The sequence below is a fragment of the Dermacentor albipictus genome, chromosome 1, assembly GCF_038994185.2.
Source record: "Dermacentor albipictus isolate Rhodes 1998 colony chromosome 1, USDA_Dalb.pri_finalv2, whole genome shotgun sequence".
NCBI lineage: Eukaryota > Metazoa > Arthropoda > Arachnida > Ixodida > Ixodidae > Dermacentor > Dermacentor albipictus.
The window spans coordinates 374,465,893-374,717,061 of record NC_091821.1 but is presented as its reverse complement, the minus strand read 5'-3'; the positions used below and the strand labels follow the sequence as shown (position 1 = coordinate 374,717,061).

The following is a 251,169-nucleotide window of genomic DNA, read 5'->3' as shown; positions in this document are numbered from 1 at the left end:
AACGAAATACTTAGCGATCGTGGATCTAACTTTACATCAGAACTGCTGAAAGAGGTCGCCCGCCTCTTATCCGTCCGGCAGTTGCACACAACGCCATACCATCCCATGGCCAACGGCTTGGTGGAGAAATTTAACGGGACCCTGAAGCTTATGTTAAAACGAACGTGCGTAGAGAAGCCGAGAGAATTGGACCGCTACCTGGCCCCTTTGTTATTCGCCTACAGGGAGGTACCTCAAGCAAGCCTTGGGTTTTCCCCCTTCGAGCTCTTGTATGGTCGCCACATCAGAGCCCCCCTAACCATTCTAAAGGAGGTCTGGACGAACCATGCCCTAGATGAAGAAGCAAAGACCACATATCAACACGTGATCGACCTTCGCAACCGTTTAGAGGAAACGTGTCGATCGGCACACGAAGAGCTCGAGAGGGCCGGCGCTCGATACGCGAAGCTGTACAACCGACAAGCAAAGCAGAGATCGTTTCAGCCGGGAGACAAAGTCCTAGTCCTGCTACCGACAGAACAAAACAAGCTGCTTCTTCAGTGGAAAGGACCTTTCGAAGTAAAAGCAAAGAAAGGTGATGTCGACTATACCATCGAGACTGTATATAGGAGGGCCCAAAGTTTTTCATGCCAACCTGTTAAAAAAATTACGAGGACAGAGACGGCACACAAACTTCAAAACAGAGTAACGCAATAGTTAGCGTCACAGAAGAAGAAGGGAAAAGTATTCCAGTGCCAGAATTCGTGGAAAATTCGATTGTTTCAGTAATGCATATGCGTCAGCCGAAGAGCCTATACGTTGTTCGGGATCATTTTTCTCACACGGACAACGGCGCCGACGCCGGATTTCCCGTGACACGGGGCCCTTAACGCTATCGTTCATTTCGCACGCGAAGCAAAATGGCAATAAAGCTTACCGTGAGAAACGCGGAATAGATCGAAAGCTGTGCCCAGCGCGATACGTCAACCAGACGAACGCCTTCGCCATAGACACACTGGAGCGTGTCATCTACCCGTGCTGCCCTTCTTTCATGCCGTCGCCACGATCGCCCAACCTTATTGCTCTCCGTTTCTGAGCATAGCCATGTTAGTACAGTGTATACTGCGAAACACCCTCCACTCCCAGGCTCATCCCGATGCCCGGTGATTGAGTGTCGGGATAACACGAAGATGAGGCGACGTTGCTGGCGTAAATGTTAGCATGGTGAAGCGCGGTGTAAATTTAAGTCCGTCAAGGATAAAATCATCGGCTCAGAGAACGATGCACTGAGGGGGAGGGGAGGGCAGGGCGGGGGGGGGGGCATTTCGCGCACACACGCACAGCCGCGCTGCCGGCTTAGCCAGCGAAAACATAGCCTTCCAGATTTGTTTCTATTCGATGAGAGTTATCTCTGGAGCGTAGATTAAGGCTCCACTCATAACCCAAACAAAGCCAAGTAGCAGATTTTCATAAGACCGTTTTTTCGTAGGCGCCGCCATATTGTGAACGCAGTGGCGCCGCCTATGAGCAGCGCCATACTGGCTTGGGTGAAAGCGGTCTTTTGCATGGCAGGTATACGCTCGGCGGTAGGTTCTGGCATTTGTTTCCGCGGTCGTGCGGTCTGTTTAGTATGACGTGCGTCTTCTACGTGGTAAACGGTTCTGTGAGACGTGCTGAAGTGGTTTAAGGCGTCATGGCCGGAATTTCTGCTGAGCGTTGAGGTGGACGGAACACGCAGCGCGATGTGAGCGCGCATATTTGAGCCTATACAATCAGCATCGTAGATCAATTGTATTTTTCCGAATGTTCTAATCACTAATGTGACCTTATTGCAGTATTATCCTCTATTTATAAGCTGCGGTTTAGGAGCCTTGAAACATACGCGACGATCGTAACAGCGTGGGTACCGTTCTGCTAGGATAGGAGCTGTGCTGTTATACTTCGACAAGCGTTCAAACTGTTCGCTGCAGGTTACATTGCGTGACTACTTGGTTGGATGGATGTGGTTTCCACCCATGAATAAAATAGTTTTGACTAGTAATAGCAGCATACCTTACAGTCTGAATTAAGTTTGTCCAGCAAAGCGACCGTTTACGAACTGCGCGAGCGTCCTAAGCAGTAGTAGGCGCTTGATTACAGATATATTTGTTCTGTATAGCGCATGGTCCAAGCATACGGCATCACCGGTTATATATTTATAAACGTTGTGTGGCGTTAGCCCGTTTTCTCTTGCTTTTTAGAGAAAGAGGATGATAACCGAATTTTTTGTTCGGTTGTGTTCGTTTAGTTCACGTATTACGAAAATACTGCGCTCAAAAATAGCCATCGCATTCTTTTTATGCGAATCCTCTCATATATTATGGCTATATACAGGCCAAAAAGGCAATGCCGAAGCACACAGCGTATATATGTATCGGGCTGGCTCACCAACCGCAGTGATCGCTGTGTTGAGCAGCGCCATGGGCCTCATGCAGCAAGGCTAGCGTAGACATATGGTAATTTGAAGCCTACTAGACTTGAAATGCGCGAGAACGATGCCGGTGCATCACAAATATTTGATAGCGCCTGCCGCTTAGATGTTTCGTGGTTGCTTTAGGTTGGCAGTGCACGAGCATGCGTTCTTACGCTTGTGGGGACTGCGTAGCCCATTTCGTTGCAGCGCCATAGCGCAGCACGTTTTGGGCATAGGAGCCGAGCGCGGCGAGGTCGTTTTCGAACTTCGCGCGCGCGGTCCACCGCTTTCCCTCTCTCTCATTCCTCCGAGGGCGCCGAACGGCAGCGGGATCGTAAAACACTTGCTGCCGTCCGCCCCCGAACGGTCCAGGGGCTCACCCGATTGGTCTGTTTGGGCGGGAACCCGCGTTCCCTCTCTCCTGGCGACTCAAGTCGACCGAGGAGCGGCAACGCGGGGAGAAGCTCTCGGACAGCGAAACGGTGCGTACTGACTTCCCATTCTCCCGGTCATCCCTTTGGTTGGCCGGTCTCGCCGAAGGTCCTCGACCCGAGGCGGTTGCGCACCTATTCGCTGCTCCTGTTCTGAAGGCTACGCCAAAGAGACGCGGCTCACTTGACGTGCGCGGTCGTACTGCGCCGAGTCGCCCTCGGAGGCTACCCTGAGCTGAAAGAACGTTGCCCTGGTAGCACGGTCGTTGGGAGCCATCCTCCCGTATAGCGGCGTGCTACCGCGTTTTGAGATAGCTGAGTGTCACCCCTTGACTTGCGGGAGCTTCGGCTCATGAGCCCCGCGCCGGAACGGGTGTGTACAGATATCCTGAACGCCAAGGTGGTCGTACAATAAACGCCTTCCTTGTACTCTGGGCCTTCTCCTTGCGGCGCTCTGTTTCGCTCCCATAGGAGACCGAACGAGCGTCCGCTTCGGGCACACGCTACACACGCGGCTGAGCTGATCGTCCCCCTGAGGGGCTCGGATCCTCGGACCTGCGCGGTGGTCAAGGTGACTCCCGGCGGAGCACCGCTATATCGGCGGAGACCACAAAGTGGCGCCCAACGTGGGGCCAAGGGCTCATTAAGCCTTTGGCCGCTTGATAGCCGAGCCGGAACGCTTTAACGATCAGGCTCGCCGCGTCAGGTCTGGTAGCAAGAGTGGCCCTTTGCTGCTTACCGCTTTCGGACGACCCTCTGCCAAGTACCGAACGAGCGTCTACTTCGGGCACACGAAAAACACGCAGCTGAGCGTATCGTTCCTGTGGGATCGGATCCTCGGCGCGCGTGGTGGTCTATAGGTGGACCCTTAAGGAACACCACGTGAGAGAGACCACGAAGTGTCGCCTGCAACACACGCGGCTGAGCGTATCGGTCCCTTTGGGCTCGGATCCTCGGCATGCGTGGTGGTCTAGGTTGTTCCCATAGGAACACCACGTGAGAGAGATCACAAAGTGGCGCATAAGTTCGTTTGCTGGCAGAATCACTCTCGCGCACGCTCGCTGCAGCCCCCATTGGGGTGGAAAAGTCAGCGTAGTGCTACGCTATCGCTCCCACTGGAGCGGACGTAGTGCGTTTGGGAACGGAGCCTTGCTTCCCCCAAATTGTGTGTTGGTACTACTGCCTGTAACGGCTCCCTGCGGAGCTAACTGCAGTTCGTCCCCACCTTGTAGCGTTGGCTACAGCACATTGTTGAGTTAGTCGCCTTTGCGATTTGACTCGTAGTGTCAGTTCCGCTAGCCATTGCGGCCCCTTGCCGCCTTTCGCTATCGGACGACTCTCTGCCAAGTACCGAACGAGCGTCCACTTCGGGCACACGAAACACACGCAGCTGAGCGTATCGTTCCTGCGGGATCGGATCCTCGGCGCGCGTGGTGGTCTATAGGTGGACCCTTAAGGAACACCACGTGAGAGAGACCACGAAGTGTCGCCTGCAACACACGCGGCTGAGCGTATCGGTCCCTTTGGGCTCGGATCCTCGGCATGCGTGGTGGTCTAGGTTGTTCCCATAGGAACACCACGTGAGAGAGATCACAAAGTGGCGCATAAGTTTGTTTGCTGGCAGAATCCTTCTCGCGCACGCTCGCTGCAGCCCACATTGGGGTTGAAAAGACAGCGTGGTGCTACGCTATCGCTCCCACTGGAGCGGACGTAGCACGTTTGGGAACGGAGCCTTGCTTCCCCCAAATTGTGCATGTTGGCACAACTGCCCTAACGGCTCCCTGCGGAGCTAACAGCAGTTCGTCGCCACCTTGTAGCGTTGGCTACAGCACATCGCTGAGTTAGTCGCCTTTGCGATTTGACTTGTCCTGTCAGTTCCGGTAGCCACTGCGGCCCCTTTGCTGCTTTCCGCTATCGGACGACTCTGCAAAGTACTGAACGAGCGTCCACTTCGGGCACACGAAAAACACGCAGCTGAGCGTATCGTTCCTGCGGGATCGGATCCTCGGCGCGCGTGGTGGTCTATAGGTGGACCCTTAAGGAACACCACGTGAGAGAGACCACGAAGTGTCGCCTGCAACACACGCGGCTGAGCGTATCGGTCCCTTTGGGCTCGGATCCTCGGCAGGCGTGGTGGTCTAGGTTGTTCCCATAGGAACACCACGTGAGAGAGATCACAAAGTGGCGCATAAGTTCGTTTGCTGGCAGAATCCTTCTCGCGCACGCTCGCTGCAGCCCACATTGGCGTTGAAAAGATAGCGTGGTGCTACGCTATCGCTCCCACTGGAGCGGACGTAGCACGTTTGGGAACGGAGCCTTGCTTCCCCCAAATTGTGCATGTTGGCACAACTGCCCTAACGGCTCCCTGCGGAGCTAACAGCAGTTCGTCGCCACCTTGTAGCGTTGGCTACAGCACATCGCTGAGTTAGTCGCCTTTGCGATTTGACTTGTGTCAGTTCCGCTAGCCACTGCGGCCCCTTTGCTGCTTTCCGCTATCGGACGACTCTCTGCAAAGTACTGAACGAGCGTCCACTTCGGGCACACGAAAAACACGCAGCTGAGCGTATCGTTCCTGCGGGATCGGATCCTCGGCGCGCGTGGTGGTCTATAGGTGGACCCTTAAGGAACACTACGTGAGAGAGACCACGAAGTGTCGCCTGCAACACATGCGGCTGAGCGCATCGGTCCCTTTGGGCTCGGATCCTCGGCAGGCGTGGTGGTCTAGGTTGTTCCCATAGGAACACCACTTGAGAGAGATCACAAAGTGGCGCATAAGTTCGTTTGCTGGCAGAATCCTCGCGCACACTCGCTGCAGCCCACATTGGGGTTGAAAAGACAGCGTGGTGCTACGCTATCGCTCCCACTGGAGCGGACGTAGCACGTTTGTGAACGGAGCCGTGCTCTTCACGAATTTTGCGTACCTGCACATTTCTGGCAACTCATTCGGAAAGCCTTAACGCCTGAGCGATCTGGCTGACCGCACCATGTCTGCTAACCAGAGCGGCCGTTGTCCCCTCATTACGTTAGCAGACGTTGCTTTGCGCGAGACCGGGGCCTTGTCCCCCCTCGAGCCGAGCATAAACTCACGCTCGCGCACTGCCGCCCCCAGTGGGGTGAGCACGACAGCGAGGCGCTATGATACCGCTCCCACTGGAGTGGACGTAGCTCAGTACGGGAACGGAGCCCTGGCGCTCCCCGAACCGTGTGTGTCGGCACCGCTGCCTACAGCTGTTCCCAGTGGAGCTAGCGGCAGTATGTTGCCACTTCGCCCTTCATCGGCTCCCTGCGGAGCTTACGGTGGGCAGATCGGTACAGTGGCCTCAGCCATTTCCGAGTTCTGCCCGTTGGCTGCGAACACGTTGAGCAGTGAGAAGGCACCGTGGTCAGCTGCGACCCCCTGTGGGGCACCCAGCCGTTCCACAAACAATTCTGCTTCTCAGGCTCCCTTTGGAGTGCATGATGCAGCGCCCATTGGCGCAGTATCGGAGCAACGACCCATTTTGTCAACGCTGGCCGAACGTGGCTTAAGCGACTCCGCCGCTCTCGGTAGCGACGGAAGACAACGGGACGGTCCCCCTAGGAACTACATTTGTTCCGGGGCTGGCGCGAACGGAACCCCCTTGGATTCCGCGCCTCTTATCGAGTTGGGAGCCATAGCTCCTTCGCTCGAGAGCACCTGTAACGCTCCAACAGTTTCCTGCGAAGCTGGAGCAGACACGTTGCTGCGCAACGCTGCAGGCATGATCCAAACCCTCTCTGAGGCGGTGAAAGCCCTTGTCGCTACGCCGAGGCTCACTCGCCCAGCGGTAAAGTTGGCCATTCCGATATACCGTGGATACGGCGACCTGGTGAGTGCCCGAGAATTCATAGAAAACCTGGCGCATTATCAAAGAGCCATGGGATTGGATGAACACGATGTGCTGGGACGCGTCGTTCCCGCAGCACTGACTGATGCGGCTGCCAGGTGGTATCGACTTGTCGGCCACCGAGCAGCAAACCTCGGGGAGTTTCGCGTGGCCTTCCTACGCGAATTCCTACCCGCCGACTACCATGGTAGGATGCGGCGAGAGCTGGAGCGACGCACGCAGGCTCCGGATGAGTCATTGCAGGAATATGTGCGAGCGATGGAAGAGTTGTTCTCTATCGCTGAGCCCCAAGCCTCAAACGAGGAACGCGTCGACCGGGTGATACGGCAGGCACATCCGACTTTTTCGGCCTACCTGCGAGGCAGTCGGTTCCGTGATTTAGAGGAACTGGCCGCCGAGGCGAAGCGCATACAGGGGGACATTCTCTCCACTCGTGCGTACCGCCCGCCACCGCCGGTCAGCGAGGCCCTTGAGCCGCGCTGTGCGTGGGGTGGAGCCATGCTCTTTCCCCCCCCCGGCGCCCCGCTGAGGCTGCCTGTGCAGCAACAAGCGGGACGAACAACTGGGAGCTGAGCGAACGAGCTCTGGACCCGTTCTCCTATGAGATGCGCGTGGCTTTGACTACGCCGTCGCTCGAAACGCGCGTAAAGGGACGTCATCCGTCTTATCGCGTTGGGGAGCCTCAAAACAGAGAGCCCCGCGGCACTCCGTCGAACCAACCCGGGAGAAGAGCAGCTGATCCAGCCCGTGATCGAGATCGGGCTGGAATGCGCTGTTTCCGCTGTTCGCGGCGGGGTCACATGGCAAGGGATTGCACCGTTGACAGGCCTCCGGCGAGGCAGGGAAACGGAAACCGCGGTCGCTCGTGAGTGCACGATCGACCGAACCTTTGTCAGCTCCCTGTGCGTACCGGGCAAGCTGTGATGCTGGTGCGCACGCGCCGTTTATTCCGATCACCCTTGCTGGTCGCGAATTTGCGGCGCTACTGGACACGGGCGCTAGCGCCTCGTTGTTCGGCGATGAGGCTTTCTCCCATTTGAGCAAGCACGCAGTGCGCTTGAGAGACAGCCGAACGACTTTCAACCTTGCGAAAGGCGTGGCCCATTCGGCAGGCGCCGCAAGGCTGACCGTCACATGGGGGGAACGACTGAAACGCACGCGTCTCATTCACCTCCCAGGGCTCAGTGTTCCTGTGATTCTCGGACGGGACTTTCTCCTGAAAACCGGGATCGTAGTGGACATTGCTAATGGTGGCTATCGCGACGGACCTTTTTCCTCGCTTAAGCCGTTCATCAGCCCGCCGGCGCCGACTCTTGCCCGTGCAGAAGAGGCGTTCGGACCGTGCCGCGCGCAAAGTTCGGGGGCAAGCCCCTGCGCTGTGCGCTCGCCTGCTCCTAGCTCCCATTGGCATAAAGCGGCACGGCACGTTAAGGCACTACACCCGTTGGCCGCCAGTGCGGTTCACTTGGGTGGTGCACAGAAGGCTCGGTTGTCGTCACTATTACGCCAATACGATGAGCTATTCACCGATCTGCCTGGCTGCACCGATCTAGTGAGCCACAAGATCGAAACCGGTGATGCGCTTCCACTGAAGTGCAACCCTAGGCCTGTCAGTCTGGCCAAGAGGCAGGTGATTGACGGTTTGCTGGATGAGATGCTAGCGACGGACATTATCCGACGCTCTTCCAGTGCCTGGGCGTCTCCAATTGTGTTGGTGCCTAAGAAAGATGGCAGTCAGCGCCTTTGCGTAGACTACCGCCGTCTGAACGGAGTGACTCGAAAGGATGCCTACCCGCTCCCGACGATTAGCTCCATTGTAGGAAACCTGGGCAGTGCGAGGTACTTTACTACGCTAGATGCCTGCAAAGGTTACCTACAGGTCCGGATGGATGATCGTGACCGGTGCAAGACCGCGTTCACGTGCCACAGAGGGTTGTTCGAGTTTACTCGTATGCCCTTTGGCCTCTGTAATGGTCCGGCGACCTTTCAAAGGCTGATGGACCGCGTTCTCGGGGAAGCCAAGTGGTCACACTGCTTATGCTACCTCGACGACATCGTGATCTATTCACGAACCTTCGAAGAGCACTTGACCCATGTTGCCGATGTGCTCGAGAGGGTGTGGGCTGCCGGGATGACTTTGAATCCGGCGAAAGCCCAAATCGCGCAAACTCGAGTTCAATTACTCGGGTTTACGCTGGGCAGCGGCTCCATTGAGCCGGATGGGGAGAAACTTCGAGCCATACTCGATTTCCCCGTGCCAAAGGACGTACGCGGCCTGCGCCGCTTTCTGGGAATGGCCAACTACTACAGGTCGTTCATTCCGTCCTGTGCCCGAGTGCAGGCACCCTTGACCAAGCTATTGGGAAAGTCTGTCGAGTGGCATTGGGGACCTGAGCAGCAAGAGGCGTTTCGCCGTCTGTCTAGCGCCATTGCGGAGACAGCGCAGCTCCGGCTCCCCGACCTGACCAGAGAGTTCGTTGTCCAGACTGACGCGAGCGATTTGGGATTAGGAGCCGTCCTCCTACAGGTATTTGATGGCGTGTTGCAACCGCTGGCCTTTGCCAGCCGCTCCTTAACACCCTCGGAGAGGAATTATTCCGTGACCGAGAAGGAATGCCTCGCCATCGTGTTTGCACTACGTAAGTTCGATGTCTACCTTGACGGGACGAAATTTGTCGTGCAAACAGACCACAGTGCGCTAAGCTGGCTGATGCGGCTCCGCGAGCCTGCGGGCCGGCTCGCGCGCTGGGCCCTCCTGATACAGCATTATGACTTTTCAGTGCAATATCGAAAGGGGAGCACCAACGTGGTAGCTGACGCGCTATCTCGTGCTCCATTGTCCACCGGGAGCCTTCCTCTAGGTGCGACAGTCGATGGCGGCGCCTTTGCGCCAGCAAGTATCAGGGGCGAAACGGTGGCCGAGCCGCCGAGCGGTGAGAAGGGAGAGCCCGCAAACGGGCAAACCCGTGCCGCTATCCAGGCAAGCAGCGTGCCGCAAAGCAGGCGAGAGGGGGAGCTCCTTGAAAGCGAACCCACGACGCCGACGCGGGCGGTAGGGATGGCTGCAGTCCTGAGTGGGGACGAGACTAGGCCCGCCTGCGTGGGTACTGGAATCGCATTCAGCCGGAAAGAGCTACTGACGGCCCAGCAAAATGACCCGTTTTGTCGCGCTTTGAGCGACGGTCTCCGGGAGACAGAGCGCCGAGACGCTGCTTGTACTGCAGCGGGCGCGGTGGAGGCGAAGCCAGCGTGTGTCGCTGTGGCCTCTGGGGATTCATATTTGCTGGATAATGATGGGCTCGTGCTGAAGTACATAGCCACCGATGATGAGCCCGTAGACGCCTTTAAGGTGGTTATCCCCAAGAGTCTGAGAGGCGCACTGTTGCGATTCTCTCACGACGAACCCTTGGCCGGTCATATGGGTGGCTCCAAAGTTTTTGCAAAACTGAGCCAAACTGTGACCTGGCCGGGCATGAGGCGGGATATACTCCGCTATTGCCGCTCCTGCCATGTCTGTCAAATGGTGAAATCACGAGGAGGCAAGCCACCTGGATTGATGAAACCAATTGACAGTGTGCGTCCGTGGCAGATAGCCACCTGCGATCTAATGGGGCCTTTCCCCAGGAGTAAGCAGGGGTATAGCTACTTGTTGGTAGTTGCTGATCATTTTTCGAAATGGGTTGAACTGTTTCCTCTTCGGAAGGTGACAGCACGGGCGGTGCTAGGAAAGATCCTAGAAGTGTTCAATCGGTTCGGCTACCCGGAAAGGCTGATCACGGACAATGCGTCCTATTTCACCGCTCGGGTGTTTGGTGCGACGTGCCGTTCCTTTGGAATTGATCACCGCACTACTTCGCCCTACCATCCCCAGTCCAATCTGACAGAGCGAATGAACAGAACGCTCAAACCCATGCTCTGTGCCTTTGCCGAGCGCCAGAAGGATTGGGCTGACCACTTGAACGAGCTCGCGTTCGCCATCCGAACCTCTGAAAATCGTTCAACTGGTTTCTCTCCTGCCTTCCTCAATTTTGGAAGGGAGCTGGCGAATCCTATGACCAGGATAATTCGCCGCCAGCACGAGGATGAGAAGGCGCCGGCAGACCGCTCTGCTTACGCATCGAAGCTACGGGACCGTCTTTGTCAGGCTCTCAGCAGAGCAAGGCAGAGCTTGACGAAGGCCAGAGCCCAGCAAAAGGCTCGGTACGATCGCAAGCACCGCCACCTTTCATTTAAGGTGGGTGATCTGGTCCTGAAGGGGAACCACGCGCTTAGCGATGCTAGTAAGGGGTTCTCAGCCTCGCTGGCACCTAAGTGGCTTGGTCCGTACCGAGTGCAGAGAGTTTGCTCTCCGCTCGTGTACTTGTTGAAGGGTCCCCCTTCGGGGAAACTAGGTCGTGCCCATGTCGCAGACCTGAAAGCCTATGTCGCTCGGGCTGGCGATTTCACGCCCGAGCCCGTTCGTACAAGGCGCCAGCGACAGGGCACACCCGTAGTGGCCAACCACAAACGGTACAGTCTGAGGAAGCGATCACCTGTGTGATATCGCGCCGGACGGCGGACCCCTCCGCCACCGAAGGCCCTCAGGCAACGCGCAGCCTCAGTAAGCAAACTTCTTTCTCGACGGGCGTTCCCCGAAAAGAAGTGTTGCCGCAGCCCATGCTAAGTAATTTTGCTCTAAGTGCATGTTCATTTCAGTGTGTATATATGCTATTGCGTGTTGCTCCTACGTAAATACTTATTTTTGTTGCATGTAAGTGCTCTTACTTTCAAAAGCATGTGTGCGTCCTTGTTTTGCTTTGTTGTAAATAGCGACGAACCGCAGTTTCCGTGTAGTTAACTGGCCGCCAGTGCTGTGTCGCGGGTGTTTTTTTCGCTGGCCCATTCGGGGCGGTAGCCTTTGCGGAAACGCGGCGGGGGAGTCGCGGTTTTTGTTTTGTATGTGTTTTTTGTTTGGGAGGCCAGTTTGCACGTCGGCTACAGCTTCCCCTCGAGGGGGAAGCTGCGGTCGCCTGGCTGTTGCTTCCGGATGTGCGCATGCGGGAAGACAGTCGTAACGGTGCTGCGGGGTTGTGGTGATGACTGCCGGAAAGGCGCGCAAGACGCTTGTTGTTCTTTTGTCGGGCTCTGTGACGTGGCCGCAGCCGCTTTGTGTGCGCGCGTCTGGCGGCATTCCTGTGAACATGTGTGCGTGTGTGAGTGCGCCCGTGCCCGGGGTGAGTGTGCGTGCGCGCTTCTTTGGACGCCCTAGGTCGCCAGTGGCATCCCCGACCTTGTGCCCCTACTCGCACCTCCCCGGGGAAGGGCGAGCGAAACCCTCTGCGGCCCGCAACGCGAGACCCACCTCGCTTCCCCCGGCTGACGGAGGGGATGTTTTATGGCATAGGTCCTATCTAAGAGTAACGGGATAGGGTTGCGCCGGCGGTCCTGGCCCACTTCCTTGAGAGCAACTTTGAACCGCCGTTTGTGTGTGTGTACTGCCGTGTGTGCATCGGTGGCCGCCTCGGTGGGGATCGAGATGGACGGGCGAATGGGGAGGCTTCCCGCGTTTTTCCGGGCGCCACCGGAACTCTTGCGCGCTGTGCGCGGGCACTTGTCTCCCTGACTTCAAGGCGCAAGGTGCAACATCGATGGCTGCGCAGTCCTGCCCAAGCGGCGACCGTCGCGGCGACTCCGATTTGCAGCATCCAGGGCCATTCGCAAAAGAAAGGCTTGGCTCCCAACGGGACCTGGTGGAGGCTGGCCCGGCCCCTCGGCGGAGCCGGACATCCAAGAGGAACCGCCGGCCGCGTCAGACGAGTGCTCGGCGGCAGGACCGGGCTGCGAGGAGTGTGGCCACCTGGACGTGCCAGCAGGATGGGGCGCCGCCCCTGACCTTCTGCAGCAGCGCCCCATGGAAAGCGCAGAGGCGGGTTCGCCGAGATAGGCAGGTGAGCCTGGCGCCCCATCCATTCCGCGGGCACACGGTGGCCGAAACGAGCGGCTCGGCCGCAGCGCAGTTCCCTCTTCCGGACGGCATCCGCTGTTGCCGGCTATATGCCACGCCGGTCTACTCACAGACCCATTTCCGAGGTTCTCTGCACCGGGCTCGGGAAAGGGCCCTTTTCGAGGCTGGTGCTGGCGACCGCAATCCGGCACCAAGCGGCCCGAAGATCGCGGACTCGGATTTGGCGGCCCTGTGCCGGCAACGCTTGCGAGACAACCCCGGCTTCGCGGCAATGGTCGGTGCGGTGACCCCGACGGCGGCTATCGAGAATACGGCACCGGGCGTCGAGACCAAGGTGACGGGCTGCGGAGCTTCCCCCACACCCCCGCGTCATACTGACGAACTGATGGAAGAACTGGGGGGGCTTTCGTGGCCGTGACCGGGCGTTGCGCAGGGGAGCGTGGGCACGAACATAGCGCTATGGGACTCCCCGTGAGTGCCAGTTTCCTTGTTCGGGCCGCCATTATTATTATCATTTTGTTTTGTTATGTTATCATTTTGTCTTTTGTACAATATACTACTTTTACTTTTACTTTACTTTTAATTTACCTTTAATACTTTTTTTCCTTAATACTTTTTACTTAATATACTTTTACTACAATATACGCGTTTCTTTGTGTAACTGTAAATAATCTTCGTTGGGGTGGAACATTATTATCGTTTCCCCCCCGCTCCTGTATTGCTGTTTTTGTTTTGTTTTTGTTTGTTTATTTGCGTGTGTGTGTTGCCTTTTGTATATGCCGTGACTTATAATGATATTATACTGTTGTAACTTTATAAGATGGTTTCCGTTCGTGTTTTCTTTGTAGCTATCAGTAATTATTTTTTATTTCATGGTTATTTTAGTGTAGACATGCATGGCACTGGTTAAGAGCAATTATAGAAATTTCTTTGGGCTGACCTGAGGTTTGCGCGCGCCCCGCTAGTCTGACCACGTCAGGCCAGTGGGAGGGCGATTTAGGAGGGGAGAGTGTGGGGACTGCGTAGCCCATTTCGTTGCAGCGCCATAGCGCAGCACGTTTTGGGCATAGGAGCCGAGCGCGGCGAGGTCGCTTTCGAACTTCGCGCGCGCGGTCCACCGCTTTCCCTCTCTCTCATTCCTCCGAGGGCGCCGAACGGCAGCGGGGCCGTAAAACACTTGCTGCCGTCCGCCCCCGAACGGTCCAGGGGCTCACCCGATTGGTCTGTTTGGGCGGGAACCCGCGTTCCCTCTCCCCTGGCGACTCAAGTCGACAGAGGAGCGGCAACGCGGGGAGAAGCTCTCGGACAGCGAAACGGTGCGTACTGACTTCCCATTCTCCCGGTCATCCCTTTGGTTGGCCGGTCTCGCCGAAGGTCCTCGACCCGAGGCGGTTGCGCACCTATTCGCTGCTCCTGTTCTGAAGGCTACGCCAAAGAGACGCGGCTCACTTGACGTGCGCGGTCGTACTGCGCCGAGTCGCCCTCGGAGGCTACCCCGAGCTGAAAGAACGTTGCCCTGGTAGCACGGTCGTTGGGAGCCATCCTCCCGTATAGCGGCGTGCTACCGCGTTTTGAGATAGCTGAGTGTCACCCCTTGACTTGCGGGAGCTTCGGCTCATGAGCCCCGCGCCGAAACGGGTGTATACAGATATCCTGAACGCCAAGGTGGTCGTACAATAAACGCCTTCCTTGTACTCTGGGCCTTCTCCTTGCGGCGCTCTGTTTCGCTCCCATAGGAGACCGAACGAGCGTCCGCTTCGGGCACACGCTATACACGCGGCTGAGCTGATCGTCCCCCTGAGGGGCTCGGATCCTCGGACCTGCGCGGTGGTCAAGGTGACTCCCGGCGGAGCACCGCTATATCGGCGGAGACCACACGCTTTATGTTTTATTCCCTGTGCCAAGCGATCAGATAGTGAGCAGATTTACCATTTCATGCTGCTCATACAGAGGCACCGGTTTTCTTTGTAGAATAAAACCGATATAAGCAAAATAATTCACAACACATACATACACTGCGGCTGATAAAGCGCGTCACATTTTTGCGTCCCGAAGAGATATTTCCGCCTACTGTAGTTATCGATGCACCGAAAGGCTTCCCTGACAACCTTATATGAACGGACATGACGTAAATTTCACAAAGTACCATCTAAAACATCTCGAAATCGTTCCGCAGCACGCGACAGCAATACTTTCAAGCAGCGCCGCGCCGGATCGCCCAAGCCAGAGAGGAGGAAAGGCTCTCCGCGCGCCCTATCCTCCTTGCCCGATGAAAAGGTCAACTCGCCCAAGTCGACGACAAACATTTTTTTTCTGTAGCCCAATTTGGCTATATATAGCCAAACCTGGCAACACTGGCAGCGCGGCGCCGGTTAAACTCCTTGATAATTTGAAGGCATAGCGACACTCTCCATCCCCGCGGCGCCTTCTTCCTCGATTTTGGGCCACTTGCGCGCCCCAGTGATGCAGAAATTTTTAAAAACTGGTTATAACAGCATCGAGAATGCTGGAGGTAATGTTTATGATTAGGTCGAGTCCTTCTTAAAGCTGTACGAATGGTGCATAGTGATGTAAAAAAAAGCTTTGAGGCGAGTTCTGTACTTTAGACATTTTATCTGCCACATGATAAGATACTTTACTTTGTAGATCTGATCTAGTATTGCTTATGGCACATTCATCTGCGTTTTTTTTTTCTTGCCTCTGCGCGCATGAGCATCGCAGGTATTATATTCAGCGTGGTTTCTTATGATGAATTAGTCGCGAGTGCATCGTCCGTCCATGTGTTTGTCTTCTCGATGTGAAAGTAGCTTTTGCACTATGGCCTCTAAACTGAATAGGACGGTTGCGCAATTTCAGTGCGAGCAAGCGTGCACGAGAATGTAACACGCCCTGCACATTGACTGTATCTGTGAGAAAACCAAATAATAATCGTCACCTACTCATGCGTGCGTGGCAGCTCAATTCAAAGCGAATTCAAGAACTAAAAAATAATGCAGAAACTACACTGAAGTTGTTTAAGTATGCGTATGCACACCCCCAAGCTTCAGTTGGCCCACCCTGAAATTTCAAGTAGGCCCACGTCCAAATTTCAAGTTGACCAACCCCCAAATTTAAGTTGGCTCACCTCCAAATTTGAAGTTGGCCCACCCCGAGATTTCAACTTGGCTTATCTCCTAATTTAGGTTGGTCAACCCTCAAATTTAAGTTGGCCCTCTCCCTAACTTCAGTTGGCCCACCCCTGACTTTACGTTCGCTCACGCCCAAATTTAAGTTGGACCACGTCCAAATTTGAAGTTGACCCACCCACAAATTTCAGTGCCCCCCCCCCCCCCCTACTGCATCCGCATGCATATTTTAAGGAGCCCTATATGCGTGTCTATGGGCGTCTCTGCTTGTTTATTTATTTTTGGAAGGTTTTAATTGTTTCTTATCACTTATGAAGCTACCAATCATTAAATTTACACTGCCATAACTTATCAGTGCCTTAACTATATGCAAATTACGCATTTTCGTGCGGATACAAGGCATTATACTTATCGCGTGACGGAGCCTGCTGGGTACTCGCCAAAGAATACTTGCACATAAAAAACGCAGTATAGGGCTAGCTGGCGCTCATCACCCGCAATGCCTCAGGTATCATCATCAGCCTGGTTACGCCCAATGCAGGGCAAATGCCTTTCCCATACTTCTCCACCTACCCCGGTTATGATCTAGCCACCATACCCCGGTCATGTACTAATTGTGGCCATGTTGTCCCTGCAAAGTTCTTAATCTCATCCGCCCACCTAACTTTCTGCAGCCCCCTGCTACGCTTCCCTTCCCTTGGAGTCCAGTCCGTAACTCTTATTGACCATCGGTTATCTTCCCTCCTCATTACATGTCCTGCCCATGCCCATTTCTTTTTCTTGATTTCAACTAAGATGTCATTAACTCGCGTTTGTCCCCTCACTCAATGTGCTCCTTTCTTATCCCTTAACGTTACACCCATCATTCTTCTTTCCATAGCTCGTTGCGTCGTCCTCAATTTAAGTAGAACCCTCTTAGTAAGCCTCCAGGTTTCCGCCCCGTACGTGAGTACTGGTAAGACACAGTTGTTATACACTTTTCTTTTAAGGGATAATGACAACCTGCTGTTCATGATCTGAGAATTCCTGCCAAACGCACCCCAGCCTATTCTTATTCTTCGGATTTTTTCAGACTCATGATCCGGATCCGGGGTCACTACCTGCCCTAAGTATATGTATTCCCTTACCACTTCCAGTGCCTCGCTACCTATCGTAAACTGCTGTTCTCTTCCGAGACTGTTAAACATTACTTTACTTTTCTGGAGATTAATTTTTAGACCCACCCTTCTGCTTTGCCTCTCCAGGTCAGTGAGCATGCATTGCAATTGGTCCCCTGAGTTACTAATCAAGGCAGTATCATCAGCGAATCTGAAGTTACAAAGGTATTCTCCATTAACTCTTATCCCCAATTCTTCCCAATCCAGGTCTCTGAATACCTCCTGTAAACACGCTGTGAATAGCAGCCCTAACCCTCAGCCACGTCCCTCTTTACCCTTCCCCCTTTCAATAAAGTTTATCACCACCACCACCATTGGAGATCGTATCTCCCTGCCTGACGCCTTTCTTTATTGGCATTTTGTTGCTTTCTTTGTGGAGGACTACGGTGGCTGTGGAGCCGCTATATATATCTTTCAGTACTTTTACATACGGCTCGTCTACACCCCGATTCCGTAATGCCTCCATGACTGCTGAAGTTTCGACTGAATCAAACGCTTTCTCGTAATCAATGAAAGCTATATATAAGGGTTGGTTATATTCCGCACATTTCTCTATCACCTGATTGGTAGTGTAAATATGTTCTATTGTTGAGTGGCCTTTACGAAATCCCGCCTGGTCCTTTGGTTGACAGAAGTCTAATGTGTTCCAGATTCTATTGGCGATTGCCTCAGTAAATACCTTGTAGGCAACGGACCCAGCTGATCGGTCTATAATTTTTCAGGTCTTTGGCGTCCCCTTTCGGATTAGGATTACGTTCGCGTTCTTCCAAGATTCCGGTACGCTTGAGGTCATGAGGAATTGCGTATACAGGGTGGCCAGTTTTTCTAGAACAATCTGCTCACCATCCTTCAACAAATCTGCTGTTACCTGATCCTCCCCAGCTGCCTTCCACCTTTGCATAGCTCTCAAGGCTTTCTTGACTTCTTCTGGCGTTACTTTTAGGATTTCAAGTTCGTCGAGACTATTCTCTCTTCCATTATCGTCGTGGGTGCCATTGGTACTGTATAAATCTATAAAGTATAAAGTATACAAGCATTGGGAACGAGCGAACAAACGGAAACACTGCAGAAGGCGTGCGGACACCGCCCGAACTGCAGCAGACGACAGGTGCGCGTCCGTGCCCTGACGTCACGCAAGCTGCGCTCGCAGCGCCCCTTTAGGTCGTTCTCGGGGTTAACAGCACGCTAATAGTTCTAACCACGCAAGTACGTTGGACTGCCATCGTTCATAATGCTGAGTTCATGGTCGGAAGCAAATTGCACAAGTTTCTAGCCCCTGGAATCTATTCTGGAGCTTCTCCAAGCCAAGTGATGAGCATTAGTCTCCCGTGATAATACAGGGTCCAAAAGTCGCTGTCAGGATGTCTCGCAGTCGGTCGCCGGCGCCGATAAGGGCGAAGGCCACTTTATTCTTTGTAATGCGGAGACACACGTAGTGGTTTCCATCATGAGGCTGCACCGAGTGGGGAATGTTAGTTCTGTACGGATGTAAACAATTACTTTGGTGGATTGCCCGCACGTCAACGCCATAAAGGCTTCGTATCCAGAGAGTCTTGGCGCTTTTGACACGTTCGGTTCACATATTACCACTACAGGAAATCGGTTCGCAAAAACGTATGGGCAGAAACGTGAAATCCGTGATTGAAGTGCTCTGGCATTCCACTGGAAAATCGTCGCACTACGCACTTCATCACGGAATGAAGGCAGTGGAAGAGCCATTGTGCTTACGCAAGATTTGCAAGCACTGGGCTCAGGGCATCCAACACTTGCACTGTGCTTCGAGCTGTTGGCATATTCGAGTTGCCCACAAGTGTGCGAATCGCGGTTATCAAAGGCATTGTTACAATTCGGCGGTCATGCTCTGTCAGCCCATATGGGTTAGGGGTGGAGCATTGTGGTTCCTCTCCTTGTTGGGGTTTCTCCACAGGGCTTATCCTTGGCAGTAGTGGCCATTCTTCATCCACGGCATTCTTTTCAGCTGCTTCGTTATCTATACGCGGTTTGGACACATTCTGCATTGGGGTTGGAGCAGATTCAACAGCAAGAGGCTTTGCGGCACGCATATTCTTTGTGCGGAGAGCAGAATTCCTTGACGAGCGTCTGCGACGAGGCACCTGAAATTGGTAGCGAGGGTATCGTATATGATGAGTGACTACTCATCATGTACGATAAACTAACTTTCTAACTTCCTAAACTTTCTAACCTGTTCTCACATTCTTTTGGATGCGATGGTGCTTTAATAAGTAAGGATACGTAATGATGTCATAATTTTTCAGCTCGCCTCCGGATATATAGAGCCCTTGCTTTGGCTTGTTTGTATTTCAAGAAATCAAGAAGATGATATTTCAAGATCACCCAGGCCTTATTTTGCTGCTTTTTAAAATTCCGTGCGTTCAGGTGTCCACCAAGCATTCGCTTTTATGAACAATGCCAGAAGACTGAGGAATAGATTTTTCAGCTGCGGCAATGATACGCTCAGTAAACTTTTCATTGATTTAATCAAGGCTTAGGTCTGTCGAAATGAGCTTCTCCAGCTTGGCATTTTCCACAAAAACAGGCCAGTCTGCCATTTGCAGTTTCCAATGGCACGGTAATAACATCTGGTGAGCAAAATGCAGACGGAGTATTAAACAGAACATTCCGTGTGGGAATGCCACCTTACACAATAGTGACTCCTCCAGATAGATGACTGGAGTGTTTGCGGTCTTTTCGTACGACAGTAGAACCTTTAAGAAAATGTGAATTTTTGGGGCCCAAGTTTGTTTTCTGAAGACAAAATGCTACAGGGGATAATGTCTTCATTGTGTCTTTGATGTCATCTAAATTGTGGATCAGGCCTCTGCAGTTCCAATGAATGATCACAGCCATTTTAATGGAATTGAAAATATTTACTTATGTGTGAGGGTAAGTTGTAGGTGACGTATTAAATATTGATTACTCTCACCAGGGGTGGTAACAGTTCAGTTACAAGAAGCTTGTCCTTCTTGGCGCGCTCTAGTGAGCGCAATCTTTCGGCGTCGATGACGCCAGGGTTTTCAGGTCAACCTCCGCCGCCTTTGTTGAGGTGCTGGACGATCGAGAGCCAGGCGCTGGGACGCATGTCTCGGGCTGTGAAGTTCTGTTCAACTGTGGGCCCTGTGAACTACATCTGGCCGTCTTCAATGTTGATGGAGCAGCACAGGCTCCTGCCACCAAGGGTCCGATTTTTTCTGCAGGAACACTGTGCGCGTGCCTTGTAGACTTCGAAAACCGGTGTGATGCTGCCCACTGCCGCGCTGGCATAGCTTACTTGAGGCAAGTGCCTTAGCCTCTTCCTCACTTCATAAAATGAAAGCTTTTCTTTTACGGTGATTGCAATTATTTCTTTTTCTCTCTTCCAGCAAAGGCAGCTTCTTAAGTAAGCTGGATGGTTCACCTTGCAATTGACACATTGTGCAGGGGCACTGCAGTTGTCAGAAGGATGGTCATTGGCACTGCACTTCGCACATGTTGCTTGAATACATCTCACCACACAACACCGGAAAGATCCTAACACTCAACCTCAAAGGCGCTTTCGACAATGTGGCTCACCATACCATCGTTACAAACCTGTCTCACCAACTGTAGTCATAATGCTTACAATTACATATGCGCCTTTCCAAGCAACTGCATGGACACAATAGTCAATGGCTAACTCAGAACCACGACGTTACCTACCTGCAACAAAAGAACTCCACAAGGTGCTGTTCTATCCACCCCCTCCCCTCCTCCTTTCAACACTGCTATAATGAAATTACCTGACAAACTCAACGCAACACAAGGAATCAGACATGCAATATATGCTGATGATATCACTATCTGGACCACCACTGGTTCCGAAGGAGAGAAACAAGACGCCCTGCAACAAGCGACTGACGTTGTCCAACAATATGCAAAAATAAGCGATCTGCAATGCTCCCCCTGAGAAATTGGAACTATTATTTGTTCGACAGAAATCGCGAACTGAATGAAATACCCCACATCATACTCACCCTCGACGGCAAAGAAATACCCACAGTAAACCGCAGCCTCGACCTTTGAGAGTGATTTCATTAAGGTTTCTCCATCTGTCTTCCTTTTATTTAACTAGTTTGTATTTTGTTGACGATTTTCTAGTGCCTCTTAAGCTTTTGTTGCGTGTTTTTTTTTTTCACGCACTGTTTTTTAAACCCTTTATCATTCAACTGTTTTGTCCATTTCATTGTTTGTCACATGGTTCATTTTTCGCGCGGTCACGTGTTTTATCAATTTTTTAGGCGAGTGACTATTAGATTTTAGTTTTGACGCAGACGCTGTACTTAGACAGCCTTTATTCACGTTTTTTCCGCGTTATTTGTTGCTCATCATTCCCATAGTCGTGCGGGTTTTATCACTGATTGGGCCTTGGGCGTTTGAAGTGTGTTATGTTGTCGATAGTTTGATAGTGAAGCGTATACTTTTTATGTCTCGTTTTTTGTCCCCGTTGGCTTGGAAAAGACTATACTCGATGAATTGCTTCCCGTGCTGCTCCACGTGTGGTTCTTGTTTGCTCATTTCATATTTTGTGCCAGATATGATGTCCAAGTGGTCAATACATTGCTATATTTTACTTCTAAAGCTTCGTGTGTGACGGCTTGATTGACCTACATAAGGCAGGCTTGTTACGGAAATAAACTGAGTTGTGAGTGGCGCCAGTCCTGTCGTTTGTGTTCTTCTCGAGTCCTGGTCTCCTGCGCCTTGCCTTTACTAATTAAAGCATGAACCAACTAGCCTAAGCAAGAGTTTTACTTGAGATATATGGCCACTGCAAGTGATTATCAAGCACCTTTTCTGCCACAGCACCCTCTTTGACGTCCATCTCTTCAGAGCATGCTCATACAAATGAATAGTTGATCCTTTACAGAGACCAAGATCCTGAGTGCATGGCCTCACCCATCAACCTAAAAAGCTATGCGAACTTTAATGGTTTTATCAAGAGACGCAAGAATACACTTTAGGCATCTGCTACTCTGCTTGCGAATTCTTTTTACTTTGCCTTTCCCTCTCAATATCTCGTCCCCTTTCCGTTGTGCAGTGTAGCCAGCTGGAAATCCATATAGTGAAACTTCCTGCCTTTCCCTCTCTCTCAATCCCTGAAGCTATTAGGTACGATGTTGCAACTTTTCTGTGTTCCCACAAACTCTCTAATCTAATCAATGATAATCTGATGTTTAACTTACTTCCACCATCAATTTTATACAGTTAAGGTCTTCAGATTGCACTAAGCATTGTTACTTTGTATAGAGTAGCACTGTAACCAAGGATAACCAGTTTCTTGCTTTTCTCAACTTGAGCATCTCCCAATAACATGCACTGAAACTCGTTTCACTCTTTGGACATCAGGTGTTGCAACATGCAATATATTAGCAGGTTTTATTTACAGATATGTTCCCAAACATGTAATTTTTTTTTATTTGAAGACTCACAATAAAGTTGACCTGGCTAATTAATAATTTTAATTAGAATAATTAATGGTGCCCTGGCAACATGGCCTCTTTATTGCAGTTATTTTCTTGAAGAGATCATGCAATTAACATCAAAGTCTTCCGAGTCAGAGTTCATAAGGAGGCTCTTGAATGTTTGCATTTTTCAAAGAAATGCACAGGATTTTGGGGCCAGTTGTCATGCTGCAATATATATACGAGCAACACCAACAATCAAATAGTTTTGTCATGCCGTCTGTTGTATAAAAACAAAACCTACCATGAAATTTGAGCTGAATCAAATTCTCAGTAGATGGTGCAACAAATCTACATGTATAATTTTTATGGATTAACTTGGGCGTGACCAGGGGTGTGCATTGGTGGCCACAAGAATATCTTCGAACACAGCACTGAAAGAGCACCGATTTTATTGGTGAAATATTCTGCTTGTTATGTTATGGCTTAATTTTGGCAAGGTAGCGTCACATGTTTAAGAAATACTGGGGGTTTAAAGGAGTACCGACAGAAAATTTCTCGTTTTTATTGTTTTGTTGGATAGCTCAACCTAATAATTGTGCCAAGAAGCTTCAATTCCCCGAGAGCATGACAAATAATTACATTATATTCTAATGCAACCAGATAAACATGTGCGCAAAGTGTAGCATCGCTTTGGTTGTGAAAAGAAAACTCATCGCATCACTGAAACCTGTTGTGGCAACATTGTCATTGCACGACCAACTACTGCACCAGGCAGACTGGTGGGCTCTTAAGTTGTTTATATATGCTATGTGGCTGCCACCTTCACTTTCGGTGATGTGCCGTGCCTACATTTTAACGAACGAAGCCATGCTGTGCATGAGGCAAATTTTGAATGGGCTGTATTACTATTAACCCTTTCACGTCCACCATGCCTGGTGTTCTACAGCACATTTTCCTGCTTTGTTCAGCATTGCAAGAAAATAGCTCAATAATCTGCTACAAATGTCGCATTTACAAAATGCCCAGTTCATTTTGTTCAGTAAAGGCTTCAGTGTCAGATGCAGGAAAAAATAAAGTAGAATGCGAGATTAAAAAAAGTTCAAAATGTGCAGGAACACGGAGTGAATATTTGTGCTCAGAAGGCCTCTTGGACTTGGCCCTTGATAATGAAGTGCAGCCATGAATTCTTCTGCTACACAGTTTTTGGTGGTCTGTGCTGAAATATATGAGCCCACTTGGAAGCCAGTATGCATTTTTTGAGTCGGGTACTCTGGTTGCAACGGCTACAACAGGTGAAGTATGGCAAGCGAGTAACATTCCACTGTTTTTCGAACAACTCCTGCTGAAAATGCGGAAAAAGTATGACCATCTAGTGTGCGAAACCCAAAACAACTAGGAAATAATCTTTAGTGTGCTGCCATCTAAAAAGAAAGGGAAAAGAAAGAAAGGACATTTTTGGAATTCTCATTTATTGTGCAACTCGAGGACGATGCTTCGTGCACGTGCATGCGATTACGAGATGTGAAGTGCTCCCAACACACCGATGAGCGTCACCACGTTGACAAACTTTTTCGTAATAATAAATGCTACGCTATAGTGCCCATGCTCACTGGCTTTCACTTTTCTTGGTATCAAACCAGGAACCCTTATAAAACTTTAGTGCAACATAAAGGGAGGTGCCAACAGCCATATGTATTGAACCATTTTTTTGCCACCACTTTTGAAGGAAGTGCGTACATTGTGTGAAATGTATACTGCTGCATCATCATCGAAGGTGAAAAATTAACGTGTAGCTTGTTTTAAATGTCGTTTAAATGGCCGATATAAAATGCATTTTAGAAGTGAAAGTAACCAACCAACAGACAAAGACATTCCTATCTGGATAAACTGGATTAATGAGCTCTCTGTTGTGGGGATGCGCGGCTCATGTGTCCCTTTATCACATACATGGAGGTGCTGATGTGTGCATGTACTTATGCCATGTGCAAGTAACTTATCAAGCACCTAAGAGACCGCATAGCATAGCCTACTTCCACCGACATGGGGAGCTGTGACGAGCCTTTTTACTGCCACGTCACTCAACTTTTGGCCAGAGCTCTGCGCACTTGGCTTCTCTGCTGTTTAGCATACAGCGTGCTAGCAGAGACAAAGAGTGAAGGAAATCTCAGTATTATTGCAATAACTCCAGTTATTGTTGAAAGATCCAAAAAGTTTTTTGAGGCCTGAGGTTCGCGAGGCGATGTTTATTAATAGTGAAGCCATTCTACGATATGATGGAAAAGTGTTTCAGGGCCCCTTTCAAGGTGCTCTAATTATTCTTGGTGCCCTGGTGCCCCAACAAATGAGAAATACATCCTATTTATCTATGAAACTGCCGTAAACATCCGGCAGGGGGCCACGGTTAGAGTTACATGAAGATTGATTACGACGGATGAACCATGATTCTACGAACTTTCTTGGGCCCCATCGGTGTTCCCGTGCTAATGTGGTTACATTGTTAAAATCGAACATGTGTCCCTTTGATAAACAATGATCAACCAATTCTGTCTTGGCACGTGTAACATGGGCGGCTTTCGTAGCATCTCTTAAATGTTCCTTGATACGGGTGCAACGTCGCCGCCCCGTCTCGCCAATGTAGCTGGCACCACAGTCGGAGCAGTTGACCTTGTAGACGACACCACTTTGTTCGTCCGGAGGTGTGTGGTCCTTTGGCTTCGGGAACACGTTTCCCAACATGTACGAGGGTTTGAATACAGTTCGAACACCTAAAGGCCGTAAAGCCCTGCGCACTGCTTCTGATACACCGCGGACATACGGAATGCACACAAAGGAAGCTGGCCTTTCGGCCTTGCTCTCGCGAGGTTTTTGCATGCGGCGCTGCGTATCATTGACAAAGTGCTCAGGGTAACTCCGTTTATGCAAAAGAGTGGCAACATTCATTAATTCTTGCTCCCTCAAAGTTTGCGTTGACGAGAGCGCATCGCAACGAGACAGGAGCGTGCGTACCACGGCATGTTTGTGTTCTATAGGGTGGCGAGAGTCAAAACTCAGCACACTCCCGCTATCGCAAGATTTGCAATATACGGCTGTCTCCACCGAACCTCCTTCGCTCCGTCGTACCAGCACGTCTAGAAAGGCTAGGCTGCCACTATTCTCCGTCTCACATGTAAATTGAATGGCATGATGGACGGCATTAAGCGCCTCATGCATGGCACGCAGGTTTTTCTTTTCGACAATCACAAAGGTGTCATCTACATAGCGACAGTACATTTTGACAGGGAAGGGCAAGGACGTCATCACAGCCGTTTCCACATGTTGCATTAACAGATCAGCCACGATTACAGAAACAGGACTACCCATCGGGACGCCTTCTATCTGGTGATATATGGTACCGGCAAACGAGAAATATGTTTGCTTCAAGCAGAACCTAAGCAGAATCATGATGTCGTCAACAGTCAGGGAAGTACGGCTTTCTAACGTACAGTCCTCCTGCAGGCGTTTCTCAATAATATCCGTAGCCAATGCTATCGGCACATTCGTGAACAAGGACACTACATCGTAGGATACTATAACATCGTCGTCCCGAAGCTGCTGCTGGCGTGCCGCGGTAAAAAACTCTTTAGAATTCTTGACCGTGAACGTGCTCCCTTCCGCAAGCGGCTTGCACCCGTATCAAGGAACATTTAAGAGATGCTAACGAAAGCCACCCATGCTACATGTGCCAAGACAGAATTGGTTGATCATTGTTTATCAAAGGGACACATGTTCGATTTTAACAATGTAACCACACTAGCACGGGAACACCGATGGGGCCCAAGAAAGTTCGTAGAATCATGGTTCATCCGTCGTAATCAATCTTCATGTAACTCTAACCGTGGCCCCCTGCCGGATGTTTACGGCAGTTTCATAGATAAATAGGATGTATTTCTCATTTGTTGCCATTGTGTACTGACGATGCCACCCGCATAGGTGGCGTAACATCTATGTTTTTGTTATTTTTCGTTAAGTAAAGCCAGTGAAGACAACACTTTGAAGCAATATTTTTGTGTCAGTACTCCTTTAAAACCCAAAAACTGCAGCGACGGTTAAAATGGACGCTGCGTTGGAAGGCTTCAAAACAATTTGGGCCATCTCGGTTTCTCTAACGTATGCCTAAACACTTGTAATGGAACCTACGACCTTGTGCTCAGCAGCGGACATTATAGCCAGATAGCTACTTGCACTTCATGCGTTATTCATATCTGGCCTTTCTTTCCTGAAGAGAGATCCCCATGTCGATTCTACTAGCTTTGATTTGCCTCACTGCACTCATATATTCATAATAACACAAGCACAATGTACTGTGAATCACAAGCGGGTTTTATTTTGGCATATGCAGTACACTGAGCCTGCTCACATTTCCTTTATTTACACTTACATTTTTAACAACTCGACTTGAAACAATTTCTTTGAAATAATTGCCCTAAAGTGCTGATTGTTGCCATGTGGACTGTGCATTCACTGCTGTCAAAATGACACAGCTTACGTTTTACACCACCATTAAAATGCCTAAAAGGTCTGTCAGAAACATAAATTAGAATTAAAAAAAAAAGAAAAAAAGAATACAAGCACTGGCTTTTCGTAAGCCTCCATCATTTTGGATGACTGGGTGGCTCGTCAATGGTTTCGACAATTGAGCTGTTCACAGCCAGATCCTTGGCCTGAAAAAGAAAGCAATATTTTATAAAATAGCAGTTTCTAAACATTCAAATGCAAAGTGGAAATTGGGTACCCCTAGGCACACAATTCTCAAATTCCACTATGATAAATATTGTTCCTAAGAACCTTTATTTACTCCACAACTGCAAATTCTATTTGAATAATTCTTGATTTTGTGTTAGTACCTCCAGATTTAATGGCAATCTAGCAAATGATAATTGTCTTGTTCTCACTTGCTGTGCTTACAATAAGCACTTCTGGGCTGCATCATGCACTAGGTAACACCAAAACAGGCGCTGATCACTTTGTACATATATAAGGCAATGCAGATACACTCCTCATATTGAAATTCTCTTATCTGCTCTACATGTTCATGAGGATAACCATTAGGTTGTTGTGGAGCAGTAGGTTCCTTCGCATGTTTATTTGACTTCACACTTGGGCTGTATACTGGGAATATAAATGTGGGAAACTTGATCAAAAAGGCAGAACAGCGCCTGGATGTAGATTATCAAATTGACACGAAGCAAGGATGTTTTGCAGCTCTACTTCTGACTGGCTGAAACTTACATTAAAGATTCACCCTGTAATGTTCATACACGTTTCCATATGGAAGTGGAACGAACTGTGGACATATATATTTGACATTGGGAATGCCGTATTTACTCGCATAATGATCGCACTCGTGTAATGATCGCACCCTTGAATTTTGTCGTCAAAATTTGATTTCTTTTTATTTTACGCTGTGGGGTTTCTTCTCTCGCGGCGTTTCTCAGGCTCTCGCGATGGTTGTGTGGAGGCCATCGCGTTGTGTTGCCGGGGGCTCCGTGTCCCTCTCCTCCTTGCCTGGACGGGGTGGCAGCGGGTCATAAAACACTGTCACTCTGCTGTCATCCCGCCCACGGGAAGGTCAACAGGCCTTCCCCATTGGCCAAGATTTTGGCGGGATTCGGGCCCGGCTTGCGTGCACTCCGGGTAAGCGCGCGCAAGACGGGTCCCGGGGAGACCACATCGGGGCGTCGGAAGGTGCGTACGTATTCCTCTCTGCCGGCGGCGGCCCCCTTTGTCCGCCGCCGGCCGATGGTTACTCCGGCTCGTCGGGGTCCCGGCCTCGGCGGGCGTGCGCGCACTCTTCCGTCGTCTCGATGTCCTGAGGCAGCGTCTGCCGATCGTTCCCCCGTCTGTTCGTCTGTCATTTCTCTCTATTTCCCTTTTCTCTGCTGTGGGGGCGCACGATGGCAGGCGCTGACCGAAGGATAGGCAAATTCTTCCGCTGGGGGTTCTTTGTTCTTTGTTTCTCTCTCTGTCACGGTGCGCCGTTAGCGGCCACCGGCGACCATTCGGCCCTGTTTTGTGTGATTCATATTCGGAAGTTAATATATGTTAAAACGTGTGTTTGTATTTAGTCCCAGGTTAATAAATGTTCTTTGTTGTTTCCTGAGAGATTTGCCTAGGGTCTCCCTTGCTGCGCGCGCGCGGTCTCGCCTTCCCCTAAGCTGTGGGGCCGGCGGGGCGCGTACGCGCGCAGCTGCGCGTCGGCACACGGAGCGGGCCGGGACAGGCGCGGGCGCGCGGTGCTCTGCGCGCATGGCGGCTCGGAGTGCTCGAACCCGCGGTGGTGGTCGTCCGGCGCGCCGTGAGCGTCGCGGGTGAACCCCACAAAATGGCGCCCAACGTGGGGCCAGAGGCCTAATCAGCCTCTGGCCGCCGAGTGTCCGGGCCGCTGCGTTGCTGAGGTTGCGTTGCGAACGTGCTTTGTTAACCGAGCCATGTCTCTCCCCCGTGTGCCGAATTCCTCTATTTTCCTCTCGCTCTTTCTGTCATACCTTGCCTCAGTAAATGTAGCGTGGTAAGCGCATTGGACCACCGCTTCGAAGTTCCTCGCTGCGAAGCGCGGACGAGGAAAGGAGTCAAGTGGCCGCCAAGATGCTGCAGTCGTCATGGATTGTGGAGACCATGCGGGGCCGGAGGTCTCGCCGATTCGTACCGGGAGGGCTGACTTTTCCGTCCTTCCATCTGCTCAACGATTCGGTGAGTCCGACGGATTTTCGTGGGTCTCTAGCATCATTACCATTCTGGCGGCTGCTAATTGCGCGGACTGCTCGGGTACAGTGCCTCTAAGGCCGGCTAACTCTGCAGAAGTTCTCGGCTTTGCTATTGTTGGCGCGGCTCGGTGGCTTGCCCGGCAGTTCTCAGTTGATGCGCGCCTTTCCTCGCAAAATTCAAGCCGTGATAGCTGACGCACTATTAATATGCCCTCTGTCACCTTTAGGAAGACCGGTTAGTGGTGGTGCCTTCTGCACCACCAATCGAGGGCAAAGCTGGCAGCGCATAGCCGAGCGGAGACAAAGGCCACGAAACAGGCCCGCTCCGCGAAGAGGCATGCGCCCCGGACATCCCTCCGTCGCGCGCGCAGAAGGGGACGCTCCCCCGCTACCCCGCGGCGATGACGGGGAGGACAGCCCGGGTGGAAAGCCAGCCGGGGGAACGAAACCCGCCACCCCCACCAAAGGGTGTCGGAATCGTCTTTTCCTATTTTTTTTAAACGGCCCGAAGAGCGCCGAAGGGACCGCAGAGTGACCCGTTTGTAAATAATTGTAAATAGTTCTTCGACGGCCTCAGGGAGGCGGAGCGCCGGAACGTGGCTGGTATTGCACGGGCGCGGGCGCCGTAGCGTTGCTTGTGTTGCAACGGGCGCGCGGGGCCGTATACAGCGTGTGTCGCTGTTGCCCCGGGTGGGTTCACTCTGCGGGGTCACAACGAGCTCGGCCGATGAAGATCGCGTGCCACCGGCTAACACTGCAATGTGAAAGCTGCGTTTAAGGTGGTAACCCCCGGCGCCGGAGAAACGCGATTTAGCACCACTCCGGCAAGTATCGCACGGTCATCACAGCGCCAAGGTTTTCGTTAAAATCGATTCGCGCTGTGACTTGGCCCGGCGTGGAGCGACTCTTCGTCTATCGCCGAACCTTCCACGTCTGTTCATCACATAGACATCGCGTATTCGAAGTCAATCTTGATTGGTGTCGCGGATGAACAGTGTGCGTCCGTGGAAGGAATTTCCGCTAGCGTCGAGGTCGAATGTCATCGCGCTAGTGAAGACCACGTTTACTGTGTCCGGCTGAACTCAGACGGAGTAACCACCTATACTGAGATGAGGCATGCCTATGCGGATCCACAACTTTGGATCAGCCACCCTTTCCTCTTCAAAAAGCTCTCACCTATCCACTTCGCTGCAATCAGGCAGGTTGCTATCCTCCTTTTTCTGTCCTTTTTTTTTTCCCTTTGTTCAGTGTTTCTTCGTTAGGCTACTTGTTTCCCTGCGTCTTACCTAGCCGTCTTCGTTTTGCTTTTGTGTATGTGTTTCCTTAGGTATGGTTCGTGTTGCTTTTATGTTAGTCATTTATTTGTATCTATGTGTTTTGCGTTTCGGGAATGTTTCGCGTCTGTTTTCGCTGGCGTGTTGCGTCAACGGGTGATGTCGACCTCCATCGAAGCCTGGCGACGGCGGGGCTGTGGATCGGGCTGTGCGGTCACGAAGATTGGCGCGGATCATGGCCGTACCATGGAGAGGACACCGCCACAAGCACCGGCACCAGAGGCCGTTGCCGGACGCTGTCAAAGGGGCTTGGTGTTTGGACTCCCCGGCTATTTATCGCGTAGACATTCTTTGTACGCCACTTGAACCCTTTATGTTATTCTCTTTTGCTTTTATTGATTGTCTAGGTCAACGTTTTGTCATTTTCCTTTGTCCGCGTTTGTGTCGGAATGTCATTATGTCTCTGAGAGTTTGTCTTTTGTTGTTGCTCTTGCCTTTTCTTCAGTGGATGCTTTTGTTTTGCATGTTCGCGTTAAAGCGTGGTTTCGTGTGGACTTTCTTTTGTGTTGGTGTTGTGTAGCTCAGACGTACCTATTTGATTTGTTCTAGTAGCTTGCTTTTCTTCCTTTGATGTCTTTTTGTTTATGTTTTGGGGGGGGGCTGGTGATTTTGGGTTCGGAATGCCAATGGGTGGCTCCGGTGTTGGCAATGTAATTACTATTTCTTTGTTCTTTGTTTTCTTTTCTTCTTTGGCTGACATCGGAGCCACCAGCCTTGCATTGGTAGGGAGCATTTAAGGAGGGAGGGATGTGGGGTTTCTTCTCTCGCGGCGTTTCTCAGGCTCTCGCGATGGTTGTGTGGAGGCCATCGCGTTGTGTTGCCGGGGGCTCCGTGTCCCTCTCCTCCTTGCCTGGACGGGGTGGCAGCGGGTCATAAAACACTGTCACTCTGCTGTCATCCCGCCCACGGGAAGGTCAACAGGCCTTCCCCATTGGCCAAGATTTTGGCGGGATTCGGGCCCGGCTTGCGTGCACAAGACGGGTCCCGGGGAGACCACATCGGGGCGTCGGAAGGTGCGTACGTATTCCTCTCTGCCGGCGGCGGCCCCCTTTGTCCGCCGCCGGCCGATGGTTACTCCGGCTCGTCGGGGTCCCGGCCTCGGCGGGCGTGCGCGCACTCTTCCGTCGTCTCGATGTCCTGAGGCAGCGTCTGCCGATCGTTCCCCCGTCTGTTCGTCTGTCATTTCTCTCTATTTCCCTTTTCTCTGCTGTGGGGGCGCACGATGGCAGGCGCTGACCGAAGGATAGGCAAATTCTTCCGCTGGGGGTTCTTTGTTCTTTGTTTCTCTCTCTGTCACGGTGCGCCGTTAGCGGCCACCGGCGACCATTCGGCCCTGTTTTGTGTGATTCATATTCGGAAGTTAATATATGTTAAAACGTGTGTTTGTATTTAGTCCCAGGTTAATAAATGTTCTTTGTTGTTTCCTGAGAGATTTGCCTAGGGTCTCCCTTGCTGCGCGCGCGCGGTCTCGCCTTCCCCTAAGCTGTGGGGCCGGCGGGGCGCGTACGCGCGCAGCTGCGCGTCGGCACACGGAGCGGGCCGGGACAGGCGCGGGCGCGCGGTGCTCTGCGCGCATGGCGGCTCGGAGTGCTCGAACCCGCGGTGGTGGTCGTCCGGCGCGCCGTGAGCGTCGCGGGTGAACCCCACAACGCATAATGATCGCACTCCGAACTTGCCGCAACGGTATGTCGTGTGCCAAGTCTAGCTAACAATCATCACGCTTACCATCTGTCGAATGCTATGCGAACGAGTCATTAAGACAAGCCAAGCGGTCTGCACGCACCAAACATTCTTTAGTAGATGCCTCATTTTATTACTTTCATCACTTTCCGCACTTTCATGACAAAAATAGGCACAACCAAATTTGCCTTTATTATGGGTAGGCTTTATAATGGTTGTGGTCTACAAAAACAAAAAAGGCACCTTTCGATTCTTTTTATCTGCACTCGTGGGCACGTAACAAATCGCGAGCGGCAATGATAGTAGCCACGTTTACACTGACATGTCAAAAGTGTACCCTATTCCTACGCCGACGCTTATAACACAGCTAAGATATTCGCCCACCTTTAGCTGAAACATGCCATATTAGGATAGTAGCGAAGACAGATCCGCAGTTTCCGCAGCTCACCGGCCATGCATTTCTATGTCACTGGCAGCTAAACGCGCCCATCTTCATTTCTGTCCCCTCAAAGAGAAGACGTCTACCTTATTGCTGCAAACTTGCTGATATTAACGATATTATTCATTACTGATACTGAAGAAACTGTTTCAATGCATGTAATGTACTCACGAGAAGAAAAAAAAAAAAATTGCGTTCGGCACGTTTGGCTTGCTTTGCTGGCTGCCATTTTTGTTTTGGTGTCCCGCACTCGCATCCCGCAGCAAACGCGGGACGAAAACAAAGTTTTTTTTCTTTTCGCGGGAAATTTAACCTGCATAATGATCGCACCCATGAACTTCTGTCAATTTTTCTGACAAAAAAGTGCGATCATTATGCGAGTAAATACGGCATATATGTAGGAGAAGAGAGAGAGAGAGAAAACAAAAAAGAAACAAAACAAGAATGAAATGTTACAGCCATAACTACATTACTGTAGCAGTGAATTAGTAGCTGTCTGAAACTTCACTCCAAGACATCAAAAATGCAACTATAGGCTTTGCTATTAGGTTTTCCATGCTTAAATTAGCATTTTGAGAAATTAAACTCGGCAAAGCATAGACTGGCATTACAGGGTTAATTTTTGCAACACTACCAGTTCCTTTACAAGTAAATTGATCTAAGGCTTCACTGCAAGTTTTGTGGTCATGATGGTAATAACGTCAACATTATTCTGAAAAACAGTTTTTCAAATTGTGCAACATTCAAGCTTGTATTTTCCTTAAAGTAGCATTACAAAGTGTGTGAGTGCGTGTGGCGAGAGAGAGAGAGAGAGAGAGAGAGAGAGAGAGAGAGAGGAATAAAATCAACGAGAGAAGGTGAGAGATTTTTAAAATGGGAAGCAGCACATTAGAGGAAAAGGTGTTGCCAAGGTCAAACAGTTCCATCAACTGACCTTGCACTTGCAGCAAACCTACCTCAGCAAAGATTCGGCTGAATTCTGCAATGGCCTGAGGCGAGCTGAAGGCGGCCTGGAAGTGGCGACGAACATTGGGTTCAACCGACATATCCACAGCGGACCAGTAGGCATGGAGGCGCTCTGTGCGCAGACACGTCTGCACTGCCACAATGGTGTCGCACAGCAGTGCCCCATCATCAGCGATGACCCGGATGCGTGCACCAAAGCACGAGTCGTCATACACCATCCTCAGGTTGCCCATCCCAAGGGACTGCGCACACACAGAAAAAGGCAAGACACACAGGGAAACACGTTCAGGCTGGTAACTTATAGCAACAAATGGGCCACAGCGCAGAAGACAAAGGCACAAAAGAAAGAAACACAAACGCCTCATGTTTGCTTTTCTTGTGTCCCTGCCATGCGCTGTGCCGATTTTGCAAGCTGTATTAGCCCCATTATTATCTCAGGGATACTTCCATTCAGGACTCGTAGGAAACATGTTCCTTATTAGACAACATCGAGGCTGGTCAAAGATCGCAGCACAAGGTGAAGACGATGACAAAAGGAGGAAGCTGAACACAATGCACAATTCTTCCTGCACTACAGACTTTGAAGATAATATACCTATGCATATGAATTTCCACCTTTTTGAGAAATAACATTATTAAAAACTTTTTCATGAGACATAAAATGCCATACTTAAAAATTTTTGAGTGTGTCAAGACAGGGACAAGCTATGTGGAATTACCCATAGGCTTTATTTGAGACAGGTGCGCATATTTATACACATGCATACCTCGCATCACACACACACCGAACCATACATGCCACGCATACACTACATCACATAATTCTTCGCAGTGAGGGAATGTATCCCAGAAATAGCATACACAGAAATTTTAAAGTACAGAATTTTTGCATTCTACCCGATTATTGAAAATGCAGCCACTGGATTCTGATGGCACAGAAGAAGGAGAGTGCAAAATAACCCAAGACCTGCTCAGCAGGTCACAGTAGCGACTCGCTTCAGATAGAGTTGCTGTATAGGCTTGCATATAGAGCCAGACCCCCAGAGTTGCATGTTTGTTTTTCACACGCTGCTTGCGCCACCTATTGGCGAGTGCTGTCACGTGGAAACCCAAAGGTCAGCCACCAATTGGCGTAGCCACCATGGTCAAACAAATTGAACAGCTGCACTATATTTGCTATTCTGGTTTCGGTAGTGCTGAGAGCACCGAGACATGAATTACTCTTTTTTCATATTCACTTATCCCACAATAATTTTGTGTTAGTGTTCGCACTTTTTTAGAAAATTAGAATCCTCATTGGATGCATCACTGTCAGGGACAGGAGTACATGTGGCTCTCTGAATGCTTCGCTTCACATAGTTCAGACATGTGCAATGGATCTGCACAACTTTTACATTTAGATGCGATGTTAAATGTTCTGTTCAATATAAATTAGGCTGACCAAACAGGAAAGCATAACCAATGAAAATGTCAGCATGAAGGTGCCGACATGTAAAGACAGCATTCCACAGTAGATTGTCTGTCTAGCATGTCTTATGTATTTACGTCTCGTCAAATACTGCTTCCTAAGAGGCGAATGATTGAGTGATTTGTCTATCAGGAAGCAATAAATTTCCGCTACTGTGCAACCTTTCAGTTGATAGGCGCATTTGTGTAGTCCGTTTCCCTCTTCTTGTGTCTGTCTGCACGCCGCACTTTTTCGCACATGAATTCCCACAACTAGCTCAACTTTGTCATTCTAAATAAATGCTATCGAACCGCATTATAATAGCAGCAACAAAGAATAAAGTGCTCAAGGAAGATCCTCTTGAAGCTTGTTAGCCTTGCTCCTGCAAGCCCAAGGAGTGATTCGCATAAAGAATTGCAATATGGCAAACGTGTGTGCTATTCTGCTGCTTGCTGGAGCATATACAGGAACAGGAGCATCAAATGATATTGAGGAGAGCAGGAATAGTGGCCATTAAGTTAAATGAATCATATTGTGGCCTCTTACATGGCAAAACCATGGTCTGACAATGAGGCACGCTGTAGTGGGAGCTCTGAATTAACTTTTGACTACCCGGTGTTCTTTAACGAGCACCCAATGCACGGTACACAAGTTTCTTGCATTTCACCCCCTTCGTAATACAACTGCCGCGGTCATGATACAGCCCGCAACCTCGAGCTCAGCAGCGCATTTCCATAGCCACTGGACTACCGCCAGGGGGGTAAGTGACAAGGAATACTCAATGTGCAAATAAGCATGCAGCGTAAGTGTTAAAACAAGACAGCCACAAAGATGTGCAAGTGACGTAGATTTGAACACAGCATCTTTAACGAATGGGGATGCAATGATGCAACATTACATTTGCACATAATCATGGGCAATCAGAGTTCTAGGCTGCCTTGTTTGCATATCAACTCATGCTGATGGTACAGAAAGTAACACAAAAGTGGCTTCTGTGGAAAACGAGTGCTGTCCTGCAAAGCTTGTGTTACAAGTAGAATTTGCTTGCCCTAGCGATATTTAGTTGCGCTTGCTGGGAACTTAAGCTCCTGGACATATATACAGACAAAAAGCTAAACTGATTGCAAATGAAAACTTTTCAAAACACAAACCAGTGCACTGATCCAAATATTTAAGACACTCAACAGGTTAACTGCACCATGGGCAATCAGAAAGCCTTGGGTATTTCCACTGCACTGAAACTTTGAATTCCGGGGTTTTATGTGCCAAAACTATGCCAAAGTCCCTCACTACGTGCCAAAGCACACCGTAGTAGTGAGGGACTCCCGATTAATTTTGACAACCAGGAGATCTTTAACATCCTACTGCACACCAATGCATATACTTGCATATGTCTTGTATACATACTAGTCCGGCTTGTATGTTAAAAGCTTAGAAGCTACATATTTATGAAATACTAATGAAAAAAAAAAATGTTTGCCGAATCTTGTAGCGATTAGCAGGAACACGAAATTAACAGATCATGCCATGACTGACTGGTACCGTATTTACTCGAATCTAACGCGCACCTTTCTTCCGATAAAACGGATCCAAAAATTGCATGTGCATCAGAATCGAGTACGACCTGAAATCCTCATTACCATATCACCATTGGCAATCGAAAAAATGGCCGCCTTGTACACGCTTCTAGCCTAGCTGCCGTAGCTTCCTCCATGTGCATACCTCCATGTTGTACGTGTAACCAGGCGCTGGTGTAACCTAGTCTACCGCCTGTCTTCCCATTTTCTGTGCTTATTCAATGAGCATGGAAGCGCCGATTGCGAAGACACGCCAAGTCCACCGTGATACAGTATTTAAAAGGAAAGTTATCATGTGTGCGCAGACGAACGGAAATTGAGCTGCATCACGGGCGTTCGGAGTTCCCAAAACTTGCGTGCAGGAGTGGCACAAGCAGAAGGAGAATATTTTTGCCAGCAAAGCAACAAAAAAGGGTTTCAGTGGACTGAATCAGAGCCGCTTCGCTGAAATAGAAGAGCTGCTCGCGGAATACGTGCAAGAGCAGCGATCGGCACAGCAGCCTGTGACGACCGATCTGCTCAAAGTACAGGTGATGCAGTTAGCCCTACAGAAAGAGCTAATGCGTAGCGACTTCAAAGAAGCAGGTGCTGGCTATCAAATTTTATGAAAAGGCTTTTCTCTTCAAAGGCGCACAGGGATATGCCAAAAATTGCCTGAAGAATATGAAGAAAAACTCAACAGTTTTAAGCAGTACGTTTTGAAGTTGCGCCATGGAAATGGCTACAACTTTGGTCAGATTGGAAATGCTGATCAGACGCTGCCCTACTTTGACATGCCTGTCACCACAACCGTTGAAAAGTAGGGGGCAAACCAAGTGCACATTTTTTCTTCCAGCCACGAAAAAAACTAGCGGCACCGCAATGCTTTGTTGCACTGCAGATGGGCACAAGCTGCCCTCATATCTTATCTTCAGACTGAATACGCTCCCGAAACGAATCATGCTTCCTAGTGGCGCGATTGCGCGCGCAAATGAAAAAGGTTGCCTGACCACAGACTTGGTCACTGACTGGATTGATAACGTTTGGCATAAGAAACCCGGCGACAGTTTGGGTCTGCGTGGGATGCTTGCGCTCGACGCGTTCAGGTGCCACCTTGACCAGCACATCAAGAACAAGCTGGCTGCATGCAACACTGACCTTGTCGTGACACCCAGCGGCATGACATCGCAGCTCCAGCCGCTCAATGTTTGTTTGAACAAGTCAGTGAAAGAGAGAATTCGGGCGCTCTACACCGAATGGCTTGTCAGTGGCTGCCACGAATTCACGCCTGCCAATAAAATGAAGCATGCCTCGCTGCAGGACTTTACTAGATGGGTGAAATATGCATGGTGCACGATCCCATCTGCCATGGTAAACAAAGCCTTTAAAAAGGGCGGGATTTCGAATGCCATGGATGGCACCGACATTGAAATGCTTCGGACGGTTGACAGCAAGAAGGGGTCATCTGACAGCGATGACGAGTGATATCTACTGCCCCACGCAACTTGTACTGGCGCAGCGAAAATCTTGGCGGCAAGGTACGCCACTTCCATTTGTGTTTTTATTCATCGCAACTTTAGTGTATTGGGAATAAATCTGTTTTTTCCAAGTGAGAGAAAATAGTATTTCAATACGAAAGCCCGAGACGTGTGGTACTGTACACTTTTTTTTTGTCACGGAAAACGGGTGCCTGTTACAATCGAGGGCGCGTTAGAATCAAGTAAATACAGTAAGTCGCTATAAAAGCGAGCACAAGTTTTTTTCCATGTGTTGAAATCTATAGACTGTGTTCACATGTGAGCTTTCCTTCCATGACAAATGTGCACTGATAAAGGACTTAAGTTCAAATATGCTGTCAGCCATAACATTTTCAAGCAACAGTTATAGAATTTTATAAATGTAATTGAGCCAAGGCAACTCACCTCATAGGCACTTGCACCTGGTCTCTGTACAGACAGTGTGACCCTCTTTTCAAACATAATATCTTCCCCATGCTCGTCATCTTCATCGTCATCCTCATATTCGTCATCGTCATCCTCTTCATCTACATCCTCCTCTTCTTCCTCCTCCTTCCTTATTCTGTCTTCAACTTGCTCTCGCTCAAGGTCACCATTCCTTTCAGCGCCAGCTGTGCACACAATGACAACATGGTATAGTGCTAAGTTTATTTAAATAGTTGCTTCCAGTGATATCGGTCACTTTCAGGTAACTATTGTCCAGCAAGATTCACTCTATGGTTTCGAACCAATAAATCGGACACCGATAATGTGAACCTGCTTGATAATTTAGACAGCTCCATGGCACGGCCACTGGCCTCTGACTTAAAGGGACCCTGAAAGGATTTTGACGACATTCTACAAACCTACCGAGTCATTAGAGTAGGTCCTTCTGATCGTTAATTGACACATCTAAGTACTCCACTTAAAGCGTGTAATTTATTATCAGCTTTTCAAAATGTACATTGCTGCAGATCGCAGCCCACTGCCCGGCTGAATTTTCAGCCACCCTTACCCATTTGACGTAAATTGCCCAATTGACGTCAGTAGGGTGAGCTATCCGATTGGCAGCCCAGGGTGCAACCATTGATAATTTTTCCAACATTATGGTGAACAAATCTTGTTCGTAATAGTTGGAATGTTAGTTATCTTGTTTCCATAGAAAGCAAGTAACAGAAAGAGAATGCACAAAAACAATATCTCAGTACACTTAGGCACTTCCGGCACACAGCAAGTGTCGTCTGGTTGTGTTACAAGGTGCTTCGTTTTGACGAGAGCTCTGTGGTCAGTGTTGGTCTCAGTCTATTTGCAAGCACCATGATTCGCCTTTGTTGCGTTGTGGGCTGCAGACGTGGCAACTGGCAATATGTCGAGCTACAACATCGTGTCCCTCTGCTGGGCAGCAGACTTGCGGAGTGGCTGCAGCTCATCGAACTGTTGCTATCCGTTCGGCGCCAGCATTTGCATGTTTGCGGCCGTAACTTTACACCGGAGGATTACGACCACAATAGTGCGTCGGGAGTCCGGTATTCGGGCAAAAGCAAGCGCACAGGGACAGGGCCTGGCTGTTCGACCGTTTTGTTTCACGGTATGAGCAGAACCGCAAACGTGAATGGTCTGCACGGTGCAGCCACCTGGTAGTTCAGAGCTCAACCAAACACAGTGGCAGTAACAAAGTGTATTCTTCTTTGCTGCTGGTGTACATTTTTTGCAGAAGCGTAACCGTTAACATATTGTTTTTGTAAATGTTTACAATGTTTTGCGCTTGGTTAGAGCAATATTAGCTCTTTGTTTGGCTGGTTAAGCTCTGCACCACCAGGTGGCTGGACAGTGCAGACCAATCAGGCCACTCGCGTACATATACGCTAAACGTTCCTTTATCAGCTTGAGTTTAAGCCTCCACCGTTCCGTCGAAACACCCAGCTCGCATGTGGTTACCGGAATACCAGACATGTTCGACGCTGCAACAGAGTGCTCGCAAGGCACGCTGCTTCAATAGCTCTCGCTTAGGGTCAACTGCCAAGCAGCTGCCGGAGACATGCTTTGCGCGCTTGCGCCTAGAGAACCGCAAGTAGACGACATGGCATGCCATCATGACTCAAGAGCCAGTAAAGGTGGAGCTTAGCCCTGATCACTCGGTGAACGAGTTGAGGAGAAAATACATGACTATGGAGAAGGGTAACTTGTAATCGTCCATAGCTTTCTTAATATGAGACGTTTCACACAAATTGTGGTGTGTATGATAAACTTTAGCTGTACCCTATGCGTCTACAAAATTTGCCCGAACCGTTTCAGGGGCCCTTTAATGTATCAGGACGACCAAAATTTTAGACACTTTACAGCGAGTCTTGCGATAATTCGAACTCAGACTACATGGCCATGTGCTAATTTGGCCATCGATACGAGCAGAAATAATGCTACTTTGTTTTGATGCATCAATGGCATGTTCTTCGACACTGCCGCCAATGCCTTGAAACGAAAACTAACCAAGTCTAAGCTTCCTAGTAGTCGCAGACTGTGTCCAAACTACAGGACATGCCAAGTTATTAAGTTGTAAAGGGTGCATTTGTAATTTGCACAATTTGTTGTCCGAGTTCCGTTCCACTCCTATCAATCACTGCTCATGGCAGTCTAGTCTCATTCATAACATGGGCAGAGCGGCACTCTGACCTCTGATGAAGTGGGAAAAGTGTAAAAAGGAATAGCATAAAAAGCATGCTTTGCTGGAAATTTACAACCACAGAGTCATACAGGTAAGTGTATGCATGCCTAGCAACACGACAACCTTGGGCCTTATTCCCGGACAATCACAATCACGATAGTTCGAGCGACTAGTGCAGGGCATGTCAACAGACTGCAGCTTTTCTGCACTCTGATACGACAGCGTGCTTGGCATTGTGCCAAAAATGCTGTCGCTCATGGATGGCAATGCATGTTGTGCTAGTAATGCGAAATAGAAGGTGTCCCCTAAAGTGACATACCGATAATACAGCACACATTTTTTGGCCACTTGTGGAATAAAGTCGCTTATTTTTTGACGAATCTTGCATTTTGGACTCCTGATTATTCGAACCTTTTCGCAGCCCTTGTCGTATTCAAATTATAGGTCGGTGACTATAGTCTTAAGCACTTCGTGCTTTCATAAAATCTGTTGGTCATACTGTTAATGATGCAAGACAATGTCTAAAATGTAAATAATTTAGACAGGACACAGTGTTGTTCTCGTTTCTCATGTATCCACTACCACAGTTTCAGCAAGCTGGGCATACTGAAAACATCGCCACAATCTGTTGTGGCAACAAAGACTGACACTCAGAGGCTGATGTATGTTAGAACGCCAACACACTCAATTAATTATCTGTAGGGCATTTGCCTTGCTGTTCCCATGAACAATGTGCCCTTCCAAACATTGGCAGAATACTTCATGATGCTGCGCCAACAGAACTCTACAACGGCATGTGTGTTTAAAGAATGACAACATTAAGATGACTACTTGGCAGTTTTGCATTTCTCCACAATGTTGGGAAGATAACGCAAGTGTCTTTTTTCCCATCACCTGACAAGGTAGACCTTTCTAAGTTGATAAAATTGGTAATCACCAACTCAATTTAATGAGGTCAAAATTGTAAGAACAAAGATGAAAAAAAAAAAAAAACTCAATATTCAGGGAGTGCAGGGACATGTAGGATCTTCCTTGGCCACACAAGCGCAAGGATCAGTGTAGCAATAATGGTTGACAACACCAGCACTGCTTTACTCACAAGAATAGGAGTGTGGCAGACAGTCTGCATGCTGCCTGTGCCCACGAGAACGGCCAAAATAATGCAGCTGCATTAAACTGCACTGGTAAAACGAGGGGTAAAAGTGCAACACCAAACCCTGCTGAACAACTAATAGAGTGAGCTAGTTCAAGTGCATACAAGAAGAAAAGAAAGTCAAGGAAAGAAAGCCAAGCTCAGCATGGAGCATACTTTCTTTTAAGCATGATATAAATCTCAATATATAAAAAGCAATGCCAGAATTGCAGCCTACACATTTCTTTGCCTTAGCACAACTTGTCACTGTTTTCCAAATAACACACATACAGACACTGACAGTCAAGAAATATCCTATACCTGTACTTTTGTGATAGAGGTTAAGAATGCCACTTCACTATTCTGCAGGCATTATGAAACTTTAGCTGTATTTGCAGCACACTGCTGACAGCACTTGCAGCTTTAATTTTGTGCAAGCGCAAAAAAAAACAAAAACAAAAAGACAATAAGTACAGGAATAGAAGGGTATTTACCTGGTTGGCTTCCTCTTTCTACAACAGCCAGCCTGCACTCTTCAAACACTTTGGCAAACTTGTCCATAACTTCTGCATTCTACAGAGGCAGCGTTCAGAAGGAACACGAAGAAAGAAACATGAAGCAAAGAACAATTGTCTTATTTATGACCATGAAATATTAGAATTTATCAAATTGTTAATATTGCAATTAAGGTTTCAGTGAGCATGTTCAGTTAAACCTCGAGATAACGAAGTCAATAAAATAGAAAAACTAGCATCTTGAAGCTTGTGCGTCAGCGAGTGTGCTGGCATGCGCATGTGAGTTTTGTGCTGTGGGGATGCGCGACCCTCGCGCCTCCCCTGATGTTTTTCCCGCATAGCGCGTCTCCTGTGCTCCCGCTTCGCCGTGTGGCCTGCGTGACGCCCGCGCGGTCAAAGTGGTACAGGCGCAGTGCGAGAGATGGCGCTAGTGTTGTGCTGCCGCGAGGTTACTTGGGCGCCGAAAGGAAGGCGCTTGCTCTCTTTGGGTTCGGGAAGCGAGCGTGACGGACGTGCCGTGCCGCGCGCCGACCGATGCTTCGGCGAGACCGTCTCGCGTGGCCGCCTTCGAACGCGCCACGATTCGCGTGACTATACACGCGAACGACCAGGCGTTGGGATCCAGCATGGAGCGAACATATTCGCTCGCGAGGATGCGGTGAGTCGGACTTCTAGATTTGTCGCGCGCCCATCGGCATGTTTTGTGGATAGCAACTCGGCTAGCAGGCATTGATGTATGAAAGGTGCAATAAATGCCCTTGTCATTGTTTGCACTACTGTGTTGTCGTTCCTTTGTCCCAAGAGCACGGTGCGAGATATCCCATTTCAGACCCCCACAGTGCTAACACAATCCTTTTCTTCTCTCGTTGCTCTCTGAAACTGAAACATGGACTTATCGTTACAAACAAGCCCCCAAATAATTACCTGTCTCGCTCAGAAGCAAATTATGTTTCATGGTGCAATTACTGGGTCTTCAGCTACTTATTGCAACAGAAAAAACAAGATCTAATTTTTGTGGCAGCACTCCTTTAAGGTGGCCCCAGTGCATAGGACACGGGCATTTTTGCATCTCGCCCGCATCGAAATGTGGTTGACGCGACAGATTTCACCCCACGACCTCGCACTTAGCAGCGCAACACCATAGCCGTTAAGCCAGCACAGCGGGTGTGAGAATGCAGCGCTTCACTGTCTGTTGTACTGATATAAAAACCGTGCTGTGCGTGCAGCATTGTCACTTGGTTTCAAGGACATGCTTCAAAATTCGTCAGTGGCAAGCTTGACAAGAAAACGTGAACTGGATGCCAGCTTACCAGCATCTTGGGACCAACTAAAGAAACCCATGCTGATGGTGTAGTTGCACAGCGTCATATTATCGAACATCACAGAAGGCATTACGGTGAATTTGGCCTTGCAACTCTCTACATTGTTGTAAACAATATGGCAGCAACAGCTTCGGTGAGCCGTGACAATGACACGGAAGTACAATTAGGCTTGAAAAAAGCTTACGCTGATGTATAAGGTTTGTCTCTCAATTACACTAAGCTAATGAATTAAGAGTAAAGTCAATTACAAGGTTCGCTTGTGAATACAGTATGCACAAAATTCTCTACCTTGAAGCGGACGGCAAAGGCTTCTGGAGAAGTCTGTCCTTCAGAGAAGTCCAATGCTTTCCATGTAAGCGAGGTGGATGAAGTTGACAGTGGGGACAACTTTGTGAACTCTGTGATGGAGTGATTGCAGGCAATTTTGTGCACCTGGTCTCTCCTCATGAGAACACGAAAACAGCCTAAAATCGAGAAAAAAGAGAAGTATCAGTACGGCAGCAAGTTTACATTTTTGACAAAGACGGTATAATACGCTGGTAAGACTGGCAAATTTAGCACACTGCTTCACAGAGCGAAAAATGAAGCCTTCGCAAACTTGTCCATAACTTCTGCATTCTACAGAGGCAGCATCAAGAAGGAACACGAAGAAAGAAACATGAAGAAAAAGGGTTCTTTATGTTGACTGAAACAAGCACATGAACAAAGATACCATACTGTTCAATACCTTGGTATTATTGTTTTTAATGTTAGCATCTCTGCAATGCAGCCATGTTCCTTAATTCACACTTGTACATGTGCCCTCTCTGGTCACAGTACGAGCACCAAGAGGCCAGACAAGTTTACTGGCAGGCCTTTAGAGTTTTACTAAAATAAATCCCCACTCTTTTGTTGGCTTTAAACACCCCCTCGACGTTTTGAGTTCTTTAATTTTATTGTTTCCCTTTTTGCTAGCTTTCCCAAAACAAGGATGGTTTTTCTCTGCTTCTCAGTGCACGGTGCGTGTGTGCACATAATTAAGGACACATAGTAGGCCCTGTTAATGGTCTCATATGCGATAGACATGCACAGTGGGTGAAATGAGGGCTCACATTGCCACAGCAATGTTACAAACAGTTCTGAATGGCTGCCAGTATGCTTATTAGGCATCTAGGTGCTCCTACTGTGACCAGGGACAGCGTGTGCATGTTTGTATAATTAAAGAACACATACTTAGACCCATGACCGTGGCCCCTTTCTATTCCGTGAAACACCGAAATAAATTGTGTTGTATGCTTCATTGCACAACACTGCTGTATTGCGGCAAAACTTACCAGTCAAGTTTGAAAACCAACTGAGATCGAAATAAGAGAAATTTGGGCCCATAGAAATGTATGAGTGCCAGCCGGCACCTTTGGTTGGGATCAAATTAACAGAAAAATTGGAATTAACTGGAACCGAATGAATGGAAGTCTAGTATACTAGTAAATTTACTCATTGGCAGACTCTGAATGGAAAGACCAAGCAACACTTTAATGTGACAATAAATTTTCTAGCTTGGCAAGGGCAAAACCCTTCCCGAGATATGATGACTGGAAAGTGCAGAGTTCAACATTTATCTATAAATCCAATATGCTCCTTTGTGCTTAACATTTTTATTACATAAATGCTACAGCGGCCTTACATTCAGCTTTATTAAAGAACACCTAAATCTCTATAAAATTGTATTATTTTACAACTTTACGCTCAAGTTACACATACCAAAATGTCAAAAACAACTGCACACATTTTTCTGAAGAATAATCAAAATGGCAAACTGCAAAAAAGGAATAAATAATAATAATAATAATAATAATTGGTGTAACAAGACATAATACAAAAATGAATTGAATTTCGCATTATTAATGTGAAGTAATTAAAATTTGCTAATACAAATCCCCACACTTGCATAACACTCGCACTACCTCAGCGTAAATTGTGTGGAAGTATTTCAAGAGGCTCTGTTGCTGTCCAAATGCAGTCCTTAATGTTCAGAAAGAGGTTCCGACGCAGACACTTGAAATAGGAAATCTTTTCATAAAATTTCAAATAAGAAAGAATTCTCCTTTTATATGCTGAATTAAACTGCGACAGCAAGGATGGTTTTGCACACCTATTGGAAGGAAGCATATCAAGGCCAAAAGTGTAAGAAATATTGATGCTTGCTAGAATGTTTCAATTAAAAGGTAAATTTTTTCTCACCAAATGTGAGTTTCCCGGGGTAAGTTTTTTTTTATTGCAGGTATAAAACCTCCAGAGTGACCTATTTCCAAAAAAAAAAAAAGGAAGCTCACCAACATAAAGACCATACAAGTGACAAAAAATATTCTCTAAACATGCATTTTTTATCGATGAATATAGAAAGGCTTGCATAAATAATAAGAAAGTAGGTACAATGGAATGGACATAGTCAATGACTGATTTTTCGGAAAATGCCCAAAAATTCGGACGCCTTTGCGGCACCACCACATACCCCCTAGGGCCAATGTACAAGAACTTTTGAAATCTGGGACGCTGAAGCCCTTCACCGTCCTATATTCCGTACTTCTTGCCACAGGTCCAAAACGACATTAATCGAAGCCACCACTGCCGCTATTTTGATTACCTCGCAGCCTCGAACCAGCGCTACCGCATGCCGATCCTCTTGAGGTGTAGCCACCACTGTGGCAAAACTAGGCTTAGCTGCTTCGACTGTCGCTACCAAGCTTTCTGCTGTTCTGTGCCGCGTTTTCCATTGAAAGAATTCGCCACTGTCAGCAATGGCAGTGACTCCGACTTTGTCGTCCTTGCCGACGACTTCAAAGCGTGAAAAACATGGCAAGTGCCAAGCATTCCGTAATGCCGCGAAACATACACATTGTTTTGCGGTCAAGCATACTAAGAGTTGAAAGGGGGCTGCCGTCACGGGACACAATATACGGCCCTGAATTGTACACACGTCCGCCTGTAATTAGCGCGTAACTAGCCGCACGGCGAACTAGCCCTGGAGGCAGTTGATGTGCGTTTCCAATGGTGTCTCCCATCACATTACGAGCACCGATACGAGTAATAAGTGGTCACAGGCCTTTACAGTCATTTCTGATGTGCCTGTGGCAATTTGAGACCTTGGGGTAGTAAAAGGAATGCATTCAGTTTTTTGGACTGCCAATTTTTTGGACGTTCTTGTGGCCCCTGGGGAGTCTGAAAAATAGCATGTTGAGTGTATTCCAATTCAGCACTTGGGCAGTAGCCACACTGCAGGAATCACTGCTCGACCCAGTTGCATTAGAGCTACCAGCGTGCATGTCCATACCATCATTGAACCACGTATGTGAGAGCACGCAAGAGAACTCCATGGTCGCGCGCCTGTCAGAAAAATATGGGTCTGAAACTTGCAGTAATGATTTGTTCCATCGCCAATGAGGGGAAATCAGTTCTTGCAATTCTCAAGAAAATAAACCGAGGATGGCAGCATTGTTCATATACGGTGGCATGATTTGTATATATCAGCACCTCTGTGGGCAATAAACAAGCGTGCATCTAGCAGCGACCCTTTTAGAGATTAGAGACCAGATACAGTCGGCTCCCGCTACAACGAAATTGACGGTGTGAAAAAAAAAAAAAAAGTTGTGCAATTCACAAAAATGTAGCTAACCTGAACTGTCGACCACGGAAACGTTTGTTTTCAAAATTCAAGCAGTGTCGACCGCTTACTTTTTGTACCCAGGAGCGTCATACCCAATTTTCAGATTTGGCGAGTAGTTGCGTGGCAACGTCGAATGCATTCAGTATGTGTGTTGTGGCCAGTGAAGGCTGCAGGTCTGGCGCTTCATTTTTACCCGACTGCCCCTCATTGCAGACACCTTTTATAATGTCCTAATCACTTACTCCCTCAGAGGCGATCACATCAATGTAAGCGTCAATGAAACCTTCCAGCTCGAAACTGGATGGTGCATTTATGGCATCTCGAAGGGTCGCCCAGGACAATTGCTTCTGCTGGCAGATGCACTGCGTATGTGCAGTTGGCAGGATCCTGAGCAAAGTCGACATTTGTATCTCCGAGCTTGAAGCCTGTATGCATGAAACACTTGGCGACAACTGGACGTCCAGTTGCAGCCCATGCAGCAGCCACCATCTGCAGTGCCATGTATAGCTCCAACTTTGTGCCTTGACCGGTCTCCATGTTCAACAGGAGACGCTGCATCACTCGCTGGCTGTAAGCGCACTTAATACTTCTTGTTATGCATTGGTCAAGTGACTGAACTATACAAGTGCAGGTGGGTAGAAAGTACTTGAGCTTCCAATTTGTGAGCTTTGCACCCAGAATACGATGGGCAGAGCCATTTTCCAGCAACAAAGACATATACCGTATCTACTCGCATAATGATCACACTTTTTTGTAAAAAAAAATTGACGCAAATTCCAGGGTGTGATCAGGTTAAATTTTCTGCGAAAAGGCCTTTTTTTTCCCGTCCCGCATCAACAGGTCAACAAACAGGCGGCTGCCGCTGTAACAGTGCGGGACACCAAAACGAAAAGTGGCGGCCGGCGGAGCAAGCCGAACGTGCTGAACGCGTTTTTTTTCTTTTTTTCATGTGTACATTACGTGCATTGAACCAGTTTCTTCCGTATCACTAATTATTATTATTGTTAATATCGGCAAGTCTGTGGCAATAACGTAGCCATGTCCACTTTGAGGGGACAGAAACAGAGATGGGTGTGCTTAGTTGCCAGTGACATAGAAACGCACGGCGGGTATGCTGCGGAAACTGCGGCATTTCTCTCCACTACTATCCTAATACAGCACGTTTCCGCTAAGGGTGGGCGAATATCTTAGCTGTGTTACAAGCGTTGGCGTATGAATAGGGTACACTTCTAACGTATCAGTGTAAATGTGGTTACTATCGTTGCCACTCGTGATTTGTTGTGTGCCCACGAGTTCAGATGAGAAGAATCGAAAGGTGCCTTTTTTGTTGTTGTTGACCACAACCATTATAAAGCCTACAAATAATAAAACCAAAGAAAGTTTGGTTGTAGCTTTTTTTTCTTGGAAGTGTGGAAAGTGATGAAAGGAATAAAATGGGGCATCTGCTTCAGAATGTTTGGTACATGCAGACCGCTCAAGAGTCGTTCGCATAGCATTCGACAGCATTCAACAAACGGTAAGCGCGATCATCATTAGCTAGACTTGGCACACAACATATCACTGATCATGAGTGTGATCATTATGCAAGTAAATATGGTACCGGCCCTGCCTTCTCATGTCACAGTTAAATGCAACAACCCATTCCGAAAAAATGGCCTGCGTCATCCAAGATCGGCTGTTGGCCACATATTTTATGGGAAGGCTCCTATTGCCTTTGCAGCAATGGGCACTTGTCAGATCTGCTCACATTAGTGTACAGCAGCACGGTCACACACTTGTTACTGTGTTTGTAAGCGTGGCAATACTGACCTTTCATCTCGAGGGTTTTCGACGTAAGCATCTCATAAAAAAGCCTGCCTCATCAGCGTTGTCACACATGGCGCAATATTTCAAAACCAACGACACATTTGTTGACATCCAGGTGGATGCACTGCCTCTTTCTGCTGATGTCGACTCACCACAAAACGTACTGCCGACAACGTCTAGGCGAGCCTTGAATCTGCTCAGCCAGTCATTTCCTAGCAGGCGAGTGTAATTTAGGGCTTTCTGCTGCACTGCATTTCCACTGATTGGTATCTTTTGTGCTCTTGCTTCCACAAACCACTTGTACACAGCCTTGTCGAGGTCTTTGTGCACTGACAGCATCTGTTTCTTCCACTTGGCTGATGTGCCCGATACCTGCGCTTTCTCTATAGCTTCTTTAGACTTGGGAATGGTGGACAGCAAACTGGGGGAAATTGCAAACTTTTCCACAATGCCACCTTTCTTCTGTCCACTTGCGACGATGGCCAGGATGCAAGCTTATCCTCTAAGGATAACAACTTTCGCTTATTAAATGGCAGCACCATGTTGAAAATAACGCTGAAACACAGAAAGGCTTCCCTGAATGAACCAAACAGAACCACACGTGCACAACATGAACTGCGCAGTTGCGCTAACATCTATGCTAACAATAGTTACACACCGACAATGCCGAGATGCAGCATGGATATACAAGATGACTGAGCTTCGGCTTTGGATTGTCTGCAGCTGAGAAGTCTCAAGCCAACAACAAAGGAAAGCCAGTCTGATCGCCGGTGCCAGCGCTCAATGGCGGCTCCCACGCTCATTCATCAGTGGCAGTTTCTGGTGGTGCCAATATGCAATTCAAGCTTTGCATAGCACAGCTCTTAGGCGGCCGTTTCTGCGGCAAGCGACGGCATACCTCGGCGTTGTACCTTGGCGTAACAAAGTGAACGAACACAGCGAAAGATAAAAACGAGAGCGGAGCGCAGCAGGGGATGACTGACGCGAGGAAGAAAACAGAGGAGGGTACAGCGGAACCAAGATACAAAAAGCCACGGCCTTCACCATTCAGGACTTGTTTGCGGAGCCATATATTTACATCTCTGACTCTCAAAGGATTCAAACTGAAAAGTAGGAAGTATACAAGTAATGGTGTCCTTGTCTGCCTTTACTTTGTCAGGTGTAGTTTACAGAATGGCAATTACCTATATATTTCAAAATTTTTGAAAATTAAGAAGTTTTAATACCCTTTTATAAGCTATATTAGGGCCTACAGACAAACTATGTTCCCACAAATAAGTAGAATGTGAGGTTTTCTTTCAGATGCGAAAAATTTTGTTTAGATGAGTAGTTTCTTAAGGGGACACTACATGCAAACACTAAGTCGACGTGGACTGTTTAAATACCATTCCAGAAATCTCGTAACACTTATTTCATGCCAAAAAAAGATTTAGTTGATGAAAAACTTGCATCTGAAGGGTCGGGACACCTTTATACCTTTGATGCCATCGGTAAGTAAAACGCCACCCGAGAGACGGTATGTTTTTTTTTTTCACAAAATGTCAATGCACGGCTCTAGAGGAACCGAGCCAAAACAGAGTGGTGGATTCGCCACTGCAGCTGCTTTTCGTTAAGTAGCGTGGACCGTTCTGGCATTCTGCAACATCACATGAAAGTTATATTCTCTGCTAGTTGCAGTTTGAGTGAGTTTTGCGAGCCAGCAAAACCAGTGCAACATTACGCAATATGAAACTAATGAAAAGCAAAAGCGTGGGCGGTACAGAGTCGAACAAAAACGAAACCTTTCGAGCGCCCACTTCGTTGTCAAGGGTACAGCCGTGTTTTTAGTCTTTTTCTAAAGATGAAAGATAATTGGGCAAGTAGCATCTTCTGTCGTCTTATAATACAATACAATTATGTTTTTACAACAAGTGGTTGAGTGCTAGTGACAGAATATAAATTAGGGGTGCCTTCGTTATTGGGTAACTACTTGAATGTCCCAGTGGAGTCTTTATTGTGTCCCGCTTTTACATCAATTTCTCTATTACTAAGGCTCTGTGCGAGATGATGTTTACGCTTAAGAGATTCTCGAGCCCTAACGTATCGTTTTAGCTTGAAGTACTATTTGCCTTTAGTGTCCCTTTAATGAATGCAAATGCATGGAATAGTATGTAAGGAAGACTCTTACAGGGTCGTGTCTTGTGCTTCAGTATCTTGATGTCGCCTATGGCTCGCTCTTTCCACTGCTTGTTCTGGCTGTCAAACACAAACAACTTGGCCCTGTGACAAAACAGCTGCTCCTCATCTTCTTCCCCAGTGCGCAGCTCCACCAGTTCTGGTAAAGGCACCACAGGCTCAAAGTGGATGTCGACGCTGGGGGCCACCTCGTCAGCACCTGCCACCACAAAGACATCAGACCAACACATCCTTAAACTGCGGTTGAATTTCATTCTTAGCCAACATATGAGCAGCAAAATATGATCAGAGAGAAGTAACCAAACTTCATGACTTTCATTAAACGTTAGCCTTTAGTTGCAAGTTCACCTTGTAAGGCACAACATTAGACATTAGGCAAAGTCAATGTATACATCACAAATATAGCTGTCATGCAATATTTCGTTAGCCTGTGAAGACTAACTATTACTCTATGTAACAACTGACCACTGAATGGACTAAACCGCAACATTATAGTATCTTCGGCTTGCTGTCATCTGCAGCAGCCAGGATACCAAAGGTAGTGGTTTATGCACTGACATTTTGCAAGCTACAGTGAAACCTCGTTAAACCGTAGTTGGCCTGAGCTTGGAAAAAGTATGTATTAAACGGTAGTACTGCTTAAGTGGAATAGTGCGAGATCGCCCACTTGCCTGTCAGAAACGGAACTCAGAGAGAGCGATGAAAGGGCAAAAAACATGGAGTATTTATTCATTTCGCGTAACAGAACACTCTTATTTTTGCTTGATGCTGTGACGGCCTAGAAGCGACAACAGCAGCCTCAAACTCCCTTAAGCTCCAAGCCAACTTTTGTGCCAGCCCCCTCTTCTCAGCAAACTGCCGCGTGAGGCTGACGTAATGTGCAGCTTCTCTAACTGCTGGGCTTGAATCACTCGTGCTGTTGCTTTCTGTGTCATCCTCATCACTGTCGTTAGGCAGCACTTTGGCAATAACAGAGGCAGCGATGGCGAAAAGTCTAACCTCGAAAAGTTGAACCACGTAGCCGCCATTTTTTGCGGTCCCAGCAGCACTACCGCAAACTTTTTTTTTGTTTTTTTAAATACTTAGCGCCCGGTTTTTGTCGAAGCTCCCGCATAACACGAGTCCTAGTTTGCATGACGGCACAACACAGCCCACCACCAGCCAACCACAACACTCTCTAGCTTGGCGCCGAAATAATGTTGATGTTAATATGGCTTCGCCCTTCCAAACGCCCTCTGCGCTTGCGCTTGGAGGTTCTATCTCTGAAGCTCGTTCTTCTGCCTGGCCGACCTACTGCCGTGATTGCACTACAAAGAGTGCGAACACTACGTGTTATCTGATATGTACGCGATAAACTGGTACGGTTTAAGTGGATACAAAACGAATTATGTTCAATGGCTACCGAGTCGGACGTTACTACTTTTAAAACGGAACTACTGTTTAAGCGGGTACGGTTTAATGAGGCTTTAGTGTATGAGTGTGGCAGCTGTTCCTGTACCATTGATCCCTGTTGCACCTAAGAGGCATCAAGCCCGTGATTGTGCATGATTAGCAAAGCCTAGCTGAAATGGCAGGGCAATCCATGGCCGACCATCCAAAGATGGCATCAAGTGTTGGAAGGAAGAAAACTCACATATGTGGCATATTTACAGTGGTGGAAAATGAACATGAAGCAAGAAGACATGGCAGGTGCTGTCTTGTGTCGGTGAGCCAGTACGTTTTCCAACTGCTGTCAATATGTCATACTATTCAAACCAACTAGCCAACTTTTCTGCCATACCATACCAGCCATACCAGCCACTTGCATGTGGCTGGTATGGCTGTTTCAACTGCTGGCAAAGCACAAAGTGCATGTGACTGCTGTATACTAACTGCCACGTGTCAGAATCCGCATGATATGACACTTGCTGGGCTTTAATGTCAGATGTACGGAAAAGGAGAAGTTTCTGTAACATCAAGCAAGTTTTGCAGTTGCTGGTCTCACAAAGTGATACACAGCTAAATTCCCAACCCCGTGCTCAAAAGTGCAATGCTATAGTCGCTGAGCTACTGTGGTGGCTGAGATCCACATCACCACATATACGAGTGAAGTGTTATGCTCACTGAAGGAGCTGCATGTAATACAACAGCAGGAAACTACTGCACATGCATGCACCATGTTCGTGTGGGTGCTAGAGCTAGTGTCAGAAGAAAGCAGTGAACTGCATGCGTGAATGCATGAATATGTGTGTGTGTGTGTGTGAACATGACTATCTGATACGAATTACGTGACTTCCAGTGGGTATCAGAACAACCTTCGCACACGCTTCTGTGCGTCCATGCCCACGTTGCTTCCGTCACCATTCCTTCTGCTTGCGTTGTGTAAGGGAATTGTTTCAACCTCTCCTGTCAATCCAGGACAAACCTTGCACCGACAGAAACTGTGTGCCTGAAACGGTTGCGCACTTCAAGGCACTAGCCACAGCCAGTTCTTTCACCGAATATACTGAATATTATTATTATTATTATTATTATTATTATTATTATTATTTAAAAAAAACTCACTGTAGATACATTTCCATGGGCCAAAATTTTTGCTATTTCAATATTAAAATTGGCTTACTGCGCATAATTAGAAGAGGAATGGCTAACAGGCATGCATGCACCAGCCGATTCCACTGGTGACCCCTCGAACTGCAGGGTGCCTTGGCAAAGCTTAGGGCACGTCACCCTTATAGAAAATGCCTATTTTACTACTGCCATAAGAGGATTTTCAAGCGAAAATGGTAACTCACAATGAACAATCACAGTATTTACACGACTAAAATGTGAACTTTCTTATTCAGGGTGTCCACCAAGTTGACATTTCCAAATTCCCCTGACGTTTCCAGGTTTTCCCCGAGCACCACAGAACCTTGTTTTATGTCAGGACGGGCTGACACCATGTCACCCAATGTTGTCACTGTCTAGTAGGAATGTTAAAAAATAGAAAACAACTTAATCCAGTTTGAACAGTAAGGAGTAGCGTTTATTTTATTCAGAAAGAAAAGAGAAGGGAGGGGTTAATAAAACACACAGCGAATAAAATATTCTTGAAAAAAAAAAAAAGAAAAGAAACTGATAAAACCAATATCAAAGCTAGTCGAGCATTTTGAAATACAAATAAAGAGGAGATGCATACAGAAACAAATATTTTCGAACATGAGCTATTTCTATCAACTGACAGCGAGCTGAATGGTACGAGGCCCGAACTTTGCCACAAATTAGATTCTCTCTCAGCAACTGGAAAGTCAACCTCAACTGTCCTGACATTTTCTTAGCCTGTGCACAATGCTTCAGCGTTGCGTTTCACTGCTTTGAAGGGCTTATTTTGATTCGAATGAGGGACACCTGCCTCTCGACGTCAGCCAACACTGTGTTTTCAACTTGTGTTTTTGAAAGAAGTGGTGGCAAACTTCCTTTCCCTTTTATTAAAGCAATAAACTGAGCTAGTTGGTGGACATTCATGATTGTACTTCACTTAATTGTATCGTGCCACATTCGTTCACATTTTGTTTATGTTTGTCCGCTAGTTCGATCAGTGTAAAATTAAGTGCAATACAATCATGAAATTCCTTTCCCGTTCATTCCTCAATGCGTCGGTCCTTTCTGTCCCCGTCCTTCTTCCACCATGTGTTCACCCCACGGACCATTTGAAGCATCCTCTTGGTCAGTTATACAGTCAACGTCCGATTTTTTGGACTCCCTATGGGCCATGAAAATGTCCGAAAAATTGGGCAGTCCGAACAAATGACTGCATGTCTTTCACTGTCCTTAAGTGCTCAAATTGCCACAAACAAATCTGAAAAAGCTCTGAAGGCCTGCCAGTACACTTATTAGGTATATCTGTCTTCGCACTGTGACAACGGTCGGTGGGTGCACGCTTGTGCAATTAAGGAATGCATATTGGGTCCTGTGACAATTGCCCCTTCTCACACTTGTTAAGCTTCACTGTAATGCTTCACAGTGTAACACTGTTGCATTGAGGCGATACTTTCATTTCATTTCATTTATTTGTTGTTTGAGACATACAGCTGTCTCAGGTGTTGCAGCAAAAGGCAGTATTCTTGCCTGACAAAGGCTGCAGCACCCAAAGCATGTTGACACTCTGAAGCAAACAACAGCACAACAAGTTACAATTTTCGAAATATGATAACATATCAAAAGCGATTAACAATTCGAATCTCAATCAGTACATGTTAACAAGGAAAACAAAACAATGATATTGTGGTACATAAGGAAGTTATACAATAAAGTAGTGAAGAAAATACGTTTTAACAGATTTCTTGAACCTCAAGCTTGAAGTCAAGGTTTGTAATTGTTCCAGTATTGTGGGATTATTGTTTAGTAAGGTTGATATTTGAAAGTGTAATGCCTGTTTCCCGTAGTTCGTGCGAGTAAGCGGTATAGAGATTGGGTCATGTCTGAGATTATACGGAGTTTCCTTGGTGGCGAAGGTCTGATTAAATTGTATGTGATCAACTTGACGGAGACGGAACGCCTCGAGCGATAGCTTGTGCAAAAATACTTGCTTTCGAAAACCAGCATAATGCAATGCGCCCTGGTGTCCGAGCTTCGAAGCCATTGGTGAGGATTACAAAGGCCGAGTCGGCACCATTGCTAACAGCACTGAATGGTTAAGAGAACCGAACATTGAAGCAGCTAGGCCTAGCATTGCCGCGGTGGTGGCTACAGTTGCCAGCAGATCTGCGTGCGAGAGCACCGGTTTGAGGCAGCGAGATAAACTGGCAGCAGTGGTGGCTTTGATTAATGCCGTTTTGGACATATGGTCACAACAAAAAGTCCAGAAAATGGGACAGCGAAGGGTTTTTGCGTCTGAAATTTCATACAATCTGATACATTGACTCCATGTGGTGGTGTCGCGAAGCTGTCCAAATTATCGGGCATTTCCCAAAAGTCAAACGTTTGGAAAATTTGTTGTACACTGGCAACTTCTCTAGCAGATGACATGGCGTCAAAGACGATTTGTTGCAATTCCTCTCTGTCACTCGAGCCAGCATTAGCGCAACTTTCATTCCCTTTCAATAAAATTACAGTCAATTTTCCCTGACAGAAGCACAAAGTCCCTGGGCTTTCCCCAAGTATTTCCCGGTTGGTAGAGACCCTGTTATTTCTTCTCAATGAAATTGGTCTCAAAATTACCTGCATTGTGCAATCAAATACGAAAACAAAACAATGTTCCAGCTGTTACTAAAGTCTGCTATCAGTCAGAGCTAGCAGAGCCTGCAACAGACGTGCCACTTTTCCGACTTTGATTAAAGATAATTCAAACTAAGTTACTTTACATGCTAGGCTAGTGGCAACAGTGATTTTTGGTAGAGGCGAGCGATTATGAAACTTTACAAATACGAATTGAATTCGAATGCGTAGCTTCAAATATTGAATAATGATATGCACATGCATTTATTAGTAAGTTTAGTTATATTAACATGTCGGAAAATCGTGATTAGTTTTAATGATGAATAAACCAGACCAGTAAGCCGTTATACTAGAATATTGTGTATTTGAGTCATGTTAACTTGGAAAGTTCAGTATTTCCTACTAGCTGTCTGTTCTCGATAATTTGTGCCTTATTATACAAAATCAAATGCTTATAAACTCAGAGGCATCTGACCCTGTGCCAGCAGTCACTCAATGCATTTGCTGTCAAGCAATAAGCTAAGAATGGCAGTGCCACTGCAAAAAAAGTACAACCTTGGTGCTCCTTGCTATTGAGAGGCTGGCTTTCTCGTAAAGCTAGCGTCTAGCGGTGAAGCACGCTTTAAGGAAAAAAAGATGTCTGCAGCAGCACGAAATTATAAAATTGAGCACAAGATCAGACATATTCTTAGATTAGATAGAAGCAAACGCTCCCGCACAACCAGCAATATATTTGATTAGTTTCTAATAGTCGTATCCAACCAAATATTCAAAAATCAAAAATATATCTGAAACTTTCAAACATCCACACAGCCCTAGTTCTTGGTGTTCTGGAGAATTGCACACACTGTAGGTGAGCTAGCCAAGTGGCTAGGCGTGGCCCACGCATAGGCGTTGGCCATTATCTTGTCTGCGATTCTTGTGGAGACATTTGAGAAATGCAGAATATTAAGTGCGCAATAGGGCGTTCAGAGGGCATGTTCTAGTTTATAGATGGCAATGAAGTGCTGTGCGAGAGTTATGTTGATGGATATAAAGTACAAATAAATCTAGTCTGTGAAGGTGAAGTCCAATGATTTCAAAATGTTGTCCACCTTTACTAAAGTAGATTTTTTCTGGAAACCTGCACTGCGTTTTGTAAACAAAACTTGATTTCTTTCTAGAACAACATTTGCCCACGTGACAAGATTTTCGTTGAGAACAAAAAATTAGTTAGGACCCCTTTAAGTCTTTCTTTATTCACACACACCCGCACAAAGTTATCACACCAAAGTTATCACCTTTCTGCCTGATAGAGCTGTTTAATACCAGCTCTTACTCAAGACATGCTCCTGGTTTTAGATTATAACATCAGAAGTGTCCCACTTTCTAATATGGCAGGCCTGACGTTACCTAATCTACACAACGCATGTAAAACATGAGCAAATTGTCACAGACATTCAGCTGATCCAAACAGATGATGTCACCCTTTAATTGAATATCCAGCTGCTAGCCACTTTATTACATGTGATGCTTGCCAATTAACTGTGCTAGTCACAATTGCTACAAAGTTTTTAGTTTCGACACACAAATTTGCCTAAAATATTGTTTTCTTCATAGCATCTCCTTTCTGCCTGATCTGTATGCCATCAGTTCTATGTGACATCAGCCATTACAGATTCGCTATAAACAAACCTCTTAAGTGTGCTGCCTCAAGAGACTGCACATATTGAGCAGGTGCATCAACATGAACTCACCATCATCCTCAGTTTCTGTCTTCTGCTTTGTCGTGAGTGACTGGAACAGCTTGGTGCCTGCTCCAGAGAAAAGGGACTGCCCACTTTTGGGAGATGGACCCTGGAAACCGAAACCTGTGCCTGGCTGTTGTTTAGCCAGATCAGCAAAAGACAGTTGTGCAGCTGTACTAAATAGCCCACCGCCACTCCCTTCATCTTCCAGGCTGCCTGTGGTGCTGTCAGCTGCTGCCAGGTGAGGTGCATCCTTTACTGATGCAGATTTCGCAAGGCCGGCAGGTCTTGAGGATGCTGCCAGTGCTTCTGCAAAACGAAATGAAATAGCGATGACCACAGCGTATTCTGTGCTGATCAAGTAATCCCTATCCTCACCAAACATGTCGTGCTTTTACCAACTTATTCCAATTTAAAATCACTGCACTCTTAGCCCCGAGAAGGAATTAGAGGGGCGCTGTGAGCGCCGCTCGCCTGACATCAGGGCATGGACTCGCACCTGTCGCCTGCTGCAGTTCAGGCAGTGTCTGGGTGCCTTCTGCAGTATTTTGTTTTTTCGCTCTCATTCTCTGCTTGTATACTTATGGCAGTCGTCTCAAATATATTTTTAAAATGTCTTTGTTTGCGAAAATTTATTCAACGAGGTTATTTCTTAGACAACAATACAGTTCTCAAAGGCAACGCTACAGCACCAGTCGAAGGAGCGAACCAACCCATTGCGGGTTTTTCATGAGCGGATCGACAACCGCAAAAAACATAGCAAACAAGACTCCAGTTATAATACCATACCTGCCGTGGTGTGACAAGTATGTCACAAACGCTGGTTATATATGACTTCTACAACAGTTACGTTGATTTTAATCCGCTAAAACAGGTTTGCTGACGAGTAGTTCATGATATAATATCGAATTTTTGCATTTGTTCACAGAAACTCTAGGGAGTACCACGAACACCTAACACTGCAGTTTAGATTCTACCAGCACCACTTGGTTCTTTAACTGCTTCTCAAAATGAGGCAGTTCTTCACACGTTTAAGTGGCAGTAATTTGAAATAAGGTAATTGAGGCTTACAGCTGTTAGCACAATACGAAAAGGAATGTACGAATATATATTCCCTTTTTCGTACTACACGTTCAACTCCCTTTAGCAATTTACTGGTGTCTGTTGCTTGAGAAATATACATGACTAATCTGTTTGGCGAACTGACACAGGCTGCTCGCCCCAAATTTTTTAGTGAAATATGCCTTATGGGCCATATGGCTGCAGCCAGAAAGAAGCCGAGGCGTCATTCATTAGTAGTATGGGACATATTGAAGATATCATAATTCGCTGCTGGAGGGTCAAGAAATCAAGGCTTGTGGTGTCTTCCTAATGAAGGTTGGCAAGGTTCTCTTTCATGTACTGATGAAGCGAATAGTTCTCCGTTTATAATTAAACAATGCTGGATCGAGACATGGTGAAGAAGAAGGTACTTGAATTTTCCTTTTCTAGGCACCCTAAGCTGCGCTGTAGTACCTCGAGTATATTTTAGGCATTGCAATTGGCACTGTAAAAAACTGCTTCATGGTTTCAATTAGAAGTTGCAGTGAAGTGATGGGTCTCGCGAACAATGCGTGCCTTGCCATAATGACAGTCAGTTGCTACCATTGCGTGAGGGGTGTGCCATATTTTCGATAACGCCTACTGAGGGCCACCACCATGAAACACTTCTTCGCTTGCAATTGATTGCCTCTCGATCTTAACCACAAAACTTTTCTTTCAGGTGGTTGCTACTATGGTATTTGTGAATTAACTGTATATGTAAATAGTCTATATATGACGCGCTGCTGCGCTAGCAGCCATGAGCAATTCGTTTTCAGAAAGCGGTGAAAGTAGCAGCTAAGTTTTTCGCACGAAATGCGCGTGTATTTCTTTTACGCATAAATAAAGAGGTCATATATGACTAGAACAACTCACGAGAGTAATAAGAATCATGATGACAGCTTCGCTGGGCAGTGTCTTTCTAACATGGAGAACATGTTGACACCAAATGCCAAAGAATTTTCTTCCGTGTAAAATGCAATGTCTCTCAAAGCTAAATACTAAGGGAATGTTAACTGTTTAGCGAAGCATTGTGCACAACTTTGCATGTTGAATTTGAAGACATTCTTTTTACGCAAAATTTATGGACAGACACGGCACACATATGCATTGCAAAAGCAGTAGACCCCTTCAATGCTACATAGCTTGCGATATCCAAGCTCAAAATTTTCTCAACTCACGCGCTTTTGAAGAAGGAACTCTGGTTCAGCATGGCAGCAGAAAGAAGCTGACATATCCTTCAAATGGTACGGCTTGAGCCACCTATACCCCAAGCATACATGAAAGGAACGCGCGCGCACGCGGCAGCAGAGCGAGCTGGAGCGTGTGGCGCCCTGGCTGTGATGTCACTCGCGAGAGGGCACCACTCCAAATTCTCGCTGCTAATATGCATGACACCATTTCTATACACACCGGGCGGCCGTCATAGGGCACCAGCATTGTGCTGGGGAACAGCACCGCGAAGGGTAGATGTCGAAGTGGCAGGTCAAGCAGATGACGGAACGAAGGCGCTCAGTGTATTTTCAGTGATTTTAAGGTCTGATGTACCATAAATGAATTTTCAAGTGTCTGCTTTTGAGAAAGGTCGCCGCTTGTAAGAGGCAGGCCACATTCATGGCATCAAGTAAAACATTAAGTAGAAAACTAGTGCAAATAGTGATGTAAATGCACCTCGCAAACAGCACTCACCGTGGCAAGCTAAGACGTCAAACTCCAGCAGTTATATTTCAGATCTTATTTTGCTGTACAAGTTAACATTTTCGCGTATTTAATCAGGTGAATAAGAGAAGAGACCAAAATTCATGAACAACTAACGAAAGACGTATGTCATCCCTTATTTATTTATTGAGCTGCTTCGCTGGTCGCACAAGTGTCGGTAAGTTCTCGTTCTCTGTCCGTTCTAACTCTTATCTTTGCAACGCTTCGCCATTCTTGAGACTTAACTAACCCAATCATCAGTCATGGTTCATTTAATACAGATTAGCGTGACGAGAGCCCTGATGCACAGCAAACAATCATGTGCCGGACACAACCATCAAAGTTAGGAAGCATGGAGGAGAAAAATATACCCTAAAAGAAAGATACTGATACGACAGCAAAATTGCCTTCGGTGCGCAAGCTCTGGAGCCGTTACACCTGTGGAGGCAAAGACAGGCAATACACAGGGAGCACGAAGCTCTTGTGTATGAGCAGCTCCTTTAACAATGTTAGAACAACTAGACCATAGCAAAGCAACGTTAGAAATGTACAGTGCTCACCGATTGAAACGTGATACTCTGAACGTGCGACTGCCACCTGTGACGGCAAGTGAGGAGTTTCCCCACGTGCCGAAGTCTGGACGCTTTCCGGAGCTGTAGGCTAAGCTTGCGGCGTACGTCGCTGAAATGCGCGATCGGTCGCTGCCCGTGAAGTGTGACATGGTCATGAAACAAGCCTGGATCTTCGCCATTTAAGGACCTGCTCCGCCGTGAGTACGAGTGGCTGGCGGCAGAAGACTGCGAAATTACGCCAACCGGACCTGTCAAAAGAGCCTCCCTGACAGCTGCGTGTGATTGGGTGCATTCGGTGTGGGCTGCTGTTCCACAAGATGACGTGGTGCGGTCATTTGCCAAATGTTAAATTTCGCGGGAAGACGACGCGCTGTGGGACCGTAGCAACGATGACGATGGCAGCACTAGTGAAGACGAGTAGCCCTGTGACCATTTCAGCTACTAATAAATTTTCGTTATTGAATGCACTCTTGGGTATGCTCTCCCTTTCTTTCTTTTTTTTTTCCCCCCTGTCATGCGACATAGGGGGGTCGACTTACATTCAAGTAGACTTACAATCGTGTAAATACGGTAACTGGTGGATGCGCCTGCTGTGACAAGCCCGGCTGTCGCATGCGTTTGTGGCGCTACAGCATGAAGGCACCATCGGTCTAAACTCATCCTGTGCCTGAGGCTTGCATTAAGAAGAATCTTGGTAAAAGGAAAGCGTTAAAATGGAACAGCATCAGGGCCGAAAAAGCAAGCTCAATAGGGCTTGCATTCACAAGATTTCTCTTAAACAAAAGCGTTTCACAGTTAGAAATCATAATGAATATTTTTTATCATGGTGACTACTGCTGCCATGAGTGGCCAGCAATCAGCCACACCTAATGGAGAAACTCTCTTTTATAAGAAATGTTTTGTGAGTATGGGTCCAGGGCTGCTATCTCGTATGCGTTCGAAAAGCTGAGGTTAGGTTTCGCCTCAAGCGATTGTCCAGTCTACGCCAATATCAGAGCCTAGGTCAATCTAGGCTAACCGAATGCGGTGAAACTGAACGCTGCCTTTTTGAAGATAGCAGCCCGATATCTACACTGGAGACCGCTTATAACATAACTCGCCAGAGTTGCGAATATTCGCACTATAACTAAAATGGCGATTTTCAAAGCTTGCACATATGCAAAACATGTAGTCCAAGCAGCTGTGCGTATTCGAGAATCGAAGTGTGGGACCGGGAGTATTGTATTCATTTCAATTTATGGATGTTGAAAGGTTAATGTCCAAGTGCCCGCGGTTTTTCCATGAAGCACACAAATTAGTAGTAATGATAATAATAATATTAATAATGTATATATAAAAACCCGGCGGTAACAAAAATTTCAGGTGCACCCCTACAGTGTTTCATTCGATTTCTCAGACCGATCAATGCATACACGGCGTCGAAAACACGGCAAGCGCGGACCAAGTTGCCGTCATTGAAGTGTTACCAGTACTCTCATTTTCACTATCAAGGTGGTTTCTCTGCTTTCCATTTGTTGTACAACCATTGCAACGCATTTCGTTAATGTGGCACGAAACGACAACATTGGTCGCAAAGGTGCACTGGTTAGATTAGATTAGCCAGCACGGGAGTCGGTTGGCATGCCGTCATGGGAAGCTCGCCTTTGATATGTTTGTACCCGTAGACAATTACATAGAGACTATGCATGTGATCACGCGCACAGGCTCAAATGACAGCAATGCATACAAAGTGGAGTTTGGTCCCTCAGGCAATCAGTTGCAACAACGATTATGAATGCCTACCAAGTTTGTATGTGGGCACATCGGTACGAATGGCAGAAGCTCGCAAGTGCACATAAAGCCTAGTACAGTCGATCCCACATAATATTCAAGTGCTACAAAAATTCCATTGTTATAACCGATAATTGTTATAACCGATTTTAACAGGGTTGCATGAAAAAAATCATAATAGGGGGATGGCAGCTATTGTGAGAAAACTATGATGGCTGGGAGGCCAGTGCCCCTCCTCACCACATTCCTCCATACGGCTGCTGATTGCATTCACTTCCTGGGCGCTCCAATCGCTTGCAACAAGCCACAGTTGTCGGTGTTAAAAAATGGCACTGCTATAACAACTGCAAAGAAAGGTCACGGGTGGCAAGCGATATGCGAGCTCTGCTGAGGGGCCTTTTCAAAAATGTGAGAAGGTTGCCGCAGCAGCCTGTCAGCTTGAGAAATCCAGAAGAAACGTTGGGGCAAGATTGCCACAAGCATCTCGCCACATACTTCTTACTGGCTTGCATGAGGAAACCCTATGTCGACCAGCCTTGCATGCTTTACGCGAAGCTTGCCAACATCCCTCTCCAAGGTATCCAGGTGCATCACGTAGTGCAGCAGAAGGACTGAATCATATGTTGGTCTTCCGGTGAGGACAACATTGAGGGAGCCTGCCCTACAGCATATCGCTACGGTCGTGGCCGTTGCTATCCGATGCAAGCACATTAGCGACAATTGCCTCATCGGTTAGATGCACTTAGTTTCTAAATCTATAGCCATGCATTTTCTTTTCACCGGCAACGTCATGCATTGCCAAGGAACAGTCGGCAGATCAGCCATCTTCCGTTTTGGTGGCGCATCAAACGAAGCTGAGAAACCACGTGGCCAGGAACGGTTTAAATGCAACCAACAAAGATGAATGAGAGTGCTAAAGCTGTTTGCAGAACTGCACTTAATAGGGAGCCAACGAGCAATCTGGGAGCAGTGTAGTTGGCACGGTCCAATAATCTTTCAGAAAGTGGTGCGGCATAGAGCTATAGGTGCAGCCCGTTCGTGTTCAGAAGGGTGGAAGGGCGACGGGAGAGAGGCACGTGGAAAAGGCTGCAAAATGAGTGCAGGGCGGCTGTTCAGCAGCTGGAATTTCTCATTTTCATTTTTCTTTTCAAGGATTTCGCATTTCACTACCTTTCAGCACAGACACCCAGCAGCCAGACTTCATCGTTATAACCAATAATGCGGCCTCTGGGCATGGTAGTAAGCAGGCTTTTTTCACCATGGAAACTATACAAAAGTTGATGGTGCTGCAGCTTCTCATTGTTATACCCGATATATTGTTAAAAACGGTATCATTAAAAGCGGGTTTGACTGTATTCTGCACTGCATGACTTGCATCACGAAAGGTGCACGTAAACTGAGGCCATGTTCAGTGTAAAGTGCACTGCTGGTAAGCAGTGATGTGGAAGGCTTCTATGTCCCCTAGGCATCGTGCTGCCGCCATTTTTTTTTTCTCCCGTTCATTTGCTTCGCATCTCATGCATCTCCTCCGCATCCCCCTCGTTGCTCTCTCTCATCGGTGGGTGCACCTCGTTGAGAAGCCTGCTCGCTATCATGCTTGTCGACAGAATTTTTCTTGTGGGAGCCGCATTCTACCCGGTATTTCGTCTAGCGTGGCTGCACTTAAGTAGTATGCGTATACAAGGAGTTCTATTGGAGGGTAAACGGGAGTCAGAAAAGGCCGCGTTGCAGCCAGATTTGCACTATAAATGGTTACATCATAAATGGTCTGAGCCATACTGCCAGTGACAAATTATTCATTTCATAGCAAATGCACCTCAAGAAAACCTGTATACATGCCCAGCTGAGCACTGCAACTTATTTGGCCTGTAGTAGTAATTGTGTATGCAGAGTTCTGATACATCAGCCGATCATCATTACACATTACACATTTACAAGCTATGAGTGTGTCCATGACACTTTTGTTCCCTGGTCACTGTCGCCTTGTTGCATCCTCTGCCAACAAATATCTGCTGGTTGACAAACATATCAATTCCAAACACGAACCTTGCCACTGCATGCCACTGGTGTGTCTGCCCACGTCTGCGTGGCCTGCCTATCGCTGAGCACTTGTGCTGCAGCACCACTGGCACATTCTGACATGCCTCTCTGCTGACTTTATTTACTTGAACAACACTTCACATTTCGTGTGCACACTTTTTGTGCTAAAGAGCAAAGAGGTAATTACAGTGGGAGAATTACTCACCTTTTTTGCTCTCCCAGTCATCACAGCCTCGACATCCGGGACAAGGTGTCTTTGTCTCATAAAGGAAGAAGTTGTCAGGCAGCATCAGTTTCCTAGCACGGGCAACGTCGTCGGGACCAGCCTTGGCCTCGAATACAATTTGTACATCTGCACCAAAAAAGCAATGATCGATGACCACTGAAATAAGGTAACAGCCTATTTTACGCATAAAATGGTGCCCAATTTTTTATGAATAAAATGTACGACACATGCGTTCAAAATTTTGCTCAGGCAGTGGTTGTGCTACTGCAGAGCCACACTTAATCATACATGAGACTTGTGGTCAACTAACCGTCCGCCTCCTTGCTTTCCCTGGCCGTCGAAGAGTTGCCGAACAGCGAGCGCACCACAGTTTGTTTAGAGGCACCAAAGCGAGGTCCTAGTGAAAAACCACCGGGAGGTGTCATAGAAGAGCTAGGACTAATTTCTGTTTCTCCATCGAGCCGAAATGAGAATGTGGAGGCATCTACTGGGGTTGTCGATGCCTTTGTCAATGGTGGAGTTGTCTGTAAACATAAAAAAGCATGGTATAAATTACTTATGGGCTTATACTGTCATGCTGCCAAACCGGCAGCAAGAAGACTACAACACTGCACGTAAGTTTAGCCTTCAAAGATGTAACATGCGTGCCGACAGCTGTATGCTGAACTTGTATAAACATACCTCTTCACAGTGCAGCGTGAAGAGGTATACTCACATTTACATTCCGAGAGGATTGTGGCTTCCTTGAAATTGAAAACAAGTTAAATGACTTCAGCAGTAGCGTCTTCTGTTAAACAAGCAGAAACTGCACACGAAGAGCAATTTCACAACACACCGGCTCCAATTCCTGTTACACCAGAGATACAACATGACATGTGTGCAGTATACGCCCTCGCTCACCAGCACTATGCAGTGATGCAGAAGCTGCAGGTCATATTAGCCGATTTGAAATAAGAATAAGCTGCCTGTTGGAAGATAAGGAGAAGCGCTCAACAGCATTTTCACCAGTATTCTAAGCAACGAGTGCATATGAAATGGTCAATTTCATACAAATTTTTAAATTTTGATGAATTGTCTTTTGTGATCCTCTGACCTTTCTTTTTAATTTAATGGCGAAGATATTACGAAGAAATACGCAGTAGAACCCGAGATAATTCATTCCTTCCTAGGACTTCAGTCGACTGGAATAATCTACCTACATCATTAGTAAGCATCAGTGACCCCACTCATTTTAAGAATGTACTAATCAACAGAAAATAATGTATGGTGGCAAATGGCATAATTATGTACTTATTCGTGAACATTGTCTGCTTGCTAAAGTGTACTCTTTCTGTACTTTCATATTATGCAAGTCTCTGTTTTATTTGTTATGAGTGCATTACTAGTTTTTTCATATTGCTTTTATTCCTTGGAAATTCCTTGAACTAATCCTGTATTTTTTACTCTTGGAATGTATTCTCGCCCCTCCCCTCTGCAATGTACAATTATGTACCTTGAGGGTATCAGTAAAAAATAAATAAATAAATAAATAAATAAATAAATAAATAAATTGCTCTTTGTACATTCTCCAAATTATGAGGAAAATCGGACTTCGGAAGGTGCCATTGCACCATGAACCAAGCGGCATTCTGTTGACACAGTGCCGTCATCTTTGTATCACTGTGAACAGGAGGGATCAGAGCTTAAGGTAGCCATAGGATTGTATTATTCCAAGCAAGAATAACAGCGAGAAGTGGAAGCATGAAAAAAAAAAAAAAAATCTAGCATTGCAATTTATTGCTGCAGCCATGTGGCGCATGCGGAGTGCTATTGGTCCACGCAGATTTTGATCACTGGCTTGGGATTGTTGGTTGCTGATAAGGTTGCAAGGGATTTGAAAATGGCCAACAAGCTGCATGATACTGCTAAAAAAAGCAGACGATTGCATACAAATGTAAAGAAAACATGACGTTACTGGCAAAGGACTACTGCTCCAGCAGGCGTTAGGTCCCATAATTACAATGATTACAAAACTTCACGTGAAGTTTTCTCCAGCTTTTAGTTTTCAAGCAGTTGCTGTCACTCATTGCTGTGCCATTTCAGAATTAATGAAGGTAGAATTGTTCTCTAGTTTGCACACAAGTCCTGAAGCAATGATGAGTACAATAAAGGTGTTGATTTTTGTCTGCATGCCATACATAATTTTATAATTCACCTTTTGCAAAAGTCATTCATAAGGCAATATGTATAATGAAGCTTTACAATTAGGTTCTTGTGCTTACTGTGCAGTAAAATATAAACCAATAGCTTTATAGCACAAAAGAGAGCTTTGCAAACAGTCATTTTGGTGATGTTAACTATATGGGGGATGAAAATTACAGTATGCCAACTGTTGTAAATAAAAATCAATAACAAATAGCTCAGAATTGACTTCAGATTTGATATCAACTTTAAAAAATTCATTTACACATTAAATTTCACGAAATTAGTAGCATAAATAACAAAAATAACTTCCACTACCATGTTGCTCCCCAATAGGCAAGCTCAGGTTCCTTCAACAAAACAAGTGCCATATGAAACGTGCATTTGAAGCGCGCGGGTCGATGGTCGCACGATACTGTTAAAAACTTGGCCATGTGCACATTCGAGCAGCATTTAAATAAATACTGTCACCATTGTGCAACCGGCTGAGTCGCATTTGTTTCAAAGTAAGGGTGTCTTTCGGTACTTTTGCCATTGAAAAAAAAAAATTTTTCATTTTTAGAATTCGTTAGCTGGGGGATAGACCTATATTCCGGTTTTTACGGTACTACTTTTCACTACCATTTCAGCTTCAGAGGGAAAGAAAACACTTGATTCTATTGAACAGACATTCTAGTAAACAAAAGATTTTCCAGATGTTCATATAGAACTGAGCTGTAATCAGTGCTGGACTAATTTTGTGTTTCGTTTATAAGAGTAGGCCATCTAGTGCATCTTGATTCTAGGTGCCCGATTTACTCATAGCTTGCAACATTCTTCTTGTGCTATGACCGTAGACTCTTGACCATGTGCACCACCATGTTTTCTTGCAAAAGCTGATAAGCATTAAACTCTGAGAAACCTTCCGATATTAGATTAGAAGTAGACAATTCGGTACTTGCACACAACTACAATTTACTCAATTCTAATGCATACATTTCTCTGGAAAAATATACTAATGATGCACACATTAAATTCGAGTGTGAAACCAAAACTATAATAGTGACAAGCTATAGTCAGTGGCCTAAAATTCTGCAATTGTAATCCACAGATGTGGCAGCCTTGAGCCTGGTCTGCAACACATTTATGAAATGCAATATCCCAAGTGCCACAGACAGATTTGAACATCAGACGCATATGCTTGTTTATAGTCCTACAGAGACCTTCAACAGCGACGACGAAGGATGCGTGGTCCACTGCAGACTGGATGCAATAAGGTTTCTTTTTTGATCCGGAATAAATTGGCATGACTCTTTTCCTTACCATAAAAAACTGTGGTGAACAAACAAGGGCATTGCACTTAGAATTTGCTGAAATATGAAAATCAGGTTACGTGTTACAATGGAGGGCATTGCATTGTTCATTTGTTTGGTAGTGAAAATTTGGTGCACATTGTAAAGACAGTGTTAGAATAGAGTAAACATTGCATGTTAGTGCAGTATCAAATGGGTGCGAGTACAAGAAACAAATGCTTACACAAGGTGGCACAGAGCCACTGGACTTGCTCTTTGCCTCCTCCACGGCAGCCAGGAACTCTTCAGCTACCTGTGAGGTCTTGAGGCGCAGTGCAAACTGGTACGGACACGCCACATCGTCCGAAAAATCCGTTGCAGACCACGTAACAGTCCGATCATCTTTTTTGCAGAACTGATGCTCAGGTGCCAGAAGGTGATTCAGGCACACTTTCAGCACCTGCACATAGCGAAGCATAAAAAAACAGTCCAACATACAGCCAACAAGAAACAAAGCCTTAATACTGATCACACTGCGATAACATTTAGTCTGATGTACAACATGTGAGAATCCTCGAGTTGCTTGAATGTTTCAAGCGTGAAAATGTTGCGTTGGGCGCAAGCACCAGCAGGTTCGTAGAGAAAGGGGAAACCTTCCCGTTGCGGGCGTCGCATGGGAATCAAAAGCGCTGTAAACACCATTGGGCATATCACCTGAGGTCCCTCCGACACTGCCCGAGCTTCATTTGTTTACTGCAAGCACAGGGTGCGGAAAGTTGCGCTACCGCTCTCATTTTCCCACATGTGGTTAGTCAGCCAAGTTTCAGCTGTGGCAGTCCCTGAAGTCGCTCATACCCCAGCTGGCAAGTCAGAAGCCCCACTTTACCTAGTACATTATTCTCTTTGAGGGAACCCTCAGTGATGTGAACTATAGCTAGCTGGTCTGCTTGAATTCGTTGTTGCAAACATGATAAATGCTTTCCGAGTGTACACATGGTTGTCATCCATTGTTTTCCCAAGCATGTAACATGCCGCGCTAGATACACAGGAGTGCACCAACCGTTGTGCGCAGTGTGCCGAGGTGTAAAGCCATTGGCCCCCTCCTTATCCCTATAAAAGGAAGCAGATTCTCATAGTAAGCAAGTCTCTGCAGGCATTCCATTGCATGTTGAGATTCTGGTTCTGGTTTGAACAGGTAATACGCCCAGTTTATCATTCATCGCCCTTATGTGCGGCAATGTTGTGTGCACATAAATATTCCTAATTATTCGACATACTTCCCCCCCAGCCATAGTGCTAATGCTCAGTGCTCAGTGGCTATGGTGTTGGGCTGCTGAGCACGAGGTCGCAGGATCGAATCCTGGCCACGGCGGCCGCATTTCGATGGGGGCAAAATGCGAAAACACCCATGTACTTAGATTTAGGTGCACGTTAAAGAACCCCCAGGTGGTCGAAATTTCCGGAGTCCCCCACTACGGCGTGCCTCATAATCAGAAAGTGGTTTTGGCACGTAAAACCCCATAATATAAAAAAAATTAATAGTGCTAATGGGGGAGGGAGAGGTGTATTCTCTAGGTGTCCACCTTGCCATTTCAACTGCTGCTGAAGTGCCGATTGGCTGGGAGCACCCATCTCCTTCTACCCCCTCCCCCCCTCAACACACACATATACAAGGTACGTGATGGCACAGGCCTCGCGCAATACCCGCAATACATATTTGGCACAATTGGTGCAGCACTTCCACCACTGTACTTTTAAGGAGCAAACTACTACAAGGTAACTGACCGGCTCCCGGCGCATCAGCAGCCTGGTGCGTTGAGTTGTTGGATGATGGAGTAGCTTGATGTCACCAAGACCACGCTCCTTCCATTCGCCATCCATCCAGCGATATAACTTAGCCCTGTGGCAGTACAGAACTTTTTCTTCCTCCTCACCAGTGCGTACTTCCACCTGTGTGCATTATTCAAGCCATTAGCACAACCATGAAATGTCAATACGCGTAAATCTTAACATAGGAACCATCACTGCCCAATTTTTACACTACTTATGGTTGCAATACCAGGGTGTCTACCAAGTTGACATTTCCAAATTCCCTGAGTTTTCCAGGTTTTCCCTGAGTGCTTTTGCAAAATTCCCTGAGTGATGCAGAACTATGTTTTATGTCAAGTCGCGCTGAAACCATATCGCCCTATGCTGTCACTCTCTAGTAAGCATATGAAAAAAAAAAAATTAAAGAAAACCGACTTAATCCAATTTGAATACTAAGGAGTAGTGTTTATGTTATTAAAAAAAAGAATATAAGGCAGGGGTTATTAAAAAGACAGTAAATAAAATGTCTTCGAAAAAATTTTCAAATCGAGTTGGACATTCTCTAGTACAAAGAAAAAGGAGATGCATACAGAAGCAAATATTTTCGAATATGAGCCATTTCTTACAACTGATAGCATGCTCAGTGTCATGCAACTGTCCTGACATACTCTCAGCTCGCGCAAGACACCTCAGTGTTGTGTTTCACTGCTTTAAAGAGTTTATTTTGGTTTGGATGAGGGACACCTGCATCTCAGCATGAGCCAACAATTTGTTTTTTGAGCGCAGGCTTCTTCAAAGAAGTGGTCGCATACTTAATTCCCCGTTCATTCCTCAGTGGGTCGATCCTTTCTGTTCTAGTCCTCCTTTCGCCGCGCGTTTGCCCCACGGACCATTTGAAGACTACTCTTGGTCAATTTACAGTCAACGTCTAATTTTTCGGACCCCCTAGGGGCCGCGAAAACTTCCGAAAAATCAGGCAGTCCGAAAAAATAAATTCATGTCTTTTACTGCCCTTAAGGGCTAAAATCGACACAGGTACGTCTGAAAAAGCTCTGAATGCCTGTCAGTGCACTTATTGGGCATATCGGTGCTCCTACTGTGACAGGTGAGGGCGGGTGCACATGTGTAAAATTAAGGAATACATGCAGTGTACCGCGACAATTGCCCCTTCCTACGCTTGTTATGCTTCACCGCGTTACACGACTGTAATGAGGCGAAGCAGACTTTCGGGAAAGAGCATTACACAATGCGTCGTGCTTTCCGAGCTTCGAAGACAAAATTATTGCGGTCAGCGGAGAAATGAAGAAACACGGCACCGAACGACAAGAAGCTTAACAGCGAACGTCGAAGCAGCTAGGCCTAGCGTTGCCGCAGTGGTGGCTACGGCTGCCAGCGGATCTGCGTGCGAGAGCACCGGTTCAAGGCGGCGAGGTAATCAAAATAGCATCGGTGCTGGTTTTCATTAATGCCGTCTCGGACCTGCGATCACGCAAAACGTTTAGAAAATCAGACAACAAAGAGTTCTTGCGTCTGAAATTTCAGACGTTATGATACATTGACTCTTTGGGGTACGTGGTGGTGCCGCGAAGCCGTCTGAGTTATCGGGAATCCGGAAAGTCGGTCGTTGACTGTACACAGGCAACTCCTCCAGCCGACGACGATTCGTTACGAGCCCTGTCTGTTTCTTGAGCCAGCATTACCGCGACTTTTGACCCTCTAAAAAATTACAGCTGATTTTCCCTGATAGAAGCACAAATTCCCTGAGTTTTCCCTGAGTTTTTCCAGACTACTCAAAATCCCTGAGAATTCCCGGTTTTCCCGGTTTTCCCGGTTGGTAGACACCCTGAATACTATTATGCTTTCAGAGGCAAAGCTATTTCTCAAAGCTTGAAGCGTTTTTCAGCAACAAAGGGCACTGACATAAGTGCACAAAGGCTAAATTTTGACATGACCTAGTAGCTTCAACACTGTCTACCATCAATACAAGAAATCTTGATTTAAGAAATCCACAATATAGCACACACTTTCCAAATCCACATATTAGTTCCATTGAATATCTTGTATTTTCCCCCCAACAATTAGCCGAAGTAACCTTGTGTTGTTGTTGTTTTAACTTTAAAAAAGTAGACGCAGTTTGCATGCATGTACCTAGAGCCTTTTGTGGGTGGCAAGCAGAACACGAAATCATAGCACAATATTGGTGCCATTGTTGCTGGTGGGTTACAAAAGCACTATCAAATGTAAAAAGAGCACACCGCTTTGCCGTATTTCATGCCGATACAGGAGCTGCATTGGGTATGTGACCTTGTAAATATCCTCCTATGTTTTGTAGATGCCAATTGGAAGAGGAAAATGCCGATAGAAAGGGAGCTTACAAGCACTGCAGCAAGTATAAACGGAACACACATTGTCTTGGTTCAATCGGGTCGTCATTATTGTAAACAATGACGAGCGCTCTGGCGTGCGCACGTGACAGTTTTGTGCGATCACGTGTCCAGTGGTGTTCACAATCATTTTCTCCTCTTGTTGTTCTCTGAAACCGAAACTTGGACTGCTCGCTACAAACAAGATTCCATTGTTCTGAAGCAAATGATTTTTCGTGCCATGATTACTAGATCATTAGATACTCATTGCAGCAGAAAAAACAAGACAGAAAATTTTTGTGTCAGTACTACTTTAATGTTTGCCTGTGTGCGCATGGCACCATGCTTTAATTCAATTAGCAAGAGAATGTAATGTTTACTGTTACTTATATGATAAAACTACAAGCTTTCGTGCAGTTGTCCAATACTTTGCCACCACTATCAATGCTTCGCCTTTTGGGCCGAACTGCGACTTAGAAGCAATGCTAGAAAAAAGGCACAACGGCTACCAAAATTTTGGACGCTGTACTGGACCTTGCTCAATTTCTCAGGCTTGAGCACAATGCCACAAATTTACAACAAACGTGGTGGCGGTGAACAACAGGTCGTCGCCCATCATGTCGCCCTCATTCAATTTTAAAGCGAAGCTCTATTTGCGCCGTCCAACAGGTTTTGTTGATGCATTGGATGGAGTGTGTGGAGAGAAGTCCGGTATTGTGTCATCCCACTACGGGTGACACTATCAGCCGTCGCGGTGGAGTGGACTGGACGCAAAAGCTTTGCTTTGCACTGCCGGTAAAAGATATTGACAAGGCACGAAACTATTTTTGGCAGCCACATTCACAGATTAAACAAAATTACATTTCTTCAGCTCATTGTAATTCATTTTTTCATATTGCCCGATAATTTGGAAATTTTTTACAGCTTCTTCCGTGTAACAAATATCTGTCAGCGACTGTACTTATTTTATTTGCTTAACCCTTTCAGGGTCAATGGCGTAAATATTACTCTCAGTTCGGAATGTAGTCAGTGGCACATAGCATTACCACAACTTAATCTTTTTCTGAACTCCAGAGCACTTGCCTGTCTGCTATCATAATCACTCAATATGGCACTGGGCATTGGAGACTGAGTGACGCATTTCAAGCTGTCTTTGTTCTCTGAAAGACTAGAAAAATGAGGTCTTGGCACAAGTTATCCAAATTTTACCCAAATGTAGCAGCAGGGATAGAAGCAGCCAAGGGAGTTTGGGACCAGCACTGAGGGTAGAAAATATGGCATGTTGCAGCACGTTTCTTGGAGCATGAATTGCTTATTTTGTAGCAAAGATATGCATTTCTGATCAGGTTTGTAGAGTTTAAAACTCAACACGAGTGAAATACAGGCAGAAAAATAACATACATTCTCTATTTGACTTTGTGGAACGCTGTTATGTTGCAGAAAATCAGGTGTGAGGAAGCCCACAAGGTGGAGGAAGGTTCATGAAAGGCGAAAATTCTTATCCGCCCCACTGTAGCATGAAGGTACAAAATAAACCCATAAAGGTTTCTGAGAAACTGCTATTAAGCAACACATTAAACGCACCCAACAAAAGTGGGCAAGAAAAATATAACTGAGGGCTTTACTTGAACAGCACCCACTGCTGCTCAATACAGCTCAATATGGTATGAAGTGGAAGGGCATTACAGTCTGCCAAGTGTGACAGGGCTACGGATGCAGTGCTGGTTTGAGAAATATTGCACAAAGCAGAATGACTGGAATCTATTTCTTAGATGTGTGGATGTCAAACTGAGAACCACGAACTGCCTGGCACACTCAAAGATCATTAAGACAATCACTTGTGTGCCTTTCTTGTTGCTAAACCATGCACATCAATACAAACGTCAGGCTAGGGCTATAGGTCAGCAATACATCAGGTTATGGCCCTAAGTTAGGAAAATATCAACTTGCAAACATGGTGAGCTGCCCACAATAAACACGGTCTCCTCGGGAAGCGTTTACTGAAAATTAAAATTGTGTACCAGGCATAGCTGCTCAATATTATCAGATGAGCGGGCACAAGTGATTTGAAATACTACCTCACCTAGCAGCATGCTGAAAACTGCATGACGTTCTTACCTTGGGAGGCAAGGGTACCACAGGTGAGAAGAATATCTCGGCCTCAGGAGATTCTATGGTGCCTGATTCGTCTTCATCTGCATCTGCTGGTGTGCCAGGAGACTTGGGCGTTTTGCCTGGGCTACGTGGCCGGACACCACTGAAGCTGAACTCGTACTTCTGAGGGCTTCCAAACTTAAACTGCAAGCACAGAATAAATAAATAAATAAGCATATGTAAGAATGACCTTCAAACTTCACTGTACATCCTCCCATACATCAGTTACTACATAATAGTTCTACGGAAACACGCAAAGTGGAGAGAAGTAATTAATAAAGGGAAAAAGAGACATCCACCCATTCGTAGCAATTGCTACAAAGGAAACCCATACGGGTACCTCGAAAGAAAAGCCTTGCAGTTGAAGGAAAATTCGTCCTGGTCCGGGACTCGAACCCGGGACCACCGCCTTTCTGGGGCAGCTGCTCTACCATCTGACCTAATCAGGCTGCTAGGAGATGGTAGGGCGAAGTCGAATTTGTCAACAACTCGAAGCAAAGGCAAGTGTTTGACGTAATAGTTCTGCGGAAACCCGCAAGGTGGACAGAATTAATAAAGCAAAAATCAGACATCCACCCGTTCGTAGCAACTGCAAAAAAGGAAACCCATACGGGTTCTTCGAAAGAAAAGCCTCGCAGTTGAAGAAAAATTCGTCCTGGTCTGGGACTCGAACACAGGACCACCGCCATTCCGGGGCAGCCGCTCTACCATCTGACCTAATCAGGCTGCTAGGAGATGGTAGGGCGAAGTCGAATTTGTCAACAACTCGAAGCAAAGGCAAGAGCTTGACGTAATAGTTCTGCGGAAACCCGCAAGGTGGAGAGAATTAATAAAGCGAAAATCGGACAACAATTGTAGCAATTGCTATGAACAGGTGGATGTCTGATTTCCGCTTTATTAACATCAGTTACGACTAACAGTCTAAGAAAACCTCAGATGGGAACAATGTAGAAATGCAATTTGTAAAAATAATGATCTCACCTATTTAACAATGATAGCTGTTACAGATACGGCCACTATTATTGAAGAGGACCAGTCTTTCCAGGTTCATGCGACAGTGTGGTTTATGTCACAGAACAACTAAGTTCCAAAGCTCGCTACTACAGCCCAAGTGAAAATGGCTCAAGAGAGAGGGATGAAATCCACTTAATGGCAGGAAATGCATGTTTATCCTGTGTAGTGGAGTACTACATCATGTGATGCAAGGTGAAATGTTTGGGGGATTTCTATGACTCCATGACTCTATCAAAGCCGTAGTGCATCACATTGGCCTCTGGCAAGGCAGGCACATTGTGCCATAGGCCATACTGGCAATAAGAACAACACAACAAGGCAATAAGGTGTGACATTTTTATAGAGCGCAACAAGGTAGTACTGTGAGCTGGGTGGCTGCTCCAGTGTGACTGCAGGAATGGTCAGCCCCTCTTACCGAAGAGGAGCATACGAGAAATCATGCAGTATGGAAAGCTGTGCAGTACTGAGCAACTCTCACTATGGAAGAACGCACAGCAGTAAAGTGCGGGCACCTTGACAGCAAGCAAGTCTCAGGTGCTGCCAGTAGGCTAAAGTGCTCAGGATGGGTATGTGACAATTCAGTGGAAGTGTACCTCAAGAAAGTCTGTTACATGCGCCAGCTGATGAGTGCACCTTATCTGGCCTCATGTAGTATGTGCAGCTGTCAGTTTTTGGTTATGCTCACAGATGCTGCAAAAACTGCTAAGCATCTTTTTTAAAAGATGGCTAGGTAATGGCATATTTATGTAAAATAACCTGCTAAACCGAAGTCAACTTTGGTTATTCATGAACCAATTGGCTGCCAAAGCAACTGAACCACTGGGCGAAAGAACGGGGTCAAATTGCTGAAGCTGATGATCCACCAGGTAAAAGGTATTGTTGGTTTATAAAGCTATTCGTAGATGTGGTAGCAGCCAATATATGCTGAAAAAGTTTGAGAACATTGTCCATTTCTCTTTGCGAAGAATAATTGGCCCAAGGTGTTCACTGCATGGCTTCTTTGATTTTGCTAGCTTTCATCAATATTTGTAGAATGTTTCCATGGCTGTTTTAACACTTACACGCATCGGACTCCACTGAACCCTGGCAAACAATAGCCATCATGGCACAGCATAGTGTGCAGTGCAAAAAAGTCGAAGTATGCCAGTTGCCACTCTCCATGAGCCTTTCAAGCTTCTTCACACAAAGCTTAATCTGTGGCTGGCAGTTACAGTTCTGAACTGAACAGTGGTGCTTCATATTCAGGGTGTCTACCAAGTTGACATTTCCAAATTCCCTGAGTTTCCCAGGTTTTCCCTGAGCACCTTTGCGAAATTCCCTGAATGAGCGAGAACTTTGTTTTATGTCAAGACAGGCCGACACCACGTTGCCCGATGCTGTCACTCTCTAGTAAGCATACTGAAACAAAAAAAAGACTTAATCCAGTTTGAATAGTAAGGAGTAATATCTATTTTATTTAAAAAGAAAACAGAAGGAAGGTGTAAAATGCACAGAGAAAGAAATGGTAAAGCCCATTCCAAATTGAGTCGAACATTTTCAAATACGAATGAAAAGGAGATGCATACATAAGTAAATATTTTTTTAATATCAGCTATTTCCATCAACTGATAGCAAGCTCATCTGTATGAGGTCCTGAACTTTGTCACAACTAATTATTAAGGTTCTCTCTCAGCAGCTGCAAAGTCAATCTCAACTGTCCTGACATACTCTCAGCCCGTACACAACATCTCAGTGTTGGGTTTCACTGCTTAAACAATTTATTTTGGTTTGGATGAGGGTCACCTGTGTCTCAGCGTCAGCCAACACTTAGTTATTTTAGTTCAAGCTCCTTCAAAAAGGCGCCGGCAATTCCTTTCCCGTTAATTCCTCAGTGCGTCGGTCCTTTCTGTTCTCATCCTCCTTCTACCACGCTTTCACCACATGGATCATCTGAAGCATCCTCTTGGTCAGTTGTACAGTCAACATTTGATTTTTCGGATTTCCGAGGGGCTGCAAAAAAAAAAACGAAAAAAAAAACGGGCAGTCTGAAAAAAATTAATGCATGTCTTTAACTGCCTTTAAGGGCTAAAATTACCACAGGCAAGTCTGAAAAAGCTCTGAAGGCCTGCCAGTACGCTTATTAGGCATATCAGGGCTTGTACTGTGACAGGAGACGGGGTGCACGCATGTGTAATTAAGGAATACATACTATGTCCCGTGACAATTGCCCCCTTCCCACGCTTGCTATGCTTCACCGCCTAACACTATTGTACTGAGGCGAAGCAAACTTTCTGAGACTGGCATTACGCAACGCGATGTGCTCTGCGAGTTTCAAAGCCGATCGCGAGGATTACAAAGGCGGAGTCGGTGCCATTGGTGATAGCGGCGAATTCTTTCAATGAAAAACACGGCACCGCACTGCAAGAAGCTTAATAGCGAACATAGAAGCAGCTAGGCCTAACGTTGCCGCGGTGGTGGTTACGGCTGCCAGCGGATCTGCCTGCGAGAGTGCCGGTTCGAGGCGGCGAGATAATCAAAATAGCGGCGGTGGCGGCTTTGATTAATGCCATTTCAGACCTGTAGTCAGGGCAGTATACATTGACTATATGGAGCACGTGGTGGTACCGCAAAACCGTGCAAATTATCGGGCATGTTCGGAAAATCGGGCGTCTAGAAAATCGGTCGTTAACTACTCTGGCAATACATCGTGCCGATGACACGGCGTCAATGACGATTCGTTGCGATTCCTCTGTTACTGGAGCCAGCATTAACACGACTTTCGTTCCCTTTCAATAAAGTTACAGCTAATTTTCCCTGATGGAAGCACAAATTCCCTGAGTTTTCCCTGAGTTTTTCCAGACTTCAAATTCCCTGAGAATTCCCGGTTTTCCCGGTTTTCCCGGTTGGTAGACACCCTGATATTGTAAGTAAAACTTATTGGTAGACATTTTCCAGTACTTATTATTGTAGAGCAGAATACAATGAACACAACAGCGAAAGTTTGCCTAGGATGCGTACAAGACAATTAGTTAGAATGACAAGCTACCCGTCTTCCAAATATATTTGGTAACCAATGAATTCAGCTCTTTTATCTGCATTGACAAGCAGTGAAAATCTCAGTACAAAGTCAAGCAGACCTCGAAAACTTGCATTCAATAAGAAGTTAGGAGTGCTACGATTCCAACCTGTTCAGCTCAGTAGCTGATTTTTACTGCGAACAGCAGTTATCAACAAGAAAAAAATAACATTTTTCATTTATGCATTAGTTGTCACCCTATGGCCCAGGCTTGATGGTCCTAGACATGGTCTAGAGCAGGCCGCCAAAACCACCCTTACAACTGAGATCGGCCACTCGTCGCCATATGGCAGATCCCAGCGATAGCTGCTGTGTGGCAGCACGCTTGTCACGTCAAACCCCAGCGCTAAACTCATACATGCCCCTGACCAATCCGTTGTAAGCGAACACCACACAGGAAGACACTTGAATGGGGCTAGCTTCACTGCGAAATTAATTTTAAAAGGAAGAAGGAGGAAAAGAATGAGCATAATTTCAATTACTATTATTAAAGTTATTAAAGATTATTAAAGTCAAATAGCCGCTCCAGACTGGCTGTGACTGGAGCTACAGTTCGCTAGGCGCACTCAATCATGAGCGATGACAATGCTGCTGCTATGAGCACCACTTCGCGCAACAAACGCGATAAGCTGCGGCATGCATCAGTCAGTGATACGACCACTTTCTTGAAGGTTTTGTGACTTCACGCCAAAAGCATCAGCGTCTACAGGCGATAGAACTTCTAGCTCAGTGCCAAGCATAGAGTTTATACAATCAACTCTAGAGCAAGAGCTGCCCGTAACACCCATGCAGCGAAATCGGTAACTGCAAGGAAGCCGCCATGTTGCTACTCTGTGTTGGTGCGCAGGTGCAGAAAGCGAGATGCGATTGAGGTGAGATGTGCAATCAACATGATCCCGAGTCTCCTTCAGTATGGCCCCATCTAGGTCAGGCGTCTGCAAGCACATTCTTTCAAGTGCTGTAAATTTTATATAAAAATTTAATAACAGATTTTACTCAAAGAAATACGGAATTATTTTTACACATGGTCCATACGTACGTGCTAATTGTAAATGCTTGTTTTTACATCACGTTTTTACTGCACATACTGGGATTTAAAAAAATGAGAAGTAGCAAGGCAGCATCCTTGCAACTGCCACTTTTTTTGCTCAGCATTTCCTCTACAGTGAGCATAGTAATTCTATGGTGCCAAGCATGCCATCTTGGGACTGTGCCAGGAAAACTGTTTGTTGTTCAAAGACGTCACTGTGTTTCGTGTCGAGTCACACAAAAGTGATTGCATCTCCAAAAACTAATGACTGAGAATACCTTCCCAAAATGCTTGCCTCCCAGGAAACATGCTTTGAACATGATGAGACAATATTTGCTTTTCTATATTCGATATTACACTGAATCTTGTACTTTCAGTTTCGCTATAGCCGTAGGTTATCTTATTGAAATAAAGCACGCCAAACCAAAGTTTTAATTGACTGTGTTGTATCTGATATTTCGTTATATTGAGGTTCAACTGAAATTACAACTCTGCATTGAAAACACAAGATTTCTCTTTTTGTAAATACTGATTTAGTTCTATATATAAACAAAGTTCTGTACAGGTCCCCTCTGCTGATTCAACATTAAATAATCCATTCGGCTTGTCTTAAAATAACTGACCGGCTTTCAAAAGCCCCATAGTGAACCAACGCCTTACAAGCTAATTTGCACCATTAGATAAAAAAAAAAAACCTATTCTGACAGCGCCCCCACAGTCAGATTAATGGAAATTGACTGCACTAAAATGGCTGCACTAACATGGCATAAACTTCTGTCTAAATTCAATTACCGTTGTTGGTGTAGATGTAGCCACTGGTGCACTGGTAGATGAAGTTGTGTCTGGCTTAACAGTTGCCACCCCGAATGTGAAAGTAGATGGTGGTGCGACAGTGCCTGGGCGTGGGGAGCCAAACACAAATCCTGAAGGTTTCGGTGTTGTTGAAGTCACTTGGGAAGTGGAGGGTGCTGAGGGAAAGTTGGTAATTGTTGGCTGTGGAACGCTGCTCGCACCAGGAAATCCAAAGCTGAACTTGGCTGGTGGAACTCCCGCAGGTGCAGTGCCAACAGGAAACCCACCACCTCCAGACACTGGGGCAGCAAACTTCTCCAATGCCTTCAAAGGTGACGGCGTAGGCTGCAGTGCATACGACACTGCTCAGTGCTACAGTCCTAATGCGTGCTGCATACTATATCACAAAGACCCGATGTAATAAACGAGAAGAAAGGGGTTAACCGAGGGGCCCAATTTTTATTAGAGACTTTTAGTGTGTCCGGTATTCCGGCAAGCGCGGGCGATGTGCCGGTTTAGCGGGGGCGTAAACGTGAGCGGCAAGATTGGCGACGCCAGCTGGTGGCGCAAAGCTCAACCACACAAGCACAAAGTTAATTACTATATTCTGCTTAGCTGCTGGTATAAATTTTCGACAGTGGCGTAATCATGTTCACAATTACGCCGCTGCCAAAAATTTGTACCACTAGCGAAGCAGGATATAGTGGGTTACTGCAGTTTTAGCTCTGTATTTGTCTGGTTGAACTCTATGCTACCAGGCGGCTGAACTGCTCTGGCCGCTTCGTTTAGGCCCCCGCAAATCCGGCAATCTGCCCAAACCACTCGCGTTTACCAGGATAGCAGACAGGCTAAAAGTCTCTTAACCGTATCATAGAAGCCAACAAACAATGACACCAAGGAAAACACAGGGGAAATTACTTGTAATCAAAAAAATGATAAATTAATGGAAATGAAAGTAGATGAAAAAACAACTTGCCGCAGGTGGGGAACGATCCCACGTCCTCACATTATGCGTGCGATGCTCTACCAATTGAGCTACCGTGATGCTGTTTTCCCGCTCACTTTCTTGGGTATTCATGTTTTACAACTAGAATTAACCCTGGGAGTGTTAGCCAGCGGCACCACTCACAAACCTCGGTGGTGCATGTGGAACATACTTTCTGCCGCAGGTGTCACAATTGCGTGAAGGCAACTGATCATTAAACCTACACATGTTACCTGAAGGCATCAATGCTGCCGGATGTGTGTGTGTGTGTGTGTGTGTGTGTGTGTGTGTATACACACACACACCGTAAAAACCGGAATATAGGTCGAACTTAAAAAAAAAAAAACATTGCGAAAAGTCGACCCTAGTCTTATATATACTCGACATTGGCGGAAAAACTATGGAAAACTTGCAACCATGGGCAGATGAAGTAAAGAGCCGCCAGCGCCATCAGCAGCAGTGCGGTGTGGCGACCACTCGTGGCGGCGACATTGTGGCACCGCCAATTTGCGTTTCCATTTTCACGAAGTTATATTGTTTAAAGGCTGCTTTTCCACATTTTGTTTCAAAATGAGCGAAAGCCGACGGCAATTCACCGTCGCCTTCAAGAAAAAGGCGATCGAGTACGCGGAAGCCCACGGCAACCTGGCGGGACAGCGTGAATTTGGAGTATCCGAAAAGAGCATTCGGTACTGGCGGAGGCAGAAGCAGCGTATCACAACTTGCAGCAACCAAAAGAACACGTCATCCACAACTTGCAGCAACCAAAGAAAACCGCAGCGTATCCAGATTTGGAAGACAAGGTTACGGAGTTCGTCCAGGAGTTGCGTGTAGGATCGCTGCCTGTGACTGCCGAATGCATCCATTTAAAAGCGGTAGAGATCGCACGTGCCTGTGGACTGACGAGGGCGCAATTCAAGGGCTCGCCATACTGGATGTGACGATTCATGAAGAGGAAGGGCTTTGCGCTGGACGGCACAGAGGACGATGCTCTATGGGACGTGGGCAGCGAGAAGCACCCGTCACCCGAATCTAGTTCGGACGACTCTGATTCGGAGTAGCGCTTGCGCACTTCGTGCCCTTCTGTGTGCTGTACACCCGGCCAATTTTTATCAGTATCGCGCGACCATCGAGCCACGTGTTTGTCAGCACCTTAACATCACTGCACGGGGTGGCAAAATAAAGAAAGTAAGCGCATGTGTACGCATGCACGTATCTCGTTTGTTTCGCCGCTCAGCGCCGTTAATAAGGTGCTGACAAGCACACGGGTCGATGGTCGCGTGATATTGTTAGCCAGGTGCACATGCGAGCAGCATTTAAATAAATACTGTCCCCACTGTGCAACCGGCTGAGTCGCATTTGTTTCAAGGTAAGGGTCGGTACTTTGACATTGAAAAAAATTTTTTTTTCATTTTAGAATTGGTTAGTTGGGGGATCGACTTATATTCCGGTCCAACCTACAGTCTGGTTTTTCTGGTAGGCAATACTGGCTTCTGGTTCGTATCATATTGTATCATATGGAAAAAAAAGCAGTTAAGCTCAAATAGCACAACAGAAATATCTTTGCACAGCAAATGGCTGTATTGTGGAATCATAATGTGCGGCCTATGAATCCTTGCTCAACCGCTACATTACACCTTTAAATTCCAAGCTGGAAAGCCAAACCAAGATACAACCAAACTTGGTTTGCTTCACAGATTTGAAGATAAAAAATTATGCAGATCCCATGCACTGTGGGAATCTAAGTGACATCGGTGTTTGCAAGGACCCCTACCGTTTAACAACTGTTATCAAATATAGAGCATAGAACCAAGCTGGACACATTTTTACCAGGAAACGCCTGGCCCAACAAACACTTGTGCGACTCGATCGAGTTAGTTAAATGGGGTTTAACGGCACAAAAGCGGCTAAGGCTATGCTGCGCCAAACACGAGGTGTTTTAAAATACAGTTTATAAGTGAAAGACTGTGTTAATAATCTATATTTTATGTAAAAATCCAGTGTCGTCTAAAAATTTACGGACGTCACAAAATGGGACTAGTGGATCATCGCCCAAAATTAGAGCAGGGTGTAACGGTATGTGTTGTTCATATAATTTTTTCAAGAGTGCTCGTCTGTGTGTTTAAATCTGCGTACATGCGAGTAATATGTGCATAACTGTTAGTGGCTGTTGACATTTCTCGCATGTTGGTGTGTCTTCTTTCCTAAGTAGGTAATTGTGTGTGATGTGTGTGTGCCCGATGCGTAGTCGGCACAAACCTACTTCGATGAACCGCTCCTGATAATAGCATGACTTCCACTCCCCAACTATGGGTTTCGTGAGATGTAGCTTGTTGTCAGAACAACGGTCCCATTCGCGTTGCCATTTTACCGTTAAGGCTTTTCTAATTGCGTGGATGCTATCTTTGTATGGGAGTGTTGTGTTTGTAATGTCTTCGTGTGCTGCCATCAATGCATATGTATCAGCTGCTTCGTTACCCGGTATCCCAACATGTGCGACTCGATCGAATAGGCGGATCCAAAGCATTACGATGGCGGCATGACAACACTGGAATGAATTTGGAAACCCTCCAACTGTACAAGATGCTGCATCAACGACAATGGTATGACAACAGTGTAATTATTCAAGATTTAAATGAAATTCTGGGGTTTTACATGCGAAACCCATGATTGGATTATGAGGCGTACTGTAGTGGAGCAGAGAAATAATTTTTACCACCTGGGGTTCTTAATGACGCACGTAAATCTAAGTACTCAAGCATTTTCGCGTTTCACCCCTATAGAAGACAGCATGACAACAACGGCTTGACAATGATAAAATGTTGAGAATAGAATGATGATAATGACAACATCTCAATAATAACAAAATTACTCCCAGTGAAGACAGTGGAGTAATGACGGCATGAAGACTGCATGATTACCCGATGTGAAAAACAGCTTGACGACGATGGAATGACAAGGACAGAATGATAACGACAACATTGCATTGACAATAGAGTGAAGATGCCGAAAGCAAGATGACGACATAAAAATAAAGAAATGAACACGATAGAATAAGTTGGCAGAAAGTTTGTTTTCGAGCTAACATCTAAGCTTACATACACCACCAGCTGCCCCAAGCAGCTCCAGTTTTCCATATATTCGGTGCTGGTCTGCATAATGCCCGGGGCAGACAAATGTGCAACACATCAGCAGCTAGCACCCACAAAGTGGGGTGAAGAGAGAAAGTAAGCTTCACTTTAAAGAATTTTTGAGCAAAACCAATAATGTTCTTGGCATCGCTGATACTGCTGTCACAAAATAGGGAATCTTCCCAGTACCCTTCACTAGTAAATGTTATTGCAATCACAGACATGTTTATAACAACATTGCACTAAACACAGGCACTTGGTGGTAAATGTTTTCAGCATGGAGCAGGTAATGTAAGAGAATTCACCAACCTCGGCAGCGTCTGAGCCAGGCTTTTGGGTCTCGCAGGCCACACATGATGTCCTGTCAGCTGAATTTGACACATAGCAGATGTCACAGTTCCAAGTGCCTGCCTTTGGCTTGAACTGACTCAACTGGGAGAGAGGCACAATAGGTGCTGGCTCCAGTTGCTTCTTATCGGCCTGCTGCTCCTGGCTTTTATCACTCTTCTCTTCCCCTGCAGCTTCTTTCAGAGGTGTAACAGGCTGGGCTTTGTCCCTGCAGCTCTCAAATACTTGCTTAAAGCGATCAGCCTGCTCCGTCGTCTTAAAGCGCGCCGCAAGATTTTCCTTGCAGAGTTGTCCATCGCTATAATCATTGGCAAACCAAGACCATGCGCGATCATTTGTTGACAGCGGACCCAATTTCATCTCTGGCAAAATTCTGTGATTGGCACACAGTTTGAGTACTTGGTCCCTGCGCATCAGCACACGGCACACTTGCGTCTTTGGGTGCTGAAGGATCTTCAATTGGCCAATCCCACGCTCCTTCCACTGCTTTGTTTCAGCATCAAATCGAAACAGTTTGGCTCTCTCAGAGAACAGGACTTCTTCATCCTCTTCACCTGTTTTGACATCCACAAGTTCCGGTAGGGAGACCACTGGTTCAAACTCAGCACTGGGGACAAAGTCCTCTGGTATTTCACCTGGGCTCCGCAGTGAGTCTGCTCGCTGCCTAGTCGCAATTGGAGTTGGAGGTAATGGCTTTGGCAGAGGAGATGGCACCTGTGGTTGAGGTGGAAGAGATGATATTACCGGTGGTTGAGGCGGCAGGGAAGAGGTCACTTGTGGTTGCTTGGCTGGTGTTGTACTCAGTTTGCTAATTTCTGAACGGGCACTTGCTAAAAATGACTGAGTTGCACTAGCTGACTCTGGGGCCTCATCTTTTTTCACTGTGGCTGGTGGGCTCTTGAACGAAAAGCCTGCAAAAGGGCTGGGCTTTGGCGACTCCTTTATTGTTGCTGCTGCAGTAACAGGCTTTGCTTCTTCCTTGGGAAGCTCTTTTACTTTTGGTGGGCCAGAAAATGTAAATCCACCGAACACATTCTTTCCTGATGAAGCCATTACATCAATAGCTGAAGTGACTGGAATGCTTGGCTTCTGCTCTGGTACAGAGACACCGAATGAGAATACAGGAGCTGGCTGTGCTGCTTGTGTGTTAAAAGGCTTCCCCAAAGAATTCCCAAAGGAGATAGAAGCAGCAAGATCAGGTTTTTCTGTTGGCTGTTGTGCTGCCACAGGCACTTCCACAGTCTTTGGTTTCTCAGTACCCGGCTTTGGCGAGTCGCACGCTGCACATACGAGTTTGTTGGCATCATTGCTCACATAGCATGTGTGACACGCCCAGGCGCCTGGTTTTGGATGAAACATCTTCCCGAAACCAGTTGCTGACAGGTGAGGTAGACTTGTGGGTGGAGAGCCAGATGCCACGACAGACGAAGCTATGGGACTGCCAAATGACAAAGCTGATGTCACCATGCTGCCTGCAGCAGATCCAAACACATGTGCGGCCCCTGTTGTTTTGGGGCCACTAAAGCTTGATGTGGATGAGGAAATTGTCACAGAAGTGGTGGATAATGGAGTGGAGGCACCAAATGGTGAACTGAATGGCCCAGAAGGTACTACTGTTGTGGCTGTTGCTGACCCAAACACAGAAGGTGCCACTATTGACTTGGAGAACCCAAAGCCTGGCGTCGATACAGGAAAGGTAGAAGGCACGCTAGCTGGAGATGCAGATACAGTTACTGGAGAACCAAATGATGCACCAGGCATCCCTGTGCTAACTGTTGAGGGTCCAAAGTTGGAAGGTGCCGGTGTAATTCTAGGGGAGCTAAGACCTGATGGTGACATTGAAAAAGTGGTAGCTGTGCTGTCTGCTGTAGCGGAGGCCGCTGATGATGAAGATACTGCAGCTTGTCTGGACTTGTTAACTGCTTGTTCAAAAGCTTCTTTGAACTGCATTGCTATTTCAGGCGTTTTGAAACGTATGCAGAACTTCTCTGGGTGCGCCTCACCATCTGCAAAATCTTGGGCATCCCATATCCAGGCAGTGTCCTTTTTTGGCATTGGAGCTAGCGTCATTCCAGACTGAATGTAATGGTTGGCGCATACTTTCAGCACCTGCAAATGAATTGGCAAATTCCGCTGACATTACCATCTGAAATTGGTTCAAGATGGCGGATACACAAAGACCCACAAGTCCTCACAATATTACCTAGAGAACCTGGTGCTGCTGTCTATGCAAGTTTCCCAATGAGCATTGTGTCACTACAGGAATACCGAGATGTGGGTGTGCAAAACGTGCCAATTAAAAAGCTGCAAAGCTTTACTAGAATTAAATCATCACGCAAGGTCTTTGTTTACCCGTAATACAACTTTCACTATTTTTTACTCATGCTTAATACAAGCAACTGAAAGCAACAAATACATTTGAAAATGATGCAGTGCGAGTATAGACTGACACAGCCATTGTACATTTTTTTCCAGCTTTTGCGGCCCACCAGTTCACGTTTAATATCATTTCAAAACCCGGTACGAGTTCTTGCGGTTTAAGAATGCTCTTTACATCAAAACAAAGAAAAGGCAACATTTTACAGGCCATTTTATTAAAGGGTGGACTATTGCGACAGACGGGGCGCGGCTAGCCAAATGCATTTTCACAATGTCTTAGCTCTTGAAATAGATGCCCATCTAAACGTACCATTTCCCAGCATTCCCATGCATACAACATGAAACACCAATTTTCCCTTTAGGTAATTATAAAAGTTCTATGTAAAAAGCAAACAAAATAAATTATTGAACAATGAACAAAAACCCCTCTTTAGCAGTAGGTGGCGCAAATTTCAACAATCTCTGATCAGTCTTATATGCAGTACTTGGCATTTGTTTTATTCAATAATTATTTGGTATCTTTGTCGGGGCCCCCCCATAAAGAAATATTACCCTATTTTCTGGACTACAAGTTACCTATTTTCTTTTCATAAATTTTCATCAATGTGTCTTATACAAGGGTGCAACTTATACATGTACAACACCATGCATACTGGTGCAATTAACTTGAGCATTGCCCCCCCCCCCCCCCCCATGTGCAAGAAACTGTACGGACATTTGTCAAGTGCTGCTGTGACGTCTAGTTCTGTCCCCTCCTTTTTGGCGAAGAAAAAATAAAATAGAAAAGAAGGAAGGGAATTATTTGGCAAACTTACTTGCTCTCGCCGCATAAGCAGGCGCACTTTGCCCTCCTTGCTTTCAAGCAATTTGACGACACCAATGCCACGTTCCTTCCACTCTTTGTCAACATAGCGGAAGAGTTTAGCTCTTTCTTCAAAGCAAACCTGTGAATCAAAACAGAACGAAATGCTGAGCATGAGAATCAACTTCAGCAGTAGAAAAGCCCACCAGAGAGATCAAGAAAAATACGAGGAAATCTCACTTCTAAGTAGCAACAATTTTTACTGAGTGCTCATATCGCTTGTCCCTTGTAACTTCAGCCAAACATTAAAGATATGCAAATGCTACGTACCTGACTGGACAGAACCAAGGTAATGTTTGGAGTCACATGGAGATACTCAGATTATATTATGCATTCTGCTTAATTACATAGTCTTAATTGTATGTCAAGTGCCCATCTAAGATATTATACTTTCAAGTGGTTAGTTATTTCACAGCCCACAGCCACCAACAGCACCTTTCATAGCCTAGCAACAGATATGGAACAAAATGCCCCATAAGTTGCCTACATATAGTTCAACATGAAAACCAGCAGGTGAGGCATGGTATCCCCTTTTAGTGCCATGGAAGAGGCTCGATGCGAAGCCTTAGAACCACTTCTGCTTTTCTTACAGCGGGCAATATCTGCACATAATGGCAATCACGGCAGCCACACTTACCTCCAGCTGAGAAGTCACAAACCCCCTTCCTTATAGGTGCACTACTCAGTGCGCAGAATGTACATCTGCCGGGTACTCTGAAAACCCTTGCAAATATGTATGAGGAAACATGCAGAATGGCAACAAAATGATGAGCACAAAGTGCCCCAACCACAAAGTAGTGCTCTTCTGTTCCACCTGTTTTCTGGCCAACATATGCAGTTCTCTATGACATTCTTGAAGCTAGCCGGCCAATAATACTGTACAAGTTGCAATGCTGACTAGTACTATTCAAGTGTACAGTCCAGCCTACTGTTAAAGAACACTAAAGGCAAACACTAAGTCGACGTGGAATGTTAAAATACCATTCCAGAAACCTCGCAGTGCTTGTTCCGTGCCAGGAAAATAGAGTGAAACCTTGTTAAACCATACCCGCTTAAGCAGTAGTTTCATTTTAAAAGTAGTAGAGTCAAATCCCCGACTCAGTGGCCATTGAACATAATGTATTTTGTATCCGCATAAGCCGATCCAGTTTAGTGCGTACGTATTGGTTAACATGTAGTGTTTCCACTTTTCGTCACGCAAATACAGTGGTGCGTCGTCTCCATTGGGCAGCCTGGCAGAACAACAAGCCTCAGAGACCAGAAAAACAGCCTTCCAAGCGCCATGTGTGTTTGCATATGAAGCCACATCAACATCAATATCATTTTGGCACCACGCCAGACAGCGTTGTGGCGTCGCACAAACAATGACTTGCGTCATATGCTCACATCATGCCGATGCTAGGATAAAAAAGACGCCGGCTGCTCAGCATAGAAGAAAAATTAGACATCCTTTGTGCTATCGAACGTGACACAAATAAGTCAGCGCTGGCACGCGACAAAGATCCAACAAGACGGTCATTTGAGGGGCGTGGTAATTACATTAGATGCATTACCCAAGTGGTAATGCATCAAATGTAACTGAAACACTTCTACTTTATTGTGTGGCAAATCCCAACTGTGTATTAACTTTAAAAATGCATATACAGCCGATCTAAGATATATCAAACTTGAAGAGGATTGTGAAATAGTTGATAGGTAATTCGAAATATAAAATATGCCTATGTGAACCTTATCTGAAAACTCCACTAATCTTGTCCAGGCTGAGAATGCGAAAAGTGGCACATTACTGATGTTTCTCCATGGCTGCGTTGAATGCACAAAAGCTTACTTTTTCTTTTCCCCCCACATGCATGTTGCAAGTGGTCCTTGATATCAAACAGATCACAACCTCAACCCTACAGTTCTGTATCGCCTGACCACAAGATTCTGGTGCACCGAAAGGGGAGGAGGCACTATACTCCGGCAGCGCCTGCGCGGGCCCTATTATTTTGAAATTGACTTGCAATGCGTACAGTTTAGGCATGCAAGGGCTGAAAGCTTTGTGTGCCTTGAGTTCTCACCGCTTGGTTAGCGCTGAAGCGAAAGGCAGCACAAAAATTAATTTGCAACTTCCAATTCTTGGTATGCTTCACGGCATAACACTGTGTTGATGCGAAGCTGACTTTCAGAAACTAGTATTATGCAATTTAAAGACAGTGTCGGTGCCAATCAATAATGGTACCATTTGTTTTCCTATTCATCGCGCGTTACATTCGAGGTTTCATTTTTTTTCTCTTTCATGTCGCCTTACTGGAAAATTGACCCTTACGTCGCAATCACAGTTGTGTTACATTCAAGTACAGTACAACCTTTAATCTATACCTTCTATTTAGCTTTATTATAACAACTGCTACTCTCATTAATGCTGCAGAATCCATCAATGCTGTCCATCATGTCCTTATGAATTAGAAATCCTACCCCATAATCTCTCTAATCTGGAATACCTCTGTAACAGAGGGTGTGGCCATTAATCAGCACTGTATGAGCCACACCAGTTCTTCTAACCTCATGAAGGCCAATATATCCCAGACAATGCCTGATAACTCCTAAATGAGCACTGCTAAATTAGCCTTATTTGATAGGGTTTCTGTGTTAAACGTTGGTAGGTTCACTTCCCAGTTGAGGCCTGTTTGGATCCAGAGGTTCTTGGCAACTGCCGCGTCACAGGTTTGACCACCGCCTTGGCACGGTGCTCCGCAGCCGCACCATACATCACATGTCACTAAGCCAGAGTGAAACTATCAAAGCAGTTTCCTTTGTCGCAATTGTTTAGTTCAGGTCTGTCAATTATGCATGCACTAACTTGCCTGCAGCTGAACTCTGCCTAACATCAAAACTCGATTTGAACTGCTGGCAAGAGCTGACAATATGCATTTCAACTTGCGAAGCATGTTTCGACTCACTTTGAGTGCAAATAAATAAAGGTGTTCCAGCTTAAGTTAAAGAAGTTATTAAAAGAAAAGAAAAACACTGACAACTGAACACTGCAGAACTAATAATCGCCCCCAGCACCTAGCATTTTTCTTTCTTTTTCTTTTAACAGCTCAGCTAACATTAGCTTAACACCCAGTACATTAAAAGCACAGGTGCTGCAACAATTGCACTGTCTTTGTGATGTTTTCTCTCAGTGGTTGATTTCACGAATTCCCTTTCCAATATGTAATGGCGATGGGTTGAATGCTTCAGTGCACTACAGCTCTTTCATCTATCAATATGGTTAAGCACATTACATCACTGTGTTGCAGTGAAATTTACTTTTTGCCATTTTGGAGTGCGAATAAGATGCTTATGCAAGAGCTATTCATATTTTAAGAATTGAGAAACACCTTGGTCATTTTTGCTCCATGGCATGTACTGCTCTTAAGATTTACTGCCTTGTTTGACAGCCACAAAAATTCTGTTTTGTCAGCATGAATACTTCCAATGTTGCAAGAAATTACATTAGGAGAAGTGCACTTGACGGGGTGAAGAGCAGAACAGTGTTCGATATATAGGTAGCACAGTGCAATACTAACTGTTCGGTTCGATATATCTGGGATCGACTGTAGTACCATGTGTAGTCCTCCCCATTTTCTAAAACAAGAATCCAACTGCAGTTGTTCAGTGAGGGAATGCATTAGGGAAATCCCTTTAACCCTTCTATTCTACACTGCAGTCACGTACCTTCTCATTCTCTTCCCCAGTGCAGACCGACACCTCCTCAGGCAGCGGAATTAGAGGTGTGAAGTTCCCTTCGACTTCGACTTCCTCCACATAGTCGTCCGATCCAGTGCTAGCTCGCTGCAGGCGGCGTGGTGCTGCAGGAGATGGCGTCTGTGCCTGCATAATCCTAGCCTGTTGCAACTCATTTGATACCAGTTTGGGTCTTATGCTCTCACATGATATATGCTCACTGTAACTTCAAAAGGTATTTTGACTTCAGCTAATGCCTGAATCACAATTGTAGTTCATAGCGAAACACTACATGCTTACATCAATGACATAAAAGCACTGTTTCAACACGGGAAATAGTGCAGCGCATTGGAATTTAAAGCTGAAATGAAGCCAAAAAATGCAACTATATGCCATACACAGAAATGTCGAAGCTAATCAAATGCCACTTATATATTTCAGATTCTGAAAATGTGTCTAATTGGTTACATAAGAAAAATGGGGTAGCACATTCTGTTGTACTCTTGTGTCAAGCCCATCATAAGATTACCATTCCTCAATGTCATCCTCACTTTTCTACAGGACAAAGATATCAGCAGCAATCACAAACAGATAGAAGAACAGCAATTTATTGCCTTTTCATTGTGCATGAGGTGGTAGCAATATCCAAAAGAGCTATCATATAATCCAAGGTACATTTTCACAAATTTGACGCGCACAAAACAAAAACGGAGTTCTTCAATGATGCGGGTAGCCACGAAACTTAGCAGAAACATGCGAAATCCTTTGTGAATGCCTCACCACAGCGACTGAATGGCCAACTGTCATGGTGGCGAGTGCGCCGAGACGCAGAAAAGAAGAAAAAAAAATGGAGGAAATGGTGCAAAAAATGCCATGTGATGGAGCTTCACCAATTCATTGTGCTCGCATTGCTCCACAAAATTTAAAACCTCCGCTGAAGGCTGGTTGCTAGGATTACGACGAAGAACACATGCGATAAACCTAGGCCTCTCCGCGCTACCATGTCGGCGATCTGCTGCTGGGAAACTGGAAGGAGAGAAACGCTTCCCCAATGCGACGAGAGGCGACGCCGCCGAGAAGAGAGGGAGAAAGTGATTGTGGAGAAGAAAAGGCGCTATTTCAGCACAGCGAGCATCGCGGGCGGCTGCTCATGGGGGAGAGAGAAACGAACGTTGAGCCAAGGAGGGGAAGAAAGCTGCACCGGAGCGAGCCAGTCGAGCGGGGTCAAGCATTCCGCATGCAGAGAGACGGAGCGAGGAAAAAGACCCGCGGCACTTTTTTTTCGTCTGCTGTTCCGGGCCGCACTTCGCAAGCATCATCGTATAACGTGGGTCAGGTGTAAAATTGCGTCGGATAACCGGAGTTTTTAACACATTGCTTCTGTGGAAACTTCGCCAGGACTGCGCTAATCCGTCATAAAACCTAGATCGTCACAAAAGCAGAAGACACAAAATCAGGGTTCCACTGTACTTGCAAGCGTCTGTAAAGACTAAACTACGTGCTTTATGATAAACAGTGTGCATGTAAACTACTACAGTTGTCATTCTATCACGCAGCGGTATCACTGACTTGCAGACTATGGTTAGAATATCCAGAAAATCCCCATGATATTTGCACTTTCAATTGCTGCTAAAACATGCTATTGTGTTTACTGCGTTTCCTCAGTGCCCACTTAAAATGTTTCCCATCAGCTGGTCCTGCAGCACGCTCCTACGCGAAAGGAACCAGTACTGAGTGAACACGGCCTCATTTATTAAGATCACTAAAGTTTATTGCTGTGTACGTGAGGGCCACTTGATTTATCAAAAAACAAGTCTTAAAAAAATTTACAAGCGCACACGAGCATAAAAATGCTTGATTTGACTGTGTACAGCGCGCCACTAGTTTCATTTATGAATTTCACTAAGCAGTTTCATGTTTTTGAGGCTGTTGTGGCACTGACCGACACAGAAATACTGTACACGGCTTACGGAATTGATGAGGCCATGCTTACCGAAGTGTAAACCGAAACACTTATAGTGCACACTATAAAGCCAAACGAAAAAGTGACCAGCGACATCGGAATCTGCTAAGGGGAGCAATCGGCGCTCGTGTTGCGGATGGAAACTCGACTATTTTTCTGGGACCCGATGTTTGTGCAATGTTGGGCGTCGCCAGGAGTACATAAACCTGTCTTAGTAATTCAAGGCAATAGTGTGTTTCTTGCAACACAGCACTCAGCCCTTCTAGGAGGCTGAGTGCGCAAGTTAGATTACACGAGGCACATGCTGAAGCAGCCTTGCAGGTTGTTAAGCCCAAATGCAATGGTTGGTACTCTTTTAAGTTACCACACACTACAACGTTGAACATTAGGCAAACAAGTTTCCATTTCGTGAAGGTAAAGTTCGCTGCTTTTGTCATTTTCTTACTGCCAGAATTGGAGGCATGCAACATATTTCTTGCTAAATAAGGTGCACACTGAACCAATAAATAATGGAAGCGCATTCTGTCAAGGCCGAAGTAAAGGAAGTAGGACCAATTTACTCGGAGAATAGATGCATGTTACATTCAAGTAAATACGACAATCGAAAAGTTCAATTAGCCAGATTTGAATTAACAGACGTCTACTGTATTAAGATCCATGGGCTCGTTCGAATTTCGCGCTCCTGCATCATGTGCAGAAAAGACAAAACAAACGATTCCCACCAACGTCACTGGGCTTGCTTCAGCTGTCCTGGTACCAATGGTAGTCACCGGTTCCCGCTTTTCAGGAGCCACAGAAGCGGGCGATGGCACTGCGCCAGTGAGTAGTCCGTGCAGCTGAGGTGCAGCAGTGGCAGACCTGGGGGCAGTGGGAGCCACTGCAGCCAAAGTGGGGAAGCACGGAGAAAACCCCTGGGGGGCAGCTCGTGCTTCTAAAGTGGGCGAAGGGCCTGTGGCAGGTGCTGGCAGGGGGATCTGGAAAGCGTGCGGGGCATTGGGAGGCTTGGGTGTCATGGCTGCAGCCGCAGGAGTGATGGTAGTGACCACTATTGGTGGCACCACAGGAGCAGGCACAGAAGCTGGTGGTGGTGGCATCTTGGCAAGACGACTGAAGGCAGACAGCCGACCAACATCACCACTGGCCACATGGGAGGGTGTACAGTTGCCAATAGAAGTCGGTGGAGGGGGCTGGCTGATGTCAAATGAAAACTGAGGCAGGGGCTGGAAAAGGCAAGGAGGGTAACAATAAGACTTGTCAGGCGGTGAGGTTGGACATGATCAAATTGACACATTGCCCTATGCATTACATAGCCTGCCTAACTCCAGAGCCTGAATAACATAGGCCAACAATAATCCTCACCACTGCTGTCGCAATGCAAATGCGCCAGCAGATGAAAAAGGTCTGCACTACTGTTATATAAATTAGCATGAAACGCTCCAACAAGAAACTTCTACCCAAGATGTTGCTGAACAGGTAATAGAGTGAAACCCAGTTAATTCGAAGGTGCTACAACTAGAAAATATTTCAGGTTAAGTGGACTTTCGAGACATGCGATAAACAAAAATAAATGATTTATTCGTCCCAGTCAGTCAAGAGTATACACTCCAGACTACCAGAAACAAACAAACAAAAAAAAAATTATGTAGATTTCTCGCACTCCGGGAATTAATGTAATTTGAAGGATTTCACAGCTCCAGTCAATGAGCGATCTTTTCAGACATGCCTAATAATTTCGATGCCTTCACAGCACTGCCATGTACAATTACGGTAAAAAATATGCAGTCCACGGCTCCAGGCGCAAGGGCGGCCGCGGGGCCGCACCAGCACGCTGCTATCTTTATCGAGCGCCTGCTTTGGGGGTGCACCGAGCGACGCCAATCTTCAGCCTCACTCTCATGTGGCCGAGTCTCGTGCTTGATAAATTTCGAGTGCGACTTTCAGCTGTTTCGCAGCTGACGGTCAGTTGGAAAAAGGGTTCATCAGTGTGCGCTTGCCTTTCTCCCCGCACCAGCTCGCATCTCTTGCACCGCAGCTGACGGTCAGTTGGAAAAAGGGTTCATCAGTGTGCGCTTGCCTTTCTCCCCGCACCAGCTCGCATCTCGCACCGGCTCCGGCAGTCACGCGTTCGGCCGTTAGGCTATGTGCACAGAACGTATGCCTGGCAGTGCCCAATTTGGTTTCACGCTTCATGTTTATGCACGTCTCGCGCTTCCGTGCCTGGCGTTTGCACGGACGGCGCACGTGCATGCAGGCTCTCACCAAAAGATGCCATTGGCAAAGCATTGGTGCATAAGAGTAGCACGCAACGAGCCACCACTTTGTTGGTGTCAACGCCCTCCCTGACTAATGCTCCATTCTCGTTCAAGGCTAAAGCATTACAAGCCTCACATTGCAGAAACCATCCAAACCTACCAGCCATGCACGGAAGCCATCTGCCACCACTGTGCCAAGAACCATGGGAGCAGGGCAAACGAAGCAAAATGAAAGCGCCCTCCTCTGCACTGACCAACAGCTGCAAAACCGCCGAACGCTACACTTGAAATTTATCAAGCGCGTGACTTGACCGAACGAGAGTGAGGGCGAAGATTGGTGTCACTCAGTGCACCCTCAAAGCAGGTGCCCGACGGAGATAGCAGCGCCGCGGTGTGACCCTACAGCCGCTCCTGTGCCCGGAGCCACGGGCCAAACGCAAACCGCCGCCCGCGCGCGCGCCAACGTGCGAGCTGTAGTATTTAGACGCGCGGGAGCAAACTAGCTCTAAAACAAATCATGCAATGAAAAACTAGAGACGGAGGCACGCGAAAGAAATTCCCTGTATTCCCACGTAGTGGCTGCACATGACAGCAAAGAAAAAGTTAGGAAATTGGTGCGCTCTTTAAGCGTACAGACGACGCTGTAAATATATGGCAGCGACCATTCTGAACTTGTTCGCGGTGCCGTATATTCACCATATTTACATGATTGTAAGTCGACTCCCCCATATCGCGTGCGACAGAAAAAAGAAAGACCCGCAGGCGCATTCCAAAACAAAAATTTATTAGTAGCTGGCATGGTCACTGGACTTGCTACTACTCACTAGTGGTGCCATCGTCATTACTGCTACAGTCCTGAAGCACGTCGCCGTCCAGCCAAATTCCGCATTAGCATACATACACAAGTCCTTGCCGAAAGCACCCAACCACACAGAGCCGACAGGGAGACTCTTTTGATATGTCCGGTTGGCGTAAGTTCGCGATCTTCTGCCGCCAGCGACTCGTACTCGCAACGGAGCAGTTCCTTAAAAGGGAAAGATCCAGGCTTGTCTCATGACCATGTCGCACGTCACTGGCAGGGACCGATCACGCATTTTGGCAACGTATGCCGGAAGCTTGGCCTTCAGCTCCGGAAAGCGTCCAGACTTCGGCCCATGGAAAATCGTTCGCTTGCCGCCACAGTTGAAAATTTTGCTTTGCTGCCGTCGCCACTCTCGCACCACCTATTAAGAAACATCAAACTTATCGCCAACTGCGCAATTATTTGTTTCTTCAGCGTAAAGGATGGCAGCCCTCGTCAATGCCACTGTGAATGAGCCCGGAATGTTTGTTGGACCTGGAGCACTCATGACAACTGAGGAAGCACGGAAGTAGCACGTGGCCAGCAGTCAAATCAAACGCATGAAACTAAAGATGCTAAAGAGCTACAGGGAAAGAGAAACGCGCGCGCCGCAAGCGGTGTCGGCTCTTCCATGAACTATCGATACTCCCCGCAGGCGCCGCCGTTCTCGGGGTGCCGCCGCAAATGGAACAGCGGCACTTCCATGAACTATCAACACCTTCACATGAGTGCTGTGTGCGCTGTAAAACTCTAAAAAATGTTGAAAGACTTTTCCAAAAAATGAATGAACGTGTGGGATAGTGGAACGCTACAGGTAGGGCCGCAGAGCAAACATAAAATTGGAACTACGTTGTAGCTCTCCCGATAACCCATCAGCCTCGCTTTTTTCTCTTTTTTTTTTTTGCGATGCCAGGTTTTGGTTTTGACTGTAAGTTGACACCTCCCCCCCCCCCACTTCAGATTTTCAAATTAAAAAAAAAAAAAGGTCGACTTACAATCGTGTAAGTGCGGTACGTCGTTGACCCTGAAAGGGTAATTAGGACATCGTTTAGTGCATACCTGATCCCTGCTCTCGCCAACTACATATTAATGACTTTTACTGTACCTTAGGCATTTTTATGTTTCGTCCTTGAATGGCTAACTGAAGTCACGATTCGTAGTAAGCATTACTTCCTGCATTAGTTTTACCATTCGCTTTATGTGAGCGCAACCAAATCTTCTCACACTGTTCCTCACATCTGAAAAATTCAGCCCAGGAGTATTTTGAAGAACCAATGTTTTCGAAAAGGCCTAGGGCTTATGAATATACTGAGGTCTGTGCATGTAGAGGCGGAGCAGACCCAAAGTATACAGGCACACGACTAAACGGGTCGCCCTCACCTGTCCCTCAGCCAAGCGGAGACCAGGGGTTGGTACAGTGGCAGCGGCCGCAGCCACTTGTGGCGAGTAAAATGGCTGGGGAGGTGCCAAAGGTGGAGGCAAGGGCCCCCCCAGAGGTGGGGGCGGGGCCAGCGAATAGCCCAGGTGTGGTGGTGGAGGGTAGCCCGCATAGGTGGCACCACGGAATGGCGGTGGGTACCCCAGTGGTGGCGGTGGTGGTGGAGGCACAGAGTGGGGTGGCCCTGCCGCTACCATCGGAGGAGCTCCTGCACTGGCAGCTGCAGCCTCCAAGTGCGAGTAATCTGTGTACGGGTCGTAGTCACCTTCATAGGCAGTTGAGTAATCGTCCACATACTCCGGCTCCTCCCGCTGCCGCTGTGCACGTGATACAGTGGCAGCCGTTGTTGCCTTTGTGGCAATGTCATCAACTTTTTTCTGCATGAAGAAGAAACCAATGCTCTGTTGATGCATGAACATAGAAATAATGTGACGATGTACAATCACACAGGAAAAATATTTCACAGTGGAAGTTTTTCAGTCCACTGGGAACAATCGGAGTTGTAGAACACAGATATCTTAGAAAAAGATATGCTAGAGTGGAAATTCACATTTTTCCCATTTCCAGGCAATGAACAAGACACTAGAGACAAGCAAAAATGACTTCTCTAACTTTAATTACCAAGGGTGAGAGTGGCAGAAAAGCCACTTGACCTTTTAGCTCAGACCCTGGTGCAGGAAGAAAGCAGATTTGACACAGCTATATGCACTTTTGGAGCAGTGCCAAGGTACATGTACTATAGAACCTCATTCATATGTTTCAGAAAAGAAGTATGCAAGAAAAAGCGTACGAACTGAAAAAGCATATGACCGAAGTCGCTAAATTATAGTACATTTCCATTATTTCGGCCATATTGCAGAAGTCGCAAGGCCTTTGCCACTGCAAGCACTAATCAATGACGAGATGATGGGAAATGCCCATTCTGCACTGCTTTTGTACAAAAAAGAAACAAGATGTGCTCATTGAAGCAGTAATGAGTAGGATACAGAAACTCCCCCTATAACTGGCGATGAGGTCAGAAGGGCCTTGCAAGACATGAAAGGGGGAAGAGCGGCAGGAGAAGATGGAATAACAGTAGATTTAATCAAAGACGGAGGAGACATAATGCTTGGAAAACTGGCAGCTCTCTATCTGAAGTGTCTATCGATTGCAATGGTCCCAGAAAACTGGAAGAATGCAAACATTATACTAATCCACAAAAAGGGAGACGTTAAAGAATTGAAAAACTGTAGGCCCATTGGCTTACTTCCAGTATTAAATAAAATATTCACCCAAATAATCTCGAATAGGATAAGGGCAATACTGGACTTTAGTCAACCAAGGAACAGGCTGCCTTCAGGAAGGGATACTCTACAATGGATCACATACATGTCATTAATCAGGTAATTGAGAAATCTGCAGAGTACAATAAACCCTACTATATGGCTTTCATAGATTACAAGAAGGCATTTGATTCAGTATAGATACCAGCAGTAATAGAGGCATTACATAATCAAGGAATACATAAATACCTTGGAAAATATCTACAGAAATTACAGCCACCTTAATTCTACACACGAAAAGTAAAAAGATACCTACAAAGAAAGGGGTCAGAGATGGAGACACAATCTCTCCAATGCTATTCACTACGTGCTTGGAAGAAGTATTCAAGCTATTAAACTGGGAACGGTTAGGAGTAAGGATCAACGGCGAATATCTCAGCAATCTTCGGTTTGCTAATGACATTGTTCTATTCAGCATTTGTAGACGAGTTACAGCAAATGATTGAGGACCTTAAAAAAGGGACTGCAAGAGTGGGATTGAATATTACTATACAGAAGACAAAGGTAATGATGAATAGCCGGGCAAAGGAACAAGAGTTCAGGATCGCCAGTTAGCCTCTAGAGTCTGAAGGAGTACATTTACCTAGGTCAATTAATCACAGGGAACCCTGACCATGCTAAGGAAATTCCCAGAATAGTAAAAATGGGCTGGATTGCATATGGTAGCTCTTGACTGGAAGCTTACCATTATCACTGAAAAGGAATGTGTAGTACAATCAGTGCATTTTACCAGTGCTGACATATGGGGTAGAAACTTGGAGACTGACAAAGAAACTGAAGAACAAGTTAAGGACCGCACAAAGAGTGATGGAATGATGAATGCTAGGCATAACGTTAAGAGACAGAGAGCGGTTTGGATCAGAGAGCAGACGGGTATAGACGATATTCTAATTGACATCAAGAGAAAAAAAATGGAGCTGGGCAGGTCATGTAATATAACCGTTGGACCATTAGGGTTAGAGAATGGGTACCAAGAGAAGGAAAACGCAATCAAGGAAAACAAAAGACTAGGTGGAGAGATGAAATGAGGAAATTTGCGGGTGCTGGTTGGAATCGGTTGGCACAGGACGGGTGATTGCAGATCACAGGGAGAGGCCTTCATCCTGCTGTGGACGTAAAATAGGCTGATGATGAAGATGATGTAGTAAGCATTTGTTTATTTTTCTCATGATACGCTCGCTAATTCAACATACAAGTAATTCAGGCATTTTTTAGGTCTTGTGAAATCCAAATTAACCAGTTTTTACTGTAAGTACCCTAGACCTTTATGAATATGAATAAAAGGGAACCTGAAAAGTTAAGACTGCCCCACTCTCAAGTGCTCAGGCAGGGCTGTAGGCATTGGACTCTGAATGCTCGTTTCAACTGTATGCCTGCAGGGAGACACTCAGCTTTTAATAAGGTGGTACCTTTCAAGCATTTGCAAAATTACTAGCTCTACTATCCCCAATGTGGCAGTAGCCAATTCCACTATTTCTATTATTGCACTATGTGAAAAGTGAGTAAATGCATGAACCTTTCAACTATTCAAGTTATCTTTTAAAGAAATGTAAAAAATTGACCAATACTTTTTTTATTCCTACAAATTACCGTATAGTGCGGAATATAGGTCGAGGTTTTTTCCAAAAAATATTACTAAAAGGTCACCCCTCGACTTATATACCGGCCCTTGGCACAACATGAATAGTCGTCTGGCAACATGGAGTTCAGACCTTTCGGCATCCGCACCGTTATCACCTCCTTGGTGACCGACGCGGCCTGCGCAGTTAAACCGGCGTCATCTTCCCTTTTGTGCAGCGATCGTTCCTGGCGTAGCTAAATTTCCCGGCAACCCGCAAAATGAGTAGGAGTACTCGACATCAGTTCACCGCGGCGTTCAAGAAGAAAGTAATCGAATATGCTGAAATGCATGGAAACATGTCCGCCCAGCGGCAATTCGCCGTGTCGGAAAAAAGCGTCCGGTACTGGCGAACGCAGAAAGTCAAGCTGTCTGCCTGCAACGCGCGGAAGACGTCCTTTCGCGGGCGCTGCGCGGTGCACCCGAAGCTCGAAGACAAGGTGGCGGGTTTCATCCCTGAGCATCGTGCCAGATCATTGCCAGTGACAGTGGAACTCATCCGCATCAAAGCTATTGAGATCGCCTGAGAATCCGGATTGCCCAAGGAACAATTCAAGGGCTCCATTTATTGGGTTCGTCGCTTCATGCGACGCAAGAGATTTGCACTTCAACGCACATCAATCTGCCAGAAGCTGCCAGAAGCATACGAGGACAAGCTGGTCGAATTCCAGCCCTATGTTATCCGTCTCTGGTAGCACCATGGCTACATGTTGGGACAGATCGGCAACGCTGATGAAACGCCGGTGTGGCTCGACATGCCGTCGCCCACCACAGTGTGCGAATGCGGCGCAAAAGAAGTCAAGCTTCTTTCTACGGGGAACGAGCATTCGCGCTTCACGGTGATGCTCGCGTGTACTGCAGACGGCAGAAAGCTGCCTCCGTACATAATATTCAAGAGGAAGATGCTGCCGAAAGGTTTTCCCGCGGGATGTTGTCATTCGCGTGAATGAAAAGGGCTATATGGACGAGGCCCTCATGCTCAATTGGATTAAGACCGTCTGGAATCGGCGACCCGGCGCACTCCTGCGGTGTCCGAGCATGGTCGTCTTGGATGCCTTTCGCAGGCACTTGACAGCAGGTGTGAAGCAGGCACTCCGCGACGGGAGGATGGAACTCGCCGTCATTCCGGGAGGCATGACCTCAACCCTTCAGCCACTGGACATCGTGCTCAACAAGCCCTTTAAAGACTGTGTCCATGAACAATATAGGTAATCAGTGGATGGCCGGCGACAACCCGACGACTCCAACCGGCCAGCTGCGCAGGCCGCCTCTCGCCACTGATGCCACATAGGTGTCGCAGGCATGGCGCTCGCTGCCCGACGATATGGTGGTGCGGCCATTCAAGTGTTGCATTAGCAACTCCTTGGACGGCACCGAGAATGACACGTTGTGGGACGCAGCCAGCGAAAAGCAGTCGTCTTCGGACGAGAGTTCAGACAGCTCAGATGAATGAGCAGGTGACGACTCTGGCGGCACCACTAAATAAAACAGTTTTGTGCCTTATAATTTTTATGTTGACTTCTTTGCTTCAATGTAAGGGGGTCGACTTATATTCCGCCTCGACCTATATTCCGCATTATACGGTACTGCTCGTTACAAAATTATTGACCATTACACATGGATTTGAAAAACATGCCCACTTTATCAATTACAGTGACGCAAAATATCAATGAAAAATGTGTGACCAGAAAAAGACTTTCCCTCAGTACACATGCAATGTCCGAACGTACTTATATGAGAGATGATAAGTTTATAACAAAAGGAATCTAAAAAACCTATGAGACAAAAGAACTTAAATGCACGAATCGAAGCAAGTTCATGAGCATGGCATGTCTTTGGCAAGCAAAGCAGAACCTCTGACATGGATGAGTATGGCTCACCTCTGGAGATATTAGCAGAAACAGTTAGGATGCGTACAGCTCGGGCGCCGTAGTTAAAGGGTTAAGAAGGTGCACATAGTTAACTTGCAAGGCGAGATTAAGTTTACTAGTGCAGGGACACTCGAGTCTCAAACGCAAAGTGCACTGCCGTCAATCGAGTCACGCATTGATTTTGTTCATGCTAAAGGATTGCTGCCAGTCCAGCTGCTGAGACTTTCGCAGCAGCTGGACGCGATGGACATCACGATAGTAAACTTGAAACTGCCACAGAAAACAAGTGAAGATTTTTTGCTATTTTAACATGACTAACACTTGACAAGCCGTTAAGAGTTACAGTCAACATCAAATTTTTAGGACTCCCTAGGAACCGCGCAAATATCCGGGGGAAAAAAAAAAACGAATGCATGCCTTTTACTGCCCCCAAGGGCTCAAATCACCACAGCCACATCTGAAATACACCTGAAGGCTTGGCAGTACACTTATTACGCGTATCGGTGCTCGTATTGTGACAGGAGATGCCGGGTGCACGCGTGTATAATTAAGTAATACATACTCTGTCCCGTCACAATTGCCCCTTATTACTCTTGACATGCTTCACCGCAATATAACATGTACGCTTCACCGCATAACTTTGCTGTATTGAGGCAAAACTAAGTTTCAGGAACCTGCATTATGGAAAGTGCAGTGTGTTCCGAGCTTCAAACCATTGGAAAGGATTACAAAGGTGGTGTTGGCGCAATTGCTAAATAAGGCGACTTGTTTCAATGAAAAATATGGCACCAAACAGCAAGAAGCTTGGTGGCGAATGTCGAAATAGCTAGGCCTAGCGGGGCCGCGGTCGTGGCAACGGCTGCCAGAAGATCTGTGTGCGAAAGCGCCGGTTCGAGGCAGCGAGATAATCGAAATGGCGGCGGTGGCGGCTTCGATTAAGGCATTTTCGGACCTGCGATCATGGTAAAAAGTCCCGAAAATCGGACAGCGATGGTGTTTTGCTTCCCAAATTTCAGACTCTCATACATTTATTCTATGCGGTACGTGGCAGTGCCACTTATTTCTGTGCTCTCTTCTCAGTGTCACAGTGTATCCTGCGACGGGTTTTTTGCTTTCCATTGTAATATGTATCGCCATGTCACCCACTTCTGGAGCACACCACAATAATAGATAAGCGCGAATGTTTAAGACTAATAATAGAAATGGAACAGATCCTTTTGGCCGCTGACCAATGCGTCAGCAAACCGTCACTGTCATTGTCCACGAGAGAGTTGGATTATTTGTGCATGGCATAAAGGCTGAACTGCATTTTCCATATGCCATTTAGGTTTTCTTGTGTTTTCCTGTTGTATCGGTTTTAGATTGTTCTCATACCGTCATGTACGTAAGTGCATCCTCAAGGTAGATATCATAGTGTGCACGTGGTTGTTTCAGTATGACCAATCCCGGAAGTAAAATTTTCGTTGTTGATACTTGCCGCTTGTTTTCGTCTTCGTTTGTTCTTGTGTCTTTGATTTGTTGTGCTATACAGATACTTTTTAGTGATGACTGACCAACAAGCCCATATCGCCACCCTCGTCTATCAGTTCAGATTGACTTAATATTTGCCTTTAGTGTCCCGTTAAGCACACATCTCTTGCAATGGTACACTGACCGAGAGCTGCTCCAGGGCAGCCTGCTGCTGCCTGACTTCGGCCAGGACAGACTGGTGGCTTTCGCGCAGCTCCCTCAGCACATTCTGGTTGGCCTCCTGCACCTGACGCAGGTGACTCATCACCAGCTCCTGGTGCAGCGACAGGGATCGGAGCTGCAACTCAACAAACTCGTTAGCAGCAGCAGCAGCAGGTACAGAGGCCTGCGCCCTCGGCTGTCTTGTTGGGGACTCCACCTGCAGAAGGTAAAAGCAACCTATAACTATGGGCTATAGATTTACACAATATAGACAACATGCTTCACTAACATGGTCTACCCCAAAATGCATATTTTCGAGCATCAATTCTACAAACTCACTTGTTTATTTGAAAATGATCACTCGTACAACTTTTGTGGAAACAACCAGTAATTATAATAGCACTGACTGTGTGGGTAAGTTCTGGATAATTAAAAAAAAAAGGACTGCTTTAAAGAGTTATAACTTCTCCATGCCTACATCTACAATTCAGACATATAGTAAAAGAATGACCGACACTAGTTGGTGGACATTTATGATTGTACTGCATTTAGTATTACACTGACAGAAGGACTACAGTCGAACCCGTTTACATCGAATTATTTCATATATCGAACAATTTCTGGACATGGTATAGTTACAATGAGTATATATATAGCAAAAATTACACTTACATCGAACAAAACTAGTAGCGACTCCCGATATATCGAACGCCAAGCGGAGGAAAGTGCCCCCGGAAGTTGGCTTTCCCTCGCGGTGACGGGAAAACCCGGCGGCGCGGCTCCATCCAACCGCTCTCCCTGTGCGACCGCGTTACCTCAGAGCCGCCGACACCCCCCTGCGAAAAATGATCCTGGTCCGCCCGTAGCACTTGCTCAGACAGCCAATCAGAGGCTCTTGTGCCCTCATTGTGCAAGATGGTGAAAGTGCGAGTTGTCACTGCTTTTCTGGTTCATTGTGTGCGCCTGTGCGCCTTGTGGGCCTTCTCTCGCAGTGTTGCCGTGATGAAGCGCCAGAATGCGCCTTTCATCGTGAAGCTCGAAATTATAAATCGGGTCAAACGCGGTGAGAAGTCAGATGTCCCCGCTACGTACAAGATTCCGAGGTGCCCTGGGAAATGGGAAAATGAGGAAAATGAGGGTTAAAGCGGCTTAACTCGCGACCCGGTGCCCGTGGCACCCGACACGTACGCACGGCCGGGTACGAGTGGTTCATCCAAAATAGCTTCAGCCGTACCGACTTCCGCGTGCTCGGTGATGACTGTAAATTCTGATCAATGCGACGAAGCCATTGCCGGTGTTGCCGAAGTTTGGAGCGAGCTGTTAGAATTTCTGGAAGCTGTTGACGAATCAACGGTGGCCGTGTTTGTGAGTGCAAATGATGGTGTCGCGACCACGGGAGAGCCCGGAAACGAAGACCGTCCTTGGCCTACATTCTCCAAAGTGATTGGTGCGCTCGCACAAGTCCGGTGCTTCTGCGCGAATGTGGAACGTTGCGGCTTCAGCTGCTCCGACACCTTAAAGTGGAAAAGTGCGTGCGTTGCACGCAGTGAAATTGCCCAAGCAGAAGAAAATGCAAGACTAAGCTAGTTTCATCAATAAAGTGATTTTATAAATGGTATGTGCTTTTGTGACATCCAATTATTTAGCAGGCTTACATCGAATTACGCTCTATATCGAACTGATAGGCGTACTTTTACGAGTTCGATATAGCCGGGTTCGACTGTATAGCACAAACATAAAAGAACAAACCCAACCAACCGCATTACTGTTAAACCTCGATATAACGCACTTCAATATAAATAAATTATAGATATAAGGAAGTATTTACCTTTTCATAACTTCTTGTTCATAGAACACCATGTAACTAGAACCTCAATATAACAAAGTGTGTTTGTATTCAATTTCGCTGTTGTATGCGATTTCACTCTTGTGTGTGATTTCATTTATGGAGATAAGGAATGCCGAGACAATAAATGGAAACTTCCGTTGATGCACATGGTCAAAAAATTGAATTACAAGCGGCTGCTTACAAACGTTGGCACACGTCTCAGTCTTGGCTGCACATGGCTGTAAGCATAGCTGAGCACATACGCAGCTGCGCACCTTGCTTTAGAGGTACATCTGTGGCGTGTCCAAAGAGTGGGCATGCCAAGACGGCGTGGCATAATCTCAGCTGTCTTCCCAGAAGTTTAGTATTGAAGGTAGTGCAATCTGAAGTTTCAGTGACCCGTTGGAGCGAGAGGCAGACGAAGCATTCACTTTCCAGAGCAGGCACTTTTCTTGATAGTGTCGTCTTAGTGCGGGTGACGCTATCAGCGCGGGCAAAGTGCACACGAAAGCGCGGTTGGCTTTGCTTAATTCGTCCTGCCTATGTGAAGATATTAACGACGACGCATGAAACCATATCATTCATCACCCACTCCCAAATTCATCAAAAATTTATTGTTTTCTAACTCAAATTTGCTTTTTTCAATTCCCGGATAATTTGGAAAATTCTGCAGCCCCTTTCAACGAAAGAAAAATCGATCGGCGACAGTACTTATTTGCACAAATAGGTGGAATTTCAAAACAATGTAAGCTATACATAAGGAAGCAAATTGCCGATTTTACCTACTTCAATCGGCCATTTCCACGAAGCGACAGTGCATGCACCCTGCCCTAGCGGATTAGTTGCAAAATGTTTTGGAAGGAACGTGCACACAGCCGTGTGGCCAGATATCGAGGACAAGACCCCCGAAGCAAAAAGAAGTGCACAGATATACACAGCAGCAAACACTCATGCCGTGTACCACGTTCAAACTCCACGGGAAGCCCTGCGTCGGTGCTGTGCTGAAAACAGGCGTAGCATAAGACTGCAACTTGACTTAAAAACAGAAAGCGGCCAGGACTTCATCCAGACTGCACAATGAACCATGTCGTTGCTGTCTTGCATTGATGGGTAGGAAATTTAGCGAAAAACCCTTGCGTTAATGTTGGGCGACACTTGAAAGACATGTTGCTGACGAAGGCTTCCTGCAGCGTACGCCCTCTCTTGCTGGTGGTGGCAGCACGTACCAGACATCATGCATCCATTTAAGATACGGTAACACTGGGTTCATACGAGACCAACGAAACCTGAAAGACGCTGACGCCAACGATTGGCTGACTATTCAGCACTGTGTCACTGAGACCATTTGATCATAACAGGCCGACAATGACGCAACCAATGAGCCCGAGTTGTATAGCGCAAAGGGCTTTCTTGTCAACAGCACCGATAGAATCAGCGTGCGAACCATGATCGTTCGACTGAACACCGCGCAACCGACCATTGAACCGATAACACGATGGGTACTGCTTCTTGACTAGTACTGTATTTATTCAAATCTAGGCCGATAGTTTTCCTTTCAAATAATCATATACTAAACTCTAGGATTAGCTTAAACTTGACGATTTAAAAAGACGTGCCAGTTTGTAATTAAAAATGATAAATATGGTGCATAACTAACGCCATCTAGAAAAGTCAGTATCACAGCTGCTATTAGCCACTCCAGTAGCCAACTGAAGTAGATGAGCGACTCCGCTATTTTGCATGCTATTTTGACTATCGGCGTGCAGCGTGGCCCATAGCTTGGCATTACCATAACGGCTATAAACAGGCAATGGCACTATAGTGCCGCTTTTAAACGAAAAGTTGTGCTACTCACAGAGAGAGAGAGAGAGAGAACCAACTTTTATTGAGCCCTTAGTACAAGTCAGTGCGCGCTGGCACCAAACGGGGTGGAACCTTCTTCTCAGGTCCCACATCCATCCACCAGTTCCTGGCCCCTAACCGCCAGCGCGAGCTGGGTTGGTATGTTGGGGCTGGACAACAAGGTCTCCCATCGCTCGGGGGGTTGGGGCTGGGGAGGGTGGGGGGTAGGGATGGTGGGGCTTCTTGAGCTTAGTGCACTATGCAAGGATGTAAGCTAGAGTGCCTTCTGATCATCTGCAAAACGACAGCTTCGTCAAACGTTCAAGCTGGGTGGGACTTTAGCATTGATTAGAAAAACATCCGTCGTTGGAGGGGTAACGGGGGTCACTTTATGTGTGTGCCACGATGAGGAGATGACAGCGATACGGAAAATAAGCGTGCGAGAACAGAGAGGAGCTAAGATCGCGCCATGTTTCGATGCGTGCGAGCCATGCCACACTGTCTGCACATGCATCGGCGTGTCGACGCGAGCTTGTGCGCATCCACAAACGCGTGTGTGGTCTGGCTAGCAGCGATGATAACGTACAGTGAGCTCGGCATGTTCACATTAAATCAATTTTCTCATTTTGTGAACGCTGCCCTCACTTTTTTGTTTGGCCTACATTTGAGGTAAGTTTTTAAAATTTTTCCTGGCTTCAGACATTTGGGGGGTCGGCTTACAATCGGGGCCAGCCTAGATTCGAGTAAATGCGGTATATATATATATATATATATATATACAGTCAAACCTCGATATATCGAACACGGATACATCGAATTATTGCGTATATCGAACACTTTCTATATCATGTGGAAAATCGCATGCATTTTTAATCTTTTATTTCGAACGGGGCCGGATGTAAAATGGATATATCGAACTCCGCCGCCCCAGACCAAGTGTGCTCTGTTGACAGGAGGCGAGCTTTCCCGCAACACTCTCGAAGATAGCAGCGGCGCGATGGGTGTTTCAGACTGCTGCATACGACAGCTGCCCACATCTGTTGCGCCGAGGGCGCCATTTGAACGTAGCGGCGTATGCATGCGGCGGCTTGGCGTGGCCGTGGCTTGGCCAGGTTGGCCAGTTTGACAACATCAACAAAACGTGCGTCTCGGTGCTGCCGTTTGTGCTACGCCAGTCGTTGTGTGTGTGGCGTAGGCCTGTCGTGGCTGGTGTGATGGCTGCAAACGCGAAGAAGCGTATGACCCTGACATTTGCTGCGAAATTGGAAGTGATACAGCGCACTCTTACAACGGTTGCACCCTTTGGCGTGTATATTTGTCCCACAACAATAATCGTCATCTGCCTTGCTTGCGTTTCCTTTCCTGAAAACTGGGCGCCCGCTACTTTCCTGTCGAGAATGCTGCGTCACACTGATAACGCGCATGCCGTTCGTGACTGGGAAGCACCGGGCTCGCAGCGTTAAAGGGAGGAAACGCGGGCAAGGCAGACGACAATTGTTGTGGGACAAGATACGCCCCAAAGGGTGTAAACTTTGCTAAGAGTGCGCGTTGAAAATGGAGAAAAGAAAGCGAGCCTCGCCGAAGCTTTCAACATCCCAAGGAGTACTTTGAGCACTCTGCTGAAAAATAAGAGTGACATAAAGGCCAAGGCGGAACAGAACCAGCACTCAGGCGCGCGGCGGGTGCGCACAGCTGCCTTTGAAGACGTCGAGAAGGCGCTGCAAAAATGGTTTATCGACATAAGGGGCCGGAACATTCCTTTATCGGGACCAATGCTACAGCAGAAGGCGAAGAACTTTGCGTTCATTCACGCCGGCGAGAAGTTCGCTGCTTTCGGCATGCGGGTTTCGTGACCCGCATTGAAGAAGCTTCCGAGGAAGCAACCGAAGATTTGACGTTGGATGGCACAGAGGAAGAATGCCAGCTTGAAGAAACCTGGAGCCAGTTCGAGCGCTTTGTCGGTGCTGAGCCACACAGCATGTGCATTGAGGACTTCGTTGGCGGTGACGACAGCACTGGAACAGTGGCGGAGTTAACAGACGTGGAGATCGCTGCTGAGGCTGATCCAGCAAGCGCTGATGTTGCCCCACTCCCGACTGCAACTGAGGCTGTAGCTGCTTTGGCCGTTGTACGCCGCTACTGCGGCGCCATAGAAGGGACTGGACTGTCTCTTGTGGACTGTTTGGACTATGTTGAGGACGCCGTGGTCAAGCACGCAGTTGCCAATATGAAGCAGGCTACGCTGCTTCAGTACTTTCAGCGAACTAAATAAATACTTTGTTTGAAGCTTCATGTGAGTATCTATTGTGCCACAATTGATTCATTAATTGAATTGTGCTAGTTTTTTACGCGTTTTCTACATGATTTTATATATCGAATTCTGGCTATATAGAACTATTTTGCAATCACCGCGCTGTTCGATATATCGAGGTTCGACTGTGTGTATATATATATATATACATACATATATATATATAAAATTATTAGCACCAAAATCTCAAAACATGGCTTCGAAGTTTAAATCGTGCCGTCAAGTCAGCAGAGCTGCTACTGTGACCAGTGGACGCCAGAGGTGTACCCCATAGACAATGTCGGCTCGCATGTTATGGACAGCGTGTGGACATTTCCTTGGCGCGGCCACTGTTGCATGTACTACCTCGTTCGCGAAGCACGCATTGATGTTAGACGGTGTGACATGTTTCGCCGGAATATGGAGTGATTTAAGGTTGGAGGGATGTGGGGATGCGCGACTCTCACACGTCCCCTGATATACAGTTTTCCCGCATTGCTCCTGTCTCCTGTTCTCCGGCTTCACCGCGTGGCCTGGTTGTCTGTCTGGTTGAAGCGCAGTACGAGAGATGGCACAAGTGTTGCGCTGCTAACGCCACCTAACTGTGGGGTCACTTGGGCGCGGAAAAGAGAAGGTGCTTCCTCTTTGGCTGCGGGTCAGCAAGCGGCGCGGACGTTCCGCACGTGATCCATGCTTCTGCGAGACCGGCTCGCGGGGCCTCGTTCGAACGCGCCACCATTCGCGTGACTGTACGCACGGACGACCAGGGGTTGGTAACCAGCATGGGGCAAACATATTTGCTCGCTATACGGTTGCGGTGAGTCGGACTTATGCGATTTATCACATGCCCATCGGCATGTTTTGTGGATAGCAACTCTGCTAGCAGGCATTGATCTATGAGACGTGCAATAAATGCCCTTGTGATTGTTTCCACTACTGTGTTGTCCTTCCTTTGTCCCAGAGAACAGGTGAGGATCCCACAACCTGCAAAGCCAGCATGCTGCCACTACATTCTCCCCTCCCTCAGTGTCTTGTTTGTTTGTTCACTACACGTCTCCTGCTCCTTTGCATTGCCCTCATTGCATTCCATAAGCAGGCGCGCCTCATTCAAAATGCTTTTGCTGCTTCACTTGTCTGCAGGATTTTCCATTCTGTCTGTCTGTCTGTTCCTGTCGTGCAGCAGCGCACACAGACAACAAAAGTATGTCACTTTCTACTGAGTTCCAGTGCGCGATCATGCTTTCACTTGTGTCTGCTGAGTATTCGTGTAGCACTGACTTTTACCGCTATTCAGGTATTCTCGTGCAAGGTGCATAAAATAGTGTGCTATGTAAAACAAGCAAACACAACGCCGTGTAGCAATAAATCGGGAGAAAAGAAATGAAGGCGAGGCCTGGGACTTATGCATCACACATTCCTCAAGCTCCGGTATAAGAGAAAGCAGGGAAGGAATTTTGTCTACGAAGGCTACACAGGGCAAGAGGAGAGAGTGTCTCTTGGCAGCGGCCCTCCCATCATGAAATCACGGGTTCACGCCACAGAAATATTTATATCTCGGCTATTAAAGGACCAATTCGAAAAATTCTTGCTGCAGAACACTCCCTAGAGAGGCATAACTTCCAGCAACTGAAATTTGCCATATAGCCTAGTGGGGGCCCTTTGATGAAACAATGCATCATATTCAATAGATTATTTTACTTGATTGATTTTCATTGACTTAATATGTGCCACTATGACAGAAGTACAGAATAATATAGCTAGACATTGTGTCGCACTGCTCTGTTCATACACCTGCCCTAATTATTCTTCCCTGAACAAGTGTTGTACATAGCCTTCGTCCTCGTGAGAACACTGTGTAGACGTCTCACACTATGTATCCACTTGACTGCTGTTTTCATTTTGGCATGGTTTGTGAACAGTGAAGTGCATAAACATTAAAACTGCATAATACTAAATGTTATGGCCTTTGTGGGGAATAAACAAACATTGCATGAGGTTGCACATTGCACAGGATGAAAGTGAACACAAAATTTTATGCACCAGCATTAGTTGTGCACATAAATTCTGCATGATTTTTCTTCAAGTAGTCCAGAACACCACGAAGCAAATTTACAAAGTGTCAGTTTTTAACGTCATCTCATGTTTCATGAAGCAACAAAACCACAAAGGGCGACCAATATTATATACCCATGATGCCCGAAACAGACCACCAGCTACATACCTCAGACAAAGAGGACTGGTTTGCATCTGTACGTGATGGGTAGAAGCTTGGGTCAACCTTAGGGGTGCTGTTTTGTTGAGGCCGACGAGTAAAACTAACATGGGAAGAACGGGGTGTGGAGAAGGCATCTGGTGCCCAAGACGTCTCTGCTGCCTCTTCAGTGTAGGAGCCATCTGAGGGGAATAAATATGGAGAGAACAAAAGCTGAATGAAGTGAGCTGGATTTTGTTCAGTTTACAGGCATCATTTCAGTCTTATCGTTTTAAGGGTAAATTTTCTTTCAAAGCATGTGTCGAAGCATGCATGTGTCAAAGCATGCATGGCGTAGTACTATTGGAAGTGTACTGCATGCTTTTAAGGGGGGATGAGGGTCTTGAAAACTTTTTTTTTATTTCGTAACATATCTTCCTGAAAATTGGCATGCAGATATATCTTTGAATGCTGATCCCAAATATATATTCAGATTTTATATATCTCATCTATAAATGAAGATATTGCAAAATAATTCATCCCACATAGGTCTTTTCTTACGGGCCATTATGATAATTTCTTAATTAAAAAAACTAGTTTCAAAGAATGGCTGTCATTTCCAAGGGCCCACTGCACATCCTAAAGCTAAAGAAATTTTTAAAAAGTGATCATACAGGTCATGAATGAATAACAAAGTAGGAAGAAAAAAACAATGCGGGAGTAATTAGCTTACATCTGACCTAATTGCTAGTCTAATGGGTTTAATGAAAAATGGAAAGCTTTAGGATGTAGTTGAGGTTTTACTGAAAAAAATGATGCCTAATTCAATAAAATCAGTTGATGCAAACATTATGAAAAGTTCCGTAAGGCAAAGGCATTTGATCGAAAAAGCAAAGCTGAGAAAATTGCATTCAAAGTTTTGCTTACTCTGCCACTTTTGTTTACTTATCACATGGAAAAATTTAATGCTTTAGCATGCAGCCCAGTCATTACTGAACACAATAACACCAAACTCAAAGAAATCTGTTCATGTAAAGATTGTGAAAACCTCTGTATTGCATTGGTACTTGGCAAAAAAAAAAAAAAAGCTCAGAAAGTCGTCTTTACTTGCTGCGCCCACGTTCATTAGCTCGAACTTGCGGGAAGTCGCGGACTTCTTCGCCAATGAAGTTTTATTGTCTGCGTACTTTTCACGCCCCGCGCACTCCGCGCAAAACACCGCGTCGAAGCGTTGAGCACGCGAGCTCGGTTCAGCCGCGTCCGTCGGCACCGAAGCGGCGTTCGGAAACGCCGAAGTCGACGTTAGGCTTAGGTCAGCCGGCTCGGCCGCTTCCGACGACACGGAATCCGAAGCGACTTGCAGCGTTTCAAAAGTTAGCATTTTCGACGGGCTTAGTCCAGGCGCATCCACCGGCACTGCAGAGACTTGCGGTAACACCGAAGTTGACACCGATCGGGACTGTCCGGCCGCGTCCACCGGCGAAGCTGTTGTTGGCGAGCTCACTCCAGCCGCATCCACTAAGGCCACAGCCATATCTCTATGCCACAGCAGCTTGCGGCATCACCGAAGCTGTAGTTCTCGATGATGTAGCGCTCTTATTCCATGCGCGCCTCTTTTTGCTGACTGCTTTTCGCGTGCTTGCTTTCAAGCGCGCGTCTCGCGCCATCGTGACACGCGGAACAAAGACACCAGGCACGCAAAAGCAAGAAATTCGTGGTTAAAAGAGGCGACTCAATAACCAAAATATCTACAAGAACGATAAAGAAAAAGGCAGAACGAAAAATACAAGAGGAATGCGAAAAATGACGTGCGCGCCGGCGAAAGCAGACGACGCGAAGAACAACGCGGCCGCGGGGCCGCGGCAGGCGAAGCATGCGTCACGGCCAACCAGAGGGCTGCGCCTCGGGGAGGCGCCCGCTTCACCCAATCAGCGGCTGTCTCGCGACGATTTCGCTCTTGAGAACGGGTGCTTGGGGTGCCGATCGCTCCGCTGCACGAGGGTCTACAGCGTGCCGAGGGGCGCCAGAATGGAGAGCGGGAAACCAGCTTTCAAACGAGACCAAGATGGCGCCGATCGGTTCGCGTCGCGCGGAGCTACGGCAGCTTGAAAATGAGGCAAATCTTCGCGCTTGGCGTTCAATTTCAGCTCACCGACGTTTCTAAATTGCCGTTTTTTTTATACTTCGAGTAGGAATTGAGCCATAATATTTTGTAGAGGCATAGTTGGGACATTAAAGACTTCAAAAACGCAATTTTTTAAAATTGCCATTTTTGACCATTTTTCGCGATTTCAAGACCCGCGTCCCCCCTTAAACGGACATAAAGGCAAACACTAAAGGACACAGACTAAGGCAAGCTAAAGTGATAGATTAGTGCTCGAGAATCTCTAAGGCATCAATATTATCGCGAATAGAGCCTTAATAATCAAGAAATTGAGGTAAATGCAGGACATGATTAGAGACTAGCCCGGGACATTCAAGCACTTGCCTGATGACAAAAGCACCCCCGAATTAAATTCAGTGACTAGTACACAACTACTAGTTGCATAAAACATCCTCATATTCTAAAAAAAAAAAGGACTCATTGAAATTACCCTTGACAATGACGCAGGCGGTAGAAAGGTTTCATTTTTGCTCAATTCCGCACCACGCATGCTTTCGCGTTTGAGCAGTTTCGTTATTGCATAGTGCTGCGCTGGTTTTGCTTGCTCGCGAAACTCGCACAAACTGCAAGTGGCAGAGAATTCAAGTACCATGTGATGTCGTGGGATGCCTGAATAGTCTACGCCACTTCACCAAAAAGCACCTGCTGCGGAAAATCTGCCACTGTTTCTTGGGTCGGTGCCGCTGTCTGTCGGGACCGTTTTACTCACCAAAGGCAGCAAAGGGTGGTGATGGCACATGCAACGTCACCACTTTCCCGATTGGGTGGCAGGAGATTTGAATTTCGATAAAGGTATTCGGACCCTTGGGATACAATTTTCTCGTAAACTGGCGTTGAAGCAGGAACTTGGTATTTTTTTTTTAACATTCGCCTCAGTCGGCAGCAAATCCACACGCTGCAACAGTGTAGTGTCACGCCGAATGCCGGCACTGTACGGAACACTTTCACTCGGTGGCGAGCTGGCTAGGCCTAGTTCGGCATTGTCTGCGGCTTTGGCAGCACACTGTTCTCGATGTTCCCTGAAGGAATGGAACGCTTCCCGGGTCGGAAATCGTTGCGCACTTGTCACAAACACATGAGACACGCCGTGGCGTCACCGACGGCACGGAGAACGACAGGTACCTTGCACAGCCAACCACAGCATGCGCTTCTGGTCACGCAAGCTAGTCAATAAATGGGATCGCACATTAGGACGTCTTTTCTTTCCGGAGTCACTTTTGGCAGGAAATTGAAGAAGAAGAAAGACTCCTCTTTCCAACGAGACTAAGATGGCTGTGATCGCCAAGTAGGAACAGAGCTATGCACTGTGAGGAAAAGGGTTGTTTTTTGCGCTGAATTCAGCTCACAAAGATGTTATGAATTGATATTGCGGGCAAAATACTGTTCCGCGAGATATGAAACTTGGCGAATTAAAGGAACAGTGACTGTAGGTATTGAAAATGTTATGTTCAAAAAATCTATTTTTTTCGCGATTTTTTCGCCTGAAGACCCATGTCGTATCGTAGAAGTATTGATAGAGGCAGAACCGACCTGCAACAGAAGCGCTGGCCATGCCTAGCCTAGTGCAAACGTATCTCGCTCAAGTCGGGCCTAAACAAAGGGCCACATATGTAAAGAGCAAAGCAGTGCAGCCTGCGTTGCAATGCCGGCGTAGCCAACATGCTCTCTTGCACTAGCACCCTCCCCATCCACAATGGTATGGAGTTTGAATTACCAGTGGTGGTGTGGATTTCAGAGTGAATTAGCAGGATGCATCACATATTGCTTTCAGTACAGTGTTGAACAAATTGAAATGAATGAAACATTGTGGAACTTATAATTATACGAACTTTCGAATTAATGAGTTGTGAATTCCAGTAATTCTGACTTGCCATGTGGTCCCGGCAAGCAATGTTTTACTTAAGGGGGGACACCCCACTTAAGTTTTCTTTTTTTATTTGTGGCCACAATTTGATAAAACTTCCATCACTTATGTATTTTGACATGCTGATTTCAAATATTCAATTGTTTTTCCCATGCAACAAGTACTTTTCAAAATATAAGCAATTCATGCTTTTTTGTATGGACTAATTTGGAGGCAAGTTCTCTCTACAATGCTGGCTGTTAATGAAGGAGACTGGCACATCAAAATGATGTTGAATGATCAGAGGTTGCAGTGCTACAAGAATGAATGTTCTAAACTGATTTATGCCAAAGTTACAGCATGTCAAACTTTTGTAAGCAGAAGGCATTTGTGAAACCCTGGAGAAACTATTACTTTTGCAAAATTTCTGTAATGATATTTGTTCACATTTTAGGCCTACTGCACTCCCAATTTGTCCACCTTTCTGACGAAAAAAGAATTATTGCAATAAGATGAGTAGAACCAGAAACATCGTCACTCCAAAACTACACTACCATCAAAAATGTTTTGAGAAAACGAGAAAAAACATTTCAGGACATGTTCATGGTGATTACGGCAAATGCTTGAATACTAAATTGATCAAGGATGATACAGGGGTCCAACCAGGCAAAAATTAAACTTTCGCTTCTTTAAGGGGGGACACTAATTCAAATAATGTTCATGATGTTTCATATCAATATTCATGAAACTTTCTATCCTTGTTAAGACTTGTGCTGATTTCAAATATCTAATTATTTTTCCAATGGGTCATTTAGTTCTGAAGATAAATGAAATTCATTGTTCATAATTTGTAGAAACAATAGGGAAAAAAAAAGGGCTACGGAATTCGTATTGGCACATGCCTGGGTACTAGAAAACATAAGGAACATAAGGGTAGGAATACCGTTTTGATATATCAAATATTAGTAATTTTATAGCAATTCAATCTTTACTGTTCGAATTGTGGCTACCCTACTGTCTGATCTAAAGCAGAATTGGAAATTTTTAAAGCATAAATTCCGAAATCTGACCCTACATTGTGTACAAGTGAAAAGTCGGTGTTTCGAGGAAACGAGAAAAAAGGATTACATTCACTTATAATCAAAAGTACAGAAATAATTTTGCATTATTTTGCAGTGAAAGTGGCTAAAAGCCACCAGGAATGTAGTCGCTCTGACCACGGCCACCCAAATGCGGCAAAAACATCATTTAGCGCCGTTCGTCGATTCCCGGTGGCTTGCATAGCGCGCGCGGCAAGGTTGTCGTTTTTTGTCGTTCACGCGGGTCGAGCTCCACCCCGACGCGATATCGCCGCAACACGCGCACGTGATAACAATCTTTATGGCGAGGCCAGATTACCGTTCGCTTTTGCCTCCTGCGACGCTGCCGCCGCACACCTTGCACTTGACAAAAGACATCAGTGCGTTCACGGAGTCCTACTGAGGATAGCGAAGCCTGCCTCGGCGTCGACTGGCACGGCTGCAACGCCGTCGGCGCGAGTAAGCAAATCCAGCACCCGCATTGTTGCTGACGTTGACGCAAGAACTCGAAGTTTTTTTGAGCATTCATCTCCCTCTGCAACAAATCCGCACGCTGCAACATTGCAGTGTCACGCCGAACGCGGCCGCTGTCCGTAACGATTTCACTCATTTGTGAACTGGCTAGGCCTACTTCGGCATCGTCCGCGGTTTCGGCATTATTTGCAGTTGGCGGCGAGCTACTCTCGATGCTTTCAGAAGGAATGGAGCGCTTTTGAAAGTTATAAGCTGATCGCTTCTTCTTTTTGCCGAACTTGTTCCTCATGGCGAACTTTCCCGGTGGATCGGACATCGTTGGGCATGGTGCCATCAAACCTACGATACGCGCAGTCGCGTCGCTTGCGGAGTGGAGCAGACGATGGGAACCTCGCGCAGCCAACCACAGCACGCGTGTTTGGTCACGTGCGCTAGTCAACGAATCGGATCGCGCGTTCGGGCTTTTTTTCTCCCCAGATTTCAACGTCACTGGCGTACAGACAGAGTCACTTTTGGCGGGACATTAAAGAAGGAAGGCTCCTCTTTCCAACGAGACCAAGATGGCTGCGATCGCGCCCGTAGAAAAAGAGCTACGCGCCGCGATAAAAAGGGCTGTTTCTGCGCGGAATTCAGCTCACAGTGATGTTATAAATTGATATTGCGGACGAAATACTCTTCCTTGAGATTCGAAACTTGGTGAATTAAAGGAATATTAGCTGTAGAATTCGAAAATTTCTTTTTCAAAAAATCGATTTTTTCGCGATTTTTTTCGCCGCAAAGAGCCGTGTCCCCCCTTAATGGCATTAAACTCTGATTGATTCAAACCCTCAAAGCATGCCTATCGTGGAGCGTCACAAATGAGGAATGCAAATAAACAAAATATGGGTGGAAGCGGTACGGGAACAAAAGGAACACACTGCATTTTTATATTCTTGCGTTCACAACCATGCATGAAATGATGGCTGCTTGCCTGAGGATCCGAGTGGTCACCATCCATGATAATGTTGATCACAACTATGAATTTGTCTCAAGCAATTGCAGCAAGCAGTATTTTTGTTTCCCCTTACGCACTTGTTTTGGTTACATTCATTTCTGCATGCGAAACGCAGCGCTGCGACGATCTCAATATCTGATCCCTTGTGTTTACAGCAGTACCAAGATGACAGTACTGTGACAATAGAAAGCCATAAATTCCGCTGCATACTTCTTCGAAATATTTTGCCATCAGATAAAAAAAGGTCTTGAAATGGCAGAAAAGAAATTCATTAGATTGGAAATTTCTAGCAATTTGGCCATTTCCTTGCTGCATCCTCCTTTTATTTTAAGATTATTTCATGTTTTCGGGCTATACGAATTTGTGCGCCGTCCGAGAGATTTCTACCATCAAGATTCTTCCGTGTTCACAAAAGCCAACCGTCTGTAGATGCGTGAAAGAGATGCTGCTCACTTGAGACATTAATGAGGCGCCCCTCAAGGTCATCCAGCTGAGCACGTACAGCGGACGCCAGGGCCTGGTCTGGCTCTCGGCGGCCACGCTCAAGGGCCAGCTGCAACGCGGCCCGTTCCCTCTGAAGCAGGGCATGCTGCACACCTCGCTGGGGAGACTCACGCTGGGCCATCTTCTTCATCACCTGTGTGCCAATGCCATGATGACTGATACCACTCACTAATAAAAATTATTAGACTGGGTTAGGTTCATAATCAGATGCAGGAAGCTAATGGATACACTGAAATCTCAGTACCATGCTGGTATGGGCTATTGTATTGACAGCTTTAGTTTAGCATATTTAGACTAACAGTGGGCTCAAAATATGTACGTGTAAACATTTTTCAAATTTTAACATTGCCAGATATGCATGGTTTACATAAAGAGCATGGACAAACTGGTGGTAATCCTGGACACCTGCTTCAAACTGTTGGCAGTGCTCACTTTGTTCATAGCTAATGAGTGTGTAAAACAGCTTTCGCATAGTCTCAAGCCATCTCGACGACATAGTAAATTATGGATAATCTGCGCAGTTTTCGAGTTAGTTTCTCATTTCGAATGACTCGCAGCCTAACAAGAGGAACATCTTTAAATGGTAGCACCACCAATCAGCGATTTCAAGAGCTAGGCACAATGGCTGATTTGTACTGATTTCATTGCATCTGCCGGCATGGATGCAGTGATTGGATTCTATGCTGAGCACCCGGAGTTTTTTTTATCCAAGCTTCGGCGTGGCGCGAGCATATGACGCAAGTCCTTGTTTGCACAACGCCACAACGCTCTCTGGCACAGTACTGAAATGATGATGTTGATGTGGCTCCAGAAGCAAAACCACATGGGGTTTGGAGGCCGTTGTTTTGATCTCTGAGGCTTGTTCTACCGGCTGCCCGATGAGGACGACGCAGCCGGAATTGCGCAACAAAAAGTGGAAACACAGTGTTAACCGATGTGTTATGCGGATACAAACTGCATTACGTTCAATGGCCGCTGAGTTGGGGATTTGACTTTATTACTTTTAAAACTAAAGTATGTTTAAGCGGGTACTGTTTTACGAGCCTTTACTGTATAGTCGAAGCCGGCTATATCGAACTTGCAAAAAAACGCCTATCAGTTCGATATTGGGAATAATTCGATATAAGCCTGCTAAAGAAATGGACGTCATAAAACCACGTACCATTTATAAAATCCCTTTATTGATGAAACTAGCTTAGCTTCACATGAAATAGTCCTGTATTTTCTTCTGCTTGGGCAATTTTGCTGCCTGCAACGCACGCACTTCTCCACATTGTCTAAAGAGTCGGAGCAGCTGAGGCCACAACCTTCCACATTCGTGCGGAATACTGGACTAGTGCGACTGCACCAATCACCTCAGAGGAGTGGGCAAAGGACCTCACTTTCACTTGTGCTCGGTGCGATGTTGGCAATGTAGCCTTTATTTTTGGCCTCTCCCATGGTGGTGACACCATCATCTGCACTCACACTCGTTGAATGTTGACTCGTCAATGGCTTCCGGAAATTCTGACAGCTCGTTCCAAACTTCGGCAACACCGGCAACGGCTTCGTCGCACCTATCCGAACAGATGAACCACTTGTACACGGCTGTGCGTACGCGTCGGGCGCCACGGGCACCAGGTTGCGAGCTTGTCCACTTTAGCCTTAATCTCCCCCTTATTCTTCAAGATCGTGCTGAGAGTGCACCTCGGAATCTTGCATGTGGTGGGGTCATCGGATTTCTCACCGCGTTCAACCTGATTTATCATTTCAAGCTTTGTGGCCAAAAGAAAATTCTGCCGCTTCATCACGGCAACACTGCGGAAGAAGGCCAACAAGGCACAAACACACTGAACCAAAAAAGCAGCAAGACAATTCGCATTTGCGTAACTTGCGCCATCTTGCACGACGAGAGCACAAGAGTCTCTGATTGGCTAAGTAAGCGCTGTAGGCAGGCCAGGATCATTTATTGCAGGGTAGTGTCGATGACTAGCATGACGCAGTGCGATCAAGGTAGGGAGAGTGGTTTGATGGAGCCGCGGTGGTGGGGAAATCCGGCGGCACAAGGGAGACCCAACTTCTGGGGGCACTTTTGCGCCACTTGTCGTTCGGTATATCGGGAGTCGCTGCTGTTTTTGTTCGATGCAAGCATAATTTTTGCAATATATGCTCATTGTAACTATACCGCGTTCGGAGATTCTTCGATATACAGAATTATTCGATGTAAATGGGTTTGATGTAGTCTGGTTTGACTGCAGCGATTTCAGGTCTAGTAGACCTGAAATGCGTGAGAACAATGCCCGTGGCTGACTCAAATGTTCTGTAATGATTGGTGCTTAGATGCTACGGGATTTCATTAGGTTGGCCATACACAAGCACTCTTATGTATCAGTTCTTGTGCCAAGAGATCACATAGAACATTTTCCAATTCACGCTGATAAGAGACTCCACTGTTCTTCGCTTAATAGAAAGCAATTAAGGGGGGAGGTGGCGATCAGAGCTAACTTTTTTGTTCTTTGACCTAGAGCAACGAAATTTGGCAGCCACATTCAAAAGTGTCTGAAATAAAGAAATATGCAGTTTCATTACGATACCTTGACTAGTTTTCAAGTTACAAAATGTTACATGTGTTCCGCTTGTGGAAAACCTGGCACTGTAACAAAACATGCCAGGGAGCTGCCTGTAGTTTTAATCCTTGCTCAAAACAGCACTACAAGGTACAACCGTTCCAAAATTTTTTTAACTGCTTTATCTTTTTTTTTACGCAGAACATTATGTTCACTTTTTCTAATTGTACCAGAACTTGCTATTCACAAATAAGCATGCAGAATAATAACTAAGCCCTCAGCAAGATATTGAAGACTGTCATATCCTCAAGCACACTTCAGAGAATACATAAAAACAAACAGGACCAAAACTGGTCCAGGCATTCCCATGCTACCAATTCCACAGACAATGCAGAGTGCCCAAGACACACTTTTGAGAAAACGTCTCTCAAAGTTTTTGGAACAGTTCCCATCTCTCAAAATGCACCATTATTGTAGTTTTTGCTGTCTTTGCTTACAGGTGACTTTTTGGGTCTCTGCCCTTTGATTCGCGCAGATCGAGGTGCTGACGAGTGAAGTATCTAGCAGCGCAGTCCGAGGTGCCGATGTGTGAAATGCCTAGTTGCAGGCTCTAAGAGTCGACATTTGATGTGCTTAGTTGCGCAGTTCGAGGCACCGATGCACGGAGTACCTAGCCGCGCAGTCCTAGGTACCGATTAGGGAAATGCCTAGTCGCGGGCTCGAGTAGTCGACACTCGGATGTGCTTAGTCATGCAGTTCGAGGTCCCGAACCGCAAAGTACCTAGCCGCGCAGGTCAAGGTGCCGACGCACGATGTACTTCGTAATTGCGCTGTCGGAGGTGCCGATGCCTATTTCTTGTGCTTAGGCGAGGGTCTGAGATATACGCGCGCGATGGTGCTTGATCGCCGAGTTGGAGACTCCTATGCGCGAAATGCTTCGCGGCGGGTCCGAGGATTGTGTGCGCGATGTGCTTGGTCCGTAACACCGAGTGCCGAAAGGCTTAGCCGCGTGTCCGGATTCCGCGCACCAATTTTGGTAGCGATAGCATCGGCGACGTGGACAAGTATGCTTAGCTGCAGGCCTGAGACGTCCACAAACGCAGAGATCGGCCATGCTACTGCGATGTCTGCGTAGCGCCCATTTTGACATGTCGAGATTACAGCCAGTGGAGACTTCCAGACTCATGACGTGCAAAGAGCCGAGCAGACGACGCGAGCGCCGGACCAATGGCGAACGCTGGAGTCACGTGGCGGGCACGGCCAATCGCAGACTCCGGCACGGCCTTCAATCATTTGCTTTTTGTGTGCTTGTTTTTGCATGGAGAACGTAGCTGAAGCGACAAATTTGAAGGCTGAGAAATGCGCTTTCCAACGAGACCAAGATAGCGGCGCTCCGTTGCACCGTTCCGGAGATGCTGTGGCTTGAAAAATGCTGTTCTTTATTTCCGCGCGCGAAATTTTTCCCCACCTTGGCTGATGAAAATTTTTTTAGAGCACTTCTACGTGGTTTGCAGTGATGATATTTCGGAATCGGATAGAAAAAGAGTAATAAAAATTGCAAATGTAATTTTCAAAAATTCAATCTTTTGGCCATTTGTCGAGGTGCGAAAGCTACGTCCCCCCTTAAGCTAAAACAGTTGGCAACACACACACATCACAGCTGATGATGCGCATTGCATGTTTGTGCAGTCAAGAGAAACTTCCACATACTATAGTTCCCGCTGTACCAAATGGCTACACAGTGGTCTTTCAATGCCCTCATATGAACTCACAATACGGGTTATCAGTCACGGGTGATCAGCCAGCAAATATCACAAATGCATATAGCAAAGCTGGTATGTGTGCATACCTCAAAGGGACACTAAAGAGAAAAATTATTTCTTCTGCATCAGTAAATTACCTTTCTACGACACCAAAAACACCACTCTTACCACGATAAGACGCTTGGTAAGCCAGAAAAAGCGAAAGAGCGAAAGACAGGTGGCAATGCCTCCTTGAAGCTCCCGCACCTGGTCGCTGTGACGTCATGGATATTGATGGCAACTTCTAGGGCCTACTTAAGTATATAGTGGTAAAGATTGACTACATTGTGTTCTAAAAGAACCAAATATTAAACATGGCAAGCTTTGGGAACGTTTAGTCAGCCAATGCGGCCCAAATGCGAAAAAATTCTTTGGAATCCCCGACATCATACTGACGTACCAGTGCCGGGGTTTTGGCATGAAATTCAAATACTGATACTTCGACCTTCATTTTCTCATCTAATAATCAAACTATTATATTGAAATGATTGCCTCCAGAGTTCTCCAACAATTCTTTATTAGTCTAAACTGATTTATGGTTTCGCTTTAGTGTCCCTTGAATGATGAAAGTTAGCGCGGAGAATGTTTCAAAATAGGAATTTGCGGAGCACAGTTTAAACTGACAGCGTTGCAGAGTCAAGATCCCACACATGACATCTGCACTTTGCAACAGGCAAGTGCGAAACGCACTAACTGCCTCAACAGATTTTTCCATGTTTGTGGAGTTGGCAAAAACAACAAATTGATTTAACGGTCGAAATTCATTTTCAAAGCCTCACCGACAATTCACAAATCGTTAGTCAAAAAGTGGCAACGCACATGCATTCGATGCGGCAAACGCAAAAGGCTTCTCGTGGCCTAGGAAACCACCGCACACCTGCACAGCCAGCAATACTGCCACTTTTATTTTTTTTTTCCGCCCCTCCGTTTGTTTACTCGCTCCAAGCCTCTTCCTCTTCTTTTGCATCGCCCTCATTGCTCTCTACTTGGCCAGCACGCCTCACTGAGAAGTGCGCTTGCTGCCTCGCTTGTCTGCGGGATTTCCTGGCAACTGCATTAAAACTAGTATTTCGTCTTACATGGATGCACTATAAGTGGCATGAACATACACGGAGTTCTATGAGACGATGAACAGCAGTCAGAGAACACCGCATTATATCCGGTCCTGCACTGTAAGTGTTTACGTTATGAGTGGTCTAGGAGTGGAATGCACACATTACTGCATCTTACTGAAAGACTGTCTGTGCTGTTCTAGAGACACTTTGAACAGCAGCAACACAAACTGTTGAGATCAACCAGAAATTTAGCCCGCTGAAGCAAATTTATAATGCAGTCAGGAAAATAGAAAGCAACATCCCTAAGCGCAATACATGTAACAGCAGTGTGGAAGACTTACGAGAGCAGTGTAAAAGGCAGCCTGTGCAGTGGTCAACTGGGAGAGCATCTCAGCAGCCTCGTCCAGACAGTCTGCATTCATAGCACGCACAGCCAGAAACATCTTGGCTTCTTGCTTGAGGGCCCTTGTCTCCTGTGGCCCTGTCAGGGCACTACTGGCTGACACACAAAATAGCCGGCGCGATGCCGACAGTGGGCTGCTGGTGCTGCCAGACTTTTCCAGCATAGAAAGAACAACTTCCCAATAGTGTGCCGCCCTGTCTTCTAGGGCCTTAGACTCCTCCTCCAGGCCATCAGCACGCCTGGACGACGACTGTAAACCAGAACCATGAGGACAATGTCATAATGCAATGCACACCAAAGTTCAAGGTTTTCATTCCAGTGCAACATGCTGGAGCGCAATCCTGTAAGTTTGAAAAGGCAACAGTTTGCTTGCCCTCTCAATATTGTTAAAAATCGCCCTTTCATAAAAGCACCATTTTGTTTGCTTTCCAAATCGTCACACGATAATATCCCAGCATGTTACATGGGCAACCTTAAAAACATGTGAGAAATGCGAAGTCCAATATACAAGAAAAAATTAGAGGTGTGTGAATACTAAATAGTAGATTTCTAATTGAAGATCAGAAAATTTATCACCAAGTTTAATGCTTACAAATTTTGGACAAGAAAACATGGCGCTGCATATGCTCGAGCGTCTCCTAAGCATTGCATAACAAAAATGCAACAAGCTATCAATAACTTGGGTACATGTAAATCAAGATAAAGTATAACCTCATTATAACAGACCTTGAGAGTGAATAAGATTTTGAGCTGTTGGAAAAAAAGTATGTAGTACAAGTAATACTGTTACAACAGACCTTTGTAAACACTAAATGGGTCTGTTATAACCAGAGTGAATTACAAGTCACAAACACAGATAAAGAATGCATTTATTCCTCCCCTGAAAGAAGCTTGTAAGCTTCGACTGCACTGTATGTTAAACAGCTTTGGTGATGGAGACAATACATGTCTCATCATTACAAGGCTGTTCACTTCATCTGCTGTCATAGTATTTTGCTCAAAATAGTTCTTTAGGCATTGTATGTATTCCAAGGCTTGAGGAGTTGCTACTTTCTCGGCTACAAGCCTTGTTATGTCCTTCCCTTCCTCTTCTACATCTTGATCAGCAGTAGACACTCTCCAGAGTTGATCTACAATTTCTTAATCTGTCAGGTGTTTCGTTTTGACCAGTAAAAATATTATGCAAAGTAAATATTGCTTTTATGTTCGTTGTTCTTCTTTTTTTTTTTTGAAACAATTTGAGGCGATTGCCGACTATTTTAAAATGCTCGGTCAGACAGCAAACAACTGATCATGGGTGAGAACCCCACAAAAGATATCTTTAAAAAATTGAGTAATACCTTGTTAATTTAGAAAATTTTATAATTAACTCATCCTTTGGCCCAAGAAATGTAAGCAGCTTTGCTTCCGAGGAAGCAGAAAACTGGAAAGCCCCCACAAGCTTCCCAATCACAAGCGAATAATGCATTCACCGCACTGTCGCTGCTGCCACAAAGGGCGGCAAAAGTGCAGCAATTCAAGGGGTGGGGGGGTGGGGGGGAACCAAGCTGGTGTCAGTCGGTTATATTGCGCAGAAACAGCACTCAGTCAAAGTGACGGTTGTTCCAGCAATTACGCGCCGCCGCCACGGCTTGTTATATACAGTCGCCATCTGATAAATCGGACATCAATAATCCACACAGCTTCGTGGCAGCACCAATGGCCCCATAGACTTATATGTGTAAAGATGAGCAATATTTCGGACAGCCGCCAGCTCTACATTCGATTATCCGGACTCCGTCCATGCCTCTAGTGCACACCAACTCTGTCAGCATTATGTCCTCTGGCAATCTCGACGAGACACCAAGTATGGCCTCAGAGTTTGCATGCTAGATGGTAATCTCTGAGGCCTAGCCTTGATAGCTGCTTTACGCTTCCAAGACTTAACTACAAGTGCCAATCTTGGAGGCTTGCCTGAATTGTCAGGTCACATGAACATCGCGATCATCATATCCTTTTCCGGTACCCCGGCATATGGCCTGCTATTGCCATTCTGTTGAGTTTGCCTTGCACACAGCATTCTGCCATGCTTTGCCTGTTTGTCTAAGCTCTCTGCTGGCTCCAACAAGTCTTACTCGTGAGCTTATAGATAGGCCACATCAAATGGCCCCAACAGTGCCGTCGTAGTCCGACTCTAGATGAGTCTCGAGTCGCAGTCCGAATGAGCCCGACTTTGCAGCTGAAGAGGCTGAATTGCCACTTATCATAAAGAGCTCGAATGCGGACATCATTGATGACCTGCTGGGCTGCAGTGTGCCGGTTCCTGCCGTCGTTAGACTTGAAGACTTTGCAGATGTTGACAGCGTGGTTTTGTCGTGTGCCGAGCTGAACAATGATGCAAGAATTGAGCAAGTTCTCCCACCGTCAAACAGTGACACTGACTCGGCTGATATGCTGTGTGCTCCGGAGCCTTTCACATAAGCTGTTGCAGTCCTTGCATGGGCATGCAGCAAAACTCAAATCTGGCAGAAATACAGGCAGACTTCGTCGCACGTAAGTGGAAATGCAGCAATGCATCAACCACTTCTCCTGTGCACAGATGCCTTGAAAGGTAAATAAAGTGATCTTTCTTCAATCCATTTGATTTTTCGGGCATTCTATAGTTCGGACTTATTTACGTTCCCTTTGGAGTCTGAATTATTGGTCATCCACTGTATTTCATTGAAGTAGTAGTTTCATGGCAAATTAAGCACTGATAATTACAGAAAAGCTAGCTGACATATCAGCCCAAACATGCAATTTAAAAAAAATAAAGCTTTTAGTAATTTTTTATGGCTTTCGGAGGCCGTGTCCCTCCTCGAAAGTCTACACATGGCAACACACATCTCAAGTACCAGCAAATCCAGCGAGTCATTGCACAACCGATTCCTAGCTATTGCTGCCAACCCTACTGCGATAAGCATCTTCACCTATCCATTTAACAGCATGTGAGGCGTGGTGCAAATGGAAGCAGACTGCACGCTTTTAATAGGCGATAACCCAAATGTGCTGCCATTCCTGCTGCAGACAGCAAAAAGTGAACACGGTGTTTCACTCTTCCAGTAACCCATCACCATCTTATAACATTACGCAACAGGAGAACAAGAGCACACACTTGGCGCCGCTTCACTCCACCAGTTTGTCACGTATTGGTGTCTCGTTCTGCAACAATCTCACAACACTTTGCTTTATGTAATTGTGAACTACAGATCAGTCTGCCAAATTATTAGTGACTTCAAAACATGCGTTTTCACGGTTAGCACATTTCCTCCCACCCCCCCATTTATTTCCTAAAAGATATTTTCTAAAAAAGAAGGTTCTATTGTCTCACTCTTGTGTACTGTTGCAAAGCAATGTTGTGAAACATACCTTTTTTGCAAATGTCCTAGCCAAGTGAACAACCAGAGCAAGGTCCATGCTATGGTTTCCAATTCCACGGATCACTTCAAGCCCTCTTTGCAGAAGGCGCCTAAAGTCAGCCATTCGGTCCCTAAGCAAACAACGGAGAGGCAAGAATATACCATCCAGTTGCAGTGATGCACCGTTAAATACGAAGTTTCATTTTACATGCCCAATATCACAGCAAATGTATACAAATTGTAAACAATACAAAGTCTACTCAATATATAAAAGGTATAAAATGGACGTCATTAATTACGATATTAACAGAAGGGGAAAATGCAAACAGGTGGTCATGCTTCCAAAATAGGCCAAAACATGCTATTTATTGCAATGGCAATAATATGGGCACTTCAAGCAAATTTCCAGTGTTGGCATCAACGTGAGGCTCCATATAAAGTCAGAGTGATAAGATTGCAGCTGTCATGTGCAATACAGTGTTAGGAAAGCAGGTTGGTGGCTTGATGTGCTGCATCTTCCCTCTCTCTTGCGGGAGGGGGGAGGGGAGGAGGTCATGTTTGTCAGCGCGCGGGTACTCCACGCTTGTTGATTTAGTACACGATCTTTAAAGCAGTTTACATGATCGATAAATCGACTAAGTTTACTTCGTATTTAATCTGCAGTAATTAGCTGTTTGTGATGATGTGGATAGTGGTGTGTGGCGGTGACAAGACCAGCTTACAATGATGATTGTGTTGTGGCAACAAGAAGAAGAGAATTGGCAATGGTGATTACGGAAGACCATGTGCCACCAACAAGGAAGCAGTGCGAGACCGAGCAGAGCATAAGAGCGAGCGCAAGTCTCAAACGGCAGCTGGCAGAACGGCGGTTCACGGCTCTATGATTGGCGACCGGGTGTCCTGCTCTACGTGCGGACCTGGTTGGAGATCCCGCTCGTGGCTGAGCTCTCCTGTGCATCAGCGGCTGCTGTTATAGCGGCCTGGTGCAGTGCCTTTTGCTGGGCACCGGGGCACCTAAGCTACCTGTCCGACCGAGCCTGACGTTCTAGCAGCCGAGGCGTTACGGGCCAGCTAAGTCAGTGGCCTGGTGTTCTGCCGGCCTGCTGTTCTCCTGCTTCCACGTCACGACAAGGTGCAGCGTGATGATGATGGCGTAGACGTGGCCGTCGCAAGCAACACACCAGCTGTCTTCAAGTGTCAGACAGCGCATCGACGCACTACACAACGACAACTGTCATGGTCACCACAACGACGACGCACACTGGCGAGTAGTGATGCACGAGTGCTAGGCACATCTTTATATAGGACAAACGACTTCCGAATTCTAGTCCGCGTGTATGTAAATCGTCGTATGAAGTCCGTGTTGCATGTAAAAAGCTCCCGTCTGCCGTGTCATTACTAAAAGGATACTGGGCCCAACGGAAACAGCAAGTTTGTTTCCATCACACTGTTCCAATACCTTGCCTTTTGGACAAAACTACAACTGTCGTATCCAAACAAGTGTGTTGTACCTCTAATGCCTACGAGCATATTAGGAGCCATGCTACACATTGCATAACGACACTTGCCTTACATTTTCAACAGAGCGTTGATCAAGTATTTGAGTGAAATGAAGCTGAATGTTACCTTAAAAACTACAATTTCAAGCTCATTAGCATAATAGTGAAGTTTCCTTGCCATAGCAAAACTTGCATTGATGCATCACAGGATTTATTTTTCAATTAGGAGGTGGCTACAAGGAGCAGCAGTGCAATTGGCAATTGAGAGTGTTCTCACATCTGCATGTAAGTTAACAGCACCTGGTTCTGCAATACGAGTGGAGAGGCGTGAGAAGAGCAATTTCGTCACACTGTTGCGACAGCCCCTGCCGCATTGTCCTTGCTTTCAAGGCAAGGACAATGAAGGTTTTTATGCGGTGTTATCGTTGCCTTCAAGGCAAGGACACAGGAAAGAGAAGCAGCTTTATTGGTGAGCATGGGCCCAGAAAAGCAATGAGGTTATAAAAAATTAGTATTTCCTGTAGTACAAACTCCTAAAAATATTGCCGTGATTGAACACGATCAAACCAATTTTGTCGAGCGATAGATAGCAGTTTTGCTTGCTTGAGAAAGGTCATAGACACTGCTCAGTGCCGTCAGCAACTACCGCATCTACAATTGCATCACAAGAAAACACAAAGACGCTGCTCGGCGCAGCCCCAGAAACGAGCGAACTGATCTTCCTGCTGTGTCTCGCTTCAACGCTAACTAAGTGTCGAAAACAGAGCGCAGACGAAGCTCCCAGCACTCAGTGTACTTTGTACAACCAGTGTACCCTCTATTTTTCTGTGCCTGGGAAAAGCAGAGAACCAAGGGAGTCGGCCGTCGGCTCTAGTGCCCAATTTCGCCGCCTCGCACCGCAGTAGCATCATCGTCACTCATGAAAACGCAGGGTGCGACTGTATTTGCAGCTGTGAAATGGCTGAACTTTCAACTATTCGCATTGTTTCAAGTACAATAAAAACTTTTGTAAACACAAACCCTGAAGGACTTGTTGCTCTGGGCAACCGGCCCATTTTAGATGCATGTGTTGTTCGCGGCTATTGCTGTTTGATGCGTTCACGCATTGTCAGCTGCGCCGATACGAGAGTTGGAATCCCATGCATGGAAAATTGTTCTGTCACCGTTGTGTTCGCTTCGATTTTTGAGAGCAGTGTTTGCCAGCATATAATGGGAAAGCTTGGGTGCTGAAAGAGCGCCTGTGTGCACTACTGTCCACTCGTGTAGCAGACTACATGCAAGCTGGGAGTGCATGCCCTAAACGGCACGTAATGTTGTTAGACTCATTCAGAAGCGGTATGTGATGCCACATTTTCTTCATAAAATTTTTTAGAATTACATTTGTTGCCACTGCAAGGAAGCCACAGCTGGTAACAGAAAATGGGGAGTTGTGCCGTGCGATTTCATCATTTAGGAACTCAAAGCAGTACAAAAACAAACAAAAACAGCCACGCACTTCCTGCAACACATGAAGCTCTGCAGAACCTGAAATCCAATTTTTTTTATTCTCTTAAGTCTTCTGTTCTCAAACAGCGGCCGCATACTCTAGTGTACTTTGAAGCTGTACTAGGTGACCAATTACCCCGCCTGATTACTGCAAGCCACCTCTCTCGTACACCAACGGCAGCTGGTATAATTCATGGAGCAACAACTCGACAGTCGCTTTTCTCTCCGTTAGATTTGGTACACAACAGTATCACATACTGAGGTATACGGAACAGATGCATGCAAAAGCCTGAAAGAGAATAATACGAATTCGACATTTATTCAACGTTTCATACTGTTGCGTGGCCAAACAGACTGCATGTGCAACACGTCCGTGCAAAAGTCTGAGAAAAAAAAATGAATGCTATCAAATACAAATGCAAGTTTCGCACTGTCATCGCGGCGGGGCAGACTACATGCGGAATACGCACTTGCAAAAGCCTGAGAAAAACAGGAATGTAATCAAACACTGATGCAAACAAGAATTTGTGAGCTTCATACTGCGAGCAGCCGGTCAGGACCAGCTTTTTGTATTCTACTTACACAATGCTACCACGCGGCAGCTGCGAGTGGCGGCGATGCAGATGCCCGACGGCCTGGGGAGAGTGTTCTCCCAGGCACTGAAAAATAGACCGTTTTTTCGTAGGCGCCGCCATATTGTGAGCGCAGTGGCGCCGCCTATGAGCAGCGCCATACTGGCTTGGATGAAAGCAGTCTTTTGCATGGCAGGTATACGCTCGGCGGCGGGTTCTGGCGTCTGTTTTCGCAGTGGTGTGGCCTGCTTAGTATGACGTGCGTCATCTACGTGGTAAACGGTTCTGTGAGACGTGCTGAAGTGGTTTAAGGCGTCATGGCCGGAATTTCTGCTGGCGTTGAGGTGGACGGAACACGCAGCGCGATGTGTGCGCACATATTCGAGTCTACAATCAGCCTCGGAGATGAATTGTGTATTTCTGAATGTTCCAGTCACTAATGTGACCTTATTGCAGTATTATGCTCGATTTCTAAGCTGCAGGTTAGGAGCCATGAAACATACGCGACGATAGTAAAGCGTGAGCGTGGGTACCGTTCTGCTACGATAGGAGCTGTGATGTTATACTTTGACAAGCGTTCAAACTGTTCGCAGCAGGTTACATAGTGTGACTACTTGGTTCGATGGATGAGGTTTCCGTCCCTGAATAAAATAGTTTTGGCAAGTGATAGCAGCATATCTTACAGTCTAAATTACGCTTGTCCAGCAAAAGGACTGTTTACGAACTGCGCAAGCGTCCTAAGCAGTGGTAGGTGCTGGATTACATATATCTTTGTTCTATATACCGCATGGTCCAAGCATACCGCATCAGCGGTTATATGTTTATAAACGTTGTGCGGCGTGACTATGCGAGGCCCTGTTGTGGCGTTAGCCCGTTTTCTCTTGATTTTCTAGAAAGAGGATGATAACCGAATTTCTTTTTCGGCTGTGTTCGTTCCGTTCTCTACGACGCACTCACACGCATTACGGAAATTTTGTCCTCAAAAATAGGCATCGCATTCTTTTTATGCGATCCCTCATATATAATGGCTGTATGCAGGCCAAAAAGGCAATGCCGAAGCGCACAACTTACATATGTACCGTGCTGGATCACCAACCGCAGTGATCGCTGTGTTGAGCAGCACCATCGGCCTCATGCAAGAAGGCTACCGTAGACATATGGTAATTTCAAGCTTACTAGACTTGAAATGCGCGAGAACGATGCTGGTGCATCACAAATATTTGATTGCGCCTGCCGCTTAGATGTTTCGTGGTTGCCTTAGGTTGGCCGTGCACGAGCATGCGCTATTATGCTTTATGTTTTAACTTCCTATACCAAGTGATCAGATATTGAACAGATTTACCATTTCATGCTGCTAATACAGAGACACCGGTTTTCTTTGCTGAAATAAAACCGATATAAGCAAAACAGTTCACAACACATACACACACCACGACTGATAATGTGCGTACACCGCGGCTTATAAAACGCGTCACATTTTCGCGCCCCCAAAAGATATTTCCGCCTATTGTAGTTACCGATGCACCGAAAGGCTTCCCTGCCGACCTTATATGAACGGACACGGCGTAAATTTCACAGAGTAGGATCTAAAACATCAAGAAATCGTTCTGCAGCACGCGATAGCAATACTTTCAAGCAGCGCCGCGCCGGATCACCTAAGCCAGAAAGGAGGAAAGGCTCTCCGCGCGCCCTATCCCCCTCGCCCGATGAAACGGTCTATAGGAGGCAACGGTACGAGTCGCAGATCGCTTTAGCCCAGACTACACGTACACTTGCCAACATGCGCAAGCACGCGTCGGCGCATGCGCAGACAGTGCGGCACGGCTCATGCACATGGAGAAGGTAAAAAAACTAGAAGGTAGTGTCATGTGATTCTGCTAGCCTCGGCAAGCCCACTTCCTCTAAGTCCGCCCCTCTCGCTCTCCAGGACTTGGTGCGTGGTGTCTTGTACGTAGGAATAGGCCCACATTGTTGCTGAACCATTCACGATTGTTTTGTACATGGTCGATTAGTGGCATACTGGTGCCTGCCATCAAAGGCATAGTTTCCTACAATATAATAGAAGAAACTCTGGCACTGCAGTCACTGACCCACCATGCGAATGGACTTGTTTGATCTTCATGCATGTGGATTCAGACGTTCTTGTGGCTTTGTTTATTACACTTTATGTGCCTTCACTGTCGTAATTTTCAGAGTACTCTATACTGTTCGAAGTGCAGAAGACACTGCAAACACACACAATCGCTGCTAATTGCAGCAATTGAGCTTGTCAAGGTGGCCAAGTCGAAATACACCAAACGTCTCAAGGCACTAGCATGCCCACAATAAATTCATAAAGGCATTTCACATCGCTTGTCGATGCATGCGTGCTTGACGCAATGGTTTCAATATCGGGCTTCTGTGCTTAGAGGTCCTGTGTTCGAATCCTGTCATCATACGGTTTTAATAATGTTTAATTATTTATTACGCAGTACATATCTGAAAATGAGTTTACAAAGTCAAAAAGCCGCTTGAAGCCAGAAGGACGAAGTTTACGGAAATCCATATTTCCCATTATTCCCATGCTGGTTCAAGTTCTCCCACAGCACCTCCCATAGACACTAGCGCCAGGGTTCTCGAGTATTTATTGTATGAAACTATGGTCAAAAGTATGGAGGCATGTAAGAAGCATAATGCGTGGGTTTTTGCCACCACAGGCTTCGTTTTTCGCTTCAAATGCGTTGCCTTGAAACGTGGAAGACAGGGGAGCGAGATCCATGCCAACATAATTTTCAAAGCATCACTTGCGCTTACCATCGCAGTTAGTCGGCGCTCTCACCTCGAAACACATCCAGAGTATGCCTGAGCGTGGTTTATTGTTTCGTCAAACCAGGTGTTGTTTACCATAAACTCCAGTACATATTGCTCATTCTTGTTTCGCTGTCCTGCACCTACATAGGATGAGACGAGATGTTTCCAGGACAGTTATTTGCCACGCGTTTGCTTACTAAAAGGTTCCGCTGGACATTTTTCGTTGTGAAAGAAATAGAAACAGCATTACCCTCTACTTTAAACGCCGAAATCGTCGCCTTTCCTTGAGATTTACGTGCTTATTTTGTAAGAATGTGTGGTGCTACATGGTGAGACACGGCTATTGAGTTCTCACCAGTCTTTTGAGAGGAAAAGGCATTGAGCAGAACAACGGTGTCGACTGGGACCATCTGCCATAACACTGGGATCATCATCATCATCATCAGCCTGGTTACGCCCACTGCAGGGCAAAGGCCTCTCCCATACTTCTCCAACAACCTCGGTCATGTACTAATTGTGGCCACGCCGTGCCTGCAAACTTCTTAATCTCATCCGCCCACCTAACTTTCTGCCGCCCCCTGCTACGCTTCCCTTCCCTTGGGATCCAGTCCGTAACCCTTAATGACCATCGGTTATCTTCCCTCCTCATTACATGTCCTGCCCATGCCCATTTCTTTTTCTTGATTTCAACTAAGATGTCATTAACTCACGTCTGTTCCCTCACCCAATCTGCTCTTTTTTTATCCCTTAACGTTACAACTATCATTCTCCTTTCCATAGCTCGTTGCGTTGTCCTCAATTTGAGTAGAACCCTTTTCGTAAGCCTCTAGGTTTCTGCCCCGTAGGTGAGTACTGGTAAGACACAGCTATTATACACTTTTCTCTTGAGGGATAATGGCAACCTGCTGTTCATGATCTGAGAATGCCTGCCAAATGCACTGGGATAGCACGGCCTTAAATTTAATCGGGGGCCCCAACTCACCAGTCTATTGTTGGGCCGTAGGGCACAAGACGAATTTTTTTTACATAGAAAAGCAGTCGCTGTGGACTCTGGACGCTCCATCGACTGTGTGCACATGTTTGCAGGGGCGAAAGACGTCACTGTTTCCCAGAAGATTCCCCCAAACCCAATGCATCGCCATCAAAAGGGCGGCTTGGTTGCCTTCACATGTTTGCAGGGTGAAAGGTTTCCTCGTTTCCCTGAAGCCGCCCCAAAACGTGACCAGTCGTCCTTGACGTGGCCCTCGCGGGTTGTTGGGCACAGTGCCGCTCAATTAACCGGCACCTTCGTTCCATACAGCTTTGGCACCTGTCTGCTGCTTGCTTAAGCAGCGAGCCACATGGTGGTTCGGTGCATTACCTTACTGACATAACAGAGACTCGACTGCTTCAGAAACTTGAATTCCTTCCCTCAACCTCGGCATGCGTTTACACCTACTATGTGCGTATATTCTAAAAGTCCTGCAGCAAACGCAACCAAAGCGAGCCGACTAAATCTTCCACTTGCCTATCACTTGAGGGCCTATTTCCCATCATACCATTCCAATAAATTTTTTATGACTATGCTTCAGGATTGTCACATGACACTCCGTCAGTTTCTTCCTTCCTCTGTGCTCGTACATGTCAAAACACAGCGTGATCTCGAACCTCTAAGTTATTGTGACCTTGCGCTGCCTCGCATCAGCGGACCTGGCTACGCAGCTACGAAGTGGTACATTCAACTCTCAGTGAAGCAGATTTATATCATGCAAGAAAGTACTTAATTTTTCCTATTTGTGCTGACCTAATAGTTCTAAAGATATAACAAGTATGTTTATAGATATTGAAGATCTCTGAAACAATGTCGATAACAAATTACGAAGTGGCGTCTTCCAAGGCGTCTATGAGTGAGCCTGGTGAGCGCACTGTTTTAGCAAATGCCGACCACCATTCCTCGCGAGGCGCAGCAGGAACGAGGCGTGACAGGAGCATGGCGCATAGACGCGAGCTTGTGCACAACCACAAGCGTACGTGTGGTCTGGCCTTTTCAAGATACGAGCACCCGCATGGCATATGCAGCAGCCGCCAGTAGTGGCAGGCTGTCCCAGTTTGACCAAGGCTGGCCTTGAAGGTCAGATTCACGGAACCAGGTGTTTTCTGTGTTTTTACCTGTAGTAGGCGAGCTGTCGCTCTAATAGTGTGCGCCCAGAAAACGGTGAACTATGTATTTTAGCCGAAGTTATCAAATTCTAAAGTTGCAATTTCACAAATGTGAATTTTTCTTTATTTCTAGAAGATCTTACAATGCTGCAGCCATTCTAGAACACTAAATCATAGCTTTCATGCACTCTCCGTCTCACCAGTATTCAGGCAAAAAAAAAATGAAATGAAGAAACCTGAATTAGTAACGGGATGCAATGCAGGTCCCGAAATTTGAATTGAAAAAAAAAAACACAGAAAAATGAAAATAAAAACAAGAACTTGAAAAATATACGTTTCAGGCATCAAAACTAGAAAATAATGTTTGCAATAGCACAGAAAGCCCCTGGGAAGTAATCTGAAGCAGGCTTTTGTCTGCGCTTCTTTACAGCTGCCTGCGATGCTGCTGAGGATACATGCTTTCTGTACCAAGTCAACTGCAGAAAACTTTCTTGACTGCTCTCTAGCTGCCTTTCCACATTTGCTGTAGCTGCAGCTCATGCAGTCCAAATGACTTATGTTTTCTAAAGTTGAAACACATAACAGCCTCTGCCACAGCTGTCTCAAGAGCAAAAATTATGCATTTCTTGTCCTTTCACAATGCCTAACTGGAATTCAGAGTCTGCCCTCTGGCACCTCTGTAGAAGCTTCTTGTCTAGCAGATTCTAATGAACTAAACATTGCACATTGCTTACAGCCTCTGGCAAGTTGTACTTGCTCTCTGGTGGAGGCTCATTCCTTACAATGGCTGCATTCTATTTGCACCACGAATCAGGGCCATGGGGACACAAAGGCTGTGGTTGAGTGTCTTGTCAGTAGCCATACCGTGATGGCATGACACCAATATACTGCAGTGTGCACATGGTCCACATTTCCAGAATTGGGCTTGAGAGCCTAACCATAGTAAGCTTGTCAGCTTGGTGATAAAGTCATTAGTCAGACAGCCTTTACCACTTATTGGCCCTTTTCACAGAGATCCTGTGGGCACTGACACTTTTGATCACGTGGTCACGTGTCCATTCCTTGCCTCAGCTGGCCCGATTGCCTGTGTTTACAATTGATGTACATGACACTGCTGTGGCTTTGCAAACCTCTGTTTTGGTGGATATCATAGAGTGTGACTGGGTGGACAACATGCGACGCCTTGGCTACAATTTCAAAGGGCATGTAAGCAGTTTTCGAGCTCATTATGGTTTGTCCAAACAGCGTGAGCTGTAGATACTGTACTTCCAATGAAAGCAGGGCTAATAATGTACACCAGGCTATCATCTCTATTTTTCCGAGGAGTTGAATCACTGTCAGTGTGTTTGGCTCTTCATTCTTTATTTAACAAATATTTTTAAGCAGTGGCCCATCACGTTTCTGACTCAGTAATGTTCCCAGGACAGTCACTATCTGACTGCTTATTTTCTGTCGCTCCTGGACGTGCTCAGTTGCGATAGATTTGCTCTTGCTGACCACAAGGGTTGTTACGCAGCTGTTCTATACGTTGCCATAGCTCGTAGCAAAAACATATCGCTAGTCACTTTCTTACTGTGTGCATCATTATGAAACATTCAGCTTCGAACCGTAGTGTGCTGTCAGTGTAGTTGCAGTCACCCATGCTTTGGAGCATTAATTAAGGTGTGCGCCTGTTCACTACGTAGGCGATAGAGTGAGTGTTAGTTTGCAAGCAAATTGGATTGGATGTGTGCAGATACCATGTGAGAAACTACAGTGAAACCTCGTTAAACCGTAGTTGGCCGGAGCTCGGAAGAAGTACATACTAAACGGTAGTACTGTTTAACCGAAATAGCACGAGATCGCCCACTTACCTGTCGAAAACGGAACTCGGAGAGAATGCGATGAAAGGGGAAAAAACATGCAGTACTTATTCACTTCGCGCGACAAAAGTGTTATTTTCATCTGATGCCGCGGCGGCCTAGCACGACGACAGCCGCCTCAAACTTACTGAAGCTGCGTGCCAGCTTTTCAGCCAGCCCCCTCTTCTCGCCAGACACTCGTATGGCAGATTCCTTGTTGGCGTTATGTATTCTCCGTGCACGCACGCAGTAGTGCAGCAGAAGTCCCGGGGCGCCTTTTTCAGTGCCGGGTTCCGGTGTTTGGAATACTTTTCGTTTGGAATAGAGTTACGTTATCACGCTCCTGTTCTCGTCGCGACAATTGCATTCATGAGGCTGATGTAACGCGCAGCTTCTGCCAATGTTGGGCCTAAATCGGCCGTGCTGTCGCTTTCCGTGTCATCCTCATCACTGTCGCTAGTCGACACTTCGGTAACAACCGAGGCAACGATGGCAAAAACTCGAACCTCGTAGCCGACATCTCTTCACATTCGCAGCAACGCTGCCGAGCAACTTCGCATTTTAAATTCCACACACCGTAGTCAACAGCAGATCCCTGTCGCGTGCCAGCACTGAATTTTTCGTGTCACGTTCGACAGAACGGACAATGTCAAATTTTTCTTCTACGCTGAGCACCCGGTGTCTTTTTTATCCGAGCTTTGGCATGACGAGAGTCCTCACTAGCACGACGCCACAACGCTCTCTGGGACGGCGTCGAAATGATGTTGATGTTAATGTGGCTTCACGTGCAAACGCATAGGGTGCTTGGAGGCCGTTGTTCCTATCTCTGAGGCTTGTTGTTCTGCCGGCCGCCCGGTGAAGACGCACCACCGTGTTTGCGCGACGAAAAGTGGAAACTCTACGTTTTAACCGACACGGGCACAATAAGCTGGTACGGTTTATGCGGATACAAAACACATTATGTTCAATGGCTGCTGAGTCCGGGATTTGACTTTACTACTTTTAAAACGCAACTACTGTTTAAGCGGGTACGGCTTAACGAGGTTTTACTGTATATGCGAAGAAGCGGCACTACTCCCTTTGTCGTCATATAACAAGCAGTACTCACTCGTGCAGACATCGAAAGTGCCAGCTTGTTTCTCTATAGAAAACTGCTATGCGGAACGGGTCAATACGCCCTCCGCTCACCCCTTTGTATTTTTGTACAAGGTTCCACAATTCAGTCCCTTTTCCCAGTGTGTGAAGCTATGCACATTCGTGTCACTGATGGCATTGTATGACTGGCTGTCACCATCGAAGAGCGTGATGGGGTATCCGAGGCCGTGAAGTAAAAGGGAGTGCTGAAACAAAATCATTGCCGCCTCTAGTTCCCTCTGGCCAGCCTTGCACAAGGTGTTCTTTTGGCACGAATGTGGCGATTTCCAATCAGCTTGTTCAGAGCTATCTGGTTTTGAGCCACATTCGCAGCCAAGGCACCAATTTGACAGAACCACATATCTAGCACATACCCAGAAAAAACCTCTACCACACTGGCCACTCCTATATGGGAAGTATGTCCGCTAGTGCGCCAACTTCTATCAAAAGACACTGCAGTGTTCCCTGGATTACCGAAATTGAAGTCTTTGAGAAAGTACTTGACAACAGTGGCACATTTTGCCAAATGACTGGTCCAGTAGAAGCATTTGTTACTGTTGGATTCAGCGCTGTTTCGTTCGTTCCGAGCCATGCTATCCAGTTCCTGGGGGCACAGGCTTGACTACCAGTGGCCCGTTCTATAGCCTCCAAGATTGGTGCACACACCCTTTAAACAGAGAGCGCGCAACATCCTCCAGTCTCGGAGGCAGCACTTTTTCTTGTTTAGTTCTTTTTCTTGGTCAGCACTGTCATCATAAACACTTAATGCGGGATCTATTATTATTCATTTTTTTTATTTTAAAGTTTCAGTTGCTATGTGCATGTGGTGTGTCCACAGAGCAGATATGTCTCGGAGACAACATCGCATCTTTGTGTGTGTTTCTGCATCTTCAGATTTGTGTGTTCGGCAGCACCTCCTCTGCGCTCACGAGAGCCAAGTGGTGCGAAGAAACATGGCTCGTTTCTTTGATCTCCATGGCGATCTCCAGCAACGGAGGTCACAGATCACCAACGCAGTGATCCTGTCGTCAGATTGTATACGGATACCACGTCATTTTTGTGCAAATACAAGTAAATCTGATCGCCTCCAAGCACAGTATTATGCAGAGCATTATTGGACATATTTTTAAGCCACTCTAAACATAATGTATTTTATTTTTCTGGCTGAAAGAATTGTTCAGACTGTTCAATATTTCCGACTATTGTCGGTCTCCGCGAGGTCCAAAAAATCGGTTGGCAACTGTAGAGAATGCACTCCACACGAGCGAAGCGTTCCCATGTTCCTGCTTTCTTTCTGAACAATGAGCGACACAACCGATGGAAATGCTTCGTCTGCTGCTGCTAAACGAGCTGTCTGGCACCGCCCCCAAGAGCATCCTGTCGCTCAGAACCAAATTCTTTGCCACAATATATCGTGAATTCAAAACACCCCAATAGCGGCACTCAAATTTAGCATTAGAAAGCACCGTAATCATCAGTGAAACTATTAGTTTCCAAGACCCATGTGCCCAGACTAAATTCTGTTAACACGTATAATGCCACAGGAAAGCACAAGGCCGGCCACTAACTGTGGTCTCTTCATGGCACGCTCACCTGGCAGTGTTGGTGTGTAGACGGTAAGCAGCATTCCACCACTCGGCCTGTGGCCCTGTGCACAGCTGCACACCCACGTGAGGAGGGAGGGCCAAGGGCCCCTGCGAAGGTCGCATGGACTTCCGGCCTAGTGACTGAGCCGCACAGTACCGTGCCGCCTCTAGGAATGCCAATGTATCCATCTGACTCAACGTCTCAGCTGCCCCGGAGTTAAATGCATGTGGCTCCCGCTGAAGCCTCTCGAACACTCTCACCTGGACAGACAAAATGCATAACAGCAGAATGAAAAACAAGGACATGTTCCAAACCATCTTGATGCCTTTGATAATTGATTGGCAGTTGCCAGCTTACCTCAAAGAGGTACTCAGTGCCCTTGGACTTCTTGTCTTGTATTGAACTCCAGTGCAGAGCCAGCCAGACAAGATGGTTGAGAGATGAAGGGTGCAGCCATTGTGCCTCTGCACAAGGATTTATATTATTTATTATTATTTATTTTTTATAATTTATTTATAATTAACGAACAAAACATGACAAAAACAGGATTGCAAATACAGACTGCATATACTACAACCAGTTTGTATTTTATTTGCATCAACAATAGTTCTGCAAGTCTAACAAGCTTGAAGACCAGCCCACCTTAGTTAAGAACAGAAACAGTGCATGCATACAAGATAGGGAGAGGAACACTAACTCGTTTGTGTGCATTGTTTCCGTTCAAATGAAAAATCAGAAAAACAAGCCTTGCCCAACTGCTTTGGGATTTCAGATTACTGTACACATGGTAAAGTACTAACAAGCTTGAAGACCAGCCCACCTTAGTTAAGAACAGAAACAGTGCATGCATACAAGATAGGGAGAGGAACACTAACTCGTTTGTGTGCATTGTTTCCGTTCAAATGAAAAATCAGAAAAACAAGCCTTGCCCAACTGCTTTGGGATTTCAGATTACTGTACACATGGTAAAGCATCACCACGTGCCTGCACTTCAAGTTACGTGGTTTCACTGACATCTGTGCCTAGCTGCTACTCATTAATTTAAAGCCTGATGAACAATCCATTTCCGATGCTAATCTATGTGCGCTTAAGAGAGGCTCCATTTAAAGAGCAGCACGCACAAAGTACTTCACTTGAAGGAGTTGCATCGTCGACCTCCATTTTCAAGAATACTAGCTAGCTAACCCAACATAATGAAGCCTAACAAAGTCATAGGCACCCTATGGCTCTGGTAGCACCTCTGGTAATAAATATCAACACTTCACCCATAATTGCCTTTTATCTTTACATCATCTGGAGCATGGCAAGTGCAAACAGGCCTCTTAACTGCATTTTTCATTACGTGTTTAAGTAAGCCTATAATTTCCAAGAATGATTCAATTTTTCAAGAGCAAATAAATGAAGCACGAAATAGTCTTTGGTATCCCTAAAATGGTGCTGAAGGCTCACTTTTTCGGTTAAAATGTGCATTATAAGTTACGAGCACAAGAATTTTACAATTATTGAAAATTTCCAATGAACAGATATTGAAATGTTGCACTGTATATGTCATTCTCTTGAGGGGTGCCACTCCCTCACACTTCCCACTTCCTGGACAAAGAACGATAAAAAACTACCTTTTTCTTCAAACATTAAAAAATACAATACGCAATACCTATTTCCATGATTTTCTGCAACTTGCCACACTGGGAGGCACAAAATTTTATTAACACAATAACATTAGAGACTGCATGCACTTTGTATGTCTGACGAAGAATGAGGGGTGATCCCAAAGGCAGCGCAGTCTAACAAAGCGCGAGCTGTCACCAGAGAAAAATACTGGACACTGGCATGCGACGCATGTCAACATTGACATGAGTGATGCATGCGAGCGGCCGGGGCCTGATGGTTAGAGCAGTGGGCTGCCTTGCTGGATAACACAGGTTCGATTCCACCATCGGTCTCTCACTTCTTTATAGCGTTATAGGAAGACTTCACTTACTTTAACCCGTCAGGGTTGCTTAGTGGCTATGGTGTTAGCCTGCTAAGCACGAGGTCACTGGATCAAAACTCGGCCATGGTGGCTGCATTCCGATAGCGGAAAAATGCGAAAACACCTGTGTAATTAGATTTAAGTGCACACTAAAGAGCCCCAAGTGGTCCAAATCTTCGGAGTCCCCCACTACAGCGTGCCTCATAACCCAATCATGGTTTTGGCACATAAACCCCAGAGTTGTTTTTTCACCTACTTTTGAAGTATCACAGTCCCCCGACAAATAAATATGGGCAAGTCTCGAAGACATTGCAGCCAAACACAGTGTCTCAAAGTGCTAGCTGTCATAAGGAAAGAATGCAAAAATAGAAAACTTGAGTTATGCTGTGTGCACAAAAGCAAGACAGTGTACACGAAATTGCAAGTTTGTAAGAGACGGGAGGTATAGAAAGGTCACAATGGTAAACAAGAATGAGCAAGCTTTCCCGTGACGAACGCCCATGCAGCTGTCAAAAAATCCCAATCATCACATTCTGAGTATGCTTCGCATACTTAGAAAGTTAATTGTAATAAGTTACAGCCTAATTTTTTCGTACCTTGATCATGCTCCTGAAGGGCTGCAAGGGTGGGAAACTCAAAGGCACACTTGACAAGAGTTGGGTCATGGAGAAACCATGATGTAGTGCCTTCTCCATCAAAAAGGCTCTTGTAAATTTTCTTCCGCACCTGAGAAAAGAGACAAAGAATTTATGTTTGTTTTTTCTCCCACTTTCATATTGTATGCATTTGCCATAAACGGAGCACCTTTATAGTCCTTTGTGGTATAGGCATCTTGTTCACTTAATGCAAACATACGCTTCCTACTCTTAAAATTGCTTGTGGAGCCCAAAACTTAAGAGTGGCCCATAAGTGCCCATTTGGGATCACTTCTACTGTGGCCACACTGCTTACGAAGTCTAACATGAAACTCAGCTTTGCAGCAAGTGTAATAATGAGTTAAAAGAATCGTGCTTGTAGTAGGCATTACTTACTGGCACTGTTGATATGTTACACATGTTGAAGCATTTTGACAATATCCATGAAGTTAACTGAAATAACTGCAAGAGTTATTTCAGGTAGCTAGTTCTGTGGCAAGGCGTATGGGCCCTAAGTGCTGGAACAACCCATAAAAGTTACTGCTTTAAAGGTAGGCTATGTATGAATCCTTGGGTGGGATTATAAGAGGGCCACATGTAAATCACAAGGGCAATGTAAGCTGTTGTGCTTACATTTTCGTTTCACAAAGTGTGGCACCAAAATCCACAGCGCACTGTGGTTGTACGAGGTCACTAGATGCTGGCGGCATCATAGCCATCGTAGTATGAGCAAATTCCTGATGCAGTAGTATGAGCTGAGGTTCCCAAATTTTTAGGCTTTCTAGAACCATGCCCGCTTCCAAATAATTTCGCAGGGACTGTTCCCCATACAATTCCAGCAGATACCTCTAGCAAAGAAATTAGTCCTGACATTCTTTTTGTGAAAAAGTGTGTCTGGAAAAGGCTGACAGCAAGTGGTTCTGAAACCAACTAGCATAAAATAGCATCCCGATTCTAAACAAAATGGCAGTCAGCTCATGATAAAGGTATCATTCAGTGCTGGAAAGTTGCATGACATCCAGATTCATTGTGTTCGTGAGTGAATTTGTCACAAGATGCTAGAAACAGCTGGTATGTTCACCCTGTCACAAAGTCTGAAGAGCACACAATCTGGTGAACATCAGTTGTGTGCAGAAGCTTTGTAGTCCAACTTGAAAATGCTTTACTAGTGCGTAGCTCCTAGCAACTACTGTCAAACATGCCGATTGCTTCCGAGCATATTTAGAAAAGGTTTAAATTAAAAGCTTAATTTGCTTATCCCTATTGTGGGGGTCACACCCATACTCTTGGGCCAAAGGGACAACACAGTAGTGCAAATAATCACAAGGGCATTTATGGCAATTTTCAGAGACTAATGCCTGCTAGCTTAATTGCTATCCACAGAACGTGCAGATGGGAGCGCTACAAATCTAGCAAGCCCGACTCACCGCGACTGGATGTAGAGTGAATATATTTGCCCTATGCTGGACACCAACAACTGGCTGTTCGCGTGTGCAGTCATGCAAATGGTGGCATATTCGAACGATCATATTCGTCCATTCCAGGGTCCTGCTTCTAGGCCTCATGAGACTGTCGCAGAAGCATGGATCGGCGCACGCGCGGAATGATCGCACCACTTTCCGACCCCATAGCCAAAAAGGAAAAGCCTTCTCCCTTTTATGCCCAAGTAAGCCCACCGTTAGGCAGTGTTAGCAGCGCAACACTCACACCACCTCTCGCACTACTGTGCAACTACACCAACCGCCACCATAAGGCCACATGGCGAAGCCGGATTACAAGAGAAGGGAGCCATACGGAGAAAACAAAATCAGAGGACGTGCGAGAGTCGTGCATCCTCACACTATAAGGCAAAACTTTCTTCAATCGTGCTGTCCGGATCCGCCAAATGCCAGTTACATTAGACAAGCCCTAGAGTGCAAACTACAACAAATGTGACGGTGCACACATAAGGAAAAAACACTGCTGGCATCAGACCAAAACAAAGAGTTGCAACAAAGCAACATAGTACAACTACTACTTTCACTCTGAAAAAAAAAAAAAGAACATGCAAACATCTCAGACATTTTTTCTCTTTACCTTCCCACCTTTTATGCCACATGCACATGCACATGCTACTGCATGCACCCCCCCCCCCCCCCCAACGTCTGCCCTATACGTAATTTGCACACACACAGTGGCCAAAACCCACAGAACGGTGGTGCGTCAGCCTGGGCTACCTTTGTCAGTAGTACAAGGTTCATCCACGTGAACAAGGTCAATTGAAATAACACAATGCGGAACAGCAACAAAAGCAGCACATATTTTGGAAAGGTCAAAAGTAGGCACTAGGATCGCGCCAATTTACCACCGGAAGGCAAGCAGATCGTACTGGATAAGTGGCGACGAACGGCGCCAGTTCAACAGTCGTCAATCTAATCGACAGATGAAATCTCAGGACCAATTACATGATAAGCCACGCATATGAAGAAGTGGCATGCATTTCATAACGGTTTGCAGCCAGTTACTGCAAAAGTAGTGGCAAACTTATGCCACAAACACACTGCCTTGGCCATTAAGCCTAATCAGTGTTACTTCACCGAGTGTGAACAGTTTGGCACCAAATCAATGCAGTCCTGTTTGCAGCAGCTGCATGACAGTCTGAAAGCTGAGAAACGACTTCGCAAACAAAGCAAGTGTATGGAATGTCAATGAATTTGCTCACGGCCACCATATTTATGACACACCATGTGGCAGTTGTTCTCAAGGCTGTTCATAAACACACATTGGTGTTTTTTGTGGCTTCGGGCAACACGTCACAAGACTAGCTTTGGATTTACACAGGAGGCATGAAAGTGCCATGCGACTATAGGACACTTCTCACCTGGCTGCATACATTTGGGCAACTCTCGCGTAAACATGCCACCATACTCCTAATGTAGGAATTTTTCACAGCTGTCAAATCAACGCAAGCCTGACAAAAAGGCACCTTGTATATCGACACAAACCTCACGCAGTAGACCAGCACCAAACTAACAATGGGCAAGCACAGAACGATGATCGAGCCACATGATGTGCAGCCTGTGATTTCACTTGTAGTGCAGATTGGCCTTACGATAACCCACCTGCCTTACAGATGGGAAAGCTGTTCAGTACTTCTGAGGAAAAGTGATAAGCAAAACTTTATGTGAAATACAAGAGTATCCTAAAACATAGGACCACTTAAACTGAGGTATTCAGCCACAAATTCTTTAGCTTTAATGGGTAAAAATCATTTGATTCTATTCAACAGACGTTCTATAATTAAAGAATATATATATTATGCCAACCTTCTTACACCAAAACTGATCTGTAATCAGTGCTGTCATACTAATTTATAGCTTCCTTTAATTAGAGTAGACCGTACTGAATATTTTTATTTCTGTGCACCAAATGCTAGGAGACTTGCTAGGAGACTTCCAAGCACGTGAAGCACGGTCTTTTCTAGCACAGTATTTAGATTTCGTGTAAAATTTTCAGCTATTCTATTTTAAATACAGGCTTTCTTTCTTGATTCAGCTTAATCTTTAATTTGGAACTTACTATTCGGTATTTGCACATCCCCAGTAATTGGAGTTGATTACAGTCGACTTCCATGCATTCGATCCTGACAGGACCAACGAAACTAGTCGAACTATTCGGCAGAAAAAATGCCAAAATACACCGTTGATTCACTTGACAGTATTTGCCTTTGAACCTAGCTTCACCACAATACAGCCATTTTGTGCAGTGAAGAATGATAAGCGAGAAAAGGTCCCACAATTATGGGACATTGTACATGTTCCTTAATTTGCACGCATACATGTGCTCTTTTCAGTCACAGTATGAGCACCGAGATGCCTAATAAGTTTACTGACAGGCCTTCAGAGTTTTGTATAGATTTCCACTCTTTTGTTTGCTTTAAACGTCACCTTGATTTTCAGAGTTCTTTCATCTCACTGCCTTCCTTTTCACTAGCTTTAGCAAAAAACAAATGGTGTTTCACCGTTTTGCATGGCGCATGCAAGTGCATATAATTAAGAAATGCGTACTAGGCCCTGTTAACGGTACCATATGCAAGACACACAGGGTGGGCGAAACGAGGGCTCAACTTGCCACAGCAACATAGGAAACAGCTCTGAATGGCTGCCAATACGCTTATCAGGCATCTAGGTGCTCATGCTGCTACCAGAGACAGTGCATGTGCATTTATATAATTAAGAAATGCGTACTACATCATATAACAGTGGGTCCTTTTTAATTATGATATGCTTCATTGCACAACATGGTTGTATAGTTGCAAAGCTGACTTATGAAGTTTAAATTAACCGGCGAAGGCCAATTTCGAGATGAAAATAACATAAGTTTAGGAACATAGAAATCTATGGGCACTAGCTGGGACCTTTGGCCAAATCAAACTAACAGAAAAACTGAATCAACTGGAGTCAAATTAACTGAAGTCTACTATACAGACACCTTTCTCCAGTCTGACAAAACCTGAATGAACAAACTTTCACTGTACTGCTCCAGCTTTTGATACACATTATGATGAAGTGCACAAGCAGTAAATCACACAAATTTAATAAAAGACACAGCCCACAGATAAGCATCAACAAAGAATGACCAACCTCAGGTGTGCATGCTTCTTGCTTGAGATCAGACAGCCAACGAGACTTGCTTTCAACTTCACAGAGAACATGCACTATGTGACCTGTGCACAAGGAAGAAAGTTGTTTTCAGAAAATGTTTTAAAACCTTTAATCTAAAAAGCTAACATTCTTTTGTTATTGTCTCAAGTGCAAGAAAAAGCAGCTACCTTAACAGCTAGCAGTGTCTGTCGCTAGTCGCCGTTTGTTATTAATAATCACAGTGCAAACACAAGAGCTGGTATGTCATAGGCTGCAGCAAAATTTTAAAACCCAGTGTTATGGCCAGGATATAAGTGCACTGAAGGTTTAATAAAATTTATTGCACTGACATTTGCTGTCGGTGCGAAAGTTCTGTCCCTCAGTCAGGTCGTCACAATAAAATCACCCCATTATGCGAAGTGTATATTTTTGTTCTTGTTGAAATTATTAAATCAATCTGCAAACAATGACAGCAAAATTTATCTGTTTGTTGGATATAAGTGCAGACGACATCTAAAGTCAGCCTTGACAGTGCACAGCTGACGTGAACTTTCAGCTGCTCTGAAAAAATATGCATAAATAGACCCACCATAACCGTCCATCAAATGTGATAGATCATGCAATGGCATGCAATGCAGAGATAACTGGCCAACTGTGGCAGCAGGCAAACACATTTAATGTATGCCATGCAACGTTGATAAGGAAGCTGACCACAAAGCTGACAAATGCACTCAATCACGAGCATTTGCGATTTTACTCACTAAGTCACTGCAAGTCTGAACCTTAATAAAAACTATGAACAAATGCTGCTGGGCATTGCACTTACATTTGGGTGCACATCTTCATGTACTTTGATAAGGCTGTCACACATACAAACAAGAAATCTGACTATGCTAGCACACATGCAACATATATGGCACAAGAAAAAGTTGGGTCAAAAAAACAGCCAATGTTCTACTGTAGGCAATGCCCAAAATGTTACATCACTTCCCACTTCATGGCACGACAATGACCATGAAATAAGAGTATGGAAATTTAGGCCAACTGTGAACTAATACAAAGAAAATTGCCATAAGACGTGTTGTAAATTTAAGAGAGCCATAAATGCTTGTGAAGTTTAAAATACATTAGGATCTTGATATGAATCTCGGGACGGAACAAAATTCGTATCACCCAAAATTCATATGTAACGCAACACCATCGGGAAATTAAGGGGGGAAATTGCAATATTTCTTTTTTGTATGAATTCTAGGTCCTTCCTTCATCTCATGGAAAAATATTTGCAAAATATACGAGGCAGAGTTTGAGAAAATTGCACTTTTTTGGTGTGTTGTCTTCAAAATTGGGAAGAAAATCTACATTCAGAATGTGCTATCACACCGCTCACTGCACGAGCGCTGCTTTCCGTTGACGTAGCGCCGCCGTCTTGGTATTGCAGCAAACACGAGAGGTCAGCGATTCAGATAGCCACGGCACTGCATTTCTCCATGCAGAAATAAAAGTAAAAAAAGCAAGCACAAGAAGAGAAATCTAGCCTTCCAATTAGTTACAGCAGTCACGTGGCATGCAGGGAGCGCTAACATTGGCTAACGCGAATTTGAGTCACTGGCACGCCTATTTCCCACACATTTTGGCAGCAGCGAGCTGTGCACTTCGCCTGTTGTAAGAATGACACTTCCAAGAGCTGCCTGGTTATCTCGAGTGTCTTTCGTTGCTGCATCCTAGCTGCTGCCTGATGGTGGTCTGGACACGATTTGAGTAATGACATGATTTGATTTGCAGCAGTGAAGCTACTTCGTATTGTGCGATCTGACGGATGAAAAGGTAGAAAAGTTTCGAATTGTCATGGACCGTCAAAGACGACAGGAGGCCTGGAGTAAAGAGATGAGGACAACCATGGAAGCGAATGTCGCCAATCTTGATGACACGGGCAGACTTCGTAGCGTATGATTGCTGGCTCCTGATAAAGTTACAAGGCATCTGAGAACAGCCAACGAGTTGCAAGATACTGCACAAAAAAGCCCCCCCCTCTCTCTCTCTCTCTCTCTATGGGAGGGAATGGGGGAGTCAAGGTAGAGCGACGTAGGTCACCCTGTCAACAGGAATGCAACCAGTGCGTTGGCAAGGCCACTCTACGGGCCTGACAAAAGCCAGCTCCACCGGATCACTCACCGACTCCACCAAAGATCACATGTTGGCTTGAATCTATTATTGTGAATCTGGTATTGTGAAGCTTAATCCAAGAAATTACTTGCACTCATATGTGACATTAGGACACAATCCACACTGCAATTTCATCTTCTACAAATACAGCTAAAAAATATCATAGCACTGAGGATGCTTCATGCATGACATGCACAAGATTTATTGGCCTCCATGCCATGAGTACAAGCAGTGTTTCAAGGACAAAGCCACTTGCCAAGCCAATTATGACAGAGTGTTGGCACTGCAGAACTAGTTTCTCACTAAATTCTAATGTATGCATCATTTTCAGTAAGCATTCCCCAGAGGAAGATGTTAGAACTGAGTAGTTACACAAGCGCCAGTAGCAATTAACGTGGTCTTGAGCAAACTCCGCTGGCCCAAGGATGAGACGTTTAGTTCAATCTGCATCTCTGCCTGGAACACATTGTGGTGAAGCCACTATGGTTTCCTAATGAAAATGGCACTCACCAGTAACCGAGAGCCGGTGGTGAGCTCGAAGGAAGACATGACGGTAAAGCCTCTGCCTGGCGGAGTCAAGCGCCAGAAACCAAGTCTCCTGTGATAGGCCACTTGGAGGCCGCAACGAGTGGGCACTCAGCAACAGGGCCGCAGCCCAGCTGCGAGCTTCTTGCCAGTTGTAACTCTCCTGCAAGTCAAGAAATATTTTCTGCATTTTATGGCCAAACATAAAAATCCACAGAGTTTAGTTTCTCACGCTGATAAGTATTGACATGAGTACTTATTTACCTTTATCGGCTGATTGCTTTCCATCAGCTAAGAAATGTTAAGTGTTATCGGTCAGCGTAAGACGCATCTACATGCATATTAAGTTTCTCTAATGTTTTCGATGGTTGTATCCGTTGTCTGTTGTCACCAAAGCTTGTGTGATCTGATTGTATGTGTGACGCAAATTATGTAGTAGTTTCTTGAAGACATGCGGCCCCAGCAATTACACCAGAACCTTCGACGAGTCACATATAAAAGCCAACGCACTTGAACTGCTGATCAGATTTTCGACAATTGCCAACTGAGCTTGCCGCTATCGTTGTGCTTCAAGTGTACCGTTCGCGATTCAGTTTTTGCTTCTGTGCTTTTCACCCTCACTACAACATGAAAATATGCAACAATTCTTTATCAGTTTAGGAGATAGATAAATTTACCACTCTTTTTCTGGAGACAATAGAAAAAAAACCACGTATAGCAGAAAGCTAATATTATTGCATAGGTATATACTAGATCACTCAATAACTGCACTGCTGGAAGAAGTTTTCAAATCAAATCAAATCGGTCATTCTGCAGATGATCAAAGTTCAGTTTTTGTAGCATGACTATTGAGAGGAACAAAATCTAATCTGAAAATACATGGGCAGAAAATTAAAAATATGCTCATAGCACTATCTGGTATACTCATACTAATTAGGCTTTCTGATAAAAGAAATTATAGCTCCAGCTATTTTCGATCATGAGATATCGCTCTAGTAATCATGAGATAACAGCTGATCATGAGATAAACTAGTACAGTGAGCAAAAGGCATGTTTTGAGAAAAACTGCTGTTTCAGCATCTACTTCAGCTCATAAATGTACATAGCATAAATTGACACTGCAGTTAAAATAGTGATCCTAAAAGCACAATCAACATTCTATTTTTTTTATATCCCTAGGGACAGTGAAAATTCCACAGGCACGTCTGAAACGGCTATGAAGGCCTGCCAGTGCATTCATTAAATGTTATCAGTGCTTGGTACTGTGACAGGAGATTGCGTGTACATGTGTGTAAAATATAGCAGGTGTTGTGTGACAGGCCCCTTTGCACAGATCGTATGCTCTAGCGCAATACACTGCATATACGTGACCACACAACATGCCCGTATTACGGCAAAGCAGACTTTCGGGAACCAGCAGCATGCAAAGCAGACACTTTCTGCAGTGTTTTTCAATGCTTCAAAGCCACCAGTGGGGATGACAAAGGTGGAGCCAGCGCCATTGGTGAGAATGGTGCATTCTTTCAATATAAGCATTTCACCTATTTTCGGTCTGCCCTAGGAAGATTTTTAGGCAATACCGGTAGCTCACAATTTCTGATTACAGTACTTACCTGGTTCTAACACACACCATTTTTTCCCAAGAAGATTGGGCCAGAAGTTGCCTCCGCAGTGTAATTGGATACAATACCAGGGCAAAGAGAAAATTATTCCAATCAGCTTTTATTCCAGCTCTACCATACGCCCTGCCCTTTGTCATAGGTCAAAATTGCTCGAGCACAGCCTACGTGGGCGGGCCCTTTGCTGCGCTAAGTCTTGTAGAGAGTTTGGCAATCTCACCTTAATAAACACAAAAAGTGCATGACCACAATGGCGACGATTTGCTTTCAGGGATGATGCCATTTTTATTTGTTTGAAAGCATTTTGTTGGCAAGAAAACAAACACATTTACTGCAAATATTTTCTTAATTTTATCTCATTACATTTTGTTATTGTAATTTTGGGAAACAATGTTAGAGAAATAGAAATAGAAGCACCCCCTAGATCACTTCAATCTGAACATAATAATACCGAATTTGTCACTGTCACTCAACAACATAGAAAAAAAGCTCCATGAGGCTAAGTGCAGTGTGCACAGTGTGTGCGTGCAGTGTATGCAGCAATACTAATGAGGTTGTTTTGTAGCTAGCATTCCTCGCGAGAATGGCCATACTAAATGTTTGACTGTTCTCTCTCGAAAAACTGCCAAACACTTGTTATCGTACGGCTATGTACTGGCCCTAGAACAACAATGAGAAACTACATTTACCACTTCGTGTGCCTATTCCCGTGCCCTGCACGCTAAAGAAATAAAAAATTCATAAAGGTGCATCAGTTAGTTTTTGTTTTATAAAAATGTGCAAATTACCTGCTCAAGTGTCAAAGCATTCATCTTCTATGGAGCGAAAACAGCATCCCGTTGCAAAACTCACCACGGTCGACGATACACGTACGGTACTGACGTCGGGTTCAACCAAAACCATAAGCCATGGACACTGTCTCACGTCGTTCACACTTCTCAATGCTGCAAATGTGCTGTCCGTGCTGCTGGTAACATTATAGACACTGCTAGTCTCTATTACACAGCGTAATCTAGATACACTAATACCTTGCTAACTCAAAGTATTAAAAACCGGAAACAATTTGAAGATAAGCAGATTTTTTAGATAAGCAATATTGCAGAAATTGCAGTGAAAAGTAGACTTCTTTTTAAAAATTCACTAGTGACCATCTTTTCAACAAGCTTCTGAACTGTAACGTGAACCTGTTTTTTGTGACCAAAAAAAAAAAAGGAAAAGGAAATGAAACTGCCCTCATTTTCAGGTGCACCCGTTAGTGGCGACCTAAAAAAAAGAGAAGTCCTTTACAGCACCGCGCATCTCATTCTTTCATACAGGAATACAGCTTTCTCTCATTTGGAAAAAGATATACTCCCAATACACTAAAGTGGTGATAAGTAAACAAAGTCGCAGTTTCGCCCGAAAGGTGAAACATCGGTTATGATAGCAAATTAGTAGGTGAAACATCGCTTACGATAGCAAATTAGTAGACAGATACACGAAAAGTAAGGATAGCAATTTTATCAGCCGTATAAACTTTTAAACATTCGCTTACTAACTAAATTAACAAGCATGGTGTCATGCTCGCGCAAGCAAGCATGAACACGTCTCGCGCACTGATCACAGAAACTATATCAAAACGGAGTGGGAAAGTGCAGTAGTAGGAGCGAGGGAATTGACCTTTGTGTGGCCTCTCGCTTCGATGCGAACTAAGCGACGAGAGCATAGCGCAGGACACCTAGATGCATAGACTCTTGTCTCCGTCCAGATCGCTTTTAAAGATAAGGGCCCCGCAGCCGTCGGTGTAGAACGCGTCTCCTGTTTGCGCCAGACATGCATACAAGTTTCGAGAACCCCGAACGCTCGTGATACGGCCCGTTTTCCATCAGTCTCCGCACATGTGATCACTTTCCTTTCAATTGCACCACCGTGATGAACTCAGCATGTCACTGCAGTGGGCACTTCCATGCTGACGGAGCAAATGCAGAAAACGGGAAGACGGTTGGTGCACTAACCTAAGCCAAAGGCTAACCACATGTACTACAGCACATGGAGAAAGCTACGGCGGCTAGGCTCGAAGCACGTACGAGGCAGCCATTTTGAAATGTTGATGGCAGTATGGTAACGCAGATTTAGTGTTGTACTTTATTCTAACGTGCACGCAATTTTTGGACCCATTTTATAGGAAAGAAAGTGCGCGTTAGATCCGAATAAATACGGTACTTGTGAATGCTCACGTGGTCAGGAGTGGTCTGAACTCATGCGTCGCGCAGGCCACTGCCAGCGTATGACTACGCAACGCACGTGCCACAAACTTACCTAGAATGGTGCCACAGAAAGCGATGTGAGCATTCACAAGTACACGCTATACGAGCTGCATGTACGGTAACGCATGCGGCATGCGCACTTTTTTTGTACATTGCGTAAAATAAAATGAAAATGGAAATCACAACTCCAATGATAAATCACGTGCATTGAATAAAGCAAACAAAACTGCATCAAGCATGCTATATTGCAGGGACTGCCTCTGCACACGTCTCTCCCATCACATGACACACCACATTGTTGCTTGACAAAGTTGTTTTGCTGCTAGATTGTAATTTCACATTCAAGGAAAGCGTCAGCCTTGCGGTAGGTATGGCCAGGGCGTGGCAGCCTCGTGCAAAGCTTGTTAAAATAGACCGGCGGCGGAGATTTTGTTCCATTCTCAGTCAAGATTGCAAGGTATCTGCAATTTGCCCCAAAAATACTCCAAGATAAAGAGCAATAAATAAATGGCACGTATGGGAAATAGTTCGATGCCACAGGAAATTTCAAATACAGATTTTTGTAGATATGGCAGTTCGGGTTAACGAGGTATTGCTGTATTGCTCATGCAAAACGAGTGTTTTCCCAAAACTTCCTTTTTTCCTGCAATTTTGGCCCTTATAGGAACCACACCCCTTCAACCGTTTCAGCATCACTGACATAGTGGTACATTTATGTCCTTGTGTCCCACCGTGGTGCTTTTCACATTCGTTTTGTAGGTAGGACCAGAACAAGAGTATTTGTCATTATCTGTGCCATATTTTCATTTCTACACATGCAAAAATAAACTATTGTGTTCATTTTACAATATTCAAGAAAAAAAAAAACGACACTGAGGATGCACCACTTTCAAGAAAACCAGACACTGAAAGGGTTAAATACAGTAAAACCACATTGCACCCTTTCTTAAAGGACTGCAAGAAAACAAAGAAAAGAAAACATACCAGTTGGGAGAACACAACAGCAAGGAATATATCAATGTTGTTTCACTGTATGTGGTTTGATCTGACAATAAATTAGTTGGTAGTTTGCACTTCTAGTATGTTTTCCTTCTTAGTTGGTGTCCCCCCCGCCAGCGTTATTGTGGTAGACAGCACAAGAACAATGAATGTACACCAACTAGCCCATAACACAACTGGGAAAAACAAATTCCACATACATATGTGTACACCGCGTCTGAAGTGGCTATGACAATAAGAAAAAAGAAGAGGAGGACCAACTAGTTAAATAATGTGATGTCACAACGGACAAATCACTATGAACATTCTGAAGGACTCCTACAGTCCTGCACACATCAATTTCACATACTGTATATTGTGCTATCTTTAGAAATGGGCTGACAACGAGTAGTGCACTGTGTTTGCAAGACGATAACCAGGAGCCACACACACCTTCCAGGCCCTTTTGAGAAGTAAAGTGGCCATGTGCAAGTACAGCTGGCCGGTGACATGATGTAGCACGAAGTCCCAGGCCCCACCACGCGTCCATTTCTTCTTATGAGCCTTGTCCAGCAAGCCATCCAGCCTGGGCACAAGTAAAATTTATACAATGCCCTATATTTCACATATACCTGGTGAACATGCATACTAAATGGAACCTCAGCAATCACTTTATTAACACATTCAAGAAGAAAACAAAACATTTAAAAAAGGAATTTTGAGAACCGCCATATTTTAATGTCAAAGTTTAGCACACCTGTCTAAGTATTACGCACTAAAGAACCGCATGATTGTGCATCATCTGCCCATGATGGAAAGTCTACAGACTACAGCGCTGACAATGATACCACACTTTTCTTATTGCCTTGCACACAAGCAGTGCAGTCTCTTACACTTCAGGCTTCACCAAGGCCCAACAGTGGTGCTCACAGTACCGTGACAACACAAAGGTTGTAAGGAAATTCTCTCTTTGATCTGTTTTTTTTGTGTGTGTGTGTGTGGTACTATGACTTGCTAATTTCTGGTCTCAGACAGAGCAACTGTTCAATGCAGGAATTCTGTAAAGATGGCTCATTCTTTAATAATACAGAATAACCATCAAATATTTCATACAACACACAAGCTTACGTTAAATTCCACAGACAAGTTTAGTATATGATTTAGTACCAGTACCGTAAAACACACAAAACAATATATCAGATAAACAAATGTTTTTTCCCAAACCCTTTCTTTCACCCCTTTAAGACAACTAGACTGTGCCGTAGCATCGTGATGAACTATGCACGTCTTTGCAGTGGGCACTTCCATGCTGATAGAGCAAATGCAGAAAATGGGAAGACAGACGGTGCACTAACCTACGCCAAAGGCTAAGCTCATGTACTACAGCACATGGAGAAAGCTACAGCAGCTAGGCTCGAGGCACATACGAGGCACGTACGAGGCACATACGAGGCGGCCATTTTGAAATGCCGATGGCGATATGGTAGCGCAGATTTAGGGTCGCACTCGATTCTAACGTGCACACAATTTTTGGACCCATTTTATAGATAAAAAACTGCATGTTAGATTGGAGTAAATACGGTACATATTAGTTCGCAAAAATGTCCATCAAAAATCATATCACCGCAGCATAAAAATTTTAACTGATTCTGAAAGTGTGGTGCCTGTACTAACTACTGGGTGGCCTTAAGTGGAAAAGAAACGGCTCCAACAAGTCAAAATCGGCTATCTAAAGCATCGATCACTATTAACGGATTTGAATAAGCATGGGAACGAAAGAATTAAAGTGGCTTGAAGATTTTCGCCATATATAGAAGATCTGCGTGCCTATTAGCAACTAATCAGCCCAATCTTTGCACATGCTTTGCACTTGAACCAATTTAAATACTAAGGAGTAGTGTTTATGTTACTCAAAAAGAGGATAGAAGGGAGGGGTTAGTAAAATGCACAGCAAATAAAATGTCCACGAAAAAAATTGCAAATGGAGTCAGACATTCTCAAATACAAATAAAAAGGAAATGCATACAGAATCAAATATTTTCGAATATGAGCTATTTCTATCAACTGATAGCAAGTCAGTGGTATGAGGCCCGAACTCTGTCCCAAATGAGATTCTCTCTCGACTGCTCGTAAGTCAACCTAAACTGTCCTGAAATACTCTCAGCCCGCGCATGACACCTCAGTGTTGTGTTTAACTGCTTTAACCCTTTGACGGTTTTCGCAGTACATGTACGGCGGCGGTTTTCTGTCCCGCAAGGTCTTTGCCGTACGGGTACTGTTTCGATCCTCCGTTTGAAATTTCGCGCCATAATGACGATGCACGACCACTGGGAGGTGCTGCCACCTCTTAGGACTTACAAGAGGCGTTTGAAATTTGCGCTACCTTCTTGGGGAGATAAACAGAACTGACTTCTAGCTTCAGCGCGTCGTGCAGACTGCGGCAACACCCCTTTTGCGGTTTCGGTTTCGCCGCGTGGTCGCAACGGAGGCGCGCGAAACATCATTTTTCTCTTTGTCGGCACTCCCTTGCAGATGCGGTGAAAGTTTATTTCTATATTTGATTGGCGCTGCTCTTAGCTTGTTTATAACCGCCGCTCGCGAGGTATTCTCGCTCTCAGCGCCAACGCGCTTTCGCGGTTTCGGTTCCGCCGCAACGGAGGCGCGCGAAACGTGATCTTTATCTTTGTCTGCACGCTATCGCAGGGGCGGCAGAAGTTGATTTCTATCTTGAGTGGCACTGCTCTTAGCACGTTTATCACCGCCGCTCATGAGGTATTCTCGCTCTCTGCGGCTGTGCGGAGACTCGTGTTCCAAGGAGTACCACACTCTGAAATACTATTGAACATTTTGCAGTTCTGAGTGATGCCGACACCAAAATATTGTTCCTAATTTTTTTTGCTATTTATTCCCGACTTTATACATCTTGTAGATTCAAGATCCGCAATAAAGTAATTTGATCACCTGAGAAAGTTTTCTTCAAAATAATTCGACCCTCAAAGGGTTAAAGAGTTTATTTTGGTTTGGGTGAGGGACACCTGCATCTTGGCATCAGCCAACGCTATTTTTTTAGCTCAAGCTCCTTCAAAACGGTGGCTGTATGCTTCCTTTGCCGTTCATTCATCAATGCGTAGGTGCTTCCTGTTCTTGTCCTCCTTCCGCCACTCGTTCGCCTCACGGATCATTTGAAGCATCTTCTTGGTCAGTTGCACAGTCCACATCCGATTTTTTAAACTCTCTAGGGGGCGCATAAACGTCCAAAAAATCGGCCAGTTGGAAAAAATAAATGCATGTCATTTATTGCCCTTGAGGGCTCAAACCAGCACAGCCACATTCGAAAACACTCTGAAGGCCTGTCGGTACACATATTAGGCATATCGGAGATCATACTGTGACAGGGAATACCGCGTGCAAGCATGTATAATTAAGGAACACATACTGTCTCGTGGCAATAGCCCCTTCCCACGCTTATGCTTCACTGCAATACTTTTGCGTATGCTTCACCAAGTAACAGTTCTGTACAGAAGCTAAGCTGACTTTCGGGAAACGGCATTATACAATGCACTGTGCTTTCCAAGCTTCTAAGCCAATTGCGAGGACCACAAAGGCGGAGTCCATGCCATTGCTGACAGCAGCGAATTCTTTCAATAAAAAACACGGCACTGAACGGCAAGAAGCTTCAAAGCGAACGTCGAAGCAGCTAGGCCTAGCGTTGCCGCAGTGGTGACTATGGTTGCCAGCGGATCTGCGTGCGAGCGCCGGTTCGAGATGGCGAGGAAATCAAAATGGCAGCAGTGGTGGCTTTCATTTATACCCTTTTGGAGCTACAGTCACAGCAAAATGTCCGGAAAATCGGATGGCGAAAAGTTCTTGCATTCAAAATTTCAGATGTTCTGATACATTGACTCTATGGGGTATGTGGTGGTGCCACAAATCCGTCCAAATTATCGAAAATCCGGAAAGGCAGTCGTTGACTGAACACTGGCAACTCCTCCGGCCGACGACAGGACATCAAAGACGATTCATTATGATTCCTACCTGTTACTCAAGCCAGCATTGCCGTGACTTTCGACCCTTTCAATAACATTACAGCTAATTTTCCCTGTAGATGCACAAATTCTCAGAGTTTTCCCTGAGTTTTTCCAGATTACTTAATATCCCTGAGAATTCCCGGTTTTCCTGGTTGGTAGACACCATATATTATCAACAGCCCTTTCTACCCGGACAAACCTTGTACCGACAATGCCAGACCCAGCTGATGCAGTCTCGTTCTGCGTATTGCGGTGTTAAGGCATTGTGTGTACAATCCCCGCATACAGCTGGAATTGGGGAGCGCTCGCAGTCACAAGAAACTCCACTACCACATCAGCCGGGCAGCCCGTCCGCACCATGACACTCCTTTTGCGTCAAAAACAAAGTGTAATGCTTGCTTGGGCGGCATAAATCCCAAAGGAAATTCGCGATACACACGACAAGTGGCACTGAGCAGGTCTCTACAAGGAATATAGAGTAGCCGACCGATTTTCCAGACCTCACGGGAACTAAAATATAATAAAAGAAACCGTCCAGTCAGAAAATTTAAATTTATTAGGCTTCGAGCGACTTAAAAATATATCTAACAATGCCCTGCCTTGGAGTTGGAGAGCAGGGAATCGGAAGGAGGTGAACAAATTTGCTTGGATTTGTGCATGAGTGACATCTCCTTATACAGTCGACAACAGCATCACCGCATTGAGGATCTCCTTTAGCAGAGATCACCATGGAGATTGGAGAAATGGGCCATGTTCCTTCGCACCACTTGGCTCTCGTGAAGGTGCAGGAGGTGTCGCCGATCACACAAATGCAAAGCCACACAAACACGCACAAAGGCACGACGTCTCCGAGACAAATCTGCTCTATGGGCGCCAAGTGCAAAATAGCAAACGAAACTTAAAATTCTAATTTAAAAAAAAACAGATCCTGCATTAACTGATTATGACGATAGCGCTGACAGAAAAAAAAAAAGAAAAACTAAAGTAGAAAAGGTGCCATCACCTGAAGCATTTTGTCGACCAAGGGAGAGCGGGCATGGCCCCCGAGACTGAGGGATGGCATGCGCATCCTAATTTTGGAGGCTATGATCGAGTAGCGTAGTTTGGAACGAGCAATTTCGTCCGGAAAATCAAACTTTGGCACCTAAATTCATCTGAAAAATTGGTCACAAAATTGCATTACCTCTATGGGAACCCTGACGGTGAGCTTATGAAGTCCCAAATATCTAGCAAGTCCGAATTTTTCGCATCCGAAAAATCTGTCAGCGGATTTCCGGAGCGCAGTGACGTCATATTCTCCCTATTTCGCAGGGTTTACCGTATTTACTCGCATAATGATCGCACTTTCTTGTCAAAAAAATTTATGCAAATTCAGAGCTGCGATCATTACGCGAGTTAAATTTCCCATGAAAAACATTTTCTTCTTTCATCCCGCATTTGCTACGAGATGACAAGCAGGCGGCTGCCGCTGTCAGTGCGGGACACCAAAACAAACATGGTGGCCAGCGGAGCAAGCCGAACGTGCCGAACGTGATTATTTTTCTGTTCGTGAGTGCATTACGCGCATTGAAACAGTTTCTTCCGTATCAGTAATGAATAATATCATTAATATCGGCAAAGTTTGCAACAATAACGTAGCCATGTCCACTTTGAGGGGACAGAAACAGAGATGGGCGTGCTTAGCTGCCACTGACATAGAAACACATGGCGGGTATGCTGTGGAAACTGCAGCACTTGTCTTCACTACTATCCTTATGGCATGTTTCTGCTAAAGATGGGCGAATATTTTAGCTGTGTTACAAGCGTCGGCATATGAATATGATACACTTCTAACGTATCAGTGCAAACGTGGCTACTATCATTGCCGCTCACGATTTGTTGCGTGCCCACGAGTGCAAACGAAAGGAAGCAAAAGGCACATTTTTTGGTGTTGACCACAACCATTATAAAGCTTACAAATTATAAAGCCAAGGCAAGTTTGGTTGTAGCTTTTTTTTTTAATGGAAGTGTGGAAAGTGATAAAAGGAATAAAATGGGGCATCTGCTTAAGGGGGGATGAGGGTCTTGAAAACTTTTTTTTTATTTCTTAACGTATCTTCCTGAAAATTCGCATGCAGATATATCTTTCAATGCTGATTCCAAATATATATTCAGATTTGATATATCTCATTTAGAAATGAAGATATCGCAGAATAACTTATCCCACATAGGTCTTTTGTTACGGGCCATTATGGTAATTTCTTAATTAAAAAAACTAGTTTTAAAGAATAGCTGTCATTTCCAAGGACCTACTGCACATCCTAAAGCTAAAGAAATTTTTTAAAAGTCATCATATAGGTCATGAATGAATATCAAAGTAGGAAGAAAAAAACAATGCAGGAGTAATTAGCTTACACCTGACCTAATTGCTAGTCTATTTGGTTTAATGAAAAATGGAAAGCTTTAGGATGCAGCTGAGGTTTCACTGAAAAAAATGATACCTAATTCAATAAAATCAGTTGATGCAAACATTATGAAAAGTTCCGTAAGACAAAGGCATTTGATCGAAAAAGCAAAGCTGAGAAAATTGCATTCAAAGTTTTGCTTACTCTGCCACTTTTGTTTACCTATCACATGGAAAAATTTAATGCTTTAGCATGCAGCCCAGTCATTACTGAACACAATAACACCAAACTCACAGAAATCTGTTCATGTAAAGATTGTGAAAACTTCTGTATTGCGTTGGCCTTTGACAAAAAAAAAGCTCAAAAAGTCACCTGCTATTTTCTATGAATCTGCCACACATTCACAAAAGTCCTGGGCAGTAGTCCTGGGTTCTGTCAGGCTTGTGTTTCTTGGCCATCCTCTTCTTCACCTTTTCAGCGTTGGTGTGACTTTTATCAGACCTGCACAGCCTCTGCTTATCTTTCTCAAGGCTCCTACGAATGAGGCAGCTCCCAGGACTGTAAACAAGCTGTGCTGCAACAGCTCTGCTGGTTGCTGCCATTCCTTGGTTGAAGCGAGAAACTGCTTCTGCAACAGCTCTTTCAACAGCCAGCAAAGAGTCATGCGTGTTCTTGGAGCTTTGGCTCCAAATGACAGAGTGTAGGCACTCGATGGCGTTCTGTGTCATGCCATCTTTGCAGCGCTCCAAGAGGGCCTCGTCGCCCAGCCTTGCAAAGATTGGCTCAAGAGCAGTGCGAACGTGGCCTGGCAGAGGGTTTTTGTGTGGTGACGGCTCCACTTGGTTCGCCAAAGCAGGATTGAAGGCACACCACGAATCAACCCCTTGAGGACAGCAACTGTGGTCTGGGGCTTCATCTGTCGAGGTCATGTGCAACAGCGTGGCATGCACTGCCTTTTTCATGCCTGCAACGTCGTGGCTGTGGCTCCGCAAGGCATACCCATAGTAGTTTGTAATTTTCTTTATCTTATCTTGGGTGAGGTTGCCCTTTCCGCCAAGAGATTCTCCTTGTGCCTTCTTCTTCTCCACCAAGTTGCGAAGAGCCGTCCCCATCCGCTTGTGGACATGGTTCAAGCAGTCTTTCTTTTCAATGGATATATATCCATACACTTCTCCTGAGGTCAATGCATGAAAGGTGCGGCTATCACCATCAGAAAGTATAGTTGTGTACCGCAACCCATTTTTTTCCAGAGACCTGTTGAACAAAATGATAGCTGCTTCAGTCTCCATCCGGCCGGCATTGCAGTCGATGTTTTTCATGCACTTGTGGTTCACAGCCCAGTCACCGTACCCATCATCACTGGGATCAGGTGCTCCTTGGCACCCACGACAGTACCTCGAGAGCACAACATGGTCCAGTACTAGGCCAGTGTATACCTCTATGATGCAGCCTACTGCAATATTTGAATTGTGACCACGTGTTTTCCATGTGCCATCAAATATGACATCTACATTTCCTGGTGGATTCAGGAAGTTCTTGTACATGTCCTTCACCACTTTGACGCTTGCTGCTTCTGTAGCAGTAGCTACTGCCTGGCAAGCTTTCACCATGGTGTCCATATGCCCCCTGAAAGTCTTGTGGTGAAGTCCTCGGTGAGAGAGGTTCATGGTGGCACAAAAATCTGCTAGGGCAGTCGCTCCCTTGCCTATACTTTGAATTCCCTTCATTGCCCGCAAATTGACTTCAAAGGGCGTGATGTTGGATTTCCCGGGCACTCGTGGCGACGAGAAGTGCCGCTCGGCGAAATCGCAATTTGAGCATGTGAGCTCCAACTTCACTGCTAGGCCGTATTCTCTCTCACTGCACTTTGCGAGTTGGAGAGTGGTCATCCCACACTTGCTGCAGCTTGTGGACACAAACATCTTCTTTAGCACTGAGAGATCAACGATGATGTACTCTGTGCCGCGATCGTCATCTTCACTTGCTGTGCCGACGTTCATTAGCTCGAACTTGCGGGAAGTCGCGGACTGCTTCGCCAATGAAGTTTTAATGTTGTCTGCGTAATTTTCGCGCCCCGCGCACTCCGCCTCCGTGAAAAACACCGTGTCGAAGCGTTGAGCACGCGAGCTCGGTTCAGCCGCGTCCGCCGGCACCGAAGCGGCGTGCGGAAACGCCGAAGTCAACGTTAGGCTTAGGTCAGCCGGCTCGGCCACTTCCGACGACACGGAATCCGAAGCGACTTGCAGCGTCTCAAAAGTTGGCATTTTCGACGGGCTTAGTCCAGGCGCATCCACCGGCACTGCACAGACTTGCGGTAACGAAGTTGACACTGATCGGCACTGTCCAGCCGCGTCCACAGGCGAAGCTAGCGTCGACGGGGTTTGTTCAGCCGCGTCCACCGGCGAAGCTGTTGTTGGCGAGCTCAGTCCTGCCGCATCCACCAAGGGCACAGCAGCTTGCGGCATCACCGAAGCTGTAGTTCTCGACGATGTAGCGCTGTTCTTATTCCATGCGCGTCTCTTTTTGCCGACTGCTTTTCGCGTGCTTGCTTTCAAGCGCGCGTCTCGCGCCATCGTGACACGCGGAACAAAGCCACCAGGCACGCAAAAGCAAGAAATTCGTGGTTAAAAGAAGCGACCCAATAGCCAAAATATCTAGAAGAACGATAAAGAAAAAGGCAGAACGAAAAATACTAGGAAACAAAGAGGAGCTCGAAAAATGACGTGCGTGCAGGCGAAAGCAGACGACGTGAAGGAGTCGAACAACGCGGCCGCGGAAGGCGAAGCATACGTCACGGCCAATCAGAGGGCTGCGCCTCGAGGAGGCGCCCGGTTCACCCAATCAGCGGCTGTCTCGCGACGATTTCCCGCTTGAGAACGGGTGCCAATCCCTCCGCTGCACGAGGGTCTACAGCGTGCCGAGGGGCGCCAGAATGGAGAGCGGGAAACCAGCTTTCAAACGAGACCAAGATGGCGCCGATCGGTTCGCGTCGCGCGGAGCTACGGCAGCTTGAAAATGAGGAAAATCTTCGCGCTTGGCGTTCAATTGCGGCTCACCGACGTTTATAAATTACCGTTTATTTTATACTTCGAGTAGGAATTGCGCCATAATATTTTGTAGAGGCATAGTTGGGACATTAAAGACTTCAAAAACGCAATTTTTGAAAATTGCCATTTTTGACCATTTTTCGCGATTTCAAGACCCGCGTCCCCCCTTAAGAATCTTTGGTGCGTGCAGCCCGCTTAGCATGTCTTGAAGAGTCGTTCATGTAGCATTCAACAGCATTTGACAGATGGTAAGTGCGATCATCATTAGCTAGATTTGGCACACGACATATCGCTGCGGCAAGTTCCGGGTGCGATCATTACACAGGAAAGGAATCATTACGCAAGTGTGATCATCATGCAAGTAAATACGGTACTTCCTTGAGCCGATGTGGAGGAAGGACTGAGTGGAGGAACATTCTAGAACACAGGGCTACAACATGTGGTGCAGGATGGCATCGTACTGTAAAACCTTTAAGCAATTTTGGCACCACACCTCTGCACATTGTCAGGATAATGCAGAAAATTTCGTTCAGCACATTTCAGCACCATTAGCCATGAGAGTAGCACCACTGAAATTTGGTATAGATACTGACAATCTCTGACAATCTCTACTGACAATCTCCTTAAAATTGTCAATGCAATGCTAAAGCTTACTTGGCCTTACCTTATGTTTTCGACGATACACTTGATACTTTTCTTATGATATTATGAAGGAACATGGCAGCAACGACGACATATCAAAGGGACGGATGTCTACGAGCCCTTTGCAGGGACAGGGCTTTAGTGACTTTATGCCCAGGAAAACATGCACAAGGACCTACTGTAGTACCACAAGTTATTTCCTTTTCAGTGAGCCACTTACGACTCAATGGCGCTGATGGCATCCTCCACAGCAGCTCGCTCCCCCTGCTTGGCCGACTCCCCATTGAGGGGTCCAGGTATGGTAGCAGGTGCAGAGCTGCATGGGTTGGTCAGTGCCAGAGAGGCCAGCTGGTCCAGTGTCAGAAGGTACTTGGCAAGGAATGATTCGTCCACAGGGCCAGCCTGGTTTTCTAGGTAGGCCTAGGCAGAGGAGGGAACAAACAGTAAGCTCAAACTGAGAACCAGTGAGGGCATAACCTTGCAAGCATAAGGTTGGATGGCAGAGCAGGAAGCCCTTTTCTTGCACTGAATGCTCATCTTGTGCAGTTCTTGCACTGTTTACTTATTTCTAATGTGCACCTCTTTTTGCAAAAAAGTTCACTATAACTGATACAGTGAAATGTCCATATATAACAAGGTATTTTACTTTTGTAACCTCTTGTCCATAGAACACCATTTATTTAGAACCTCAATACAACAAAGCATGTTTGTACGCAATTTCAATATAATAAAATTTCACTGTTGCCGCAAAGGAATGCCGAGGCAAATGAAAACTTCTGTGGATGCAGATGGTCGAATGATTGAATTACAAGCCACATCATGTTCCAGATGAAGTCCAAGTGCAATAAGATCTTATGGCCCACTGTGTGCTTTCGGTGTGAGTGACATTGTGCGAGGGTGAGACAAGAAAGATGGTCGCTTCATGAGTGCCGCCTTCCCGTGCGAGCAAAGGGAAAGGAGGAGGGAAGCGATAAAGAATGCGCCAGGGGGCGGGTGGGAGCGAAATGGGGGGTAAGTTGGCGCGCATCTTGTTTTGGTCGTGGCTGAACATGGCTGTAAGGGTGGCTGAGTGCATAGGCAGCCGCGCACCCTGCTTTAGATAGAGGTAATCCGCCACGTGTGCAAAGAGTGGGCGTGACGAGACGGTGTCGCACCATGCAAGTGTGCATTTAGTATTAGAGGTTCCGTAATCGAGTTTCAGTGATATTCGCTCTCCGCTGAGGGCAATTTTCCTGATAGCATCATCCCAGTGCGGGCGACCCTATCAGCAGCAGGAGCATAGTGCACGCAAAAGCATGACTGGCTTCACTTAAAGGGATACAGAATAAAAATCGAAGAATATAGAGAAAGCCCCACAAATGCATTCCTAAGACACGGTTGCTATAGTATATAGTCATTATTCGGGTTACTTTTGCGCGGATAGCGTTATTTTTGACGCTCTATGAGCGGCCACCGCATCACCAGCAAAACGCTTCCAACAAGCCGGCGGATCCAACGTCACACCTACCCTCAGCAGCCGCGGAGCGAACTGACCGGCTGCGCAGTTCTGTTTTCCTCGTGCTGCACAGTGCAAAATGCCAAGTTATAGTGAGAGTGATAGCATGAGCGGAGATTATGACTCCGACTTGAATGAGCAGCCTACTGAACGACCACGAACGATAAAGGCGTATGCCTACGATCCGTCCGCGTCGTCAAGTGAAATTGATGACGACTCGCCGCAGCAGTCACCCTCCGCAGTGCCGAGGGAGACTGGACCAGCGAAGTGGTGCTTACACTGTGCATTCCATGTACACACGTTCGCCTCGAGATATCAGGGGCGGCACCATAAGTGGAAACCAGATATAAACGCGGTTTCTGTGGCTCGGATCGCAAGCTCGCACCTGTCACGAATGAGTTAGCGAGACGAGAGGCGCACGCCTCATTGACAGTGTAGCATCCGTGGCGGTGCACCCAGCGTGATTCACTCCCACAAACGCTTTGCCATGTTTGGTTTCAACAGAGCGAGGACGCTTATGCCTCAGGCTATGCAATGCCAGGTGACGTAAGGAAATTACTCTGTGTTCTGCGCAAAGCGGCTTGCTCCGCTCGCTTGGTTGTATATGTTATCTGTAGCTGCCAGCACGTAAAACATGAAAGCTACCAAGGCACAAACAGGTGCAGCAAGTACACACTGTAAAAAAAAAAAAAAGAAATTGTTGAAGATATTGACGCGTGTAGGCCTCCCTATACCTACGCCATTGGCGCAGGTGTGGCCGGCGGCGTGAGCATAACAGTCAGCTGCCGACTTTCGCACGGCAGGTGCTTGATGCGCACAAGTAGCTGTTGTTGAGAATATATGCGATGAAGCAACGCGTGAGGAGTGAAGCCAGGCATGTGCAATGACTGAAATGTGCCTCTGTAAGCAGGGAGCGTTTTGTTATTCATGGAGTGAACGAATACATGCGCAGCGGTTTCAGCGTCCCGTTGTTTGCCGAGCACTCCTTCCCTTGGTGCAAACGAGATGGTGCCACCAGTCTCATGTCGGCAAATTTTTTTTCGTCAGCCGTCGCTTCAGACGATGCGGATTTCGATTCATTATGGCAGAATTGGCCAAACATCTGGCTCAGAACGTCGCACAAACGACTAATTACGGTAAAACGGCACCTGTGCGCAAAACTACAGCGTGAACAAGCCAGCGGTTCACGGAAGAAGCATTCATGAGAGGCACGCAAGAAAAAGACTACCGCTGCCTGCCATTTTCACATGCGCACAGCAGACCCTCGGCATTCTGCGGCATTGACAGGGCTGCTCCACACATCAAACCACAAATCCACGAGATATCATGAAAAGCCAACAAACACTGACACCAAGGACAACATAGGGGAAATTACTTGTGCTTAATAAATGAAATAAAGAAACTATAGATTAATGGAAATTAAAGTGGATGAAAAAACAACTTGCCGCAGGTGGGAACCGAACCCCCAACCTTCGCATTTCGCGTACGATGCTCTACCAATTGAGCTACTGCAGTGCTGTTTCCCTATCCACTTTCTTGGGTATTTATGTGTCCTAGTAGAACCCTGGGAGTGTTAGCCAGCGCCACCACTCACAGACCTCGGCAGCGGACGTGGAACGTCTTTTTTGCCGCAGGCGTCACGAGAACGTGATCTTTTTGGGTGAAGGCAACTGGTCAATAAACCCACATAAGCTACCTGAAGGCATCAATGTAGCCGGATTCGAGAGCCTCGTTATGTAATGAACAAGAAGAAAGGGGGTTAAGCGAGGGGCCCGATTTTTATAGTCATATCATGAGAAGCCAACAAACACTGACACCAAGGGCAACATAGGGGAAATTACTTGTGCTTAATAAATGAAATAAAGAAACTATAGATTAATGGAAATTAAAGTGGATGAAAAACAACTTGCCACAGGTGGGAACCGAACCCACATAAATACATGTGGACACATAAATACCCAAGAAAGTGGATGGGGAAACAGCGCCGTGGTAGCTCAATTGGCACAGCATCGCACGCGAAATGCGAAGGTTGTGGGTTCAATTCCCACGCAGCTGCCCCTCGAAAACGGAATATTTCAACAAATTCTAATGAATCAGCATCGGCATTTTTTGATGGTGGTAGCAGCACAGACTCGGAAGACTATTTTTTTATCAGACTTCAGCACGGATGGCCAAATGCATCAAATAGCCGTGGAACGTGAACAGATAACAGTCAATAGGTTTTGTTTTCTACTACAAACCGTTTCGTTGCTGCCGCACTCAGATCTAAAGATATCAAGGGCGTTCTTAAGATCACAGTCCTCATCTGCAGAGTGTCAACGTCATTTGGGCGTCAACACTTGCCGGTGACGGCACAAAGAGCGAAGTTTTGCTCAACGGGGCGGCTGTGAGTGGACCTCATACTGCACTATTATTGCGCTCCATAGTGCCACATGGCAGTTTGTAAGAGCCACGACATGAGCACGATAGCCACTATGGCTAACATTTTCCTTTGTATATAAAGAACTTCTACAGAAAGAAAGCTTATATTTGCAGGAATGTTGTATATAGCCTTTTTGTTTGAAATGTACATTTCAGAATTTTTTCATGTTCTCTTGGTGAAAAGCAGCACCAATGTTCTTAGAGTTTCCTCGTTTTCCTCACAAATTTTTCTCTTAGTTCACTTCTTTCAGAGAATTATTAATAAATGTTATCTTGAAAATGATAAAATTAGAAAGCACATTCCTCTTGCAAATTGATATCATACATTCTAATATCAAGCATTTGCTGTAGCAGTAGATATACTTACTAGACTACCCAAAAACTGCCCATTATCCCACATACAAGACAGTGTTAAGCAGGGCACAGGCACAGTGAATATCCAGCCTAGCAGCCTGGCATTTTTGGCAGTAACCACCAGTGGGTGACCCCCTGTGCAGTTATCAATAAGTTCTGTCCTGTTCCAAAGAGCACACATGCCTCAAATACGTCAGCCAGGCAGCGCTGCCAGGGAAGTGAGTAAACAGCCTCAGCGCCAAACTGAGGCTCCTCCTCAGCTTGCAGTGCATGCTTGTAGGCGTCCAGCACACGTCCCGAGTTCAGCAGCAGCCTCAACAGCTTCACACGCAGTGCCACATCCAGCGGACGGGTCACCTGCGCATAGAAGTGAAATGTGAACTCCAGTTAATAAGCATGTGCGAATACTACAGAGTACATTTCGAATCCAATATCAAATCGAACAAACAAAAAGAAAGCTGAATATCAAACACAGTTGACAACCAATTTTACGGACATGCCCGACAATTCAAACGCTTTTGTGGCACCACCACATACCCCATAGAGTCAATGCATAAGAACATATGAAATTTCATATGCAAAAAAAAAAAAACCTTTGCTGTCAGATTTTCTGCACTTTTTGCCATGACCACAGGTTCAAAACGGCATTATTCAAAGCCACCGCCGTCGCTATTTTAATTATCACGCCACCTCGAAATGGCTCTCTCATACGCAGATCCGCTGGCAGCCGTAGCGACCACAGCGGCAACATTAAGCCTAGCTACTTCGACGTTCGCTACAAAGCATCTGCTACAGGTGCCATGTTTTTCATTGAAATAATGTGCCGCTGTTAGCAATGGCGCCGACTCCACCTCTGTAATCCTCGCCAATGACTTCGAAGCTCGGAAAGCATAGCGAACTGCATAATGACGGTGACCAAAAGTCAACATCGCCTCAATACAGCATTGTAATGAGGTGAAACATACCAAGAGTAAGAAGGGGCAATCGTCATGAGACGGTATGTTTTCCTTAGGCTACGTTCACACTTGGGAAGTGGCAAGTGGGCGGAAAGGCCAAAGCGGCCGGAATATCTTCTCCACGCATGTCCAAAATGTTCACATTTGTTTCACCAATGCAGCGGAAACCACTGCCGCTTTCACCCACATCCATCTAGTCTGTGTACGTTTGTCCGCATGATGGCGCTGTTCATCACACCATTTCAAGTGGCATGTTCATTCATTGACCCATCAAATATCAAAAACTATCATTTCACGCAACTGCATGTGTCCAACTTTCATCTGCTATGGTTGAGGAATAGTTTTGATACTTTTAGCTAGTTGTTCTCCCTAAAAATAAACAATGAAGAAGGGAAAATTTTAAATCTTACGACCAGATGTTTACATGCTAGTGCACCTTCCGGTGAAGAGGAACCACTTTCCGCTTCGCCGTGGCGAAAAATTCAGTCCGAGATCGATCAGGCTCGCCGCCTGATTTTCCGTGCGTTTCGGCACCTAGGCAGGAGGGCTTTGTCAAGTTTTTTCTGCTTCCGCCTGCTCCGAGACCAAGTGTGAGTGTAGCCTTAAAGGCGGCATGACACGGTCACTCAACAATTTGTGGTTTCCGGTAAGAAATTGTAGCAAAGGGTTTATTACGGCTATACATGCATAAGAACTTGGCAGTACAGTCGCCGACCGTTTATTCGGACCTCACGGGGACTGCCGAAATGTCCGAATAAACAGGTGTCTGAAAAAGCAGATTAAGGGAAAAAAAATGAAATCCTTAATTTCCACGCACTTATTCGAGCTCGGCAGTAGGCTTGAAGAAATCGTGAATGCGCCGTTGCACGCTGTTCCGTTTATGCGCAGTCGGACAAGCCTGAATCTCGGAGAGGGTCGTACGGTCACTATAGGCGGCTGAAAGCACAGTCACTGCTTGTACACGCTCCGCATGCGACGGCAGCGTAGCACATGGTGCGTCAACTTCCGACTCAGTCATTGTCCGGCGGTGCAGCAGAAACTTGACGAATGATATAGCCGTCGTCGAGTTCTGCGCATGTCAGTACAGCAGTGTCGGCACCTGTGAAACTGTCAATGAGACGGTGTCCGGAATCGCAATGCAACCACTGCGCAAATCTCGGCAGAACATTTTCCCCGTCGCTAGGGAGCACATCGGAAGGCGACAAATCTTAGGCCTCCCGGCACCCGCTTGTCGGCATTCCGCAGCGCAGTCTGCGCGGGCACTGTCGGCGCCATTAGAGACTTGACGCAATGTTTCCGTATGCCGCGTTAATCACCGAAACCTCGACACAGCACGCAAAGCAAACACCACCATGCCGACACCAGTCACACAAACGAAAAAACGCGGCCTGCTCGCAGCGTCGTGCGTGAAGAAACAAACAGCTGCTGGATTGTCTTGACATGGCTTACTAAGCTGAAACCAGAACTGCTGCAAAGCTACTCTATCGAACTAGGCAGAAACGATGATGATGAGCGGGGATTTCCAGTAGCGCCACTTCGTGGGGCACCAAGGAAGCTACGTTCAAAACAAAAATGGCGTTCAGCCAGTCGAACCATGCACCGGTTAGAATCGGTGCATGGTGCTCTCGACCGAGTTGGGTCAAAGAGTGTCCGAAAAATCAGACGAGAGGTTGCAAGGTGTCCGAACTTTCGGCAGTTGTTATACGTTATGGTCTATGGGGAGAATGGCGGTGCCGCGAAGCTGACCGAATAATCGGGCATGTCCGAATTTTTGGAGTCCGGAAAATCGGTCGGCGACTGTAAAAGCCCATTTCTGTCCAAAATATAAGCTAGAACTCTATGGCTCTAAGCCCCACCCTCCGGCGCCCACCGCCATACTGCCAAGCCATGTGTGACATCCTGCGCTGCATGGAACCAAACCATCGTCTGCTACGAAATTGGCCACCACGCCATGTGAGGTCGGGGCATATCTGCTGTTTGTTACCGTATTTGCTCCAGATGTTGTGTGCCACGTCTTCAACACTGCGAATTTTGCGTGATGAAGCAAGCGAGGAATCTCTGAGCAGCACATGCAGTGATGGCGTAGTATACGCTGCGCACTGACTTCCACATCGCCATCAGCTCAAGTGACAAAAAACGACCTCCGAGATCCACGAGCGCCGGCTGGCTTGCGCAAATCTCAGAGGCCATGGACGAAGACAGTGTAGTAAATGTGGTCAATGTAGGTGGTGACATTGGTGTTGCATTAAATGCTGCTGATGCTTTTCTGCACTCTTGATATTTCATGCGTTCAGCACTGCTTAGCCATCCGTTCATGGGAGGCAAAGTCTCATGCTACTTCGCACAATGCAAATTGTTACACGCGTAGATTGTTTGCTGGCATGCATTTATCTAGGATCCGTACTCAACAAAACTGCGATGTTGTTAAGCAGCTGCATGCTCCACCAGTTTTTTTTTTTTTTTCACTGTAGTTGCATGCAGCATACGCACACAAATGCCGGCGCACGTGTGTCCACGGTGCAAGGATTTGCCGCGATGTATGCTTTGGCTGAACCTTCACTTGAACTTGCTTTATTGCACCTGATATCCATAAAACAAATAGCAAGGCTAACGTCTGGCCGGGGAGCTGCCTGCTGGATTGGTCCGTACGCAAACACGGTCGCCATTGTATCTGGCCGCAGCCTTAGCTTTTTCATGGGTATCCCAAACTCAGTGAGCAGGCGCAAATCGTCGTTGTAGCTGCCTGATGTGAAGTGTTCCAAGAACAAAACAAAAGCATCAGATAATTGCCAGTCCTTCCTGCCCACATTAATCTTCCAAGCCTAAGTTTGAGCGGCTTCTTGGGGAACCTGAAGTACGATATGGAGCACACCTTGCTCTGTTCGCTCTGACACCCAACAGCGCTACATAGGCGATGCGGTGGCATTGTTTCAGCCCCTACAAGCTGAACAATTCCAATGGCAAACTGAACAAAGCAGAAGATTCCCCAATGCGGCGCGCACAGCTGACACACCAGATTCCTTGCCGGAATATACAATATACATGCTCATTCGGCATGCATGCAGCCTGTGATGTCACGGCTCGGGAGCGTGCTGGTGTTGCCCCACTGTTATGCCGTTCGAGTGTAATATAAAAAATTAAATTAGAAATTGCGTGCTGGCTTAAATGTGCTAAAATTTCGATTTGTTGAACGCACAAAGATTACCTTACACAATACAGATAAGAAAGAAAATTGAGTGTCATGCACCCTTTAACTTTATGTACGTGCATGCATCCACCGTTTCCAATCGCAGTACGAGCACCAATATGCATAATGAAGTCAACTGACAGGCCTTTAGAGGTATTTCGGACGTGCCTGTGGTGATTTGAGTCCTTGGGGGCAGTAAAAGGCATGCATTCATTTTTTCGGATGTTTCGAGACCAAAAAAGATCGGATGGCAACTGAATAATCAATTTTAACTCACACTTTTGTGCTTCAAAATTTTGTGCAAGAAGTGTTCCAAGATATGCTCAGGAGCCTAATCACATTAGTTGACCAGAATCTTGCTAGCTATCAGTAACTTAGGTACCTTATGAATGAAGATCAGTAACTTATGAATGAAGATACGTAGTATGCTCTACTCTTATAAAGGAAACACCAAATTAGTATGCCACTACTGATAACTAGCCAGTTCATATACGAAGATCTGGAAAATATTTTTTTGTGAATAGAATGTGTCAAATAATATTGAGTGCTTTTTTTCCCTTCTGAAGCTGAAAAAATAGCAAAGTTGTCCTCAATACCAATGAGGTTTTCAGTTTAATATTGGGTCATACTCTGCTTATAGGCATTAACCCTTTCGCTGTCACGGACGTACCGGTACGTTCTCTATCGTGCGTTCAAAATTTCGCGCCAGAGCGCAAAGCTGGCGCTCCTGGATTGGCCACGCTATCTGTTGACTCTTTCTACAAGTTCGTATATTCGCCCCGACCTGTGTTACTCCATGTACTGAAGAGTACGGTGCGACTGCCACTCCCCACTTTCTCTTTGCTGAGTGGCGCGGTGGCTCCGTGTTCGCTGTATCATGCGTCGCGCGCGTGTGGTTATGGGTTCAAGGGTTGTTCTGCCATCTCCGCTGGTTTGAAGGTTTTTATTTTTTCTTCTGTTGGTGTGCCTGCTACGGCGCGCGCGTCAAGTTCAGGCGCACGTGCCGTTGCCTCTCCGAAAAGAGTGACTCGTTGCTGCTTTCGCTCTCTCGTCGCACCCTCGCTTCCGGCTTGCAGCAGTAAACGTAAAGCCCTTCGAACTTTGTTTAGCCTTTTTCCATCTCCCTCTGTCTTCTTGATCACGCAATGTCCCATTGCTCTCCGTTGTGCGGGCGACTGAAAGCGGATCCTCCCTGCGCGCGGTTACTTTCGGATGGCTCAGCGCGCGGGACCTTCCGCGGGACCTTCGTCTGCTCATTGGAGCGGTGGCTCAATTCCGATTCACAATACGAGCCGAGCTCGGATTCGGACTCTGACAGAGTCGCATGCCAGGAAGAGGGTTCCGCATCGTCAGATTCAGATGTTGAACGGATTTTATAGTCAGGCTGATGATGATGATGATGTTTACTAACAACAGCTGCAGAACATTGAAATGTGCATATTGCATTGACTATGTTATTTGTATACCAATCATAATCAAAAATATATTGCTACGTTCATTCCCTGTTATGCTCGTTCCCTGAAACCAAGCCGACACTGGGGGTGCGTCACAGCCAGAAAGGTCCGACAGCGAAAGGGTTAAGCAATCATCTATTGCTTAGGCAGCATTGCTTTCCATTTTCCTTTAAAAAAACAGCAGGGTTTTTCGACCTTTAAGAAAGGTGGTTTCTGTAAGCTATCGTCAGCTAGTTAACACCATTCTTTGTGACGAATAAAAGCAGGAAATGTTCATCATGTCACTCAGTAGAGTCATCAGCATCGATGATAAACAGTTCTAAAACCGGGAGGCCCACAGCAAGTTGAATCAAGACCAACAGGCTGACTTTGTTTCTATTTACTTGATAAATCGCACCTAAATTCGAAATAGGTATTCAGAGCAGCAAAAAAGCTGTACTCTTATGCTGTAATCACAAAGCTACTAAAAAAGAAATATTTTTAATGCACAGGATTAAACGAAAATGTGCAGAAACCCACGCAGAGTAACCAAATTCTGCATCAGCAGTCGACAAAAATATCTGCACAGACTTCATGCAGAAGTATACAAGCAATTTCAGACAAAAACTTTGAGAAAAATGTTTGTTCATAAACAAACTGAAAAAGAAAAGGAAGAAAAACAACACAGAGAGAGAGTTGGGAGAAAAAAGTGAGAACCAACTAAGCAGTTCTTACCAGCTCCGATGTGATGAGATTTTCCATGTCCTTTACATCTGGTTCACCTCTGGCTCGCGTCAAACTTTCCTGTCAGTACAATGAAAGTAACAAACATGTCACTCTTCAATATTGGGAGCGAAGACTTACAGTGTCGCTAGCATAGTATGAGGGATAACGCGGCACACTCTTCATAGGTTTGGCTGTCAGTGCTTAGCAAAAACACCATGCGAGAGCCATCCTGGACATTTCTGTAAGTACTCTCGAAAAAGGGAAGCGTTTTACTGTAAAAATAATAGTCTTGACATATGAGAAAGCACAGAATGGTTTACAGATGCTATCTCTTTACCGAATACATACAGTGTACGCCCACTGCGTGTGGTCGCCACAATGGAGTCGGAGAAATAGTTAGGAAATGGGCGCGCTTTTTAAGCGTACAGACGGCGACGTAAATATTTGGCATCGATCACTTTCGGACTTGTTCGCGGCGCCATATATTTACATCATTGACCCTTAAAGGGTTAAAGGGACTGACAACTGGCCGGAATGTGTAGCGAGATGTTGATGGAAATGAAATGACCATGATTTATAGTGATAGAATGCAGCCCACTGTGCACGATTTAAGTTGTAATTATAATTTTAAATTGGCAAAGACTGCAAGTCGGCTGTCATCAAGTAAAGCATATTTGATCCTTAAAAGTGCAGTTCGTATATTAGACTCTTCCATTTTATCTATGCCCATTAAAAAGTAAAGAAAGTCCACACTAACGAATGAAACACGCATCCCACAATGCATGGTGGCTGTTACTGTTAATATGCTGATAATATGCTGTTGCAATTAAGCACCCTGCACCAAGCCTCCGAGTAAGTACCCAGAGTTGTGTGGTCTCTCGGTGAGATACAAAATGCCATTGACTAGTTGTGCGTTATATAGGTGCGCACAACATTAGCCCAGGCGTGGCTATGGCTACACGCTGAACCCAGTATCACGTGTAAATGCCTCGTTTTGCTTTCAAGAACTCAACTTCACTTGCACTTTTGACTGGTTAATGACCAAAGCAGTTGGACAGGAAACCACGTAACACTTAGCTATTATTGCAGGAAAAATTCAATACTTCAGAAAACATGAATCACGGGAACATTGGCTTAATAAACAAAATAATACTTTCTCGCAGATACGTCCACACTTGTCTGCCTCCAAACAATGCAGCCAGCCATAAATCGCTGTCGCGCTCACCTTTCACTGCTTTCAGTATGCTTACAGGGAATGACTACATCCTCACTGATCGAAAAATCCTGATAAAAAAATGTTCCAAGGTGTTTTCCCCATTGCCACTTCATGATCAGACACGGACCAGTAAGCTTTGCATTACACTAAAGAAATGGGTATCATGAAAACGGGTTTCTTTTATTTAGCACAATTCAGCTTCAAGATTAACCTAACGCAGAATGAAAAAAAAAAAAAAGGAACACAAACCTTGAGCTTAAAAACAATCCTGTGACCCGGAAAAAGGCTCTCAGCTCGCTCCAGCCAGTACTGAAATGGCAGGAAAGCACATCAACATGCTCACAGCAAGCAAAGTGCAGGCAACACATCGCTCCAGCACACATGCGGAAGTGGGAGCACCATAGAGGAATTGAAGGGTAAGTAATGCTTGCCATAGCCTTCACTTAAGTGCAATACACAGTGAAGCTACAGGCCTAACCCATTTCAGAGCAGCTTTAGAAGCAGCCAAAACTGCATTTCGGAACAGTAAAATAGACTTTCGGAGCATGTTTACGAAAGAGGTTGCAACTATATATTACATGGCACTTCTACATTGGCCAATGCATGTGAAAGCAGTAAGTGGTCACTTGTTTATAAATTCAAACACTAAACATGACCCCTAACCCCCTCCTTTTTTTTTTTATCGCAGTCCTTACTGTGGTCCTTGATGAAGTGGTGGTGTCCTAAGTGCTTACAGAAGCATGATGCATGTAGTACATGTGGGTTACTTAACCGTGATGAAGGTCAGGTGCACGTAGTACAATAGTACAAGCTTCGCTTACCCTCTTTTCCCAGTAGGAAAAGGGTTGGTCATTTTCCTATTTTCACAAAAGCTTGCGATTGCAAAAACTGTCGTTCTTGTATATAAGAAAAGGAAGACTTTTCAACAGAGTGCCTACTGGGGTAGAATTTTATGCAGAATGCAACTGTGGAGTCAAATTTTGAGATTCCACAGCTGTTTATATGAAAAGTGAAATTTTGTCCATCAGATGGAAGTTAATTTGCTGGTGAAGCCAATTATGCAATATTTTTCTCCATACAAATTCTGAAAATGTAACAAAACAGCTGCACAGTGGCATAGTTTGGGCCTTCCTAATAATATATTATAAACAACAATTCCAAAATTTTGACATTTTAGAATGACACTTTTTGCAATTAACCATAGACACTTCAATATTTGAAAATTAATAGCTGTTTCAAAAATTATTCGTGGATATTAATATTTTGGCATCTGGCCTTATAATACTGTCTTGAACCTATCCTCCAAATTTTATCAAAATCAAGTTAGTGATACAAAAATTCACTTTTGCAGACCATCTTCCGCTTACCTACCGTATTTGCATGATTCTACCGTGCCACCAACTGTAACGCACCCAAATATCCCAAAAAAATAACTTAGTGCCAATTCTACCATGCACATTAGGTAACGAAATCTGAGTCAATGCATACCATGTTAAAATAATTTTATGGAACATAGAAAGGCACGCAGACCCGCACATGGCTCAGTCTTAGCGGCTAGGAGCTATCAAAGCCAGACGACACCTCCCGTTTGCTGTCTACCGACCACAGAAAGTCATCTCCAGTTCCATTTACGGCATTAGAATGCCACACTTCTTGTGTGCTCGCACAACCGTCGTCTGAGAAAGGGCATTCCATGTACCATGGAGTCACCTTGCAATGTCTCAGAGCATCACTTTCTTCGCATAACCTGTTCGATGGCAGTATGGCTAGCTACCTTGCAATGAAGGTTTCTTTTTTGGTAAGAATCGGTTTTATTTTTGACTTTGAGAAGAATTAGTTACGATTGTAACGTGCATATGAATTTGAACACACATTTTATTTTAAAAATGTGCATGTTAGAATTGTGCAAATATGCTATTAGGTGGAATATGCATTTTCCCTCATGGTGAAGTCAACAGCTACTAATATAAATGGAGTAAGTAATCATTAGGGGGCCTATCTAGGATGCAGATGAAAAATGTTACATGAAATTATCGGCTATGCATAACAGTTCTTAATAAGCACTCCTTACGTGAGGTGTCCCACCCGAAAATACCCAAGTGAAAAATACCAATTCACTGCAAGCATTTAAATTTAGTCAACCGTGGTAAATAATCAGCGTCCAGTGACATCACACCTTTCTATGCACAAAACCATTAAATTCCCAATTTTAAGTCAAACTTTGCATTTGAGGAGAAACTAATTCATGCTAAAATGACGAGTACCCTTTCGGAATAATGTCAGAAGTTGTCTAACTGAACGTAATGTCACGTAAGTGCAGACAATGAGCCCCATATTTTCCTTTAATTTTGCGGCATAAGTAGAGCACGAGTAACAGAAGAAAATATAATAGGATACCTATTCCATGCACCAACCATGACATGTTGCTATATATGCGAATGCCTATACATTGAATGGTTAGCACAATAAACCCACTGCTTCTTACCATGGCTATTTAACACAAAGAAAGGAAACAAATTTAGGAGAGCCCATGATGTCAAGCTTGATGTGAGGGCTGGGACGAGATCGCACAAACATCTCACTTTCAGAACATTCGTTTGCGCACTCATGATACACAAAAACCACGCTATCACCAGAGATCGTCAGCGCAGCAAGCCAGAAGTGGCAATTGAACATCGCCTACTCAGTGATGTAGGAGGCAAGCGAACGTTCAGAACAATGCGTTGGCAGGCTAGTTGGTGCAAATCCATGAATACTTTGTTTAGCGCAAAACGACAAACACAAGAAAGACGACAGGACAAGGCGACAGGCAAAGCGCCTTGTCCTGTCGTCTTTCTTGTGTCTGTCGTTTTGCGCTAAACAAAGTATTCATGGAACGTTCAGAAAGCGAAATTCCTGCACAATCTCACTCACGGTGAACAATCTCCTCCAACTATACGCTTATTGTCACACCCATCTTAGGAGCCCATGCCTGTATCATTGAAACTGATTATTATTGAAAAGCACCATTTACCATTCAGCAAGAAATTCTTTTGATTCTTCATATAAGCTATAGATGATGTCCAAAACATGGCGCCCATAACGTGTTTCCAGCACATACAGTCAGCAAGAGCATAGGCTTCGAGACTAGCTTCTGTTACTTGGCGGGAGGCTTTGCTAGGGTGAGGATTCGAACACCACTTATTTCCATCATATAAAAAGATCCAAGTAATGTTTTATTGGTTTTGTAAATGCTTAATTAATGACATATCCCCAAATGCAAAATACATTTCAGGATTGTGTTTACATGCGCTGGTTGGTGCATGGCTTACTAAGAAAAATAGCATGAAGACAATTAGTTTACATGAGACAAGCTCCAACAACTAACACATTAGTTTCACACTGACAAACAGCATATAACTGCACAAGGGTACATTCATTCAATACGTATTTTTTCTTTATTTTTTTACGTACCTTAGTTGACTCTAGGTCAGCAGGTAATTCTGTGTAGATTTCACAAACTGCAACAAACAATACATGTTTACACTTCTGAAACCCCAAACTAAAAAATTTAATTACAAAGAGAAGAAGGAAAAATTCCTCACTTTTCAGGACAACATCCTTCTGGTTTTCCTGAAGGGCCAAAGAGCTGTAAAACAACATGAAATCATAAAGGTTTCCTAGGCAGTTGTGCACATGTGAAGCAAATACAAAATATGCACCCACTCACCTAAGCTTAAAATCCACATTGGAAATGTTTTCTCAGGAGCAGTAATAATTAAACCACAATGGCTACGTAAATTTGTATAGATTTATGTTACCATGCAGGAAGATGAGAATGAATTTGAGCTTATGTATTTCACTTGCCAACTGCTGAAAGTTTCTGTTCCAAACATGCAGTCTCTTCGAAACACAGTGTCTAACCATAGAGCAGATAAAACTAATACTGCAACTTACATATTCTTCCTAAGTCTTGGTGTAAAGCGCTAGTAGCAACATAATCGTTAAGCTACCATACTTTTCTCATTCCTTTTGGTAATAACACTGACATGACAAAACAAAGAACAGATTAAAATGCACAATTTAATTTGACAAATCATCGCAAGATGTCTTCACCAGCTATTGCTACTGCCGGCCATGGCACCAGTAACCTGGTAGTCCGTAAACTGTAAGAAGATTCATGTATGTCACGGGTGCAGTTAGTGCAAGACACCCAATGTAAACAATACTGAAACACCTTCCAAATGACACAAGCCAATGACATGACACATCACCAAGATCAATCACCAGACATGACATTGTATTCTTTATGAGTAGAACCTGCATAGCTGAGTACATTAATAGGTGTAGCACTTTCTGATTCATCGCATGCACGAACTTCAAAATTAGGTTAAAACGTGTTCCAAGCCGCATTTGCAATTGATACTTTACAGATGACAACTAAGAGCTTGTAGCAATGTAATTTACCAGTTCTCTCGAGTCAGAATTTTTGTGTCAGTTCCCCTTTAATGGATTTATTTTATTCAAGTGCAAGTTACTGCACCTCTTACAGCAGTTCATGGTGCTTTGCCCCACAGCCATGAACTTTCTGGTGCCAAAGCACACACCTGCACTGTAACCCTCCATTAGAGCATGGGACATGTCTGTAGCTGCCTTGGTGCAGGGCACCCGTTCTCCGCACCAGCTGGCAAGGGGTGGTGCTGGCACGCTGCATGGTGTCCTACAGATGATGCTAGCTAGTATGGTATTTGAGTGATTGATTGATTGACGAGACATTATTTCCCAAAGTCTGGGACGAATTACAGGGGTGTTCCAGCTACTTTTGTGCTTCAATGCATAAATGAGCATATTGTTAAAAAAGTCAACGGAACAACAGTGCAATTTTACAGAGTTTGATGGTACATATCTCCAAAATCGTGTTAATCTGGAAATTAATTCGAAGCTGATACCCATTGCAAGGCAGCTGCAATAAGCAAATTTCAATATGTGCCATAAAGTAATTAGCAAATTATAGTTTATTTAATTAGGCAAATTTGTGTTTCGATTTATTTATATTTCGATTTCGATTTATAACATTGGGCTCTCTGAATAATCCAGCTCAAGAACTAGAATTAGTTATCTCCAACAGGCGATCTTAAATAACTCTGGGAAAGTTATAAAAAAACCACCTTGTATGTACCCCCAATATCGAAAGTAAAGGTATCTTACTGTTTGTAGGACTGCAAGGCTTGCCTAAAACTTCCCATAGCTTCATGGATTTCCCCCATCAGCTTGTATGCAGACGCCTGTTTGTCATTCACAGTCAGGTAGTCAGCCAGGTGCCTGCAATGTAGTTAATTGAGATGCAGCAAGGATTAAGCAATGCATTTGCAGCGTGCACACTAGTGCACGGTGCATATGAGCAAACAGGTTATAGCTACGGATGACAGCTCCAATAAAGCAGAATTCAGAGCACCTGCCTGCAGTAGCCATAATTCAGTTTTTCTTATTTATTATGTCATTATATAGTATTTGCCAGAAGCTTTGAATCACAGAACAGACAAATCCTAGTTGAGAGCATGATCTTAATTCAACAAAAACACTTCAATTAAACAAAATTTGTTTTCATATTTTACAAAAAAATTTACAGACCACCAAACAGAACTTATCAGTACAACCACAACTTGATTAAACTTCTAAATCCCATTATAAACAACACTTTAAACAATTGCCTCACAATCGAGCACACTCTCAAGCGAGTCATGCTACTATGCTAAAATGCCACCAGTCTGAGAAATTATTTTGTTTTCATGATATGTTTTGAAACAGAACAAAAAGCCTAGCAGCAGCAGAAACCACATACCTTCTGGCAGACTCATAGTCGTTAACCGAAAAGTAAAGCTTGGCGAAGTTGAAACCTCTAATCTTTTTCTGAAACAAGAAACAGGAGCAAATTGTGAAAATATGAATAAGGATAATAATACCTGTGTACATATCTATACACCATGCAATGCCAGCACAGTACTAGAGCATAGTAGTGGAATAAAACAAAAAATTTATAACATCTTTTTTCATTTCTGGGCTGGCCTACAACATTTAGGCATGTCGGAGCAACTAGACAATAGAGAAAAAAGGAAGGTGATTACACCACACATATTAAATGGGGAATTAAGGCCGGACTATCAACACAAATGTTCGCAGTGGCTCAAAAACCTAACGTTTGCTAAAGCAAGTGGCTACTGTATAGTTGATGTATGCACAAGCGCTGTTTGTCAAAGACCAGTCAGCCTGGCTAGGGCACCTGAATAATACACATGTATCTATTAAAGTTTGGCCAATTCAATGTGCCAAATCACATGGTCAAATTTGTGGGTACTTCAGTGCTTGAAAGCCTTTTACCGAATTAAGAAACCTTACTGAAATTACTTGATCTAAAGTAAAAACATGTGCTGTCCCATCCTCCTCCTAACCCATCTACCCAAGAACATACATTAATATATTGCAGCTGCACAAAGCCAATGAGATCTGCTGTTAGAGCTGAATAAACCAATCAAATACCCTTACCTCAAGCTTGTGATTCAGAATCCCGGTTAGGCTGCTACTCATTCACAGGCTCATGCCTATGAATGAGTCATGTCATTGGATTGGGCCCCATTTTCATGTATCTGAATTATACCGCAATTCTACGAGTCGCATTCCATGTAGCCCTGTTAATCCACAAGTCTCCGATTCCGTAAACCTGACCAAGCCTTAGTGAGTGCAAGCCTGTGATTCGAAGTGGGCCTGCCCGAGTTATTTTACTGCTGTGTGAGTGGTCTTAGCAAGTTAGGAAATCTTGGGAAGTTATAAACTTGATGGCCAAAAGACAAGGACTTCTTCGGTGCGCTCTCGTTTCTGAGGGCGATCAGACAGTTGAGCGAAAGAACTCTCCATAGGTATAGATGAAATTTTCAGCCGCAGCGCCAGCCACCCACCACGGAGCCCAACTAGGGGATGCTGCAAAACCTGGAGAAGACAGGTCCCGCATACGCCAGCTGTACATATGCCACTGCTGTAACCAAATACGGTTGACCCAAGGTAGGATAGCCACAGGGTTAACCCTTGCTACAAGAGAGACAATTACAGGAAATGCCAAAACATTTGTGTGTGTGAGAGACAGGGGGGGGTCTGGAGGTGCTGTCTATGTGAAGCAGAGGCCAAAGAGGCGTGTTGCCTCCGCCGGAGGGCCTTAGTCTGAACACCCGGCATTTACTCAACCCCCAGGACGCCCTTTCCGCAGACATGACTAAGCCGCGCATGGCTACACACGGGAGGGTCCAATCCCCATGTGCTCTGTATGCACCAACACTCACCCAGCGTTTGTTTATGTAGTCAGAACTTCCTTCAGAGTGCTTTTCAATTAATGGCAAAACTTTAATAAAACAAAAACCAGGCAGCGCATGATGTTTTTAGCTTCCACTATGCTGCAGACATCTCGGCATAATTACTGCTTGCTTGTGGCTTACATCTTTGTAAGCAGAATCAAGAATCAGGTGAGTTAAGAAAATAATTAGTTCAGTGTAAAAAGAATCACTAATGATCTGTTTCATTTTCCTTCACTGATGGTGCATACCTACTGCAAGGGATTAGCCAAGAGTCAGTTTGTATTACGAAAGAATACCATGCCATGAAACAACTCGAGATTCCTCCACTGTTGAGCAAGCATACCCTTGTCAAATCTCTAGAGGGGGCTCCCAAAGAGTGTGCAGAACAGAAATCTTTTTTTGTAATTTTATAGTAAAAATGTTTGCTAAACCGATTCTGAAATGGTTTTCTTAAAGAGGCGACAGAATAAGAAGTAATCAATTGTCTCGCTTTTGCTGCACATTAGGCAAGGTTATCCAGGGGGAAAGGCAGGTGACCCCAACAACATAATAAGGTAAAAATTACATCAGTTTTTCTGGTTTCAAAGGAATTTTTGTGCCAAAAGAATCGGCGTTGTCAGTACTCTACGAAATTAGCAATAGCTGGGTCCAAAAGTCTTGAATACCTGCACATCTTCAGAATTTAGCCATAGTTATGCAAGTTGATGCAGAAAGTATTGATAGCATAGTGACACTGAGGGCAGCTCCTGCCAGACTCTCAGTCATTTTGTTCACACGTAGGCCCTTATGGTCAGGCACCCAAAACCAATCCCAGTTTATGTAAGCAGGCACTAGAATGACATGTGCATCAACCGCAAGTATCATTACCTGCTGAGTGATTAACATAATAAGCAATACTTTATTACAACTGTTGATATCAGTCCTAGTTTATATAGGGCCAATAACACCACCAGAAATTCTGTCAGAAATATGAGTAAGTAGTCCAGAATCGTACTTGAGAACGAGCAGTCTAGAACAGGAGAGAAAATGCCAATGCTATATTTTCCTTCAGACTGCGAGACATCTGTCACAACAACAGCGTTTATTGCTAGACTCATTAAACGATCTGGTAATACTATATCACAGATGTTTTGCGTTGTTCAAGCAGATGTCCCCATAGATTATCTGTAGGCGCTCTGGTGCATCGCGAGCAAGTGGTGCCTCTCAGATGTATACAATTAAGGAATTAAAGTTTGTACAAAGACCACCTGTGGTGTATGAAACCAAGGCCAGTGTAGTGAAAAAAAAAAGAAAACGCAGGCTGGGAAATGAATACAGTGTCTAATCTTGTTATAGGTGCTTGTACCAAATGTTTGTAATATCGGTAAACAAAATCTGCACAAAATTGAGGGCAGCCTTACTTGATGTGAATTATTGGCAACAAATTTTGGTAATTCACAGCACTAACTGTGCCTCCCGATCCAGCAGAGGAAGGGGGCGTGCATAAGCTGGTGCATCAGAAAATATTACACATTAAAATGATAAAATCGGACACACATTTCGCACATCACTAGAAGAGGGTCTCTCCGCATCACCGACCGACTGCTTCATAGCTTATGCAGCATGTCAACTGCTCTTACTCCTTTTTTAGCTATATGGGCATTACGGCCAAGCCTGCTAAGGGAACCGTGGTACACGATAACCGAACATGTATCTGACTACGCTTGAGGTATAGTCACGAGACGGTAGCAAAGTGATATGTTAAGAGGATTATTACGAGGAAAAGCTAATATCGAGCAGTTCAGTACTGACAGATTCAACTACGTTTTCACACTGCTTGATAAAGCGCGTGCTGGCTGGCTTAGAAATCATATCTGAAGGAAGTTATTTTATCACAAATGCAGCACTTAAAAATGTTGCGATTGCTGTTACGTTCGATGACAAAAAAAAATCATTACTATGGTCGCACAAGCCAAATCTGACATTTAGAATGAATGGGGAAAGTGGATAAACAAGTCATTAAATCGTGCGCAGGCGCAGAGCGAAACTGTCGTGCCAAACTTGCACTATAAGTGCATCAAAGCAAGTAGCTGCATTTTTTTATCAGACAACCACACATTTATTCGCCGCTGATTACAGCCCGTACACCGATCAATTCCCACACGGCACACGCTTGAACGCCAGTTGCTCAACCAAACCAAAGCTATGCACGAAAGCTTGCATTAGTGACGCAAGCTTGCGCACGTTGGTACTTTAAGAGCAGCAAAGCGTCACTGCATCCCTGGCGAGTCACCTAATTTTCAGGGAACGGCACGAAAAAGAAAAGCTCCCAGAAAGTTCCAAAAAATACTCTGCTAAGCCTAACGTCGGCAAACCGCCAAAACACTGAATATGAGCACAAGGTGGACGAGTTAACACCACAGAACAATATTTTCAACAAACTACTACAATGCACCGCTGAAATAAAATGAGCCCAAACCTCCAGCTTGTGAAAACGTGCAACCAATGTCACTGTGACGGCGCCAAGACCTTACCTCCTTTTCATCTTTAATTTTCGCCAAAATGCCGGCGATGTGCCTGTCAACGTCCTTTTTCGTGCGAAACATTGTTCTGTCGCTCTGCAACTCCTTTGTGCCAGAAGTTTCGCATAGGAAGCACCATAAAGCACAGCACGGATGACAATGTCCGTGCACGAGCACCGGACAACACACTCTGCAGCGAAACAACCGCCCGCGCAGACCGGCGAAAACGAGCACGCGGTGCGCAAACTTCTGCGCTTTGCTCCTTCGCTGCTGGAGAGAAAAAAAACAACGGACAGGTTCATAAAAAAAAGAAAAGTAGTGCGCTATTCTGCTGTAGCTGAGATAAACAATCAACACGTTTTAAATTTAGCAACACATCAATTACAAAGTACCATATATTATTAGTACTATACGAGCTCATTGTTAGAGCGCAGGTTATTATAAGTGCTTTTTTTTTTTAGTACATGACATTGCGTTCTCTGCCCTCATGCCGAGATGAGGACAGAGGTAGCATATACTACGCAGCTTGTGACTGCTTGTGGTGACTTCTAGTTTTCCGCAGCCGAGCCGAGCCTTGCAGAGCGCGGATGACACGAAGCATTGAAGCGAGCAGTGCAGTTTGGAATCCGTGCACGCTAGCCTGTATGGGATTACAGAATGTTAGATTTCGCCATATTCGCAGTTTGCTTCGTCGTGTTTCTTTTGGCACTTGTGCTGTACCTTTACCCAGTAAGCAGCATCTCTTGCATTGGTCCTATTTATTTTCGACCCGTCGATTACGTAGTAGCTTGTCAAAATAACTGCACGCTATTTTTACTTGCTACTGCTGCAAGTAATTAAAGGTCGATCTGAAATCGCAGTAGCATGTCAAAATAACGGCCCACTTGATTGTTTTTGCCCGCCACTGCGGAAATTAAAGGTCGATCTGAAACGGCGCCACGCTATCGCATGCATAGACGACTCCTCATGCGATCATGTCTAATGAAAAAAAAAAAAAACTATTTTCAGAGTTCCGCGAAACAAACGACCATCCCTGGACTTGAGCCGTCAGATAAAAAGTAAAGTACTTCACGTCATCTCTGTCATCTGCTGAATATCATCACGTTTTGTTATACTGCACATGTGCATGTTTATTAAAAACGCGTGCGGATTCTGCAAAACATTTGCATTTGCAGGGAAGGCAATGTTGGCGACATCGTCCAAGCTGGAGGGCTTCAGGATTTTCTCATCTCCTTGCACAAAGAACATGGACCTATTGCATCTTTCTGGATCGGCACGCAACTGGTTGTCAGCATCGGCAAAGCAGAATTGTTCAAGACACAGTCGCATGTTTTTGACAAACCAGGTGTTGTTATAGTTAACTAAAATGTGCTGTCTTGCTACAACGCAGCCACAGTCTCATCAATTCGGGAAATGAAAACCAATGACGCAGGGAATTTCTTATTTATTTTTTTATCATTATTAAGTAGAGCTGAGCTCAATGATCTTCAAGAAATGGGATCTAGGAAAAAAAAAATAGTTTTGTCGAAGCCTGGCTCCTTGGCCTGTGAGGTGCATGCAGTATTTATGAAGTGCACACCCACATTTCGGTTACCGTAGGATTATTTATTTTAACAATCACTGTGCAAACTTAATTTACTTAACTCTCCACGGGATATTTTACAATGCCAGTACTACTCTCTCGGGTCTAAGCAATTGTAAGGTTTTTTATGGCACAGTAAAAAAAAAGTGTTAGGTCATGTAAGTCCTTAAGTCAGATCTAGGCAGACATAAGTAGCCTGCACAATCCCATTGTTGTTCTGTTATTTGCCATTACCTATTCTGTTTCTTTCCTTTCAGCTGAATTGTTCGTGCTCTACCGTGACATGATGGGTACTGGCAGCATCTTATTTGCAAATGGAGCAGAGGCACGGAAAAGACGCAGGCTTATTGACGAAGTGTTAACAGGAAAATCACTTGACAATTTCCTAGGACCAATAGAGAAGGCAAGGCATTTTCAGTTGCACTGTCCTGCTTAAAATGTCTTCCATGAAAAGCCGAGATTCACATCAAAATTGCAAGAAGTTGCTTTCTGTAGCGTCATAGCTGTCATTGCACCTGACTTCTCTTTTGCTTCTCTTTTTGTTCAATTTTGTGGTATTGTGTATTGTCAGAAACTTCACAGCTGTAATAGTGACCAAGGTCACTTCATGACCTAGAACTTTCATTTTATGTTAGATCTTGCGCATAACTGATGAAAGTCGTTACTGTAAGTAACTGTTTCATGCTAGCTGTTTATCTTCCACAGAAAGAAAGAAATTTCTGCAACTGAATGAGACAGTTCCGTTGAGCAATAAGCATTTCAGTTTTGCAATGCTGTTGTTTGCCTATATATGTCAGTCATCAAAAATTGCATTGTGTTGCACGTAGAGTATAAATGTTTTGCAAAGCTGGTGCAGCATTATATTTAAATGCAGCCAGTCCACTCCCTCTTCTCTTAGCCTTTGTTTTTTTTTTTTCCTCCAGCTATGCAGTGAAGTGGTAATGCGCTTGCGTGATACGCCAGAAGATGAACACGTGCCTCTGTACCAGTATATGTATGCCCTCTGCATGAAAATCTCTACCCGCCTGCTGTTTGGAGAGTATTTCTTCAACGACATGGAAGTGCTCAAATTTAGCAGGCATTTCGAGCTGGTAAGAGCCTCATTCTTCTTTCACTTTGCTTGTTGGCAATGGCTGCAGCCTATAAATTTTCTCAAGATCCGTTCCTGTGGTTATTCATGCATGTGCAGTGGATCTGTGGAGATGGATATGTAGTGCATGTTCACAGACGTCACTTCCGTGGAGATAGCTGTTCTTGAGGGAATTTGTGTGCAGATGCTTCAAAAGCTCTATGTAACAGTGCTGGCTTTAGCATCTGTTTCGAAATGGGATGACTGGTCTATTGAGGCTTATTGAAACTAAAAGCACACAAAGACGAGAATGAAGAGAGTGGACCGGACAAACGCCTTGTCCTGTCCGCTCTCGTCACTCTCGTCTTCGTGCGGTTTTAGTTTCAACATGCAAGTAAACCAACTAGCCCAGTTGTCCATGCTGTTACAGTGGTCTGTTGAGGCTTGTAGTGTAGGACTGGCATTATATTGCAGAATTCGTAACATTAGCTATTTCTAAAGAAAAAAGACAGGATACTTCTGCTGTAAGTTTGCTACCGTGTAATTGTGTTCTATGATATGTTTAGTTGTTTGGTCAATACAAGGTCTGTGCACTGCTGTGCAGGTAGCTAGTAGGTGAATTCCTTGAAAGCGATGTGTTGACATTCAATTCCCTTTGATTTATTTTCTTTTCTCCTGTCCTGTGCACATTTCTTGTAACTTGAGTCAACATCGCCCCTCCTTGCCCTCGGCACCTTATCACATTCCCTGTACTAAACTGCTTCTTTTTCAAACCGTTCAGGCAGCAAACCCTGCATTAGCAATTTCAGCAAGCATAACAGTTTACAGAGACATCATGTATATATGCACCAACGAATAGCCTCATCTAGTTCTCCCTCTCCTTCCTTCTTGCTGTCTAACACCACCTGTGCAAGGTGAAGGCACATAGCATCATGATGCGGACTTCTCACCATGATGTGAAGCGTACTAGGGGCGGTGATGTTTCTGAAGGACAAACAATGCTCATGTTAGTGGTAACTGCATCTCGACTGCAGTGAATACCTTGCTGTTCATGCTATCAGGCGGTGTGATGACGTGGTTCTTCAGATGTAAGGTCAGGATAATCCCTTTTCTAATTCCTCTTTATGTGCAGGATAATTCCTCTCAACGCTCAACATTTGTGCTGTCTTCTTCATTGCTACAGCTGTCACTCTTGATTGTTCATGCATTACATGCATGACTGCATTGTTGCTGAGCCATTGCAGCTTTTCCTCTTTTACTCAGTAATCTACAAGGGAAATATATACCAAGCATTTGGTGTCCTTTGTAGGAGCCACTCCTGCAATGTCGAACTGTTAGTACAGTCAGCAGAACCCCACCAAGGGTTGGGTACTGCCTAGGCCACAGGCCACTAAAGCAGTCCTGAAGCACTGTTTGAACATGATAAATAGAATTCTTCAGTCATAAGGAAGAACAATCATTGGAATCTGAGCCCATTCTTATCCCTGTTATGTGCAGCAAAGCTCCTGCAGTGCTGCTTGAAAGTTCACTGGCCCTTACATGCATGTATCTTATTCCTAAGCATACATTTACTTGTATAATGCAGTGCATAAGAGAACTGGAAGAGATTGCCAATGGTATGGTGCCAGATTCAAACAGTCCTAGGACAAAGAAGTATGAAGAAGGTAAGTCTACACCAAACTTTATTGATTTATGAAAGGCTCCTCAAGCTTTTATTTATTTATTTATTCAGACACTCTGCAAGTGACAGAAATGTAGTTGCAAAAGCTTTTGCAATGCCCGAGTTGCTGAGAAAGGGTCAGGTTAGTTTATAGCAATTTAAAAAAAGAAACTTTGCTGCCCCACCCCTGTCACCTTTTTTTTTTTAATTATTTTTTTGTTAACCTGTTGGAAATTTTTTTACAGCCCCTTTATTATCCAAAGCCAAGTTACCTTGATTTTGAATGGCATGTCATGCTTAAGAAACTGCGCCATATACAGTGGAACCCTGGTTATACATCCCCCGGTTTTGTGACGACCCGGGTTTTACAACGGATTAGCGAAGTCCCCATAGAAGCAATGCATTAAAAACCCCGGTTATTCGATGCAATTTTATGCCTGACCCGCGTTATACGACGACCCTTGCGAAGCGCGGGACGGAACGGCAGACGAAAGAAAAGTGCCGCGGGTCTCTTTCCTCACTCCAATCACTTTCTCCCTCCCTTCTCGGTGGGTCGCCTCTCGTCGCATTGGGGAAGCGTTTCTCTCCCCCCCACCAGCGGCTGCCCGCAATGTCCGCTGTGCTGAAATAGCGCTTTTTCTTCTCCACAATCACTTTCTCCCTCTCTTCTCGGCGGCATCGCCTCTCGTCACGTTGGGGAAGCATTTCTCTCCTTCCAGTTGCCCAGCAGCAGATCACCGACAAGGTAGCATGGAGAGGCCTACGTTTATAGCACATGTTCTTTGTCGTAATCCTAGCGACCAGCTTTCATCGGAGGTTTTGAGTTGTGTGGAGCAGCGCGACGCATGATGTCCCGAAAGCAGACAGTTCTGTCGTTCGGCGATAAGCTGAATATTATCAAGGAAGCGGAAAAGCGGCATGGAGCCATGAAAGCCAGCGCTGCCTGGGACCTTAAAATACCCGAATCTTCGCTTAAGACGATTCTGGCAAACAAAGCGGTGATATTGCAGAATGCCAACAAGTTCAGCTCAAGCGGAAAGCGGCAAAAGGACAGCTGAGAAGTTAGAAAAAGTTCTCGTCAAGTGGCTGCATCAAGCACGGAGCTCTGCGATCAACGTTGACGGTGCCATTCTAAAGGAAAAGGCGGACCTCGTGGCATTGCTTCTGGGCATCAACGACTTTCAGGCCTCGAACGGGTGGCTGGATCGCTTTAAAAAACGAAAAAGGATTGTGTACAGCTGCTCCTGCGAAGAAAGCACTTCCGTGGACGTTTTGACAATGAACGAGTGGATGTAGTCGCTGCCGTGGATGATTGCTGCATACAAGCCCTGCGACGTTTTCAACGCCGATGAGAGCGGTATTTTTTACCATATGCAGCCCAAGCGAGCCTTTGCGTTTAAGGGTGACATCTGTCATGGTGGCAGGCATAGTAAAGAGCGTGTGATGGCACTATTCTGTGCTAACGAGGACAGTTCCGAGAGGCTGCCCGTGCTCTTTGTTGGAAAGTTTGCAAAGCCACGGTGCTTTAAGAACTTGGAGATGCTGTCATGCAGCTACAACTTCAACAAAAAGGCGTGGATGATGTCTTGGCTCTTCAGCAATTTTTTGCAGCAGCTGGATAACAAAATGGGTGCTAAGGCAAGGAAAATATTGCTTTTCGTGGACAACGCACCATGCCACCCGCCCGATATATTCAGCCTGAGGAACATAAAAGTTGGGTTTTTTTTCGCCCAACTGCACAAGCGGGCTGCAGCCGCTGGATGCCGGCATCATGATGTGCATCAAGCAAGGGTACCGGAAGCGGTTAGTGCAGCGTCAGCTGGCGGCTATGGAATGCAGCGAGTCGAAAAAAAGATCATGGTGTTCGACGCCATGCATTTTATTGCCAGTTCGTGGAATGCAGTGTCGTGAAGCACAATCGCCAACTCGTTCGAGCACTGTCGCTTTAAGCGAGAGACTGTCTCCTCAGCTGGGGACACAACCATCTCAATGCCGCTCGAGGCTGATGCAGGCTTCGCCAACGGCGATTTCGATGTTTTAAACCTCACCATGACTTTCGCCAAGTACGTAGAGGCCAACAACAATGTTGCGATCTGCGGCGAGGTGTCGCTGGATGACGCTATCCAGGAGGCTTTGCCTAGTGCCGACACTGCTGCGACATCGGACGAGGACAACGACGACGGCACAAATGCTGTGCCTGTGCCTACCACGTTGGCAGAGGTGCTACGGCACATAGATGGCATCCGGAACTTCATCTGTTCACGCGACGCTGCAGAGGACCTCCTTTTGGACGTTGCGCAACTCGAGCGAAAGCTCTTGGTTCACGGATCAAACAAGGTCCAAAAGAAAGTTACCGACTTTTTTTAAATTTCACGCCGGCTGGCGGGAATTGCGGCAGTGTGTAGTAGAGTGCCGTAAAGGTTTGTTTGAATAAAGCATGATTAGTACCTGTGCTGCAGCATTAATTCTTATTGCATTTACTTTTTTTTGGTAATTTGGGTTTCCAAGCCCTGCAGAGTACGTTAGTAGTTTGCATTGCAGTTTCTCGTAAATCCGTTGTGCAAAATAAGTAGTATTTTTATAGGCATAATTTATGTTCGAATTTTACGACGCCCGCATTTTATGATGCTTTTTCGCAGTCCCGAGTAAGTCGTGTAATCGAGGTTCCACTGTATAAGGCGCCGCCTACATGCATATGTTTGGAATTTGAATTTATCTCGGAAATAGCAGGTCGCCATTATCCCTCAAGAGAAAAGTGTATATAGCTGTGTCTTACCAGTACTCTTCTACGGGGCAGAAACCTGGAGGCTTACGAAAAGGGTTCTACTTAAATTGAGGACAGCGCAACGAGCTATGGAAAGAAGAATGATGGGTGTAACGTTAAGGGATAAGAAAAGAGCAGATTGGGTGAGGGAACAAACGCGAGTTAATGACATCTTAGTTGAAATCAAGAAAAAGAAATGGGCATGGGCAGGGCATGTAATGAGGAGGGCAGATAACCGATGGTCATTAAGGGTTACGGACTGGATTCCAAGGGAAGGGAAGCGTAGCGGGGGGCAGCAGAAAGTTAGGTGGGCGGATGAGATGAAGAAGTTTGTAGGGAGGACATAGCCACAATTAGTACATGACTGGGGTTGTTGGAGAAGTATGGGAGAGGCCTTTGCCCTGCAGTGGGCGTAACCAGGCTGATGATGATGATGATGATGATGATGGAAATAAAAGCTTGGCTAATGGACAGATTCAACCTTCAAACGTCTTATATTTTAACGTTCACCCATCCAGCTTTCAGACTTGGGAAATATAGTTGAGAGTTTGAGATAGGGCTAATTGATTTTGCAAACAGTGCTGTGTGTCTGCCTTGTCCCATCATCTACACTGTTTCCCATGGTATAGTCAAGTTAGGAGTGTGCTCTGCCTGTTCACTCCTCTTATTAGCCACTCTTGAACAGAACCATTGGTCAACCTGTCTTTGATGCCATCTATGTGTGGCATAAACCATGCCTTTTGAAGTTGTGCATGTTTCTGCAACAATTCTTTTTCTGTGGATTTTTGTCTACTCATGTTTGACATATGTATATTAAGTGGCTTGTACCGCTTACACACAGCCACAAAGGAGATGAGAGCCCTGCTTGTTAAGGCACTGCAGAAGTGCAAGGCTGGAGGTGACAAGTCGCTCCTGGCAAATGTGTTGAATAATGCCTCTCTACCTGAGGAGCAGGCTGTGGATGACTGTGTCACATTTGCCGTCAAGGGCTACTCTCTTGTTTCTGGTAAGTCGGCAGAAAACTAAGCCTTTCATGAATTGATACTTTTGACAGGGCAGCTACAGTTACCCATAATAATAAGAATATCGCTGCTGTGCAGGGATGTGCTTGGAAGACAAGGACAGAGTGAAGCACACAGTCACATAGACTGTGGTTGCTTCCCACATTTTTAAAACTGCAGCATATAAGCTCCCACAAAGATAAATGTATGCATGAAATTATAGAGGCAAGAGCGATAATCAGCGAATTTTCCAAGTCCGTCAGCACACCATCAGTTTTGTTGTCATAGGGTGCATCACATGGCTGTGCAATCATGTGTACATATGAACATGTGGAATTTCCAATCAATGTCAGTTGCTAGAGTGCTCCCATATGTGTCTTTGTGTGCCTCACTCAGGTTCTTGTTTTCTAAGCACACCCCCGGCACAGAATTAGTTATCCACTCTCCCAAGAAGCAGTACTCTTGAAAATATGCTATCAGCGAGGTTACTATCAGCCACCTGTAGCTACCTTGGTTTGCATGATTTGTCATCACCCCCCCCCCCCTTTTTTTTGTCCTTAATTTAAAATGTTTAATGGAGAAAGTGTCTGTCAAACAGCAATCTAATGTTTATCTTCACACAATTCTCGGGCTTGTTTTCAGAACATTCTAAAAGAAGTTAAATGACATGCTCCAGGCTTTCACTGACGGAGTGACATTGTCCCTAATGGCACATTAAAGTTTAGTGTCTGGATCTGTTTCCTGATGGCACCGTCATTGCGTGGCTAACCATTGCTAGCTTTAAAAATATAGAAAATGCACCCTTTTTTCGCATTTTGTTTCTTCTCATTTTCAGCCATGACCTGGATGCTGTACTTTCTTGCCACACATCCTGAGCTTCAGGATACTATTGCGCAGGAGGTAGAAGAGACCATTAATAAAGCCAAAGTCGTGTCCTGTCAAGATATCTTAAGTATGACGTAAGTGTCTTACCTGCCGTAGTGGCTTAGCGGCTATGGTGTTGCGCTGCTAAGCACAAGGTTGCGGGATCAAATCACGGCAACATGCAGCTGCATTTCGATGGGCGCAAAATGCAAAGACAGCCATGTCCCGTGCATTGAAGACACATTAAAGATCTTTTAGTGGTCAAAATTAAACAGGAGTGCCCCGTTACAGCTCATAATCAAATCGTGGTTTTGGCACGTTAATCCGTTAATCCCATAATCCAATCCAAGTACTAAGTGCCTTGTTTGTCATACCACAGTTGTGCAAAAATGGTATCATATGCCTAATTTTGTGCTCGCATGTTTGCGCTCAGAAAGTCCCATCATTTTTGTGGAAAATCTGCTCATCAGAAGTCTCAGTGAAGGAGGGAAAAACAGACACTAAATAGCTTGGTCTCACGTGCATTCCAATAAAATGCTTGTTCTTGTTCTCATCATGCATCATCTTCATGTTAAAGGGACATTAAATAGAAAAGCGACGTCATGGATTTTGACGCCGTCCACTTGGGTCTGTTTAATTTTTCATCTGTGGAAAACCTTGTAACTTGTATTCTAAGAAAAGAAGGCGAAGACAACTTTGCATGTTTCGAGAACATTTACTCCAATGCAACAGCCCAAATACGAAACAATGCTTTGAAATCCATGACGTCACACTGATGTACTGGCACTCGGGTTTAAGCAAAAAACATGAAGGTTGGGCCGTCAAAATTAAAAACATGAAAGTTTGGCTTTTATTTTCTCTTCTAGTAATCAAACTCTTTCCATGACATTAACAAAAATGTAATTTTGTAAGAATTCTTTCACAATCGAAACTGAGTTGTCCCTTTAATGCCTGTTTCCTAAGGGGACACTAAAATAAATTTTGATTCCAGCTAAATTGATCTGTTCGTGTCCTGAGGAAGTGACTACAGCAGTGTTGCTGAAATTGGAGCTCGCACTAAAGAGAAAATTGCATAAACATAGGAGGACAATAATAGCACCACTCAAGCAATGGGGTGTCAGCTTCTGCTGCCGTTCATCCCTCATCAAGACAATAATCGATAACGAAAAATGAATACAGTGTCTTCAGAAACCTGGCCATGAAGATTAGGAAAAGGGACTAATAGACCTAAATAATATCGATATGATTATACAGGGTGTTCCAACTGACTTTAGTTACTAAGCGGTTGAAAAAACTGGCTCAATGTACGATATGAAACCTATGGTGTTCCAGTCATAGTTCTTTTTCCGCCACCAAGATAATTTTGGTGTGCTAATTACTCTGATAATTATAAAAGATTAATTAAACAAGCTTTTAATTCTTGAACTCATAGCATGGCTTCCAATGAGAAAACTGTTATAGCATCCTAAAACAACTCATTTCGTCGTCTTAATGCTGCTATGTCCTGCGCAGTTATTTTTTACCCGCGTTACTGTAGTGTGCAAAATACGGAAAGTGCAATGTAATTGTAGACTAACGACACGACACCAGTGATCCCAAAAGTGATTTGAAGGAACTAACTCCACTCATTTCCTGAATCGACAACTGCCTGCTCATTGCGTAGGCTGCGGTCATCACACAGAATATGCAGCTCGCAATAACTAAAAGCTAACATTGTCAGCTTGCTGCTTCCACATGGATGCAAAGATTGGCAGTGAGCAAAGTTAGTTCCTTCCGGCTCCTTTTCGGGACTGCTGGCGTCACAGCGCATATTCACACAACACTTTTTGTATTTCATGCACTAATGCAGGAAACAGCACTACGAGAACAACTGAATGGAATGTTTTAGGTCTCAATAACAGACGCCCTGAATTCAAAAATAAAATGAAAAAAAATATATTATTTTCTGTTTAGCCAGATAATTACTGCACAAAATTATTCTGGTGGCAGAAGAGGACCTATAACCAAACACCATATGTCTCATAATCATATATTGTACCATTATCTTGTTTGTTTTTTAACAGCTTGGCTAATGTTAGCTTAGACACCCTTATGACGAAAACGTAACCATGGGTTTCAAATAGAAAGTTTTAAAACTTAAAAAGGTATTAGATATTGTGTAGCAATGCACCATTGCTGTTTTTTCCCTGCCTTCTGCTTCAGTTCTTCTCAGAAAGGTATGCCAGTCTGTATTTTCCCGAGGACATTAGAAGGTTGCCCTTTAAGCTCACTTGTTTGGTGGCCAAGCTTGCCGAGTTTTGATGCGAGATGGTAACATGAAAGACAACGATCTCGCATTATATATAGAGCATGGTTCAGTACACGATGGTGCTTTCCAAAACTGGCGCTTACACAAGTACTCATGTTCTATATATGCAAATATGTAAAGCTTGGAAGGCAGGTGCATCGGAACAACATTTATTATGCTTCCAGCTGAAGTAATAACATTCATAGTAAGAGAAAAAACAGTGTTAAAAGGTGATATATTATTTTGTCGATTTTAGAGGTTGATATTTATATTTCAGCAAATTTCTTTGGCCTTGTTGAAATGGTACTTGTTCTATTTCAAATTAGTCCTACTTACTCAGTGTACTTGTAATAAAGACATTTCACTCAGTAAAATAAGAACACATATAAAAGCAGCACATCACTTCCCACAAGTTAGGTTAATAACATTTCCAAGAATGAAGACTAACTCCAGTAAACAAAACACCATATTCTCAGCTATATCATTCTGAAGGTTTTATTTAATAACTGTTTGATAATTCCAGTTTTCACATTATGTATCACTTTTTTAAACTAGCACAATGTTGACAGTCTATATTGGCATTCTTATGGTACTGTATGGTCGTTATTGTGTTGTTCTTTCCTAGTGTTCATTAGCTGTTCAGTAGATGGTTGACTTTTTAAATCTAAGCAAATATCTCTAGGAAGTCCTGCTAATCGTTACGCCTTCTGACTTTATAATAAATTATATACAAAAGAAATTACCATGTGCATTAGTTTTCCTGTAAATCGTAGAATAAAATGTGAAACCTGAAAACAAAGAGAGCAGCAGTGCTTGACAGCGCATTTATAAAAGAGCATTTCAGTTGCTTGTGGTCTGAGGGGTTGAAATGAGAACCACGTTACTTTTGTAATGACCCAAGACACTTTCTTGAGGTTACAGTTTTCCTTAAATCAGTGTGCCAAATGCCACTGGCTAGTAACGCATTCAAGTTTTTCTATGTGTGCGTGTTAAATTCCCACATTCAATAGGTCACTGCAAAACACCATCAAGGAAACGCTGCGTACTGCAACTGTTGAGCCATGGACAGCACGCTGCCAAGATGTGGACATTGACATTGCTGGGCACATCATTCCCAAGAAGGTGAGCAGCTGAGTCACCCTTCCTCTGTAGAGTACAAACAAATTCTTGTACTAATGAACACAGAGCAGGAAAGATTTAAAAGGCTCAGGGTATGGGAGCTTGTTTACTACAAAATTTTTATTGAACATGCCACCTAGATTTCCCTTTAAATGTTATTAAGAATAGAAGGCCTATATTTAATACTTTCATCCCTCAAAGACCACTTACTTGAGTAGTTTCCACCATTCATGTGGCTTACAAAGGCAGCACTGACTGTGTTGAGTAGACTGGGACTTCAGCCAAGTTACATTCATCAATGAATTCTAAGAAAACTGTTGTTCCCTCATGCATGTAGTAGTCTCTTTACAATAATCCTTCCTCCTGTTGCAGATATATCAGTGTACCATAACCTATCTTTATTCATCCACAGACTCCAGTGATTCAAGCTTTAGGAGTAGTTCTGCACGAACAAGAAAATTGGAAGGTGCCACAAAGGTAAGGTGAAAGCATTGTTCATTGTTGCGAAATTTTCAAGCTTATAAGGCAGCTAAAAGAAAAATTCAGCCAAGCGTGCATTTTCTCAGTCACTACTGCAAGCAGAAACATTTATTATTTACGTTGTGCATGTTGTCATGCCTGTGACAGGGCTCGTGTGCCTGCTCAAAAGCCTTGAACACCCTCAACTTTGGGAAGAGCTAACTGTTGCAAACATGCGAAGGAAGTACATGCGAAGATCAATGTTAGATGACAAACCCGATTCACACTGAAATGAAGAGAGAATTGCTTAGCCAGCAGTTGCAGCTAATTGCATCAGACTTCCAGCATCACACCCACCCTTCCTTCAAATCATATGTTGAGACAGGAGGTACACTTGTTTTGCGCCTAGTGTTTCAGCAAACTCTGAAGCTTATGAGGAGTTTGAATATTGTCACTTGTGTGCCCACACAAGTCACTTCCCATTGATGAGGAATCATGCTGGTGTGTGTGGTTTTTACACGATTTCAATATAACAAAATTTCACTGCCATCGCAAAGGAATACTGAGGCAATAAATGGAAACTTAGGTGGTCAAATGGTTGAATTGCATGCAGCTTCTTGTGAACACACTTCTCAAATCACTACACGACTGTTCCTTGTAAAGTCTAAGTGAAATAAGATCAGGGAGACTATGCATGACTGTCAGCATGTCTGAATGCATCCACAGCCTGCACGTCCCATTTTAGAGATAATCTGCTGCATGTGCAAAGACTAGGCGAGCTGAGATGACACGCTGTCTTCCTGTGCATTTGGTGCTTGAAGTTGCATATCTCTAGTTTCAAAGACACGTTGAAGCAAGAGGCAGACGCATTTTCTCCCCACTGCGGGCACTTTTCATGATAGGGTCATCCCACTGCAGGTGATGCTATCAATCGTGGAGGCAGAGTGAATGCGAAAGCATGGCTGACTTCGCTTCCTATTGCTGATATGAAGATATCGTTGACACAGCATGGCACCATATCTTTTCTTGCCAGCTCTCAAATTCAACACAAACATTTTTTGCATACAAATTTGTGTTTTTTGGTTGTACGATAATTTGGAAAAATTTTCAGCCCCTTCCATGCAAGAAAGACCTATCAGCTACTGTAATTATTACTTATTTGCATAAAATATGATTTTCTATTTAACCAAGCAAATTGCCAGTTTTACTGACTTTGTTATATTGAGTTCTAACTTACTTGAAAAGGCAGCCATTACTTGCATGAAAAATCACATTGTCCAGTTAACTAGCCTAATTCTGAGAATTAATGTGATAGCTGATTAATTTTGGGCTCACACGACAATTGCAGCATTGAAGCCAGCCAGTGCTCGACTCGTGTGCAAAAGAAGTGAGCTAGGGTGGTGCTGTAAGAAATAGAAACCTTCTGGCTCTATTTGCAGACCAAAAAAAAAAGACAGCCTGTCTTCTGTAACCAAATGAACTTACCAAATACATTTTACTTTTCATCTTTGTGTAACATTATCAGCAGTGTATCCCAAAAGGAAATGAACTCTTCTGTCTTTCAAGGTTTGATGCTTCTCGGTTCAAGGATTCTCCACAGGACCAGCTGGCCTACTGCCCATTTGGCTTTGCCGGCAAACGGCAGTGCCCAGGCCAGGATTTCAGCGTTCTAGTGATGGCCACCTTCCTGGCCACACTGTGCCCAGTGCTGACACTTCACTCAGTCCCGGATCAAGTTGTCACTCCCACGTCGGCATTGATAACTCGGCCACAGGACGAGGTCTGGGTTACCCTCAAAAAAAGATAGTCTGGATTGGCTTCAAGAAAAGACAGCCTACCTTGTCCGACGCAGTTGCAATCAACTTGAGAAAACAGACCCAGAGTGCCACACCGTCCTGGAAAAGCTCTCACTCTGGGCTGCAACATGAAGCAAGACGCACTGGCAAGCATTGGATGGTGTGGCAGATGTGATTGGGCAGCAGTGGCAGCATAAATGTTTAATTTTGATGTTACGAAAAAAAAAGATAACTTGCCTCATGCTCTCATTTAGTACCTCAAAGTGTTAAAAGGTACAAGTTCTGTATCATGAACTTCGAACTGAAAGACAAGAAGAAACAAAGGACTTGACTCTACTGGGCAAGTTCTTGTTGAGAGCTTGTCGTCAATATTTTGCAACCGTGATAAGAGAACTTGCGTTGACACAAGCATGACTTGCTACATAATGATGTGCACCTTGCGAGTGCTTCATGGTTTGGCTTTCAGTCTGTGCTCCGAAATTGCAGGGCCGACAGCAGCATGGGTCCTTAACAAGTCAATTACAATGTGAATGCAGGCTTGCACTGCTGAGATTCCTTTGAGAGTTTATGTGTGACGCAGACTATTATCCATGCTATAGATGTAATTTGGAGGATGTGTATTTCTGGGAAGCAGTGTTCAGTGTTTTCTTTCAACTTGCAGGCACATTCCTAGGTTCAAGGTAGCATCACTGACGTGTTGGTATGGATTACATGTTGTTTGCTTCCAGTTCCTTCAGAAGCCGTCTTGTGTGCACTGCCTAAGCAATGGTCAAGATGCATAAAACAGCTGCAACGCAGTTTTTGTGAAGTTTCCCGTTTTTACAAGCAGTTCCTTTTATGCATCGCTCACATGTAATTTTTCTTGCCTTCTTGTTTGCCATGCCTATGCACTTATGCCCAACTTATAGGAACAGGGTGACTGTTGGGAAATTTTTATTGTACAAGTTTGCTAGGCACAAATTATGTCTTTTGACGAATACAAATGCTCTAGCAAGAGTGCCTCTAGATCCTGGAATATTAGTAAGTTGAGGAATAAGATCTGTGATTAAATTTAGGGTAATGTCCCTTGCTCATGATTGCTGCTACAGTATTGGTGTTAGCTCGAGTTTCCTATAGCAGACAACACACTGAGTCTGATAACATTATAATGTGATAGTGAAGTGTGAAATGTGAAAAAGAAAGGACAGAAAAAGGGCACAATACAACACATGCGCATGTGTTGTACCTTCCTTCTGTCCTTGTCTTTTGTACTTGTGGTACATCACATCAGCCAGGCCGTTTCTACCCTTCTCAAATTATAATGTGAACATTAAGAATGTGTATTGATTAGCCTGCATATTCTTCAGTGGAAAATTATTTTCAAAAATGTGCCAAGATCTGACACACGAGACGTTGCAGGTCTAACTGCTGCCAGAAAACGTAGGCGTCTGGAATAATTGTAGATCATAGTTACTTAAGCTGCAATAACTTTCGTACAGATTGCATACAGGTGATGGGAGTATCACCACAACGTCTTCTTTATATTTATGGTTCCTTTGGTTACCTTATAATAAAATTTTCATTTTGTCAATTAAGTTTTTTAGCTGTTTTATTTCTTATAGCTGTAAGAGAAGCCTTGACACACAGCACAACTGGGTCCTAAATTTCACGGTGCATACATGAGAAAGTGAATAAAGGGAAAATCAGACATCCACCCGTTCGTAGCAATTGCTACAAAAAAAACCCTTATGGGTTCCTCGAAGGAAAAGCCTCATAGTTGAAGAAAATTCATCCTGGTCCGGGACTCGAACCCGGGACCACCGCCTTTCCGGGGCAGCCGCTCTACCATCTGAGCTAACCAGGCGGCTAGCAGATGGCAGGGCGAAGTCAAATTTGTCAACAACACAAAGCAAAGGCAAGAGTTTGACGTAGTAGTTCTGCGGAAACCCACAAGATGGAGAGAAGTAATAAATAAAGGGAAAATGAGACATCCACCCGTTCGTAGCAATTGCTACAAACGGGTGCCAGAGCGGCTGCCCCGGAAAGGCGGTGGTCCCGGGTTCGAGTCCCGGACCAGGACAAATTTTTCTTCAACTATGAGGCTTTTCTTTCAAGGAACCCGTATGGGTTTCCTTTGTAGCAATTGCTACGAACGGGTGGATGTCTGATTTTCCCTTCATTCATTACTTCTCTCCACCTTGCGGGTTTCCACAGAACTACTACATCATACATGAGACAGTGGCCACAAAATGCTTGCCTTGAATAAATACTTCAAAATGTTGGAAGGGCCACAAAATATTTGGTAAGAGTAGAACTAGAATATTATAAATAGTTCCCCATTTTCACTTCTGTCAACCTTTAATGCAAGCTGAATTGCTGTAAAAATGTTGCTCGCATACACTAGTGCAGGTCACATATCTGGATTCTATGTGTGCACCCATAATGTGAAAACCATTTTTTTTCCCCCAGTTCTTTTGTAAATTTTTGATGCCGATAGTGTATCACTGGACACATCCTGAGCACTAATGGTGCCAAAGATCCTTAGTGGTTCTAATTTTAAGGTGTTTACAGGCTGCATTGCATGCTTTGTTTTGTGCACTCCTTGTGAGAATTGTGCCGTGACATTGAAGATTACTTGCTGCACATTAATTATACGGTTCCTCAGAATTTCTCGGCAGCGAGTACCAATCCATTCGAGAAAGTGTCCTTTCTAGAACTAATTTGGCTCTGACTGCAAGTATGAATTTAAAGGGGCACTAAAGAAGAAACATTTGAGCTGTATTAGCAAATTACTGTTTTTCAATACCAAGAAAGCCACTCTTACTGCCAGAAGAAGCTTGGTAACCCAGAAAACATGGAAAAGCAAAAGGTGGGTTATGATACCACCTTGAAGTTCCTAAACCGCTTGCTGCGATGGTTTTGATGGCTTCTCCTTGTACATAGTTATGTTTTTATTGGTGCAGATATAATTGCATTGTATTCTGAAAAGATTGCGGCACACCGTATTGCCATTGTCGAAACAAGTTATGTGCGAGGCATGTACTACAGTGGAACTACTCTTCGCACTCCCCAAAGAACGCTTGGCGCAACCTAGCGCCGTCGCCTCCGTGGTCTCCGAAATGCACGGCACGCCGGTGCGTGTGAACGCTTAGAAATGCGTAATGCGGCAACCAGGCTCTTCTCTCATGCTTCTTTCCAGACACGCTGTGCCATTTGGTGGCACTGCTGAGACGAACACATGCTGGCACTTGTGAACGCCGAGAATTGTTCCCTCACTCGCCACACACTCATTGGCACGTACGAAGTAACCCAAGTTGGCGATATGTTCATTGAAGAGCGACACATATCTAGTGCATTCAGGGCGCAGCACATACCCAGTCTATTTGTGACACAGCCAGCTAATGCGTAGGGTTACTGTCCTTGAAGAACCCTTGTGATATGGGTTCAATTCCACTCAGCATTGGAGAAATATAAGGGATCTTTTTCGTCACAGTGCAGCGGTACATTCCCAGTGGCACATACTATAGTTACCAAAGTTGGCGTCAAGGACGTTTATTCAAGAGTGGCACACACCTACTGGCACATACCCAGTGACCAAAGTTTGCATCAAAAGTGCTCCAAGTCAGCATCAAGAGTTCCTTCGAACAGTGGTACCTGCACAGTCCCACATCTACTGTGGCCCTTGTTGGCATGAAATAGGTTCGTTGGAAAAGTGGCATGCATGTACCCTTTGCCACATACTCAGTGATCCAAGTTGGTCCAATGGCTGGTTTCGAACCCTATTACCTTAGCAGAGCAGCCCAATACGCTACCCTTTTGACCACAGACTACCCAGTGACCCAGGCAGGTGGGAAAATGGTGAGATACAAATATACATACATAGATAAACATAGCCCCCAGAAAATATGTGAAGTACCGTAAGAATGCTAACATATTAAAGTATGACTGAACTTGGCAAGTTTAAACACCCTTTACTGGGCCACAATGGCTAAAATGTGAAAGAATACTTTGAAATCTGACATGATTATATACCAGTGGGTTTTTGGTGCGAAATTCAAGAAATTGAACTTTAACCTTCATTTTCTCTTGCAGAAGTCAACATATTACCACAAAATTAACTAAAACATGTTTTGAAACAATACTTTGTCAAAATTGACTTGGTGTTTGTCCCTTTAACTCCTGAAGTGCTTTGGACGAGCCTAGCTTGTCAACTCAATACTGGTAAGCTTTGCCTTGGTGGCCTTCCACAGCAATATCATTTTCAAAGCAATTTGGGCTAATACAATGCCTCCATTTAGCTTTTTTTCTACTACATAGATTGCAGCACCTTGTCAGTGCTGAAAGAGCGATTTTTGAAATTACACTCTTTGGGTGCCTATTGGCAGGCGCTTTTCAAAGATGGCACCTCCCACTGACGGGCTCACTTGTGGGTCGTGCGAAGCCTGGTGCTAGCTGCGTGGCAAAGCTCTGCGCACCGTTCCATGCTTCATGAAATTTCGCACATTTTGTGAGCTATCTTAGCAAAAGAAGAATGGGTGAAGAAATTACTTTGGAGCATAATTCACATAATTGATTTTGAAGGACTGTAATACAAAGAAGCATGTTCGTTGTTTCTTATCGTACTATTTGTGACATTACAAACAGATCTATATTGCTTAGTGAAGAGACAAGATGAGGTTTGCAAGCACAGCGTATCACTCAAATTGGTTTAAAGCGCTTTAGAAGTGTTTTGGAGAAATAGAAATTTCAAAATATGCCATAGAAAGAGAAGCAAAATAAGGTCACTATAGACTAGTCATTATTACTAATAATAGACAATAATAGACTAATCACTATTCAGACTAATAAAACACTTTAAGGGTTAATAGCCTTGCCTGCAAGATGATTTGAAAGTATGCGCACATTCCCATTGCCATTCCTATGTTACATAGCGTCCATTATGAAAGCATTGCGCATTGTCTGAGAAAAATACACTTATTGACCGGGCCTGCACAAATGGTTACAATTCTTCACAATACTCTCCCCCTGCATAAATACACTTGCAGAGACATGTCTGCCGCACCTGGAAGGCACTCTGAAAGTCCTCGGCAGGAATGTCTCTCGGGAACGTTGTAACATGCTTCTGGATGTTTTCCGCGATCTTCCAGTGCTTTCCTTTCAGCACTCTCTTCAGTCAGGGAAACAAAAAAAAAGTCGCACGGAGCCAAGTCATCAGCCTAAGTGGAATGGGGGACCACAGGGCTGTTGCTCCGGGCCAGGAAGTTGGCAACGACGAAGGACGTGTGGCTGGGGGCATTGTCATGGTGGAGCTTGACCGTGTGTCTGATGTCAGCCCTCACGTGCGCAACCCGGCATTTCAATCTCTTGAGCGCCTCCAGGTAAAAGGCTGGGTTGACAGTTTGTCCCTGCGGTACAAACTCAAGATGGACGATTCCTCGGGCGTCAAAGAAGACAATGAGCATCGTTTTGATGCAAGACTTGCTCATTTGCACTTTCTTGGGACGAGGGGATGATTTTGTGTGCCACTCGCTGCTCTGCCTTTTCAATTTTGAGTCATACTCGAACATCCAGGATTCATCTCCGATTATGACAGAGTTAAGAAAGCCCAGCTCATTTTGAATCAAATCCAACAATTCTTGACAGCGCAAAACTCGAAGTTCTTTCTGATCTTCTGTCAACACTTTCGGCACAAGCTTCGGGGAGACCTGCATTTGCAGATTCTCGGTCCCTATTCCATGTACCGCAAATGTGGACATGTGTAGGGCCCTCTCTAAATTTCCCGACCGGTTTTGCCGCGTTGCCATGTATAGTCGCATCATAATAAAATCATGCGCGTTACTTTCACAATGGACCCTGTATATGCTGACCTTGCACAAATGGCATGGTAATCTTGCCTTCTCAGCATAGAATAAATGCCTTTTCGACAGGAAAAGTAAAAACATTAAGGCTAGATCATTACCTGGAAGGAATTAATTTTACAGCACCACAAGCATAATACTTTTCACAATAAATTTGCTTTAAAGGGGCCCTGAAAAGCTTTTTTAGCTAATGATAACATGGCTGCACTATTAAACGATGTCTCATGAATCTTATGCTACAAACGTGTTTCAAATCCTTCAACTATAAGTGGAGTTATCGCACCAATATCAGGCTTTCTCTCCCCTTTCGTCTCCACTAGCATGCTGGAAGCCACACAGTGGAGAGAAGCCATGAGGACAGAGCCGTGGCCAAAATTAAGAGTGTCACGGAGGTGAAAGGGCGCGTCACGGCATCCCATGGCAGTTGCAATAGACTGCACTGAACAGCACACTGCTGCCATCTAAGAGGCCACGCGCAGCAGGCGCAGCTATGCAAAGTTCAAACTTAAAATGATTTCCCAATCTTTGAGATTGCAGATATACATATTTTTCATTTATTTAACTCAAAATTAGCCATTATGTAACTGAGAATGCTCTTGCAATCGCAAAATCGGCCAACAGAGTTGGCAGGCCAGCTGCTTTCGATGACGCTGCATGATGACATTGCAGAAGTGAGAGCACGCAATTTTTCGCTATGCGAGACAGTAGATTGAGAATTCCCTGCTGCATGCAGTGCAGCAATATTTGGCTCACATGTTCACAGCAGCATCTATGACAGATGGGCAACTTTTCTTGTATTGTTCAAAAAGTGTTTTAGAGCTCCTTTAATATATGATGCAATACTTGTGGCTAGCACTAACAGCTAAGAAGGCTCTATACCAGTCTGGCTTTCACATGATGCTACTTACCAGTTAAATGCGTAACGTTGATGACAATAATGAAGTACCTTTTTTTTGTATTCAGTGCAAAATCGCATAACTGCAGAAACCCCGCTAACGCATAACAATTAACAAGTGTGACGAGAATTTCGGACCAATAAATCACACTTTATTATTGCATAAACGGTAGCCTCGTGGAGCATTAAATTCCTAGGTTGAGAAGAGACTTGGAAACAAGTACAGCAAATCCTGCTGTGCTGTCAATGTCCGCTGACATTAAGTGAAAATGGGCTAGCGGAAGCATGGAGTGCTCTGCACACTTTTGCAAACGTGAAGTTGCTTTTACAATTGTCGTTCAATCTGTCTCCATATTTAGATGCATGCTCCAACCAGCCCTTTCACCAGAAAAGCATTACAGTAGAATCACCTTTTTGAGGTCGCTGTACAGCACACATGGCAAACAGTTGAGAATTATGCCTGTGAGCCTTTATTAACAAAAGAGAGATCCCGAGAGTAACAGCAAAAGGTCTCGTAGGAAGACAGGTTAAAAGACCTCATTTGCTTGTGCTGAATGAATGAGAACGCCTCTGCGTCCTTTGGGTCTTGAGCAAAAATTGTTATTACAGGAGTAGCATTAAGAAATCGGCATCGAACCAAAGGGAAGCCAGAACATGGAGGCGGTAGGAACAACAGTCAAAAGCATGTCGGTCATCATTTGCCTGTTGGTCTCAGAACAGCGACCGTTGGCACAGTTGGGATTACTGTCCTCTTTTCCTTCTTTCCCTCTCTCACAAGTAACAACCTCACAATGAACTGTCCCTCTCTCTCTCTCTCTCTCTCTCTCTCTCTCTCTCTCTCTCTCAGCTATTTTTTATGCACTACACTGAAAACTCTGGGAGAAGAAACAGAAGGTGGCTCTGCACCAACACACCTCTTATACACATGCACACTGACACATGCCCCACATTATAAAGGTACAGGATCTACACACACCTCAGAAACTGTGCTCACATGCATAAATCAGCAAGTTTTAACAGCAAATTTCTGGAACACATCCTTAAAATGATATGTTTTGTTTTCATTCAGCCAGAGGAGACAGTCCTCCCTGCAAAACAGTTCGCAATCGTGAATTCATTGCCACATGCAGGCAACCGGACATCAGAGCTTGTACGGGGCTTGGGAAGCGAGGCTGTGACTGTGCTGTGAGCTGCAGCATTGCAGTACAATAAATGTGAAGGGAAAAAAATGCTTGACAGGATGCAAGAACTGATAGAAATTACATCAAATATGCATGGCTACAATTTTATGATGTGCTCACGTAAAAAGCCAGCAGCCTCTGAAATTCGTCTGAAGCAAGTACCCACCAGGGAGAGCTTCACGAACATGAGTACATGACTTAAATATATGCCATGTGCAACACATGAAAGTCAACCTACACTGCTTTCATTTGTCATTCAAGAGGCATGATAGAACCCAAAGATATTGGCAAGTTTCCATTCGGTTACTTCAGCCTTGTGAAGCCCATATAATTCAGAAGCACCTGAGCACGTATTTATTTTATTTAATCCTTCAGGTATAGTAATAAGTCAGAATCTATTACCTATAATCTGACTGACCAATGCTATTTTGGGGATTGATGAAAATGTAGTGTTTAATTCTTCAGTGCTTTGTGAAATGGATGGCAAAAATTATGTGCCCCATGACAGGCCAAAAGGACAAACAAGAAGTGCTTTAACACACTACATCCACAAGGGTATCACATTAGATGAGGTCGGTTGCACTAGTAAATTGTGAGCACAGTAAGGAATTAAAATTAGTTTTGTTCACTAATGTCCCAAATGGGCTATAAAAAGAAACAGTAGCTCATTTAACGAGGTATTTTTTGCACACAGTGCAGCAATACAGCAGAGCAACAAATTTGCATTGGAACAATCAACAAAACATTTCAGGAGCCTTTCCCTCTCACCCACTTCCCAAAGGCTACAGCTACATTAACAGGCTCTACCTCCTACCATCCACACCAGTTTACACACATTGCACATTGCATAATGGCTGCTCCCAAATCACATAGGTTTCTTAACCAAATAAAGATTACATATTTCAGCTGTGTCAAATTTTTCTATGCCTTCTCCATGTCATGACAGAACACTACAATGAGCTCTAGTCATGCATTCCTACATCCATTGTTGATTTCATGTGCTTTCTCTTTACTCATATGAAAATGATGCAGATTTCACATCAATTCTGCATAATTTCTGTACAAACACAAGTAAACACTGCATACAGAAAGTTTCAATAGGAAACTACATCCAAGATAAGTACCACTATGAAGACGCAAACAAATAAGCACAGTCAGGTCTACAGCATGTGTGCCAGAAGAAAATTGTGCATCAAACATTAATCTTTGTAGGCGGTGGAAATAAGGAGGCCACAGTAGACACCTCGAGGTGCAACTAAGCCAGCATAGTTGACAGGGTGCACAGTTGCTACCACTTAAGCCAGACACTGTCAATCACTGGGAGCATTGAAACATTAAATGTCAAGAGATTTTTCCGCGCTAACTTATGTGCAACATCTTCGGAAACCCATGTGATCAGAAGAAAACATCCCTTTTTTTTTCTCTCATTTTTGCACCAACTGCACTTTACAAGTTTCCAAATACAGTGGCAAGCTGATTCAAGGCACGAGATACAGGTGCCATCAGAACGTTTCAAACGAAGTACGACGCACTGTAAGCATGACGCAGTGTTGCATCACATTTTATGGTGGCACTGAACTTTCTTCTTAAAAGTCATGTTTCTCTGTCAAAAAGAACCCTGCCAGCTGCTGCACAGAGGTGCACAACTTTTAATGGCTACTTTGGTTTGCAGTGTTTAGATATATTTTCACTTATGTAAATTTACAATACAGTAAAATTTGGCTTGCAGAGCTTTAAGCAAATTGTCACTTATCAACTTGCTGCATGAACTGCAATTAAACTGCAAATTGCAATAAAACCGCTGCTTCAATCAAAGATGTTTTTGAAAAGGGCTGCGCACAGGTTTCCATGAACCCCCATAATAAGAAAAGCTTCATATAGTTTATTTTTTCCCAATAGAATAGCTGAATTGATTTAAAGGACAGCCAGAACTCTGCAAACTAGTTAATGTCTATGTATAAAAAATTTCCAGGACTCGATATGCTGTTTTTACATATTACACAAATTGCAGCATTAGTCCAATTTAGCATGCTGCTGTTCCATTTTGTACATATGTTCATCCCATGGCTCGTCACCAGAGAAATTGGACAGCTCCACAGCAGACATCACCCACAAAAATATCAGTTAAGCAATTATATTTAGTAGAAAGGGATGTTGATGCAGCCAATATTCACTTCCAGGTAGTTTGATTACAAACTAAATTCTTTCAGAAGCAAGTATTTCAGATATGCAAATACACACATATTTTGCATATTACTTCATAAGAAAAAGGTATGTATGGTAGAGATAGTAAGATAGTGCCAGCTGGTAATCTACCGTTCTTGTGACAATTTTTGCACACATTAATTTTTTTTGTATGCAGGTAAATTAACACACCATGCCTCCTCATGCCATCAATATGCTATATGGCAGGTCGTACATGCTAAGACACTTAGAATGTTGCAGCAATTGTGCTTAACCCTAACGCTTCTCAAAATAGCCATATGGCAGTTTTCATAAATGCTTCCTTCCAAAGACAAAATCCATCTGAACTTCTCACAATACTTCTTGTTCTAATGTTTATAATGTCTGCTTTGCCTCTTTACATGCCAGAGCAAATGTGATAGAAGTTTAACCAATGCAAAAATTTTAACTAAAATAATTGTATATGAGTAGATACTACTGCTGTCTTCTTGTACATGTCATATCTCGTGTTCTATACTCAGTCATTATAAGAAAGCATCAATTTTCCCAGCAATTCAGGCTTACAAATGTTTTCATATGTGCGGCTGGTTTTATGAGCTGCCACATTCCCCTTGCGAACTTTAACAGAAAATGCATGCTCTAAGTCCCTCAGAATTGCCTTGTAACATCCAGTCTCTACTGGTAACCAATACAAGACCATTTCAAGACTAACATTTTCAAGCCCCATGTATGTTCATTGCTTATATTTGCTGCTCATGGTAAGGAAACAGCTAGCACCTAAATATTGCAACTAAATTACAGCCAGATAGTATATCGATATTACAGCAGTTTTGTTCCAGCATGGTGTCTACGAATTTAGAAAGAACAGGAAAAAAAAAAGACTTTTCAACCACACAGAGAATAAGCACCATGCAAATGTTAATTATGAAAAAGGCTGAGCCCATATTACATAAAGAAGGTGGGGAGGCTGACAATAACAAGCAGCAGTGTTTCCATCTGTGCAACGTTTTATGAACCGCCACATTTTCCCTTGTCCAACAGCAAATGTCCTTGAACAAAGCTTGAGAGCTGCAGGTACTTTTTACATGAGTCATGCACAAGCCGTGTAAAATGCAATGTAATTCCACAAGGAATCTCAACACTCACTCCTGCTTTTCAACACATTTAAAATACACAGGCTGTATGTGTGTCCATTTCCCGCAATGGTCTCAAAAAGGAGCTGAAATATTTTCAGAGTGCACCAAGCTTTGGCACCAAAATCAGCCAAAGCTTGGCGTTGATACAATTTGCCCAAAACAAAGTACACGAGTCCTGTGCTATGTGCCACTCTGACCACACTATGTACATGCAGCTCAGCACGAGGGCGCTAGTAAGCAGAGTAGAAAAGTAATGGCAGGACTTTACAGACACCTTGCACGGAAAGTGCATTCCTCACTTCGTCGTCTGCCCAGCACAACCGAATACGTCAGCCCATCACAAGTTCTACAGCAAAGGGGCACTGTGGCCAAACGTTCCAAGTGCACACTAAGTGGGATCGGTCCTCAGAAATGCGCTAAATTTTTGTGGCCTGAGAATGGCCACACAGCCATCGAGGCTCCATCCATGGAAACAACTATCATCATTTTGCACAACCCTGAAATTACTGTGTGGTACAAAACGGGAGAAAGAGAGACTGAGAGAGTAGTACTGTAAGCAACAACCATGGTGTGTCACTTCAATGACTCAACCGGAGCATCCTACTAACTTTAGGAAATTAGTGACCGTGCTATCAGAAGTTATGTACACATGTAGCATGGTCGGTTAATTACAAGCCTGCATTTGCAGCGCGGAAGTGACGTCAGTGTCGAAAGGTCTAAATCTAGTGGCTCCTCAACATTGCAGCAGGTGGAATGTGTAAAGTAAAGGAGTTGTGAAAAGAAAATGCCAATAAACACTCTTGTGCAGTAGCACTATACACAGGCATGTAGGTCACGTAGAGCTGTCCATCTATTCCCAATTGCACCCACAGGTTCCAACAGGTACACCTAAGTGGTTGTGGGGCAAAAAAGTGTTCGAACAGATGGACATCTCAATAACCACTGACCCTGCCCTTGAAGCATGCGTCTAAACTGCAGATAGAAAGGGGTTGTAGTCAGAACAATATCCCTTCTCGGAGGAAGAAAAATTATTGTAATAGTATAACTGAGCTGCTAATGCCATGTGCCACATCTAAAAATCATAGCTTTAAAATTGACGCAATATAAACATCAGAGAGAAGGACAACTCAATGCTTGTCAAACAAGTTGTTACTTTGCATTAAGGCAGTACAGTCGCTCAAGTGTTAGAGCAATATGAACGGCTCTAGAGCACTTAGCACCAATGATCAACAAACATCAGTGCAAACAAGAAAAAAAAAAAAGAAAAATTAAGAGTGACAAAGGAACGTAACTCTGATAGTGAGAAGCTGGATGACAAGGGATACAGAAATGTCCTTTCAAGTTTCTTCTGTGCCTGCAGAAAAGCAGCCCAGGGTGACGCCATCGCTGGTCACTGACGTCCATGGCAGTGGTTGCACTTTTGTCGCGATGGTGGTGAAAGGCTGTGTACTCCACGGGCTTTTTTTGCTTCATCACTGACCTGGCACAGCTACTGCACAATTTCACCCTCAGTCACTGCAATCCCACAAACAGCGTCTTGTGGCTGCCTTGGGGCACAGTCTGCGTAGTCATCACACCGCTCTATCCTTCAGTCTTTCAAGGAGCCATTGATTGTCACTACCACTTTCCTGGAGCCTGAAAAAGTAATGTCACAGCTAAGTGTTGAGTGGAAATAAAAATTGTACAGAAATCATCAAAGGTGATTGTAAAGTAAGTGAATCTTTTTGTTGTCCTACTCTCTTGGCTGACTCTTGCCACCACACCTCTCGCCAATCTTCACTGACCAATGGGCCGCTTCAATTACAGCCATCCATGGAGTTCCTTGCAATATTACTTAAAGGAAAAAACTGACGCTGCAGCACTGTTGTACGCATGGGAAAGCTGGGATGTCATGGCTTTGGATTGGCATCATTCTTGGAGAGCCAAGTTCCCTCGAACATTTCATCTGTCACAAAGGTTCACTCTCTACTAAAACAGCACTTAGAGAGCTATTTTTCTTTAAGATTACACAAAAGCATTTTTTCATTCAATCATGAGGACTTGTGCTAGAATTTACAATTATGAAACATAAGTACTGGTGAGCCACTAAGATTGGAGGACAGATGATATGGTCCGAGTTTGCTGTGCAAGAGTTTGTCATCAGTTTTACGCGCAACATAACGGGTCAGCTCACGAAATCAGTGGTGTTTGTCTGAAGCAGTGAAGCAAGCGAACGAGGAAGGCGCCTGGGCCTCCGTACTGGCTCCGGTTTCTCTGCAAATTTCATCTGCACATTTAATTAACACTGTGCGCAACGACAACACAGAAATTTAAGGATAAAAATCATTAAGCGTCCTTCATACTTTGAACGCTTTGAACACAAAGTATGACACGCATGTGCCTGAAATTGCACTGCTGGAATGTTTGCTATCAATGTATAACGAAAAAAATTTATGAAGAACCAACCCCGCTTGCTATTCAAGAATACATTGAGCATGCAGTGGGAGGTGGCACTATATTGCACTCTGTTATGGAGATTGCTATGAACCACAACCAACTTGCCCAAGTCTCTACCCTAATACTCCTCCTTACCACCATTCCTTAACCATACATGGAAGCCAATCAGTACTTCGAGTGCCACTTCCTAAGCAACACGTTCAGAACCCCGCGCAGCACCTTCCACCACCTCTGATCACAGACGCTGCGCCTCTGGCCGCAGCATCTCAACGACAGCACCTCAATGTGGTAGCTGTCATGAGGGAAGAATGCGAGAATGGCCTCCTTACCACTGTGCCACCATGTGGTACTGAACGGTACTACCCTGCCAGCAGCACCACCGTACTGTCCCAAGGCGCAGTTGCACACAGTCGCACTGGCTTTATCTTGAAAGCAATCTGCTTTCGGGACACAGTCTAGGTGGGCAGACGACTCGTAGCTTCACGTGCACTGTGTTCTCACCGCTCAATTTGCGTTGAAGCGATAGACAGCATGAAGGTGACTTTGCTCGCTGCTGCTGCCGTGATTCCTCACGCCAGCATTTTGACAGCGAGTGCCTGCGGTCAAGTGTGAAGTGTTCATGTTTACACCATGCAAGCACTGTCTTGAATACGATCTGCGATGCAGATAGTGTAGGCATCTAGATGCACTGAGGGCCGATAGCATCGTGTGCGCTATAGCACCCATAAACTTGTGGGTCACCCGTCTTCACGAAGTGAAACGTCACTGTAACTTTTTGTTTGATTGCGCTTGCTTATGCACTGTAGCGAGTTGACTGTATTGGAAGATGTAGTACAGGTGAATGAAAACCTTTTGTGAGGATTTTGTTCCAAGAAAGCTTTAGCCAGGCAGCCATGACCATGTCTCAGGCCAAGTCACGTTCAAGACAAAGCCTCGCACACCCACATACTGGCATTCCCAAGGCAGCACAGCATCCAATAGGAAACTCACATAGACAATGGTGCCAGATTTCCTACTACCTAGGTAATATTGTAAGAGTCTATGAAGCCATCTTTGAAGTGTTACATGATGCACTAAATGAGAGCACTCAAGTAGAATGCATCACTGAGGCCCATTATTTCTGCTGCAACCAAGTACACATGCACATCTAATGCAGTGGGGATGACATCATCCCTGACGTAACGTATAGATAGAATCCATACCCTAAACATCCACTATCCTGGTAGTGAAGTCATACGGTATCATCATGAACACTTAAAACTTTTTTCTCCCTCCCTTTTTATATACATGCCTTATTTTATTTCTTCAAGCAATATATGTGCCAAAGTCAGCCTACCAATACTTTCATGCAAACTGCTGAAATTTAGCATTCTTTCCCATTTCTCAAATAGTTAAACAATGAATGAGTAGTGCCCTTCAAGGAGCATGACACAGTCACTGAACATTTTGTAGTTTTCTGCGAGAAACTGCACTAAAGGGTCTGTTATGACTATAGAGGTGTAAAAACTGGGCGGTGAGAGCACATTTCTGTCCAAAAATTGAGCTAGAATTCGCCAGCTCTAACCCCCACCCTCCAGCGCTTGCCACCATATTGCCAAGCCATGTGTGACGTCATGTGCTGCATGCAACCGAGCCATCGTCTGCAACAAAATCAGCCGCCGCACCACGTGATGTCAAAGCTTAGCTGCCGTTTGTTGCTGTATTTGTTCCAGATATCACAAGCCATGTCTTCTACAACGCAAATGAAGCAAGCGATGAACCTCTGAGCAGCAGGAGCTGCAATGGCACTACACATTTTGACTTCGGGCTCATCGCCACCAGCTCAGTGACAAGACATGACCTGAGAGATATGCGCATGCCAGCTATCATAGAGTTTCTAAATAAATTCCCTAGAAGGAAATGTGGCACTAGTGTATACAGGGGCTCTCCTGTTGCCTCAACCTACACGGGAATGATGGGAAGTACAGGCTTCAGATTGACTTCAATCTTTATTAGACCAGCGGCATTTGCTTGCGGTGCAGTAAAAGAAGCTATACTCAAATATTATGACGTAAAATCTAATTTTATTTCTGCAGTATCTTATATAATGTACAACACATTACATAAGCTTTGTATGGCTTTGAGATTGAAGCCTGGTTTGCCCCCAGGGCACACCAGGGTATGCATTCTTCTGCAATCCTGTTCTGAATTTAGCACCAAAGAATAATTATTTATTTTTACAACAACAATAAGAACCGTGCATGTACTTATATAAAAATACTCAAGTATTTACGTAAATAAAAATTTTGTATCGTGAGAAAGTGTTGCGCCTTTGAGAGGAATGCTACAAGTGTTGTCTGCTACGACACCTGCTCGCTACGAACGTGACATTTTTCTCGCATACAACAGGCACTGAGACATAGTAAACAGCAAGACTGAAGTGCTCACAGGGATGTGTCATGCTAGCTCGAGAGCAAGCACAGCATGTTTCTTTTGCTCTGCACACTACGATATCACATCATTTCAATCGATGACCGTTGCAACACCAAATGACAAATAGTAGAACTTCTCGCTATGAGGCAGCAGCGCTGCTGCTTCTTTAGCTTGAGTGCACATACCTGTTCTTTCTTATTTAAATCAGCTGCTGCTCTGTTGCTGTATTTGAGTAGTATTTGCTGATTTGTATCTGATGGTGCCTCCGATTAAGTAAATGGTGCCACAGCAAAATAAATGGCGCGGGTTTGATGCCACCTGGCACTGAATAAATTCTCAAGGATTTCTTTTTAGTCACTGAGGAGTCGCACATACCTTATGGCACAAACCCAGAGACCTAATTTGTGCGAAAGAGGTCCATTTAAGAGCAGCACGTATCCAGTGACCCAAGTTGACGTGAAAGGTTCGCTGATGAATGCCACGCACCCAGAGAGTCAAGTTAGCACAAAGGGGTTCATTGATAAGCGGCACATATTCATTGACCCGAGTTGACGTGAAAGAGGTTTGTTGAAGAGCAGCACTGAGCCAATGGCACATACCCATTGACGAGCAAGTCGGCGTGAAAGGTTTGATGAGTTCCACATACGCACTGGCTCAAGTTGGCGCAAGGAGGTTCATTGATGAGCGGCACACACTGAGTGACTCAAGTTGGCGTAAACGGCGTTCACCGAAGAGTGGCACATATACAGTGACCAAAATCGGCATGAAAGAGGTTTACTGAAGAGCCACACCTCCAGTGTCGCATACTCAGTGAGCCAAGTTGACCCATCAGTTGGTTTCGAATATGTTCATTCAGCATAGCAGCCCCAATGCTCTACCCACTAGACCATGAACTACCCATTGACCTAAGTTGTCAGAAATGATTAGATCGAGACATAGAAACATGAAAATGCAGAAACATCTCAGAAAGTGTGTGTTGTAACCGCATTAAAATGTTCAGTTGAAGAAGCTGCTTTACCACACGTGCCAGAAAAATATATGACATGAGCCAGATACATGCATATGAGGAGGAAAAAAAATAAAGGAATGCAAAGTGTGCTGCAGTCAGAAGGTCACTGACCTGCCCTGTTTCTATGCTCGCAGAGCCAGATGCCCTGCCAGGTTCCCAGGTTGAGCTTGCCATCCGTGATCGGAATGGACAGGCTCGACCCAAATAGGATAGCCTTGATATGGGCAGGCTGAAATTAGAAAAGAAGGTGAGCAGCTGGCGAGTGGCTTGTTGTAGCAGCAGCAATACCAAACAGTTTGCACTGCCTAGCACTGAAATTGCAGTTTTCTACTCAAACTGAATGCCACCAACAAGGGTAATGAACTGAATTATAGGCTTTAACGCGCCAAAACTGCACAGTGGATTATGAGGGGCACTGTGGTGGCGAGCTCTGGGTGAATTTTGGCCACCTGGGATTTTTTTAGTGCGCACCTAAATCTAAGCGCACGAGCATTTTTGCATTTTTCTACCATTAAAATCCAGATGCCACAGCCAGGAATAGAGTATGTGACCTCGGGCTAAGCAGCAAAACACCACAGTTACTGAGCTGCCATGTGGGTCGACAACAGCATGTCAAATTCTTTTTTTTTTTTAAAGCCTTTCGCAAGATGTGCCTCTTCAAAACACTTCACCTGGCTCTTTTTAAAAGATTGCTATGATGTGATAATTGGCACCTTAGCCCGAAGACCGGCTCCTCAAAATTCGGAGTGACGAAAAGCCATGTGAAGAGCCAGTCAGTGATGTGGGCTTCAATAAAATCTACCCACACCAAAAAAAAAAAAAAAGACTTGAGGCCACTTTAAATTGTGTGCAGTGTCTATTTTCCAAGAGTCAACACACTGATGAACCCCAAAGAAAGTGAAAAGAAGCAAGGAGTGCTATCAGAGAAGTCTGCTTTGCGAAAGCTAGCTTCTAAGCTTGACATCATGCTCACTTTCAAATTTTTCCTTCCTCTATAACCTCTATAGCGGCCTAGATTTTTACCTTTAAAACTTAAAACAGAAAATCTATTGTGCTTTGCCATTGCTCAAATTCTGCAGCAATACCGCATCTTATGGCATTGATCGCTAAATGTAAAACTTGAAGGTTGCTACTGTCACTTGTCTGGTTTAAAAAAGAAAGCAAGATTGCTTTCATTCGCACCTCTCACCATAAGTTATGTACAAAAATACCACCTGTGACATCACTAGCCACTTCCAAAGCCTGCAACACTTTTGGCAAAAGGTGGTGCTTGAATCTGGTTTTCATTACTCTGAGGCAGTGGCATAGCCAGAAATTTTTTGTGGAAGGGGGGGTACAAATGTGTGCAAGGCAACAGGTTAGAAAAACGCAGACAGGAGCCATAGCATAGCACCTACATATTCCAATGTCTTCTCTCTTTTCATTGCCTACACTGGCTGGATGTGTTTATTTAACTTCATTCTTTTCTACAGGGGGCATCCACTTGACCAGGGATGGGGAGGCCACATATTAAAACAAAAATTTCGGGGAGGTGCACGTGCCCAGGATGCCACCCCCTGGCTACGCTACTGCTCTGAGGGAGCCCTCACTGGTGGCTCTAATTTTTCATTTAATTCCAAACCAGGAGAGTGACAGTTCTAAGTGTTTTATACTGAACAAGTCAGAAAACTTGCTGACAAGCTTGAGCAAAAGCAGTAATAAGTGAAAAAGAATATTTTTTGTAAGTTTTTATGATAACATTTTTACACAATTGTTTCAAATTTATGTACATTTAGTTGAAAACAGGTATACTTTCATCTTTTAAAATTTTGATTGCACACTTTGTAGAGTTCAGGAGAGAAATGGCTACTACCCAAGAAGTAGTTTGCTGCACAATTTGGCATTGCGCCACCTGCTGCAGGCAACTACAAGAATCTGTATGTACATGAATAGTGGTTAACAGTTGCTGTTGACATGGGCAAGGACTTTGTCATCTACACAACAAGTTTTGCAAACTTCCATCAAAAGTCAAACATATGGCAAAAACAAAGTACATAGGCTCATGCAATTTCTGCATTAGACAGAATCTTACCATGTCATCAGGGCCTTCACAGGAGTGCTGGTAAGGTAAATTCTGGAAACATTTTGAAAGAAGGCACAATTACTGATGCAAGTTAATACAGGAAACATAGCTTGAAACATTCGAAAAGTGGCACTGTACTTACCTCTGGTACTAATTTATTCATGAAGTTCTCTACATCATCTCTGAAAACACATAAGAGACAAGAATAAAGCACTTCATGCTTGAACAAACATTTACAGCAAGCACCTGTTCAGCAAGTTCGCACAATATGGAGTGAGAGCACTTTCTCCGATTAAGAAAATGAGTGTGCAAGCTATGAGCACAATACTTGCAACAACAAGCTTGCGTGTTATTAACATATCTGAGGCATGTACATCCAAAAAATGTGTTTATTTTAGAAGTATGCAAATATTTGCAGTTAACTTACAATAACGAGCTTAGAGACAAGCAACATATTTTAGTTATATAATAAGCAATGCTGCTAGAGCACTTGTGTTGCATGTGAGTGAGCATTGAAGTGCTATTCAAACAAGTTGTGTTGACAGCACACAGTGGAGTGGCTGCTGATTGATAAAGAAAACATGGTTTCTCACCTTAGCATATGTTGCTAAAATGGAGCTTCTTAACACACAACTTTCACAAAGTGTACACAGTGCATCGTATTACATGTATGCAGCATGAAAAAATGATGATGAACATTCAGCTCACCTAACATCTGGATCCCAGTTCTAAATAGAAAAGGCAGGAGAAAAGATAACAAAAGTGTCAACAAGGCAAGAAGCGCTGCCTGTCCAAATATGCTATTGAAAAAATGCTCACCTCATTCAATGCCAAACTTGCAGATGTGTGCATAACTGCAACCAAATGGTAAAGGAGAGGTTAAGACAAGTTATTCAAATTTGAGAAAAGAAGGGTCAGCTGAGCTTTGCATGACACATTAATACAATGGTTCTTTACATTTCTATCAACAGGTATGAGTCACATAGTTCAGATTAAAACCGCCTAATTAAAACAAGCATGATATATAAAAACATAAAGAAAGATATATTGTCTGCTAAATGGGAATAAAGTAGACCTGACTTAAGGGACTTGCGATTCGCAACTACAAGAGGGCTGAAAAATTCAATTGCTTTTCTATGCGACAGTACTGCAAACACGCCAGAGATTGTTGGGTAATGTGATTGTTGGAAATGTTGGGTAATGTGTATGGTTATTTTACAAAGGTACCTGCTCTGGAAACAACATGGCGCACTTTACAACCCAGATTGTTTCACATAAAATGCTATAAATCAGTTCTCAGAATTAAACTGGCGAATTTTGCATGACCACCACTTTTGTGCAGTGGTTAAAAGCCTCCATGGCAAAAATATTAGTTATTGCTACCTCAGTTACTAAATTTAGATAAGCAATAGCCTTGAGCCAGGTACAAACATGCAGTGCATATGCACACGATGTCATTGAGTTCTGTAAGATATGTAAAACAGCACATGTCTGAGGTAGTGCAGCTATTTTCCAACGTGTCAGAAGAGCACATTCTACCATTACGACACCTGCTGCATGAAAGAGCACCACTCACCACGAGCTGGTATGACACTTGCACAGCTCTCATTTATTTATTTTTTTTTTGCTCGTACAAAAAAAAAAAAAATGTGCGGGTAGATTTGTTTGTTTCCGCACTAATTTTCTGTAACTACGGTGTCTCCCTATAGACCTGCTTCAGAAAGTGACTCTTCTGCACGGTACACGTTGGCGTAGTTACGTTCGTACCCTTACCCGCATTAAGGAACTATGTTATCGAAGTGACTGCTTTCTAAAGTTTGCGTTTTTTTTCTTTCTTTTTTAGTACTGTGTCAGCACTTCGTATTATCCAGCTATTATTAGTACAGTTCTGGCGCTGCGTGCAGAACATGGCAAAAACGAGTTCTGGACTGCAAGAGCATCCACTACCCAGTTGTATCAGTCACGAATGTTAACAGCATTAAGGCGAACTAACGGCACAGCGCGCAACTACATATAACGGCTATATATGGCGTAAGTGGCATTATAAACATTGCGAGACTTCGACTGAGGATGTCTGTTGGCAGAAAGTAACTCTCCGTCCTTTCTCTGCACACGTATACTGGCTTTAGAGAAGGAGTGTCACCGGTATTCCAGGAAGAATATGATTTATTAAAATAACATTTTAAGCGAGCGCATGATGCGGCGAAGAGGCAAATCACGGCAGCTGCCAACCGCAGGTACCCGCCAAGCGTACAAATCAAAACTTTTTTTTTTTTCGTGCACGTTTTTCTATAAGGCGATAGGCAGACGCACAGATTTACAGGAGAGGCGCGACGAGTAAGGTGAGATAACCACACGCGAACATCAGCAAACACGACCATCTTCAAGGACGAAGGCTGAGTTATTCATTTAAGCTTGTGGATTTCGGAAAGCATACGACGAGTGCACACGGAGTACAGCATCAGTGTCCTACAAATATGCCACAATTCCTCGTTCGATTAAACCGTCTGGCAAGTGGAAGGCGCACAAGTTTCTACCGTCAAATCAGTCTCGTGTAAGCATCCAACATGAGAAGCTGAAGGTGCGACACGATCCGTTCAATTGCTTACTCTGTATGTGAAAGAGGCCGACGGCGAACTGGGAAATCTCTGGCACTTGTTTCACAACCTCGTCCGTTATCAGATGGCCGCCCCGATGTTGTGGCCTCAGGTTGATCTTCCTCTGTACCCAAGAAGAACCGTGCCTTATTCCACTGCCACTGGCCGTCGCCATCACTTCCGAATCAGATGGGATCGCTCTCCACGGGAAAGTTTCTCTTTATCGGCACATCTTTTCTTTCCTTTTTTTTCCTACGCATGGACATACGAGCTGTACGTGCATGCTATACACGTTGAATGAGAATGTGGGCATGCGCCACCTGGCATAATGAAAGGTGTCACTAGGCAAGTCTTTTTTATTTTTTTTTTTGACTGTTTTTGTACTTAGCATTATGTCCCAACTGGCCAACAGCAAAGTCTCCTTTTTGGAGTTCGCTCGCGCCCACCCACAGCCTCTGTGCCAAACATGTTGGACTGCGGAACGACTGTTCTCTTTCTCTGATGGAAAAGCAGTGGCGCAAAATTATGGCCTCCGAGATTCTATCATCCGTTCTGAAGACATTTCATGTCGGAGGCCATCCAAAACCGTTGCGCTCACCTTACTCGGAGTTTTACGAAATTTGAAGCTCTTACGAAAATCTGAATTTCTGTATCGACATGGTGTATTGCCACTATCATGCTAAGCAGCAATTCCTAATAGCTCTTAAAATTATTTTTCCTCAATTCTACGTGTGTCAAGTACGCATTGAGTAGGGGAGCTGGAAAAGTCGCGGCACGGTTGAGAATCATTTATTCCGACACTTTATTGCCGCGTACCATTATTATTGTTCTTCTTTTATGACGTAACAGGCGTGTACATTTGCCAGAGGAAAGAAGAAGTTATAAAAGAGCACCCATAAGAGTCAACTTGCATAATGCGCGCACTTTTTTTATTACGCGGGGAAATTTTTCCGAGAGAATATTGTCTGTAAATAGGGGTTTCCACGCGAGCCATTGCGAATTCAACTAAAATATTACTTCCAAACAGCGCTTACCTTTGTAATAAGAGGACATATGAGGAACAAGCAGGAACTTAAAGTCACTGATCGAATAAAGTGACTCCATCCGACCTATTTAGAGTCAGTGTCAACACTGACGTCTGTTTGTGCAGACGAATGTCGCTGCAGAAATTAGGCTGAGATGATTACTCGAGGAAAAAAAAGCAATCTATTTTTTATGGCCAATGTGAGGGATTGGGCTGCAAAGCTCGAGGTCGCGGGGTCGAATCCCGGCCACGACGGCCGCCTTCCAATGGGGGCGAAATGCGAAAACACCCTTTTGCGAAATGCGAAAACACCCATTTAGGTGCGCGTTAAAGAACCCCAGGTGATCCGGAGTTCCTCACGACGGCGTGCCTCATAAATCAGATCGCTGTTTTGGCCTGTAAAACCCCAACTTTTTTTATGTGGAGGGGGGGGGGGGGAGCATTATGAGAGCAAATACGGAATATTGTCGTTTGCTTTCTTCGCTGCTACACTGCAGTGCGTTACCTTAAGCCAAACCGCAATTCTAAAACCAATAACCACTGCTAAAGCATTCCCTAGATTTCCTGAAGACCTTGATGAGAAAAATTAAAGCAAAAAAAAGGCAAAATTACCATTTGTAGTTAACGCTTACGAGCCTGCTTTCGACTCTAGTTTAATTAATGTACAGAACGAAATATAAACAGCCACGATTCGCTCAGTCTGAATGAATGTCCAAATCCGAATCGGTTGTATGTACATGTCTCTTGACATAGAGCACGTGCTCGCTCGTGACGACAGTCGCCGGCAGTCGGTGCGCTGAAACGAGAAAGAAGAAGAAACTAATAGCAACGGCTACCCCCAAGAAAAAGAGAAAAAAGCACTCATTCTCACGCGCCCAGAAGGCTCGACCAATAGGATTTACATACGTGTACCGGTGGCTTTGCGAATCCAACAATCTTTGCGTGGCCAGTGTGGACCAGCGAGTTGGCCGCAAGCGCGTCGCTTCGAAGATGTCCAAAATGAAGATGGAGTTCGTGGTTCTGGTATTCGCCTTTATGTTTGCGGGACACGTTTTATGCGGTGATATGGACCAGACACTGAGCGAAGGTGAGCGCCCACTCTTAGAATTGCGCGGCTGAATAGCCTATTCCATGGGTCCGTCGCTTTGCACGCAAGCCGGGTGTATACATTGTGGTACCGTATCTGGTACCAGAGATGGTAATAGAGGTAGTCCTTCGGTCCAGGACAGGTATTCGCTGGATGTGTTGCTATTCGCGTCTCCGAAGAGGCAGCGAGTTAGGGTCACGAATCGACCTCTTGACAGAACGCCGAGTATGAAGACGTGAATGCCGAAGTGTAAATTATACAGCGACCTAATGGCGCGACCGCTTTTTACCCAGTGCAGATTTCCGCGGTGATTTTTCGTAGCTTCAGTTAACCCAAGACGAGACGTCGCTAACGAAATATTATTACCCCAGTCACGCTATAGGCACTTACGATGGCGGTCGGATTTCTCTCGCGATTGACTCCTTTGCGCAAGTTGCGAGAGGAAGCCAAGTGGTCATGAATTTCGATTCGGATCGACTTCGATCGCAATAGAAAGTGGCCGTGTGTATACCCTAGCCGCACGGGGCCCTTTTGATCGCGATCGAATTCCTCTATCACTATGGGCTCCTTTGCGCAAGCTGAGGAAGGGATCCAATCGACGACGAGAAATTAGATCCTGATCGGGCTTGATCACGATCGAAAGCGCCCGGTGTGTTACATAAACCTAAAGACAACACAAGGCAATTCGCTGCGTTTTAACACTCCATCATTCTCGCTCTCTTCTTCCATATTGTCTGAAATAGGCAATAGTTCGCAACGCGAATGTATTTGCCATACAATATTGGACTCTCTTAGGTTATTCCTCTCTCTGTCGGTACAGTTGGCATGGTGAAACCGATAAGATTGGCCAAGTTTAAACGTTTTGTACCAATACTACCGCCGCTGGTCTGTCTCAACACCATAAAGCTATCGCATATAGACGCCCATATGTCGCTTATTTTTTTTTTTTCCCCGAAGATTCGAAGCTGAACCATAATTTCTCAGAAGCGAAACACGTTACTCGAAAAAACAGCTAGCTAGCCTTTGCTTGTCGCGATGGGTAGTTCTCAGGCTTATATAATATTTTATGCGCGCACTGCAGGTGCCGGTCGCAAAGAAGCCAGTCTGGACGTGGACAGTGGTAAGCTGGCACCGGAGCTGCAACCCTCGGTACGTGAAGCGACTAGCCTTGATGTTTCAGACATCTTTAGTTATTCAGCTAGTTACGACGCAATTTCTCCTTGTCTTTTCTTTTCCTACTTGGTGTGATAGAAAAGTCAATGCTAATAAGGAAGCACGTCGAGTTTCCGAACACGCTCCAGATTTTCTAAATGTTCACCTTCTTTCGACTGAGCGGTGCCTGTTCCCCGCAGATAACGAAGCATCCTATGTGGCGTCACAAGCCGGTGGTTCCATCGAATTGTAGTAAAATTGCATGTTTTTAACAGCGAAATCATTCGATAGACACTGTTGTTAAGCAATGCCAAACAGCGACAAAAAAAAGTAATAATAATATAAAAGCTGCTAGGGCGAACCGTCGCCACCCCATTGCTGATCTCCGCGGCTTAATCAAAGCCAGTCACTATACCTTTAAATACACGGAGGAAGGAAACTAAGGAGAGGCCCTACCCCCTCCGCGCGCTAGGAGAAAAGTGTGGCGGAAATGACGTAGTAGGTTCTCATTTTTTTGCTGCTGTTTTATTTATTTTGCTGTATGGCCACGCCTTTTGGGCCACAATGGCGGCGTTGTTCTAATTTTGAGCGCTCACACGTGTTGCTCTGGAAGGTTTCGTGCCGTGGTAAAGGCGCTGTGTTGGGCGGGTTTGCGTTAGTCACCGTGTCTTGTTGCGCTGTGTTACCTGCACCATGCTCTGCCGAATGTTGCGCGAGCGCGAGCGCTCCGCGCGCGAGACCACGCGCAGCGCGGCGTGGTTTCGCGAAAGGTGTAAACAAGAGAGGAGGGTGGCACAAAAGGCGGAGCATCGCCATGAGCAACGCCAACTTCCGGCTTCACTTTTGCTTCACAAAGAGTGACGTCAGGGCCTCTCCTTAGTTTCCTTCCTCCGTGTTTAAATATATTTTAAGCCTTACGATTGGTGAGGTTAGTGACAATGCTATTCTAGCCACACTGTGAAAAAAAGTTGAAGAAAAAATTAGCTACGGTACATTTATTAATACCATTCTGTTTTCTGTTTCTTACATTTTCTGTGGTTTCACCGATATTTCTTGTTGGCGGCTTTTTCCTTCATTTTACAGTTTTGTTACAAGGTTTACTCCTTTACGGAGGTAAATTTTACTCCCCTTCTCACTGCAGTTTTCAGCAAGTACCCCTAAAAACGTTCACACCCTTTGGGGCGTATCTGGTCATCGAACAATAATCGTCATCTGCTTTTCCTTTCTTGAAAATTATCCACTCACCACTAGTAAATGAGCGTGGATAGGGCGTCCGCAAGCTCACTCACGCACGTGACACTATATATGGGGATGACCATCCATATGACCGACCGCGCGCTCGTAACGTCAACCTGCTCGTGCAGCTTTTCTGCAGAGCCAGCTGGCAGCGGTGTATACCTCTAAGCGAGCGCATATGCGAGCAATATGACTGCGCAAAATGTGCAGTCCCAGAAGACCGAGGGTGGTGGCGAGAGCGAGGCCAAGGCGGCAGAGGCCAAGGCTTCGGAAGGCGGTGAACAGCAGGGAGACGAGAGTGTGCAAGTGGAGACGGAGGACGACGAGGCCAAGGAGAGCGCGGCCGACGAGGAAGAAGAGCAGCCCAAGAAGCCGAAGTTCGAGCAGGACACGGCTCCCACGCTCACCGATGTCGACATCGAGGCTATGGGCGTCACCGTCGAGAAGAACGTGTTCAAGCTCAACATCTCCAACTTCTACCAGGTGGTCAACAACACGCGGTACATGCTCATCAACTTCTACGCTCCCTGGTGAGGCCCAAATCCGTAACATTTATGTCTGCGCTATATAACGCTGACGACCGAACACTGTAGGTCTTATGATTGTCTCTTGCGGTGTATCTTGTTTTTTCGTTAAATGGCTTGGCTAACGTTAAGTGGGACGCACGGTATACGCAGCAGTTCCGCTTGCAGTGGGTATACGCGTGAATTCTTGCATTGTTATTGCGTACATTATTAAAATGGCTTGCAACATATTGTCCGAAGCGAGTGGCTTTGCGCACTTCGTCACACAGATGTCAGAATCGCTAAAAGGCACGATGTTAATGTTTAGCATTTTTCAGCTCCGTACGCTGACAAGATAATTGCAACTCCTAAGCAGAAGATTATACGCCGTTGCAGACGAACAGAACTAAAAAAAAAAATAAGAGCCGTTAACGTGTGCGTTGCGATGCTAACACTTAATTTGTATACTCGGCTCAGGTGACCCAGGGTGGAAAAGCGGTTTTCATCATGCCACGATGGAGCTTTTGTGGCGCCTTAAATGTTTAAGTGCTGAGATGGGTAGTGCCGCATGACGCCCCAGCCACGAGACTTCAGAATGAACTGCAGAGCGCAAGCAGTAAGATTGCGGCGCGGTGCGAGGCGCGGTGCACTACTGGCAAGCCGAATAAATCAACGAAACGAGCATGACTGGAAACCGAGGAAAACGCACGTGGACCTTGCTGCACGTGTTATGCACGAGTCGCATGCGTGCAGGTGCGAGCACTGCGTGAAGATGGAGCCCGAGTACGCGCGGGCGGCCCTCACGCTCCGGAGACGAGACCCGCAGGTGGTTCTGGCCAAGGTCGACACCACGGTCGAGCAGAAGCTGGCCAACCGCTTCGGCGTCAACAAGTACCCGACGCTGTTCTTCTCGCACCGCGGAAACACCAGCGAGTACGAGAACACCTTCTCGGCCGAAGGTAAGCCTTCCTCATTTTCGGAAGCCTATGTCTTACACAAATGGCCAATGTGCACATGAGCTACTAACCTGTTGCTGGGCCGTGTCGTGATGCTTTATATTTCTATGGAAGTAGGGAGGAGAAAATACGTACACACCGAAGCGGCTTGAAGGACCCATCGAACCCCGGTTACATCTCGACATAGTTAATTCAGGCTGTACGATGCGGCAGTTCGCTCTCTTCACTACATAATTCGCAAGTTGTCAAATCGTACCAACATACTAAGGGTTACTGTAGGAAACGCTCCCCCTCTCTCCATTTTAATATAATGTTCAAGGTGGTGTCTGTGAAGTGTTGAAAAAAGTCGCAGTTTCGCTGGAACGGCGAAGCATCGATTGCGATAGCAAATTAGTAGACTACCATACAAAGTAAGGATAGCAGTTTTATCTACCGCATAAACTTCTGAACACTCGCTTACTAACTAAATTAAGAAGCAGCACACACAGGCCAACATGCACACATCACACTCGCGAACAATCGCTGTCAAAACGATGGCGTGAGGAAGCGCGGCAGCAGCAGGGAGCGAAGCGACCTTCACGCTTTCTATCGCTTCAATGCAAACGGAGTGGCGAGAGCACAGCACACGCAAAGCTACGAGGCGGTGGCCAACCTCGACTCTGCCCCCAAAGCAGATCGCTTTCAAGATAAAGCTCGCGCGGCTGCGCGTTGGTGCCTAGGCATTGGGGGCGAGGAGTCGCCATCTGCCGGAAGCGCCTCCTTTTCGTACTATGAGGGTAACGCGGCGCGCTCCTCGTAGGTTTGGCTTACGGCGCTCAGTAAAAACACCACGGGGCGGCCTTCCTCCATATTTCTATAAGTACTCTCAACACGATGGATGTCTTTCACTGCCAAATATGTACAGTGAACGCCACTGCGCGCGGTCGCCGCGATGGAGTCTTCCGAACCGGCTCCTTGCGTGAAAGGTAGGCAAACGCTGAAAGCAAACTATGTGAAATATGTTCTTATAGTGGGCTGTCTGTATAACTGAATGGAGCATAACAGAATGAAGCCTCAATGCAGCGATCGCACAGGTTCGCAGCGACCGACTGCGCGTCTGCATGCATGTCCGCGCACAATGTTTTGCTTTCGTTACGAGCGCGTTTTCGCACCGTGCCGTGAGCTTCAGGCCGCAGAATATGAGCATTTGACAGTACACAAGCAACCATTATTGCGTGCACGCTATCAGAGCGTGTTAATAAGGCTGACACCAGGCTCCGTTGTGTTCGTCCAGCTTTGCGGCACCGAGCAGTAGCCCACCATGCTGTGCGCCTCCAAAAGCCACTACCTATTATAATATTTTTAAATGCTGTCAAGCAGATACCCAAGGCAGGAAAACATCACCACTTAATCAGAACCACAGCGCAGGTGGGACTTTAAACTTTCGTCTTCAGTTCGCTTCGGCGCTTCCAAAGCAGCATAAGCGGCCGCTGTGTCCACGTGATCCCTCATGCCACGTCACGCGGACGGTGGCGCCAGCTTTTTCAGTGGTGGAGCTCGCCCCCAATAACGCCCCCCCCCCCCCTCTCGGTTCGTTGCGGCGCGCTTTCTCCCCGCTTTCTTCCCTTGAGCGCGCGAGGCGCGATATTGAGCCGCGATCGTCGGCTCACCCTCGCAAGCTTTCGCTCGCACATACAGCATACGGCGCGCGGTGACAATGTTATCACCCTTGGACTTTGTACGGAACATCAAGGCGACGGCAACGGCAAAAAAAAAAAACAATCGCCAGGAATGTTCAAATAATCGCTATCGTAATAATATATGAGGGAACTGCTGCTCTAACATGCGCTTAAACATTAAGCATTGAAAAGTGTGCGGTATATCTAACCTTGTCCTTGTATAGAATATTTTGGCTCTTTTTTAGACGCTCGTCCACACGATCCGGAGTTAGAGTCGCACCTTTTGTTGCGTGGGGACGCTCGGCCCTCACGCGTCCCGTGAGGTTTTTCCAGCATGGCCTATATTCGTGTCACCTGTAATCCGGCTTCTCCGCATAGCTAAGCGCCGGCACTGGGCGGTGTGCTTGTACGAGAGATGGCGCGATTGTTGCGCTACTAACGCCACCTAACGGCGAGGTTACTTGGGCGCCTTTCTTTGGCTTGGAGTCGGCCAGCTGCGTGGCCAGTTTCGCGCGCTCGCCGGCCGCTTGCGGTACGGTCCTGCGGAATGCTTAGGAGCAGGGCACCTGAATGGACGAACACGATCGTTCGAACGCGCCACCGTTCGCGTGACCGTACATGAGAACGATTAGGCGTTGGTGTCCAGCATGCGCGCGAACATATTCGCTTGCTATCAGGTCGCGGCGAGTCGGACTTACTCGAGTTGTCGTGCGCCCATCGACATGTTCTATCGGTGATTGGTCTGGCTGGATTGCTGTATAAGAGGCGCAATAAATGTTCTTGTGATTGCCTGCACTACTGTTTTGTTGAGTTGTCCCAAGAGCACGTCTGAGACCCCGCAGTTGAAAGTATGATCTGGACTAACAGGCGCGCTCTTAGCAACCTATCAGTCGTTTCTGTGCGCTACAGGAAAGCTTTGGCAAGTTATAGAACGGGTGTGCCCTTCTATTTTCAGATATTCGGGGAGCCAAGTGCGCAGTAACGAACCCTTTTTCAAAAGGTGTCAACAAACGCTGTTTAGGGTCTTTAACTTCTGTCAAGATTGCCATGCGCGACTCTCGGCGCCCCGTAACGTTCCTGACATGAAAGTATACCGGACGCGCCGCGTCCTATGACGATTACCGTTGCCTCTCAAGTCACACCGTAATTGGCGTACAGTTTTCTAGCCTGACTGTACTCTATTGCGTACCCTTGTCACGCTTGTTAATAATCACTATTGCGGGTATTTTTTTCTTCTTCGACGCTGTGCACCCGGCGCATCCCCTGCGTAAAGTTATAACTGTATATGAATCCCTAAAGGGTCCAGAAACTTTACCGATGCGGTAACCGCATACACTGTAAAGACTTGCACCATTAAGAGTCCTTAAGGATGCAGATTGTTCTGTAACTTACAGGCTTACAGCCGTAACGATGTAACGGTAAGACTTATAGATAGAAAACACCCTTAAGGATGTATGCGTAGAATGCATTTCGGATACGGGTGTGAGAGCGTCAGGTCTCTGCGCTTCCATCCAACGCAACGCGGTGTATCCTTTGTCATATGGCGCCGCCCTCAGAAAATACTTGAGCAATGTACCTTCGCTATTGCAACCGCGTCTGCAGGTTGTACCCGTTCGTTGACGCGCGCCGCTCTTCCAACAGGTATCGTAGACGCGATGGCAGAGAAGACTGATCCAATGTTCGAACCACCGCCGGAGGCCACGCTGGAACTGACCGCAGTGAACTTCACGCTGACCATCAACAACGCCAAGTTGATTCTCATCTACTTCTATGCTCCATGGTACGTGTTTCGCATGTCGGTCTTTCGCCGTGAGCGATGTATTCGCTATTGCATGTAGCGAGATGCGAACACGAATGTGTTACCGCACTGCCGATGGTGGTTGCCATTTTACACTCTCGCTACGAAGTTTGTGGATCACGGCATCGGATAAGCAGTTGTCTGTGTGCCACTTTTATGCTCTAGCCTGCGCCGGACTGCGCGAACGTTGACGTGGATTCGAGCGAATATGACCGGCTCCACAATTTAAAATTTTATAGATTAATGGATGAAATTTCCTAACCTAAAGGTATAGGTAATTATGCGGTAATTTGCTCATGCGCACAGAGAAACTGGCACTATTTGTAAACAAGTAAACGACTGGAGTATAGGCGGAATGTGTTTACCGGGGGCGACCAGCTTTCCGAACCCCACCCATATATATATATATATATATATATATATATATATATATATATATATATATATATATATATATATATATATATATATATATATATATATATGTGTGTGTGTGTGTGTATAGTGCGCCAGCCTGGCATTTGGCTGTGCCTGGGTGGAAGCGGAGAGCTACTGCCTTCGTGTAAGCCGCGAGCCCCACATATTTCATGCCTAATCACATTCGGTAAATTCTGTTTGCCCCCGAAGGTTACGCGGGGCAAAACATCATTGCTTCACAGGATTCGGCTGGGTGTTGCTTTCACCCGTCGCTACGCCAGTCGAATACTCCAACGGAAAAAACCCTGATGGTGAACACTGCCAGACGCCTGAAACGCTTGGACACATACTGTGCGATTGCCCAGCATGTATGCTGGAGCGAAGGACTTAGGAAAGTTCCCTAGTCAGCCTTGGCAGGCGACCACTGTTGGAAGACGCGATCCTCGGCCCATGGCCTGACACTGCAATTTCAATGCCGGCAACTAAAGCGCTGTTGAAGTTTCTGCAGGACACCAAGCTAGACGAACGGCTCTATAGCGGGGCAACTGTGTCATATACATAAGCACTCACCACTTCTCTTATCAACATAACCCATCCCAGTACTACCACTCCCATTCCCTCTTACCCAGTGCAGAGTAGCAGAATAGAGCGCACTAGCTCGGGTCGACCTCTCTGCCCTTCCTGTCAATAAATTCTATTCTATATATATTCACATTTCCTACCCCCGCCACTTACTCATTCTCTTTACTATATATTCGTTACGACATGCAGCGTACAAGTTCAACGATTCCTGAAAGCACTGCAGTAGGCCTATTTCTGACACAGGCACGTCGCTAGCGCAGCGTATACGTGAAGCTTTCGTTGTAAGGCAACGAATCAGCCGTCGGGGACGCCTAAGTTCCTTCGTCGTACAGGCAAATTCCGTGTAGTGGTCGCTGTTGTAGAGGCTTTCACACTGCATATTGAAGGATAGGAATTCGGCAAGGACAAAATTAATCCTTCGTTATACATGATATACATGTTATACTTAGCTCTACAGGTCATTTCGCTGTAGAGACGTTCGGCTTACATAAGAAGTATCGTAGTACCTGGCATGGCTTGAAAAGTGCTACAAAGGGCTTAAATATAAAAGGCACCCACTTAGCATCCTTACGGGTGTTAGGTGGGTGCGACTCACTGTTATCGCGAATCTCTTCCGGCGGCTTTTTTAGTTTTTTTTCGCAGTAAACTATATACATGGTGGCAAGCACCGGGGTATTTCAACGGGGATATGAATGAAAGAAAGACGACCCGTCTCGCTGAGAGTGCGATGCAACAACATACATCACGTTCGGTAAAAACTGCATTTCACACTTTAGTTAATTGAGCTAGAGTATACTCCAACGGAAAAAACTGTTCGGGACACGGCATAATGTATTATTGGGCCGCACGAGACAACAAGGGACAGAAAAAGACAGCAGCACTAGATAGCGTTGTTTCGCTGGACTTCGCTGGTTACGTCCTCTATGCCCTAGGCAGCAGCGCAGGAAGGTTAAGTGATACAAGAAACGTACAACTGGACGCCACGTTCCTTGTGTCCTTTGTCCTTCCTGCGCTGCTTCCTTAGCACACATGTGGTTAGGATCGGCCTGCAGGGGTACTGCTCTGCAAAGCTATTTCAGCCCGCTGCACGTGCTTCGTTCGACCCGCGGTGCTGGCGCCCTTCGGAGAACCAGCGAGGACGACAGCGCTAACCGACCATGAACTTCCTTCAGAGAACTGCGGACTACGGCATGCGCCTCGTTCGAAGGATCGGTGACGGCAGCAGGGCGGGCCACGTTTGGCGCCCAACGTATTGTTGGTTGATTTGCCGGGTCTTCATGGTCTCTCTCGGCAGCAAGAAGAGCTTTCCCTAACAAAAGGGTGCTTTGCGGTACGGGGGCCCCCGGATTCGTCACAGTCTGCTGACACTCGTGGCGACTACAGGAGAAAGGCAGCTCTGGAATTTAGAAGCGCAAGACAATGGGCAACCGGCGGCCGCGCTGCGGGGGTTGTCAGGATTGGGGGCTCAATCCCATCGTCCGTGGTCCTTTGCCAAGATTGGAGTACGGCATGAATTCGAAGGTAGCTGGCCCATGCCGTCGTCCAACTTATTTACGCTGAGATCGTTGATGAAGTGAAGAACTGCTTCTCATCGAGAACGAGGAAAAAGGGTTTATTTACAGAAATTAACTCAGTCTAACATGACTGCTTGAGAAAAAGAGTAACAGTCCAACATGACTGCATGAGAGAAGTGACTCAGTCTAACATGACTGCTCAAGAGAAGTGTGTCAGCATTCGCACAACCACAGTTTTTATACACTCGATGCGCCGGTCCTACGACGCGGCGACTGTTCGTTTACTCATCACCAACTCGCCGCTGCTCTGCAGACCAGTTTACGTACACAAAGGCAACCGCGCTCTGTACACAGAGGCAACCGCGCGGGGTGCCGTTCCGGGAAACTATCGGCGCCGATCGAGGGTCGCTCGTTGTTCCGTGCTAGGCCGAAGCGTGAGACGCTCCAAAATAAGTCGTTCCCGCGGCAGCTTGTCCAGCCGTGTCAAATCAGCTCCGCGTTGGGGAACTCTGGAATCATTGTCCACACACCGAACTCGTCCCGTCACAATGTCGATGGGGCTGGAGGAAGGAAGCGGGTTTTCAGCACAAAGGCCGCTTCTTTGAACGCCTCCCAGCTGCAGCGACGGAGAGGGAGAGGTGCGCGTCTTGCACCCCTTGTCGTAATCGGGTGGCAAGGTGGCAATCTTGCTTAGCGGCTCGCCATTCTTGACAGCGCCTCCATGGCCCGAAAAATCTCGACTGTCTAGCGCTGACAACCGCTAGGCAGGAAGAGAACGGCTGCTGGTCAGGGGGGGATTGATGTCTTGGCTCGCAGCGACCACTTGTGCATTGATGTCACCGCCCCAAAACATCCAACAAGGACAGGCAACTGCAAAATGAACCCCGCAACACGGCTCTGCGCCGAGATGGCGTGCATTGGCTATCACTTTAGACTCGCTAGGCTTCAAAAAAAAAAAACAACAACATAAGTGCAGAAGCAAACAAAAAATGCTGCATTTCGCTATGCCAATTTCTGAAGCAAATTCCTGCTGACACATTCAGCAATCAATGGAGGGAATTCTGCTGAATGAGAGGGGATTTTCTTCGCCTAAAGAAAAGCTAACACTAGTAACCCCAAAATTTAGGCGGGACCCTCAAACGCAGAATTCAAATTAGCCTGCTCAAACCATCCGCATTGCTATGCAACTTTCCCTTCTTATATCTAACGGAGAAGTTGTACTCTTGGAGAGTGAGGCTCCATCGGAGCAAGCGGCCGTTTTTGTGTGACATTTGATTGAGCCACGTCAGAGGACAGTGGTCGGTCTCGAAGATGAACTTCGCTCCGTACAAGTAACACGACAACTTCTGGGCGGCCCAAACCAAACAAGCGCATTCCTTCTCTGATGCGCTGTAGGCTTCCTCTCTTACATTTAGTTTACGGCTGGCGTAGAGGATAGGATGCTCCTCGTTATCGTCGCCGACCTGACTAAGTACCACGCCCATACCTCTGTCGCTTGCGTCGCATTGAACTATGAATTCCTTTGTGTAGTCTGGCGCGCGAAGCACAGGGCGAGAAACCAATAGCGTTTTCAAACTTTGGAAAGCGTTCTCCTTGTCCTTATCCCAGTGTACGTTACTCGGTGCTCCCTTTCGGAGGGCGTCTGTTAATGGACTTGCCAATTGCGAGTAATTCGGAATGTACCGTTGATAGTACCCCACAAGTCCCAAAAATGAACGAAGGTCCGTTTTCGGGCGCGGCTGAGAAAATTCTCCAATCGTAGCTATTTTCAGCTCAGCCGGCCGTCTCATGTCCTGACCGACAACATGGCCCAGATAAGTAACCTGTGAACAACCGAACCTACACTTTTCCGCTTTCATCGTTAAGCCGGCTTCAAACGTACGAAGCCTCGCATTCTTGTCGTAATAGACTTTGGCGTTCTTTTGAGCTATTGTCATGTTCTTTCCGACTAGTTCTTGGGTTGCGCTTAGCCGTTCCAGTAAATTTAGCACGTATTCAACCACGGTTGGACTCTCCCCTCTTTCCTCCCACATCTCTCTTAACATTCTCAGTGGAGACCGGAGTGTCCTCCCATACACTAGTTCTGCTGGTGAGAACCCTGTCGCCTCATGTGGAACCGTTCGCAAAGCAAACAAAGTTGCCGGCAGACAGTTCTCCCAGTCCTCCTTGTGCTCGTAACATAGCGCACGCAAAACTCGCTTAAGCACCGAATACCACCTCTCTACACTGTTTGACTGAGGGTGATAGACAGAACTGTGTATTAACTTTACCCCGCACTTTTGCAAGAATGTGGAAGTCAGTGCGCTCGTGAATACTGACCCTTGATCTGCCTGAATTTCGGCTGGAAACCCAACTCGTGCAAACACTGTCAAAAGCGCGTCTACTACTTCGGTGGAGCTGAGCTCTTTCAAAGGGATTGCTTCTGGAAACTTGGTAGCCGGACACAGCATGGTAAACAAGTACTTGTAGCCTGATTTTGTTTTTGGAAGAGGCCCTACCGTGTCTATTACAAGCCGTCTGAAAGGCTCTGTTATTAAGGGCACTACCTTCAGTGGAGCTTTCCAAGTCTCTCCTGGTTTACCAGAACGCTGGCAGGCGTCGCATGATCTTACAAAGTTTTCTACATCTTTGAAACAGCCAGGCCAGTAGTATTCCATAAGCAATCTTTCCTTTGATTTGTTTATGCCTAGGTGGCCGGACCACCCATTTCCATGACAAAGACTCAAAAGGTCCTGCCTATACTTAGTAGGTATGACTAACTGATCTAAAATCCTACCCTTTCGATCTCTGTAATGCCGATACAACAATCCTCCTCTCTCATGTATCGTTACGTTGCGCCTAGCAATGCCTTCTTTAGCTGTGTCATGTAATTTTGCTAAGCTCTCATCATTCTTTTGCTCAGCTGCCAGTGACTCTCTATCCACGCGTAAGAGTTGATCAAAGTTCTTTGAGGCCGGTGATAATAACGACCCTGTCTCGCTTGTGAGCGCGTCTGCTTGCTCTTCCTGCAGGCTAGAACTCTGACACTCTAGTGCTACGCTCTCATTGAGCTGGTCAACTGGCAGGCTCTCCTCAACTGTTCTTTTGTCCCTCGGGCCTAGCTCGGATTCGGGTATTGAAGTTATCCCCTTTTCTGCTTCCGCTGGAGGAGCTTGAGCGTTTTCAGCCGAAAGCGCCGCGATCTTACGAGCTTGGCCTCGGGTCAATGCCTGTACTATGCCCTCTCCCAGTTTGAGCCCTCTGTCACGCAGTAACTGATTCGAACGATTCGAAAAGATGTAGGGATACTGCAGTGACAAAAATTTGGAAACTGCAGCCTCAGTCTCTAGCTCCCCGAATGGTCCACTGATTTTGACTTTGGCCATGGGCAGACACACGCTGTGTTCTTCTACAACCTGTTTTATCCATGCTACTTCTCCGGTGAAGTCATCTACCATCACGTAAGACGGATGGACAATGTCCAGCGTGGCGGCACTGTCTCTTAGCACTCGGCATGGTTTTCCATTAACTTGCAGGTCGTGGAGATATGGACTTAAAAGTTCCATATTCTCATCTTTTTCCTCCACGTAGGAAAAAACTACGCTAGGCTTCTCGCAGTTTACAGCTATATGTCCCAGTTTGTGGCATTTGTAACAGCGAATTGGTCTAACAGATTCGAATTTTCTTTTCTGTTCTTTTTGTGCGGTTTCTGCGTTAAGTTTCTCCTCGCTCTTTTCTGCGGGCTTTTCCGCCATGTCTACAGGCTCGGATCGTCTAGTTTGCGCACCCTTTTTGAACGGAAATGGTTTCCGCGGTCCATTTCGACCGTCCCAGTTTCCCTCCTCGGCGTTCAACTTTCTACGGGTTGCGTACTCTTCGGCTAATTCAGCCGCCCTTTCCACAGTGTTTACATTACCTCTGTCTTGCACCCACAGTTTCACAGCTTGGGGGATGGTTTTGTAAAACTGCTCTAGACACATGCATTCAATGATCATGTCTCTGCTGTCGTACGCTTCCGCGCTTTTAAGCCACTCGACTAGGTTGGCCTTTAAGCTATATGCAAACTCCGGATAGCCCTCGCTATCTTTCTTGCCTGTGCTCCTAAACCTTTGCCGAAAAGCTTCGGCTGAAAGGCGGTATTTCTTCAGGAGACTAGCCTTAACTTTTGCATAATCATATGCATCCTGCACACTCAATCTGGCGATTACTTCTGCCGCCTCACACGGCAACATAGACAGCAACCGCTGTGGCCATGTACTCGGGCCGAAGTTCATCTTTTCGCAAGTCCTTTCAAAATTGCTTAGGAACAAGCCTATGTCGGTCCCAACCTCAAATGGCTTTAATAGCCTGTCCATGCGGTACGATTCTGCCTCACTTGATCGTCCCAGAGCGCCTTCACTTCCTTGAGACATCTCCAAACGTTTGCTTTCAAGTTCCAGTTGCATTTTTCTTAACTCGCGATCTTTATCGCGTTCCTCTCTCTCTTGTTCTTTTCTTTCTCGTTCTTCTCTCTTTTTCAGAAGTTCAAACCCCATTTCAATTTCTTCCTCACTGGCCTTTTCGGAAATTAGCTCCAATAATTCCGATTTGAGCATTTCCTTGCGTACATCTAGGCCCAGTTCCTCGCCAACAATCAACAACTCGTCTCTCAGCAGTGTCCTCAACTCCATGACTGCTGCTTTACTGCCTTGATTCTGCTCTCTAAATCTAGCTAGGAAAACACAACCTAGCTAACACACAACAATCTAGCTTCCCTACTGTTCTAAACAGAACAACCACACAATGAAGCCTAGAGAGTCAAAGCAAAAACCAAGCACTCACCGCAGATACAGCACCATGTCGCAAAGTCCATCTCACCGCTGTCAGCCAGTTGTCAGGATTGGGGGCTCAATCCCATCGTCCGTGGTCCTTTGCCAAGATTGGAGTACGGCATGAATTCGAAGGTAGCTGGCCCATGCCGTCGTCCAACTTATTTACGCTGAGATCGTTGATGAAGTGAAGAACTGCTTCTCATCGAGAACGAGGAAAAAGGGTTTATTTACAGAAATTAACTCAGTCTAACATGACTGCTTGAGAAAAAGAGTAACAGTCCAACATGACTGCATGAGAGAAGTGACTCAGTCTAACATGACTGCTCAAGAGAAGTGTGTCAGCATTCGCACAACCACAGTTTTTATACACTCGATGCGCCGGTCCTACGACGCGGCGACTGTTCGTTTACTCATCACCAACTCGCCGCTGCTCTGCAGACCAGTTTACGTACACAAAGGCAACCGCGCTCTGTACACAGAGGCAACCGCGCGGGGTGCCGTTCCGGGAAACTATCGGCGCCGATCGAGGGTCGCTCGTTGTTCCGTGCTAGGCCGAAGCGTGAGACGCTCCAAAATAAGTCGTTCCCGCGGCAGCTTGTCCAGCCGTGTCAAATCAGCTCCGCGTTGGGGAACTCTGGAATCATTGTCCACACACCGAACTCGTCCCGTCACAATGTCGATGGGGCTGGAGGAAGGAAGCGGGTTTTCAGCACAAAGGCCGCTTCTTTGAACGCCTCCCAGCTGCAGCGACGGAGAGGGAGAGGTGCGCGTCTTGCACCCCTTGTCGTAATCGGGTGGCAAGGTGGCAATCTTGCTTAGCGGCTCGCCATTCTTGACAGGGTCAGCTCGGGGAACCGACGCGCCTTTCAAGACTCAAGATAATGGACAACCGGCGGGTCGACTTCGTTGACGTTTGACGCTGCGAATCGGCGGTAAACTGCCGTTTTTCCCTCACCTATAGGGGTCTAGGGAGCACGGAGTGTTTATAAGCAGCTATTTGTCGGCTGCTAGGGTGGGCTCGTCAGTGTGCTCGTCATGCGTGCTCGAGATGGTGCTCGTCATCGTGCTCGACCAGCAGTGTGCTGAGTGTGTTTGGAGCTTCGTGCCCGTATGCTGTATGCTTCGTCTTGCGGGCTCCATGTGGGAGCCACGCTAGACTGTCGAATGTATCTCTTGTTTAAAATGTAAATACTGTAAATAAACCCTGTACGCCTAGTTCCTCCCAAGTTCCTCTCTACGAGCTACAACTCCTACAAATGGTGGCAGCGGTGAGATCGTCCTCCAAATCTTACAATGTCAAACCAACTATACATAGTCCTTCAAGTTCCTGTGCTCATCCTGATCGCCCAGGGTGCGATCATGCTGAGCATCTTATCGCAGCGAGTGCGGCACGCTCATTGCGTGTCAAAACGCCAGGGTGTAGACACGTCGCTGTGCACGCTGCAGGTGCGGTCACTGCCGCCGCATGTCGCCCGAGTTCGAGCGAGCCGCGCGCCGCCTGAAGGAGTACAACATCCCCCTGGGCAAGGTGGACGCCACCAAGGAGAAGAGCCTGGCCGAGGTCAACGAGGTGCGCAGCTACCCGACGCTGCTGCTGTACCGACGCGGACGCCGCTTCGAGTACAACGGTCCGCGCGAGGAGACGGGCATCGTGAACCACATGCTCAACCTGTCCCAGTACCCCAGCAAGGAGGTCAGCTCGCTGAAGCAGTTCAAGAAGGCCATCCACCCAATCACCATCACCGTGCTCGCAGTGTTCAGCAAGTCCCGCGGACCTTTCTACAAAGAGTTCGAGGCTGCAGGCACGTATCTATCGCGATGTGTACAATCTCGCGAGAGCGTATGTATACTATGTATAGAACGACGCAAATGCACGGATATAGTTTCTTTCCGCTCGCTCTTTGCAAATCGCTTTTGGGTCCAAGATGACGCGACTAGTGTCAACACGGCACTGACACTTCTCGCAAATTGCGGATCGAATAACACTGAGTATGGTTAGTCGTTAAACATTTTGTAACAGATAGGATAGGGGCCAGTCTGCGTCATATGAAGGGGCAATATAGCTCGGTCGTCTCGGTTGACTTACTGCGCACCTCCACCAAAATTTTAGCCGATTGGATAGGTTTATTTACAAGATTGCAGACAGTTAGCGCAAGGTATACAGGACGGTCAGACGAAACCAAAAAGCAGTTAGCGGCTAGCACGATGCGCGCACTTCTTTTCGTATACCTTCGGCTCCGCCGAGCCGCGTTACATCTTGTCAATAATGAGAGGAGAAATGCCGCGGAATGCGCATTGAGAAACGTGTCCGTCACCCGGCTACCTCGATCGGTGTCAGTTACGAAATTTCTTGACACCTAAACTGGAACTGGTACTTTATACGAACCAGTATGCAACCAAAAGCAGAAGGGCCACGTACCGTGTTGCGCCAAATAACGTAACCGAATCGCGACCCCGAAGAACTGTACATGCACACGATATGTAAAATATCGTCACATAAGCAGTAGTATATGGTGCGCCACGTATAGTCGCGCACCAGATACTCCTTTGTGCGTGCGTGCGTGCATGCGTGCGTGTGTTTGACGTAAAAATGCGTTAAGATTTTTTTTTAGCTTGCACGTACAGGAGCATCTGTGTAGATAACATCTCATCAGACTCATATAAAGGGCACAAAATTAAGGAAGTGAAGCTACTCCAAATGGCGTAGGCGATGTAGGGTATTCAATAGTCACTGCGATGTGGCGCCTCACTACCAACGGTGGCGAGACCCGATGGGTGCATTTTCGCTTATGCACGCGCACGTTACGAGTTTGCCCTGGGAATGCTTGCAGCGAACAACCTGCGCGGTCGCCACACCTTCTACCACACCTACTCGATGGAGCTGGCCAGGCACTACAAGGTGACCGAGAGCTCGCTCGTGCTCTTCCACCCCGAGATCCTGCAGTCCCAGTACGAGGAGCCGTACTACACCTTCAGCAGGGTGCGTCATGGGCTGCTTTTCTTTCAACCATAAACGAAAATAGCCGCAGCTTTGGAATGTATTTTCGGTAATCCTGATCGTGCTTTGGCTTGAACTCTGGCAGCTGTTTCAAAGTATATAGCTGGCGTTAATTCTTTAAAGCTTTATATCTGTCTTGGTTGCACTTCCACGTGTTCAAGTTGCTAAGCCAGCCAACCAGCATTCTGTTGCGTGTTGCGACGTGGATTATTACAATGGACGCGGAGTAATACAATGGCAAGGGATTGGAAGGAATGCAGTAAATACAGCCTGATCGAGCACTTAAAGGGCCTCTCACCAGGTCTGGCCACTTTGAGCTGACAAGCGCAGAGCATACATTGCGCGATAACGTCGTGTCTACGAAGTATTACATCGCTACGAACCGCGGAAAGATCTCAAATTTCAAGCCGAACGTCGTTTTTCCTTCTCCTCGCGACCACCGCGCGCCAAGCAGGAGGATGACGTACACGTGCTAGTGCGCCTGCGTACACGCGTGTTTGCACTGTGACGTCGCTCGTGGTGACACGTGACTTCGAGAATCAATCAAGGCAACATCTGTTATTGGTGTACTATGTTGCTTGAATAAAATTAAAGCTTAGAGAAATAATAAAACACACAAACCGAATGTCTGCATGTTTTTGTCTTACTTCGCACCACAGCAAGAGATATGTACATCCGTTTCCTCTGCTTGTTCCCACGTCGTGCAGTCGCGCGCTTACGCCGAAACTATGCCATTTTCTACCGTGTTCCAGCGCGTGATCATGCTCTGTGATCTGCTTGTGTCTGCATCAGTATTCGTGTAGCACTGACTTATACCGCTAGTCAGGTGTCCTCGTGCACAACGCGCAAAATCGTGCGCTGCGCGAAACGAGAAGCACCCGTGTACTTAGATTTAAGTGCACGTCAAAGAACCCCCAGGTGGTCAACATTGATCACGGATCACGAGTCATCCACTACGGCGTGCCTCATAATCAGATCGTGGTTTTAGGACGTAAAACCCCATAATTTACCCATAAACCCCATAATTAACCCCATAATTAACCCCATAAACCCCATAAGAGCACCACCGAGTTCGCATTCAATGGAGGCAGGGACCGTGTTTGCGGGGACTCCTGTGGAATGTTTAACGTTTCTGGCTTACTTACGAGTTTTGTAAAAAATTACTGAACCCTCTTTTTCACCCCATCGTTCATGCGACAGTACACATAAAGTAGGCTTCCCCGGTGTCCTTGGGTGAACTGAACGAGGCACCTTGTTCATAATCGTCGAAAATGTGGGGAAGGGCGCGGGTGATGTGCAGACAGAGTTGGATGTTCGGGTTAATTACTTCCTGTGCAGTAAATTCTACGTGTGGAAGCGCTCAGGAGCACTATCAGTGCATTTTAAGAATAGGCGAAGAATTTAGCCCGCTGTCCTGGAGAGAGAGAGAGAGAGAGAGAGAGAGAGAGAGAGAGAGAGAGATTGTTGTTGGGGAGGAAAAATTGGGGTAAAGTGCAGCGCAGTAACTGGTCTCTCAGTTGAGGACACCGCAGGCGAAGTTAAAGGTACGACTCCGTGCGAGGGTGAAGTACGGCTTTACTAAAAATTCCTCAAGCTCGAAAGCGTCATAAGTGGGCAACATTTTAAAGCGTGTGGTTGAATTATACGGGCAAATGAAATTGTTAATGCCACAAATCCAAAGAAACAGCTTCGCACACCGAATTGAGCTTAAAAAATATAAATTGTGATGTTTTACGTGCCAAAACAACGATGTGGTTATGAGGCACGCCGTAGTATAGGGGACTCCAGAAATTTGGACCACCTGGGGTTCTTTAACGTGCACCTAAATCTAAGTACACATGTGTTTTCGCATTTTGCCCCCACCGAATTGCGGCCGCCATGGTCGGGATTAGATCCCGCGACCTCGCGCTTAACAGCCCAACACCACAGCCACTAAGCAACCATGGCGGGTGCTGCGATACTGCAAAATCGCACAAGTTTGCTGTATTCCCTTCTTTAACTATAAATGATCTCTGTATACAAATCAATCTTTGTTCTTCGCGCGTTTGCGATGGCTGCGCACCTTAGTTAAAATATTGTACATTAGTTGAGCGATTTCACGACGTTACCTATTTGGCTTCTCAACGTATTTTAGCTATACATTTATAGATTCAGGAAGTATTTTTTTATGTTGCTCGATTTCGCGAAGTATCACGTGGTCTATTAGAACTATAGGCGCCTTAATTACATATTTGTGTCTCGCTTATTTTTCTCTATTATATAGCGACCGACATCGCAACTGCACCACATGGTGTCAGAACTCGAATATCTTCTTTTTAAAGCGAAGCTTTATTTGCCTTTTCGTTACACTTTCCCACTGCTGCTGCTGCTGTCCGGCACACCGCGTCGGGGAGTGGTTCAGAGCGTGTATACACATAGGAGCGTGGCAGATAAGAAAAGAGACGCGAGGAACTCGTTTGGACCGCACCTCGTCGAATGTGCACAATGCCCTCTGGAGTTCCCGGGTCGTCGCCACATTAGCCTCTTGACAGCTGTAATTACTCACGATGCGATGTGCCATGTGAGGCAACGACGATGCTCAACCCTCTCACAGGTTATGAAATATGGCGCACAACAACGCCTCAAGCTAACACCTCTCCCTTAATGTTTTGTCTGCTACGCAGACGAACAGCAGTGGTGCACGCAAGGTAACGTTTAACGCCCAAACCGGAACCCGAACTCGTATTGAAAGTGTGTCGGTTGGACACCCTGCTTTAGACAACACCGAATTTCGACAACGCTCAGTGCAACTCTAATTGTCACACAACCCCTCGTCCGTTCTAACGATTAAGGTACCGAGACAATTTTCAGCCACACACGGGTATTACTGAAACCATGTTTCGAGCTAATTCGCGCCAGAAGGCCTTAGTGGCACGTGAGTCTATGGATTCCACAAAACGCAGTTTTGCAGCGAGTTCGATCGCGCGACTTATCATTCGGCCAGCAGAGCTATGAGCGTAATGAAATCACGAGCGAAAGCATGAGACAATAAAATAATTCTCTTGTTCAAAGGCAGCGTGCCAGCTTAACACATACCCGCATATAACTCTAGCGGTCGCGACGTGTTGCCTTTCTGTTACGAATGAACGACGCAATCTCGACCTCACCTAAGCAAATCTCGACCTCACCGAAAGTAGCGCCAGGTTCTGTAACTTCCAGAGAGCCCATGTACATTCCCCTAGACATCAGTTTTTTATCGTTTGACAAATCTGAATCGTGTACATTCGGCGCTCCCACCGCGTGCAGCCTGACGCGACTCAGGTGCACATGGAGCGATTCATGGAGGAGCACCTGTTCCCGCTGGTCGGCTTCCGGGACGTGGCCAACCTGTGGAAGTACATCAACAAGTATCCCCTGGTTGTCGTCTTCTACGACGTCGACTTTGGCTTCGACAACAAGGAAGGTACGCCACTGCAGCCATGTACGTACGTGTGCACATGTACTGCACATGTACGTATATGCCTGCAGCCTCGAACGACTATACATCGGAATTAATTTTTTTTTCTGATTGTGACGCATGGGACGGAGGAGAGAGCTATAGGTGATGGGGCAGGTCAGCCTCCCACCTATTTTTTTTTAAACACTGCGTGTAGGTTGTCCTACGAGGTTTTTTGGGGGGCGTTTCCTAAAGGAGGCTAGCGCAACGGCCGCAGCAGACGCGTATAAAAAGAACGTGCAACGTGCGTGGTTACCGCGTGAAGCCGATTACATCGGACACGAATGGCCTTCGCAGAGACGCAGCGCATCCGGAACAAGGTTCTGAAGGTTGCCCAGCAGTACAAGGGCCGCGTGCTGTTCGCCGTGTCGCACGAGACTGACTTCGAGGACGACCTGAAGAGCCTCGGCCTGGAGGACAGCGGCGCCGAGGTCAACGTCGGCATGTGGATGTCCGAGCGCGAGCGCTACCGCATGGCGCCCGTGGACGACTTCAAGAGCGCAAACCTGCGCAACTTTGTCGAGTCCGTGCTCCAGGGTGAGAGCGAGCGAGCGCGAACGCCACCGGTGAATGAATTTGTTCCTGCACAGTGAATCGGCGCAAATCGAGAGGGAACGTATTTCGTATTCGACGAGGAGTTTGCCGCGACTCGAGCGACCACGCTTGGAGACAAGCTTGCGCTCATAATGCAGCGAGAGTGACCAGATCAGGGCGTAAGGTTTTTGGTTATATGTATATAAGGCAATAGGCGATTTTCGTAAGAAAGGACAGGCGAGATCGGCATGCATCAGGAATGCGCGGAGTGTTGCCGCTCGCAGAACGGCACACGCAGAAGCCGAGTCGAAACCCAGCACCCAAGCGAACAGGCAGCCGTTGCAGTTTACGCGCGGCCGCTTCACGTGACACGAGGCGGTAACTGTCGCGCGCAGGCACGCTGAAGCAGTACGTGCGGTCCCAGACGGCGCCGCGCGAACAGACGCGTGACGTGCTCACGGTGGTGGGTAGCACGTTCGAGGAGCTGGTCATGGCCTCCGACAAGGACACGCTCATCATGTTCCGCGGCCCGGACTGCCACATGTGCGACGAGCTGGTCGAGGAGCTCGAACTCTGCTACAACCGCATCGACTACCAGGCGCCCGACCGCTTCCAGTCGGCCATCATCGACGCCACACAAAACGACTTCCCGGGCATCTTCAAGGTAGGTGCTGTTGCGAATACGTGTGAGGAAAGCTTATTTTTAATGCTTGCCGTCGCGTTGGAAGAGGCAAGTACGGTCGTCGTACGAAGGCCGAGTAGAAAAGATGCCCGCGAATAGACTGGTTACGCCGTTCGATTGTGCCCTCTTCGAGGTTGGTGGCATCGGCATGCCGATACAGAACCGCAAATATGTGCTGTCGAGCTTGAGTTGCAAGACGGGATCCCGTTACCAGGAAGGCTCCAAAGCTTTCTCTCTCTGTGTGTGTGTACAGTGCTCACGGAATGAAATAGGACACGGAGCATTAAGTAGAACCCTACATATGTGCAAAGTACGCGAGAGCACCATGTCATGTCGCTAGGAATTTGGTCACCAAAGGTGAAGAGGACTCCGATGTAAGTGTACGCGCCACAATTACGTCGATGTGACAAGTACTGCAGCCGGTTGAAACGAAAGTATGCGCATTACTTAACCCTAAATTGACGCGTTTCATTCCGTGAGCACTGTACATGGCAGTGCCGGCTAGCGCCTGAACCAAGTGAAGGAAGCGCCTCTAATTACACCATGCGCGCAGAGGTGCATCAGACTGCACCTTATTGACGCCTGGACTTTGAGGCACGCCCCTTTTCGTCTTGCTCTTCCACAAGTAGACAGTAGTCATCTATTTAAACAGTCGTGTTTTTTTTTATAGGAATCAGCATTATCGGTCATTAGAGGGTGATATGTCACGACATACATACACGTAGCGCCTCGCAGTTCAGCCGAGGATACGTTGACTTAAGCTACCTTTGGTCACTACTTTGTATGCCAGCGATCTCTGCACCCATGGGACGCATTCTGCCTCGACGTTTAGCGGCATGTCA

General features: G+C 45.8%; 4 protein-coding genes across 4 annotated transcripts in view; 2 read left to right on the top strand and 2 right to left on the bottom strand.

The window, feature by feature from the left end:
• Positions 1–26,733: 26,733 nt before the first annotated feature.
• On the bottom strand, positions 26,734–189,850 carry LOC135901764 (E3 SUMO-protein ligase RanBP2-like). The gene is made up of 38 exons (XM_065431613.2): positions 189,584–189,850; positions 185,570–185,637; positions 184,936–185,049; positions 183,333–183,376; positions 183,202–183,248; positions 179,998–180,057; positions 178,542–178,610; positions 172,414–172,587; positions 168,181–168,380; positions 158,313–158,445; positions 153,002–153,179; positions 150,329–150,411; positions 145,668–145,797; positions 143,457–143,563; positions 143,106–143,359; positions 130,063–130,183; positions 126,614–126,925; positions 120,819–121,002; positions 113,842–114,014; positions 105,644–105,877; positions 99,121–99,555; positions 95,370–95,867; positions 92,676–92,831; positions 88,927–89,055; positions 85,694–87,841; positions 81,269–81,613; positions 75,342–75,521; positions 70,837–71,001; positions 69,296–69,511; positions 65,910–66,123; positions 65,579–65,725; positions 58,223–58,522; positions 51,301–51,507; positions 43,973–44,148; positions 42,342–42,420; positions 38,480–38,685; positions 33,545–33,796; positions 26,734–27,092 (listed from the first exon to the last, which is right to left on the bottom strand). Exons 1-38 carry the CDS (start codon positions 189,653–189,655, stop codon positions 27,024–27,026), a joined length of 8,679 nt encoding a protein of 2,892 aa, XP_065287685.1. The 5' UTR covers positions 189,656–189,850; the 3' UTR covers positions 26,734–27,023.
• Positions 189,851–190,064: 214 nt separating this feature from the next.
• LOC135901765 (cytochrome P450 20A1-like) lies at positions 190,065–205,746 on the top strand. Its single transcript, XM_065431614.1, has 11 exons — positions 190,065–190,300; positions 190,580–190,629; positions 190,747–190,916; positions 191,411–191,556; positions 192,077–192,244; positions 193,808–193,886; positions 197,488–197,652; positions 198,483–198,606; positions 201,809–201,920; positions 202,330–202,394; positions 203,943–205,746. The coding sequence occupies exons 1-11, from the start codon at positions 190,229–190,231 to the stop codon at positions 204,181–204,183; spliced, it is 1,392 nt and encodes a 463-aa protein (XP_065287686.1). The 5' UTR covers positions 190,065–190,228; the 3' UTR covers positions 204,184–205,746.
• A 5,288-nt stretch (positions 205,747–211,034) lies between these two features.
• LOC135901766 (UPF0047 protein YjbQ) lies at positions 211,035–226,219 on the bottom strand. Its single transcript, XM_065431616.2, has 7 exons — positions 225,934–226,219; positions 224,144–224,178; positions 224,033–224,052; positions 223,467–223,506; positions 223,334–223,375; positions 221,374–221,491; positions 211,035–217,040 (listed from the first exon to the last, which is right to left on the bottom strand). Exons 1-7 carry the CDS (start codon positions 226,094–226,096, stop codon positions 216,994–216,996), a joined length of 465 nt encoding a protein of 154 aa, XP_065287688.1. The 5' UTR covers positions 226,097–226,219; the 3' UTR covers positions 211,035–216,993.
• Positions 226,220–227,841: 1,622 nt separating this feature from the next.
• Positions 227,842–251,169, top strand: part of LOC135901767 (protein disulfide-isomerase A4-like) — a 23,799-nt gene continuing 471 nt past the window's right edge. Inside the window, exons 1-10 of the mRNA XM_065431617.2 lie at positions 227,842–228,032; positions 229,114–229,181; positions 230,631–230,950; positions 231,677–231,882; positions 235,179–235,317; positions 244,085–244,440; positions 245,470–245,618; positions 248,922–249,078; positions 249,409–249,648; positions 250,041–250,309. Coding sequence (XP_065287689.1) covers positions 227,936–228,032; positions 229,114–229,181; positions 230,631–230,950; positions 231,677–231,882; positions 235,179–235,317; positions 244,085–244,440; positions 245,470–245,618; positions 248,922–249,078; positions 249,409–249,648; positions 250,041–250,309 — 2,001 coding nt within the window. The 5' untranslated portion in view covers positions 227,842–227,935. The remainder of the gene's footprint in view (positions 228,033–229,113; positions 229,182–230,630; positions 230,951–231,676; positions 231,883–235,178; positions 235,318–244,084; positions 244,441–245,469; positions 245,619–248,921; positions 249,079–249,408; positions 249,649–250,040; positions 250,310–251,169) is intronic.

What these genes read in the sequence shown, in the direction of transcription:
- LOC135901764 (XM_065431613.2), bottom strand. Translation starts at nt 189,655, where the DNA reads ATGTTTCGCACGAAAAAGGACGTTGACAGGCACATCGCCGGCATTTTG. An exon ending in GTGGCTCTGTGCCACCTTGT is followed by an intron (nt 66,124 to 69,295) that starts GTAAGCATTTGT and finishes TTATGTTTACAG; the next exon opens with ACAACTCCACCATTGACAAA. An exon ending in AGAAAGAGGAAGCCAACCAG is followed by an intron (nt 38,686 to 42,341) that starts GTAAATACCCTT and finishes TTGTGTGCACAG; the next exon opens with CTGGCGCTGAAAGGAATGGT.
- LOC135901765 (XM_065431614.1), top strand. Translation starts at nt 190,229, where the DNA reads ATGTTAGATTTCGCCATATTCGCAGTTTGCTTCGTCGTGTTTCTTTTG. An exon ending in GCATGTTTTTGACAAACCAG is followed by an intron (nt 190,917 to 191,410) that starts GTGTTGTTATAG and finishes CTTTCCTTTCAG; the next exon opens with CTGAATTGTTCGTGCTCTAC. An exon ending in CAAGATATCTTAAGTATGAC is followed by an intron (nt 198,607 to 201,808) that starts GTAAGTGTCTTA and finishes CACATTCAATAG; the next exon opens with GTCACTGCAAAACACCATCA.
- LOC135901766 (XM_065431616.2), bottom strand. Translation starts at nt 226,096, where the DNA reads ATGGCGACGGCCAGTGGCAGTGGAATAAGGCACGGTTCTTCTTGGGTA. An exon ending in CAAGTTTGGCATTGAATGAG is followed by an intron (nt 224,053 to 224,143) that starts GTGAGCATTTTT and finishes TTTTCTATTTAG; the next exon opens with AACTGGGATCCAGATGTTAG. An exon ending in AACTGGGATCCAGATGTTAG is followed by an intron (nt 223,507 to 224,032) that starts GTGAGCTGAATG and finishes ATGTGTTTTCAG; the next exon opens with AGATGATGTAGAGAACTTCA.